Raw genomic sequence first — 243526 nt, 5'->3', positions numbered from 1 at the left:
CGTCCCTCTCAGATGTCAACTCTGCTGCCTTATATAAATGTTGAACAGACTTATAATAAAGACTGTTAGGTTTGGGGACTGAAAATTATTCACCTGCCTGGGGCTCTGCAGACTCTTCCAGCTTCTTTCCCTCCCAAGCCCCAGGGACCGGGCCAGTGACTGCTGGGCCTTGAAGAGATCAGAACCACATAACAGGAACTTTGCTCTGTAACTGTCTGGTATTTGTTAGCTGTGCTAATCACTCATGTGTTTTTACTTTTACTGATTAGCAGAGAATCCTTAAAATGAAACAAGATCTGAATGTTTCCCTGTGGGAGCAGCAAGAAAAGTAGACAGGAAACAAGAAAATAGCACTCCTCTCCACCAGCTTTAGGGGTGACAAACCTAAGGGACTGGGGGTACGGGGTCCTCCTTGGCAGTTTCATGCTGGACTGAGCTCCAGGAAGGTCCAGTAGAACTTCCCAAGAAGCACCACTGGAAGATTTTTAAAAGAAAAGAGGGTAGTGAAAAGGTGCTGAAGAAAGCCATGTCCAGACGTAGTATGGGTAGACCGGGCCTGGGAGGTCAGTGTGGAGGCTGCTTCTGTGACCCAGCCTAAATAGGGTCCAGATGAGGCAGCAACTAATGTGACAGAGAGAAGAGTGGTACAACAAGTATTTGAAGTGTTAAAATCAATAGTTCATAATTGACTTCATATGGAATGTCAATTTAGGAGAAAATTTTAGTGCTGAACAAAATCACATTAGAAAAGTAGACTACAATATAATATATATTATATTGCAGAATTCAATGTGATGTTATGACTTAAGGTGTTTTCAGCTCCATCACAGCAGGATGACCCAATAGCAGCAACAGAGGCAGTGCTTGACCCAATACCAGCTCTTATACTTTAGGCATTCAGATTTTAGTCTCTACTTTTTTTTTTTAATTAACGAAAATGAATCAGGACTCTTTGGAGGGTAGTTGCCTCCATGTCTTCAGACAGGAAAAAGTAAATAAATAAAAAATAAGTATTTTGGGTCTTGATTGTGTGTTGTTTCCCAGGAAATCTGGAACTTAATTTCTGATGGACGAAAGAGAAAGCAGCTGAACACAGGAGCCGCCCTTGCTGGCTGTGTTGTACCAGTTTGAGCATGAAATAAATAATAATGGTCAATTAGAAAAGTTGAGATCATAAAAGGCTATGAGTTCCCAACTTCATGCTTAAAATAAAACATGAAATATAAAAATATTAATTGTAATTTAAAAAGGAGTTGATATCATAGATATGTCTGTGTGGTTAGGCAAAAATCCTATGTAAGTTTTTTTTTTATTTTTTGTGTTTCCAATGTGCTTTTTTCTCCAGAAAAATAAAGCTGTTTATATGGATAGTATGAAATTCATGCATGTCTGCCCAAAAAAGCTGCTAACAGGTTTCTCTAGAGGATCCAAATTAGTTATTTCTCTAGGACATTAATGGCAGACTTGGAGACCTTCAGGCTGTGCCTACACAAAGTGAAGAGAGAAACTGGAGCAGTCTTGTACAAAAACAAATTTTACCAAGATAATTTAGACAAGAGTGTAAAATGTCATGGCTTAGAACCGTTGGCTAACTCCCCACGTTGCGTGCACAAATAACATAAAAAAAATTTTTTTTTTTTGAGATGGAGTTTCGCTCCTGTTATCCAGGCTGGAGTGCAATGGCGTGATCTCGGCTCACCGCAACCTCTGCCTCTGGGGTTCAGGCAATTCTCCTGCCTCAGCCTCCTGAGTAGCTGGGATTACAGGCAAGCGCCACCATGCCCAACTAATTTTTTGTATTTTTTTTTTAGTAGAGACGGGGTTTCACCATGTTGACCAGGTGATCTCTTGATCTCGTGATCCACGCGCCTCGGCCTCCCAAAGTGCTGGGATTACAGGCTTGAGCCACTGTGCCCGGCCACATTTTAAAATTAATTTAATGAATCTTAGTTGATTTAGAGACAGTATGTACATTTTAACTGAGTTAATTTAAAAGATCATAAACTTAATGTACTCTGGAATTCATATTTCAGTCATTTCACATGAGCCAAGACTTTATAGTTTTCCAAATAGAAAGGTCATGGTTTTTCTGGAAATAGGACAGGATTGAAAATAGGCTTTTAATGAGCAAACTTCAATGAATCAAAGTTTAGGGATTAAACTTCCCATGATGAATGTGGGTTTAAAGAAATATTACACAATTAAGAGTTTTCTGAGTTTATCCAAATTCTGAACATGCAAAGCTAAATCAAATTAGTAGGAAGGCACACCCTGCCTTCTTTAATGACTTCCAGCTAGAAAATCCTAGGACAATAAATATGGCGTGTCCATTAAAAATCTTGTTCTTTGGCTGGGCACGGTGGCTCAAGCCTGTAATCCCAGCACTTTGGGAGGCCGAGGTGGGTGGATCACGAGGTCAAGAGATCAAGACCATCCTGGTCAACATGGTGAAACCCCATCTCTACTAAAAATACAAAAAATTAGCTGGGCATGGTGGCATGTGCCTGTAATCCCAGCTACTCAGGAGGCTGAGGCAGGAGAATTGCCTGAACCCAGGAGGCAGAGGTTGGGGTGAGCCGAGGTCGCGCCATTGCACTCCAGCCTGGGTAACAAGAGCGAAACTCCGTCTCAAAAAAAAAAAAAAAAAAAATCTTGTTCTGCTTCAAAAAATTCTGACAGCAAATTAAAATACAAATTCTTTTCTAGAGAAGTCAGATCTAGAAACCTCTGAATTTATAGAACATTTAGAAATAATCCAGTTTCACACAGCATTTTTAAGAAGGGGGTTCATTCCTGATTCAACATGTTCTAATATGTGCAAAATATTTTCACTTACTTTTTTTTCAGAAATAGAACAATTGTTTGAGTAATAAAACTTTTTGGATGTATTTATATGGCACCCTTTCATGCCATCCAAAACTGATCCTAGTCATAGAACTGGGAAGAGCCATCCCCATTCTACCCGGGAGGAGTAGGAGCAGAGAGCCATAACAATGCAGCAAGCAAGGAGAGGAAATTCACTCTCTGGGGTCAGTGCTTTTGGAAAGGGCATTGCCATCTCAGTGGTTCTCAACCACAGTACACCAGGGTACTCTCCTGTCACCCACGTGATGGGGTGGCTGTCTGTAGTTGGCAGACATGTTTTAGATGCTGCAGCTACGCCCCCAACCCCAACATGGCATCTGTGCACATATTTTATATGCAGACACAGATACGCTGCCCACATCACTGATAACTAAGTGTTGGTGGTGAAACCCCCTGGAATTCCAGCCTCAGTGAGTTTAATGATGGGCTATGAATGAATGCTTTGGTAGAGAATGTCTTGGTTATCTCCAAGATATTCATGCGCATGATCTACATGAACACATGGATTTTATCTATGTCAAGACAGATGTTCGCCAGGCGTGGTGGCTCACGCCTGTGATCCCAGTATTTTGGGAGGCTGAGGCGGGCAGATCACTTGAGGTCAGGAGTTCGAGACCAGCCTGGCCAACATGGCAAAACCCCATCTCTACTACAAACACAAAAATTAGCTAAGTGTGGTGGTGGGTGCCTATAATTCCAACTACTCGAGGTGAGGCAGCAGAATCAAACCCGGGAGGCAGAGGTTACAGTGAGCCGAGATCGTGCTTCTGCACTCTAGCCTGGGTGATAGAGAGAGACTCTGTCTTAAAAAAAAAAAAAAAAAAAAGAGAGAGAGAGAGATTGAGATGTTTCCAGAAACTTTTTTCTGTTTTGTTTTGCTGTCACTTCTACAGTAAACCATTGTTTTTCTGGCACAAACTTTAGTACAAAGATCAGAACCTGATAGGCCGATGCCCATTTGCAACTGAAAAAGCTGACCACTGCCTGACTTACTGATCACTTGCTTTAATCTTTTCTGTACTTTTATCCTTGAAACATCTTGAAATTAGAAAAATAGGATTACTGGTGAAAAGATGGATGTAGGGATGTATAACAAGGGACAGAGGAAATTGTACAAATTTGTTAATTTATTACAAAATGTTCACTCACAGAAAAACACAAGAAAACTTTTATACTTTTATATTTGGGAAAGGAACTGGTATCTCAGATACAAAATAATTTACACATAAGCCATACAATTTTATTTTATATAGAAATAGGTCATTATTACAACAGCTGTACAATTCACTACGCTTCATCTTATAATTACATAAAATCTTTTCTTTAGAAACATCTCAACATAACAAAACATACAAAAAAAGCAAAGTGCATATTGAAAAGGAAAATCCAATTCTCATGAAGATATGTAGAAAGATGCAGCATTCTCACTCAAAGGGCCAGCACATGGTGGGGTCTCCCTGGGGACTGCAGCCCCTAGGCCTGTCTGGCTCTTGAAACCTCTTCCCTCACAGGCTTGGAGCTCTCAGCAGAACTCTGGAATGTCGGCTGGCTTCATTGTGCTTTGCTTTGAGTCCACCTTTGTAGTTGCAATCAATGCAGTAGACAGGAAATAGTCCAGTGTTTTATTTAGGGGCTAAAAAATCACTGCCGGCATGGCATGGGGTGAAAAGCCTCACCCGATTAGGGTTTAGGCCAGAAAGTGTCAATCTGCAGCTTGGTTAATAACAACCAGCTTCTCTGACTGGTGGGCTGTTGTTACTGCAGTCTTTCAGTGAAGCCATGAGACCTTATTATTTTTTAAAAAAACAGAAAGTGCCTAAGTTATTTCCTCTGTGCAGCTGTGCAAATTAAAACAAAAACAACCATTTAAAAATAATGAAAAATAATCTCTTTATTCTCTCTCTTCAACAGATCTCTGACCCAGTCCTCCAAAGCAAAGGAATGACGATCAAGAGAGTGAAGGCCAGCTAGCGCAGATGGACGGGCCGCAGCTGGCGAGAGCCGCCAGTACACTCTCGGGGGATGTAGCGAGATGCGCCATCTCTGAAGGTAAACTGAGCAATGACGCCTACACAGGGCACCTGGTTCCTGTCCAGTATGGCTATAGAGTGTGCCCAAGAACCTTGGAGGCAAGGGTAACACGGTCAGTATTCCTGATCATTTCCACTGCACCAAGCGCTGTACTCCAGAGATGGCTACCATCCAGGACTTCTGAAATGTATGCAGTGTGTACAAAAGTCAAGGGTTTAGCTCAGACTCCTCTCCCCATCTCCTGTGGCCACCCCCCTTCATCCATTGGTTAAAGCTGATTGTGTCCCGACTTTGGTGCCAGGGCACTATCGGGGTGGCTGCTGGAGGCCTGATGACTCAGACAGACTGCTGACCCTTCGGGAAGGACGCAGGGGCTGGGGCTGTGCTGGGGGCGGTGCGGGGTAGCCCAGGGTCCCTGGCTGTTGTGAGTAGGTGGAGAGAAGTAGCGAGTCCTGCTGCTCACTGTGCAGGGAGGTTGGTGCCTGTACCTAGAAAAAAAAGGACAAAGGTCTTCAGAGGTGGTTCTGATGTGTCTGCCCTCAACTGTCTCACAGGGCAGTGCGGGGTATGCTGCAGATTCAGTTAGACTGCAGGGCTTCTTTCTTGGGGGTCATGTGGGGAAAGGTGGCTCTGGCAAGATCTGGGGGTGTGATGGGGATGGGGAAGAAAGGAACCTTAGGATGAATTCTGAAGCTAAGTTTTCTGCCAGTAGTGGGCGGCTCTTTCTGGCCGGCCCAATTGGCCTTGAGCTGTGCCTGTGGGGAATGGTTTCTTAAACACATGCGCATGATCTACATGTAGGCAGCATGTTTTTGGATGATGGAACCTGAGGCCACACGCAGACAGTCCACAGGGGAGAAGCCAAACACACATACAGTTTGCACACTTTTCACTGCTGGTCCCTGATCCCCTAGCTACCTCCAGATATGGCCATTTGCCAGCGCCTACTAGGAGCATCGTGATTGGAAGTTTAGAAGCTTCAACTGGCCAAAGCCTGACTTTGGAAACTTCAATCTCATCACCCACTATTCCCTTCCTTGAAATCTCCCCCTGCAAGTAACCCAGCACCTCCCTGTTCTCAAAGCTGCCCAGGCACAGCTGCCCTGCACTTTTGATCAGGCTGTCTGGCTGGAACACTGTCCTTTTATCTCCACCCTGACACACCCTTTGGGCATTTCCAGGACATCAGACTTCGCAGTGGGTGCCTTCTGAGCCCTCCCTCTTCTTAAGTCCCTTCCCCCACAAAGGCTTCCCCACCATAGCACTCCCAGTCTTCCCAAATCCGAGACTGTTCTGTGCTAACCTACCTCTCTGCACCCCATCCCAAGGCCCAGTGAGGGGGCTGAAAAGCTCTCTGTATTCATAGCCTGTATCTTGTATGCAACAGGTATGTGCAAACTTGTCTGTTGCTCATTTCCCATCCAAAATCACTTCTGGGTCTCGAGAACTGACAAGATCTGCAAAGCCAAAGTCTGACGTGACTCCCACTATGCATGGGGTCAGGGAGACTGGAAAACTGTAGCACAGATGGCTTAGCAGCATTGGAATTAAATTGCACTCTAGAACTTCAAGGATGGCTATCATCACAATCCATAGTCCTCAAGAGCTCTTAGCCACTGCTTATTCTCCATGGCTCTGCAGGTACAGGTGGGGCTGCAGGCTAGGGACAAAGCCCCCCAGGACAGGGAAAGGCTGGGGTGAGGAGGGGCACCCTGCACATGGGCGAAGGAAGGCCAGGCCCTTCTGGAGCTTGGCAGATGCAGATGTGTGGCTCACACATGAACCTACAGACCAGTGGCTCTCACTCTCCCTGCTTCTGGCATACTTGGCACTTGCTTGAAGTAATTTTTGCCTTCTAAGTTGTGACCATATGTAAATGAGCTCCAGATTTTCCTGGCAAGCCCAATTTTACACAATATCACTGTATTTATTAAGGCAGGTTAATGGATCTGTAACTAAATGTGATTTAGCTTTATATTTACATAGGACTTTATCTATAAACACACTGAAAAGTCCAACACAGTCATTAATGTTTTTTGGCTTTTGCTCTAACAACTATGAAAACGTCAAGACACAAATCCTTGAGTAAAAACTACTTTTTAAAAAAGGAACACTTCAGGCCGGGCGTGGTGGCTCATGCCTGTAATCCCAGCACTTTGGGAGGCCAAGGTGGGTGGATCACGAGATCAAGAGATTGAGACCATCCTGGTCAACATGGTGAAATCCCATCTCTACTAAAAATACAAAAATTAGCTGGGTGTGCTGGCACGTGCCTGTGGTCCCAGCTACTCAGGAGGCTGAGGTGGAAGAATCACTTGAACCCAGGAGGCAGAGGTCGCAGTGAGCGGAGATTGTGCTACTGCACTCCAGCCTGGTGACAGAGCAAGATTCCGTCTCAAAAAAATAAAAAGAAATATTTCAGCACATAACGTCATAAGGCATAATAGCCGACTCGTAGTTTCATGTACTCATAGACACAGACTTCATAAACTTTAAGCATGAAAAACAATCAAATAAGAACCTTTCTGGGGCTTACTTCTTTACCAGGGATAGAACAACTTTGGAATCAAGGGAATAAAATATCTCTGAGACTTGAGGTGCAGAGCATGGCCCAGGTCCCTGGCCTGCACAGGGGCCCCCTGGGCTGTGGCACCCACCTGCAGGTAGTGCTGTGGTGGCTGCTGCCGGGCCTGTGCAGGCTGCAGGGGTGATGGCTGGGAGGTGGGGAAGCTGGGGTGGAGCACAGCCTGCCCCATCAGCAGGACGGGCATTGGGGCACTGCTGCTGTTGGTGGGGTGTGCGTCTGGATTTTGAAACACGGTCTGGCTCTGTGCATACCTGTTTCACATGGGAAGGAGAAAACAAGTCCTTTAAGAAAGCAGTATTGTTATGACACCAAAACCACAAGCAACAAAAGAAAAACTAAGTTGAACTTCATAAGAAACTTTTGTGCATCAAAAGACACTATCAACAGAGGGACAGGCATCCCATGGAGTGGGGGAAGATATTTGCACATCACATGTTGAATAAGAGACTGATACCCAGAATATATAAAGAATACCTACAACCCTACAGCAAGAAACCCAAACAACCCAATCAAAAAATGGGCATGGGGCTGACATTTCTCCAAAGAGAAGCTAGAAAAGCCCAACATGCACATGAAAATGTGCTCAGCATTACTAGCCATTAGGGCAAAGCCGATCAAAACCAAAATGAGATGTCCCTTCACACTCATGACAATGGTGACTATCAAAAAAACCAGGAAGTAACAGGTGTTGGTGAGAATGTGGAGACACTGGAACTTTAGTGCTCTGTTGGTGGGAATTATTAAATGATGCAGCCACTGTGTTAAATGTTTTGACATGGTTTGGCTCTGTTTCCCCACCCAAATCTCATGTTGAATTGTAATCCCTCGTGTTGGAGGTGTGGCCTGACGGGAGGTGATTGATCATGGCTGGGGACTTCCCCCTTGCTGTTGTTGTGATAGAGTTCTCCCGAGATCTGTTTGTTTAAAAGTATGTAGCCCCTCCTCTCTCTTTCTCTCTCTGCTCCCAGCCATGTGAAGATGTGTTTGCTTCCTCTTCACCTTCTGCCATGATTGTAAGTTTCCTGAGGCTTCCCAGAAGCAGAGTCCTGTACAGACTACAGAAGGGTGAGCCAATTAAACCTCTTTTCTTTATAAATTACCCAGTCTTAGGCACATCCTATAGCAGTGTTAGAATGGACTAATACAAATAGTATGGTAATTCCTCAAAAAATTAAACACACAATTACCATTCCACTGTATGATCCAGCAATTCCACTTCTGGGTATGTGCTCAAAAGAAGTAAAAGCAGGAACTTGAAAAAGATAATTATACATCCATGGATGTGTATACTTATCTTTTGGTTATTGTGAGTAAACTATTATATAATAAACAATTGTTGTTAACCATTATTCACAATAACCAAAAGGTAGAAACAATCCAAGTGTCCACTAAGAGATTAATAGCTTAAAAAAATGGTTTGTCCATATAGTGGAATATGATTCAGCCTTGAAAGGGAAGGAAATTCTCATGCATGCTACAATATAAATGAACCTTGAAGACATGTAAAGTGAAATAAGCCAATCACAAAAACACAAATGTTATATGATTCCTCTTAAATGAGGGCTCTAGAGTTGTAAAATTCTTAGGGACAGAAAGTAGGAAGGTAGCTTTCAGGGGCTGGGGGAAGGGGAGTGGGGAGTGGGTGTCTAATGGGTACCGGATTTCAGTTTGAAAAGGTGAAAAAGTTCTGGAGCTGGATGGTGGTGATGGCTGCACAACTGTGTGAATGTATTTAATGCCATGGAACTACACACTTAAGAATGGTTTAAATAGTAAAGTTATGTATGTTTTACCACAATAAAACATTCTTAGGCATGGCACAATGGCTCACACCTGTAATCCCAGCACTTTGGGAGGCCAAGGCGGATGGATCACTTGAGGTCAAGAGTTTGAGACCAGCTTGGCCAACATGGTGAAACTCCGTCTCTACTAAAAATACAAAAATTAGCCAGGTGTGGTAGCACATGCCTGTAATCCAGCTTCCTGGGAGGCTGAGGCAGGAGAATTGCTTGAACCTGGGAGGCAGAGGTTGCAGTAAGCTGATCGTGCCACTGCACTTTAGCCTGGGTGACAGAGCAAGACTCCATTTCAAAGAAAACGAAACAAAACATTTTTTAAAAAAGAAAGAGATGATGATGATAATGGTCCATTAACTAGGAGCAGAGAAAGGCCACTGAAGAACAGTCTGGGGTTATAGACAGGAGCAAATGTCTAAAGACCCTGAAGAGAAGTCTGCTTTGTGTGATCTTTTTAGAGATGTTATTTCCCTGCATGAGTCATCCGCAACAGGCATTGGGGTTCCAAACTTCCCCTGAGGAGGCATCTGTGTGTGTGGGAGGCAGATGCTGACACACCCTGGAGAGTGGAGCTGTTAGGTCGTGTCTGGAAGAGACAGTCAGGGAGATGGGGAGGTATAAATGATCAGTTTAACAAAAAATGGCAGTTAGAGTTCCCAGATGAAAGAATTTCCAAACTTCCCTAGTTCATGGCATTTTAGGCATCTCTGGAAAGTGATGTAACAAGAATTTTTGTTTCCATTTTTAATTTATCTTTTTTTGAGACAGAGTTGCACTCTGTTGCTCAGGCTGGAGTGCAGTGGCACAATCTCAGCTCACTGCAACCTTCACCTCCCTGGTTCAAGTGATTCTCCTGCCTCAGCCTCCCGAGTAGCTGGGATCACAGGCGCCCACTACCATGCCCAGCTAATTCTTGTATTTTTAGAAGAGATGGGGTTTCACCATGTTGGCCAGGCTGGTCTTGAACTCCTGACCTCAGGTGATCTGCCCACCTTGGCCTCCCAAAGTGTTTTGATTATAGGTATGAGCCACTGCGCCCAGCCTGTTTACACTTACTTGGATCACTTAGGAAGAACAGGAATAATCCGAAAGCAAAACCAGCCCAGTTCACCCCTGCCTAACGGATAGACATGAATGGAACTTTGCAGATGGCTCTCCACAACCTGCAGCTCCCTCCTTACCCTCCTGTGACCAAAGGGAGGGCCAGAAAGTCTCGGGGCAGAGGCTGCCTAGAAAGTTATCCTGAGGCGTGGGAGACCCCAGACAGGGCCAACAAGGTGCACTTTGAAGATTCAGGGAGCCAAAGGGGCCTGTGGCCTGGAGTTAGCTGGCCTCAAGCCCCACCATGTGTACTGTGTAGCCTTCGAGAATGTAACCTTCAGAGCTACATTTAAAAGCCCAGCCTCTTCACTGGTTAAAAAAAAAAAGAGGAGCATGTGCCTGCACCCTTGAGTTTTTATTGGGATAAAATGAAATAATGAACATGCAAGCCCTGACCCTCAGAAAGGCTGTAACCATCTGCCATTACTCTCTTGAGTAAAAACTACTTTTTAAAAAAGGAACATTTTCAGCACATAACCACACAAGGCATAATAGCTGACTTGTAATTTCATGTACTCCATAGACATAGACTTCATAAACTTTAAGCATGAAAAACAATCAAACAAGAATCTTTCTGGGGCCTACTTCTATACTAGGGATAGAACTGAAGGAGGGCACAGGAGGAGGACTTCCAGGGAGAGGGCCTGGGGGTGCCTGCGAGGCCTCTACATGAGGACATCCCAGGGCTGATCGGCTAGCACTGTCCTGGTGAGCTCTGGACTCCAGTAAACCAGTGTTAAGACGAAGGAGATGTCTGTGTGATGGCTCTATTTCTGCCTCATTCTGAAGAGCTAGACACTGTTTTCCAGCTTTTAAACTATTCCCCCTGTGTCTCCAGTAACCATTGTCTCTAGTAATTAAGCAGCTGACAAAGCTGCCTGGGGTACTGTGGGTGCCAGTGGAGAGGAGGTTGGGGAAGTGAGAGAGGGGGCTGCTGGTCTGGGAGAGAAGGGCCCAAGCACAGTGCCAGAAGCACAGAGCACCAAGTGTGCCTGTGGAATGTCAGCTGGAGCCTGGGGGAGGGTCCTTGGGAAAGAGGATGGTGCTATACCTTCCAGGGATGTCTCCAGGGGTGAGGGCTTTAGACCTGTAAAGAAGTTGGAAGATGGTGGCAAATAGGGGGTGTGAACAGTTTCATTCAGTGCTGCTCTAAGCATGGGTGCTGACTCAAAGATTTTCCTGCTGAAATGGGACATGGTAGAAGAAAAGCTAAGGGGCAGTATCCCCTTCACAGCTGTGGGCACACTAGACCCTGCCTTTATTGCAAGGTTCATGTGAGTGCTGCCAGCCCAGGCAGGTGAGGCCTGGCCAGCCTGGAACCAGTCCGCCAGTGCTTGCCTCCTGCCTCCCTCCAGGATCCACGACGTACTTGACTTGCCGTCCTGTCCTGCTGACCTCCGAGGGCTGCCTTGCGTCACAGGACCCGGGCATCATGGGCTGGATGGGCTGGCTCAGCAACAGCCTTCAAGCAGAGGGGAGGAAATAGGAAACTGATCAGCACCTGAACCACAGACCCACTGGTGGTGGCAGCACTTGCTCAGCCTGGCTGGACCCTTCATGTTGACCCTGATCCCCACTAGCCCCACTTTGTTCTCAGAGGATGATGGATGCAGTGGGTAACATCCCCTGGACCTCAGGACCCCAAGCTCTATCCTCTGCATCCTTAGCTGAGATCAACTGTGGGTACTTTAGAATCTGTCCGAACTCTGTCTTCGTCTAAAGCAGAAAGTAGAGCTGAAATGAATGGGGTAAAATGACACCTGGGTTATCCTTCAAACAAGGGTGGTCTTGTACCTGAGCTGCCGGTCATGGCTGAAGTCTGGGCTGGGCTGGCACTGGCTGGCATCCTGGGAGGTGGGAGCAGGTGTGGTCAGATTCAGACTTGTCGGGAGTACTGCTGTGGTGCTGCTGAACGGGGACACTAGGCTGCTTCCAGAACGGCTGCTGCTCTGCATCAGCTGTGAGCTTCTCATTGGCTTTGGACCCTAGAGCATCATTTCAATGAGAAATGTAAGACGGACTCAACCCTGGGGCCATCTCTCCAGGAAATCTCCCCAGCGCCTCCTCCTTCTACCCACCCTTGCCTTCCTCTAAATCAGAACCTCCCAACTATTGAATTACTTTTATCTCCCGACTGTCTTCCCCACTGGATTGTATTTAAATCCCCTGGGCCTAGGACAATACCTGACTCTAGGCAGGCAAGTGGCAAATGTGCATCCAACTGAACTACTTTCTGCTTCAAATTCTACTACAGACACGTGGCCCTCCTGGCTGTTTCTGCAACTCTCCAGGCCTACCCGCCCTGGGGGCCTTTGCTCGAGCTGACTGCTCTGTGGAATGCTCGTCCCCTGATATTGACTTGGCTCATTCTCTCGGTCCCTCAGGTCTTGACTCAAATATTATCTTCTTCAGGAGGCCTTATCTGGCTGCCTATTTACACCTCTAGCCCATTCCCTGCCCTCACCAGCATTCCCATGCCATTGGGCATATGATAATTTTTACGTTTGTCTCTTCTCACTTGGAACAGAGATTCTTTTTTCTTTTCTTTTTTGTTCACTGCTGTCCCTCAGAGCTCAGAATTAAGTGCCTGGCACACACTGAGTTAGAGTGAAATAATAAATGAATGGGGAGTGGGCTTGCACCTGCTTTGAGTTTTCTATTTCACTGATTGTCCATTCATCCGATAACATAGTGCTCTCATTCTTAAAGATTTTACACAATTTTCCAATATCAGATAGTATAAATCCTTCCTCAGTTTTCTCTTTTCCAAAATTTTCTTGGCTCTTCTAACCTATTTTTCTGCTGACCTTTTGAATCAAAAGGCTGCATTTTCAAGCAAAACCCTTACATCTGAAGACAGATGGCCTAAACACTTCCCTATGTGTGCTTATCCATATTGTACTGCAGCTTATCTAAGTTCCCAGATTCTCTACTGGACTACAAACTCCTTGAGGCCCAGGACAACTCTTGCTCATCATTGTTCCCCTGGGTATTGGTGAATTCAGGAGCTCAGCTGACGTTTACCGAAGCCACAAGGGCATGGGAATGCAGGGCTGGAGAAAAGGCTGCCTTCCTATCCGTCATCCTCCAGGAGCTCTGCTCCAGATTTCTGAATTTCATTCAGTTTGAATGTCATTTATCTGCTGGCGATTTTGTCCGACTGCAAGGTCATTGGTGGCTTGGAATAGGTGGAAATGGCTGTGAGGGTCTGGCAAGGAGTCTGGGGAGCCTGGAGGAGCAGGGGGTGCCTGGGGCAAGGGACAGTGAACAGCAGTGGCTGCCCATGTGGATAATGGTTAAAACCATAATAGATGGTGGGGACTGTGGACATGAATGCTGGGACATTCAGCTGCCAGTGGGTCTCTGGGATGGCCATATCTGCCTCCAACCCTAAGTCAACATCAAAGGTAAACATTTTAGCTGCGTGATATCTTATAAGCACAAGAGCAAGGGACTAAAGTGGATGTTTATAAGACAGAAGGAAGCCAATACAACTTGGGGCTTCAAAGTGACTTTAACAGAAGAAGGAAAAAAAATGCTCACCCCAAAACCTACCCCCCCAGTCTATAACGAAACAGGGCAGTGGGCCTCAGTTCATGCGGGCTGCAGGAATCAAGTATGTCCCAAACTGCAAAAGGGTGTCTGCTCTAGAGGCAAGGACCGAAGCTCATGAAGGGCCCATTTACCTGGGTTGATATCACACTTGATTCTCTGAGCAGGTGCTGGTTTGTGACCTGGGCAGAGGAGATTTGCCCTGGAAGTTGGGGGCCTGCCCCGAGCTGGGGCTGAGTCACTGCGGCCGACCTTTGCTGTAGCTGCTGCTGAGCCTCTGGTCGCTGGGTGCTGCTGAAGCTCAGGGATACAGCTGGCGGCTGCAGGAACATCTGGGATCAGAATAGAAATGCCTGTGAAGTTGGGGTTCAATGGGTGCCTCACCAGTGTGCACCTTCTTTGCATTCCCTGTACCTAGTAAGAATTTCTTGCTCTGAGCTGCCTAGAAATAGTTCATTTACTCAACTGGTGGACATGGAGCACCTGTGATGCCCCAAGCTCAGTGCAAGGCACTGGCCACAGAGCCATGGGCTAGAGAGACACTCTGCCTTCATGAGAAGGTTACAGGCAAGTGACTGATGTCTAACAATGTGAAAGCTGTTTAGACCCAGATGTTCTATAAATAATGTGATGTACTTGTTTAGAGTCTAAGTTGGCTTACTAGCTTCTTACTAGAAAGGAGAAATACCTAGTGAGTGGAATGGATGATGCAGTAATGGTAATATTGCATCATGATAATAATAGGGACAGGGATGGCTTACCTGTGGCGTGGGCCACATTGCCCTTACAGTAGGACCAGGCTCTGTGTCTGTCCTTGAATCTCTGACCAGTGACTAGTGTCTGTACCCATGCTGCTGTTGAGGTCATCCACCCAGTGCTGTCAGCTGAGATGGCAGATCTCTCCCATTAGAGGACTACATTCCCAGGCAGGCCAATAAGTATGATATGATCGCATGAAATCAAGTCCATGCACCTTAAAATTATGTTCAAGTTTTATAATCATCTCTATGTGTTTTGTTACCTAAGAGGTCTCAGACACATTTAAGAGGCTACGATGTATTAGCTTGGTGGTTTTAATTTGAAAGGTTTAAGATAATTTTAGGTGTTCTTGAGAATCCTGATTTAGTTCAAATAAGTTTGGTGTATTTGATTTAAAACAGTTGTTTACGCCAGGTGCTGTGGCTAATGCCTGTATTACAGCACTTTGGGAGGCCAAGGCAGGCAGACACTTGAGGCAAGGAGCTTAAGACCAGCCTGGTCAATATGAATCCCCATCTCTACTAAAAATAGAAAAGTTAGCTGGGTGTGGTGGTGCATGCCTGTAATCCCAGTTACTCAGGAGGCTGAGGCAGGAGAATCCCTTGAACCTGTGGGTTGCAGTGAGCCAAGATCATGCCACTACACTCCAGCCTGGACAACAGAGTGAGACTTTGTCTCGAAAAATGAATGAATAAATAAAAAAAAATAAAATAGTTGTTTAGGTGCTTAGAAAGATTTTACTTCTTAGGTTTATAAGTCCACCTTGATAGGTACATAAATGTTTGAAAGATTCAGATAAATTAAATGTGTAAATAATAGCTTTGGTAGATAATGTTGATTATTCACAATCAACTAATCAACTAATCAGTTAGCTCACGAGTCTGCTTCATGGGTGGGGTCAAGCATAAATACAAATTCAGTGAAAGCACTGCTGTTTTTTAGACCAAATCAGTAGATTCATAAATAAAATAGAATCGATATCAGCTGACTCTAAAGTTTTAAGAAAGACAATTTCAGTAACTTTAAAAATTTAACAAAAGACCTGAAACTGGCTCTTTTAACCAAAGTACCTCTTGGGTATTGCAAACATCAGATGGCATTGTGTCTATCATGATTCTCAACATGCGATGTTCCAGTCCATCCAGGCCCTTAGCTTGGAGTTCTCTGCGAGGAAGGCTCTCTGGCTCCCAGCATCTGATGTTTTTCACCCCTATTCCTGTATGCAGTGCAGTCCCGCCTCATATGCAGTACAGGACCAACAGGCTGACATCTGCCAAGTGTCAGTGCAGGTGTGGAGAGGCAGGCCAAGAACATGCTATGCAGCCACGTTGGGGAGACTTAGGGATCAGTTAGCTCACGTGTCTGCTTCATGGGTGGGGTCAAGCCACTTACAGGAGGCCCGAGATGGGCAGGTGTCTGAGCTGTGGCTGGGTTCTGATCTTCCTACTACCCCACAGGGCCTCCCCAAACTTCTTTCATGCCCACCCACCAAAGAGAAGTCTGCAGTTTTGAAGTGTGGACTTCTTGTCACTTTAGAAATTAAGAAGAATTTTCAGGGTATCCATGATTTTACACATTTTGAGGATTCATGTTTCATGCAATCCCAGCTCCCTATTATAATATGGCTTGTTTATAGCACATAGGGGACCCTATACTTCATCACTTCAGCAAAAGCCTAGTAGTCAAACCCAGTTACCATGCGTTTTTCTGGTAGGATACAATTTACCTTTTGATTGGAGTTTGAATAAATGCAGCCTTTACTGATGGCAGGCAGTGTAATGAACCTTAAGGCAGACCTACCTTAGCTCAACTTCCCACTCTATCATTTACTAGTAGTATGGCCTTGGGCAATTTTAATAACTTTTCCAAGCCTTAGTTTCCTCATTAATAAAACAGTGACATTAAGAGCACATACCTTATTAAGGACTACATGAAGTTAATGCACATAAATTACCCGAGACATAGTAAGTACTGAATGAATGTCAGATAACAACATTCAAAATGAAAAAAGGAGCTTTTTCCTCCGTTGCTTCTTTGGGCATGTAAAAGCCATTTGATGAAAGAATGGAATAGATGCATGTGTGAATGAATAAACATATGAATGAGGCTTTCACTCAGAGAAGGGCAAAGTATGTCTGCTAGTGTTATTTATGTAACAGACAGGTGTGCTTCTGTGTCCCACTGATATATATCCTTTGACGGTAGAAACCCTGTCCTGTTTATCTTTCTGTATCCTCAAAGTGCTTAGCCATATGCCTGGTAAATAATGGGTGTTTGTCAGATAGATGGATGAACAGATTAAAGGATAGATGGAAGGAAGAAAGGATGGGAAGAAGGATGGGTAGAAGGAAGGGTGGCTGGAAGAAAGGATGGATAGATGGTAGCTGGATGGAAGGAAGGATGGATGGAAGGAAGGATGGATAGATTATAGCTGTATGAAAGGAAGGATGGATAGATGATGGATGAACCTGCTGAGGAACACATTTGGCATTTCTACAGGTGTCCTTCTAGGCGTTCCTTTAAGCAGCCAGCAGAGGGCGCAAGAGTCAGCCTTGGAGGGGGAGATGGGCCTTTTAGCACAATGACTCTCGCCTGTGTATCCCCACTCTGGACCCCATCCAGGTGCAAACACCAACAGCCCTACAGGACTTCTTCATCATAACCCAACCTATTTTGGAAAAAAAAATAGTAAGCATCACAGGCACATATAGCCTTGATGAAAGCTTTGAACCAATGAAGTAAAGCATCACAAACCTCCCACTGAGGTTGGGATAAAGGCCACTGAGTTGGGGACTGGTTCCTGGTTTGCTCTTGGGCACAGCTATACTTCTGTTTATCAACGATAAAGTAGAATTTTACGGCTTAAGGAGCTGGCATCTTAGAAGGGCTCTGAGGTCAACTTTATAGAAAACATAAAAAAAAAAGTTCTCTAATTCAAGTAGGAAAAATTATCAGAGAAAACCAACGACTTCTAATTTTCAAGAACAAACCAATCCTACATTCAGGGGTGATTTTTCATTAGTGTTATCTGCTTACTTTACAAATACTTGTCATTACAGGACATTTTAGAAGGATACAAAATAGACAAGTAATATAATGAAACTTTAGCATTATCATTGGGCTTCAAAAATCATCAAGGTTTTGTCATTCTTATTTTATCCATCCCTCTACTTTTGGGGCTGGAGTCATTTGTACTTGCTTATTCTTCACACGTGAATCAGTTTATTTAAAACAAATACCACATTTTGGAACATATTTCTTTAAGTCTTACAAAAAAAAAAAATCAAGAAGTCAGACTCCTTGAGGAAATGTTCTCTGTCTTGACTATCTGTGGATTTCCATGATCTCTGGAAAATTCCACTGCAAAGATAAGGCCTCAGGAATGAACACAGGGCAGAAAGGCACCGGAATGCGTGGTTCCCACGCCGGCCTGCTCAGAACATCCCTTGGTGCACTTTGGCGTAGGTACCTTTGGGTTAACCAAAGGCAGGGGTCACAAGGCGGAAAAATACTTCATTATAAAACAGGAGTAAAAGCCATAACTTTGCTGCCTGTTATTTTAAAATTCAGCCTTAATGTTGAAAAGGCAGGAAGTAGAAAAACTCCAGGCACTGAGGGAGATGTTCATACGCCTACCTCACTTTTAGCAGTTTCTGGCTTGATTTCCCTCTTCCTGTTAGTGTAAAAATTCCATTAAAGTAATTGGAGTCAGGCAAGTGTTGGGCTCCCAATCAGGCCCTGGATCAGCGAGAAAAATATTACAGCTGGGAAGGTGAAAGTAAAAAGCCACTTTTTACCTATTCTGGTAAAAGGTGGAGTTGCAGCTTGGTGACTACATTTCTTTTCGTTTTTTTTGTTTTGTTTTGTTTTTTTTTGAGACGGAGTTTCGCTCTTGTTACCCAGGCTGGAGTGCAATGACACGATCTCGGCTCACCACAACCTCCGCCTCTGGGGTTCAGGCAGTTCTCCTGCCTCATCCTCCCGAGTAGCTGGGATTACATGCACGCACCACCATGCCCAGCTAATTTTTTGTATTTTTAGTAGAGACGGGGTTTCACCATGTTGACCAGGATGGTCTCGATCTCTTGACCTCGTGATCCACCCGCCTCGGCCTCCCAAAGTGCTGGGATCATAGGCATGAGCCACCGCACCTGGCCTGACTCCATTTCTTTTCAAGGGAAGGCTGTGCCTTCTCCTGGTCAACTGAAGGGTGGACTGAGGAGGTGGGATAGCAGCAGGGCTCTGGCGTGGCCCAGGCTGTCTGAGTGAAGCCTGCTCAAGGTGCACACGCCGTGTCTTGAGGGGAGCGGACCGAGAGGTGGCCTGTCCAGGCTGGGGCTCTTCTCTTTAAGGTGAGCAGCCACCTCTGAGAGGCTGGTGCAGGGGAAGGAAGCGGGGAGGACAGTGAGCATCTAGAAAGCCACCAGGAGTGCCCCTGAGGGCCAGATGAAGCTGCTGGGACCTCGGGGAGGTAAGATGGCCAAATGAGCATCTGCCTAAGTCCCCAAACACCTGTGTCACTGTGTGTTAATCTCAGTGTGCACTGGCTCATGGCACTGTATCCTGACAGAGCCCACCTGTCACCTGTGGTAGGTGTGACTGCATTTCAGGAGCTTGTGGCCAGGGGAGGGTCTGGGTGGATCGTGATGGGGGAAGCAACAGGGACAGTGCTCAGCAGAGATGTAATTTCTGCTTCTTTCTGTCTCTTCTAAGGGTCTGCAAATGCTTAGTGCTCCTAGGGCAGATGCCAAGGTTAGCTAGAATTACATTTACAATCAAAGTCTGGCTCAAAATCATGCACTTCTGAAGATACACAGTCCTGGACTAATATAAATAAAACGTCATATATCGTTAAAAGAGATCCAATATATAAAGGTTTTCCTCAAAAAAAAAAAAAAAAAAAAAAAGAAAAACAAGACCTCTCCAAACAATTCTAATATCTGGGGGTCACAGTGAGAGCTGCCACTGCTGGGGCTTACAGAGCCTCCCTGCTGGCATACCACAAATGAGGGCCACCCCGGCGCCCTTTGCAGCCTCCAGTAGGCTGTGGTATGGATATCATCATTCCCACATCTCCCTCCATGCATGCGTTGGATGAGAAACAGCAGAGCTGCTTCCATCTCCTTCTGATGGCAGCCTGGACTGGGTGCTAGGAAAGCAAAGTTACAGAGGTGCAGGGAGGTGCCACCCAGGACAGAGGCAGGCATCCATGCAGCGCCATCCAACGCCAAGTGCACAAGTGCAAATGTAGGTGGAGGCAGCGGGCAGATGTGCCTGCCAGAGTGAGGGGCGAGAGAAGAGGACATCAGGGGAGTTTCATGTGTGGCCTGGAGGCAGGGATGAGGACCAGGATTTGTTCCTTGGTTTTTGCGGAGACTGAAGTATGCTTCATAAGCAAATGGGGCTTGGCAGGGCAGTGCCCAGGGGTTGGAAGGAAGTCCTGCCTGCCCAGAAATGGTGGCAGGACCTCTCCCCACACAGCAATGGGGACAGAGGCCGGCCTGGGAAGGGGATCACCTGGACGTTGGAGTCCTGGACCAGGCAGAGCTGCTCCTGGATCTTGTGGAGCTCTTCCTGCTGCCACCGGATATTGGCCTGCAGGATCCGCGTCCGCTGCTCCAGCTGGTCTTTGATGGTCTGGAACATGCTGAACTGTGCTGAAAACTTCAAGGTGGAGTTGAAAAACATAACCAGATGAAAGAGTTATTTCAGCCTTGCAGGCAGATCTTGCCGCTTCTCAGTCTGGACACTTCATTTCCCATCCCTTAGTCGTCCTTCCCAGAGTCCCTAAGGAGCCCATGGCTGGGTCCTGGGCAGTGAGCAGGGGCTGAAGAGGAGGCCTGGGCATCCCGGGACTCTCATGCCACTCTTTCTCAGGTACCACCTGACAGCAGGCTCACCTGAATCTGCAGACGCGACTTACCACCCTGCAGTCTGGAAGGGCCACAGAACTGGGACAGGATTTTGTATGCAGTGTTTACAAACTGATATTCCAAATGTGGATAGAGGAACAAATGGTTTGGAGCAAAAGCAGGGCATCGGAGTCCTGTGTCCCTCACCTGCCCCCCGCGCCCCCACCCCATTGAGTGCATAGCAGTTTGTATGTGAACTTGCCCTGCCCCATTGAGTGCATAGCAGTTTGTATGTAAACTTTACAGGCATTTTGGGGGCCTGTCATTACCCTAAATCGGATCCTGGCTCTCTCCAAACCAACCTGGGACCATCAAGCTGCCCTCTCCAGGCTTACTTGCTACTAATCATGTCTCAGAAATCTGTGCAAAAAAACAAAACAATTACCCGGTCTTTGCCCCGAGGGTCTCCCTGTCCAGTGTGACTCTCAGGGTAAAGACAGGGTGATTGTCTTGGGTCTCCCCTTCCTTTGAACCTTTATTCCTTTCTGGGGGGGAAGCTGGCATTAGGAAACTTGCAGGTGGTCTCTGCCTCCTGTCCCCTGTCTCTCTCAACAAAGGCTCCTCTGCTTGCAGGAAATCCTGTGTGGGAGGGGTGGGAGGAGGGGCCTGTAGCCCCTGCTTTGGGCTCTTTGGGGCTATGGCTCCCATTTCTTGAGGCAAATGAGTTTGCTAGATTCATTTCTTCTCTTTCTCCCTTTTTACCATGACTTAACCTCCACTCCCTCAATCTTAGCCCCACAATCTCCCTGGTCTGTTTCCTGTCCACTGTCTTTTCAAATGCCCCCAGAGCTTCTCCCTTTTCCTCTGCCCTTTGACCTCCCCTACATGGACAAGCAAGGAGACCAGGCAAGTTGAGAAACAGATAGGATGAAATAACTGAAAGCACAGCATTGAAGCTACAAAATAATAATAAAAAGAACCAGTTAGAAAAAGAACAACAGGTGCTGACATTTGCAGAGCTTCTTGGGTGCCAGTTGCTGCCCCAGGCAAGTACAGGTACATGTGTTGTACTTCTTCACCATGAGCCCATGCCAGCCCAAGAGGTTGCCCTCTGCTGAGGTCACACAGCGATATGATGGCAGCACCAAAATGTAAATCCCGTCTTAGGAGCTGAGTGAGGCCAAGAGGAAGTGCCCAAAAGACACTCCCACCTAGACCAGAATGTCTTTGACCTCAGAATTCCTTTAAAAGGAAGGTTCTGTTGTTACCCATGCATTTAAAAATACCTGCATTGGGCTGAGTATGGTGGCTCACGCCTGAAATCCCAGCACTTTAGGAGGCCCAGGTAGGCGGATCACCTGAAATCAGGAGTTCAAGACCAGCCTGGTCAACATGGCGAAACCCCATCTCTACTAAAAATACAAAAATGAGCCGGGCATGGTGGTGGGCACCTGTAATCCCAGCCACTCAGGAGGCTGAGGCAGGGAGAACTGCTTGTACCCAGAAGGTGGAGGTTGTAGTGAGCCGAGATTTTGCCACTGCACTGCAGCTTGGGTGACAGAGTCAGACTCCATCTCAACAATAAATAAATAAATAAATATTTTATTATAAAAATAATAAAATAGAAAAACGAAAATACCCGAGCTATCCCAGACTCACGGAATTCCCAGTCAGATTGTGACTAATCAATCCACTCAGCTAGGATTTTGAAAGAGAATTCAATGGAGAAAGCAAACGAGCTATAGAAAATATTTAATGAAACACAAAAGCTTCTCTGGCAGGTTCTACAAAGTCAGGAAACTCAGGGTTGCCCCTTCCACCTGCAGTGGAGGCGGCTTGTGGTGCCGAGTTGGCTTGGAAAGGGAGCATTGAGGGGCTGGATTAGGAAGTGGTAGCTGCCTCTCATGTTACTCTGATTTTTTCAAGGCCTTCCAGACACCCCATCATCTGGTCCTCTTTACCTTCTTGATGGTGATGTTTTTAATAAAGAGATCTACTCTAAAGACATTTTAGAACCACAGTATGAAGAAAGAGCTTTTTGGCAAACCACCAGTTACCCAGATTTTGGATTTCATTTTTTCTCTCCTTTCCCTGAAGGGTAAGGGGAGCAAGAGGAAAATCCTAGAATCTCATTTCACATGAAGTGGGTATGGGAAGGACTGTGTGAAATCCTAGAATCTCGTTTCACATGAAGTGGGTATGGGAAGGACTGTGTGAAATCCTAGAATCTCGTTTCACATGAAGTGGGTATGGGAAGGACTGTGTGACTTGGAAAATCAGTATTATGCAGGGATGTCTTAAAGAATATAGTTACTGGCCTGGCGTGGTTGCTCACACACGTAGTCCCAGCATTTTGGGAGGCCAAGGTTTGTGGATCATCTGAGGTCAGGAGTTCAAGATTAGACTGACCAACATGGTGAAACCCTGTCTCTACCAAAAATACAAAATTAGCCAGGTGTAGTGGTGTATTCCTGTAATCCCAGCTACTGAGGCAGAAGAATCGCGGAGGTTGCAGTGAACCGAGATGGTGCCATTGCACTCCAGCCTGGGCAATAGGAGTGAAACTCCGTCTCAAAGAACAAATATGGTTATTATTAAGTATAGTACATCTGTCAGACTAAGAAGTTCAATAAATGAAAAATTAGAATTCCAAAAGGGAATTCATCACACCGTTGTGTTATGAACATAGACATTCTTTACAATGCAAGACCTAGAAGTTAAAGACATTTTCATTTTATGCTCCTTTGGATTAAAAAGTTACTAATTTCATACCAAATGCGCCTTGGAAATTTAAAGAGAAAAACATTATTCAGGTTTTTTTTTGACCTAATGAGGGTGAATATAGGCAGTTTTAATGAGTAGATTCCAGAAGGGTAGCTTTATACCACTCCTCAAGCCTGACTCTGGCAAGCAGCATGCATTAGCTCATGTCTTACTCCAGGAATTCATGAGAGACCCCCACTAAGAGGGCATATGTTCCAAAATAGTTTTCATCAGTGGTGACAGCTGTGTGCCAAGACAGAGAGGGCCACCCTGAAAAGGGTGCATCTGGTGGCACCTGCTGCTGAACTGCCCTCTGAGACCCAGCTCTAGCTGTGGCCAGGGTCTGGGCAGAGCTACATCTCCTATGAGGGAATTGAAGTCAGAGCTCAGGCCTGGGCAGGGCATGTAACTCCCCATGTTCATAACTCCTTGCCGAAGCACACGCCTGGCCCCCTTCCCTGCTGTCCCCCTGATGCACCATCTGGCAACCTCCTACCCACCTTTCCAGGGCCAACTCAAGTGTCGCCTCCTCCAGGAAGCCACGTCAGACTTCCCTGGGCAGAATATTTCCTTAATGGTTCTATAAAAATGCATGCCCTGCCACGGTGGTGTCTCTGTTTATATGCCTGTCTCTCCCTTTAGCTCAGTACTAAAAGCAAGGGCTGAGTTACAGCTTTACATCCCTAACACCTCGCTCACTGACTGACCCAAATAGTAACTCACCGAATGTTGTTGAAACAAGGAAGGAATTACTCAGCAAAGCCGTAATCCTTTTCTTTTCTTTCTTTCTTTTTTTTTTTTTAAACAAATGTGATATTTATAGTGCTGGATTTACGGCTTTTAGATCCTTTCAGTGTATGACATGCAGCCCAATTCAGACCTTTTCTAAAATACTTTGGCCAATTTGGAGTTGTAAAGAACAAGAGGAATGTGGAAAAGTGGCAAAGAGGTGAACAGAGACTGTTAAAAGAATTAAAAAACAGACACTGAAATTTGGCAGCAACTTGGACAGAGCTGGAGGTCAGTATTCTAAGTGAAGCAACTCAGAAATAGAAAACCAAATGCCATGTGTTTTCCATTACAAGTGGGAGCTAAACTATGAGGACACAAAGGCATTAAGAATAAAATAATGGGCCGGGCGTGGTGGCTCACGCCTGTAATCCCAGCCCTTTGGGAGGCTGAGGCTGGCAGATCATGAGGTCAAGAGATTAAGACCTGGACAACATGGTGAAACCTCGTCCCTACTAAAAATACAAAAATTAGCTGGGCCTGGTGGCACGTGCCTGTAGTCCCAGCTATTCGGGAGGCTGAGGCAGGATAATTGCTTGAACTTGTGAGGCAGAGGTTGCAGTGAGCCAAGATTGCACCACCTCACTCCAGCCTGGCAACAGAGCACAACAATGTCTCAAAAAAAAAAAAAAAAAAGAAGAATGGACTTTGGGACTGGTGGGGGGAAGAGTGGGAGACGCGTGAGACACAGAGTACTATATATTGCGTATAGTTTACACCGAGTAACAGGTACACAAAATCTCAGCCATCACCCCTAAAGAACTTATGCATGTAACCAAACACCAGCTGTTCCCCCCAAATGATTGAAATTAAAAAGAAAAAAAGAAAAGCCCAGACACTGGAGAAATCACTTGGAGACTGTATCTGGAGATGAGAGGGTGGGTGTGGGGGAACCTCATGGCTCGACATACGCCACATGTACATTGGGAGGGACATTCCCCCATGTCAGGGCCTTGGTCGGGACCTAAGTGTGCAAGACACATAGCATAGCACACGGTGTGCTTCTGGCTTGAGAGGTGCTGCCCTCCTTTTCTGGGTCCCAGTCTCACCTGTGCCATGGGAGCAGGTGGGCTCTGCAGAATGGTCTGAGGCAGGAGCTGCTGTGCGAGGTCGCAGGACGATGGGGAAGGCAGGGGAGCCTGTGGGAGAGAAAGGGGCTTTGCTACCACTGCTTCTGCCATTCCAGAGGGCAGGGATGCGGTCTCTTGGTCCGGTGGGTTCTCTGCCTTCCACACTGGGGTGGACAGCTGAAAGTCAACACTTCTAGAAAGTATAGGTGTCTGATTCCTGGCTGCACTGCTTCCCATGCAGGGCACGTGGGCAGAGCCCCCGCACGGCTGGCATAGGCTTCCGCCCCACCACAGTGTGCTCTGCCAAGCCCTGCTACCTGCCCAAGCCTGGCAGCGCAGCTCCGCTTCCCGTCCCTTGCCTACTGTCCTGGACTCTGCCTTGGGTGGATTTGGTTGCTCTTCTCCCATATGGATTAATTCTTAGCGGTGTCATCAAGCAGGACAATGTGGGTGGACTGCTACCATGAGCTGGCTTGTGTGCCTGTGTCTTTTCTGCTCAGTGCTAATGCAGATGGACAGACATGCCATGCGTATTTGTCCATGAACTCATCCAGGCAATAAGGACTGGGGCAATTTCAGCAGCCTCTGCCCAGAACCTTTCAAGAGACTCCTGGAAAGTCAGCTGAGTCACATCTGTGTTCCCTGATCACTCGGGTGGGTGGTGAGACAATATACAGGAACAAGAAATGAAATACTCTGCTTCAAGGGCTAGTGGTTTTTTGTTGTTGTTGTTAAGAACAGTGAAAGGACTTGTCTGAAGTTATTCCAACACGGCAGCCCCTAGTTGCTAGGGCCTATACAAAAAAGCAGCTCAAATGGAAGTGTCACCCAGGACAGCACTGGGAGGAAATGACACCAGGAGACCTTGTTTCAGTGAGAAGTCCCAGGCACAGGGCTGAACCAGAAGCTATTCTGGGCTCTGTTTCCCTGCACAGCTGGGAGGAGACGGAAGCAGTCTGGGGCTCTGTCGTTGGCAGAATGAGTCACACTGGACAGGCGAGAGTCTGGAAGAATGGCAGGCACAGCTTGCAAGCGCATCTGGAGGGGGCTGGAGAGAAAGTAAGTGGTCTTTGTCATGTTCTACTTGCAAATAAAACGTGTCACCCAAGCTTCTCAAGCAGGGTATGCATAGCCTTTATGGAGACAGCAAGTAGGAAGGTGGCACGTTCACTCAATCTCCAAAGTGACAGTGAAGTGTGGGTGGGAGGGTGTGGGGTGGCCCCTAAAATTCCTAAGCACTTCTCCCATCTAGAAGTGGAGGTCTATATCCCTCTCAGTGGGTGAGTTCAGGACTGCTTTGACCAAGAGGTATGGCAGTGGTGACACTATGTGACTTCCATGGCTAGGTTACAGAAGGCTGCACAGCTCCTGCCCAGCTCTCCAGATGTCTCCTCTTGGCATCTGGAATCCCACCACCACACCAGGAAAAGCCAAAGGCTTGAGATGCCTGTGCAAATCAGTGATGGATAGCCTCTGCTGATCCCAGCCCTGGTGCCGGACATCCAAGTGCAGACATGATGTGGGGTGTGAGTTCTCTAGCCTAAGTCACAAGACCCTGACACCAAGGGGCAGGTGAGTGCCATCCCCATGATGCCCTTTCTGAATTCCTGACCCAGACTCCATGAACTTGGTTGCTTTAGGCCACTAAGGTAGGTGTAGTTTGCTACCTGGCAACAGATGACCAGAGTGGTGCATCACTGACTTTATACATAGCCAATGTGCTTCCTCAGGGCCACGCATCCGATGTTCTGGAAGGATATGGCATACACTGGGGACACTATCTGGTATGCGCAGAGGTACATTTTGGTTCACACTGAGCTGCTCAAACATTTTCACCGGCATGAAAGGAGATTCAAAACAGAAGAATCGTAATTGTGTAGCCCCAGAGGCTCTGGGGGTATGATGATGTGACCCCAGGTTTGCAGTTTTGCCTTTTATCCTTAAAATTCACTCGGATTTTGTATTCTATGGATATGCATCCATGTTAATTTTGTCATGCAAATGTTTAAAATTAGTTGCCAATTAAATTACTTAACTTCCCACCCCCATCTGCCACCCTACACTCAATCCCTAAGTGAAACGGATTCTCTGGGAGAGGCAGCACACTGCCTGTGGCTCTGCAGCCCCCACCACATTGCAGCGTACTCCTGTGGAGGAGTTTGGGGTCACACACTTACTGGCATGGTGGCTGCCTGGCTGAGCCCAGGGACAGGTAACTCTTGGGGCAAGGTGGCCGGTCTTGGCAATGCCGGGGTGCTGGCCTCTGCCATCAGTTTGGTTGGAGTGGCTGTAACAAAGCAACGAATGACCTTCCTGACTTACATGTACTTAGCATGTACTCATCCGATGACCGTGACCGTGGCGTGCCCAACACAAGAGCTTAGCTGGGACCTCTGATAAGGGAAGTCCACCACGCAGGGCTGAGCTGACCACAGAAGCCCAGCCTGGGAACAGGCAGGAGACACCACAAACACTCCCTAAACTTCACTTCTGCTGCTTGGTCCAATGAGCTGCCTGATCAGATGCCTCCCCAGAATTACTAAAAGCAGCCAAGGGATCAGATCTGTGTGCCACCCACTCAGTGTTTTTGCTTGGCTCTGAACGGATACCAGAGTGTGGAGAGGTGATCAGAAGGGAGGAATTCCAGGAAAGGAGAGGAGAAATATAAATTGCACGGTAACCTCTGTTGGAGGCACAGACTGCTCTGATTCCACTCGGGCGTGGGACCCTCTGTGGAGCTGTCCCTCTGGTTTGATGGAGTCCCTCATCCCACTCCCCATCCATGGAGTCGCACTCACAGGTGGGTTCTGACATGGCTGTATGCGAGGATTTGTGGGAACTTCTTGAGGATGCCGATGGCGAATGACTGGTGTTAAGGCCCGAGGCGCCCACATCGAGTGCACTAAAGTGCTGCCGAGGTTCCAGGCTGGAGCCCTTGTCCTGAAACACACACGTCCAACAGTCCTCATGTCAGCATCAGGAGGAAAGAATCAGTGGGTTTGACTTTAGTTCTAGATATGTCGACAACCTCAGAAGCTGCTGAGACAAATACCACAGCTGTTTGGGAACGATTCCAAAGACACTTGGGTAGAGTATATACACAGGTGTAAACCTAGAGGCCCAGAGAGGCTTGCAGCCAAGAAGCAGTGTTTACTGCTCATTCTTGCCTTTTGTTTTTATTGTTTATGTTTCATAACTGACTTTGCATTTTATTTTTTCCTCAACAGTTGTCACCACCCAGCATCTTGGCTTTCCAAGAAGAGGGAAAGAGGTTCTAGAAATAAGGTTGCCGCTGGCAGTGGATTCTAAACTCATCCAGTGGGACAGGTGCCTTTGGACCTTCCTGGGCCCTTCCCATGCTGCCTCCTGTTACTCATCCTCTGTAGCCTCCATGTCCACTGGAGTGGAGAACTGGTGAGGGCCGGGGTCGCCTGTCTTTTGACCTCTTGCTCCTGACTGACCCTGGTTCCCAGAAAGTCTCTGCCTCAAATGCAGTGTGACAAGGAAGCAGCTGTGATGTCCGACCCCGAGGGACCGTTTTTCCATCCTCTGTGGCTTAGCTGTTATAGGCACATGAAAACAGGTTGGGGCCGGGCGTGGTGGCTCATGCCTGTAATCCCAGCTCTTTGGGAGGCCAAGGCAGGCAGATCATTTGAGGTCAGAAGTTCAAGACCATCCTGGCCAACATGGTGAAACCCTGTCTCTACTGAAAATACAAAAATTAGCTGGATGTGATGGCACATGCCTGTAGTCCCAACTACTTGGGAGGCTGAGGTAGGAGAATGGCTTAAATCCAGGAGGTGGAGGTTGCAGTGAGCTGAGATCAGGCCACTGCACTCCAGCCTGGGCAACATAGTGAGACTCCCATCTAAAATAATAATAATAAAAAACAAAACAGGTTGGGATAATTTTTAAGCTAAAGAAGAAAACCAAACAGTGATTACCCTCCTGAGCTGCATTCCTACCTAGTCTTAGAAGAATGGAAGCTGCCAGCATCTCTGGGCTATGTCAATGGGCTGGTCTGTGTACCATGGCGTGGGGTATGAAATCTCGTGCATGTGTCTGTGTGGCAGTTTTGTCTTTTGTGTCATGACTGCAGTGGGGTGGACACTGTGCGTACAGAAGGGCTGAAGTGATTGACGTGTGACCTAGAGGCCTTTCTGCAAAACAGAAAAACCACATGTGGCTGGATGTGCTAAGGTAAATGGCAATTAGGGACCTCGCTGCTTTAGGGAGCCTGGTCTCCCTTTGACCAGGCTCCTTAGAGTGGGGTCCCTGGACCATGGCTGTTTGTGAATCATGTGTTCCTAGTCAGCAGAGAAGTTAGTCCAGGAAGTGAGAATAAGCACGGAGGAACTTCGGTGCCCATTTGACATCTCTGCGCATCAATCCATGCATGGGAATCTGCGTTTTACAAATGCACTGGATAGTGACAGACAGCGAAGCTTAAAAAACCAAACTGGTTCAACACCACACATAGTTTGGGAGCTTTTACTTTAAAGGGATTTCTTAACCCAGTGCCTAAGATTGTGTTTATACATATGTGCATTTTTGTGAGAAGATGTTCTTCCACAGGGCTCCAGTACTCCCCAAGGATCAGAAACCTCAGTGATAAATTTCCGACTAGATGATATGTACTATGCCGTGCGTGTTCTTCAGCTGTGATGTATGGTGTGTCTAACACCTGCCTATTAGCAGCTGGATTCCCTTCTACAATGTGATATATAATGTATGGTGTGACAGAGCTGGGTAATAAACACTTCCATAGACAATGTCAGCTGCGTACTATCTGTGCGCTGGTGATGAATCACCACAGAACACACCACCACACAGCACAGCTGCCGGGGGAGCTGTGGCAGGGCAACTCTGCCAGGGCACCCACTGCTCTCTGATCTTGAAAGGTAGTTTCTCCTTCCTCCCAACTTGGCCCTTCAGGAAAGAGAGAGATGCTTCTGTTGGGCCACAGACAGTTTGAAAGGCTGGACCATTGCTGTGGCACCAGCCTCTGGCCCTGGGCTCGGATTTGGGGTCACTGGCAACCCTGGAAGTTGAGCTTCACCAATTCTACGATGTACTCCCGACTCCAGCACTCAGATTTGAATACTTCTGAAATTAAAATGTGCCCTTCCTTCCATTGATGAAAAGAACTCTTGTTTCACAGACTGGTTGGCAGCATTTTCTTCCTAGTCAACCTTTGCTGTATCTGCCTGGCCGGGATGGACATACCTTTAGTGCTGAGGAGTGGAGGGCCTCGGATGACGGGTCTTCCAGAGCCAGCTCCTGCCTCCTTTCCACCCGGACATCTGCGTAACTGTGCAGGAAATTAAGAGACCACAGTGGAAGCGGGGTGTCCCAGCACAGGATGACACCACCCAAACAGACTACAAGGTGCATCAAGGTTCTCTATGTAACACCCGCCCCCACAACAGTCAACAGAGAGAAGCCTAGTCTGTTACTCTTGGAAGGAATGAGTGTCATTCTCTGCCTTAAATTCCACCCGAGTGACTTATAATATTACGTTCGAAATCATTTTATTTCTAGGATGTCTTTATTCCCCTCTCATTTACTATTCTTTTTACTTCCCTGAAATCTTCAATTGTAATTGTCTTTAAAAAACACATTTTTGTCTATGGGATAAGCTTCTGCCTTTAAATAATTAGAAGCCTTTCTTAAAACCTGTTCAGTCTGGACGGTGCATATGGAAGAGTGACAGAAAACTTTTTTAGTAGTTACATTCCTCAGAAAGTTTCCTCTCAAAGAAACCTAGAACTGGCTAAATCCAGACCGCAGATGTGCCCACAGGCCCACTTGTCAATAGTGTGGGTAAATCGACTCAGCACAGTGATGCCCAGGTGACCCTGTGATGCCTCTGCCCTGGGTGTGGAGACCCTGGGGCAAGAGACCTTGGGAAGCAACATGGCTCCTGAGCCTCCGGAATGCCTGCCACCTGATTCATTTACTTGGTTCCCTCCCTGCTTTCTCTGAGCGTTTCTTCCAAGGATTTGAGAGGTAGAGGATGGAGAAGAGTGGGTAGAGGGCACAGCCTGAAGAGTGAAGGGTCAGTGCTGCCCAGCCTTCCCTGGGGTAAGGGGGCCCTCGGGCAGAGGACCAGGCTGGGTGGCAACAGGGGGCTGGTGACTCGTCAGAGACCATCACTGCTGCATGCCCAGGGGTGGGCTGGGAATCAAAGAGCGAATGCCTGAGTGAGGGCATGAGGTGTGATAAAGTGGCATCAGGGTCACTGGCTGCTGAAAACTAGTGTTTCTCCCTTCTTCTGCATGTTAAGGAAGAATGCTTGACTTGGTGACCTGATGTATGTATGGGGTGTGTGTGTGTGTGTGTGTGTGTGTGTGTGTGTGTGTGTAGTGTCTGTCTGCATCTGTCTGTTACACGTATATAGTCATGTGCTTATAGGATGTATTGGTGCTTCCCTAAGATTAGAACACTGTATTTTTTAAAATTATGCTTTAAGTTCTGAGGTACATGTCCAGAATGTGCAGGATTGTTACATAGGTATACACATGCCATGGTGGTTTGCTGCATCCATCCCCCGTCACCTACATTAGGTATTTCTCCTAATGTTATCCCTCCCCAATCCCCCCACCCCCCAACAGGCCCCTGTGTGTGATGTCCCCTCCCTAAGAACACTGTATTTTTATTGTACCTTTTCTGTGTTCAGATACGTTTAGAGGCACGGATACTTGCACCTGTGCCATGACTGTCTGCAGTGTTCAGCACAGCAGCAGCTGTTCAGGTGTGCAGCCTAGGAACAGAGCACTCTGTGGTGCAGCCAAGGTATATGGTAGGCCTCACCATCTAGGTGTGTGTGAGTACAGTCTACAATGCTTGCATGATGACAAAATCACCTAACAACACATTTCTCAGAACAGATATCCATTAGTAAGCAGCAAGGGACTGTATATAAGAAACGCGTATGAAATTTAGTTTTTTTTAAATTCTATGGAACCCTATGCAGCCATAGAAAAGACTGAGTTCATGTCCTTTGCAGGGATGTGGATGAAGCTGGAAGCCATCATCCTCAGCAAACTAACACAGGTACAGAAAACCAAACACCACATGTTCTCAGTCATGGGTGACAATTGAACAATGAGAACACATGGACAGAGGGAGGGGCAAGTCACACACCAGGGCCTGTCGGGGTGGGGGCAAGGGGAGGGAGAGCATTGGGAGAAATACTTAATGCATGTGGGGCTTAAAACCCAGATGACGGGTTGATAGGTACAGCAAACCATCATGGCACAGGTAAACCTATGTAACAAACCTGCTTGTTCTGCACATGTATCCCAGAACTTAAATAAAAGAAAATAAAAAGAAAGAAATGCTGGCCTTCCAACCTTTCTTTCTTTGCCCTTCTCCAAGGTTCTTCTGTAGGCCAGCATAAAACTAATTTCCATTCTTAAAATTTCTGTAGTAGGGGAGAGGACCATTTTCTCCTTCATCCTTGGGAGCAGTGACCCCACAAATGTGGCATCTGAAACCCTGGACATGCGGCATCTCTTTGAAGTCCTGCTCACCGCCCTGGGTGGACAGCTCCCTGAGGCCAACAGGGACCTACCGGGAACCTGCGCCCACTGGCAGCGAGGCTGTTTTCCTGACACGGCCTCAGTTGCCAGCAGGGGTTTTTAAAGCATTAAAAATAAAGGGGAATATGTGTTTGAGTTATTTAGAGGCAAAATTTAAATTTTCTGCTCAAAGCAGCGACAAGGGAAGGATGTGGGTTGGATGGAGATGGGAAAATATGTAAGTAGGTCAGTGAAGCAGTCACTTACTAAGTAATATCCTGGCAGCCTGCGAGAGTCCATGAGGCGTTCAAAGGGGCCTGACTGAGAGCTTGAAAGAAGTCTCAGCCCTGGGAGGGCAGAGCCAGTGGGGCCTGGAAGCGAGCTGAACTCTGGGAATTGTGCTGTTATCAGCAGGGGATGGCCTGGGCTTGATCCTCAAAATGAGGAACACCTAAGTGACTGCTGATCTGACTCGGCCATCAGGGGCCACCCCATACCCCTCCAAGGTGAAACAAGGACGGAGTCACGCCGCTCCCCATGCATGGTACCTGACCACTGAGTGTGTGCACACGATGAACTCGGGCTTGGAGTTCCACTGATGGTAGGTGATGTAGTAGTGAGTCTGCAGCCAAATCCACTGCTGACCTTTGGTCAGAAACCGGTAGCAACACGACTTCCCTTTGCCAAACTGCATCACTGTGAGCAGAAAATAGATGCTGCATATAACAAATGCTAATATGAACATGATCTTTTCCCCAACAGTTACTGTTCAGCTTTCAAAAAGGCAATACCAAACCTGGCTTATTTCCCTGGTTGCCCTGTATTTTAAGTGACTATCAGCATAACGGTACACTGTCATGAATTCTTAAACAGTAGAAGAATGATCCATATACTTTCCCAAATGCTCAGAAGCTTAAAGCAATCCTGAAATAAGGGCAGATGCAGACAGATTTTCAAACTGCAGGTTGAATCAAAAAGAGACCTGGGTTTGCCTGGTGCCCATCTTCCCGCTGCAGATGGAGCTGTCTTTGGAGCTGCAGGAGCTCAGGAGCGGGCATCCAGAATTGGCCCGAAAACAGACCTGCCAGCCAGCAACCTCTGGATGGATTCTGTGACTGTCAGTCAGCAATTCATGCTCAGTTTACACGGTTCTTAAATAAAGAGTCAGGGACAGATGCCTCCACCCCAGGCTTCCTCCTTCCCCACAGCCACTTGGAGTCCCCCCGACAGTGATGTCTGCTGGTGGCTTCTCTAGGGATGTCCAGAGCAGAATGGATGCTGATGGTGTATCAGCCTGAGCAGGGCAGAAAGATGGACGATGGATCCAAGGAAGAACAATGAGGGTTTTATTGCCATAGTGCCTGGAATTTACCACCTCCTTAGATAAACGGCTAAGAGAAATCTCAACCAGGAAACTGATGCTACGAAAGGACACTGACCTGGAGAATGTGATTATCTGAAGAGGAAAAATCCCAGCAGATTGAGGGTGTGGGCTCTGCAGAGCAAGGACATCTTGCCCAAGCCATGGAGAAGCCTTTCAAATGCTGAATGTAATTCTTCACTTGGGGATCTTGTAAATATAGATACCCTGATTGAGTAGGCCTGATTCTACAAGTGTAGCAAACTTCTGTGATGCCTACCCATCTGGTCCTAGACCATGCTTTGAGGGGCAATTAAAGTTTTAATGATTAGCTTTAAATTCTAACAGCCGATCCAGATGGAACTCAAGCCTATTCTTCCTTCCCTCTCCATAGAAGAGAAAGTTCTGGCCGGGCACGGTGGCTCATGCCTGTAATGCAAGCATTTTGGGAGGCCGAGGAGGGCAGATCACTTGAGGTCAGGAGTTTGAGAACAGCCTGGCCAACATGGTGAAACCCTATCTCTACCAAAAATATACAAATTAGCTGGGCATGGTGGCACACGCCTGTAATCCCAGCTACTCGGGAGGCTGAGGTGGGATAATCACTTGAACCCGGGAGGCGAAGGTTGCAGTGAGCCAAAATTGTGCCACTACACTCCAGCCTGGGTGACGGAGAGAGAAACTGTCTCAAAAACAAAAAACTAAAAAAACAAAAAAACAAAAAACCAGTTCTAATGGGTACTAAAGGTGAGGCATCTTTTAAAGCACAATGTTAGTGGTCAATTCATACATCAGATCAATAGGTCAGTGTTCCTGTTCAAAGTTAGGAGTTGGCACTGAAAATACAGCATCAAGTTGGTTAGTTCCTGAAGCCACTTGCTAAGTGAGAACTTGGACAAGCTTGTAATTCTTACTCCCCACATTGTAAGTCCTATCCCCCATATATCTGCTAACGTGCTTCCCTCTTCTGCGGCAAAGAGCCTTCCCTGACCCCCACTAGTGGAGGGGGTCCTCTGGAGCCCCCCAGTATGCTGTGTACATCCCCTTCAATGCACCGACAACATTCTACAAAATCACCCATTTCTGGCTTTCCCAGCAGACCTGCCCTGCAGGATGGCAAGCAGGTACTGATCATCCCCATATGCCAGCCTACTCAGTATCTGGCCTATGGCTAGTGACCAATACATATCTGCTGATGAAAAAACAGTTACGAGAATTCGGTATTTTATCTTTGAAATGTGTTGCATAACTTAAAAAAAAATCCCTGCATCACCTTAGTTTCTTAATTAGGTTTAAACAGGGCGCCTATTTGGATGGTAGTGGGAAGGTGCTGGGGTTTGGGGCCAAGTTAACTTTGAAAACCTGACATGGGGATAAATGCCGATGAGGGCCTCCACCATGCCCCCAGATCATCTCAGAGAACACCAAGTTCCCCACCTTAAAAAGAAACCAGGTAACGAGCAGAGACTTCTGGAGTCCCAGAGCCCTGCTGTCCGGGCCCCTATGGAGTGAACGCAAGGCCTCCACACCTGGGCTGGGCAGTGGTACTCACGGTGCTGGTGGCACCTGGCCAGGAGCTCCAGGTCATCGATGTGGTAGTAGTCATAGCCTGAGGTTCCCAGCACTTCAAAAGGCAGGTATCCTATGATTGGAGGTGCTCTGCACAAGGACAAGGGGGACTTGTTGTCAGGGAGGAGACGCACTGCAGGGCTCACCCTGGTGGCCATGCCTTCCCATGAGCAGGGCTGCATGTTTCATGATCAACATGGAGGCCTCGTTTCTCAAGAACAAGGGGAGAAAAATAACTTTGCAATGATCAAAACCAGAGAGGCTGTGTTTTCCAAAGGGCTCAACTTTTTTTTGGCGGTAGATACTCCTTTCTCTTGGCATAACTTGGCCAGAATAACAATAAGCTTTATCACTACTGGGTAATTAAAAACAGCTACAGAATGGGTCAGCCTAACACCAAAGCATAATACAAAATGAAAGGGTGGGGAGGGGAGATTTGGAGTTCTTCACCTGCAAATAATGTTACAAAGGAAAAAATAAAGATTGGGCTAAAGGATCAAAGGATGTTGAAAAAATGAGATGAGAGATTTCTCTCATATTTGCTGCTGCCTTACTGGGAGCTGGGAAGGGTCCCAAGTAAGGATCATCCCAAAGATGCCCCGGGGCTGAGGCATCTGACCCAAACACAGAACATATTCACAATGCAGCAGATGTAGTTGGAGAGAAGCCACCCACCCTTGGCAGGGACGAGACAGTCCCTCTCCTTCAGTGGACCAGGGCCGACTCACCTCTCCCAAGGAGAGCCTGGCTCATGCAAACAAGACTTGAGAAGGGCCCAACCCAAATATGTTTTTCTTTTCACAAACCTGTGATCCAGAAATAAAAATTTCCATTCCAAGCTATGCCTTGAAGTGAATTCCTCTAAAGGTTCGTCAACTATGCACATTTCCTGTATTGGAAGCAGAAAAAAATAAGTTGCTTGGGTGCCAGATGCTCACCCTAGGTTTGTTCAAGAGGAACGCATGGTGGGTAACAGAAGTTAAAATCATTTTGAGCAAGTCTCCAAGTCGTGTTGGACTGAAACTCATCATCTGTAGCTAATTTCGGTATTAGCTGATACTAAATTTATTTCACAAGCTGGGGAAAAATACCTAGGAGCCAAAATGTCACACCATTACCGAGAAGTGTGGTAAACATGTGGAAAATGGCTTTTCATCTGAATCTGAATTACTCATTTAACTCAACATTCATGCTGTAGACGTTGAAGCAATCACAGATGAGAGAAGGTAGACAAACCCCCAACGCTCCGACACTAGGTTCTCACCCAGCCCTGCCCTGAATGGTATTAACGCCAGTGTGAAAGGTAGGAAGATTCACAGTTACTGATCAGCACCTCTGCAGGCTGAACAGCAAGGGATGCTGTCTTCAAACAAAACAACTTGCAGAAACGGGGCAGGGGAAAGGGCGTGTTTGCAGGCACAGAAGCCAGACACTTCAATTATCAAAGCCAGTGACAACTTCACTGAAATTTATTCCCTCCCAAAAGACCATTAACTACATGTAACAAAATGTGACTCAATCATAACAGCGCTGCACAGGTGCCTCTCAGGTACTTGCCTTTAAGAATTGTGGTGTTGCCAGACGAACAGTGGCAATGAAGCAAACTTCCTTTCCTAGTGGCACCCGGCAAGGTCTTGAAAGGGTGTTGTCAAAACCGTTACAGGAGGGGCTAGGCACTGGGGGGTTGGAAAGAAGAGGACATATAGGTTAGCCCTGTCACCCCTGTCCGGTGACAGCAGCCAGCCCCTAGCTGGCTTAGCACTAAGCCAAGCTCTGCCCCCAGGGTTTATGTACAGTATATTAACTGATTTCATTCTTATAACAACTGGATGAGGTAGGTCATACTATTATTCCCGTTGCACAATAAGGCACAGGGGGACGTAACTTGTGTAAGACCAAAAAGCTTGCTAGAGCTGGGATTTGAGTCCATGCTGGTCACCAGTATTCAGCACTGCCTCTCACTTCCACTAGCCCTACGGCTTATTATGATGGGAAAAGTCTACAAAATGGGAAGACAGGCCGGGCACAGTGGCTCACGCCTGTAATCTCAGCACTTTGGGAGGCCAAGGCAGGCAGATCACTTGATGCCATAAGTCCCAGACCAGCCTGGCCAACATGGCGAAATCTGTCTCTACTAAAAAAAAAAAAAGAAAAAAAATTACAAAAATTAGCTGGGCATGGTGGCGCATGCCTGTAATCCCAACCACTTGGGAGGCTGGGGCATGACAATTGCTTGAACCCGGGACATGGAGTGAGCTAAGATCACACTACTGCACTCCAGACTCTGTTTCCAAAAAAAAAAAGACAGCCTCATTCTGTAGTAACAGTTCAAATACTCACTTCAGCCAGTGTTTTAAGGTGAATTCCATAATCAGACAGTGTTCCTCACACTGATAGTCCCAGGGAAAGTAGGGATGTCTCAGCATCATTGACACCCCTTTCCCCACCCCTGTCTTGGCTGGCACACCTGGGGTTCAAGGGCCTCTGTCCTCAAACTCCCCCTTGGGAGCCCAGGCTGATGCAGGGGCTGGGCCTGGGTCACTAAGGAGATGGGCTCAGGATTTAGGGTCATCCTTAGAGGAACATGCCTACAACAAAACTCGCCAGTTCCCTAGCATGGCCCAGGTGACAAAATCCACTCTCACGCACCTTCTTATGTCTTCTCACATAAGTCTGGGAAGGCATTACTCTCCTAGGTGCGCAGAAAGGTTCTATAATTAACCACGATCACTCAGAAACTACAGAGCAGGGATGCCATCAAGTTTCTGGGCTCCAGGCCCAGGGTTTTAACAAGGCAGACGTGGGGATTATTCTAGGCCCACACCCATTGGACCACATCATGGCACCAACCCACACCTCTGGCAGCCTCAGCAAAGTCTTCTCTGTGAGACTCAGTCCCTGCCTTCAGGGCAGCTGTGGAGAACCTACTGACATTCTGAGCCAGAGAAAAAGTCAGCTATTTTTAGATGGAGTTTTCTAGGTGGGATAAAGAACCCTGTTAAATAGGAGAAAAAACAATTTACTGTATATGTGGAATTCTCAAAGTCGGTGCCCTGGGGACCCTGGGCACTGCTGCCTGGGCCCTAAACAGATTAGCGAATTCAGAACTCTGGGGTAAGGCCGAGGCACTGGCCTTTTTGAAGGCTCTGTAGGTTCACCAGCGTGCAGCCAGGCTGAGGATCCCCATGGCTGATAAACTATGCTGCGTTTTCTTTTTACAATGGAGTTGATTATATGCTACATATTCTGAACTATCACGATGTTCTCCAAGTTAATGAGGAACATACCAAGCATCAGAAAGCTAAATCATTATAGAATGAAATCTGCAAGATTTTCTTTGGATTTTAGCTTTCCAATCACTTTAAAAAATCTATATATATATTTATAGGTTTCTAAAAGATTCTATAACGTGGTCTTCTCTCCACTAACATGAATAAATTCATTTTACAAAATAGATTCTCTGAATTCATTCACATAAATAGTAATGTTTTCAAACATGAATATAAAGTGGGCAAAATAAAAAATAGTGGTCTCTGGAGAGCTTACATCTGTCACAAGTTGGCTTAGGCTATTGCAAATGAATTTGTAGGATGAGCCAAGAAACTTATCAAAGGGAAGGAAAACAATTCCACATAAGGGAAGGGTCTGCAGATGTGAACATCTGTTTAATAAGACATTAAAAAACTTCCCAGATGTGAAATACTCTTTCTGCTTGAATCTAAGATATATTACCCAGCCAGATAATGACTAATAAAATTCTGACTCTTTCAGAATACCAAGACCTTCCAAACAAACTTCTGAGGACCTCCCAGGAATTTAAGAGAAAACCTCCTTAATATATCTCTAAATGATGCAACTTCTTTGAATGATTCTTTCAGCTGTTAAATTCCTGTGCTCTGTCAGAAATGTCTTCCCTGATTACTGTGAGGAGAAGGGGACAGAAAAAGATTCTGATGTGGGAAACGGCTGCCTCAAGAGATCCTGGTTGCTTCTTGAAGGGCAGCAGAGACCTAGAACATGGACATTAGGTGGATGTTTTGCGGAGCTTCCTGTTGGCCTGGCTGCCCCCCAGGCTGATTTTATCTGCTCTTTTATAGCATCTAAGTCTTTAGAGATGAAAATTCGTCCCTGAAAGGCAAGTTTCATTATTGCTTAGAGCCTGCATTTGATGAGCTAGATATTTTACAGATGTCCAGAATGGAGCAACGTCTCTCCTCAATACGCTTTTCCCACCAGAAAACTTAAAAAAAACTGAGGGCATGGTCAAGGGTGATAATAAATCAAGGATGAATGTTTTAATAGAGGCCAAGAAAGAAACATTGGGGAAAATTAAGGCAAAGAAGATACTCTGAACATTTTTTCAGTTGCGTTTGAAATAACTTTTCCCTGCAGCATGAGTCTTCCTGCATATTCTAGAGGCAACACAGGCACAAACTGTTCCCTGGGACTTCATGGTCATATTTAGCACTTAGAATAACTTCTCTGGCACTTTGTATCCCAAGGTATTTTAAAGACATTAATTAAGGATTCAATTAGTTGTTTCAATTTAAGTAATAGAAAGAATATATCTAATTACAACTGGCTTCCTGAGACTTTCAGAAGGATAAACCACTAAATGCAGGAGCAGCCCTGTTTTCCCAGATCTCTGACCACTCACAGTATAGAGAAAAGCAATTCACTCTCGCTACATTTCCCTCCCTAGGGTCATCTTACTCAAAATTGGGGCTCATCCTCTGTCTCCAGCTCTGAGCAGGTGCCCTGCGCACAAGTGCTCAATATGTGCTTTTCAGATGGATCACCCATGAGATGACCTGGCTTAGCTCTAAACCCTTGCTTAAGGTTCAGTTTGGGAAGCCACCATCTCATCCTTGCCAGTAACTAGCACACAGGCCTTGGGACCCCAAGGTGGCTTCCCCTCTGCAGTGTTACCCACCTGGGTGCTGCTGATGGCCCGTCCACTCTGCCAGCTGTGGAAGGTGCCCATAGCAGATGGCCTGGGTTCCACTGGCAGGCAGGTGAACTCACTGCCCAACTGATACATTAACACAGGTTGGCAGGAGGCCTGGTCAGGGAAACTGCTGCAAATCAGCACATGGCAATCACCACTCTGTGATGGAAAACAGAGCAGGTGTGTGACATGGGCTTCTGCCTGCAGAGATGCAGTGCCTGCTTGCTTTTTTGAGATAGAGTCTTGCTGTATCCCCCAGGCGTGAGCCACCATGCCAGGCTAATTTTTATATTTTTAGTAAAGACGGGGTTCCACCATGTTGGCCAGGCTGGTCTGGAACTCCTAACCTCATCCACCTGCCTCAGCCTCCCAAAGCACTGAGATTACAGGTCTTGATTCACTGTGACTGGCCTTGTGCCTTCTTGATGGTCTTCCTATGAAAACGGTCCACAGGTTTTCATGTCCTGAAACTTTCATTACACTCTCTAACTTCAGAGACCCTGAAAAAGTTTTGTCCTGGGCTGGCATTCTTGGGATTCCCAAACCAGGAGAGTCCCAGAGACTCCAAATGACTTATGTCTGCCTCATCTGGAAGCACCCAAGCTTGGCTTCCTAGTCTGTCTGATGACAAAGGTGAGCTCCCAAATCAGCCATCATGAGGAGAAAGAGATGATGATGAAGGTAGGACGATCTCAGGTGATAGTGTACTTTTTTCAAAAGGGCTCAGGAAAGAGCAAGGGAGATGCAGAAATGGTAATAGCATTAGTTAACAGCAAAAGAATACAAAGAGCTGGAGAAAGACGTACAGCTCTGTTCCACTGAGTTATCGGCTCAGTCATCAGAGCAATTAAGTTTATTCTCATCAGAGGTGACCTGCTTATGATAAATTAGTTGCAATGGCTGGAGGAAAACATACTAATAGTCCACAAGGAAGTGACAAAGAGCTATCTCGGCACTTCTTGAAACAAATGAAAAACAAGGCTGACGGGTGTCTGGGAAGATGCGAAACTTTTAGTGATGAGGTTTTGCTCCAGGAAGAAGAAAGTTAAATCCCAATTGTGACAAATATCCAAAACGTTCAGGCTATGGCTTTGGAATGTTGAGGTGAAAAGAACTTTCTGCACATTCATGAGACGTCATCTCCCACTAATTAAGCCCTATTTTCAGGCTCATTTTTTTCTCTTCATAGTGTGCTTGATCCAATATGTTCTGAGTAGCCAGGTGACTGGGTTCTCAGGAGAGCAGCGTGATCATCTCACCCACTTCTTGGCAGGCACTGCCTACCTTACCCAGGGCATGTTTGGCCCTTTCCTCTTTCCTTTATTTCAGTTGTTTTGCATACAGAAGAGCAACATTGGAGAAAAGGCAGGAGCCACAAGACAGAGCTGGGGCTTTGCAGTTTTTTTTTTTTCTTTTTTGAGACAGGGTCTCACTCTTTTGCCCAGGCTGGAGTGCAGTGGTGGATCACTGCAGCCTGGATCTCCCGGGTTCAAGTGATCCTTCCACTTCACCATCCCACAGGTGTGAGCCACCACACCTGGCTAATTTTTTCTTTTTCTTTAAGAGACAGAGTTTTGCCATGTTGCCCAGGCTGATCTTGAACTCCTGAGCTCAAAAGATCTGCTCACCTGGCCTCCCAAAGTGCTGGGATTACGGTGTGAGCCACTGTGCCCAGCCCAGATTTTCAATTTGCTGGATTAAAAAATGACTCTAAAAGGAAACTACATGTTTTACTCAAATATTTCTTCTTTCCCCTGGCAATCATTAACTAAAATGAGTATTTTTCAGGGCCAGAAGAGTGTAATAGCGATGAGAAGATATCCACTAGATGATTGGTGTGGATGTTTCAAATTATTTGTATGTTCAGGAAAGTGAACTCCCCTCGTCCCTGTCTTCCAAGTGGATCTCTCATGCACATTTTTATCACAATTATGGGACAACTTGTATGAAAGGTTCTCCTACTCCCAGGCTGAAATGAGCAGAAAGATGAGGTTGCTGAAAAGTCTGACCATTTCTCATTGTTCCATTTTAATGAACTCTAGGTGTCTGTGTAGGATGATGCCCTTGGGTCACAGATTTTTGTATCGTGATTTTAACTCCTCTGGGATCTCTCCAGCAGCACTGACCACTGCAGGGGAAGGAGGGCCTGATTCTTTGCTGGGTGGCGGGGGGACACTCTGCTTCCCACTCTTAGCATCCTGAGTAGGTGAGACACTCCCTCCACAAAGCCATCCACACTCGTGTCTCCATTCACAGTGAGGTCTGGCGTGTATCTCCTTTGTTCCTTTCACTGAGGCATCTCAATTAAGCTCAGTGAGGAAAAAATTCCAGCCACCCCAAAGCCATAAAATGAGGCAACCTCCAGAAATCCCACGGAACATACAGAATCGAGTGTTGTAAGCGGAAAAGCCTCCACTTCTGCCAGTATTTCAAATCTGGTTGCATGGTTAGAGGCGAGTAGGTAAAACGAGGGCAGGGAAACTTTTGTACTGGTGTGTGGTTTCTGGAAAGCCCAGAGTGGAATGTTTGCTGAGGGTGACCTATTTGGAACGACACCAGCGACTTTTGAAATACTGCTTTCTGGATTTGTCAGACGCACATCTAAATCCAAGTCTGGAGGAGGAGCAAAGGCTCTGAGAAAGGATTGCCTTCTTCTTGCATGAAGTTATCTTTCAGGAACTGGAAGCCTGCACATTAGGACACCTTAGCAAAGACCTTTCACCATGCCTCTGAAAATTACCTGGCTGGTTTCTTTCCACTAAGAGTGGACAGATGGGGCTGCAGGACATGTGTGCCTGGGGTTTGAGAAAGGAGGCACTATATCACTGGAGAAGCAAAAGAGATGGGATTGTTTTTGTCTGAAAGCATCTCTCTTTTGTTTTTTAAAATATTTGTTACAAGCAAACATAGCCCTAAATGAAGTAATCTCGTTTCAGCTCTACTCTGGAAACAACCGATTAGAGGAAGACAAGGGCTGCTCCTACTAGTGGCCCATGCCACTGCTGCTGGCTGGCCAGGTCCAGCATGGGCTTTTCAGGGGAAGAGAATGGGACACGGGGTTACATATCCCAGCTGAGTCCTCCAAAAAGCTTTGCACAGACTGGGATAGAAACTCTCCTCAAGTGAAACTCTTCTAAAAAAGACTACTTTCAGGCTGGGCGCGGTGGCTCAAGCCTGTAATCCCAGCACTTTGGGAGGCCGAGGCGGGTGGATCACGAGGTCAACAGATCGAGACCATCCTGGTCAACATGGTGAAACCCCGTCTCTACTAAAAGTGCGAAAAAATTAGCTGGGCATGGTGGCGCGTGCCTGTAATCCCAGCTACTCAGGAGGCTGAGGGAGGAGAATTGCCTGAACCCAGGAGGCGGAGGTTGCGGTGAGCCGAGATCGCGCCATTGCACTCCAGTCTGGGTAACAAGAGCGAAATTCCGTCTCAAAAAAAAAAAAAAAGACTACTTTCTTGTCCCATTTCCTGACACGTATTTCTTCACATATGTTAAAAATCTAGGTTAAAGATGTGAAGTCCAGTCTTCCCTCCCCTGCCCCAAGAACATCTGTGGCAAATGATGAAGTCCTAAGGAGTGACCAAAATGTGCGAACACTGAAGTAGGGGAAAATTCCACTTGGCTCAAGGACCTGGGCAATGGCTGCTGTGTTTATGCTGCCAAAGTGAATGGGGGCAGAGGAGAGGGGGGCATCGTGCCCTGGGGAATCTGGACATGTCCAACTGGAGAGTGTCATGTCACCTCATTCACCAGAGCAAAGGGGCTTTGTTCCTCCCTTCCCCTCAAATTTTTATGAACTCAGCCCTATCATGTACAGAGCCTGACAAATCCCGGGCAGCCATGTGGGCAAACAGACAACCAGATGGGACCCCCGTCTGTATGCTTCGAGGCTCACCCAGAGCACTCTCCAGCTCAGCCTCACCCTCTCTCCTCTGCCCTGAATCTACACATCTCTCTGTGATTTGGGGCCTACAGCTTCCTTGTTGATGTGATTTTTGAGTGGTGGCCCAAGGACTCTCTGAGCCTTGGGCCACCTCAGCTGATCAGATGAGCAAGAAGAGGGTGTGTTAGCCATGGAATACTATACAGCCACAAAAAGAATGAAAACATGTCCTTTATGACAATATGGATACAGCTAGCGGCCATTATCCCAAGCGAATTAACACAGAAACAGAAAACAAAATACCACATGCTCTCACTGATAAGTGGGAGCTAAATGTTGAGTACCTGTGGACATGAAGATGGGAGCAGTGGATACTGGGGGCTGCTGGTGGGGGGAAGGAGGGAAAAGGTGAAGCCTGAGGGGCTGTCTATAGGATGCTGTGCTCACTGGATCAGTGGTACTGCAAACCTCAGCATCAGGCAGGGTACCCAGGTGACAGACCTGCACATGTACCCCCCGAATCTAAAATACAAGTTAAGCTGGGTGCACGGCTCATGCTTGTAATCTCAGCACTTTGGGAGGCCAAGGTGGGAGGATTGCTTGGGCTCAGAAATTTGGGAACAGGCCGAGTAACACAGTAAGACCTAATCTCTACCAAAAAATAGAAGAATCGGCCAGGTGTTACAGCATGCACCTGTAGTTCCAGCTACTCAGGAGGCTGAGGTGGGAGCATCTCTTGAGCCCAGGAGGTGGCAGCTGCAGTGAACTATGATGGCGCCACTGCATTCCAGTCTGTGCAATAGTAAGACCTTGTCTCAAAAAAAAACCCAAAAGTGCTGAAAATATTTTAAAAAGAGAGAGAGTATCAGAAGCATGTGGCGGGGGGTCCTGGGTAGGCACGTCAGGTAAGGGGGCCTCCAAACACCCAGGCAGCTGAGGTGAGGAGGGGGCCTAATGGAGGTGGGAGGCACAGAGTGCGGAGTGCACAGGGCCCACAGATGAACTTCCCCAGCCATGCACTGCTGCTTCAGAAGCCCTCAGTGTGGACAAGTCATAAGGCATCAGAAGTGACACATTCCAGTACCCACCTATGTTCAATTTCCACTTTGAATTTATGGCCAAAGAAGTAGCTGCAGCCCTTCTGTGTGAATATGCTCTATCCCCAGAGCACTGTGCAGCTGGCTGAGGACAGCTATGTTAGCTCCCAGGGAAGAGTGTTCTCTCTGAGTCTCAAGTCTTGGATCAGAACAGGGTTCAGACCAAAGACTTGAGACTCAGAGAGATAACACTCTTGAAATCCAGTAGCTGTGTCCTGGAGCCAAGATCAAGAAGCCTCACTTTAGGTCAACCTACTTTTATCCGCTGTTTATTTATGTGCTAGGTAAGGACTACACTAGGCCCAGGAAGCAGGTGCAGTGAGTAATGGTTGCTGTCCTTTCCATTCCATTATTTATTTAAAAAAAAAAAAAAAAAGAGCAGGCATCAAATAAGAATGTACCATGTAACACTGTACCAACCAAACAGCCTTGCAGAAATGCTAAGACTTTTCACGATAATGGACCAAGGTGGGTTTCCTAAATAGTTATTTAAGGTGTGAGCTGATGTCCTATAAAAATACAAGGCCAAGGCGGGTAGATCACCTGAGGTCAGGAGTCTGAGACCAGCCCAGCCCACATGGTGAAACCCCATCTCTACTAAAAATACAAAAATTAGCTGGGCATTGTGGCACATGCCTGTAATCCCAGCTACTCAGGAGGCTGAAGCAGGAGGATTGCTTGAACCCCGGGGTGGAGGTTGCAGCGAGCTGAGATTGCACCGCTGCACTCCAGCCTGGGTTACAGAGTGAGACTCCGTCTAAAAAAAAAAATCACCGATGATAGTGGTCATTTTACTTCTATACATATTACATATTATTTTTTCAACTTTTGCCACACCTGGGAACTTGGGGAAGTTGTATGGGGAGGCTGTGTAATGGCCATGTTTTCTAGTTTCTTTTTCTTTTTTTTTTTTTTTTTGAGACAGTTTTACTGTGTCCCCCAGGCTGGAGTGCAATGGCATGATCTCCACTCACTGCAACCTCTACCTCCTAGGCTCCAGCAATTCTAATGCCTCAGCCTCCTGAGTAGCTGGGATTACAGACACACACCACTATGCCTGGATAATTTTAGTATTATTAGTAGAGACAGGGTTTTGCCACCTTGGCCAGGCTGGTCTCAAACTCCTGACCTCAGGCAATCGGCCTGCCTCTGCCTCCCAAAGTGCTGAGATTATAGGCGTAAGCCACCACGCCCAGCCCACGTTTTCTACTTTCTGTATTTGATGCTTTGACATCTGGAGCCTTGCTGGTGCTGGATGAACTGCCTCTTCTAGGGTTAGCCAGTTCCTAAGGAGGACAAACAACTCACCTTCCAGGTACCTTTCATATGCAAACCAACCCACCTAAAGCCCACACCTGACACAGGTCCTTCAGCCTCCCACCTTCTGGGCCCTGTCCCCTGCCCTAACCAACCCCAGGCAGGCACCAGATAATTAGGGACAGTTCCTCCTTCCCAGAGTCCACTGAACTTATTCGAACTCACCAGTGCCAAGCCTGCCTATCCTCTCTCACCCATTCTTTTTCTTGGAAGCTACAGTAAAGGTTCACTCAGCCTCCCGACCAACCCCAGTGCTTCTCTGTGTGGTCCTGTGTGGTGGGCCAGGTGTGCCTCCTGTTCCCAGGGACCCGTGAGCATGACCCTGTGCTAGTTCTATGTCTAATCTTTTGAGAAAGCAGCACACACATTTAAAGTTCCAAATCAGTGTTTACATTAACTCAATGATAAAGTTGTCTGGGAGGAATTCCATTACATTATCTATAGAATGGCACCGGTATCACACTAGGGCAGTGCTTTTCAAAGCCCATGACCCCTGGAATCGGAACACACAGTACTCCCCAGCTGCACATTCCTGGGCCCTACCCTCCCATCTCCTGAACTAGACTCTTTAGGGCAAAGCCCAAGAATCTGCATTTTAACAAGTCTCACCCAAAGAACCACTGTACCAGGGTTTGTATGATGTCGTGTTCTCTACAAGGTACCTCTTAGGTCAGTTTCTTTAACTGAGTAGCCCAGCGAGCCTCCATTTACTTCTTTGTGTGGTTCATTAAACATTCATTTCATGAAGTCTGGGCAAGCCTTTCAGATCAGTAAGATGAGGCATGCTTAGGTCTTGGTTTCATCTGGCTTTGCCCAGATTTAGGGGCCCACTTGGGAAGATGGACCTCTTACAACTTCGGACCATCTTAAGCCCTGGATGGGTCTGTCCCCAGAAGGGCCTCCCAGTCAGCCAAGGAGCCCACCATTCAGGCATAAGCCCTGCACACTGGACCTGAAAATCATGCTGGCAGGATCACACTAAAGGTTTAGCATCTAGTTGGAGCCTTTTAAACAAAGCATGTACATTTATGCAAATAACATACAATGAAGGACCATCTGAGGTTGAGGGAAAAATCCTGGTTAGCCTAAGTGTGAGGACGTGGTGCCATTACTTTGGCTGTTTCTAATAGAAACCCTGTGTATGACTAATTTGACTAGGGGGAATAGACCCACCACATCCAGCGTGAAACCGCGGTAGTGAACGCAGCAGAAGTCGATGCTGTCATCATCTGCTCTCTGCGTCTCCCCCTCATTTCTGCAGCTCATCTTTCTGTTTTTGTTTCCTTTGGTATTTTTCTCATTTCCTCTTCTTTTTCCCCATTCCCTGTCAATTTTTATTATTATTATTTTTCCATCTTTGCTGTTTTATGAAATGTTCTTTGTTTTGTGATGAGTTTGGAGGAGCAGAGAAAACAAAATGCAGGCCTTCCTGTGCTAGGCCTGTAACCAAGTTGGCTGTGGACTGGGTTTCTGAATTCCTGGCCTCATGCCTGCATTCCTATTTTGCATGGGTCAAAAGTAAAAACAAGTGTTTTAGTCTAGTTCAGAGCTATAGTCTCTGCAGCCAGAATTTGGACAATTAGGTATCCGGGTAATTTCAGAAAATAAGATTTTGCTGCTTGGCTTATCCTGCTTGATAATTCATCCAATGCAGATTGCTGGCTGATTGTAACATGGACCCTTTGCTGTGCATTAGGGCCACGGTGAGCAGAAGAGCTACGGACCAGGTCTACTAAAACATGCTCACAGCGGTACTGCAAGAGGTGGGAGAAAATGCAGAAGGCAAGGTTATAGATCTTCAAGTCACAACGAAGGCCTGTTTGGCCGAGTAGGCCGGTTAAGCCTGTTCTTTACGCTGTTTTGCACAGTACAGAATTATTTCATCAGCTGAAGATAAATAAACGAATAACATGTGTTTCAGCGGCACTGTGTGCACTGGCACGAACAGGTGTGGGAGTGTGTTCTTCTCGAATGGGAGAGAACATCGATGAGAAGGAAAACACATTTTGGGAACTCGAAAATTCAAATGCAAATGCGAAAAGCACACATTCTCCCTCCTCCTCCCTGGGTGATTCCTAATGCCCCCATGTGCACGTTTGCATGAGAAAAGATGCTGTCACAATTATATGACAATTAAAGCTTACCATTGTTGTAAGAGCGAAAATTTCCTACAAATTTTATGTATTCATAAGTTGGAAATTCCTTTGGGTTCAAGCTGCCTCTGAGAAGGTGGCAATAAAACTCTAAATCGCTGTCAGCTGGGCCGTTAAAGGAAGAAGAGGAGAGAAAGGGGTCGTGAGCATCGCACAGACTCAGACTAAACAAGAAACGTCTTTGTGAAAACTCTACGGGATTTAGTCTACACACGGCCAGGCTGGTTCTCTCATTACGACTGACTTTGGGACCTGGTCTGTAACCCTTGCTGCACGGGTTTCCTTCCATAGCTCACAGATATTCTACGTTCCATACGTGGACCCAATTAGTCTTAATTTGCCCCCAGATGTCTGTGGGTGGTAATGTCGGCACTGATTAGTTCCGGTTGTTTTCATATGTTATATTAAAATAAAGCAGCTCATATAGAGCTGCTCCCTTTAATTTAATCTTTTTGCTTTGCTTTGAAGTAAAATCAGATGTACGACAGGACAGATTATTCATGGAAAATGGACTCAGGCTGGCACTGATGCAAGCAGCTTTGCTACCTCATGCAATTGTGTATGCTTCATTAAGGGACACGTGGTTCATGAGGCATCAAGGTTAGCCTTCCACCCATGTTGCCAAATATTTTGATAAAAACTTCTAAATTCCACAGAAAACACAAATATATATAAATAACCAGACAACAGCCTCAGGAGGACAGAATTTGGATTTTTGACCTAATTATTCAGTTTTCAGTTGGTTTCTTCATAGTATATAAATTTAGCATCATAGTATCCTCCACGATGAGCTGATTGTTCACTGACGTTTGCACTGTTTCTTACTAAAAGACTCTCATGTAAAAAAAAAAAAGGAATCTTGTCATATACACAAAATAAATTATTATTCTTGAGTTCTCTGCTTTCAAATTTTCCACATAAAAGCCAAATGTCTTACATATTCCAAATTCCAGTTTTAGCTTTAAACCTAAAATATACCTCTAAGGATCTTGGAAATGCTCTGAGTCATGAGGAAAATTATTCTTAAAATTAGTTCTCCCTTCTTAATTCATTCTAACCTCCTTTCAAAAGCAAAATTTGTATCTTCCTAGCTTGTAAAACCAGAAAAAAATAAACTTACATTTTAAGTATTCTGGGGAGGGGGAATCCGTCACAAGCATATGGGAAGAAAGGATTTTATAAACTTCTGAATGTTCTTGTTCTGGGAGGAAATTTAACAAATTCTGATCCATGACATCCGACTGAAAAAGAAAAGAAAGGACAAAGGTACACCCTCAACAAAGATGAAAAACAAAAGCAAAAACAGAAAATGAACTTCACAACAATGCAGAACTGGTTCCCCAAATGGAAAGTTCAGTATCTGATTTTCTGTGGAGACTCTCAGTTCATCACTCTATTGTTTTAAATAGTAACCTAAAAGGCTGTATTTGTTCAAAGTGTACGTGCAGTTGTCTGTGGGCCCAGGAGGGAACTAAGAGTGAAGTCAGACAGATGTAGAAAGGACTGAGTCCTCCTCTTGCTTGAGAAGTGCCATTTGCCGACACTTCTGTGTGTTGGCTGGGGCAGCATGGCTCCTGTGCACACCCAGTGCAAGGCCTATCGCTTATTTAAATGGCTCCAAAGAGCCCATGGGGTGCCTTCCCTGACCCTTAGGGCAGTAAAGCGTTGCCTGTCTCCTTCTTAAAGGTCTCTAAGTTATGGGGTGGCACGTTTTTTTCTGAGTGCCTGGGCACTGTGATTACAAAATAAATATAACACAGAGTTGAGTGCTATCCAATAGAACCGTCTGTGATGATGGAAATGGTCTGTAATCTGCACTGGCAGTAACAGGAGCCACTAGCCACATGGTTACTGAGCACTTGAAACGTGGCTAGTGTGAACAAGGAACTGAGTTTTAAATTTCATTCCTTTTTTTTTTTTTTGGGACAGAGTTTTGTTCTTGTCACCCAGGCTGGAGTGCAATGGTATGATCTTGGCTCACTGCAACCTCCACCTCCCAGGTTCAAGTGATTCTCCTGCTTCAGCCTCCTGAGTAACTGAATTGCAGGTGCCCACCACCATGTCTGGCTAATTTCTTGTATTTTTAGTAGAGACAGGTTTTCATTATGTTGACCAGGCTGGTCTTGAACTCCTGACCTCAAGTGATCTACCTGCCTCAGCGTCCCAAAGTGCTGGGATTACATGCATGAGCCACTGTGACCATTTAATTTTAATTGAAATTTAAACAGCCACATTTATCTAGTGGTTACCATATTGGATATGCAGGTAGGAGCTGAAAGTGGACAGAGACAGGCACATCTCTTTCTCAGTTTCCCTCAATAAACTAATCCACTCTCACAGCTTCAAACATGATCTGTATACACTTTCAGGTTTGAATAACCAGCCAACTCTCTCATGTGCCAGCCTCAACCACCCAACTGCCACTCAGATGCTCCCTGGGGACCAGGGATGCACACATGTCCCCAACATCGACATCCTTTCCTTGTGTTTGCATCTCTATCAACAGTATCTTCAGCGGGCCATCTGCCTGTCCCAGACACTCTGGGGGCATCCTTGTCTCCTATCCTTCTCCTCCTCATCCTCAAACCAAACAATGTCCAAGTGCTGCCTGTTTTTCTCCCTTTCATTCTCGGCTCCAACCACTTCTATTTCTCCAGCTTCCACCCTAGTCCTGACCCCATCCTCTTTGTTGGAATGATTTGGCCAGACTGGTCATTATGTGTCCACTTTGGTGCCTGGTCAATTTGTTCTCCATCAGCCGTCAGAAGAGCCTCATATAGATCAAGTCACAACTGTCCCTTGGCTTCTGACTGCTCCAGGAACAAAGCCTCAAGTGCTCAACACACTTTCACGGCTCTGCACATCTCAGCCTCTACCTGCCCTCAGCTCTGGCACTTCTCTAACCCTTCAAGCCTTTTTTCCTCCAGTTTTCCAGGCTTGCTTCTCCCTCTGAGTCTCACCTGGGCTGTTCCCTCAGGCAGGGACAGGCTGCACCCTCTCCCCTTGTGTTTAACGGACGCCTGTGCAGCCTTCATGTCCCTGCTGTGAAGTCACTTCCTCTGAGAAAGCACCAGGTGACACCCCCCACCCCCACTGATGATTTAAGGGCCTCCAAGGGGACTATGACCCCCTTGATGGGACATCAGATGACCAGTATCATGGCAAGGCAGGTGAGAGCTCAGAGCTCAGGCTTGAAAGCAGGTTCTCCCTTCCAAGCTGCATTTTCCTCAGTTGCAAGATGAGGAAACCATGAGGGATCCATGAGCTTGCATGCCTCCACTGCTGATAAAACAACACATGGCAGACATTCAATACATGCCAAGTGTGATTAGGCACTGAATGACCAGTTACAGAATGACTATAAGGGCCGCTGCACCACAGTGATGTTTTCCTGTACATCTATGTGCTGACTTGTGCACTCCACTTCCCTCCCTCCAATAGGAGCTTCAGGAGAGGAGGGCCCAGTGCCTTGATCACTGCCACATCCCTGGTGTCCAGGATGGTGCCTGGCCTTTGATAAGAACGCACTGACCAGCTGAAAGAGTGGCATGGCCAGCACTGTAACAGGCATTAAAACAAGGTGACCAGAGAACACTGTGGATGGTGTGCTGCCTCCAAAACGATGGGGTGGGGGAGATTCCTGGGGAAGAATTCCCAGAGGGAGCAATCCTTGAGTGAGAACTGGGGGACAAGACAGTGTCTGCCAGATAGTCAGGGTGGGGAGGTGGTCCGGGCAGGGGCTCAGCAGGCAAAGAAGCATGAGGTGGGCATCCTGACAGCACTGCAAGAAGGTGGAGAACAATGGGAGGGTGAGAAGCCATGGAAGAGGAGGCTGCACAGGGAAGCAGTGTCCAGATTCGAGGGGCATCAGAAGAGTCAAGGCTCCATCCTGTGCCAGGAGGAGCCACGAAGCACCTGCAAAGGAGGGGGCGGCAGAACTGCTAGTGGATTTTAAAGAGATCCTGCTTGTGGTTTGGAGGGAGAGTGCACTGGAAGTCATGCTGGAGATGGCCAGGGTTTTGACAGAGAGAGGGGAAGGAGTGGAGAGGGGCAGACAGAGTCCCAAGCAACTCATCAATACTGTAGTCCAACCAGTGCTTGCTGAGGGCCGTCATGCACCAGCCACTGTTGGGGACTGGGAAGACATGTGGGGAAGCAGGCAGAGCCCCTCCCAGCCTGCAGTCAGCATTTTGGTGGGTGTGAGGACAGTGGACACAGCTTGGTGGCTAACTGGAGGACAGGAGGAGGGAAAGGAAGGACTCAGTGTGGCTCCCAGGCTCTGGCACAGACACACCGGTCTTTATCTTTACGAATAAAACTACCAGCACCCTCTCTCGTATATGCTACCATTTCTCATTCTGGCTTTCTCCAAGTTTCTTCGGATGTTCCTGGTTTTATTTTAAGCCCATTCTCTCTAGTTTTTCTAGAAGATGACTAATGTTCACAGATGACAGTAGTCTTTCTTCTTAAAGATATTTCAGATACTTGACAATGAAAACAGTGACTCCACGGCCTCCTCTTGGAGGGCTCCATCTGAAGCCACTTCCCCCGATGGTGGATGTGGCAGAGAGCAAGGCTGGTGGCTGACTGGCCTGGCCACTTGCATGGGAGAGCTTTACTGATACAGGTCCAATGGAGGCACCTCAGGCCACAGGTTCAGCACGGAATAAAGATGAATGCTGGATACCAGTAGGGGAAGGGATGATATATGGGAGGTTTCGAGGATGATGAATTAACACAGAGAAGGGGCTCCAGACTGTACTTGGCTCTTGTATGTATTTGCTAGTACATTGCTATTATACCATTTCCACATAATAGCAATGAAAACCAACACACGCAATGATAATTTGGTATTTTTAACCCTCGTGCTTACAGGGGAGAAAATTACATCTGCAGTTGAACGGTCTCTTGAATGAGCTGAGTTCTGTTTATTAAAATAATAGCAATTACAGAGACAATGGAGGGAATGTTCCATCCACAGCCATCTTCACAGTCGAGTCCCATGATCAGGAAGGTTACCTGCCTGTGGAGGTGGGTGGTCCTCACTCCCAACTGCCTGTTGGGCCTTGATCAGCAGCACAGTGTAATGGCACCCAGCTATGTTAAATGAACCTGTACTAACAGCACATGGAGGCTGGACTGGAAGGGGCTGGATGGACACTCAAGTCTCAGAGTGTCCCTGAGGGGCTCTGGCAGTTTTGGCTTGAGATCTGTGTTGGCCACAGCTAGAAGAGGCAATGGGGAGCAGCCATGGGCAAAATTCACCTTGAGAAAACAATGGGTTCAGGGAAGTCACTGGGGCCTTGGTCTCCCTAAAGGACCAGGAAGTTGGAGGCATATTTGATCCACTTATATTCAGTTTAGATTCAAAGTCAAACTAATGGTCATACAGCTAAGTTTTCAGAAGGGAATATAGAGAATGGATTTGACTCTAGACTAGTAAGAATTAATTGAGATATAAAAGGTACCACTCATTCAGAAAGAATCTCTCTGTTTGTCGAAATGCCCTAAAAAAGGGGCAAAGGTAAGCCACAAAGTGAGAGAGGATATTTGCAACACATACGTCTGTGGCATGGCCCCAAATTAAAGTTCTAAGTTATATGCTGCCTTGGCATCTGGTAAAATTGAGAGGATCTGAGTGGCCTAACTGCAAGTTCCCTCCCACACAGACCCATGGATGAGGCACCCCAGCCAAACCCCCCTTCTTATCAAGGGGACCAGGCACAGTTTCTGCTCATCCCTGAGTAGTAGGTGTCTATTGTGGAATTATTCAAACAAGTCAATCACATCCTCTGGTGGGGACCAGGGGTGCAGAGCCTGCTTCCCCTAGCCCCTGCTGGTTCACTCTTTTCCCATGTGCAGTCCCCCGTGGCCCTGCATGGTCTTCCTCTCGGCTGTGAGTATCTGTGATTAATTAACTGCGTTGGCCTCATCCAGTGTCAGCTGTGGAGTGTTCAGACATCCCTATTACCCTAGGGTGGGGTGAGTGAGAGGCAATTAAAACAATACCTGCCCACAACTCATGTCTGGATTGCAGAAAGAAAGCCTACTCATTATTGCAAGAGAATACCCAATCAAAGAGGAGGATGTCAAAAATACCTGAGCAGGTAATTCAGAAAAGAAAATCTAAATCATTGACAAACATATAGAGACCCTCAATCTCATTGGTAACTGAGAGAAAAGCAAAGTAAAACTCCATAAGACACCTTCATGTACAAGACTGACAAAAACAAGAAGTCTGACAAAGCTGAGTTCTGAGGCCACAGCACCAGGCCATCTCCACCTTGCTGGTGCAGGGTAAATTGGTGCCACTACTATGGAGTCATTCTGGTGTTATTTAGTAAAGGTGGAGGCAGAGCTTCCCTCAACCCAGACATTCTACACTTAGCCCGTTCTCCAGGGATGCTTACAAATGTTCATCAGGAAACACTACAGAATGTTCATGGAAGCACTTTCCAGGAATTCCAATGGGATGGATGCAGGAATCATAGCACATTCCTACAATGGGACACTACCCAGCAATGAGAAGAGCCCATAGCAGCTACACCTGCCAGCATGAGGCAGACACATTGCACAAACAATGTGAGCAAAAGAAGTCACAGGAGTCCATTTTCAATGATTCCACTTACATAAAGTGAAACGAAAGGTGACACAAACTTAGAGTTTAGCCGTGAAGTCAAAGTTGGTGAACCCACAAAGGAAAACAAGCAAACTAGGATCTTAAAAGTCAGGAAAATGGTTGCCTCCAAGTGGAAGGTGGGGTGTGATGAAAAGGGAACTTCTGTGGTCCCAGCCGCGTTCTATTTCTTCACCTCAGTGACGGCTGCATGTATATTCACTTGATCAATTTAATACTAAACGTATGTTTTATATGCACATCTGAATTTATGGTGTATGAAAATCAAAAGGCATAAGAAAATCTAACTAGCGGCCTGGACTTTTTCAATCCACACTCAGCTCTAAGCTGCAGCCACACATGTCAGGGCTCTGCGCTGACCAGGACACACCGCTGAGAAAGTGATGTGGATCAGGTGGGAACTTCAGCAGGTGATGGTAGGTGGGTGGGAAGGGCAGAGGGATGCTTCCTGACAGTGTGTCTCATGGCCTTGGCCTTGCTGTGCATTTTGTGGTAGCACAGGCCAGGGGCTTTGGCTTTCCTTCCCTGGGACCTCCTCCTTCCTGTGCCCCTGCCACAGGAACCTGGCTCCATATTCCATTCAGGTCTTGTACTTGCTTCTCACAGGGGCTTGTACCTGGAAAGCCAGCATGACATAGAAGTATTTTCTGGCCTGTGATTTCTCCAGCTTTATAAACACTTGGTCTTATTTTCTTTGGGGAAGGTCTGGTTGTCCATAGTTCTCACATCCAAGGCACTCCCCACCCCTGCCAAGCTGCTTCTCATAACCCCAGTTAGGAATTCAGTCCCTCCTTCAGTGAACACTCAGGCATATGGCAAATCTGCAGGGCTGGGGATATGATACCTGCCTTAAGAGCTTAGCATGGTCCAGCTCATTAGGCAACACCACATCTATGAACAAATCAGAAGGTAACCCAGGAAGCTAACTTTCAAAAAGTCAAACAAAAGCCCAGACAGGAAACACAGATTATGCCTACTTTTGGCCTCTCATTTGGTTCTGCCTCAGCCACACTCTTTCCCGATTCTGTTCAAGGCATGTGACTTATGCCCCTTGAATCGCTCCTGCAAGATTTTCATTCCAGAATCTCCTGTGAGCCCTTGGCCTCCATCCTATGCATGTCTGTCTTGCTCATGTTCCTTCCCTGTGTCAGTTCTAGACATCAAAATGTGCTGGTGTTGCCGCTACTGAAAAGTTCTCTTATTATTATTATTATTATTATTATTTTGAGACAGGGTCTCACTCTGTCACCCTGGCTGAGGTGCAGTGGTGTGATCTCAGCTTACTGCAACCCCCTCCTCCCAGGCTCAAGCGGTTTTCCCACCTCAGCCTCCTGAGTACCTGGGACTATAGGTACATGCCACCATGCCTGGCCAATCTTTGCATTTTTTATAGAGAACAGGGTGTTGCTATGCTGCCCAGGCTGGTCTTGGACTCCTGAACTCAAGTAATCCACCTGCTTCAGCCTCCCAAAGTTCTGGGATTGCAGGTGTGAGCCACTGTGTCTGGCCATTTTTCATTATCTTAAAATCACTTTCACTTTGAGCTATTTTATTCTGTCTTTTCTCTGCCAATTTGGTAAAGAAAGTTCTAGGCTATTTCATCAGGAAATTGCTGTACAAAAATTGATCACATGAGTTTCTTATACATCTGAGATGTTGGCAGTGTGAAGGAAACAGAGAGAGACTTGAAGCCCAACAGTCTGAGAAGTGGGAAGCAATTCTGGCTGCTCTTATCCCCCCTCACAATGGATCTCCAATTCCCAGCCACCCAAGGGGCATGGGGCAGGACCCCGGCAGGCTAGCCTGTGCTTGGTGTGACGCCAAGAGGGTCGTTGCTTCTGGGGCCCACAGCCTCCTGTCCCCTGGCTACCCTGTGTCCCAGCCTCCTCCTCAATAGCTGCCCCTTCCTTGAAGACTGCCCACCACCTCTCAGCTCCTCATTCTCCCTTTTTGAGCCCCACACTCCGAGAACATTCAGCTTTACTGTGTCCTGTGTAGGATTCTGAGTAGTGGTTAAGCACCAAGCTCTGGAGCCAAACAGCCTGTCTTCAAATCACAGCTCTTCACTGGGTGGCTCTGGAACCTTGGGTAAATTATTTAATCTCTCTGTGCCTCAGTTTCATTATCTGTGAACTGGGTAACTACGTGCTTCATAGGATCTGTAAGAATAAGGAGAGCAAACGTGATACAGCCTCCCTCTGGGCCAGGCACGGTTCTATGAGCCCACGCATATTAATGCCTGTGAGTGACTTAATGGTGCCTGCTACTTTGTAAGTGCTCAGTAAGGGTTAGTCGCTCTTGGTTTAATCGGTGAAAGCTCTCAGCAAAATTGCAAATTCCAAAGGAAAGACAACCTCACAAGTTTTGAAATGTTGCATCATCTGTGGACAGAACCTGGACTCACAAAGAGTAATATTTAATAATTAAGTTTGCATCTAAGTCAACCAAACCAAAATCTGAATTCCTAAATTATGACCCAAATCCTAGGCACCAGAAAGATACCAGAGCAGAGTGGTGACCAGCTGGGCTCTGCAGTCAGCTGCCCCTGGGGTAAGGTCCGCTCTGCCTCTCACTGCCTGGGCCATCGCTTTTCTGCCCAACCAGCTGTATGCTGATTGCACCAGGGAAGTTTCCATCCTCAACAGCCTTTGCCTACTCAGTTGCAAAGGACGATCCTGGTGAAAACTGGATCCTGAAAGCTAAAAGTAAATTCAAGTTAAATTTAAAGACTGCCCAGCCCAGGTTCACTGTACCGGGAGCTGAGAGCTGACTCAGTGTATGTGTCTGGGCATGGCCATATACAGACTCTTAGTATGCCTTCAGGTGGGCCCAGCATAGATAAATTAGAGTCGGGTCATTTCTGGCCCTTCCAGAGTTAGAAAATAATTTATGAAAGTGGTCCTAAATTGCTCCATAATTTCAAGTCAGAAGAATTTTCCTCTTACTTTCTAAGTCCCGTCTGCCACATACAGCAACTGGGTCATCAGATAATTACAAGAGCATAAAGCAACACAGTGTAAATCCTGTTTACTCAAACAGCTCTGGCTCCTGTCTCTCATTCCCAGGTCAATAAGCAGGCCACGTGTGGTGGCTTTTGGTCAGTGCCTACCACTGCCGAGCCCTTGCCATTCAATACAAAACACAAGTGCCCTCCAAGGAAGTACCCTAGCTCCTCTTCTGTTCTCAGACACCCTCAGATCAGCCCAGGTTCTCTGGGGTGATGATGGTGGTCAATTCTGTATTCACGGTGTCAGCCCCCAGCACTTTTCTCCTGGCCAGAGATGAAAATCAAGGTGCAGCTGCACCCTCAGCCTCCTTCAGGCTAAGTGAGGATAAACCTCTTCTGATGGGTGTCAAAAGAAGAGACCCCCCCCAGGTTCCCCACTAGCAGCCTGATGCCCCCTCATTTTAGGAAATGGACTAGAACACAAAAGGGAGACAGATTAGGTTAGACCAGGGCCAAATGGGAAGGCATCTGCTTAGTAACGTGAAAAATGCTTTTGTGGGCCACACCACAGTGAAGGCAAAGGAAAATGTAGGCGGCGGCTTGGATCTGCACACAGCATCATTTGCAGTAACGATGGGATGAGAGAGTGGCTTCCAGGGAAAGGTATGACCTAGGATGATGTGGAGCCCTGGGCCATCAGCAGAGCTGGGCTCATCACCCCAAGATGGAAGCTGCCTCTGAAACAAAGCCACACTGCTCCTTGGGCAGGTGCAGCTGAGGAGAGGGAACTGCAGTCCTCCAGCATCATCCTTGCCCAGGCTTTCCTATGAGTGAACCCAGGGTAAGCGTCCCCATTTTCATCACATAAACTGGCCACCCATTCATGGGTGAGCAGGGGCGGGGAGTGGTGGTGGGGTAAGGTTTTGCCTGGGCTCATTGGGAGGAGAGAGGAGAGAGGATGTTTTGTTCCTGTCCATCACACATGCTGCTCCTGGTCTAGCTGTCATTCACAATCAGACTCCGTAGGAACAGGCAATCGTGTGGCAGTGGACAGAAGCCTGGCCAGATGCCCATGAGGGAGCCTCAAAGGTGGGTCCTCCACCAGCCAGGTACAGACCTGTGAGTCACTTCACCTTGAGTCAGGGGTTACCAGAGAGCCAGCAGGGAAGACAGGCAGGCAGGGAGAGAGGGAGGGAAGGAGGGAGGGATGGAGGGAAGAAGGACAGGAGGGAGGGAGGGAGGCAGGGAGAGGAGGAGGATGAAAAAGGAAGAACAAGGGCAGAGGGAGGAAGGAAGAAGAAAGGAAGGAAAGGAGGGAAAGAGTGAAGTGGGAAATCTGTCAGGGCCTGTGACCATACCACAGCCCTGTCTGCCACCTTGGAGCTTCCATCGTGCACTCCTGGAACACAAAGCTGACCATCTCCTAGTCCACCCCAGACACTCCTTACTTCACTTCCCAAGGCCTTCCGGTCCTCCCAGAGCAGTTCAACCCCCAGGAACCACCCCTGCTGCCGAACCCTTACCACCACTAAGTGTTACTACCCACTTGCGACCTCAGACGAGTCCCAAGTGAGCCCCAAACCATGTCTCAACCTGAGCCATCTGCAGTCCTTTCCTTGATCAGCTCTCGGGTGACCCTGGATGTCTGTCAGCCTCCATGATGGCTCTGAGCCCCACTAACGGTGCTGTGACTCTCTCATCAGTCCCCATTTCTAACTCAGGAAAAGAATCTGTAGCCACAGCCCCCACTCCAGGCCTTGCCTGTTCCAGGATGACACACACTGCATCTGCCCTTTGCCTGCAAAGCTCCCAGGACCTTGACCTTGGCCTGGTCTTGTCACCAAAACTCAGCAGTCCTTTACTCTCCACCCCTTCTCACCTGCAGTCCCCTTACACCTGCACCACCTCCCATCTGACATCTAATGATTCTCCACAAAAACATGATACCATAAACCGAAAGGCCACTGGAGCGGAAACTCACCGGTAAATGCCCAAGGAGAGGCGTGATACTGTCAGAGACATAGATGATACTGCCGTCTGTTGTCACTGCGATAATGAAGCCATCTAATGCCTGTGGAAAATGCAACATTTGAAAGCTCCTTAGCAATACTTTTTTGGAGGAGCATGTCACTGAAGCAGTGGACACCATTTGATGACACTGGCTTTGTTTTATAATCCTCAGAATATTTCCATGAATAACCTCACTGTACTTCTTGGCCTTCCACGGAGGATAGCTTCTCACAGAGAATGTGTCTGGCCCAGGAAAAGCATTTGCAAAAGCACTACTGGCTCAGTGAAAAATGTGACCTAGCGGCATGATAAAATAATATTTAGCCATGGAAATTCCCTAAGTAGGTTTAATGATGAGCACATTATTAGCCTGATTCAGAAATACCACCATTGGCATTAAAAAACATCAGCCATAGTTTACGGTTCCCATCTCCCTACCCCTGCCATCACTTTGAGTTCAATGGCAAACATTTGCCCTGATAAAGATATCAGACTTAATAGATGCATTAAAAACCGTAAGTGTGCCTGCTGGCCAAGGTAGGCCTCTGCTCACATTCACTGCCACAGAGAAAGGCCCACTTTGGGATTGTTTATAAAGAACACTCACGTTATTCTACAGGGCTGGCTGGGTGTGGGGATTGCGTAACTGAACCGGATCCAGAAGCATTTCAGAATCTCTGAAAAATGCTTGCATTTGAAAGTCTCTATAGAGTGTCCACTCTATGCTGGGCACACTGTTCTGGGTGCTTGTGATGTAACAGGTTGAAGGTGGGCAATGCTTTCTCATAAAGCCAACACTATAGCTATTGTTTTTTTTTCTTTGAGATGGAGTCTCACTGTTGCCTAGGCGAGAGTGCAGTGGCGAGAGTGCAATCTCCGCCTCACAGGTTCTAGCAATTCTCCTACCTCAGCCTCCTGAGTAGCTGAGATTACAGGTGCATGCCGTCATGCCCTGCTAATTTTTTTATTTTTCGTGGAGATGGGGGTTTCACCACATTGGCCAGTATGGTTTTGAACTTCTGACCTCAAGTGATCCGCCTGCTTCAGCCTCCCAAAGTGCTGGGACCCAGGACAATGTGCCTAGGATAGAGTAGGCACTCAGTAGAGACTTTCAAATGCATGAATTTCTTAGACATTCTGAAATGCTTATGGATCCAGTTGCGTTATGCAACCCCCACACCCACCCAGCCTTGTAGAATAATGTGAATGTTCTTTACAAACTGTCCCAAACTGCTGCCCAACCACTTTTGCTGGTTTCAGATTATTTATTGAGACTTATTTTCGTGTGGATGCTTGTAATGCTTTCATAAGATGTATCTGAAAGTTGATTTCTAAAATAAAGACCACATAATTCAGCAGAGAATAGGATCATGGTGGGAACTGGCTGCCTAGGGTGTGCCAGTGAGGGGGAGGAGATTAGAAATGAAGCCTACCTCATCAGAAAGCAAGTCTTTAAGGGAACAGTAGCTCAAGTAGACTTTCACTGGAAACCTGTCACTGTCGATTCACTGACTTTTTCTTTGAAAGACTATCTTCCCAAAATCTGGAAATTTTTCTGCTTTGCAAAAAAAGTGAAATATGTGCTTAGAAAGCTCTGGAAACATGTTGCATGCACTCAACTAGATGGTCACATGATGTCTGAGAATCTTCATGGACAAAAGGACAAAAGGGCATTCATTCTTTCACGTTAGGAGGGTGTGGCTAAAGTGCATGGCAGTGGAAACCCGGAAGAAGCCACCAGTGGAACATGAAGGACACCTTTACACCAAGCCAAAATGGGAAAGAGTTTTCACCAGGAAAATTAACACTAGACTCATTTATTATGTTACAATGACAGCTGGCAGGATTTAGACTGAAAAACAGATTCAAGCACATTTCTTAAATGGACCTCATCCTCTTGGATGACATCAATGGTTCTCAGCTGGGGGCAATTTTGGTAACGTCTGCAGACATTTTTGGTTGTCACCACCGGAGTGGATGGTGCTGGCATCTAGTGCTGCAAAATGTCCTGTAATACACACGACAGTCCCCACGATGAAGAACTAACAGGTCCAAAATGTCCTGTAATACACACGACAGCCCCCACGATGAAGAACTAACAGGTCCAAAATGTCCATGGTGAAAGGCTGAGAAACACTGGGTTAGATTTATGAGTTATGGTGAACGAAGAAGAACATCCCAGTAATTTTTCTTTTCCAAGTATTTTTCTAAATAATGTTTAAAGTCATCTTTGCAGCCCTCCAGGAGGTGAATTTTTTTAAGGGGTAAGGGCGCTGTTGATGACGTCAGCGAGACTTTTCTGGTAAAAAGCAGATTGGAAGGCTGGGAAAAGCAAGAGCAGTACAAATGGTCTTGCGCAGTGGGCCCATGTCCCTTCTGAATATCTAAAGCAAGTGGGTGTTAAAAAGCTGAAGGTATTTATAGACGGAAGATAACTTTCATCAGCTCATTGGCATTTCCATCAACTCTATGAGAACTGCACTGAGTCACTGCTTTAAGAAAGCTTGCTATGGTTTTGGAAGTCCCATCAGTAGCATCTGAAAGTTAATCAACAGAAAGTGACTGCAAAGTGCTGTGACCCTATCCACGAAAAAGTGATTTTGACTGGGGTGTTTCCAAAGTACCATAATGGCCCAGATTTTTATACCCGCCACACACTAGAGGGAAATGAAACCCCCCCTTTCTATTAATTCCTGAATCTGATGGAACATTTCTTGTGTTCTCTGGGACAACCTCTGGGCTAAGAGATTGCTTTTCTGATTAAAATTCAAAAATTCCACAAGCTCCCTAATCCCCGGTCCACAGGCACTTTGTCTCCTTTTGAGTGCAATTGTTCCAATGCTGGTAGCCACAGTCTTTGCCAGCTGATACTTTACCAGCTTGGCTGGTCTGCAGCCAGGTCAATTTTGTTTTTTCAAACTTCACAGCTATGTGAGTCCTCCTGGAGTCTGGTTTTGTGCCCTTTTGAGAGAAGAGGGAAGACGGGAGTCATGTCTGGAGGCCATTAGCAGTTCCCTAGGGACATGATGGGTTCTCTCCTGGGCTCTGTCCTCATTTCAAAGAAAGAACACCCTGGCCACTAAGACATGGCACCTGGATTCTTTATAGTATCTGAAATGGCTCTGAAAAAAGCAGAGGGATGTGCAGCTGGAGAGGGACCCGTGCTATGGGAGGTTGCACTGGACAAGGGTGACATCACCCTGGGAACTCCTCAATACCCCCAACCACCAATGGGGCTAAGGCCATCAGGAAGAGATGCTGGAAGGCTCCAGTCACTCAGCACTAGGTCTGTGTCTACTGAAGAGCAACAGGTTGGAAGAGAAACCTGACATGGTGGGGGTCAAAAGTACTAGTTGGTGGACTTCCCAGACCGCTTACAGCTGCCATTCACTCAGAAGGACTTCCAGTTGTGCAGGCTTAATTTCAGATCTAATTCATTCATCTAACGTGATTTCCTTTCCATCAGCTTCAAGAAGTCTATCCCAGGAGCAAGGGAAAGTGCATAAAGACTATACGAATATAAAATCTTCCTTGTCTAGAAATTCCAGTCTCCTGAATCTCAGTCCTGTCTTCTAGCCCTGAAATTTATTCATTTTTAACTTTACAAAAGCCCTATTTCCTTAAGTACTTTTGATAGTTTGAAACTCACTGGGAAAAAAGTTGTGCTACAGGCTCTTAAAAAAAGGCTGCTGCTGTAGGGTTATGTGTTTTAACTACTTTTCCATAAGAATTAAAAGATAAATCAATTTATGTAAATTAGCATAATGATACATTAATTCAACATTTCACAAGCTGCTTTAAATTTAACATACTTAAAAATGCATTGCTTCTGCAGAAAGTTCTGTATTTTCTTTAAATATAGTTCACATGTAGATTTAAGTATCTTTCATCTTATGCAAATGTTCATTAATGCGTTTACATTTCATAATATTTGGACATCTTCATTCTGGCATTTTCTTACTCCAGTACTTTCTGTTTTCTGCAAGTTAATCTATGTAAATTGAAGTTTACATCAGTCTTATATAGGCACATAAGATATGAGAGAGAAAGATTTATCCCCAGAAGCCACTCTCCAGACACCCTGCCAGGAACCACTGGTCACTGCCAGCATCTAAGTTCCTATTGCTGAGCTCATCTGTCCCAGTTCGCCTCCTTTTGGTCGAGGACATGAACATGCCATGCGTGGAGCTTTCTCTGCCCCACTGCCATATCTATATACTCTGAAACTTATCTCCAGGTAAGAAGTCACAGCACCTTGCCAGTTGTTTCTGTAGAGGCTTATGCTCATCTGTACTGAGGAGTTCGCTCATTTACAAATATATGATATTGAGGAAAGGCACTTGTTCAGATCAGCCAGGGTTTCACAGATATGGCCCTGTAGATGAGTATGGGCTCCCAACCCAGAGGGAGGAACATGAGCATCTCACTCAGCACAGAAAGGGCATGAGCTGGATGGGGAGCCACGGGGTTCCTGTGGCTGACATCTGTAGGCCATGTGGATGTAATATGAGTTCAAGTTCAAAGCGCATCTTTAAAAGACAATTTTAAATTTCAAAACATGTTTCCGCTGAGGGAAAAAAATGTATAATCATAGCAGTCTAAAGAGGAGACTCTGAGCCAAATGACAGTGCAAGCTGATTCATCTTCCCTCTGTCCTCTCTCTACCTACCTCGAACCCACCCTTCCTGGCTCCCTGGCTAGGTGTCCTCTGGTTGTGGCACCATGAAGGAGCTCGACCTGTGGTCAGTGTAGTGAAAGCACAGGACCACATACGATTCTGGGATTCTTGCTGACCCAGCCCACAGGCAATGGCAGGCAGAGAGCCTCAGGGTGGGTATCTGTTTCAAAGCCCAGTCTTCCCAGAATCAAGAACAGTAGTTTCCTTTGGGCAAAGGGGCTTATCTGCAACAAGTAGCTGCATTTTAACTGGCAACTGTGTAAGCGATTTTGAAAGTACATTTCACCTCCAACATCAGCTGGGTGAATTCTTCATTACTGAGGAATGAAGGCTTCCAGTCTTGCTGAATGTCACAGATTTCCGTTTGCGCTGAGACTTCTAAAAAAGAGACACAAATAAGCCTTTATATTCAATGGCACCTAGAAATCGGAATTAACAAATGAAGCACATGTTACTTCTATGTAATTTTGTGTAAACTTCTGTGTAGTTTAATTTAAGAAGCCAGCATAAGGAAATATGTTACCCTGATTTCCAAGGACTGGGAGCTTTGGATGTCATGGGCTCTTGATGGTCTCACCTCCCTTAATGAGGCTTTAGGGAGGAGCATCCCCCACCTTCTCTATGGCTGTGGTGCCTGCCCTTGCGGGTGGTACCATGCCCCTGAATGTCTACATGACGAACTCCATCATCAACAGTTGGAATTATGTAGTTGCCACCTATGAAGACAGGAACAAAGACTGGGATGGTGGGACATTTTCATAAGTAGCTTCTTCATGGTCCAGGTGAAGCAAAACACTTCAGAGACCTGGGATTTTCAAAATTCCAGAAACATCTTCGGTTTGTGGACAATAACCCACTGTGTTATACAGAACGAACCATATTTTACAGCACTTCCATTACTGAATTATAGTGTGCTATACAAACACATAGCATATATTCCTCTCAAAACTCTTCGGGGTTAATCTATAGTTTATCCATTTCATGTAACTGCCTTGTTCTGAAGACATTAATTATGTACATTTGTAAATTCAAATAGTCATTGGCCTACAAGGGGCTGCTTAAATATTTTAGTTCTTCTGCATTTTTAAAGAATGTTTTGTTCTATTATTAAATTATTTCTGATAAGATAATTACAGGTAGCTCAAATGCAATATCAAATACGTTTGTTTTTCCTTCAGGTTATCCTCCAGCTTAAACCAACATTTTGCTCAATTTCATGTAGAAAGAGATTTCTTTAGGTATGATTTTCTTGGTGCTAGGAAAAATGTAAGAACATAAGACTCATATCTCAGATAATAAAACTAACCTGTTTAACAACTTCCTGGAGAATGCAAATGGTCCAGGCAGATAATCCATCAACTCTAAGCCAGGAGAAAGATTTCAAGGCTTTCTCCTTTGTGCCTGTGTTTTTGATAATCTCTCTTACATAGAGCATGAGGAATGTATTCTGCCATTTGAATGAATGAATCTGAGTCAATGCAGCAGCTACTCATGAACAAAGGATGTAAAGAGCTGAGTTATGCATGTGACCCTGTAAACCTCCACTTGTACCAAAACCCAGTGTTCCCGGCAGTGCTTGGCTCCACCAGAAAGGTTCCTTCCTTCGAGATGTCAGAAAGAACAAGTTGCTGCTCCTGTTATACAAAATTGGATTTTTGTTTTTGTGATTTTAAAGGGGCACAAAAGAGCTGCTATGAGCCTTTGGTGATTGAACACTGGAAGAAACCCAGGAGAGGAATCTGTGCTGGTGGTCGGTCCGCCAACGACACTGAGAGGGCCCCTGAGGGAGAGCCCGGCTGTGGGGACAAGCCCAGTGCTGGGTGTCATAGGCACATGGTGATATGCAGCATGGGAAGCAGAGGCAAGTGCTACACACACACAGAATCCATTCAGTGGTGCTGGTTGAGGCGAGGAAAAGAGAGTGCAACTGCCAGTTCTTCGAACAGATGGTTGCCACAATTTGACCACTTAGAAAAGAGAGGGACTGAAGATGTGCTACAATACTAACCCCATGAAAGCCTTTCCTCTTCTCCCCAATATGCACATGCATCTGTAAGACTCTTTTGACCGTTAGGATCAAACTATAGATTAACTCTTTGTCTAGCAGAAGAGTCTTTATGGAAGCTGAAATTTCACTGAGATAGAGATCCATTCAACTTAATGGTGAAGGAAAAATGAAAGGCCCATTTCTTTTACCTGAGTCATTTTTAGATCATTCTGTATGACTGGGAGTATTTTGTTAACACTAGCATAATAATACCGAAAGCAGCCATCTCATTCACTTTGTACTTCAACAATTCAATTAGACTCCTTGGAAGTTAAGGTTCAATTGATAGCATATTAAAAAAATATGTTAGATACGACATCTCAAGTCAAGAAAAAAAAAATGTTCCCCTGGGAAATAAAATTCAGTGTTATGGTCAAAGTGGTTTCTAAATTTCAAGGGAAACAAAACCACCTGGGAGCCATTTTTGTAGAAAAACATTGTGATTAAGAGCCCACCCCCAAAATTCTACTCCGGTATCACTTGTAGCCATTTCCTGGAGTGCTCAACTCCCGATTGTTCCTCGTATGTCTGAATAATAAGCAGTATTTCTTTGGGATGTATGTGGTCAAATAAAAGTCTGGAAAATGGAGCAGAAATTTCACAGCTGTCCTATTCAATATTACCCTGTTCAGTAGGGAAATTCCTCCTTGTTCTACAGCTCTACCCACCTTACCTTCCATCTATGAAGACAGACACATTGAAGAAGTGTGAATGCAGAATGGGATTTAATGTTAGGAGAAAATTTCATTAAGTCATTTTGAGACTCACTCAGGAAGAAGATAACCTGTAGGCCAGCCTGACCCTGTAGAACTAACATTTAGGGCCGGGCACAGTGGCTCACATACAGTGGCTCCTCCCAGGACTTTGGGAGGCCAAGCTGGGTGGATCGCCTGAGGTCAGGGGTTTGAGACCAGCCTGGCCAACACTGGGAAACCCCCATCTCTACTAAAAATACAAAATTAGCTTGCTGTGGTGGCTGGCACCTGTAATCCCAGCTACTTGGGAGGCTGAGGTAGAAGAATCACTTGAATCTGGGAGGCACAGTTTGCAGTGAGCTGAAATCATGCCATTGCACTCCAGCCTGGGTAACAAGAGTGAAACTTCATCTCAAAAAAAAAAAGAAAGAAGAAAGAAAGAAAGAGAAAGAAAGAAAGAAAGAAAGAAAGAAAGAAAGAAAGAAAGAAAAAAAGAAAGAAGAGAGAGAGGGAGGGAGGGAGGGAGGGAGGGAGGAAGGAAGGAAGGAAGGAAGGAAGGAAGGAAGGAAGAGAACATTTAGATGGATGTGGATAAGAATGTCCAATTTTTCCTGCTATTTATATACTTTAGGGATTTCTCTCTTATAATAGCTACTGTTACAAAATTTTGCTACAAAGAAACATGATCAGATTCCCATGTTGATTTGGATTACTTCAGAGAGAGTAAGTGTACAGTCCAGGATTAAAATTTATTTCCCAAGTTGAGAAAATAATGCTGAAAGATTATTAGGGAAAGAGCCAAATAATTACAACTGCTAGGACCTAATCATCTTTCCTTACTTATCATGTGGTCCCTCTTTAGCATGAAGGCAGGGAGTATGTTGAAATTCATAGCTCTTAACCCTCACTGCACACCAGAATCACCTGGAGAGCTTTAAAAATGCTGATGCCTGGGCCCTACCTAGCCATCTGCTGGTGAAACACTCTCCACCCTCTACAACAAACAGCCCTGATTTGCAGTGTTTGCCCTTTTCTGTAAATACTCCTACCATGGCTGGTTTTAAGCTACCAACTTGATGTCAACCAGCTTGCAAAACTCCTGAAAATTGAACGGTCTTCTCTGGCAAGCTGGTATACCATTGTCGTCCGACTCCTAGAGATTGTGTCATATTGGTCTGTGGGGGGTTACCTGGTAACATGTATTTTTCAGAAGCTCTTCAGGTGATTCAAATTAACAGACAATGCTGAGAACCAGTAGTCTAAATGAACACACTCATGAACTGCTGCAGTGCAGCTGTGACATAAATATTCACAAGAGCCCTGTAGATCACCTCTTGTAAAGGAGCCATAGAGTAGAGTGCTAAAAACTTGGGCTCTGGAGACAGGCTGCTGTCTATTTAGAGTCTGCATTTTCCTGGCTGTCTGACTTGGATGAGTGAGTGACTTGACCTTGGGTGCCTCATCTGTGTGATGGAACTAACTCAAAGGGCTGCCATGGGCTGGGTGAGGTGGCTGAGGCCTGTGATCCCAGCACTTTGGGAGGCCAAGGCAGGAGGATTACTTGGGGCCAGGAGTTTGAGACCAGTCTGGACAACGTGTCAAAACCCGGTCTCCACTAAAAATACAAAAATTAGCAGGGTGAGGTGGCACATGCCTGTAATCCCAGCTACTTGGGAAGCTAAGACAGGAAAACTGCATGAACCTGGGAAGTAGAGGTTGCAGTGAGCAGAAATTGCACCACTGCACTCCAACATGGGTGACAGAGTGAGATTCTGTCTCCAAAAAAAAAGTGCTGCCATGAAGAGGAGCTCTACATAGAGGAGTTCTTGTACACAAAACCTTTAGAACACTGTCCAGCTCATAGCAAGCCCTGAGTAAATGCCAACGGCCAGTGTTCTCTGTTGCAGATACCTGCAGAGTCCATGTCCATTTGGATTGCAAGTAAAGGAAAGTGGTTGCTTTGTTTTATGCTTTAGTCAAGTTTTGGTCCAACAACTCTATTTCTCCAAAAAATGTACCATGAGGCCAGGCACGGTGGCTCAAGCCTGTAATCCCAGCACTTTGGGAGGCTGAGGTGGGTGGATCACGAGGTCAAGAGATCGAGGCCATCCTGGTCAACATGGTGAAACCCCATCTCTACTAAAAATACAAAAAATTAGCTGGGTATGGTGGGACGTGCCTGTAATCCCAGCTACTCGGGAGGCTGAGGCAGGAGAATTGCCTGAACCCAGGAGGCAAAGGTTGCGGTGAGCTGAGATCGCGCCATTGCACTCCAGCCTGGGTAACAAGAGCGAAACTCTGTCTCAAAAAAAAAAAGTACCATGAATTCTCTGCTTTCTTTTGAATAGGAAATCACAGAGAGGAGTGAGATCCTGACACAATCCTGGGTGTGTTTAAGTGGGTTGTGCAGAGTAGGCCTTCGTCTTATGAAGAAGGAGAGCTGAAGCAGGCTCTCCTGGTGTTTGGAGGCTGCATTTCTACTGACTGATCCTTTCCAGGGCCGAGATTTGACAATTCTCTAATTCCACAGTGGACAGAGCCCGGCATAAATGTCAGGCTGATGAACTTGATCCCAGCTGTCCTATTTAACAGCTGTCCTGCTTCTCAGTGGCACTGACCTAGTTTGAGTAATTTGTACTAAATATCTTGGCAATCAAACCAACCTGCTATTTCACTTGGCTAAATTATTATTTAGGAAATATAACTATTTTGATTAAATTATCAGGGCAATCAAATACAGCTGTAACACTTCATTCCAATCCTGCTTGATTGGTCTTCCCTGACTTTTAACAAAAGCAATTAACATGTTCTTTACTCTCTCCTGGGAAGCCTTGGGGAAAAAATGAGGATATATCATTACTGTCACATTGTTAATAGGTATATATGATAATCAAAGAAATAATAAAAGGCTAAGAAGTATAATAAAACTTTCTGATGTCCCAGCCGCGTCCTCTTTTATGAAGTCATCTTGTCTAGGAAAATGTTCAGTGGAAGAGGCACATCACTGCATGCACGGAAGAACTGTAATTATTTCCTCACTAATTCTGACATTTCTGACTTATTATGTTTGGTGTCATGATTAAAGAAAAAATAATTCTGCTCTTCCTGCTTGCTAATAGGTTTTGAGCCCTCTTAACTATTCTGTGACTTTTTGTAACAACCTGGGTGACTGGCAGGGTAGGTGTAATCAGTACTAACAGGTAAAAGGGTTTGAAGGAGAGGAAAAGGGAGAGAGAATGATTTGAGAAAGACCTGAGTTCAAGGATGGGTTCAAGTGGCATATGCAGGTGATCATGTGATGGAATACTATATATGAATGAAAGGGAACTAGCAATAGCACTGGAAGAATAGGAGAAATCACATAAACATCACATGCTAATTCATGATTCCATCTGAGTAAGTTCCCACCAGGCAAAACCAACCTATGGGGTTAAAAGTCAGCACAGAGGGTCCTTCTTTTGGGAAAGCAGAGGGAGACAGGAAGGGACTTCTATTTCTTGACTTGGGTCATTGGTTCCTGGCTGTGTCTGCTTTGTGATAATTAATTCAACTGTAGAGTTATGATTTATATATTCTCTGTATGTGTTACTTTTATAAAGTATGACAAAGATAGAAAAAGAATGGAGTGCCAGGATAACTGGAAATCCACATGCAAAAGGATGAATTTTCACTGCCTACCTTACGACATCTACAAAAATGAACATGAAATGGACCAAATATCTATGCTTGACCTACAGTTTAAAATTATAAACCTCTTAGAAGAAAACAAAGATATACGTCTTCATTACCTTAGATTAGGCAATGGTTTCTTAGACAGAATGCCTCAAGCACAAGCAATCAAAATAAAAAAATAAATTGATCATTAACTGATTAAAACTTAAAACCTCTGTGTGTCAAAGAATATCACCTGAGAAGTAAAAAGACAATCCACAGAATGGGGGAAGATATTTTCAAATTCTATACCAGTTAAGGGTCTAGTATCCAGAATGTATGGAGACCTCTTTTCACTCAAGAATTAAAAGATAAATAATTTAAAAACGGGCCATGGATTTGGACATTTCTCCAAAGAAGATATGCAAATGGCTAATAAGTACATGAAAAGGTCATGAAAAGGAAAACATCATTAGTCATCAGGGAAATGCAAATCAAAGTCATATGAGACATCGCTTCATACTCACTAGGGAGATGATATTAATAATAGTCATAATAAAAAAAAAGACAGTAACAAGTACTGGCAAGGATGTGGAGAAATTGGAACCCTCATACATTGCTGCTGGAATGTAACTTGGTACAAGTTGCACCTTGGAAAACAGTTTGGCAGTTCCTCAAAAAGTTAAACACTACCATTTAATGCAGCAATTCTCCTCCTAGGAATACAAGCAAGATAAGTGAAAACATGTATCAACTCAAAAATGGGTATATGAATGTTCACAGCAGCATCATTCTTAACATCCAAAAATTGCAAACAGCCCAAATATCCAACAACTGATGAAAGGATAATCAAAATATGGTATTAGTATTAATATATCCATACAATGGAATGTTGTTGGTCCATAAAATGGAATAAAGTACTGGCACATGCTAAAACACAGATGCTAAGTGAAAGAAGCCAGATACAAAAGACCACATACCATATGATTCTATTTGTATAAAATGCCTAGAATAGGGGAGTTCATAGAGACAGAAAATAGATTAGTGCTTGCCAGGACCTGGAGGGAGGGGGAAGAATGAGAAATGATCACTAATGGATACAGGGTTTCTTTTTTAGCATGATGAAATTAGATAGTGGTGATGGTTACATCACCTTGTGAATATTCTAAAGGCCACTGCAGTCTATACTTTAAAATGGTGAATTTTATGGTATGGAAATTATATCTCAATAAAAACACAATGAATGTGACATTAAGAAAATAAATTCTTTTCAATGTATTTTCATGATGTAGCTCAAAAGACCAAAGGGTTTGGGGGCAGTGGCAGAGAGGGAGGAAAAGGCCCATACAGTGTGATCCTACAGGAAGGAAGTACTTGGCCACTGTTTCTGTTCAGCATTGAATAAAAGACACTTGGTCCAGGGAGTTTTGATCAAGACCTTGTCACTGTGAATGCCATGCAGCTTCAGCTGGGTGCTACCTGTGAGGTTGTTCTAGATTCTCTCGTCTGGCTTACAATGCAATTGAGAAGCATGTGTCCTCTCCCCACCTAGCCAGAGAGGGGCTGATAGAGGGTTGAGTGCCTTTGAAAGGGGAAGTCCTCAACCCGTAAGGCTGGGCCCAGTTGGGGAGGAAGCCCAGACTGGTGAAGTTGTCAGGACATGGACAGGGCAGGGCAGAAGAAAAACAGAGAGAAGGGTGACCTTTACCATTGTGTTTCTGCAAAAATCCGATGACCTTTTCCAACACGGTGGTTTTGTCCATTTTCCGTGTGTTGCCAGGGAGCATGGAGCTAAGCTCTTTGATGAGAACATTGAACTGGTCCCGACGCTTCTTCTCAGACTTGTTTCGAGAAGCTCTGTAAACACAAAATGAGCAGGTTACTGGAACATTCCACATCACAAAGGCTTTGTTATGAAACAGAAGCACTTTCTATTAGAGCACATTCTATTGTGATCATCTATCTTATCAAAAAACTCTCTCAGGAAGGTCACACTGGAGACATTTCCGGGGAAGGGCAATAGAAAATGTTTTGCTAGACTCTTGGCCACAAAGATAGACAGCAGTAACAACCAGTAAGTTCTGACTCAGACTCAAGATCTTACACAGATTAGCTCTCAGGCCGATGCTGCTCATTTGGACTTCATGGAGCTGTAGCTTTGAGAGAGCAAAGGACACGTTGTGGACTGAGATGGCTGTGCTGGGAGAGCCCTTCCTAAGACTCAAACCAGGTACCCTCCAATCCTGATCACCCAGCCTGGTTCCAGGGCCATAAGGGGGCCAGGTATCTCGTATGCCACCAGGGCATATGTCCTGGCCCCTGCTCCAAAGAGCTTAACGCCCTTTTGGGGGAAGCAAGACATGTCCTGCCCACAACAGCCAGGGCGGATGTATGATGGGTACTGCACATAGCTGTCAAGCTGCTGAGAGCAGCTGAACCCTTTTAAAAATGACATGGAGGACACTTAAATGCATATTACTAAGTTAAAGAAGCCAGTCTGAAAAAGCTGAACACCGTATGAGAGCAAGAATATGACATCCTGGAGAATGAAAAACTACAAAGACAGCATAAAGATTGGTGGTTGCCAGGGGTTAGGGAGGGATGAACAGTTGGAGCACAGGGGATTTGTAGGGCAGTGAAGCCACTCTGTATGATACCATAACGGTGGATGAGTGTCATCACACATTTGTCTAGACTTGGAGAATGTACAACATTAGGAGTGTGCCCTGATGTTAACTCTGTACTCTGGGTGGTAACAATATATCAAGTTCATCAGCTGTAACTGATCACCACTCTTGTGGGGGATGGTGATAATGGGGGAGGCTGAGTATGTCTAGGGAGAGCCTGGTGGATATGAGAACACTCTGGATCTTTTACTCAATTTGTCTGTGAGCCTAAAACTACTCCAAAAAGTAAAGTCTATTTTAAATAAGTAACACCCAGCACTGCACACCTATAGGAGAGATCAAAGCAAAGCTGCTTGGTTTGAAGGAAGGGGCCTCCCCTCAGCCACCCAAACACCTCTGAGGACCCTGAGATCCTCGGGAACTTGAGTAGGGAATTGTGACTCTCAGTGCTGCTGCAATTAACAACCAACAAGGAACACGTGATGCAGAAAGCCCTCCTGAGAAGCCCAGAAGCAGTGCTGCTTGAGGGGTCTCCATATTCAATGACATGCCACAGGTCCTTCATCAACAATCCACGTATTTGAAGGTGATCCATGGCTGAGACAGCTGGCTCACTCCTCCCCAATTTACTGAAGACTTATTCCAGAAGTCAGCTCTCTGAGACAGAACAGGGGCCCCAGAGGCCAGGCCCATAAAACACTGCTGGCTTGTCCAGGCACCTGGGGCTGGTGGCCATAATTCCTAGGGGAGCAAATCATTTAAGAGAAGGCTCTTGGCCAATGTGTGGTCAGGACAGAGGATGCTGCTGGATACTGATTCATCTCCCTTGGAGCAGGTATCAGTATCTATAGGTAACTATCAATAAAGACCCTGCTTCTCTAAACAGTCCTAGGACACAAAAGAACACATTTCTAAAACCCTTTCCCTAGACACCATGAGGACAGCAACCACTCAGATCGCCTCTGCCTAACTGCACACAACCTCCCTCTATTTCAACACGCATGTTCACACCCATCTCAAACCGGTCCTAGCTCAGTTTAGGCTGTTTCCTGATAATATCTGGGCAATTCTTTAAAGCTCAGCTAATGTGTGTGGTCACTGCCCTTTACCTAGGGGTCTCTTCCTGCCTCTCCCCCTCTCCCCTCCTCCGTCTGTTGTTGGATTTTGGATTAAGGGATTTCTACAAAGGCCCTGTCCCTCACCGAGATGCTCTCTTTACCTGAGCTCTCCCTCATCACACACTAGCTGCAGGTGTGGTGGCAAGATGTTGAGGAGTCTTGTTGCTAGTCCAGGCTAAAAGGCACCATGTTCAAACACACAGGAGGGAAGAAAGAAACCCTTTAACTTTCTGAGTGAGTGCCTATGCATTATAAATAATTTTTTGGCCTAGATTTTAAAGAGTGACATGCAACCCCCTTAGCCAAAAAAAGCTCTGTTCCTGTCCTAGTTTGCCCATTATAAATTATTTGTGAGCCAACAGCACCCAGCTCATTACTGCTCTGTTCTCTTCTTCAATGGGTGTGATGACGAACAACATGGCCTGGCAGCAATTGCGACGAAGGCTCCTATCGTTAGTGACAGAAACACAAGCTTGTTTCCATCCACCTCCGGCTGGGATGCACTGTGGTGCCCACTGGAAACTGGTCGGTGTCAGCTGGTTCTGCTGCTCTCAGGCAAGAGAAAGCAAAGCAGCCTAGAATGACCTTTCCAAAAAGAAGGTCCTCTCAGCAGGCCCTGAGACCACCACACACAGGCACTGGGATGGCAGGTTTTGAAAGACACCCCAACAGTCAGGCTTTGAGGGTTTTTTTTGTTTTTGAGATAGAGTCTCACTCTGTCACCCAGGCTGGTGGGCAGTGCCATGATCTCAGCTCACTGCAACTTCTGCCTCCCAGATTCAAGCAATTCTCCTGCCTCAGCCTCTCCAGTAGCTGGGATTACAGATGCCTGCCACCACACCTGGCTAATTTTTGTATTTTTAGTAGAGACAGGGCTTTACCATGTTGACCAGGCTGGTCTCAAACTCCTGACCTCAGGTGATCCACCCAACTCAGCCTCCAAAAATGTTGGGATTACAGGCATGAGCCACCATGCCTGCCCAGGCTTTAGGATTTTAAGGTATTTTTTTTAACATTCAATAAAATTCATCCACTTTAAGTGCATAGTTTGGTATATTAATTGGGTAACTACTACCAAAATCAAGATACACAATAGTTCCCTCATTCTAAAGAGGTTTCTCTCGTGTCTTTGTGATTGATCTGCCCACCCACAGCCACAGCCACAGGCAACCACTGATCTGCTGTTAGTGTAGTTTCACCTGGTCTAGAGTTTGACAGACCTGGAATCAGAGTATAGAGTATTTGACTTTCATTTAGCATGACATTTTTGAGATGCCTCCATATTGCTGCACATATTAACATCCTATTCTCTTTTCCTGCTGACTAGTATTCCTGTGTATGAACATGTAACAACATTTGGTTCATTTCCAGTTCAGGGGAAATAAGAATAACGTTGTTCTGAATACTCATGTACAGATCTTTGGGTAGACAGAGGCATTCATTTCTCCTGGGTGAATACAGAGGCATGGCACTGCTGGGTCATCTGTTATGTGTATGTTTAACCTTGTAGGACACAGCTGCACTGTCACACAAATCTGGCTATGCTTTTTGCTTTTCCACCAGCAATATATGAAAGTTCCAGATGCTGCAATCCCTGCCAACGCTTGCCAACGCTTGGTGTTGTGAGCTTTTTTTTTTTTTTTCAAGATGGAGTCTCACACTGTCACCCAGGCTGTATGTAGTGCAGTGGTAAGATCTTGGCTCACTGCAATCTCTGCCTCCTGGGTTCAAGCAATTCTCCTGTCCTCAACCTCCCGAGTAGCTAAGACTACAGGCATGCACCATCACACCCAGCTAATATTTTGGAATTTTTAGTAGAGACAGGATTTTGCCATGTTGGCCAGGATGGTCTTGATCTCCTGACCTTGTGATCCACCCCCCTCAGCCTCCCAAAGTTCTGGGACTACAGGCATGAGCCACTGCGCCTGGCCTTTTTTTTTGTTTAACTTTAGCCATTGAAATGTTATCTTATTGTGGCTTGCATTTGCATTTTTCTGGTGACTAGTAATTTAGAACATCTTCTTACATGCTTAATGGCCATTTATGTATCTTACTTTGTGAAGTGTTTGTTCAAATCTTCTGCCTATTTTCCAGTTGGGTTGCTTGTCATCTTCTTATTGAGCTTAAGAGAGACAGAGTAAAAGAGAGAGAGAGAGAAAGAGAAAGGGGGAGGGGAGAGAGAGAGAGAGAGAGAGAGAGAGAGAGACCAAGGGAGGGAGGAAGGGAAGGTACGTGTGTGTTTTAAATATACATGGACATTGATTTCTGAATGCAGGGCTCAAAAAGCCCCAAGTTATCTGTTCTGAAGCATCCATCTTTGGGAATCTTGGGGAGTTTAGGTCTGGTTACACAGGTAATATTTGCTGGGCACTTACTATGTATGTAACGGGCACCATGTTAAGAGCTTTACAACCATTCATTCCTTCAGTCTTCATGGCAACCCTTTAAGTTTCCATTCTGAGGGGAAGGAACGAGGCACTGAGAGACTGTGTAACTCACCAACTTCACAGCTGGGAAGCGGTGGCGCAGGCTGGCTCCAGTGCCCGCACTGTGAGGCCATGCACCCTCCTGCTACTTCCTACAGTTCCCTCCAAATCATTGTGACATGATCTGTTATGGACCAGTGTTTGCATTCCCTGTTGGGGAAAGATACTGCAGGAAATGAAGGGAAGACTGTGACCCTTGCTTCAGCTCCCAGGAGTGGCCTTTCCCACTGTCATGGTCACCTGTGATGTTGGGATTGCTGTTCCCCAAATATTTCCAGTTTGTCTTCTAGACAACGTAGGAAGGGGTGCTTCCCTGCCCCTTCGCTCGGCCAAGAACATGTAGGCACAAACGCCATGTGTTGGTTCCCAGGGAGAAGCATGAAAAGTCGGTGCAAAATCTGCCTCATTCCTTTTTCCATTCACCTCCCCTTGGCAATGGGAGGTGAAGCCTCTCTCAGTCTGGGTCCTTGGGTGAGGACACTTTAAAGCAAAGGCCTGGCAGCTCTATGACAGGAACATCAGCTTTACTGAGATTTGGGGATTGTGTGCCACACAGCACAACCTAACCTATCTTGATACACATAGTAGGGGATTGAGGCAGAAAGGTACCCACTGATAGAACTCAAAAATCCATTTATTAAATGCAATACAGACAGGCCTCCAGGGAAGGGCGGACAGGTTACCTCCTAGGACACTTAATAACTATACATGTTTATGGGGTACAATATGATGTTCTGATATGTATATATATACACACAACATGGAATTACTGAATTAAGCTAATTACCCTATCTGTCACTTCACTTATTTGTGGCAAGACATTTGAAATTTACTCTCCTTGCAATTTTGAAATATACAACACCATACATTATTATTAACTACAGTCACTCTGCTGTGCAATAGATCTCAAAACCTGATTCCTCCTGTCTAACTGAAGCTTTCTACCCTTTGACTAATGTCTCCCACTCCCTACCCCTTTGACAAGGTCTCTTCCACTTCCGACTTGATGGTTCTCTGGACCGGGGCAATTAGAAACAGGAAGAATATCCTTCATTGATTAGCACCTTCTGTGCACAAGGCGCTCCACCAAGTGACATGGAGGAGGCGCAAATGAGGTCTCGGCGCTCAACGAAAAGCAGCTCAGAGTCTAGAGGAAGAGATAGAACTCACTCCTCAGTGGCTGGTACAGGAGGTGCAATGTGATATTGCCCGGTGAGAAGTTCCAATGAATTACCAAGGGTGTTCACCAAGGAGGAAGCCCAGCCATGGAGCCCCCAGAGGCGAGCACATGAGGTGGGTTCAAGGGCTGCATGGTCAGGGGTGGAGAGGACAGCCCAGGGGAAAGCTGGGTGGTCAAGTTTGGCAGCAGAATTGGGCTTAAGTGGAGAAGGAAAGGATAGGGTGCGGAGGCAGTGGGAGGCCGACAGCACAGTCCTGAATGGCAGATCAAACAACCTGGCCCGAGCTTTTGGATGAGTAGGGACGGGGTAAGGAAATGAAATGGGTCAGGACCTCAGAAAAGAACAAGGAACCCAACTTAGTGGGAAGTCAGCAGAGACAGGAAGGGTCTGTGAGGCTCCTCCACCCCAAAGCGCAGCACTGCGCTGCTGCTCCCCCCACTGTGCCCCTGGTGGGGCATGTTAGGAAAGAGCCAAGCGAGGTTCAGTCCAACTTCAGAGCCTCAAAACAGTAACACTGACGATGGATGCTTTAAAACTTGTTTTCTTAAAATTAACACACAGTAAGCCTGACTTTTTCTTCAGGTGTACGGTTCTACACATTTTAGCACATGTATACATGTATGCAGCCGTCATCACCATCAAGACACAAGACAGCTCCCTACAAAGGTCTCTCATGCCCTCCACTCCCAGTAAACCCTCGCCAGCTCTGTTCTGTTCTCCACCCCTATGCTCTCTTTTCAAGAATGTCGTAAAAATATAATCCTGCACCATGTAACCTTTTGAGCCTGGCTTCTTCTACCCAGCATAATGCCTTTAAAGATTTATTCAACTTGTCAATACCATGTGCCTTCTTGCTGCGGAGCAGTTTTCTACCGTATGGGTGTTCCACAGCTGGTGTATCCATTCCCCCATTGAAGAAATTCGGGTTGTTTCCAGTTTGGGTAATTAAGAATAGAGCTGCTATACCCATTGCTGTACAGGTTTTTCAGTGAACGTGTTTTTATTTCTCTGAGGTAAAGAACCCAGGACTAGAATGTCTGAGTCGTATGGAAATTATGTTTATAAGAAACTAGCAAACTGTTTTCCAGAGTGGCCATGCCGTTCTACCTCCTTACCAGCAATGTATGAGTGATCCAGTGTTCTACAACCTGAAAGGAAATTAGTATTGTCAGCACTTTACATTTTAGCTAATCTAAGAATGTTGCAGTGGTACATTATGTCTCTAATGGCTAAGGGGAGTATCTTTTCAGTTTTTCTGACATCTGTAGACCCTCTTTGAAGAAGCATCTGCTCATACCTTTCGCCCATTTTAAAATTGGGTTGTTTATTTCATTACTATTGAGTTTTGAGAGTTCCTTGTATTTTCTGGATACAAGTCTTTTGTCAGATACGTGATTTACTAGTTTTTATCTACCTGACTATAGCGTGCCTTTTCATTCTCTTAATAGTAACTTACAGAGTGAGTTTTTAATTTTGATGAGGTCCAAGTTATCAATTTTTACTCTTATGAGTTGTACTTTTGGTGGTAGGTCTAGGAACTCTTTGTCTAACCTTGTAGACTTTCTCCTACTTTTTCTTCCTATTGTTTTACAGTTTTGTGTATTTTACATTTAGATTTATAATCTATTTTAAGTATTAATTTTTATTTCATGAATGTTAGATTTTGCCAAAGCCTTTTTCTGTATCAACTGATATAATCATGTGGTTTTTCTTTTGTAACTTCATAACATAATGGATTACACTGATTTTTGAATTCTGAATAGCTTTGAATTCCCTAGATAAGCTTTACTTGATTGTAATTTTTAAAAGATATATAGATATCATATATATCTTTTATATATAAAAGATATATACAAAATTTGTCAATACAACATTAGCAAATTACATTCAACTATATATATCTTAAAAGGTATCTTAAAAGATATATATATATATATATATATATATATAGTTGAATGTAATTTGCTAATGTTTTATTGACAAATTTTGTATCTACGTTTATGAGGAATTCTGTCCTATAGATTTCCTTTCTCATACTGTCTTTGGTCTCATAAAATAAATCAGAAAGTACTTCCTCATCTTCAACTTTCTGGGAGATTGTGCACAGAATTCGTGATATTTCTTCTTTTAATGTTTCCCAGAATTCACCAGTGAAATCATTTGGGTCTAGAGATTTCCTGTTCAGGCTTTTAACTACAAATTCAATTCTTAGTTATAGGACTCTAGGTTTTCTCTTTTAGCTTTTATGACTGTGGCAGTTGTGGTTTTTAAGTAATTGGTTCATCTCATCTAAGTGGTTGGATTTTATGTGGATCCAATTGTTCATACTATTTCCTTATGGCCTTTTGAATGTCTGAGGGATATGTAATGATAGTCCTTCTTATTCCTGCTATGGATAAATTGTGTCTTTGTCAGTCCCTCAATAGACTTATCAATTTATTATTATATATATATATATATTTTAAAATTTTGTTTATTTTTTGGGACAGAGTCTTGCTCTGTTGCCCAGGCTAGAGTGCAGTGGTGCAATCTCGGCTCACTGCAACCTCTGTCTCCTGGGTTCAAGAGATTTTCCTGCCTCAGCCTCCTGAGTAGCTGGGATTACAGGCACCCACCACCACACCCAGCTAATTTTTGTATTTTTAGTAGAGATATGGTTTCATTATCTTGGCCAGGCTGGTCTTGAACTCCTGATCTGGTGATCCACCTGCCTCAGCCTCCCAAAATGCTGGGATTACAGGCATAAGCCACTGTGCTAGGCCATTTATATATGTATTTTTTGAGATGGTGTCTCACTCTTCTCCAGGCTGGAGTGCAGTGGCACAATCTCAGCTCACTGTAACCTTCGCCTCCTGGGTTCAAGCAATTCTCCTGCCTCAGCCTCCTGAGTAGCTGGGATTACAGGTGCATGCCACCACGCCCAGCTAATTTTTATATTTTTAGTAGAGACGGGGTTTCAGCATGTTTGGTCAGGCTGGTCTCCAACTCCTGACATCATGATCTGCCTGCCTCAGCCTCCCAAAGTGCTGGGATTACAGGTGTGAGCCAGTGGGCCCAGCCTTGTATGTTCATTTTTATTCAGCTAAAATATTTTCTAATATCCTTGAGACTTTCTCTTTGACCCATGGATTACTACCAAGTTTGGTGTTTAATTTGCAAGATACGGAGATATTTTTGCTACTATCTTTCCATTTCTAATTTTTCAACTGAATTTGTTTACATTTGTTTTATGAAGCAGGGTTTGGTCTACTTTGTTAAATATTCAATATGTACTCGAAAATATGTGTATTCTGCTATTGTTGGGTGGAATGTTGTATAAATACCAATCAGATTCTGTTGGTTGATGGTCTTTTTCAGTTCTTCTATATCCTTGCTGAAGTTTACTCTACTAGTTCTGTTACTAAGAGGGGCATAGTAAAGACTCGTCTAAGTTCTTCAGGTTGTACTTCATGTACTTTGAAGCTTTGTTTTTAGGTGTACACATGTTAGGATCCTTATTTGTTCTTGGTGAATCGATCCTTTATCATTATGTAATGTCACTCTTTATTCCTGGTAAATTTCTTTGCTTTGAAGTCTATTTCATTTGATATTAATAAAACCATTCTGGCTTTTTTTTAATTAGTGTTTGTGTGGTATATCATTTTCCACAGTTTCACTTTTACCCTCTACCTGTATCATCATATTTGAGTTGAATGCCTTGTGGACAGCATATATTTAGGTTATTTAAAAAAATTATTCCAACAAAATCTGTTTTATAGTTGGCATATTTAGGCCATTTACATTTAACGCAATCACTTATATGTTTGAATTTATGTCCTCTATTTTAACATGTTTTCTGTTTGTTCATTTTTTGTTTTGGGTTATTGTTTATTTCCCCTTTCCTGCCTTCTTTTGGATTATTTAAATATTTTTTAGTATTCAGTTTTAATTTATCTATTGTTTTCTCCTCTGTATTTCTTTTGGCTTTTGCTAATAATTCTAAGGATTGTAATATACCTACCAACTTGTCTTTTCAAAGTGCACTGAGAATATTCTATCATTTCAAATGGAATCTAGGAACTTTTCTCTATATAGCCCCCTCTACCTTTCTCTCTCTTTTATGTTGCAATTGTCTTATGTACTATATATACAGACACTGAATACTCTATTAGATTATGTTGTTTTTGCCAAATATTTACCATTTCTATTATTCTTCCTTTATTCTTCATATTCCAAGTTTCTATCTAGTATTATTTCCTTTCTGCTGAAAAAACTTCCTTTAGTAACTCTCTCAGAGCAGGTCTCCTGACAGGAAGTTTCCATTCATTTGAGAATATCTTCATTTTACCTTCATTCCTGAAGTATATTTTCACTGCAGTAGAATTCTAGGTCAATTGGCTTTTTCTTTCAACATTAAAAAAATATTATACCCCTATCAGAAGGCTTCCCTGGTTTCTGATGAGAAATCCACAGTGCTACTAAAACATGTCCCGCATGGCCAGTCTTAAGACCTTGGGTGGTAATCTGTTCTGAAGTTTGGACTGAGGGTCTATGGTATGCTGCTCAAGATCAGATCCATGCAGATTCAGCTCGGGAGTGAGCCCAGGAACTCACACCCAGCTTTATAGGGTCAGTTTCCTGAGCTCCATCCTCTCGGAAATCTGCCCAATATATTCTGATTCCCAGGCTCAGGCTCCCTTTCTGTTCTGTTGGCCAGAAAGCTGGTGCTATCTATCCTCCCCTGCCTCATACTACCTATATCTACACTTTCATCTGGGGCCAAGCAGTAGGAAGGTAGAGAGCAAGGGAGAAGAAAGCAGCAGGGTTTCACCCCACCCTCTTGGAAGTGTAGCTGCTCTGTCTGGACAGAGTTTCCCTTCCCTCTGCATAAAAGGTTTCATGTGGATTCTGATTGCCACTGTTTCTCCTGCTATGCTGTTGTCAGAGGATTGCTTCTAGGATGCAAGGAAACAGAGAAGAAAGAGCAAAGAGCAGATTTAACCTTGCTCAATCTGAGCATTAGAAGACCTTGTTCCTGCTCCTTAAGCGAGTACTAGAGCTCCTGGTCCTCTGCAGTAGAATTCTGAGTCAATAGCTTCTTTTCTTTCAAGATTTAAAAAATATTATAGCCCTATCAGAAGGCTTCCCTGGTTTCTGATGAGAAATCCACGGTGCTACTAAAATATGTCCCACATGGGCAGTCTTAGACCTTGGGTGGTAATCTGTTCTGAAGTTCGGACCTGAGGGTCTATGGTATGCTGCTCAAGATCAGATTCATGCAGATTCAGCTCAGGAGTGAGCCCAGGAACTCACAACCAGCTTTATAGGGTCAGTTTCCTGAGCTCCTCCCTCTCTGGGTCTGTGGCTGCATTGAGTCTAGGCTAGGAGAGATTACAGGGGAAAAATGGGAAACTTGCAGCTTGTTTGGTAGTGCTTCCCCAATCTGCCCCCTACTATTTATTCTGCAGCGTTCTCACAATGGCTGTTTTATGCATTCTGTTCATGTTTAGCATTACAGCTGCATTCAGTGTGATGAACAGGATGGAGTAGGCTAACTCCATCTAACCAAGATCCAAAACTCTCATATGTCATATATCTTATATATATATTTTTAGAAAGTTTGTAAAAGACCCATAGGAATCAAAGGATGGGAACACAGAATATAAAAGCCACGTAGCAGGGGCTGTTAATAAGATCCTTTTGCAGGAAAGCATATGGGGTGAGCTGGACTGTAATTATAAGAGACTCTTGAAGAAACATATTTCTGGGTAGCTCTTGCAGAACAAAGAGAATGACAGATGAACTGGGCAGGCCCTTTTCCCCTTGATATTAGTGTATCACTCTGGAATGAGCTAACATTAAAAAAGCATCAAAAGGAATCCACCATTGCATATCAACATGGAGTTTTACTAACTCAATAAAACTATTGCCCTATGCTTCCCTACCCTCTGAGAGTAGATGTGCACCTCGGGAGTAGCTCTCTAGAACTCTAGAATTCCAGAGGTGGGTTGTATTTGCAGCTCAGGATTCAAGTGAGTCTACCCCATACTCTTACAAGGGGGCTGTGTTTATGGTATTTCAGGAGGGCGGAAGGAAGGAGAGTTACCCATAATGCATGGCAGGAGAGCACATGGTTCCAAGGCAAAGTGTCACGCACACACACACACACCCACCCATACCCCTTGGGTTTCTCCCACAAGTGAAATCTTGGAGGCCCTCCTCTGAGAGGATTTTATGAGACAGATGCATAGTATATACACCATACTCAATGCTTCTCTTCCTTTCTTGGTGAAGAGATGATACAGGTGTGCACACTTAGTGTGCAAGACTGGACTTCACACCCAGCTGCCCAAGAGGCATGGTTGTGGCTGGGATGGGAATCAGGTCCTTCTGAGGGGCCTGTGGCACAGAGGACGGAAGATGCTTATTTGCCATCCTGCTGGAAGAGGCCCTGTGCCAAGAATAGTTTGAACATGCAGGTGAATGTCAATGTGCACCCCTAAGTTTGTGTCCTTGGCCCTCTCTCTTCCTTAAATTCATAAGAACACCTGCATAGTGGTGCAAGTGCATTTTATACATCACCAACAGTTCTATGTTTTCCTTGGTAAAAAAATTAAAAATCATTGTATCAGACCTCCTTATCTGTGAGCTGGATCAGGAATGAGGATAAAAAGCAGTAAAAAGAAAAGAGGGGGAAAAAAGCTATCATTCCTAGCAGGCTCTTCCTTTTAATCCATTTCATCTGCAGACTGGTCTGGCCAGCAATATCTTTAGCTTATGCATCTTTAGCTTCCATTGGGGAACCATCCTAAACATCTAACAGGCTTCCCTGCTACAAGATGCATTTCCTGGTGCCACTTCCCAAGGATGCCATCTTTTAAACCAGCTCCACTAAGTCTAGTTCTGTTAACTGAGTAAATAGGACATGCTGATGGGCGAATATAGATGTTCTCTGAATCAAAGATAGTTGATCACAGGGAGCAAAAACTCATAAATTAAATGCTTTCCAATCAAGTTGGAAAGCTATGTTCAGAACTGGTGCAGGAAGCACTAGCAGGCTCCCTTGCTGCCAAGAAGAGTTGGGTATTTGAATAAGAGGTATGCCAAGAAGAGTTGGGTATTTGAATAGATATGCAGTTCTGTGAAGAATGACTTCTTGTCCTTGGAGGGTCTCTATAGTGAGGAGCTAAAGGCATTCTACGAGGCATCCTATTTTCATGTTCCCAATTGCCACCGAGAGCTGAAGAATGGTGGAGGAAACAGGACAATCCAGACAATGTGCCTTGGTTGAAATGAAATGAGCATTAGACAGGCTTCAGAAGATGTGAGTTCTCATCCTGGTTCTGCACCTAAGCCAGGAGAGAGTAAACAAGGCACTCCCAAACCCATAGGCCTCAGTTTCCTTTTAAAATATAGTGAGGACATTGATACGGTGATTTTGACACACAGCACTTAAAATTCTCTGAAGCTCTCCCATCAAAAGATGGGTTCTAATTCTCCTTCCCTTGAATATGCCCTTGGAGACTGGCTTCTACTGAACAGATAGCAGAAGCAGTGACAATGTTTGACTTCCAAAGCCAGGTACTAAGAGGAGATGGAGTTTCTCCATGACACTCACCCTTGAATGCAACCATGTGTTGTGAGGAAGCCACACCTCCATAGGAAAAGCTACTTCCAGTGGACATGCTGGTTAAAAGCCAACATCAACCACAAGATGTGGAAGTGAATGTGTCTTCAAAGGGTTCTACCCACCATATCTGAGCTACTCTGGCTGATACCACATGGAACAGAACAGGTGCTTCCTTGCCAAGCCCTAGCCTACTCAAAGATCCATGAGCAAAATGAACGCTATTACTTTAATTCCTCACATTTGGGGTGGTTTGTTACATAGCAACAGATATTTAGAATACTTAATGCCTAAACCAAAGACTCGCTGATATCTGGAATTCCTTCTAGGGGAGTTCTGGCATATCCTACCTGGGGTCACTAGTTCTACATTATAGGATGTGACAGGAACTGAAAAGGGTGTAGCACTAGGCTTCCCAAATCTGAGCTTTATAAAATGAGCAAACTGAATCTTTCTAGAAGGCCTATCAGGATTAGGTCTTCTTCTTCTTTTGTAGTCTCCATAGTGCCTAAGTCTGAGGTTGTAGAAGGAACACACATTTCTTACAGAGCTGAAATATACCAAAGAGGTGCTCACAGTTTTAAGAGGCAAATGCAGCATGTGATGCTCAGTGAAGACAGTCCTGTCCCTAAAAGACGAACTTTCCTAAAGAATGCAATAGAGCTGGTCATCCCCATTGACAAAGAGCATCTATGAGCATTCCTATGAAAACTGAATGGAACCCGGGCATGATGGCTCATGCCTGTAATCCCAGCACTTTGGGAGGCTGAGGCGGGTGGATCACTTGAGGCCAGGAGTTCAACACCAGCTTGGCCAACACGGTAAAACCCCATCTCCACTAAAAATACAAAAATTAGCCAGGCGTGGTAGTACATGGTTGTAATCCCAGCTACTTGGAAGGCTGAGGCAGGAGGATGGCTTGAACCTGGGGGTTGAGGCTGCAGTGAGCTGAGACAGTGCCACTGCACTCCAGCCTGGGAGACACAGCTAGACTCTGCCTTAAACAAAATTGAATGGAAATGTATAAAAAAGGCTGGTAGGGAATATGCTATAATATTAACAGTGGCTATCTCCAGGTGCTATGATTATCAATGATCTTTGTGGCGGGCAGGAGAATTGCTTGAACCCAGGAAGCAGAGGTTGCCATGAGCCATGATCACACCACTGCAGTCCAGCCTGGGCAACAAGAACAAAACGCCATCTCGATAAATAAATAAATAACCTGTTTACATCTTTAAACATTTCAGAATTTTTCAAATGTTGTTTTGGTATTTTTAATGTATAAGAAAATGTATGATGATAATGGGAATACAGATGACATGGTTATTGCCTAAGACAGTGTTGGTCAATGGGTCTTCTGTGGAAAATCACGAAGAGTTACTTGAAGAAAGGGGAAGGACTATGGCCGGAAGAGGTTATTTTCTTGCTACTCTGTTTTTATTTTTCAAGATAATTTTCTAAAAGTGCAGAGTTGTATGATTTTTGGTTGTTTGCTCATTGCAGTCTTAGCTCCTTTAATGTGCTGAGGAGCCCTGAAATTCTCCACGAGGGAGAAATAGTAAACATACACTCCATACTTATTTTGGGGCATTTCCTGGGATTAATATTCTCCAGAAGACATTTTGGGTAATGTTGGCATAAAACAAGGTTCCTATTAGGTCAGTGCAGTCCCCTCCCATGTCCAGGCCTAGAACCTGGGGACAGGTGCACAACCCCTCACTTCCATAACCAAGGTAACATCCCTGCATGCTGACGCCATGGGGTTTCGGGGTATCACTGGGCTCAGAGTCTCAAGAAGTTCACTGTAAGAAGACATCAGGCTGGGTGTGGTGGCTCATGCCTGTAATCCCAGCACTTTGGGACGCAGAGGCGGGTGGATCACTTGAGATCAGAAGTTCAAGACAAGCCTGGCCAGCAATGGTGAAACCCTGCCTCTACTAAAAATACAAAATTAGCCAGACATGGTGGCAGGTGCCTGTAATCCCAGCTACTTGGGAGGCTGTGGCAGAAGAATCACTTGAACCCAAGAGGCAGAGGTTGCAGTGAGCTGAGAATGCACCATCACACTGCAGCCTGGGCAACTCTATCCTGGGCCACAGAGTGAGACTCTGTCTCAAAAAAAAAAAAAATGTCACCTGGCTGGATGGGGAGAAAAGTTACCCCAGCAAGGCAGGCTGATGCCATCCTTATCTCATGGAGAACCTGGGGAACTACTGCAGAGACTTGGCGAAGCGTCTGGGGATGACTGAGAGCAGCTGAGGCCGTCTTTTCCCGAGAAGCAACAGAACAGCTTTACTCTTAAGTACAGTTAGCAGAAAGTGTCTGGGCCCAAATGGGAAGCTGGCCTAATTTTATAGTGATTCTTAGTTAACGGTTACACAGGCCCCATTTAATTGGAACATGATTGTTAGGAACTTGTCACCAAAATTCTAAAAAGAAACATTTAGCCTTTTCTAAAGAAAGGCAGCACTTTCAAGTGGTGGATTCCTGACCGTCTCTTTTCTATTTAAAATTTATTGAAATTATTGAAAAGGCTTTAGTAAACTGCCTTTTGCCTCAGATGCCCCCAGAGAGGTTCTGGATCTCCTTGAGCAAAGACATTCCCAAGTTTCTAAGCCTGCCAGGCACCGTACTTCTCTGACAACTCCTCTGAGCCAACCAAAGGACCTTAGCAGGATAAAAGCCAAAAGCCCCCAGCAGAGGGAGACCCCTTTTCCATTCCACCATTTACTGGGCCACAGAAAGAATTAGCATTCTGCCTGCAAGTACAGTTTTACTTTCCCCTTTGTTTTGAGAACAGAATCACTCATCTGGAAATTACAAGGTAATAGACACGAATTGCATGTCCTATTACCTCCCATGTTCTCCTGATGCCTACTGCTGCCTCAATCATCAAACAAAACAAAAAGGAACGCTTAGAAATGTTTTACTGCCATTTTTTTTCCCTGTGTGGGAGCTTATGATGATGTAAGTAAAACTCAATCCAAAGCCTATGAAAGGAAATTCACAGCAAAATTTGCATGACAGGCTCCAGCTGGGAGCATCAGCCTACTGTCTAATGCTGAGGGCCGGGTGTTCTCACTGCACTGTGCCTGCATGCAGGAGCACTCTGCAAGCATGCATGGGGCTTGAGTCCTCCACAGGGGTTACAGCCTTTCTAGGCAGGTCTTTGCTTTCAGACCTACAGAATTTATATCCAAAGAAATGGCACAAATGAAATGAGAACAGTCTCTCTTCTTTGCCATATTACTCTCCCTGAAAGAGCAATTGGCTGAAAAGGTTGAGCTTACAAATTTCGATCACCATCCTGTCTTGACCTAAAACAGACTCTGCAGAAAGCGTTTTCCTTTTTCATGCTTATTTTTATGAATGCATCTCTAACTTGACTGAAAGCATTCTGAGGGTAGGATAATGCTATGTGTCCTCGTCTGTAGCATCCACTTGCTCACCACATCACTTAGTCAACAAATACAAATGGGATGGTCTCAGCCATTGGTCCATATCATTAAACTACCCTATCCTTTTCCTCTAGCTGGGGGAGCAGAAGAAATAACCAAATGGCTAAAGCTTTTTCCTCTAAAATATCTGCTTCTGCAAAATGGCATGCTTAGGCTTCTTGTTTGCTGTATTTGAACTCTTCCTTCTCATCTGAACCACTTTATTGACATTGAAGCTAAGAATTAGGGTCAAAGAATCATTAAATGGTTTAGCTGATGTTTCAGAACCAGCATCCACTCTATTACGAGCCCCAAGAATCAAAGAATCTGGCCCGATACTCTTGATTCTCACGAACATAGGCAGCAGAGCCATATACTCACCTTCCATCTCCCTCCCTCAACCAAAGGTATGGGACTATGGAAACAACCTCACAGCTGACTGGAGAGAGGAGGTCATGGACTCGTTTAATACTGGATTAAAGGAAGAAGTGAATATGAAGCAGTTTCTTCTTAGCCAACAGGTGCTCATTTCTCTCAAGAAATGGAGTAAGCTGAATTTTGCAATATTGCAAAGTTATAGACAATTGCTTTCTTTGGAAAGCTAGAATTCCTATTAGAACTTATTGTCTCTACCCCTTGGGAAGGTGGTGACTCAGAAGGAGCAGCTTCCATTTACTGAATGTCACAGATGCTATTAGGAGCTCAGACTTTAGAAACAGATGCGTGCATTTGAATCCTTGCCTGACGATGACAGGCTGTGCAATCCCTGAGCCTCGGGTTTCTCAACTGTAAAATGGGGCTACAAATAACCTGTTTTAGGAGGAGGTGTTGGAAGGCTTGGAGAACTACTTCATGTGAAATGCTCTAGGCAGGCCGTGATGTTTCAGCTTTTCCTGTCAGCACCGTGTACTGCACTGTGCCAGGCCAGGGGGTTAGATACAGCTGCATTTCATTTCTGCATTAAGTAGCTACTATTATCACCCCACTTGACAGAAGAAGAAACTGAGGCTAAGAAAGATTTAGTGACTTGCCCAAGGACAGACAGTAAACAGTGGCAAAAATCAAACCCAGACCTATCTGATTCTAACCCTGTGTACTTCCTGCTACTCCACACTGCTTCCTGGAAGGCTACATGTGTGCCCACATGCACACGCATGTGTGCGCACACACACCCATACCCCACAATACCATTTCATATCAGAATTAGAAAGACATGCTTATAACTGGAACACAGAAAAAGATGTGAACCTCATTATCTAGGGATTACAAGTATCTCTCAATCAAGCTGTTTCCTTTTTGAGTACAAGGACTATATTTTTGCATCTTCCCTAAAGAATAGAGCACGCAGTTCTGAACACACAATAGACACTCCATTAATACTCTCTGGATTTACATGAAAATTCACGTAAGAAAGTGGAACCGTGCCCTGATTCATAATACTTGATCAAACAACCCAAATACACCATGAATTCCCTAAAGCATCGAAAGCCTTGACGAACACAAAGCATGGCTTCTGGAGACAATGAGAGTTTTGATCTCAAGCTAAACATTTCTAATCTCATCAAAAACAGTGGATGAGTGGAAACAATTCACGCCAGGCCTCCAGGTGGGATTAGGGGAAGGGCCTCCCATGTTACCGCTATAAAAACTACTTTGAAAAGAATACAATCTTAGGCTTGTGGTTTTTTTTTTTTCTGCAAGTGTTAGGAGGGGTACTGAAATCTTGCTATTTCCGAGTACCACCAAACATTCTAAATCCCTTTCTCCATCTGAGGACAAGTGAGGACTATGGGCCCCAGCCTCACTGCGTGGGTCTCTATGCAAAGATTTCCAAGCAGAGAAGTTTTGGGGTGGGGGAGGTATGCCTATGGCCCAAAGCAAATGGGAAGGGGAATGAATGAAAAGAAACTGCATACAAACTGATTTATTTCTAGGAACTTTTAGCCCAGATTTTTTTGGCACATCTATATTTGCTGATTCCTGCGTATGGTAGAGCCTAAACATGCATTTTTATCTCTTCCTGATTTAGAGGTAAGTGGTACAGCAGAGAGGCAGGGATGGGCCGAGAAGGGGTTTGGAGGGCGATATTAAAGATGATGATGGCAAAAGTAAAACTCCTGTGAACTCCTTAGTCATGCTGGAATGCAACTCGTTGTCTAGTCTGCGAGGTAGATTGAGTTTGTTCTTATATGGAGAGTCTCTTGTGGTCTGGGGATGAGAGCAGAGTCTAAGATTAAAGAAGTTTGTACTGAAGTTCTCATTCTACCACTTCCTATAGCTTTCTGATCTCTGGCAATGGACTCAACCTTATTGAACTTTAGTCTTCTCGTCTGTAAAATGTGAATAAGAATGACACACACTTCAAAGGAATATTTAGAAGATAATATGAGATGATGCCCATAAAAAGACTTAGCTCAGTCTTGTGAGCATCCAGCAAATGCTGGCTTCCACTGCTGTTCTTTCCATCATTTCTAGTAAGAATGCCCTGCTCTGGAGGCTGAGGCATGAGAATCGTGCTTGAACTGGGAGAGAGAGAGACTGCAGTGAGCCAAGATCACACCACTGTATTCCAGCCTGGGCAACAGACTGAGACTCCATCACGCACACAGAGAAGGTTGCCCTGTAAAAGTATTCTTGTAAAGTGTGCTGTGTTTTCATCCACATGTAATGATGAATACTTAAAGAGTGCTACTCAGTGTATTTTGTAGCTAATTTCCAAAATAACCGGTGGGGAAAGCAGGACAGACATTATTACCCTCGTGTTACAGGTGAGAAAATAGAGGCTTTGACGATGAGGAGTCTACTGGAATTCATCAGCCCGTACACGGCAGGCCAGGAATGCAGCTCACATCTGTCTCCAGTGCTTCATCCTCAACTACACTGGAGGAAACCAGAACACCTCAGAAGAAGGAACTCTAGTCTGCTCTGATCTAGCCTATTCATTTGTTGCTTGGGACTTTCGTGGATTTTGCAACCCTTGTAGGTTGTGATCTGCAGTTTGCAAAGCACCTGAATCCTGATGCCAAGTGAAGGGTCTGTCCCTTCAGAATAAGCTGGGGAGTTCTTTGCACTGATGCTTGTTTGAATTTTTAATGCAGAAATTTTCAAACATATGCAAAAGTAGAGATGAGAGTACTATAGTCCCCAGTGCTGATCTTCCAGATTCCTGGGATGATGGCTGCTCTGTCTATACCTCTGGCCATTTCCTCTGCTCCCTGTTTTTTAAAGGAAATATTGGAGAGGAGATTAAAACAATCCAGACTCCCCCTATGCCTTGCAAACTCAGGTCTAGCAGGTCTGGGATGGCTCGGGATTTGTGGTTCTCATGGCTGCCTCTCCAGCTGACATGGAAGGATAGCTACTGTGTTGCCACAGAGCTGGGTGGTACCTGAGGGCACTACCATTTGCAGGTGACAAGCAAGCAGTGGGTTCTGGGAAGGGAAGTGGGCAAACCCTTCAGTTCTGCAGGCTCACAAGGCTGTCACAGAGGACAGAGAGCCCTGCCACACACACACACACGGTGGCAGAGGCAGAAAGGGACGAGACCACAGTGAGGAAGCTGGTCCACTGAGCCTGTAACAAAGGCTGTCTCCAGAGAGGATGCCCCCTGCTGCTGAGGCTCTGTGGCTGGGCCTTCACCAAAATGACCTGCAGTGAGCCACTGACCAGTTTCCCGTTCACCTTTGTTTCCCCAGAGCATGGCACAGTAACTGCCCACTTGGGTGAGTCGTGTGAAACTCATGACATTTGACTGCTCCTGAACTCAGTGTCACCTTTATGATTCCACCACAGATCTAGTAGGCATTCAATACATGTCCAACGAACGAATCAACACAGATAGGTTACAGGTTATCAGGGCTCTCACATGCCAGCTGCCAAGTTAGTATTTCTAGTGGACCCAACCATGGTGCAAGGTGGCTATGACATCTCCAATCTACAGCTGAGGAAACTGAGCCAATCTATGTAAACAAAGTGTTTAGCACAGTACTGGGTGCTCACTGCATGCTCACTGTGTGGCAACAATCATCATTATTATCCAAAGCCAGACAGAGCCCCGCAACTGAGTTAGGACTTGAATTCAGGCCTGCTGGCTCCAGTCAGCCTGCCTTGCAGTGCCTGTCCTGCAAGAGCAGTAACCAAAAGCCATGAAAGATGATCAGTGTCAACAGGGGTACACAAAAACCCAGACCACTTGGCAAGTCCCAGACAATGTGTCATTTCACAGTGAGGGGCAGGGCCGAGGGAGCTGGTCTAGAAGATTCTCATAGTGCACTGCAATATTTCACGGACACATTGTGCCTTGCAGCTGCCTGTCTTGTTGGTGGCCTCACCTGCACAGAGTGAAAGCCAGCAAGATTTTGCCAGGCAGATCCTCAGAGGCCGGAGGGCTCTGCTGAGGAGGGGGCGGCTGCATCTTACCTCTTGGCTCTGTCTTTCTCATCTTCATCCATTAGATTTTCTATGCAGTTTTTCCTGCAAAAGAAATTTAAAAAGAATGGATAATTACTGTCTGCTTCTAGATCTTTCTTAAAAGTCTTTCAGGTTGTCATCATTTTGGTCTTAGCCAAGAGGTTCTCAAACTTGGTCCCAGAACCCCTTTACACTCTCAAAATGGGCCGAGGTCTCCAAAGCACTCCTGTGTGTGTTGGTTAAAGCTGAGAAATGTTTAAATGCACAGGCACTCATCTCATCAGGCATCGGAGCAATGATGTCAGCAGATGTCAAGTAACTTCTGGAAAAGTCAGAACACTCATATTCTGTACACTCATGAGACAAGGAGAGCTCTTTTAAAAGGAGCAAATAACGAGTTAATGATATTTTGAAAACAATGTCTTGACCTCAGGGACCCCAGGGGTCTCCAGACCACACTTTGAGAACTGCTGTTCAGACCTGCTCAGTGAAGCAGCATCTGTTCATCTCATGCCTTAGGTCACACGCACTTCCCATGCCTGCCTGGGATCTATTAATGACGCGGCAGCGGGACCCATTCACTTCTGCCTGCAGGACCCCAGTGGCCTATGACATCGTAAAGAAGAGCATTTCTTTATCTGTCCATTCAAACCACACAAACTCCTCTGACAGGTGGCCTGGAGGAATCAGCCCCAAAGGAGTGTAATCTGCAGTTCCTCCCTTAAGGCATTTACTCTCCTTGAGACAGCGAAAGCACACAGATGTGAAACATTAAGTAACAGTCTAGGAATGTTCTTCCTCACCGCCTGAGCCTCTACTCTCCCAAGACACTGGCTGAATGCCTCTCAGGCCCACGGATCCAGCTTCCTCTCCCACCACATGCAGGCCTGGCTTCCCTCTACCCCTCAGAGTTGCACAGCCTGGGTTCCTTTCTTCATTCACACATTTCCCAGAGCCCTGCCTTTCTAGGGTGTGCCCCCCAAGTCAGTACACCAAACAGAACCATTCTCAGAGTGCTCATGAGGCTGATGCCAGCTGTGGGAATGGGAGGCTGAAGGCTGTGGTGGCTGGGAGGGCAGAGCATGGTCAAGGTAAGGGTAAGGACCATGGAGAAGCTGAATCACCACTGCCCATATGCCACTATGCTCAAGGCACAGGGTCTTCTGTCGGCACTCCCAAACCAGCCCTTTGCAAATGCACCACCAATTACTCTTGAAACGTGAAGTTTCAGATAAAAATTTTCAATGGGGCCGATCAATCTTTCTCTGAGCGCATTTAGTTTTGTGATTCTGGTTACCTATGTACACAAACCTGGGTCTCAGCCAAAGCAAAGATGAATTCTGCAGCCACAGCCCCTGTTTACATGATGCCCATGCAGTCAAGAGCAGGCATATTCCATGCTGGACTAGCAAGAACTGCTGCTTAGAAGTTGAGGCCCGTATCCCAGTTAAGTTAGAGCTAACACATCTGCAAACAGGCCTGTGCTTAATGTTCTCCAGATGGAATCCATTCAAAGTTTTATGTCAGTTCATTGAATGATGCCCTACCCCAAGCCTGTGCTTCCAAGAGTGATGGCTTCCCAAGGCCCTAGGGTGTGAGCAAGGACCCAGCTGCCCTGTGTTCTTTATCAGGGGCCCCTGGACAGAGCCTGTTCACAGGAGGGCTGGCTCCTGTTCTCAGTCTACTCTCCTGAGCTCCTGGGATCCTGTTTGGATGACCAGGGTGGCTGAGTCACAAAATAAACATCTAAAAATGACTAATAGCTACCCTTTATCAACCACATCTTCTTTGATTTATATGTTTAGCCTTCAGACATTTCCTGAATCTATAAAATCTGGATGCTCTACACCCATTTCCTCTTCTTCAGCATCCCTCTCATTTCCCTGCCCTGTTCCTCTCACTTGACCCCTGACTAACCAATTAAGCTGAACTGCACCCAGTGTGAGGAGAAGGCCCCTAAGCTGAGTTCCCATTGCACCTGCCACAGAAGCTCTGTGCTGATATTTTTACTATTTTGTCACCTCTGTTGTCTACCATGTTATTTTTTTTATTTAAAAATACACCTCACAGGCTGGGCTCAGTGGCTCACGCCTGTAATCCCAGCACTTTGGGGAGGCCGAGGTGGGTGGATCACAAGGTCAGAAGATCGAGACCATCCTGGCCAACATGGTGAAACCCTGTCTCTACTAAAATACAAAAAAATTAGCCAGATGTGGTGGCACGTGCCTGTAGTCCCAGCCACTCAGGAGGCTGAGGCAGGAGAATTGCTGGAACCTGGGTGGCAGAGGATGCCTAGATCGTACCACCTGCACTATAGCCTGGGTGACAGAGCAAGACTCCATCTCAAAAATAAATAAATAAATAAATAATCACACCTCACAAATTTACCATTTTAACCACTGTAAGTGCACAGCTCAGTGGCATTAAGTACATTCATACTGTTATGCAACCATCACCACCAACCATTCCAGATCTCTTTGACCTTGCAAAGCATAAACCATCATTAAACAAGAAGTCCCCATTCCCCACTCACTCCAGGCTTGGCAACTGCCCTTCTACTTTCTGTCTCTCTAAATTTGACCTTTCCAGGTCTGTCATGTAAGTGGAACCATACAGTGTTTGGCTTATTTCATAGAGCATAATGTCCTTAGGCTTCATCCATGTTGCTGCATGGGTCAGAATCTCCCTCCCTTTTAAGGCTGAGTGATATCCCATTGTATGGAAACTCAAATGTTTTGCTTGCCCATTCATCTGTCCATGGACAAGAGCCACTTCCACCTTGGCTGCTGTGAGTGTGGGTGTCTTTCCCCCTTGTGTTTTAGAGTCACCCTTTTACTTAATAGGGAAGATTTGGAGATGGCTTGAAGGCAAACATGGAACAGAATAGAACGGAAGAGAAGTCCTCTGAGGTCTGGTTAAAGGAATCACGAAGAAGTTTAGGTGGTGGTGACAACTATTCTCAACAATATGGTTTTCAGTGAGAAGGATTTTGAGCAACTATTTTTTTTTCATTTGACCACAGAGTGCTAGAAAACAGAAAAGGAGCTTAATTGAAAGCAGAGGAGATTTTGTTTGGAGCTGAGACGTAATGGTTGAGGTGATTAAACCTAGAGTGAACAGTGAAGGGATGCCATACAGTCTTTTCCCCAGATAACCACATGTCCTATGTGTGGTAGACAGTCACAAGGTGTATGAACCAGGGTCCCAACAGGGAAACAGACTGAGGTTGGGATCCTCTGAGGAGCTTTGATTTATGTCAGGCTCTTTGTAAAGGTGTGGGCAGGGAGTAGGGAACCAAGTGGGACAGTGAGGTAGGGAATGGCAGAGCTGTGAACACCTCTAAGGGGAAGGGACAAGAAGGAAATGATTTCCCAAACCTGAAAGGAGTGTGTCCCGTAGGAGGCGACCTTCAGTGAATTAACAAGAAGGGAGCCAAGGGAATAAACACCTCACTCATTCTCCACCCACCCTCCGATCTCCTGCTGCGTTCCCTTTAGCTATGTCTGCAGGATCCTCCACACAGGAGAGCCTCAGGAAAGAGAGAAGGGGACATGCCTGGTAACAATCATCTCTCAGGGGCTCTTCCAGTTCTGAGTTTCTTGGGTTTTCCTAGAACACAAACTCTCTGGAATCTTTTTAAGCTTTTTAACATCTCCTCAAGTTTGAAAACTAGGCATTTGCACCTAGCAAATGACCACACAAGAAATGATCACAATAACAATAATTATGGAAGCCTGGTGAAAAGAGAGGCTGAGAGGAGTTCCCAGAACAACCTGAGTAACAAAATAAGTGACAACTGTATTGATTACAGCCTGTGCATTGATTAGTACACACTAAATATTCAAGAGTCTAGACGGACACAAATAAACAAATGGGGAGGTAGGAGGAGGGAGGAGACAGCTTCCCCTTACAGAAGATTCCAATTAATAAATGTAGAAGGAATGAAGGCAACAGAAAATCACCATCATGGCTCATGCCTGTAATCCCAGCTTTTAGGGAGGCAGAGGCGGGAGGATAGTTTGAGCCCAGGAGTTTGAGACCTTCCTGGGCAATATAGTGAGACTCTGTTCTCTACAAAAAGGAAAAAAAAAAGAAAAGAAAAGAAAAGAGAAATGAAAAGAAAGGAAAGCAAAAGAAGAGAAAAATCACCATCAGTATACCATAGTAATCATTGTTTCAGGCAAGATCCACCAATGGATGCTAAAATTAATGGAAAAAAGGTTGGGGAGAAACAGGATACTTGCAGAGTTTCAAAGTATCTCCCTCAAGATATTTATTAATTACAAAAGAAAAACATTTTACAGGAAAGAAGGTTGGTAGACACCACTTTCACCTACTGGTCAACATGAACATCACCAGTGTTAACAAGAACATCACATAGAAGTCTCTGTGGAAATAAGCACTCATTCCTCTTGGGTGTGTACATCTCAGAGTATCATTCTTGGAACATGGGGCAGCTGTATGCTTACTTTACTAAAAACTGCCAGGCTGTTTTCCAAAGTGACTGTACAATTTTATATATGCACCAGTAGTGTACAGGAGTTCCAGTGGCTCCATTCTAACATTTAGTATTGACCACTTAATTTTAATAATTTTTTGTGGGTGTGTTATGAGATCTCATTGGGATTCATGTTTCCCTGATGACTAATGATGCAGAGCACTTTTCACTGGCTATTTAGGTGTCTTCTTCTGTAAGGTGTCTAATTCTTTTGCCTACTTAAAAAAATTGGGCTGTTAGTCTCCATCATACTGATCACAGAAGTTTCTATTGGGTACAAGTACTTTGTCAGAAAATATGTATTGCAAACATTTTCTCCCAGTCTGTGGATGGCCTTGGTGCTTTTTGGATGGTGTCTTGTGATGAGCAGTTTTAAATTTTGATAAAGTCTAATTTATCAACTTTTATTTTGTGGTTAGTGATTTTGTATTCTAAAATACATTTGCCGTTTCAATGTTGTTAAGAATTATCCTGTTTTCTCTAGAAGCTTCATCACTTAGCTTTCACATTTTGATCCACAGGCCATTGCAAGTTAAATTTTATGTGTGGTGTAAGATAGGGGTCAGACATTATCCCCGCCTCCCTCCAATATGGACATCTATCTAGTTGCTGTAGAATTGTTTGTTGAAAAGGCATTTACTTCCCTGTTGAACTGCATTAACACTTTCACCAAATAGTGTGTGGTCTTATATGTGTTATTTATGGACTCTATTTAGCTTCATTTATCCTATGTGCCTCAACTCTGTAGGACACAGAGTCAGGATGCCTACAGAGTGAAGACACATAAGATAAGCTTATTAAAAAATAAACTTCATTTTTAAGAACAACTTTAGATTTGCAGAAAATGCAAAGAGAGTAGAGAAAGTTCCCTGATTCCTACACCCAGTTTCCTATTATCAACATTTTACATTAGTAGCATACATTTGTCACAATTAAAATACTGATACGTTATTATTAAGAAATACCCCAGGCTGGGTGCCAGTGGGTCACACCTGCAATCCCAGCACTTTAGGAGGCCAAGGTGGGTGGATCATCTGGGGTCAGGAGTTCGAGACCAGTCTGGGAAACATGATGAAACCATATCTCTACTAAAAACACAAAAATTAGCCAGGTGTGATGATGTGCACCTGTAACCCCAGCTACTTGGGAGGCTGAGGAGTAGAATCACTGAGTCCCAGAGGCAGAGGTTGCATTGAACCATGATCACACCACTGCACTCCAACCTGGGCGACAGAGTCAGACTCCATCTCAAAAAAAAAAAAAAAAAGAAAAAGAAAAAGTCCATAATTTTCAGACAAGCTTGCTCAGATTTCCTTGGTTTTTACATAACGTCCTTTTTTCACTCTAGCACTCTATCCAGGACACCACAGTACACTTTGTCAGCATGTCTCCTTAGACTCCTCTTGGCTCTGCTAGTTTCTCAGACTTTCCTGAGAAAAGGAAGCCTTTTTTGACAAGCCTGTTTTGAAGCCTTGACAATTTTCAGCAGTATCTGTAGAACATTCTTCAGTTTGGGTTTGTCTGATGGTTTTCTCAAAGTCAGACTCAGAATATGGATTTTTGAGAGGAAGGCCCAGGAAGTAGTGTCCTTATCACATCATGCTGTCAACATGGCTTATCACTGTGGATGCCAGCCTTGGCTACCAGGCTGAGGTGACAATAAACTGACTCATAAGAGGTATGTTAGTTACAGTTACATGTAATATGTGCAATATGTTTTCCTTCAATATTCAGATATCTTTTTTTTCAGGTGAAGAATGTCTAAATTTAAAGTGGAAGATTTAATTATTAATCTGAAAAAAAATTACATGATTTTCCCTGTACTTTTGGACTTAGATATAAAATGATTGAACCTTATTAGATTAACAGTGGAAGCCATTGCTTTACACTTAGAGGCCCTTCACCTGAAAACATATGGAGCATTTCATTTGAAAATATAACTGCTCTGCTGTTTAAACAAACTTATTCCACCTTTCCCAATTCTACCACACCCTTTGTTTGTCTGTTGTTATTGCAGTACCACACTATCTTAACTCTTAAAGTTGTGCAGTAATTATTGACATCAATAATTATAATCAATACGGCCTTCCAACTTCGTTCTTACTCAAGTTTGCCTTGGTCATTCTAGGTCTTTGCAAAGCCACATAAATTTTAGAATCAGCTTATCAATTTCTATAGAAATGCCTGATGCAGCTGGGTGTAGTGGCTCACGCCTGTAATATCATTGCTTTGGAAGATTGGGGCAGGAGTATTGCTTGAGGCCAGGAGTTGCTTGGGCAACAGAGTGGGATCCTGCCTCTACAACAAATTAAAAATTAGCTGGGCATGGTGGTGTGCACCTGTGGTCCTGGCTACTTGGGCAGATGAGGCAAGAGCATTGCTTAAGCCTGGAGTTCAAGGTTACAGTGAGCAACACGATCCTCCATCTAAACAACAGTGTGAAACCCTGTCTCCCACCACAAAAATTTTGATTGAGAACTGAGTTTGGGGATCAATTTTGGGAAAACTGACAACAACATGCAGGGCTCTGATCCCTGCACTGTGTGTACTAACTCCTTCTATTTGCCTCTCCTCTTGGGCTCTGTGATGAGGCAGGAGAATGTAATTTGCCAAAGGACTAAATATGTCATCTGCATGTGATATACAGTGATTCAACAGATACTTCCAGAGTTCCCAGGCAAGAGGGATTCCACTGTGAGCAAAGCCCCTACTCTCACGGTGCTTATGTGAGGTGGGGGATACATGTGTCAGGGGAGTAGGGAGAAACCACAGGCAAGCACATAAGCAAACACAGAGCCTGTTCCCTGGTTATCACTACAGTACAGGAAAAGGTGAATCCAGGGTGGGACGGGGTTCAGGGAGTCTTGCTCTGGTGTTTTAGGGAGTTGTGGAAGACCACCTTGATGAGATCCTCTGTGACCTGACATGAAGGAAGTGCGAGAGAGAGCAGTGAAGGTGCTTCCCCCAGACAGCAAGGAAAGCGAGGAACAGCCCAGAGGCCAGCCCGTGATGGGCAATGGTGTTGGTGAGGAGAAGGTGGAACCAGGGGCAAAGGGACATTGTGGCTTTTGCTTTATATGAGAGGGGAAGGCAATGGAGGTTTTGAATAAGAAGTGACAGACACCTATCTCAGAGAACAGCTGTGAAGCTTAAATGAACTTAAGTTTGCAAAGCCTGGCCTGCAGCAGACACTCAAAAACAGGTTCTCTACTTTGATGGCAAGGATTAGGCAAAATGCATCTTCCCCCATTTCATGATGGCTTACCCAGCTATGATATGGTTTGGCTGTGTCCCTACCCAAATATCATATTGAATTGTGGTTACCATAATCCCCATGTGTCCTGGGAGGGACCTGGTGGGAGGTAATTGCCATGGGGGCAATTCTCATGAGAGAGTTACCATCAGCTATTCTCATGAGAGGAGAGAGTGCTCATGGGATCTGATGGTTTTATAAAAGGGCTTTCCCCATTTTTGCTTAGCAGTTCTCCTTCCTGCCATTATGTGAAGAAGGACATGTTTGCTTCTCCTTCTACCATGATTGTAAGTTTCCTGTGGCCTCCCCAGCCATGTAGAAGTGTGGGTCAATTAAACCTCTTTCCTTTATAAGGTACCCAGTCTCAGGCAGTTCTTTCTAGCAGCATGAGAACAGACAAATACAAGCTCCTTATCCATATTAGGTGCTCAATAAATGCATGAGGAATGAATTGGAAAAGGAAGGGAGGAAGGGAGGGAGGGAGGAAAGGAAGGACACAGCCAGGGCCAAACCCCTATCTGAATTCCTGTGCCACTGCCTGCCATTCACTCCTACAAACCTCCCCATGATCGTGGTGGCTCCAAGGTAATAGTGCTTACAAAGTACATTTGAAGGTACAATTATATCCCTGGTGACCAAAATTAAAACAAAAACTTGTGTGTGTGCAGGAGTTACTGACTAAAGGGAAAGTCCACTCAGACAGGACTGACACTTGGGGCTCTTCAGGAAGGCCCAATGGCTCCCTCACCAAACCTTGGCTGCTGCCAAGTTCTGAAAAAGCATAATCTCATTTTGCCTCCAACACTTCTGGGTGGAATGGGGTGGCTATAGTTATCCTCCACTCAAAAATCAGGCAGCACCAACCCCCAGCAAGGCTAAGTGGCCTTCCCACAGACACAGGCTTGGGGACAGAGCAGACCCTGGGCTCGACCTCCTGGCACTGACTCAGGAGGCCTTTCTCCACCCACTGCTGCTTAGAAGGGGGGTTTCCAACTTCAGAGGCAGCCCAAGTTAAATCTCCATTCCAACCTACTTGCTCTATGACCTTGAGCAGGCCCCTTAAACCTCATGAGCCCCTGTTCCCCTCATTCCTAACACAATACAGCTAAAACCCACCAGGCATGGATTGTACAAAGTGCAAACGGGAGGCAGTTCACACGTATGTGTGCAGCAAAGGGCCCAGTATGATGCCTGGGGCACAGGAAGCTCTAGGTGAGGTCCGTTCACTGCACACTTGCCTCACCTAACTGTCCAACCCCTTATGTTCACTCTGTGGCCACTGAGCCCCTGCTAAGGCAGGTGACAGTAAGCTTCAGCCTTTCTTATCTGCTTTGAATTTCAATGAACACACATTCTCTGCACAGTAAAGAGGTCACCAGGGGTGAAACAGACATGGGCTCTGGAGTCGCATAGACCTAAGGTTCCAGAGAGGGGCTCCTGAACAGAGGCAGAAAGGGCCATATTGGTAGGAAGAGTGCCTTACAGTCAAGAGGCACCCACAGGCAGGGGCTCCAGCTGAAGTCTGGGCCTGCCCCACCCCCAGGGACTACCTGTGGCTGCTGCAAGCAGGACTGTGAGGACCACTGAGTGGGGGAATGGGGGTCAGGAGCTCTGCCAAACCCAGGAAGCAGATCAGCTGGGGACTCTAACCAAGCAAAGCCTATGGAGCACTGAGTGTGGAGGGGTGGGGAGGAGGGCTGGAACTCCCAAGAAAATTGGCAGACAGCCACCCCTGCTGCTGGCAGGCAGAGCTAGAGGGGCACGCTGGGTGTCAGAGTTCTTGAGTCCAGCATCCACATCTGTGAAGAGGAGAAAGGCAGTGGTGGCCTGGACTCAGGTGACCCAAACTGAGACTGACCCAGGCTTTGCCCTTCAGTATCTCTGTATAACACTGGAGAAGTGTGATGCTCCCAGCCCTAGCTCCTCATCTGCAAAGTGAGAGAACAGAAGGGCCTTTCTCACAAGTGTGGTTGTGAGAAAGCATGACAGAATACAAGAGAAACCTCCAGCACAGTGCCCGGCACAAAGAAGTCATCACAAAATTATAGCTGCAGAATTTCAATCACACTATCAATAATAATCATGAGTTAAAGGGCTCACAGTAGTAACTGGCACTGGAGCCCATCAGTGTCTTCGGGAGAAACAGGATAATCATTCCCTCCAACCAGTGTTGAAATCATGTGTGTGTGTGTGTGTGTGTGTGTGTGTGTGTGTGTGTGTGTGTGTTTATGCATGGTGAAAAGACAGACACAACATGCTTTCTAGAATACTGGACTAGCTAGTGATAACTGTACACAGCACCCTTGACATAGTAACTCCATCCTACATTTTAAAAGGCACCTTGCCAGCAAGACCAGACGTTTTGCCTAATCAATGAAAACTGCTTCCGACCTGACAAGGACATGATCAAGCACACTCCTCCACTCAGTCCTCACCAGAGGACTCTGCGGCCACAAGAGCAGGACTTCACTAGCTAGAAAAGGCCGTCCCCACAGACCCTGCCTCACTGTCGCCCATGATCAGCACCCGGCATCCACGGCCCAATGCTCTGCCCACATCAAAGACTCTTCCCTGTGAGACCAATGGACTGCCCAGACCAGGCCAGGACTTGCTTTTTTTTTCCATATTGCTCTCCCTGGACTGACTCATTAACACCTTTTCCTATCCATTTTCTTTCAATGTTAAATGTTACTTCATTTACTATGAAATGTTTAATCTATAACATTTATATATCAAGTATCCTATTATATATGGTCTGCAATACTGACTGACCTATGGAGTGGCTTGAGCCTGTGTGCCCATGGCTCTGACTCCTGAGTGAATGCAAAGTACTAAGGGGAATTTCGTCCTTGGGAACTCAATGGACCTTCCAGCTTTGGTGATTGAAATCACATCAATAAAGGTCTGACCTTGTGGAAGGACACAAATGTGCATGGATCTGGTTATCACTGACCCTGCACCGCTCATGATAACTAAACAGGAAGGTAACCAACCATTGTGAGGTTGTGAGGGAGTAGAGAAGGGAACGTAATGACTATCGGGTGAAATGACTGGGGTTTTCCTTCACACAGCAGACCCTCAAAGAAATCTACTGACTCTAATTGAGGCAAAGGACAAAAGTGAGGCCTGCAAATGACATCTACACACCCAGCTGAAATTTCTGCCCCAAAGGCATTAAAACATTCTTTCTCACAGCCACCTACTACACAACCGATTAGAATTCTGGCCCTTGGCGAATGAGGATCTGGAAATGGCAGCAGGATTATCTTGTCACACCATATCTGCTCTGGGTCCCAAGTCTGTCAGCAGTGAGACAGAAGACTGATGAGTCATACAAGTGACAGGCCCCCCCCCCAGGGTCTAGCAGGTCACCCAGGTCTCCAGAGTGCCTCATGTGGCATGCATGGAACTCAAGCAGGAGTTGGCAACCCTTTTCTTTTCTTTTTTCAGAGATAGGGTTTCACCACATTGGGCAGGATAGTCTCGATCTCCTGATCTCATGATCCACCAACCTCAGCCTCCTAAAGTGCTGGGATTATAGGCGTGAGCCACGGTGCCTGGCCAACCCTTTTCTCTAAAGGGCTGCCTGGTAACTATTTTAGATGCAGAGCATCCAGTCTTTGTTGCAACCACTCAACTCTGCCATTATAGTGCAATGCAGCCACAGACAGTATGTAAATGAATGGGCATGGCTGTGTTTCAATAAAACTTTATTTACAAAAACAGGTTGTGGGCCAGATTTGGCCCCCAGAGAGTAGTTTGCCAATTCATGTTAAAGAATCACTGGAATCACTACTGAACTTTCCTCTTCAGTGTCTTTTAATTTAGAATTTTTTGGTAAAGTCTTTATAGGCCCAGTGGGTCACTCTGTATCATCATGAATTTTCCCTGAAATGACTACCACGAGCCTGTTGTGTTGCAAGACCTATGTTTTTACAAACATAAAATCATGATGTTTTGAAGTTGGCTGAGAAGTGGTTTGAATTACAGGTCCCAAGTTAACTGGAAAATCCTAACACTCCTCCCCACCATACCAACCAAGCCTGGTGGAATTTAGTTAATCAAAAGAAAAAAATACTGAAAACAAGAACAAGTTGAAACCAAAAGAGGCAAAACCGAGCACACACATCTCCTCAATTGACAGGGGTTTATTTATTGCCTACAGAGTGTGTGCCTTCTGTCCTTCCAGTCAGTCCCTGGTGAGGGGACCTCATGTCATTTTGGATTAACGTCTGCATCTCACACATGGGAGCTTGGTAATGATTTTTCCTCATTATATTAAGGAATAAAAAGGCTTTGAGAAACAGTTGCTGATGAACTGCGACTCACTTATCTTCCTTTGTCATATGAAAAAGCTAGGAAATAACTTCCATATTTTGATTCTTCTTCTCCAGGGAATGGCTTTTGGTGTTGCAATGATTCATTCAGTAGAAAAAATAAATTTCTAAGGCTGGGCACAGTGGCTCATGCCTGTAATCCCAGCACTTTGGGAGGCCGAGGGAGGTGGATCACTTGAGGTCAGGAGTTCAAGACCAGCCTGGTCAACATGACAAAACCCTGTCTTTACTGAAAATACAAAAAATTAGCCAGGTGTGGTAGTGCATACCTCTAATTCCAGCTACTCAGGAGGCTAAGGCAGGAGAATCACTTGAACCTGGGAGGTAGAGGCTGAGATTGTGCTACTGCACTCCAGCCTTGAAGACAGAGCGAGACTCTGTCTCAAATAAAATAAAAATAAATAAATAAATAAATTTCTACAGGAGATGGGACAGTGAAAGCCTGACAGCCAGTGGCTCCTGCAATCCCAATTCCCCTCCAACTAAGGAGTTCTCATCGTATTCTGGCACATTCTCTGACCTGGAAAAGGCAAGGCAGACAGATCCAATCCTAACACCAGACCTCTCCATCCTTGTCCCAGGGAGCCAGGTCTCATGGTCCTTGCTGGAGCCTCATAGAGCCAGATTGCTTGAAGAAACCAAGAAAAGACCCTCATGAGCATCGTGATCATAAGCAAACACTACCACGAGTGTCTAAAAAGCCAAGCTGAAGCTTGATCTGCCTGTTACAACTGTGATTCCTCCTTCATGCTTTTTTTCCCCAAGAATCTGATGATTCATTATTCAGAGAAATGGTGACATATGCAATGAAGGAATGGATGAAGAAAGTTAGAAAATTTGTTATTCAGTAAATTTATAGTAACACTGTTTGGTCAGCAAAGAATTTCCAAGATAGAAATGGCCATGACATCTGGATAGAAGGGCCATCCTAACCTGACATATTATTGTTGCAACCTCTGACATTTATGTTGCCACCACTTAAGGCTCCTTTTAGAGGGCCTCTTTATTAAGAGTTCGGATTGCACAGTGTAAACCTGAGTCAACTGGAGGCTCTGATGTGTGACAGTGTGTGGTCAGGGTGTGGACAATAGATGCCTAGGAAAATCAGCAAGAGGGGAAAAGGAGATTTATGAGTCATGCTTGGGGCTGAGTCAGTGAAAGCCTTTGTTGGAAACCGCTGTTCAGCTGCCACAGACAAACCAAAATGAATCCACAAAATAATCCTCCAGCCGGCATCTCCCTCCATGTGCTACTCCCCAAGTGCTCCTTCAGGGCCAGAAACGCTCATCTTCACTGGGCTCAAGGTTACAAAGAGAGGAAAAGTAGATGCCCTTGAAACAAGAAATCAAATTTGGACACCTAGACTCTGCAGTCTTGGGTTTAATATCAGAGTTTTAAATAACAATTAATCAAAACATAGGAGGTTTCATGTGAATTGCTAACCATAGGAGGCAGCAGAATTGCTTTGGGGACTAGCCAGATCTAGGTTGGAATGTCCTCAGTGCTCTTGTCTTCACTTGTGTGGTGGCCTTGGAGCCTGGGCATAATGACCTCATCTGTAAGCTGAAGTGGATAGACCCACTTTTCACAGTCAATAGGAGAATCTATTAGGACACCTCATCTGGTTAACTGCCTCCCCTTCCACAGCACAGCAGTCAGAAACAGTGACTTTACAACGAGAACAGGTGGGATCTTTAGAGCCACAGATCATGTGGTCACGCGTGTTCAATGCCACGCACCTTACAGGTAGGAAGCACCCTCACGCTGTACCCTCTTCCTTCTCCTGTCACCCTCACTTTTACTTATAGTTTAAGCAGACAGTGCACTGCCGGCCCTCCCTGTGCAGCCAGGGACCTGCCTACCACCCCTGCTGACACAGCTGGGGCCAAGCCAAGCTCATGGGCTGCAGGGAGCCCTGCAGGGAGCAGCATGGACAGCACCAGCTGCGGGGAGCTCTCTTCCTTCACACCTGGGACTCTGCCACGATTTATTAGATTTCACACAGTCACTGCTAAAGGTATCTGTGAAGGTATCCTCCTCCATTCCTTCCACTGTCTCTGTATCATGCAAATCAGCTGAGCCTGGAAGAGGCATGTGGGCAGAAGGAAAGGTTTGTTCAAAGGTCCTGGGGCATAAGAAAATGGGGCATTTGGAGGCCCTCAAGTGGGCTTACACCTGTTACTCTACCTATGAATAATGCTCAAGAAACTGCAAGAGAAATGAGAAGTACATATTTTTCTTTTTTAAAAGAGACTGAGTTCTCTCCTTTTGCAAATGTCTAATGAAGTGGCCCAGCAGGCTCAATTCACCCACTGGCCCGACTCCTCCTCCAAGTGCCTAGCTTCTCACTGCATTTGGGCCTAATGTCCTGAGGGTACAGGGACACCTGCGGTACTGCCCAGAGCACCGACAACTCTCCCTGCCCTGAGATTCCCTGTAGGCTAGGGTCCCTGGGAAGGTCTGCACAATTTTGTGTGGAGGTGCACTCAGGGGTAGAAACTATCAAAAAGATCAACTTTGCCACCCCTTCCCTGCATCTAACTGTCCCTGTAGTCAGAGATGATGAAGGGCCTTGGCTGGGCCCTGAGGACAGCCGAGAACTTGCCCTACCTCTGAGCCTGGCCTGCTCCCTGGATGTAGCTGGCCCATTGTGGGGGTGCAACATGCCTTACAGAGGCATTATACCAGGGCTGGGGCCTCTCTAACAACCCTCAGAGACATGAGTTTGTTAGCTGTCATCCCAGGGTGTCATGCTAAGACCTGGCAAAGCTACACACTTCATACAGTATGTACACAGAGAAGGAGGGTCCCCATCTCACTCCCAACGAACCAGGAACTCACCACTGCATGCTGCCTGGAGGAGGGTGTGCAGGTGAGGAAAACCTTGATCCTTCTAGTTACTCTACATAGCCTTCTACCCCTGAACATGCCCACTCCAGGCTCTCAACCTCAGGGGACATCTCCACAGCATCTACACCAATCTACACCATTGCATTAATATGGAAAATGACACTAATTCATCATTTTAAAAAAATCAATTAAAAAGGAAAAGGCATTGAGATGTATCTGCTAGGTCACCAAACCGATAGGCTGCTGCTTCTCTTTTTAAAATCTGAGTTGTCTGAAAACTCTGGTTGGTTGAGTTTGATGCAGGCCCAGCTGGGAATTTGGGATCCATTGGTGACTGCTGCCTGGTGAGGCCTTTCTCTCACCACCCTGATACAACTAGACCCTAATCCAGATAGTGAACCAATCCTGGACATGCCTCCAAAACCCCAACCAGCCCAACTCCAGGATATCTAGTCTGGTAAAAATGCGTGCATGGATCAAATATACAGGAACAAAACTAAAGTCAGGAAGACCAACCAGTAGACAGAGAAGCCGGGATGTGGGGGTCAGAGGTCAGCAGGGAAAACAACTGGTTGAGACAACTGGTCTCCTCGAATGTCACACAGCGATGGGCATGTCTCTGCCTGTGCTAGAAGAGCCACTAGATACAGAGTGAACCTCGGCGAACAGAAAGCCCTGTGGCAAGCCCTTCACCAAGAGCTTATAGCTCTCCCTAGTGAGGGGCTTAGGCAATGTAGGGCTGAATATTTCCATTTCCCCTCTTCAAACAACAAGACTCAGGCCCATACAGGTATTCAATAGATGTTTGCTGGATGTCTAAAGAGGAGCCATTGCTTTCATTGAGTGATCAAAGTTCCCATCACTGGTTAATGGGACCTGCAGAAATGACTGACTTTAAATGCCATCTAAAGGTCATCTGGGTTTTGCCTCAGCAGGACTAAACTAGAAACCTCCAGTTTCTCAATGTTTGTTCAGATATTCATGTTGTAAATTAAAGATATCTTAGCTCTCTCTCCTTACACCTGTCATTCTGCCTCTGAATAATGCTGACGAAACTGCAAGAGAAATGAGATGTACATATTTTTCTTTTTAAAAACAAACTGAGTTCTCTTTTTTTGCAAATGTCTAATTAAGTGGCCCCAGTAAAGGCACAGTTCACTCACTGGCCCAACTCCTCCTCCAAAGCTCTGGGTGGTGGCTTCAGGGTGTTAAGGAGAGTCCAAGACACGTCCTCCTGAGTCAGAAGTCATGGCATAAGAATTAGGAGGCACAGACCCAGGACACAAGGCATGTTGCTACACGCAAAATTCATAAGCTGGAGAAATAAGCTACACATGAAGCTCTGGCTGGTGGTTTTCTTGCACATTAGTTTATTTAATCATGACAGCCTGGGTCTGATCTTAACGATTTCCCCCTGAACAACTCTAACAGATACTAGCCTATGCCCACAAGCAGCAATATAACAATATTTCAGCAAAGAATAAAAACCGTTAAATATGGGGGGGTAACACGTGTATCTACTAGCACTTCCCAGGGTTCCAAATCTTAGTATTCAAACCCTCAGACGACGAGCTGCCAGTCTGTGACTTTAGCCCCCTCCTCAATCACATCGTCCTCCTCTCCAACACCTTCTACTCTTACAGCGCATCTTCCCCCACCCCCATGGCCCATCCCCATCCTCTTGTTTCAGCTTCACCTTGGCTTTAGCTGTTCACAACCCTCTTCCACTAGATGGTAAATCCTTCAAGCCCAGGTATGGTTCCCACCCTCCTGGCACCTGTGCAAGTGGCTAATGTTCTTAGGCCTTAGTATAGAGTATGAAGAGCTTCCATTTAGGAATCAGTGTTTAACATCTGGAAAGAAGCCTGGCATTGGTTCCCGCAATAATTCATCCTAAGGAGAGAGGCTGAATATGGGTTGCAGGACGTTCCTGTGCTTGGACCTGGGCTCAAGCCATCCCGGTGCTGGGCCCTAACTCTGAAGACTAATAGCAAAAAGGGCAAAGAGATTTAACTACACACTCAGAAGACTGCCATCTGTATGATTCGGAAAGCAACTTGCTCTGCCCAGCCCCTCTGGACAAGGCTAAACAGGCTTAGCTTGCTGTGGGCAAACAAGAAAAGTAGGTCAGCTCGACAGCGCAGTTCTTCCATGGTGATGAACTAATGATGCCAACGCAGGGCCCGTCCTCAGAGAGGGGCAGGATGGCACCAGCCCAGGGCCTTAGCTGATCCCAGACCCAGCCTGGGTGGCTCATGCCAGCCTCTGGATGGCAGACAGGGGACCTGGGTAAGAGCAAAACCCAGAGAACACTTGGGAAGATGGCTTAAAAAAAAAAACCTGCAGAAAAACAACAGTATAAATTGACACCCTGCCATTTCCATGTTATTAAAGACATATCAATTCATGTCCGTATGGTGCTGTGATACTTGCACAGGCTGGTGGGCCTGCACAGGTGCATTATGGTGATAATTTGCAGGAACACAGCTGAGAAACTGTGGTGCTACCTCCCAGCTCCCCTGCATGACGTCCTCTCCCCTCACCCTCCCTCAGCCACTGGCAATAACTAGTGGCTCACTGGGGCCGAGGACAGGCTTGAGTCAGTGGTTCAGTGCTGCCAGGACCAGTTGGGACAAGCCTCATGCTATGGAGGAGGCCACTGCTCTGTTCCCATGTCCAGTCTGGGCTGCACCTGTCCAGACAGAAAGGTTTCCCTTTCTGGCTTCTCTGGCTCAGAAGTTGGACAAAATACGGAACACTATGAAGGAATTCCCTTGAGTCCCCGGTGAGCTACTTAGAGGAGCCAGTGTCTGGATTGGCTTGTCTCAGGAGGGCCCAGCACAAACCTGGAGGCAAATGCTGGGGTCCTCAGGGGCCAGGTCCTGCTTCCTGGGCTCATAAGAGGATAGGACCCTTTGCTCACCCCCCAGATGGCTCGGGAGCAACTGGGAGTTAGTCTAGGGGTCCCAGAGAAGTTTCCCAATGGAGCAGTAGCCTTGCAGCTCAGGCCCAGGAGGAAGCGAAGGAATCTGTTCAAATGCAGTTATGCCTAATTTTTAGAGCCCCTTCTTCCAAAATGCTGGATGTGTTTTCTCTTTATGTCATTTTTATAACGAATGTATTAGAAGGTTTTGTCAATCAACATTTTAGAAATATTCAAATCTAAAAACTCATGACTGGGAATGTTTACTCCAGTTCTGTTAGGAAATGACCTTGTCTCAAAGTTTTCTCTGGAAATTTTAAGAACTGAAGGACAGAACCAACAATCATTCCTTCCTTCCTTCCTTCTTCCTTCTGTCCTTTGGCCTTTGTTCATGAATTCATTTAGTGAATATTAAAGGAGATGGGAAAATCTACCATTCATGAAGAAAGGTGAGGACTCTCTCACAGTGGGAACAGTCCTGGGAGATCTGGGCTTCTAATTGTGACTGTTGCTTAACTAGCTTAGGCAAGTTCCTATCCCTCTCTCTGCCTCAGTTTCTCCCCTTCACAGGCCATCTGCGTGACCTAAGAACACAATGCCTTAAGGCAACTAAAATGTGGGACAGCATAAAAGCTCAATGAATTGTTAGCTCAGGTGGTGCCTGTTATTATCGCAATCCAAAAACAACTCCAAAGGCATATTTAAATGCTTCTACATTTAAATAACAGATCTTAACCATGGACATCAACTATCTTCATATTTAAATTCCCAAGATATTAACCAGCTACCAGGGAGCCTGCAGTGAGTCCTTTTATGTGTGGGCCTCGTGATCCAAAAGGTTGCTGAATAGGAGACCTTGGCTTGTATAATAGTATTTTCCTGAAGAGCTGGCGACAAACTAACTTGGGTAAACTGAATCATACTTTAAATGTGCGAGTGGCTCAGGGCCCACTAATTGGAGGAGTGTGGAATCCCACCCACCCTCACTAACGAGCCTTCTGCAATGCAAAACTCCACACTGCCAATTAGTGTGCTTAACAAAGTATCATACACCTGGTTTCCAGGCGACCACAACTCACTGCAATTTTGAAATTCTGAACAAAATAGGGAGAAGTTGGATTTTTAAATTTGAAATAAATGATTTTACACGTCTAGCCAACTTTAACAAAGTTGGAAATGAAAGGCTGTTAAAATAAATTGGCTAGCCAGGCATGATGGCTCACACCTATAATCCCAGCACTTTGGGAGGGCAAGGCAAGCAGATCACCTGAGGTTGGGAGTTTGAGACTAGCCTGCCCAACATGGTGAAACTCTGTCTCTACCAAAAATAAAAAAAATTAGCCAGGTGTGGTGCCTATAATCCCAGCTACTCAGGAAACTGAGGCAGGAGAATCACTTGAACCTGGGAGGCGGAGTTTGCGGTGAGCTGAGATCATGCCGTTGCATGGCAGCCCAGGCAACAGAGCAAGACTCCATCTCAAAAATCAATCAATCAATAAGCAAGCAAGCTATACATTAGTCCTACCTACTATTCAAAGCATTTCTTTTTTTAAAAAAAGCATTTCTTATAATGCAACAGGATTATCTCAAAGAACATTCCATTTACATAATTTACTTAAGATATTCAGTATATTTAATAGTGTTATATTCCTATCTTTACCTAAAGCATGAGGTTTTCAATTCCCAGAGTATGCTAAATTATGAAGTCCATTTAAAAGCTATTGGATTCTTTAGAACAGAACTAAACAATCATTCCAAGGCCACATATACATAATACTCTTGCATGTTATAAACTTAAACAGGAATTTCATTTTTGCAACCTCTTTGGAAGAAAAACCAACAAAGAAATAAATAAAACAAAAGTATACATCTGGTTTAAATAAAAACGTTAACAAATTTTTTGTTTTCTGGAGAAGCAATACATATTTATTATAATTAATTCCCTCTTTCATTAAAAATATAAAGGATCTTAGGCCATTATCATTAGGGAGAGCCAAGTTGTCTCTTTAAATATTAAAAAAAAATTTTTTTAAACAAAATGGCAGATATACTAAGGCCCCCTAACTCTCCTAGAAATATTAATATTTTCTCTTTCTTAACTTATACTCTTGCCTAGTCCTTCACACGGTTTAAACTGTGTGTTCTGCCTTGCTCTGGAGAAACTATGTTCATGTCTGTGTAAGAAGGACCCCAGGCTGACTCCCTCTGAAGAATGCTCTACCTCTGGCCCCAAGCTTGGGAACATTCTGAGGTCATGAAAACTCATTTTGACAATAATACCACCACTATCTTTCTCAGCCTTGATTGCAAGGAGTGAGGTCTTAATGTGTGTGCAAGCATGTGTGTGTCACATGGCATCACAGCAGGATGTACACTATGGTAAGACCAAGTCTCCAAGGGACAGGAAGAATTGGTCCATATCAGAGATGTTGGCTAGTGAGCTGTACAAGGCATACGCAGTCCTCTATCTACTGTGTCTTATCTTGGCTATAGAAAAACAAGTGCAATAATTTTTTTTAAATCTTCTGAAGGTACTGTTTGCTTTCTGCTAAGCTCCTCAGTGCCCTTGAGATCTCTTGTATGGCCAAAGGGAGGAGATGAGGGTGTGGCTTGCACTTAGGCAAAGAGAGGAGTTGAATTCAAGAACGGCCTCACACAAACTTAAAATACTGACAAAGATAGGGGTTTTACACAAAAGCAAGCAGGTTGCAAAATGCCCCACAGACTGCAGCTACAGTTCTGAGTCTGGAAGACCCCACAATCCAGAATCGGGGTCAAGTTCTCTCGAGCACCTGCCCCCACTTTTGGAGGACATTTAAGGGACAGGACATGAAGAGAGGAGTCTGGCTGTGCTTCCCACTGAAGCAAGAGCTGCTCCTCTCCTTTCTTTCCACAAACTCACAGGACGCTTCAAGGCCTTCTCCGGGGGTGAAACAGAAACACTTCTCTGTGTGAGCTGGGGCCTAGCCAACAGGAAGGGGTAATGAGAAGATGGGAACTGCAGTGCTGGATCCATCACTAACCAGGTAGGTGGCCTTGGGAGAGACACCAAACTTTTTTGGACTGTGGTTTCTTCATTAGGTGGACTAAGAAGTAACTTTTGTAAACTACGAAACCTCATGTAAATATGAGGTTTTATAACCTCTTGAAGATGGCTGTTTAGCTCATGTGCTATTCTGGGCAAGAATGACCTGCGCAGGTGGCTGTACAGGTAAGCATGGATAGGGAAGGGTGCTAAGAACCCATGGAGACTCAGAGTGCTGGTTATGATAGAGCATTCTCCATCTGTGACTGTGCCATGGTGACAAATCAGAGCCATTCATGCTGGTCATCTTGGCTGCGAGCAGCGGGTACATAAATCCGCACTATCCCACAGCATGTGGCTACCTGCGGCTCAGGTTTATGCTGCTACCGTGTGTGGCTCCAACACACCGCCCTGCAAATGAGTCAGCAGGTTGGAAACCTCATTCCCACCCTCCGGTCAGGTGCTGATGTTATGAATGACGGGGCTATGGACTAGCCCTGACCCAGAGACCTTGCTTGCACCATCTCCGACCCAGTTTACCAATAGCCTGGCATAAACCCAGCCACTGATGACAACATCTGGCCTTGGTGGATCTGAGCCAGGCATTTGTAGTTTGGACTGGGGTCAGTTCAAAGATAATCATCCTTTTATTTGGAATTTAACATGAAGGAAATAAAACAGCTACACTTGTGGGTCATCTGCTCCTGTGGTCTCTAGATGCAAATTCTTCCTCTAGCTGTGTAGATTCCAATCCACTGTAGACACTGGTGTGAAGCATGGGACACAAGTGATTTCAAGTGGTTGCCCGCTGGTTAGGTCAGAGTCCTCTTCTTACAGATGAAAGCAATTTGCCCTACCTAAGACTATCTGACTTTGTGCCAGTTTCTCCTCTAAAAAGAAATACAGGTAAAAGGAGTGGGCCCCTCCCCTAGCCCAGTCAAGGAGGAACAGGTCTCAGAAAAGTCATCAAACACTTTGCAGACTTCCACAGAGAAAGTGCAAGGGGTGTGTGTGTGTGTGTGTGTGTGTATGAGAGAGAGAGAGAGCTGACTTCACCCAGGCAAATCAGAGGTCACTGACCACACCACTCTGGAGCACAAGGCCACCTGGGCTACCTCGCTTTGTGATGTACAGCGGCTCTCTCCTGCCAACAGGAAATCAGTCTTTACAAAGTGTTTGCGGGGACCCCATCATTTTTTTTTTAAGTCAAAGAAAGATGGTGGTGGTTACACAAATCCACACGTGGCAAATGACACAGAATTCTACATGCCCCTGTGGCAGTGCCACCCTCCTGGGGTTGATATTGTGCTATAGGGATGTGAGAGGTTGCTGCTGGGGGAAACCAGGTGGTGGGTACACCAAAATTGAACCTCTTGGTGACTTCTTTTGAATCTGTAATTATTTAAAAACAAAAAATGAAAAAAGAAAGGGAGCAGCTAATAACAAGCTGAGCTATGCAGTGAGGATTCCTATGGCATCAGGCTCCAAGCTGAGGTATGGGGTCTTCCCAGCCCCAGCACGTTCAGCACATTCAATATTTACTCTGCCTGGACTCCGGGCAGTGCATTGCAGTGGCATGAGGGTGGTGACGGATGTCAGAGAGAGCTGAAGCAGGCCCTGGGCCTGAGGGAGAAGGCCCTGAACAGGACACATGGGAGACCAGCACTGTCCGTGGCGTGTGGAGCAAGTGAAGCCCTCTGCGCCTGCACTTCCTCCCTTGTCCAACAGCTGAACAAACCGGTGATGGTTCAGAAGATAAAATGAAGAAATGCAGCTCGAAGTGTCTTGCGAATAAAGATCTACAGCAGCACTTATTTCTTTTTTTGAGATGAAGTCTCACTCTGTGGCCCAGGCTGGAGTGCAGTGGTATGATCTCGGCTCACTGCAACCTCTGCCTCCTGGGTTCATGCAATTCTCCTGCCTTAGCCTTTTGAGTAGCTGGGATTACAGGCACCCGCCACCATGCCTGATTTTTATATTTTTAGTAGAGATGGGGTTTTGCCATGTTGGCCTGGTTGGTCTCAAACTCCTGGCCTCAAATAATCTGCTGGCCTTGGACTCCCAAAGTGTTGGGATTACAGGCGTGAGCTCCCACGCCCCAGCCCAGCAGCACTTCTGAAACTCAGATGGGCGCAGAAGGTCCCTGGGATCTTACCAAAGTGTGGATTCTGACCAGGCAGGTGTGAGGAGGGGGAGATGCTGCACTCCTAGCCAGCTTCCAGGTGAGGCGGACGCTGTGCGTACACCACTCATGCCGAATGGTGACGATCCTAAGCTCGTAGGCACCACAGTCATTAAAACAGAAATCACACAAAAGATCATCTGCTTCCACCTAAAGCTGAGCCACCAGGGGCCTTAGTCCAGATGCCCAGTCCACACCTTAGGCCAATGGCATCAGTATCCCTGGGGTGGGGCCCAAGCGTGGCTTCCTTGTGCCACCAAGAGAACCCCACATGTCCCCAGGGTGAAAACTGCTGCTCTTGGGCTTGACTGCAGCACCCGACAGGTGTTCTACAGTCTCCTGCACTTGCTGCCTTCTTGGGTGGCCTCTTCAATCTCCTGTTGGTTGTACTCATTAGTCAGTTTTTCCTGTTGAGCCAAAATACTGCTCTCCCTCCTCCCTGCTGCACTCCTGGAACTTCTATTCATTTCCTCTTGCCTTATGTCTAGGGGCCACAAAGAATGACGGCCCTCAGATTATTTTTTTAAATTGAGGTAAAATTCACATAACAAACATAGAATTAACCATTTAAAAATGTATAAGTCAGTGGCGTTCACTGCATTCATAACGTTGTGCAACCAACCTCCCTTCTCTGGGTTCAAAACCTTCTCATTTCCCCAGAGAAACAGTCCATATCCACGGAGCCATGCTTGCACTTACACCTCCCCCAATTCCCTGTCTCGATGGATTTTCTTTTTCTGGATATCCACAGAGAAGGCATATATGACCTTTTGCCCTGGCTTCTTTCATTTAGCATAATACTTTTGAGATCCATCCACATTGGGGCATGTTTCAGAATTCTCTTCCTCTTTAAGACTGAATAATATTCCTACATATATACATATGGTACCACATTTTCTTCGTTCATCCACTGATGGGTGCTTGGGCTGCTTCCATATTTTGGCTATTATGAATAACGCTACTGTGAACATTGTTCATAAGTTAACATAAGTTTCTGTAGGGACATATGTTTTCATTTCTCTTGGGTACAGACCAAGGAGTGGAACTGCTGGGTCATATGGTAATTCTATGTTTTAACTGTTTGAGGAACCACCAAACTGTTTTCCACAGTGCCCGCACCAGTTTACATTCCTACCAGCCATGTATGAATGTTCCAATTTCTCCATATGCTCACCAACACTTGTTATTTTCTATTTCAAAAAAATTTTTTTAAGTCATCTGAGGCATGCAGTTGGCCTTCAGATATTGGAGCAGAGTGATCTTGTCTCCCTAGAGGTCCCCCATTTTTAGGCCAAATATCTTCAGTTGCTCCCTTCCTGACTGTCAAAGACACCTGCAATTGCTCTTTGAAAGTGAGCCTGGTGTCCCTGTGTGGAGGGACCAGCCCTCAGCAATGAGGCCACTGGTGGCCAACCCCAGAGCTGACTCTCCTGGCCACTGATCGGGGGCCTCTCTCCTTGAGTGGCTGCTAGGACACACCTTGTCCCTTGGGGATGGTTGGTTTTCACCAACCTAACAAAGTGAAAGCCTTTTGCAAAGAACACAGCACCACGTCCAGTATAAAGCATGATATTAAGTAAGGCATGGCCACAGTGAGCGCTGCCTCTACTGAGGGAATTGGTAGGTCCTGCCATTTCCCACAACGTGGTCGGGCCTGGAGGAATTATGTTAAGCAAAATAAGTCAGACACAGAAAGAAAAATACTGCATGATTTCACTTACATGTGGACTAAAAAAATAGAGATAAGAGAAGAAGATAGTGGTTACCCGAGGTTAGGGACTGTTGGAGGGAAGAGAGAGAGAAGATGAAGAAGTAGAGTCCAGGCTAGGCACGGTGGCTCATGCCTGTAATCCCAGCACTTTGGGAGGCTGACACGGGCGGATGACAAGGTCAGGAGTTACAGACGAGCCCGACCAATATGGTGAAACCCCATCTCTTCTAAAAATACAAAAATTAGCCAGGGGTGGTGGTGCATGCCTGTAATCCCAGCTACTCAGGAGGCTGAGGCTGGAGAATCGTTTGAACCCGGGAGGAGGAGGTTGCAGTGAGCTGAGATCACACCACTGTACTCCAGCCTGGGTGAGAGAGTGAGATTCCCTCTCAAAAACAAACAAAAAAATAGAGTTCAAATGACAGGGCAGCGGGTAAGTGGGCTGAGCAAGGCTAGAGAAACATGAGGATTGTAGTTAATAACATTGTAGTGCATTAGGAACTGTTGCTAAATAAGTATATTTTTAGCTCCTCTTGTCACACAAAAAAAGTAACTGCGAGAAGATGGATATGTAAATTTGCTTCACTATAGTAACTCTTTTCCTATCTATATGTATCCTATAACATCATGTTGTAAACCCTAAATACAATAAAATTTATCTTAAAATATTATCATCAGGGAAGCAAATGATTTATGCTCTGCAATGTTTGCCCCAGAGATATTTTCTATTGCACCTTTCATGAAAATATTTAGAAGGTATTTTTTTTTTTTTTTTTTGAGATAGAGTCCCTCTCTGTCGCCCAGGCAGTAGTGCAGTGGTGCGATCTCAGCTCACTGCAACCTCCACCTCCTGGGCTCAAGCAATTCTCCTGTCTCAGCCTCCCTAGTAGCTGGGATTATGGGTGTATGCCTCTATACCTGGCTAAGTTTTGTATTTTTAGTAGATACACGTTTCACCATGTTGGCCAGGCTGTTCTCGAACTCCTGACCTCAAGTGATCCGCCTGCCTCAGCCTCCCAAAGTGCTGGGATTATAGGCATGAATTATGACATTTTCTTTTAAATAATTTACAGTGCCTTTAAAAAAAAAAGTGGTAAACATTTAAAATCCAGATTATATTATTTAGACTCAGATAAATTTCAAACAAGTAAACATCTTTCCCTTATAGTTGGGTATCAGTGAGAACATACAAAATCAATGCCACCAAAATTAGAAAACTTTTTTTTTTTGCAAACAAAACTGTGAAGTTACCTTGATTCTGTGAGCAGATAGCTGAAGGTGTATATTCTTACTGAGCCTAATGTACCACACAAGGCCATTTCAGCTGATGGTTAAACTAGGTATTCCTTTTGATGAAACAAAGTAGCCAAATCTCTCTGTGCCTTTTCTTCTTGCTTCAATGTCACAGAGGGAGCTATTCTTCTCCAGCTTGCAGCTGCGGGTCTTCCTCATGTCCTTGCCCAATGCTGGAAAGAGGAACTGCTGGTTTTCCAGGTCCTCAGCTGTTTCCAAAGCAGGCCATTCCATTGTGGGTGACAGTCTTCTCCTAGACTGCAGAATCCTTGTTTAGACAGAAATGTCAGGGAATGCTGCTTGCCTCATTCCTGGCTCCTTCCCGAGCTCCTCGGACAGTCTCTAGATTTTTTTGCCTTCTGCCTGGCTTTCCCTAGTGTCTGGAGCCAGGGCCATTGATCCTTGCGCAGCCACATGCACTGACCTGGTCCCTGAAGGCTGTCCTGTGTCAGAGGCAGCCTGTCTCTGCTGCTGCCAAAGAACCTTCCATGGACATTGGGCAACCCTGACTTGTCACCACGTTTTGCAATCAAGGTAGGAGTCCATGGGGCCTACAAAGGACAGCACTCTGGTCTTAGCTGTAGTACATGTAATCGATAAATTCTGCAGGCCCAGACTGTAAGTTTCTAGCACTTTCCATGTAGTGTTTCAGCCATGTTTACTAGTTGATATTTTCATTTTACTGGGTCCCTGGTATTGTACAAGAGAAGGTCCTTGATATTCTTACAAAGCAGTACATGAACTAAAATCAAAAGGCTGCACTGGCTGAAGATACAGCTGCATTTGAGCCAAATGATGTCCAAAAGAGAGATGCCAAGATGAGCTGCTTGGGTCACGAGTCACACCACGTTCAATTGACTGCTGAGGGTTGGAAAAGTAACCACAGGGTGCACACATATCAGAAAGTGCATGTGGAGCTGTGCAAAATGGGTGCTATGACACTCACAGGATACTCTCAAGTGAGAAGGTCCCCCGTGAAAACCCTTGGGGCTGTGAGCCCACCTGAGGGGAGGGGAAGCTGAGGGCTGCTTGGCCAGTACTTGCATGGCTCCACTGTAAAAAAAAAGAAAAAAAAATCCTTATAACCAGCTCTTCCAGAAGGCTCTCTTATTTCAACCATTTCAAATGTAACAATTCCCATGAGGCTCTCATACTGCCCTGTCTGCCTCAGCAGAGTCAGCTGAACATAACCATAAGCTCTCCGGGGTGGCTTGGTTCTCAGGAGGAACTTGATTATGAAGTTGATGGAGAGGGTCCGGAGGAGGGTGGCTGTGGGCTCAAGTCAGGTGCCCTGTGAAATACCAAATGTCTTTGGTTCTTCTACCAGCTTTCTATTATGTTTCAGTCTTTTCTCTGGTCCATGGAGGTCACCTGCATCTCCTGGTGGCTGCAGCTCTTGTTCTTTGCAGCATTTTTTGAACCCGGGGCACCTAAGGGCAGATATCTACCTCCACATGTCTGAGTTAAGAGTTGGGGAGCACTCTCTGCCTTCCTTGGGAGCTTGGTGTAGATGGCTCGGGGACCTCTTTTCCAGACAGGTGAGATGGCCAAAGAGATGGGCTTCAGCCCTGACCCATGATAACATGCACACCCTGCTGCCAACAGCAATAAGCTGAAGGGATTTGAAAGACTGCCCTCGCCACCAACGACACACCAGGCCCATATCTAAGCTCTTCATGAGTCACCACTAATGGGGAAGCACTGATTTAAGGCTGTAGTCTCCAAATACAGCTGGGCAGTAGAATTACTTAAAGAGCAACTACAATACAGATTCCTGGGCCCCTAGGACAGCTGGAGATTCTGACATATGGCCACGTGGAAAGGCCAGGTCCAAAAGGAAGAGACAGACAGCTGATTCTGTGTTCTCCTGAAGCCCTCCTAGGAAATGTGGGAAGCAATACCACCGACAGCCACTGAACAAGCCACAAGGGTGGTGGGGCCCTGAGCAGCAGGTGTGGGGACCAGGCCATTACTACATTTCTCTGCAACACATTCTGGCCCCACAAAATGATACCAGCCACACGCCTTGATTCAGGAGTTGCAAATACCCTGTTTACCCTGAAGAAAGGTTGCTAAGCGAATCTGTGGCTTCCAGGTGTCACTACAAACAGCAGATACGGGGAAGAGAGGAACAGAACCAGGGAGGCCCCAAAGCAGGCCTCTCTGTCTGATGCCAGCTGCCTCTGAGCAGGCCTGCTCTCATTTACTCAAACAAAAAGAAAATTAGAGTGGCAAAGGGAGAGAAAAGCAAATAATTTGATCCGCTAGAGTGTAATGGGATAACAGGATTTATAGCATTTTTGAGGCTAAAAATAGCTTAAGAGCCCTCACTCCAGAACTCTGAGCACTTCACACGGTTTTAACCCATCCTCCCATTTCCCTTCTGTGCTAATATCATGTGGCTTGAAGTTTGCTTTCTGCGGTATTTGATTCCACGTGGGTGTTTTTTCCTCATCCCTCTCCTCTTTCGTTACTTCAAGGGAAAAATAGCCCAGGGAAAGCTTCATGCCGTCTGCCATTGTTCTGTGTTTAAGGGAAAAAGTGCATGCTGCTTAATCTGGGCCTCGGGACCAAGCAGGCTGGCAAATTCCAGAAACTTTAAATCTTTGTTAAAAATGCGAAAGTGAACGACCTGCGGTCTACAAAGCTAAGGGGAGGCAGCCCTGCCTGCGCCTTTCAAGCCTTGACAAGCTGCGAGTCCAGGAGCTGTGCTGGGCAGGAGCCAGCTGAGGAAAGCAACCGTCTCGACTGTCTGAGAGGCCAGTGCTGGGGCATCACGCTCACATCTGTGTGATCCCTACATGCTGTGTGTGTGTGTGTGTGTGTGTGTGTGTGTGTGCGGGCACGCGCTTTTAATTTTTAAAAATTTTATTTTTAAACTTGTAAAATACACACAACGTAAAATGTGCCATTTTAACTATCTTTAAATGCACAGTTCAATGGCATTAAGTATATTTGCACTGTGTGCAACCATCAGACAGAAACTGCACCCACTAAACACTAACTCCCCATTGCCTGCTTCCCCAGCCTTTGGCAACCACCACTCTGCTTTTTGTCTCTAAGAACCTGACAACTCTAAGTCCCTCAGGTAGGTGGAATCATGCGGCAGGCAGTCGTCCTTCTGTGACTGGCTTATTTCACTTAGCATAACGCCCTTAAGGTTCATTTTTGTTGTAGCATCAGTCAGAATTTCCTTCCTTTTTAAGGCTGAATGATATTCCATTGTATTGTATGGACACAGCACACGGGCTTAAGCTTTTCATCCTAAAAATGATAAAATATCAACCTGCCATGTTTTGGGTTCCATGCTTATTTTCAATAAATAGAAACTTAATATACAAATGATCCAGCAGGAGGCCCACCACAGTCATCAGGGGCCATCTGCCTCCTTGGTGTGGAGCCTGGCATAAGAGCCCCCGGAATTCCAGGAAAGGAGACAATCTGGAAGAAACGGCCCCGGGTTCTGGGCATTCTCTGCCTTGGCCATGTTTTGCAAGGCTGTGAGAAAACTTGCAGAAAACTGTTTACTTCATTTTTATCTTTTTTTTTTTTTTCCGAGATGGAGTTTCACTCTTGTCCCCCAGGCTGGAGTGCAAGGGCTTGATATCAGCTGACTGCAACCTCCGCCTCCTGCATTAAAATGATTCTCCTGCCCCAGCCTCCTGAGTAGCTGGGATTATGGGCGCGCGTCACCATACCTGGATCATTTTTGTATTTTTAGTAGAGACAGAGTTTCACCGTGTTAGCCAGTCTGGTCTCGAACTCCTGACCTCAAGTGATCTGCCTGCTTCAGCCTCCCAAAGTGCTAGGATTACGGGCATGAGCCACCGTGCCCAGCCCATTTTTATCTTTTTTCAGTGGTAATTGCTGTACGAGAATTCTGAGCTTCTTGGGTGAAGCAGACTCTATACCTCCACCTTGTACAAGGGAATGTAGGGTGCTTAGCATATGGCAAAATCAAACACGACCAATTTTTGTTCTGCTCCATTGTGTGGGTTGTTCTCCACTATTTTCCTCTACTTGCTTAACCATTAAGAGTTGGTTACATACACTTTGGGAGGCTGAGGTGGGAGGATTGCTTGAGGTCATGAGTTCGAGATCAGCCTGGCCAACATGGCAAAACCCTGTCTCTACTAAAGATATAAAAATTAGCCAGGCATGGTGGCATGCACCTGCATTCCCAGCTACTCAGGAGGCTGAGGCAGGAGAGTCACTTAAATCCAGGTGGTGGAGGTTACAGTGAGGTGAAATCATGCCTGGGCAACAAGAGCAATACTACATCTCAAAAAAAAAAAAGTTCGTTATATATAAAACTACCAGCTGAAGAAAGCCTTCTAGAAGCTCCTCTCATTTTTTCAGGTTGACCAAAGTGAGAAGACATTTCTGTCTTTACGCCTTTAAAGCTATAGACAGATACGATGGGGAGGAACAGGGCAGGTATGGCGCTCGGGTATGACAGCACTTGGGATTACGGAGCTCACCTGCACATCCATTACACCAGTGCAGCAGCCCTGCTCATACTGCAACCCTAATCCACTCATAAATGAATCCCCCACTCCATTATTATAAAAGTAAACACTTTATAATATCGTAGTTACAAAATATTTTTACAGAGAGCATAAGGAAGTGAAATGGTGTTTGAACAAAATGTAAAGGAGAAATAAGAGGTTTAAAGGACTATCTATATAGCTGAGTTGGCATATATTTTGAATATTACTTTCTGGGCATATTTCCATTAACTGTGAAATCCGGAGACAGGTTAAAAAAAGGCATACAATATATAGTGCTCTTGTGAGATTCAGTATTGTTGTATTGAGAAAATGAACCATACTGCAAATTTCTTAAGAAAGGTAGCTTCCTTTTGTGTTTTCAAACAGTTTTTTTTTTTTCGAGATGGAGTCTTACTCTGTCACCAGCTTGGAGTGCAGTGGCACAGTCTCGGCTCACTACAATCTCCACTTCCTGGGTTCAAGTGATTTCTGGCGATTTTTTGTATTTTTAGTAGAGACAAGGTTTCACCATATTGGCCAGGCTGGTCTTGAACTTCTGACCTCAAGTGATCCACCCACCTTGGCCTCCCAAAGTGCTAGGATTACAGGCGTAAGCCACTGCACCTGGCCAGTATTCAGATTTTAAATGGCATTCATTTATCCATTCATTGAACCAGGGGGTCTTTGATACTTATTAGAACTTAGTCTGTTAGTGACAATAGAGATGAAGATGAAGGACACCAGTCCCTGCTTCAGTAGACAAACAGGATCTTAGGATGCCACAGAAGCACCAAGGTGGTAGGGGGTTAGGGATTGGGGAGGACTTCCTGGAGGTGGAGGCTGAGTCTTGGCAAATAGAGTTAGCAGACAAGAGACCAAACGTTTCTGGGTTTCTCATCCAGTGTTCAGCTCTAAAGTGAGGCAGTAAGAAGTTACCAAAGGCCCATCATGCTGAGGATTAGCCACTAGGCTCTAGATGTTTCTAGAAACCATTTCCTTTGAAAAAGTCATGTATAAATAGCCTCAGCAGGAAAAGGGAGCTAGAGAACAAATATAAATGGAATCCAAGAAAACAGTATCTATCTACCATGTATTTGGCTCCTACAGTGTTCCCTGTGTTTGTGCTTTAAATCCATCCTGATTCCCTTACACAAAAGTTTAGTATGATTTCCATTTTATAGCAGGAAACGCAAAGTCAGAAAGATGAAAGATTATGTAATGAATTATATTTGAAGGCTTCCTAGGTTGCAGGCACTGTTCTAAGTAGTTTAAGATATGTTATCCCATGTTATCATGTTAGTAAACCCATAACCCCTTCTTCCAGATGAGAAAACTGAGGCACAGTGCGATTAAGTGACTTGCCAATGGCTACTGGTCAGTCAGTGCAGAGCAATCCCAACTAATCAGTCTGATTCCAGGGTGCACACTTCTGACCACAAAGCCATCAACAGCCCATGCTCTTGCAGCCACAGAAAGCATACTGATGGAAACTTACACAAAACACACTTGCTGGTGATGGTTTCTAGTACAAATTAATTATTCACTGCTCCAGCTGCTGCTTTAAAAGGAGAACTTCTCTAGTGCCATTAAGTGCTATTTAACTTACCATGTTCCGTGTTTGTTGTTGCTGTTGTATTTCTAAGACTCTATCTGCTGCTTGAAATGTGTATTTGGACTGAATGTGTAAATGGATGGAGTCAAGATATCTGCCTTCCCCCAGAGGTTCTACAACAGAAGACCTACGAAGAGTGGAGTGAGGTCCCTGCTCTAGAGTGGAGAGACTCAGTGTCTAACTAAATTAAGTAAGGGTTTCCAAGGGCAAGCTACTACATTGTCTTTCAGCATGCAGAGATGCATTCCTAGTGTTTTAAAGGGCAAATCCTGAGCAGGCTGAGGACAGGAGAGAAAGTTCAGTGGAGCAAGGCTGGAGCTGGAGAGGTGACAAGTGTGGTTAATGAAGAGGGGAAGGCCTGGATACAGGTTGCTCTAGGGAAGAGTTAAGAAGAGGTAGGCAGGCTGGGCGCAGTGGCTCACACCTATAATCCCAGCACTTTCGGAGACCGAGGTGGGCAGATCACTTGAAGCCAGGAGTTTAAGACCAAACTGGCCAACATGGAGAAATCTTGTCTCTATGAAAAATACAAAAATTAGCCAGGCACAGTGGCATGTGCCTATAATTCCAGCTATTCAGTATGCTGGGGTGCAAGAATCATTTGAACCTGAGAAGCAGAGGTTGCAGTGAGCCAAGACTGCACCGCTACACTCCAGCCTTGGCAAAAGAGCAAGACTCTGTCTTTAAACAAAAGAAAAGGTGGGCAGCAAGCATCCCAGCTCAGGACCTTAAAGCTAGGCTGAAAAACTCTTTGCAAAGTCAGAAATGGTAAATATTTTGTTTGATGGGCTATCATAGTGGGAAAGCAGGCAAAGATAATATGAACAGGTGTGGCTGTGTTCCAATAAAACTTTATTTACAAAAATAAGCTGTGGCCCAAAGCCAGTGGTTGGCCAACCCTTGTGTTAGAGCATGACACTGAAGAGAAGGCAACAGGTTGCCCGGAGCAGTGTGATAGGACACGCAGCCCCAGCTGGGAGAAGGCTGTCAGAATAGTGTTAACAGGAAAGCCAAGAGTCACCAATCGTCTGAATAATAAAGGACTTGACTCATCCAAAGTCCCAGGTGCCACTAGAATCCACACAGCTGAACTCAGGCGTGAGGAGGGGAGCACTGAGTTCCCATAGGAATCTTCACCTGGAGGGGACTGAAGCAACAACTTTTGGCACAAGCACATCTGTTGGTATATGCATAGCCCCCAAACCACAGTGCTGGCTGGGGTTGTATGCTCAACCACAGACGACATGAAGAAGGGACCTGCCCATGCCATCCTTAGCTAGAGGAACTAAGCAGAGAAGGTCAGGTGAATAAGACCCTGTCTCAAAAGAAAAAGGGAGGTGGGGTGGGAACTAAACAGAGAAGTTTGTCTCCGTAAGAAAAAAGATGGAGCCCCTTGGCCTTAACAATACAGATGTGGTTCTGCTACCATCATATACCCTGGATAGCCTCCTGCTGAAGTCAACTAAAAAGGAAGGTTAATAGAATAGGAAACTTCTGAATAACTGTTGAGCTGATACCAAAGTCAGGAGTCTGCTGGGGCCAAACATAGTGAGGAAGTGGGGTCCTGAGAGTAACAGGGCTGAACTAGCATGCTCACAGGAGGCAAGCCCCAGCCTGAGCCTTTGATACTGTGTGGATGAGGCAGGAGGCCAGAGATGAAGCCCTTCCTTAGTGGGGAGGGATGTGCCTAAGAGGAGACCCTTGCATAAAGCTCGGCCTCAAAGGAAGGCTATGCTCAGTATTAATGAGCATGAAGAATAAACCCATCCACACGGAAGGGACAGGAAGGGAACATGCCTTTTTCAATGCCAAGGAGAAAGACAGCCTCTCACAAATAGTCCTAACTCCAAATTGACCTTCACACAAGGTTCATCAGACAGGATTTTTTTAAAACCCAGCAAACACAGTTCTCAAGAAACACTTCTGAAATGTAAGAACAGAAAAGAGTATAAAGAGAAAAAAACAAATACCAGGTAAATTCTAATGAAAAGAATCTACTGTACATCTATTAATATCAGACAGACTCTAAGGCAATAAGCATAACTTATTAGCTCATAAGTATAACTTTGACATCGGAGAGGGTCACAAAATAAAGATAAAAGTTTCAATTTTCTTGGAAGAAAAGATAATCCTCAACTTACATGTACCTAAAATTATAGCCTCAAAATACATAAAGCAAAAAGTACCATACCTCAAAGAGAAACTAACAACTCTATCACAGTCATAAATTCCTGACATATCATATCAGGTAACACAACAATTAGGATAAATAAAATTGAGCAGCACAGATCTAATAGACAAATAGGGAATATTATATCCAATAATGGGAGAATAAATATTCTTTTCAAGCACACAGCAAACAGATATTGACCATTTAGGAAGAGGCTTTTTTAGGTCAGAGTAGACGATGTCTCAGTCCTCCTAACAGGGGATTTGGAGCATCCACTTCAAACTCAGCTATTTGTCAGGTGACCAAATATTATACTGGCTATGAAATAAATTAACTAATTTGTAAATGACTGCTTTTAAAATAATATGCCTTATGTCACCCCAAAGAACAAGAGTTGTTTTCCCCACTCACAGACCTCACTGGACTGAGCAAATAAACAGCAAATTAGAAACAGTATACAAGCTGCAGTACCTAAAATGATCATTGAGAACCTAGAGAAAAGATTCACTTCACCCCAAATCTTGGAAAACAATTTGTTACTTGCTAGAATGTCATTAGAATAAGAGCAGAAATCTTTGTTTTGTTCACAGATGTATCAGTGTCTAGTGCATGACAGCATTTGATAAATACTTCTGATGATGGGTTGAATAAATGAATGAAGATCCTATACTACTACTTTGCCTTTCCCTGTGGCACTGTAATAATTCGGAATATTTTGTGATGTATATGCTATTTGGCAAGTAAGTGATCTAATCATCCCATATTCAGGTTCAGACATGATATTTCAGAAAGGAAGCATCCGACATCTGCATTGCTTTTCCATGCTCCTGATGCCAGGTTAACTCTGAGACTGCTGGACAAACAAAAAGATGCCAAGATGGACATATCTGGGCTTGCTCATGGTGGCAAAGCCTGCTGGGGAAAGCAAAAAGGGGGTGGATGAAACAAAAATGAACTTAGCTCGACTTCTTTAGTATTTTTCTTTCAGAAAGGGGAATAAAATCACACAGTAAACAAATGACTGTAGCCTGCTCTTGACAAACTGTGTCAGAAGTATCTGAGGAGAAAAGCAGAAGATGAATAAGAATCCTTTGCACTGATCAACTGTTCTTTCCCCACCACCCCCTGGCCTCAACTCCTCTGCCACAGTGCTCACTCCTCTTTCAACCTTTCAGGCCTCATGACTGCACAGCTAGGGCCCCACCAGCACCAGATGATGGGCAGAGCAACCATCCATTCACAAGCGGAGGAGCTGAGCATGAACACTGATTGAAGGGGGGTGGGTCACCCTGGGCTGTCAGGCTGAGGGTTGGGTCCAGGCTGGCATCAAAGTCAGTGAAGAGACAGGAATAAAGAGATATCAGGCCGAGGCGGGTGGATCACAAGGTCAAGAGATCAAGACAATCCTGGCCAACGCGGTGAAACCCTGTCTTTACTAAAAATACAAAAAAATTAACCAGGCATGGTGGCACGTGCCTGTGGTCCCAGCTACTTGGGAGGCTGAGGTGGAAGAATCGCTTGAACCCAGGAGGCAGGGGTTGCAGTGAGCTGAGATTGCGCCACTGTACTCCAGCCTGGTGACAGAGCAAGACTCCGTCTCCACTACCAGGCATCACACTACCAGACTTCAAACTATACTACAAGGCTGCAGTAATCAAAACAGCATGGTATTGGTACCAAAACAGAGATATAGACCAATGGAACAGAACAGAGGCAACGGAGGCCACACAACATATCTATAACCATACAATCTTTGATAAACCTGACAGAAACAAGCAATGGGGAAAGGATTCCCTGTTTAATAAATGGTGTTGGGAAAACTGGCTAGCTATGTGCAGAAAGCAGAAACTGGACCCCTTCCTGACACCTTACACTAAAATTAAATACAGATGGATTAAAGACTTAAACATAAGACTTAACACCATAAAAACCCTAGAAGAAAATCTAGGCAAAACCATTCAGGACATAGGAGTAGGCAAGGACTTTATGACCAAAACACCAAGCATTGGCAACAAAAGCCAAAATAGACAAATGGGACCTAATCAAACTCCACAGCTTCTGCACGGCAAAAGAAACAGTCATTAGAGTGAATTGGCAACCAATAGAATGGGAAAAAATTTTTGCAGTTTACCTATCTGACAAAGGGCTGATATCCAGAATCTACAAAGAACTAAAACAGATTTACAAGAAGAAAACAAACAAGCCCATTCAAAAGTGGGAAAACGATATGAACAGACACTTTACAAAAGAAGACATACATGAGGCCAACAATCATATGAAAAAATGCTCATCATCATTGGTCATTAGAGAAATGCAAATCAAAACTACATTGAGATATCATCTAATGCCAGTTAGAATGGCGATCATTAAAAAATCTGGAGACAACAGATGCTGGAGAGGATGTGGAGAAATAGGAACACTTTTACACTGCTGGTGGGAGTGTAAATTAGTTCAACCATTGTGGAAGACAGTGTGGCGATTCCTCAAGGACCTAGAAATAGAAATTCCATTTGACCCAGCAATCCCATTACTGGGTATATATCCAAAGGACTATAAATCGTTCTACTATAAAGACACATGCACAAGAATGTTCATTGCAGCACTGTTTACAATAGCAAAGACCTGGAACCAACCCAAATGCCCATCGATGACAGACTGGACAGGGAAAATGTGGCACATATACACCATGGAATATTATGCAGCCATAAAAAACGATGAGTTCGTGTCCTTTGTAGGGACATGGATGAACCTGGAGAACATCACTCTCAGCAAACTGACACAAAAACAGAAAAAGAAATACCACATGTTCTCACTCATAGGCGGGTGTTGAACAATGAGAACACATGGACACAGGGAGGGGAGCACTACACACTGAGGTCAGTTGAGGGGAATAGGGGAAGGACAGCGGGGGGTGGGGATTTGGGGAGAGAGCATGGGGAGAAATGCCAAATATAGGTGACAGGGAGGAAGGCAGCAAATCAAACTGTCATGTGTGTACCTATGCAACTATCTTGCATGTTCTTCACATGTACCCCAAAACCTAAAATGCAATAAAATATGTATATATATATATATATATATATATATATATATATTCTTTATATATATAAAAAAAGAGATATCAGGGCCAGGGAATAGGCAAGCACTTAGGATTAGTAAAAATTATAGCTGGAGGCAGCTCAAGGTTTCCATCTGCAGTACTGCCTCAAGTGTGACCTTCCAGAACTGAGAGAGTTTGGTCAAAATAGGAGTCTCCTTGTTCCCAAGGTCAGCAGTTGTCCTTCCTGGACAGACCTCCTTGAGTTTCCAAGTCAAATGGAAGCATGACTTCCTGAATGCATGTTGGAGATCCAGTCAGTAACACAAAATACTTGGAATTGCCCCCTTTCCAAATTCTTCTCTGAAATAGGGCCAGAGGGTGGATTTTTGACTAGGGTTCTGAGTGCTTAAGAGCTTACCTTCTTATTTTTACTAGAAGTCATGGTGGTGATTGGTGTGGCCAGGTTACCCGACTTGAGCAAAAGTGTCCTACAAAGTAGAATATGTCAGCAGTCACTGGTCAGGGAACCAGGTGAATCATGTGAGCTTCTGAAAGGCGAACAGAAGTAGGGAGCAGTATTCTAAGAACACATAGCAGGTAAGTGGGGCCTCTGCTCCACGCAAGCAGACAGGAGTCCAGGCTATGTTCCCAGTACACAGGGAAGGTTGAACAGACATCGAAAAGAGCACACCGGCTCAGGTGGCAGCTCGACCTGCTTCCTCCCATGGACTCCCAGCATCATGAACAGAGAACCGATTCGTAGTTGAGTTCAGGGTTCTTCTGTCCAAGAATATTCCAGTTTAACTAATTACTCTGTATTGGCAGTTTTCAAAGTGTGGTCTGGTGACCCTTGGGTGCTCATGTCCTTTTAAGGGGATCCATAAAGTCTAAACTATTTTCATAATGCCAAGACACTATCCGGTCTTTTTCAATCTCATTTTCTCACAAATGTACAATAGAGTTTCCTAGAGGACATTGGCACATGATATCTACCTTCTGTGAAACTGGGTATTGAAGAGATTTGCAAAAATTAAAACAATGCTACTCTTCTCACTGACTTATACTGCTGGGGAAAATGTAGTTATTTTTGTGTTAAAATGCAATGCACTTATTATTATTTTAAAATGAATTAATAAACTTTCTTTTTTTTTGAGATGGAGTCTCACTCTGTTGCCCAGGCTGGACTGTAGTGTGTGATCTTGGCTCACTACAACCTCGGCCTCCCAGGTTGAAACGATTCTGCTGCCTCAGCCTTCTGTGTAGCTAGGACTACAGGTGTGTGCTGCCGCACCTAATTTTTTTTTTTTCTATTTTTAGTAGGGACAGGGTTTTCACCATGTCAGCCAGGATGGTCTCAGTCTCCTGACCTCATGATCTGCCCACCTCAGCCTCCCAAAGTGCTGGGATTACAGGTGTGAGCCACTGTGCCTGGCCAATAAACATTTTAAATGTTCTTGGTTTTCATTTATAAGGTGATAAATACTCATAGATAAACTCACATAAACAAAACCTCTTTGGGATTCTCAATAATTTTGAAGAATGTAAAGGAATTCTGAAATCAACAAGTTTAGGAACTGCTGCTCTAAATTTTCAACATAAATCCTTGCTTACAAATGTTGACACCAGAAACACTTAGCAGTCACTTTAAAGACTAAGGGAATGTTGTGCCCCATTTTTTCTTTGTTATGTAGATGTGCAAGCAATATAAAAGACTTGGCAACCATTTTTCAGTGCCATGTTCCTTGATGCCTCAGAAATGGCTCCACAGTTCCAAGGCAGACACTTCCCATGTGTCCCAAGGCAAGGTTCTCATAGAGTTTTTATTCCAAGGGGTTGTTGGCTAATCAAATGGAAACTTAATGCCAAACCCAGCACCACTAAATGTTGCAGAGGCTTTACTTGTATCCAAATCTTGTATCACATAATATTGGAAAAGATCAGGAAAATTTGTGAGCAATTCAAATATACTAATATTTTATCCTGATGGACTACTCAGTCTAGAACTTAAGGTAATTTGGTAAATGACTAAAGCAATAACCACAAAACATTTTTCTGACACAGATGAGCCCTCTTCCTATACACAATCAACACATAAATCAACAAGCTGAAAAGATAAAAGGTATCCCACATGGGCTCTGAATTATTTATATCTCCCAAAGAAATAGGAGGCTAATTCATAATAATTTAAGTCAACCAAATTCCCACTGGGCATCTAGCTCCTGATAGCTCAAGTGCACTACGCATCCCATCTTCATGATATCTCAGTACAATGCTTTCACAATTAGACCAGTCTCTGTATGATAGAAATATTTTCATTGACATTTCAGACAATTCCTAAGTGCTGAGTTGTGTTTAGCTTGGATTTAGCAGCGTGACAAATTAAGGTGTACTTTAGGCCCAAAGCTTGCATTCATGGAGGGCACGGTCCATGAGAGAAAGAGAGGGACATGTGCAGCAATCATCACACTACAAAGTGGAATGCAAGCAGGGCTATATAAATTATACATATATATATACATTAGAGCTCACAGATGGAAGAAACTAAAACAAGAATGGTCAAAATGGCAAAGATATAAAATATTTGCACAAAAAAGATGTCTACACCATTGTGTGAAAATGGTCCAGCTATATTTAAGGATGCAACTCCTTAGCATTCACTTCCCATTCCTGTGTTTACACTAGTAAGAAGAAAGATAGAAAAGCTATTTAGAGTCATTCACATGCCATTCTGACCCATTAGATATAATTCCCCATGAGAAGCTCAAGCTGGGCTTCACATCCCTCCAGTCTGTTGAAAAAAGGAAACACTCCTCCAGACACGGGGTACAGATCTGTGGGTCCACAGGCTGTGTGACCACTGATATGCATATCTTTCTATCTGTCTGGATCTGTTTCTCTAAGACACAAACAGCAGCTCAGAAAAGGGCTCATAGGTTTCTGCATGGGGCTACCATCAAACCAACCAACCAACTAATCAACTAAGTAAGCCACCATCAAAGTGGGGAAGAAGCAGCAAGGTCTGGCAGCTGTGGCCCTCTTTTGCTGGAATGGAACCAGTGTGGCTGACCATCCAACTCCTATGCCTGTGTGAGATGCTCCGGCGCTCAGGATAAAAGATCATTGTGCTAAGTGCTACTAGCTATAGACTAGCCCCTTCTGCTCTTGCTCTTATTTTAGGCAGCGAGGGGGTGGGGCTGTTGTTTTGAAGTAGGCTTTCAGAGGGATCAGATTAACCAAGTGGATGGGTGACTGCCGTGGTGGCACTGCTGTACTCAAGCTAGGCTCTTGACACAGAAGTGAAGATACATCCTCCCTCATTAGAGAGAACACGACCTTACAGCTAGGTGGGGCTTACTCCTTTCTGACCCAATAACACCATTTCACTAACAGCTCTTCACACAGCTGTTATTAATGCTGCCAAAAGGCAGGGTAAGAAGAGGGTCACTCACGTACATCCCACTCGGCTGCCATGTCTAGTCTGCGGAGGACACAAACTGGGAGGCATACACGAGCAACTCCCGTAAAAGGAAGCTCAATAAGAGGCAGTGGAGCATTGTCTGCCCCTTTCCACATAGAATTTAAAGCCAAATGGCCGGGTGCAGTGGCTCACGCCTGTAATCCCAGCACTTTGGGAGGCCGAGGCGGGTAGATCACGAAGTCAAGAGATCGAGGCCATCCTGGTCAACATGGTGAAACACCGTCTCTACTGAAAATACAAAAATTAGCTGGGCATGGTGGTGCACGCCTGAAGTCCCAGCTACTCAGGAGGCTGAGGGAGGAGAACTGCCTGAACCCAGGAGGCGGAGGTTGCGGTGAGCCGAGATCGTGCCATTGCACTCCAGCCTGGGTAACAAGAGCGAAACTCCATCTCAAAAAAAAAAAAAAAAAAAAAAAGAATGTAAAGCCAAACTATGTGCAAAAGCCACGCCCAATGCATGTTTCAGGTGTGAAAAAGGAACAGTAGTGTGCTGACTTGCTGGAGAAACTATGCCATGATACATAGCCTCCCAAAGCACTGAGATTATAGCTGTGAGCCACCATGCCTGGCCCACCCTGGTTTTTCAGTGAAGAGTGATGGACTGAAAGGTTCTGAGCTATACAGTGGCCTGATCTGATTGGCACTTCTAAAATATTACTGTGTCTACTCTTGAGGAGCACATTGAAGAGAGAAGCAGGAGCCAAATCAGGGAGAACACTTGAAAAACTTTAGACTATAGCTCAGTCTGCTGGCTTGGGCTTGATACTGACAGTGCAAACAGAGAATGGGTGTATTTAAGGTAGATTTTGAAGCTGGAACTGATGGAATTGTGATGGGTGGGATGTCCGTGAGAACAGAAATGTCCTTTTCTGATATAAGAAACACAAAGTTGGGGAGAAGAACTGCCTTGGACAGGGAAGATGGAAGCCTCTGATTTGGACCTATGCAGCTTGAGAGCTCTTTGTCAGCCAGGCAGTCACGTGAGGGGCAGGTGGGCTCAGGGGTCTGGAACACAGGATGGAGGCCTGGGCTGGAGACATATCTGAGAAGGGTGAGATTGGACCACACACCTGGGGTCCTCTTCTACAGGTGTTGAATCAGGTCATCCTGGGTTGAAGAGTGTGACCTTTCACTCATATTCTGCCTTGTTTTCACTTTACAATGCTTGGCAAATGCTTGGCCTTTTCATGACAGATGTGAAAGCCTTTGGGCACATTTTCTGGGTCCGGTCATTGGTACATGTATCAAGAAAGAAAAATGTACCACCCCGTTACTACCATCCCAGTGGACTCGGGAAGATATCGACAGGACTTGCCACTTTTGTTGTATGAAGGGATCTGTACTGAACTATGCATGTGTTAAGAAAAGAATGTGTGTGTGTGTGTGTGTGTGTGTGTACACACATACCTGTACATATGTATGTATATATGTAGTACTTAAAATGTTTCCAGTCCAAAAATATATTATGTCAAAATTAAAATTGATAAACAGTAGTTAAAAATAGATTGTAGATAAAGAATTTATGCTGAGGAAATGTAATTATAGCATTCTCACCACCTATTGGATGGGCAGAAGGAAAAAAGTTGAAGAATAATCTCAACCAAGGAAAGCTAGAGTCAGAGCTGCTGCAAAGGAGGTGCATAGTTCACAAACACATGGTGGTTTTGTTGTCCAGGACTTGCTCCTCAGACAGACCTCAGAAAGGGATCTGGCTTCCATGCAGTAAGCTCAATCACTTCAGTAGATGCGGATGTTGTTTGTTTTGGCATTTTTGGTAATGTTTACTGAGGGTTGGTTGGGGGATTTTTGCCTCTAAATCAGAAACAGCTGATGTTCATGGAGCTGTTTTTAACTTCTGCTTTTTTCTGAAAAGCAAAGTTGGAAGGTTTCATTGCCTCACAGTTTAATTTTTATTTCAGATCAAGGACTAGTGTTCACCATAGCTTGGCAGTGCAGGCGGCCATGGTCAGGTCTGGAGGTGCAGGGCATGGTGATCCAGTGGATGCCTGACAGTCACTGCCCAGAGCTTCCTTTACCGTAACCTTTCTGAGCCCTCAGTAGACTAGATTTTCAGGTTTGCCCAGGTTAACCACATGTACCATGGCATAGTTTCTCCAGCAAGTCAGCACACTTTAGAAAGTCAGAAAATTTAGCTGGGGGTGGTGGTGTGTACCTGTAGGGAAGCTGAGGTGAGAGGATCACTTGAGCCCTGGAGTTCGAGGCTGCAATGAGCTACGATTATGCCACTGTACTCTAGCCTGGGCAACAGAGTAAGACCCTGTCTCAAAACACAAAACAAACAAACAACAACAAACAACAAAAAAAGAACCAGGCTAAGTCCAGAGGGAGGAAAGGGAAGTACAAGACGAGCCTGAAAAGTCAGAAGAGCTCAAAGAATGATGGGGACATGTCAGAAGCCAGCTAGAAATAGCTCTCCCCAGCCAAATCTGGGACAAGTGGAGAACCCAAACTGTAATTATAATCCACAGAATAAAAGAAATCTACAAATCCACACTGATACAGTGAATAAAGAAAGAATGAATGGATGGAGGAGAAGGAAAGCTCCTCCTTCAAGTAGACTGCCAGCTAACACATGTAGAAGGGAGGACTGAATTAGAAACTTACCATTTGGCAACTACCATATTAATGATACTTCAAGCAGGAAACATTAATGGACATTAAAACTAGTGGGTGAGGCTTGATGAGAAACAGCATATTTACATAGTCTCAGAATATCTCCCACAACATAGTAATTAAAAGGAAAAATAATTCAGTGGAGAAACCTGGAAGATACGGCCTTAATCAAGCGATCAAAGTTAACATCACCAGTAATAGGACTACTCAACAGCATGGTCTTCTGATACATTGCATCACTCTGCTATTCCTGCCAGAAGCACAGAATCTGAATCTAATCATTAGAACACATCAGACAAACACCAACTGAGGGTCATTCTGTGAAGTAAATGACCTGTAATCTTCCAAAACGTCTAGGTCACAAAAAACAAGTGAAGACTTAGAGAACTGTCCCAGATGAAAGAGACTAAGCCTCAGAAGACAACTAAATGCAACGTGTGACCCTGTATTGGATCCTGAATCTGTAGAGGACGTTATTGGGACAATCTGTGAAATTCCAAAGGGGTCTGAGCATTAGAAAGAAATACTGTATCAGTGTTAATTGCCTTCTTTTGATGATTGAACCATGGATACATACATAGGAAAGTGTCCTTAAGCCTCATATCTACAACTTAGCTTCCAATGGTTTAGTAAAAAACAGTAATATGTTTATAAATACAGATTGTGACAAACAACTGTGATCCAGTGTTAATATTCCTGGCAAAGGCTATAATGAAGCTAGTTGCCCTGTTCTTGCAATTTTCTCTTAAGTTTGAAATGATTCTAAACAAAAAGTTAACACCAACCAACCAACCCACCCACCCTTACCACTTTCCCAATGCACTGTGGGCAAAATTACCAGGCCCTTGGTAATCTGGTTGTACCTATTATCTCTAACCACCCCTCAAGGCACATTTCCCATCCTCTCCACCCAAGGTGTCCTTCTATGCTGTTCCCTCTAACTGAAAAGCTCTCCTTGCTCCCCTGGCATCACTGATTCCTACTCCCTTCCCACTGTTCAGATCTAAGTTTAAATTCATCCATTTTCTTGGAAGGGCCACCTGTGTCCCCTAGATTGGACTGAACTTCCCATCACAAGGTGATATTCTACACTGATTTAGATTATCCATTTAATGCCCATCTATCCCACTACTCTATGAGCTCTGAGTTTGACTTGTTTACCTCTTTCAGTTCCCAGAGCTGAAGCATGGTTTCTGGAATAAAGGATTGAAAAAAGGATATCAACCACAGAGACTTGACCTGGCTTCCACTCTTGGAGGCTCCACTCTAGGAGGCAGTGGCCTTTGCACCTTTCCATCAAATGCATATGCATGCCTTTTTTTTTTTTTTTTGAGACAAAGTCTCACTCTGTCGCCCAGGCTGGAGTGCAGTAGCACAATCTTGGCTCACTGCAACCTCCGCCTCCCAGGTTCAAGTGATTCTCATACCTCTCAGCCTCCCGGGTAGCTGGGATTACAGGCTTGTGTCACAATGCCTGGCTAGCATTTGTATTTTTTGTAGCAACGGGGTTTCAACATGTTGACCAGCCTGGTCTCGAACTCCTGACCTCAAGTGATCCACTGTCCTTGGCCTGCCAAAGTGCTGGGATTACAGACGTAAGCCACTGTGCCTGGCCAAATGCATGCATTTTTATTATTTTACTCCAACACCTTATATTCCTGAGGTCTTGATTATGCAGCCTTAGTTTTACTAAACATCTTATAGAGCAGGAAAATTACCCTATGGAGGGCAAGGGCTGCTATATTTAAATCCAAATAAACAAGATGGGATATGCACACTGACATATAGCATAATCACCCTTAATGACTTAAACAATTGATGTCGGTAATTAGGACTATTTTCAGAGTACACAGAAGGTGATTAAAAAAATAAAGTAGGGAGTAATTAATTTCACATAATAATCACACTGGGACCTATTGTGAGATCTGACATTAATCATATATTTCTTTTCTGTAATTAATTTCTATGTGCAGTCCTGGGGGCTCCCTGCCACCTTCTGAATTGCTCCTTGCTCAGCACCCCTAACTCTTCCAGCCCCACCATGTCAGGCCAGTCTTCCCTGGCCTGTAAAGAAAGGGAACACACAGAACACTGGAAACAGAGACCCTTAAAGCAAAAACTTCAGTGCGACAACACTTTCCCTGCTCAGAGAGGAAATTAAAGTAACTAATACAGGTCAGAGTCATGTTGGAAGGAATTTTTTTCTTTACAGTTTTTAAAGCATTAAAACAGAGGACAAAGGGAGAGACGATGGCAAGAGACCCGAATTCCGGTTTAACCATTACCACCACTGACCGGCCTGGCAAATCACTTTCTTTCTCTAGGTCTCACTGGTCACAGTTTTAAAATTATGGATAGCACCTACATCCCTGAAGGCAGAGGCTGAGTCAGATGGCCCGTAGCTTTCACAAGGAGAAGGAACTACCAATTACAGCAAAGGTCTTGATATGATGCAGAAGAGAGCCAACGAGCCCTCTTGTCCATGACTTAACCCCTGGCCTCTTTGTCTAGGCCTATCACGTGAACAAACTGGTTAACACTGAATCATGTTTTATAAAGAGCTGCATCATTTCCTTCTCTTGACTACTGACTTTTTCTTCCAGATTCCTAAAGGATTCCAGTAAAAACAAGCACATTGGCTTAACACTATGTATTTGGCCATTATCGGCTATATATAATGTTAAGGCAATGTGCTTGTTCTTCAATGCAAGGAGGCAGCTTGAGCTCTCTGAAGCAGACGTGAGAGACCAAGTGTTACAGATGACAAAATATACACATGTGGTTGTTTCAGTGGGACAAAGAGTCATGTGGTGAGAACTGAAGGAAAGCCAAGTTCCAGAGTAATGTGTGGCCTTCCTGTAGCAGACACTGGTTACACAGAAACACTTGCTGTGGTCATGCAGCCCAGGTTAGCAGGAGTGTCTTCATGCCCTCCATTTGGGGAGACTTGGCTAGGCTCCCACTCTTGGAGGCAGTGGCCTCTCATGATTAGAACCCTCCCTGAAATACATGCCTAGTGACCTATTCAATGGTTACCAAGTCACTGCAGTGGCCTGCCCTGGCCTGTTCCTGAGTATGGACCCAGGAAGCCCCATGGCCACATCTGAGGGCAGCCATCATAGAGCGATAATCCACTGGGCTGTTCTCTCATTAGGCAGCTCCTTGAGAGCAAGGACTGGGCTTTTTATTTCTGTGTCCCTGCCATCTACTACACAGATGGGCTCGGCAAGTGTTTTCAACAAATGCAAGCTCAGTGGGTATCTCAGGGAATAACAACATCTTATACTTTTTTGAGATGAAGTTTCACTCTTGTCACCCAGGCGGGAATGCAATGGTGTATCTCACTGCACTGCACCTCCGCCTCCTGGATTCAAGTGATTCTTCAGCCTCAGCCTCACGAGTACCTGGGATTACAGGCACCCACCACCACACCCAGCTAATTTTTGTATTTTTAGTAGAGATGAGGTTTTGCCATGTTGGCCAGGCTGGTCTTGAACTTGACCTCAGGTGATCCGCCTGCCTCAGCCTCCCAAAGTGCTGGGATTACAGGTGCGAGCCACTGCGCCCGGCCGGGAATGACATCTTAAGCTTATGCTTGGACAGGCTATACTATCCCTGCCACAACAGCCACTCCCAATTCCGGCAAAAATGCACCCCCTTACCACTCTCTATCACCTTCCCTGCTTACCCAGGTGCTGTCTTACTACCTGCTCTGAAATTTTTAAATGACTCATAACTCATCTGAAAAGGTCAGGGTGCAAGCAGAGTGGACACCTCTCCCTCTTCTCATATCATGATCCTTCTGTGGCCACCACGGGTGCTTCCTTTTGATTCACATGGATTATGATTCTGCTAAACACATGCTCCCTGCACACACATTCCCTCTATGTTGCTTCTGTTGTCCGAGCTGCTAAAGTAGATGCAATGCACTTGGAGTATGCCCTGTGGCTTGAATTCTGTGAGTCTTATTTCAATTTTTTTTCTTCACAAACATCATATTTTGAAAAATCAATTTCAGAGTCTGAATGAAAAATATTTTCTTTTCTTTACCCTGAGTCTTTACTAATTTACTTCCAATTAGATCTAAATGAACATTTAAATGTTTATCAAAGAACACTTCTTCCCCCTCCAACCAGCAGGTAACACAGATGCCCTCTAACTGGGTCTGTGCAGAGGACCAGGGCCTTGTGAGAAAGCAGACAGCATTGGGAGCTTGTGCTGAGGAATGTGGACAGTCATGTGATAAAACAGTTCTCAACCAAAATTAACTATGTGTTTAATTCAGGAAAAGAAAGTTTACTAATTAGCAAACAGAATTAAACATGTGACACTTAAAAGAAATACTAATGGATGGTCTTGACTAATTTTTACTGGGCAGTTACATGCCATAAGGAGGGTTACTTGGAATTGCCAGACAGACCTGGATCCATTTTTCTGATTTGGTTTCGGTTTTGGATGGGTTTCTCTCAATATGTCAATTTTAGACAGACCTCCTTATTTTTGCTTAAGTAGGGCTCTTAGCTCCAATCCCTCTAATCAAAATGTATTACTACAAGATGTGATAAGCAGAATGTGTTTGGAGGAAGAGGGATTATTTCAAGCAGGGGTTCTCTGAGGAGTCCTTGGGAGAAAGCAGCATGGGCTCTCACCCTTACCCGAATCTTCCCCATACAAGCTGAGTGGGCTGAGACCCTCTGTACTAGGCATTGTACTTTTCCTCCAAGAGTTTTGGGGAAAGTTGGTTAAGAGCCAGTGATTCATCAGACAGGCAGGAAAGCCAAAGTTGGTGCTACCATCTGCCAGCCCTGTGTGTTTGGGGAATGGGCCTGGTTGCCTCACTGCTGAATTCAGCCCCATGCCTGGCACATACTAAGAGCTGTCACAACTTGATGAATGCAGGAATGGATGGAAGGACAGACAGAAGCCTGAACGGAGGGAGATAAACATGAGACCAGCAAGTGGACAAAGTTCCATTTTGATTATGCTCTGAAGTGCTCTCTCACAACTGGATTCTGGAATAAATGCATGATGGGTCAACAAGGAGATAAAAACAAGATCTGTAAGAACTACACAAGCACCTCAGAATGCCAGTGCTTTTCATGGAACACATGCAAACCTTCACAAATAGGATCCAAGAAAGAGATTCCAAAAGTTGTGACATCTATCACTCACTCTTTGCCCCCTGAATCTCGGGTGGTTCCAGCGCTAGCCACAGTCGAGGCCTTCGTGAGACCGGTTACACAAGACTTGCCTAGGAATCACAAAGGGCAAACAATGACTCACCGAAACCCCAGCACTCAAAGAGGGGTGCACACTCAAGTCTGAGAAGACAATGTCAAGGAAAATAAAAGTAATGACCCGATGGATAGTGAACTTACAAATTAAAACCCCCAAGGTAGAAAAACGAACACAGTCTAGAACAGTGTTGTCAAGAGAAACATAATATGAGCCACATATATAATTTCAAATGCCGAGAAGCCACATTTTTAAAAGGAAAGCAATATAGATGGATATAATTTTGAAAATATATTTTATTTCACCTAACGTACACAAAATTTTCAACATATTATATTTCAACATATAATCAATATTTAAAAATAATAGCAGAGCTTGCATTCTTTTTTCCTACAAAATCTTTTAAACCCAGTATGTACTTTACACTTATAGGGCATCTCACACAGCATTTCAGGATCCAGCACTCAACATTTCAGGGTCTCAATAGCCACACTGTGTGCAGGTGTAGAAACAGGTGAATGTATGTCCCAACACTGGGTATCATCAAACCAAGCAGCAGGTTTGGAGCGCACCTCCTTTGCGGGGCCTCGGTTATTTGGATCTGCATTTATTTCTGTGGATTCCTGCCATACAGTTTTAACAAAGCTGTCACCCGTAGTACTTCTCACCTCAGTCCCAGGGTGAGTGCCTAACCCTGGCCTCCTAATCATAATTCAGGCTAGTTAGTGCTGGAGTCCAAGAGAAGGGCCTGTGACCAGGCAAGACCAATTAGAATCCTTCCCTAGGACTGATATATAAAAGCCTGTGGAAAATGCTTTCTCTTTCCCATGGGGTTGCTAGGATAGATTCTAGGTCTCTCCCTATCATAGAGACCTAGAATCATAGTCTGTCTCAGGGGTAATGAAAAGGCAAAGAAACACCCTAGTTCCAAGCCCTGAGGCCCTGGATCGGGTCTCTCTCTTGTTTGGATTCAGCCACCTACTCCACTTTCTTCCCAGCAGTTGATCTTACTTCCTTAAGCCACTTAGGGTTGGGTTTCAGCCACTCCCACAACTCCAGCCCACAGCCATGTCCTCCCACTCCATGTCTAAAAGCCTGTCTCTAGGGCTACATGCCAGGCCACAGAGAGGTCACTGGCCAGACTCGAAGGCAGGACTTCATCTTTTTTTTTTTTTTTTTTGAGATAGGGTCTCACTCTGTTGTCCAGGCTGGAGTGTAGTGGTGAAATCTCTACTCACTATAGCCTTTACCTCCCAGACTCAACTGATCTTCCAACCTCAGCCTCCCAAGTAGCTGAGACTAGAGGCAAAAGCTACCACATCCTGCTAATTTTTTGTGGCTTTTTTTTGTAGTGGGCTGAAGCCATCCACCCGCCTTGGCCTCCCAAAGTGATGGAATACAGGCGTGAGCCACTGCGCCCAGCCCAGGACTTCATCTTTTAAGTTCCATCAATGCTGTGCAGCGCTTGTTCCCTCCTTAGGTCACCACTTTGTTTTCAGATCTGAGGCCTCACACCTCCACCCAGCCAACAGACGTGTGCCAGAAGGCTAAGCAGGCTCCACCTGGCTGCAGACGCCCCTGGGCTCCCCTTCCTTCTACTCCATGTGTCCACTGTCTTACCTCAATGCCCCTCCAGCACCCTGCCTCGAGAAGCAGCAGGGTGCCATAAGTTTGCCTTTTTACTATAGGATCTAACTGGCCTCCTTGTGAACCATATGAAAGGCCTATTCTGAAACACTGACCTTTTAGAATCAAGTGAACACAAAAGGAGACTGTTCCAGGCTCGAGGTTACAAACACAAAGATGATCATGTCCTCTGTCCATGCATGAGATTCTCATTGGTATTCCTAGCATGACAGCAAATATGCACCGTGTTCATCCAGGAAACAGCCACTTAGGACACTGGTGAGCTACTCCTTAGGGGGCTGTGGAAATAAAGCCCAATGTGGCCTTGACCCCATCGTAGAGGATGATTTACTGAGTGAATTCAAATAAATGTAAATGTAAATTTACACACAATGCTGTTTTTTTCAGAACTAAGATTCCTTAGCTTAATGCTTATCAACTCTCCCTCCTATTTAGGTCTCGTTCTCTCCTATGCAAGTTTCCGACAGAAGCTAAGATGTGCCTTCTGTTGTTTGATCGATACATTCCCATGACAACAATTTATTCACTGTAGTTATAATGGATAGTCTTATGAAATCTTAAATAGCTGCCTTGAAAGTCCACAGGGGTGTAGACAGGGCTCTTCACTCCATCTCACATGATAGAAGTTTATAAGATAGGTAATTAAAATCCACAGTTCAAATTATTCTTGCTCCTCTTAGGAAGCTCAGTGTGCTAATTTAATGCTTAATGTTTTAAGGGCTATGGAAAGAAAATGAGTGAAATTCATATTGAGCCATTGGCCGGTTTTTTTTTGTTCTTTTTTTTAAGAAACCACTGCACTTCCCTGCAGGAACTAGTGCTAACCTACCTAGTCTGGTGCCTCTGCAGGGGCCAGGCAGAAAGGGTCCAGACTTGCTATTTTGCTCATTTTCCTCCCGTAGCTCTGAACAGCATGGGACATCAGGGAGGGAGCAGTGCCTCTCATCTCTCTTGCTACGTAGAGGCAGTGCTCCACTGTGACTGCATGAATCCCTCCCTGCAGTGCTCCACCACAAGTGATCTCACTGTTTCCCTTCTTCTGCACTCTAGTCAGACGGAGTGGAGGACTGACTCTGTCAGGACAGGTTTGTGGGGCCAAATGGGGTATGCTGTGCTAGCCAAGGGTCTCTGCATTGACGGATGCAAACATCTGTAAAATGAGGTCCTGTTCTTACAAGGGTGGGCAGAGTTCCATGGGGGAAAATTCTTGCCTCAACATGGCCAGGACACCCATTCCTGGAGGCTTTCAAAAACTCTTATGTCCTAAACCCAAGGCAAGTGATCTAACCTGCTAGAACCTCACTTTCTCCTGTTCAAAATGGGAGCACAACCCCAGCTGCTTGATTTGGTTACTGCAAGAACCATGGAGCTAACCTGAGACTCCCTGAATAGCCTCCTCAACCAGGGGCTACCTGTAGGGGGCAACTGCTTTCTTTTCTTTTCCTTCACTAAAGATCATTTTGACTGTGTTCCCATCTACCACACACGTTCCCGATATAAATAAGACTCTTCACTCACTCAAAAACCAGGAAGACCCAGACAAGAAAAGTAAAAATTTTAAATCTTCCATGGACTCATGACCCAAGACAACCACTATTAACATTTTGTGTTTTCATTCCTGGGCATGGGAGCATTTTACAGAGTTGAGCTTATGCTGTAGGTATAATTTGGCATAGTCTCTTTTTCACTGAACATGATATGCATTTTCGTATGTTACTCTGTAGCCCCCAGAAACAACTCTTTCCATAGCTGCACATGGGGCTCAGGGTTTATTTAACCACACCAAGCTTTTCAGAAGTCTTGGCTTCCAACTTTTTGCAAACACACTGGTTAGCAAAACCTTTTGAGTTGGGCTTATTCCCTGCGGAGCAGTCCCCAAAGCAGAATGATGGCGTTCAGGGTGTGAACATGTCAAGGGCCTTGATGCATATTGCAGAAGGCTTTCCTTGTGCTCCTGCTGTGATCAATGCTGTGGAAAGCCCATCACACATCCCTAGGAAGTACCTTTCAGGATTTTTGATTTTTTAAAATTGTGGTAAAAGACATATAACACAGAATTTACCAGGTTAACCATTTTTAAGTGTACAGCTCAGTATTATTCACACTGTTGGGCAAACTACATCCAGAACTTCTTAATCTGGCAAAACTTAAACTTTATTCCTATTAAATGATCTCTCTCCATTCCTCCCTCTCTCCAGCCCCCACAACTCCTATTCCATTTCCCATCTCTGGATCTGACTACTCTGAGTACCTCATATAGGTGGAATCATGCAGTATTTGTCCTTTGGGAATGGCTTATTTCACTTAGCATAATATCTTCAACATTCATCCATGTGGTAGCAAGGATCAGAATGTCCTTCCTTTTTTTTTTTTTTTTGAGACAGAGTTTCACTCTTGTCGCCCAGGCTGGAGTGCAGTGGTGCAATTTCAGCTCACTACAACCTCCGCCTCCCGGGTTCAAGTGATTCTCCTGCCTCAGCCTCCCAAGTAGTTGGGATTACAGGTGTATGCCACTATGCCTGGCTAATTTTGTATTTTTTGTAGAGATGGGGTTTCACCATGTTTGCCAGGCTGCTCTCGAATGCCTAACCTCAAATGATCCTCCCACCTCAGCCTCCCAAAGTGCTGGGAGTGTTACCCTCAAAGGGATTACAGGTGTGAGCCACTGCACCTAGCCTTTCCTTCTTTTTTTTAAGGCTGAGGGATATTCCACTGTATGTATAAACCATATTTTTTTTTATCCATTCATCCAGTGATAGACACATAGTTTGCTTGCACCCTTTGGTGACTGTGAATAATGCTGATATGAACACGGGCCTTGTAACATTTTTTTGGATACCTTGATTGATAAAAAATGATTTTGTCCTTTATCTTTGTACATTTTTGACTTCCATTTTCCTGTTAACCATACACCATTACTTCCTCTTCTGTACCCTCACATGAATGAATGCCCTCTGCCAGAAAACAGAACGGATCCCAACCTTTAAAGGCTGAGGACTTGGCAGAAGAGTTTGGTAGAGGACAGGAATTTACACTTGAAACTAAATCTGATGCAACCTGTCCTTGGGCCAGAATTTGAGAACTCGATTACAGTATTCATTTTAAAATTTGTTTATTTTCCTTATACTGAGACGTTAATTCTTTTCTGCAAATTCCTCTAAAGATTAATGATGTTTATATTTTGATTACCTTTTTATGAAGTATATGAATTTAACTCAAATCTGTCAGTATGACTTCACTGAATCTTAGAAAATTCTATATACAGAATTTCACAAGTGTTTCTTTTTCTATTTTCTCTTGCTTTAAAAAAAAAAGTTACTGTTAAGATTTATCTGGAATTAAGTTGGCTAAATAAGGTAAAGTAAAGACGTAAAATTTTATATTTTTTTTTTGAAAAAATCGAACCACTTTCCCTGACCATTACAGCATAATCTCTCCCTCCCCAGTGACTCTTGATGCCTCTTTTAGCCAACATCAAATTCTTACGGACAACAGGACCTCTGTGGGACCAGAACCACGCTGTGTCCATTCCTCTCTACCCTGACCTCTCTCCAGTTTTTCAGAATCTCTTTGCTACAGACTTAAGCCCTGAGAAACCTGCTGTCTCCGGAAACCTTCTACAACCTTGCTTTAGAGCAAAGTAAAGAGTGTAGCAATTCAAATTTCTTCCTACAGAGAGTGAGGAAATGCATTATGGCTTTTTGCAAATACAGAAAAGTCATGCCTACCATTTTATAATAATGCTGTGATTAGAATATAGTTGAGGCAGAGATTTTCAAGCTGAAGGAAGCCCAGAAATGATCTACCTGGAGTCTGACCCAATGAAGAACCTGAAGACCTGGGAGGTGAAACAAACTGCACAAACTCTGCAGCTAATGATGGTGTGGCTGGAACTCCCTACCCTTGTCTTTGCTTCAAGCTATGCTCCTCCCACTGTGACCTGCTGCCACTGTTCTCTCCTTTCTTGGATTTACTGGTGTACAAGGAGATGACCATTTAGCTACTGACCCTATTTAGGGTGTCTTACTGTCACTCACACGCTCAGCTACACAAAATCAAAACACCCAACTATCACCCTAAACCAGAGAAGAGAGAGCTGACTTTAGATGGATGCACCACACTGGTCTGAAAGATGCCAGCAGAATGGTCTAGATGAAAGGCATCTTGCTCGTGGAGCAGCACTTGAGAAAGGCAACTGACTGCCTGCCACTTCTCAGCAAGTCTATAAACTTGGGATACACCCTAGATTTAAATGTGCAGGGAAACCTGTATTCCTGAGACGAATGCACAGAAAAGGTGTCTGGATGATCCACGGCATCCACCCTTGTGTGCTGGGTATCCTCCTGGCCCACACATGACAGGCTGTGCCCCTCGGCAGGGATTTTGGGACTCAAGGCAGAGAACATGTCAGGGCAATTTGGGACAAACAACACAATTTTCCCCAAATAAAATTACTTTAACCAGCATACAGTCTAAAATTAACTAGAGAGAGTCTTACTGGACATAAAGAAAAGTTTCTTGACTACTTGAAAGTTAAAACTAAAGTAATTTCCAGCTGCAGATCTATGTATTTGTTGACTAATGGGGAATGTCCTCTTTATGAATCTCCAACTCTATATTGTTGAACTGTGCAAGCAATGTTTTCAAACCAATTTACGCTGAAAAGATCACTTTTTCATCCTATGATGGATGTGTGTATTCCTCTCATTCGACGGGGTGCTTCAGAAAAAATAACATGTGCTCTAGATGAGTAAGTGACCGTTTCATTCTTGTGTGGGTCAATTCAAGGCTGTGGGAATTCTCTTTTCGCTTCCTTTTTCTCCTCCTTTAAATCCTCCTTTCTGTTTTATGAGTTTCCTTGGATTCTAGAAGGGCAAACACTCAAGGCTTCCTCCAGATCTTGTCTGTAAGATCTGTGTTTCTAAGAACTCTCCATTCACAGTACCCTCCCAAGTATGATAGAGAAATTTCTTCTAGAAAACTGTATGATCACAGAAGATCAAACCCTAAGAAAAACCAGGCTTATGGGAAAAGAAGGGCTGGACAGACCACTGAGGACTCATGGGACTTTGTAACCAGGGTCTTTGCAAATTCGACAACAATCCCAATAAAAACATGAGTCCAGTCAAATCTCCCAGGCCTGGACACAGCATCACAATGACCCACTCAGTGCAGGCTCCTTCCCTGGGCCTCTGCTTCCTCTACTTTAAGGGGACAGTCCTTGAAAACATTCACTTCTAAATGACAACAGACTTGTCAACACTAAAAATAGGGTCCAGGGTCCTCCTCTGCATCAACTCTTTTCTTTCTTCTTCTTTTAAACACAGGAGGATATCTTTTCACAGTGTCTTCATTTGTATTTGTAGCTTCCCCAAACATAGTAGAAACCAAAGTGGTTCTTGAGGTCACAAAATCAGCCACTTCAGGTACTAAAAGAAGGCACTTCTTTACTGTTCTTGGCTTTTGTCTAAAGGTCTTCATATACTGCGAAGGCGTTCTGATTACATGCGCAATCAACACAGAACGGTAGCATGCTGGGGGAAAACCTCACTACAGCTTTTGGGTCCTACAGACATCACACCTTGCCGAGTTCCCCATCAGTTCACTGGCTTTATTTAAAAAAGTATTTATTTTTATTGTGGTAAAGTATACATAACCTAAAGCACACGATTTTAACCATTTTAAGTGACAGTTCAGTGGCATTAAGTATTTTACCACAATGAAGAAATATAACTCTGCTAGAAACCAAAAAAGAATTCCACGAGAAGAAAATAGTCATAAGTCATTTTTACTACCATCATCCTCCTTGTTTATTTTTAACCTGTCTTTTCTCAAATGCTGCTTTATAGATAGCAAATTAGCCCCAACAATATCACCAACAGTTGAGATCCAACTCCAGGAAAGAGTGGAATGATTTTTCTTATTTCTCGTACTCCAAAAGCTTGAAGGGTTCTGAGCTAAAAACATATATATAGTAAATGGTTCTCTTCCATTCCAGGTTTATGTTTTGGGGAGAAACAAGAGAGAAACTAAGCTCTTTGACAGCATGCAGTAGACTCTTCTATGGTCAGTGCAGGCTTTTGGTGGATAACTGATGGCCTAGATCCAAACTGTGGCTGTGTGACCTAAGGCAGATGGCTGAACCTTTCTGGGCCTCAGTTTACAAGCTATAAAGTGAGAATAGGGTGAGACGTGTGGCATTTTCAACACTTTATGGCACAAATAAGTCCTCATTAAATAATGTCTAGTATTATTGAAAGGCCATGACCTCACAACTAAGTTAAAGGACTCACTAATACGGCATTTTTATTGTGTACAACTAAACCTGAAAATGTCTTAGAATTCATAAAAATACTTTAAATAACTTAAAGACATGAATAATTGTTGTTCTTTCAGTGATAAAAATAAATATGCTTTTTTAAGTTAAAAAGAAGGCTTATTGTTATTCTTGGTAGTCAATGGCACAAGAGTGGTTATTAGGAGAAAAAACTCTTGACAGCTTTGACTTAACTCCTACACACAGCGGATGTCATTTAATTTAAATGTAAACACACACAAAGACAAGACAAGAAATACCTTTTGAAAACCATCCCCTCTTCAAAATTTGCAACTGTCTTTCAAAACCCCATATAATATTTTTAGAGTTTATTTATAAAACCTAAATACTTTAAACATGCTTTATGTGAAACCTAATGCCTTAAACTCTGGAAACTTTTTTTCATATATTCTAGCAAAGTAAAAGATTCCAGTGTCTCCCTTGACTACCAATGATGTTACCACCCAAGAATTTTCTCTTAACGTTGGAGAAAATGCACAAAAAACATATAAGCAGAAAACCAGGGAGGAGGGGCACCATCTTCAGAAAACCACACGTGGGCCTGCAGGTGCTGAAACCGGGGGCAATGAGGGCTGGGTCCTCATGACCAAGCCATTTGGGCATTGCCTCCATTCGCCTCAGGTCCCAACACAGCACCCAGGATGGGGAAGCCACAGCACTGAACTTGCAGGGGTGGCAAGAAATTAACTGAAGAGGAGTAGGTTCCTATAGAAACTCCAGAGTGGTTTGGAATAATCCATGCCTGGCTAGAAAACCCTCTGCCATAGTAAAGAACCAGGTCAGAGCTGAGAACAGGTGCATGATGACATACAGGAGAATCTTTTACTGTCAGGGGAGTCCCTAGATGACAAAGACAGCTGGTTACTACCAAAAATGGGCTAAAATCTGGGCTAGAGCTGTCTTGCCCAATAGAACAGCATGCCTCTCAGAGAAGCAGTCCTCTGATGTGAATCCCAAGTTGAAGGAAGGCAGTCAGGAGCTCACAGTAACTAGGCCCTCTGGCCAAGTGTGCAGCTGCCCACCAGGGCTGACATTAGGTGGCTGCAGTGTGGCCCCAGTTGGCGCCCACCCAGGGCAGTGTGGGTGCCTGAGTGCATCTGGTCAGCTACCTGGCTGGGTGGCTCCCATGCTCACCTATGCCAACCAGTGAGCTGGGTGTGTTGTTTGTTCTTAGCCAACACTACATTGGTACTGAGAGACTGAATCTGCAAATGGACAATGGGCAGACCATATGTGAAAACAGAACCTGACCCAGCATGCAGTAACCTGTCCAGGAAGCCAGCCCCTCATCCACAATAATCAGCAGGGAGCCAGCCTGCCTCAAGTCAGACTTGGAGGAAGTCAGACTGTATCTCCAGCCACCATCCAGGAAGCCAAACTATAACGATCAGCCCCATATGGCCAGGACTTGATTAATAAATGACGGCTACCCTAATTCCACCCTGCTCCACTGCTTCCAACTTAGAACCCACCAGAGAGAGCCAAACATGCTCCCCTAACCGATCACAAAGGAAGAACCATTTCTAGTTAGCCAGCTCCCCCATGCCAACGGCCTCCAATCAGGGCATGCCTGGAGCCTTCCATTCCTTCCACTGTGAGGCTTTCCTACCCTCTACCTGCCTCTAAGTCTGTGCCAAGCACAAGTGCTGGTGGCTGACACCCTGACTAGCACAAGTTCTGGATAAATGGCCTCTGCTTATTCTCATGTGGGTGGTCTTTGTTTATTCCCACAGTACAATGTCTCTCATGCTTTCCTTACCCTTGACTCTCTATCTCCTTCTCTAACCAAAGTGGCACAAGGAAAAGTAATTAATTTCAATGAAAGAGTCAACTGTTGCTCCGGAAAGAGGTGCAACTATACAAGACCAGGACATACAATCAGAGAACACAACAGTCTCTTCTCACTTTCTAGTAGTTAGTATGACTCATCTGGATGGCATCAATATTAAATACTCACTGATCTAGATTTGGAACAACCAAATGTTCCCCTATACTCATCTGCTGACACAAGAGCTAAATGAAAAAGATTAATATTAAGGGTTTGTTTCAAAATGCACTCTGCAGTCATTGCATATCAGTGTGGTACCCTACACCTTTTATACCTGCAGAACTGGTGGGGAATAATGCAGAAAACTCTTTAGAATGATGGGTTCCTCCTTCTCAGTACCACAGGAGGCTAACTGGGCAAAGAAAGGTGAACTTTTCTATAGCATTTACTTATACTTATTTCTTCTAATTCTCTAAAAATTGGTGTTTCAAGTATAAAACATATGGTTAAGGAGATATATCAAAATACTTGCTGATCAGAGCCCCTGACTCTCCCAACATCCTGGGTAAGGGTACCTAGGGTCCTTCTGAGCCCCAAGCCTCCCCCCGGCCCCATGGAGTCCCCCTTCAGTGGTATGCCACACCCAGCACAGAGCTGGGCATGGTGGGAGCCTGGTACTTGCTCAGCAAATGCTGGGTAGATAAGTTACTTCACTAACTGTGGGGCCGATGACACAAATCTTATATTAATTGGGTCAGTACTGAAGGAAAAATCGGGTGGCCAAGCTGTGGGCCTGTAGACAGTGAGAGCTGACATGGCCCTGGGAAACTCTGTATTACTGGCAGCCCAGCCCTATCAGGGCAGGCATCTTCACTGCCATTTCTCTTCTCATCACCTCTTGGAGTATCTAGTCACCAGAATCTTCCATTTCTGTCTCCTATTGGGCAAAGGGAGGACATGGGAGCTGGAGTTCCTTAGTTATGGAATGGCTTATCAAGACAACATCGTCTCATTTTCCAACCCATCTGAAAAACTGATTGATGGGTGAGATAAAGGACATTCTGGAAACGAATTATTTCTTCATGCCAGAGTCCTTTCTAAACCTCATCCATTTTCCTTTATAAAGAGATTCCTTAGATATCTTTGTAAATGTCATCTACTTCTTTAAGAGAAATGGAAATTTTTCTTAATCAAGAAAACATTAAAGTGAATACTGGAGTTTGGAAAGCATTTTAATTTCTATTTCTTCTGTTTAACATAAATGTTAAGAAATAGCAGAAAACAAGGGCCAGAGCCATTTTAACAATGAGCAAATATCAGTATATAGGACAAACTACCTCAAAACTACTGAAAATTTATGGTGAAGATGTTTCTAAGCAGATTTTTACCTGAGACTATCAAAATATCTTCCCATAATGGAGGTTCTGATTCCCTATTTATCTAAAAATGTGCTTCTTACCTGCCCCCTCAACCCCTAAACCTATATTGCTGTTTGGCTGTAACCTGATTTTAATGTGTGTGCAATGCGGAGTTGGGGGAGGCTTCATAGCCAATGATTAAAGCTCAAGCAAAGCAGAAACTAACTTTGGACTTTAATCAGAAAATATATGAAATTCCCAGGTGAAGCTGATCAAAAGTGGAGACACCAGGGAATAGATGCCAACATTTTCTATTCCTCTCAGGAATAGCTTAGGACAGAGTCAATTCATTGTAACAGAACTGTGCTTTTCTATTAAAAGAATCCAGCTACAATGTGTAAAAACTGGCTATTTGTTGATTCACGAAATGTCTTTACTAAAAGAAGGAACACTGGTGGGGCCACATGGAGCCTCCTGTTTTCAACGATGTACCTGTGGGCTGTGCTGACCTGTCCAGTTCCTCAAACACATCCCAGAGACAAGAACACAGGTTTCTCCAGGCCAGTGAAGTGCCTAGTTATATGGACCCGCTTTGTGAAACTGTGTAGTCTGAGATGCTGCCCACCTTGCGTGACAAAGGACTGTATGTAAGTGATACTGCAGAAAGATGAGGCAGCTGGGTCAGAAAAAGAGCCTTTTCTTTACTGACACTCACACCCCGACTAACAGCCAGAGTAACTGCAGCATCAGACCCCACATCCAGACCACAGGCAAGGTGATTACAGTAGAAGGAAACATTCTATGTGGGTGCAGACTAGTTCCCATAGACAAGGGGTGGCACACAATGCATCTATGTGCAGCACAGAAGTAGCTGCCTCCCTCCCCAAGTGAAAAGAAGGGAGAGAAACCTTTAGCTCCTAGGAGGTGGGATGGAAAGGATCCTGGATTCTTACCCTGACATTTTAAAGTATGACTAAAATATCTCCAGGGGTCAGAAAGTCTCAGGAATCTGGGTTTTTAATGACCTAGAGGTGTCTCTAAGATCTGGGCTTCATCTCTTTGGACATGTAAATACCTAGGAAGACAGCACACCAGTCTTCCTGGCACCTGGGGGCTTAACTCTGTGTGTATATGTGTGTGCATGTGAGTGTACATGCATGTGCACATGTAAATTGTATGCATACATATGTATGCATGCATACATGCATGTGTGTGTATATGGGTACTGTGTGAATACATGTGCATGTGAATATGCTGTGCATGTGTATGTATATTTGTGTATCTACAAGTATTTGTGTGTGCCTATGCATACGCATGTGTACATGCATATATGTATATGGTATGCATACATACATGTGCACTTATAGGTGTGCACCTTTTCACGTATATTGTGTGCATGCATATATGTGTATGTGTATATGCTATGCATGTATGTGCATATGTATGGGTCTTTCTGTGGGTATATACATGTATTTGTGTATACATATGTGTGCAATATACATGTATGCATGTGTGCGCGTGTATATACATATATGCAGGTATGTGTGCATATGTGGTACATGCATATATGCATGTTTGTACATGTGTACATGTAAATGGTGTGTGTGTGTGTGTGCGCGCGCATGCACGTGCGCGCACGCATAGATGGAATTCTGGAGGGCCAGCCTGGCTATCAAATATTCTAACCTTTAGTTACCAGTCACATCAACTAGTCACCAGCCCCTCTGGCCACTCTACACAGGCCCACAGCACAATTTCAGGCACACAAATAGGGATTATGCTTGTTTTCTTTCTTTTAACACTTGCCAAATTTTTCATAGGTATATTTGGCATGGACATACATACTCACTGTAGAAAATTTTTTTTTTTTCTTTTGAGATGGTGTTTTGCTCTTTCATCCAGGCCTCAGCCTCCCAAGTAGCTGGGATTATAGGTAGCTGCCACCATGCCTGGCTAATTTTTCTGTATTTTTAGTTGAGACAGGGTTTCGCCATGTTGGCCAGGCAGAGCTTGAACTTCTGACCTCAGGTGATCCAACTGCCTCGGCCTCCCGAAGTGTTAGGTTTGCAGGCATGAGCTACCATGCCTGGTCTAGAAAATTTAATAGTAACAAGTACTAGGCACTGTTTTCTTACTACATGCCAGGCATAACTGTAGGGGCTCTGCATATGTTGTCTCCGTGAATCCTCGGAACATTTTGAGGCAGATCCAACAATTATCCCCATTATACAGAGGAGGAATGGAGACCCTGGATTTAAACCACTTTCCTAAGTTGCACAGCTATTGAGAAGTAGAGCTGAGATGTAAACCCAGGCAGCCTGACTCTAAACTTGACTGGTAAGCACCGTGTTCTAGACTTCCTGATGCTTACCTTTAGACAGATCACTCTTTTCACTTTTCTGTTTTTCTTTTTTTTAACTAAAATGGAATCAAACGGTTGTTTGCCCCTTGCTCTTTCCCTTATTACACGTGACCTTCTCTGATGGATATGGTTCTCAATGTTCCCTGCCCCACCTCTGTGAAACTGATGACTTCACAAGCATCTGATGTTCTCTGATATATCAACTCGGAATTGCGGATTCTAAACCCCAAACAAAGCCTCAGGAACACCAGGTTGTTGTGGATTAAGATTTTTAAAAAGGGAGGCAGGGAGCTGTGGAGAGAAGGTTGTCTGGGTTATAAAGCAGTTACCGGAAGGTTGCATTAGAGGGCCGTGAGGAACTTGGGTCTGTGAACACAAGTGGATTTAATAAAATGGTGCATCTCAAGGTCCTAAAAATAAATAACTTTAAAAGGTGGGTTTCTGTTCAAATGAACAGAGGCTTCCTGTTCTTCAGTGCAGTTCAATAAACACGGACGGAGCAACTCTACTCTATAGCAGCTCCTAAAAGGCAGGAGAAAAAACATGTGCTCCCAGGAACCTGCAGTCTTCACCACAGTGAAGTGAAGGCGATAGCCACACTGGTAACCTCAGAACTGTAAAATTTAGATACTTCCATGTAACAGATATGCAAGAGGCTCTGTAGGAGCCCAGAGGACAGACATCAGACCCCTGTGGCCAGGCTCTTAGAAGCCAGAGCTGTCCAAAGGGGTGAACAAGGATTGGCAAGCAATGATGGAAGGAAGGGTGTTCCAGGGCAGCGGTGACAGTATGGCCAAAGGCCCCAGGGCTTGGAGAGGCGAGCAGAGTAATACCACTAACAACTGCTGTTCACATAAAGCACAAAACTCCCTGAATGTAGCTAAGAAAAATCTGTCTTCACATACTCTGCATCTACTACCCATGAACAATTTTTGAGTGAATCCTAAATTCCATCAAAAAGAAAAAAATGTTACTTAAAGAGTAGTTTACTGTTCAAAGACTGTCTACAGAAGAAGATGGACTTCAAAAGTGAAGCACAAATATTCCTAATATGAAACAAAAGCTCTAGACATGCCTGGCATCAATTTTTGATAAAAATAAAATTAAAGGATAAAAAATTTAAAGGATTACTAACATAATCTGTATAGAAATATGGCTGACTCTTGAACAGCACAGGAGTCAGGGGAACCAACTCTCATGAAGTTGAAAATCTGAGCATAATCTTTGACTTCCTCAAACTTAACTATGAATAACCTACTGATGACCAGAAGCCTTACTGGTAACAGTCAATTAACATATATTTCATTTCTATATATCATACCCCATATTCTTAAAATAAACTAAGCTAGGGAAAAACAAATGTTACTAAGAAAATCATAAAAAAGAGGAAATATACCAACTATTCACTAAGTGGAAGTGCATCATGATAAAGGTCTTCATTCCCAGGCCAGTAATCCCAGCACTTTGTGCAGCTGAGGCAGGTGGATCACCTGTGGTCAGGAGTTTGAGACCAGCCTGACCAACATGGTGAAACCCCATCTCTACTAAAAATACAAAAATTAGCTCAGCATGATGGCGAGTGCCTGTAATCCCAGCTCTTGAGGCCGAGGCAAGAGAATCGATTGAACCTGGGAGGCGGAGGTTGCAATGAGCCAAGATTGTGCCATTGCACTCCAGCCTGGGCAACAAGAGCAAAACTCCATCTCAAAAAAAAAAAAAAAAGAGAAGAAAAAAGAAAATCTTCAAGAAAAACAAATTAAATCAGCACGCATATTCATGAAAAGCAAATCTTAAATGCTTATCATAACCCATCTGACTTAGGGAAATTATGTATATTAAAAAAAGCTAACCCAGGAATGACAATTTCAGGGCTTGAAGGATAGTCATTTTCTCATGTCACAGCTGCATTCGTGTTCCGTCTAAAATGATTAACACTGCCACTGAAAGACAGGTAGGGAAAGAAAGAAAGGGTGGTACAGAGAATGAAGTGAAAAGGCAGATGGTGACCTTATGACAGAAGGCTAAAGACCTGTTCCCACTCTGGGCTCTGCAACTGTGGAGCCCCAGCCTCAGGTTCCCCTTCTGTAAAATGATGGTGCTGCCTTTCTGACCTCCAAGGTCTCTTCCAGCTCTGTTGCTCCTTGACCCTCCTGTCTAGAGGACACCTCCTGGATTAGAATCACAGTTGAGGACAACAGTGTCTCTCTTCTGTATCTTCTTCTCCCAGCATATGCCCAACTGTTCTTTGCTTTGGCTTGAAAAGACAAAAAGACCAATCTGATGAAAATTTAATTTGTCTTTAATCAGATTAGAAGCTAACCCCAAATACTTTCAAATAGTTATCAAAAGAGGACAGTGCAAAAGTAAAATGTAAACTGCGTGTCTAAAAATGGCAATCCAGGCAGGGTATAGGGGCTCATGCCTGTACTTTGGGAGGCGAGGTGGGTGGATCCTGGGGTCAGGAGTTTGAGACCAGCCTGGACAACATTATGAAATCCCATCTCTACTAAAAATACAAATAAATAAATAAATAAATAAATAAACAAATAGCTGGATGTGGTGGTGCATGCCAGTAGTCCCAGCTATTTAGGAGGATGAGGCAGGAGAACTGCTGGAACCCGGGAGGCGGAGGTTGCAGTGAGCTGAGATCACCCCATTGTACTCCAGTCTGGGTAACGAGGGAAAATTCATCTCAAAAAAAAAAAAACAAAAACCAAAATAATAAAAAATAAATAAAAATGGCCATCTATAGTTAGGTATAATAAAGAGAATACGATATTAGCATCAATATGGGCTTTTACAATCTAACTTTTAGACTATCAGATAGATCCATCTGGGGCCTCAAGTTATCTGGATGAATTATCTATTCTGCCTGAACTTAAGTGAATTCAGGCTTCCGCTTTAGCTGAAATAAAATCTCCTTGGGATACTAGATTTGTCCTAGAACATTAATAACTCTGGAAGGATGGGGACCCGCTGCTGTATGACTCCAGTGTCTGTGAGCAATGTAATTTACTGGAAATAGCAATGTGAGTGTGGCCACCAGATGAGCCACACTAAAGTGTTCAAAAGTATTCCTGGTTTTAGTTCTTGATCCTGAAAAATCTGCCCCAGAACTAGGAGGAGCACCATGTTTCACAATTCATGGACCACATCTCATGTTCTTTTCAAAGTTCTTTCCAAACATATTTCTTACCAAACATTTCCCCATCTGGGAAAATGGAGGAAAACCCCATTCCTCCCAAACCCTATATACCTCTTTCCCCCAATACTATCTATGTGGCCTGGGGATTTGCCTTCATGATGGGGCAAAGTTGCAATGCCATAGAACCCAGGGAGGCAAAAAAAATTCACATGTAAGGAAAAAATAAGAAGGGAATTCACTCAGTAGAGCCACCCCTGAACTGCATAATGGGAACTCAGAGGTACCCCTTGAATCATTAACTCCTGACCCTGTTATTTCATGGTTGGTCCTACAGCAGGCCATCCCAACCTCACCCTCCTCTACTGCCCCTGTCCCCAGGCACAGGCATAACTGGCCATGTCTTCCAGATGAAAAACCTTCCTAAATCAGTTTCAGTGTTGTTTCCTAGAACTCTCTGAAACAATATACAGCCCAAAATAATTCAGACAGATGTTATTCAAGGATTCCAGAGGGGAGAAGAAAACAAAACAGAAACGGCTTGGGTCAGGATAATATGCTTATTCTGAGAAGGCACTGGGTGGCTGATCCCACCTCTCTGATGTGGGGGTGGTACACATCTATGTAAGGTTGCTAAGGCAAATTTGATTTTGTGTATGCATATGTATGTCAATCCAATTGTTTTATCGACGTTTAGGTTCAGATTTTGCCTGTGTGGCTCTGGTGGCAGTAGGAAGGTAGAAAAAGTGAAAGTAACCTAACTGGGCTCCTCACTGCCATCCCGAAAAGAAAGCCCAGCACCCGTGCTTACATCACAGCCAAGGCTGGTGGCGGGAGTGGCACTGGGATGCTTTGAACTGCCCTTAATTCGTTAAGTGGATCACTACAGAGATACTCCCCAGGAGTCAAACTTAGGAACAATAACTTAGAATATCCGGCTACTCAAAAGTCCGGAATGCCTTGCTTGCATGTATTTCTTTTATAGTTCGCTGAGTGCTGAGGTCTGTGCTTGGGTATGGAGGGGAAGAGGGGCAGGAGGATACGTTTTGGGGTGACCCTGAGTGAGTTCTAGGAGGCTTCCCCATAAACCAGTCCATCTCGGGTTTTCCAGGCCTGGGCTGATGAGACCCAGGTGAAATGGTGTTTTACAAATGTGGTCCAGGTGGCCCTGCCTTTCCATGCTGACTTCTAGGTTGAGCTCAGCTGAAGAAATATGTACCTGACTCCAAAATGAGGAGAGACATAATGAGTGTCCTGATTTAACAATCCTTATTACAGCCAGAGAAACAATTTTGGAAAGCTGGTTTGCTACTAAAAGACAGCAAGGAACAGAATAATGATTTTGTCCTAAAAAAGATTTTCCTGCAAGCGTTCCTCTTTTGTACCCTTTCACACGCAGCCTCCTCCTCCAAAGGGTGGAGTCGAGCATGGACACCAAACTGGAGTGTTTTCTACTCCGGCATGCACCCAGTCACCACACAGTGACCTCCTGCTCAAGGAAAAATTGCCGAAGCTAAAGAAGACAGGTTCAGATGCTGGATTTGGTTTACACATATCCTATCTTCTTCAAAGCAGCATTCAGAAAAAGTAAATAAAAATGAGCTGTTCTATTTCTGGTTCTTCTCTAAACAGTGAAATTCAAGTTCCTGCTCTGACTGTCCTCATGTCAGTCACTTATCTGTGCCTCAGTGGCCTCCATGGAAAACGGTGCTTCCCTCCAGTGACTCCTGTCAAAACAAATGAGCAAACACGTGTCCATAACGATGACCATCAAACACAGGGTGCCCCCTCCCAAATGATCCTTGGACCTGATGATATTTTTACCTTGCCTAAATTGTTGTGAAAAAATGATAAAGGGGCCAAGCGCAATGGCTCATACCTATAATTCTAGCACTTTGGGAGGCTGGGGCAGGAGGATCACTTGAGGTCAGGAGTTCAAGACCAGCCTGGCCAACATGGTGAAGCCTTGTCTCTACTAAAAAAAAAAAAAAAAAAATTAGCTACGTGTGGTGGCACATGCCTGTAATCCCAGCTACTTGGGAGGCTGAGGCAGGAGAATTGCTTGAACCTGGGAGGTGCAGGTTGCAGTGAGCCGACATCACATCACTGCACTCCAGCCTGGGCCACAGAGTAAGACTCTGTCTCCAAAAAAAAAAAAAGAAAGAAAGAAAGAAAAAAGAAAAATGATAAAGGGATGGCCAAGGATGGCAATGTTATGAGATTAAAAAGTGCAGGTGACAAAATATTGCAGTTGACCCTGACCCTGGCTGGCATACCTGAGAAGCATTAAAAGTTGGTCAAGTAAGTAGGCAGTTTACTCTCCTTCATGGGCATGAATGAGCTCTGTGAGTTCATTCTGTTTATCTGAAAAAAAGTCAGATGTCCGTGCCTAGGATAGTTAGTCAGTTCCCAGAAGTCAAGTGGCTGGTCTGTGTCCAACCTTGTCCTTGTTTTCCCCCCATACCCAGCTGCCTCCAGCACCCAGCCTTCCTTATCTTATGCTACTCATGGCAGAGAGCAGGTCATGGAGGGCATGCAGAGAGATAAGGTCATTCAGGGCAGAGTGGGCAGTTGGTCTGCGGTGTGGCCCTCCCAAAACCTCTGGGTGGAAAGTGCGCCAGCTGAGCCCAGAAAGCCTCATTCTTACAGACTCTCTGGAAGCAGGGCCTGAGAAACCGGATTCTCCAGGTGAGGAAGCCTCTTCAGGGCTCATCAGAGAAAGAGAAGCACTAAGCCACCAGGAGGAGGTTGGCAGGTCTGTTCAGTGCCTGGCAAACTCCAGGACTCGGCAAAGGCCTTTTTGCTTTCTGAGCCTTTAATTTTTATTGGGAAAAGGTACACCACGTTGTACCAGATGATCACTGGGGTTCTTCCTTCCGTCTCTAAACAAACTTATTACCCAGAATTGGCAGTGTGTCTACAATCTGAAGAATAAACTTCCCGGTTCCACTGAAAACCAGGTGATCCTTACTCTTTAGGGGATCCTGACATAGGAGACAAATAATAGGATCCTTTAAGAACTGTGGGAGCTGAGTCTCCATTCTGCAAGCCAAGCCTCTTTAGAAAAAAAAACAAAAGGCCACATGAAAAAGCACATGTCACATTCATCATGGTAAAACAGGCCCACACATTCCATAAAAATCTCAGAATCCACGGGATACAAAGAGGCTATGTGATTTTGATTGAAATCTCAGACACAAAAAGTTATCAGGGTACTTTGCTCTTATAAATGGCAAAAGCTTTCAAAAGCAAACTGTGCAGCCCCAAGCAACTGCCAAGACATTCTAAAGTGTTTGGCTTCTAGAGTTGAAGTATTTCACTTCCCCCACTTTATGTCAGCTTTCAAGAGAACACTGGGATATGTCTGGGGTTTTAATTGCTAGAATGTATCTTATCTAAAAAAAAAAAAAGTACTTCATTCAAGAAGAAAACACCTTGAGACTGGCATTTACCCAGCTGGGTGTGCAAGAGTTTGAGTGAACTGGTCACAGCAGCAAGTAATAAAATCAATAGCAGCACTTTTTTTTTTTTTTGATGGAGTTTTGCTCTTGTCACCCAGACTGGAGTGCAATGGTGTGATCTTGGCTCACTGCAACCTCCACCTCCTGGGTTCAAGTGATTCTCCCGCCTCAGTCTTTCGAGTAGCAGAGATTATAGACACCCGTCATCACATCCAGCTAAGTTTTTGTATTTTTAGTAGAGACAGGGTTTCTATATAGAGACCAGGCTGGTCTCAAACTCTTGACCTCAAGTGATCCACTTGCCTTGGCTCCCATAGTGTTGGGATTACGGGCGTGAGCCACGGTGCCCGGCCAAAACTCTTTAACAAGCATTCTCTCTTCTTGATTCTCATCCGGAGTATTAATATTTCCCTTTCACAGATAAAGAGACTGAGGCTTGGCGTTTATGCAACTTGCCAAGGTCAATTGGTCACAGTGACCATATCAGGGTTTCACAGCCTTCTGCTATGGGCCAAACACTGTCCTCGTTACACCATTTAAAAGGGCCCAGGCCCATATGGTGATGGCCACTCACAAGGTGATTTAAAATTAGGTCATAGGGCACTGCTGGCACATCCATGACACAGGCTGAATGTTTTTATAGGTGTCTCATATAAACAGGCTGCAATATATGCAAGAGCTGCCAAAGTCTGGGCTGTTGGAAAACACAGACATCGCCTCAGGGAAGCACATCCAAATGATACCACCCAAAGAAGTACAAAATGGGCAACGACAGGCCGCTGCTTCATAGAGATAAATGCTTAGACACATGGCACAAGGGTAACATAAGGAGATTCTGTACTGAGAAGTTAGATAGCTGACCACTTTGAACAGCTAACTCATGCAAACATGGCATAGCTTCCCAGAAACTGGGAGCACAAGAAGAACTAACTATTCCTTTTAAAATTTAAGCATGATGTCTCCTGCACTAGGCACCTCCACTGTTCCTGGGTCTTTGCCAGGCAGGGGCCAATCCAGGTCTTTTAAGGAGGCTAGCAGCAGCATTCTTGTGGTGAGAATGCTACTAGCCCAGGCATGGCGAGAGGACAGAAATCTATTGCATGGTTGGAAGACTAACCAACAACTCCCACCGAGTGACTGTGGATATAACAAACAGCCTAGGCCCAAACAGATGTGGTGCATACTGGAGCGCACCACCTTGCTGCCCAACGAATCTCCATTTTTGCAGAGCACCAGGAAAATGACTCCCTGAACTGGTCCAGCAATAGCAGCAGGACCTGGCTGAGGGGGAGCCATGGCCAGGGCAGGTGCAGCATGGCAACTGCCAGGTAAGTGCTGGAGCAGGTTTCTACAGAAATCAGGGGACAAGGATGATAAATGACCTGTCCAGGGAGGGAAGTCAGACACAGTTGGCTCAGAGCGCTGTGAGTTTCCTTAGACTCTCTTTGAGGGGCTCATTATCTGTCATCTGGCAGTCAGGAAGCAGCACAGTCTGTCTCTCATTCTTTCCATGGAATGTGGTAGAATGCCGATGTGCCTGCCCTGCATGAGGTGCAGGGGATTCAGGGGGAACTGCAGGCCCGGCCAGAGCTGCGCTTGGTCATGAGAATCACACGCACCCATGGGGACAAGAACAATGATGCCAGCAGCTGAAGCCTTGCCAGGAAGCATCCCGGGAATACCTGAAGAGCAAGTTAAGAACTGGGGGCCCTGGAGCTGAGAATCAGCATGCTAAGGCATAAATGAGAGCAAACAAAGGCAAATGGAGTATGGGTTTGCAGGTCCGAGAGACCGGAAAAGGAAGGAAGGAGATCTAAAATGCAGGAGAGGGGTCTATTTTCACCAAGGCCACCTTAAACTCCAAATCCAAGGGTCCTGTGCTTCCCCTGGACAGTTTCCAAAAGTGGTGCCTTTTCAGATCAAATGGAAGTAAGATTTTATTTGGCTTGAGAGATCATAAAACCTCTACAAAATTGTGAATGAATTTCTCTGTCTGACAATGCTACAAAGGGGAAAGGGGGGAGGCCATAAAAGGAAATTCTCTCTGACCATTAAGAAGGCCTTGGAGAGGTCACATAAAAACTGCCATCTGCTATTGGTCATTAGATGAGCTGAGAAGACGGAGCTGTGCAGCAATCGTTCTCAGCAAGTTTCCAGCTGACATATCTGCTCCCACCCTGCCACACACACCCCACAACTTGAGGTTTAAAGTTTTCCTCGTATTTGTTACTAGATCTTGATCTCCTGGGAAACAGGCATTTTGTGCAGTAACTAATGATACTGTATGCCAGGTCTTTCATAGACAACACAAACGGAAGTGTGGATGTGGCAAACAAACGATTTTTATTTATTTATTTATTCATTCATTTTTTGAGACAGAGTGTCGCCCTGTTGCCCAGGCTGGAGTGCAGCAGTGCAATCTCGGCTCACTGCAACCTCTGACCTCCTGGGTTCTCCTGCCTCAGCCTCCCAAGTGGCTGGGATTGCAGGTGTCCATCACCACGCCCAGCTAATTTTTGTATTTTTAGTAGAAAAGGGGTTCACCATGTTGCCCAGGCTGGTCTTGAACTCTTGACCTCTGGTGATCCACCCGCTTCGGCCTCCTAGAGTGCTGGGATTACAGTAGTGAGCCACTGTGCCCAGCCCAAACACAGAATTTGGTAGATCAACGTAGCAGCCAGACTGGCTTTCCCTTGTCCTCACTCCAAGCCACCGCCTCAAAAAACCTCTTCAGCTACAAGATAGTGTTTCCTCCTCTCCCTTATTGTCAACACTCTGTCAACGGGCAGTGGTCAGCAGTTAGCCCTGTGACCTGTGTAGACCTATGATGCTGTCTACTGCTAAACAAGTCTTCACCCTCCATAATGGAATAATGGAAAATTGAAGCCATCAAGTTCCAAGATTGAAAAAATAATGGATGGATGTTTCTATATAACACTAAAGACAGATATGACTTCTACTGATGGGGACTATTTGTGAAAATACTCCAAAAGGACTCCAGCTCACATCAGAGAACCATGACTAGCCGTTGGGTTTGAAATGGAATTACCTGTCTGAACTAAGGAGAAAAACAAATATTTGCATTTGTATGATAAAAATATAGACATTCATAAAAATTAATTAAAAAATGGAGGCATCCTCATTTCTTGGTGGTCTCAAAGTTTCTTCTACCACCTATCATGTTATTGCATGTAGTTTGATGACTAATAATTCTATTCACACTAGGATATTTGGGATGCCTCAATGCATGCAACAAAGACCAAAGAACTATGCTGGCTGCCTCATGATGCCCCCAGGAAGTCTACTGATAGATTTTTTTGCTTTCAAGGTATCTTTCTCTTGGTGTCTGTTGACTCTGAGAAGGCTTTTTCTTTTGCCATCTTCCCTTTTCCTTTCCTATTGGAGGACAGCACATGGTGAGTGTTCCTGGGCTATGCATTATCACTTAGGAGTGAGGAAGTGGAAGGATGATGAGAGGTCCAGGCACAAGAGTGGTGCTTATCAAATGTGCCCTTGTCTGAAGTGTGATGAACCTTTCTTATAAGTTTTATCCATTTCATTTACTTTCCTCTTTTCTCTAGCAGAACTGAAAAATTTTTAAGAGCATTCCCCCAGAGAACTGGAAAAAGATGAGGATGCTCATTCTCACCACTTCTATTCAACACAGTACTGGAAGAACCACCCATAGCAATCAGACAACAGAAAGAAAGTAGAGGCATCCAAACAGGAAAGGAAGAAGTCAAACTCTCTTTGCTGTTGATATGATTTTATATCTAGAAAACTCCCAAAACTCCACCAAAAGGCTCCTAGAACTGACAAATGAATTCAATAAAGTTTCAGGATACAAAATCAATGTGCAAAAATTAGTAGCATTTCTATACACCAATAACGTCCAAGCTGAGGGCCAAATCAAGAACACTGTTCCAAAGTGCTGGGATTCGTAGGTGGGCTGATCACTTGAGGTCAGGAGTCCAAGACCATTTTGGCCAACATGGCAAAACCCCATCTCTAATAAAAATACAAAACTTAGCCGGGTGTGGTGCTGCGTGCCTGTAGTCCCAGCTACTCGGGAGGCTGAGGGAAGGAGAATTGCTTGAACCTGTGAGGCAGAGGTTGCAGTGAGCCAAGATTGCACCACTGCAATCCAGCCTGGGTGGCAGAGTGAGACTCTGTCTCAAAAAAAAGAGAATATAGTTCCATTTACAGTAGCCATTAAAATATAAAATACCTAGGAATACAACTAACCACAGAGATGAAAGATCTCTACAATGAGAAATATAAAACACTATTGAAAGAAATCATAGACAACACAAACAAATGGAAAAACATTCCATGCTCATGGATTGGAAGAATAAATCTTGTTAAAATCCCCATATTGCCCAAAGCAATCTACAGATTCAATGCTATTGCTATCAAACAATCCATGTCATTTTTCACAGAACTAGAAAAAAACTATTCTAAAATTCACAGGGAACCAAAAAGAGCTCAAATGCCCAAAGCAATCCTAAGCAGAAAGAATGAAGCTGGAGACATCACATTACCCAACTTTTAATTATACTATAAGGCTATAGTAACCAAAACAGCTTGGTGCTGGTGCAACAGACACATAGACCAATGGAACAGAATCGAGAACCCAGAAATAAAGCCACACACCTACAGCCATCTGAGCATCAACAAAGTTGACAAAAACAAGCAATGGGAAAAGGACTCTCTCTTCAGTAAGTGGGGCTAGGACAGTTGGCTAGTCAGATGCAGAAGAATGAAACTGGACCCCTATCTTTCACCATATACAAAAATTAACTCAATATGAATTAAAGATTCAAATGTAAGAGTTAAATCATAATCCTAGAGAAAAGCTTAGGAAACACCATTGTGGATACTGGCCTTCGGAAAGAAAGTCCTCAAAAGTAATTGCAATGAAAACAAAAATTGACAAGTGGGACTAATTAAACGGAAGAGCTTCTGCACACAGAAAGAAACTGTCAACAGAGTAAACAGACAACCTACAGAAATGGGAGCACATATTTGCAAACTATTCATCCAACAAAGGTCTAATATCCAGAATCTATAAGGAACTTAAACAATTGAACAAGGAAAAAACAGAAAACCACATTAAATAATGGGCAACCGACATGAACAGACAATTCTCAAAAGAAGACATATAAACATGAAAAAATGCTCTATATCACTAGTCATCAGATAAATGCAAATCAAAACCACAATGAGGTACCATCTTACACCAGCCAGAATGGCTATTACTAAAAAGTCAAAAACAACACATGTTGGAGAGGCTGTGGAGACAAGAGAACACTTATACACTGTTGGCTGGAATGTAACTTAGTTCATCCACTGTGGAAAACAGTTTGGAGATTTCTCAAAGAACTTAAAACAGAGCTACTAATTTGACTCACCCATACCACTACTGATAGTAGTATCTATCCAAAATAAAACATATCATTTTACCAAAAAGACACATGCATTCACATGTTCATCACAGCACTATTCACAATAGCAATTGTGATTCCTTGTTCAATAGACATGGAATCAACCTAGATGTCCATCAACAGTGAACTGGATAAAGAAAATGTGATACATATATATTATGGAGTACTACGTAGCCACAAAAAGAATGAAGTCATGTCCTTTATAGCAACATGGATGCAGCTGGAGGCCATTATCCTAAGTAAATTAATGCAGAAATAGAAAACCAAATACTGCATGTTCTCGCTTATAAGTGGTAGCTAAGCTTTGGGTACTTGTGGACATAAAGATGGCAACAACAGACACTGAAGACTACTAGAGGGAGCAGGGAGCCAGCGGACAAGGACTGAAAAACTAACTACTGGGTACTATACTCAGTACCTGGGTGATAGGATCATTCATGCCCCACACCTCAGTATCATGCAATATACCCAGGTAACAAACCTGCACATGTATCCCCTGAATCTAAAATAAAAGTTGAAAAAAAAATTCAAAGAATACAGCAAATTTACTTTTCAGCTATGTCTCTTGCAATGTACAAAGTGCATAACTACTGTACGTTGAGATAACTGAATTCAGAACCTGTCTGATTGTAAATCTGATAAATTCTAAAAGCAACAAAGCTTCTTAGAAATAAATGCTTGGGGGCAGCTTACCATCTGACTGGACTGAGAAAGGTCTGGAAGGCCATCTCCTCAGGGTCTCGTTAGAAACATATCACTGGAGGGCTGTGTCTCCTAACACCATTTCCAGGAAATTTTTGGTTTTACTACAAGGTCCATCATATCCACTTAATTTGCATAGACAACCTCTATTTCAAATATTTCCCTTTGCATCTTCACGTACCATTGAAATGCTCCAAAAACAAGTATAATTGACTATTATGTAGCCAATAAAATTATGTTTACATTAAATTTTTAATGTCATGGAAAAATGCTTATGTTCAGGTTAAGACAAACAACCAGAATGGAAAACTATAAAAACTATTATCTCAAACATGTGAAAATGCATTAAAAAGATTTAAAAGCTGGAAAACATCTCATGTTAGTTAAGACATGGAAACAAGGTACCCTTACACACTGTGGGTGAGGCGGTAAATGGGCATAGCTTTTTTAGTCCTCAATTTGGCAGCATCTATCAATATTTCAAACAGATGTGCCTTTACCCAGGAGTCCTAGTAATCCCTGACCTAGAAAATCTTGAAATATACACAAAGATATACAGATAAGGAAGTTAATACAAAAGCTGCAATAGTGAAAAAATGGAAACAAACCCAGCAGATTGTTTATTAATAGGGATGGGTTAAATAAATTATGTCCTATTTGTACTTCTGAATAATACTCCTTAGCCTTTAAAAATAAGGAAGTAGATATGTCATAAAAAATCCATGCCATATTAAGTTGCTAAATAATATACATAAAATGAGTTCTAGTTTTTAAAAGTGTATGCGTGTGTATATGTAAATGCACCAAAAATGACTAGCAGAACATGCCCCATGGTTAACAGTCATTACCTCCTGAGAAGAGTGGAGAGTTATGGGATGCTTTTGGCTACAACAGAAAACCTAGCTCAGCTTGCTTCATCTGGCATTGGTTTCATGATCTCATAAATGTTCGAAAACAGACTCTTCCTTGGGTAATCCGGAAGGTCAAGGGCACCATGGAGACCCCCGTCCCCCTCCCTTCTTCACCTTTGCATTCTTCCACAGGTCAGCTGAGACCCAGCCCAGCCCCTCTGGTGGCTGATGGTTGCCCAGTTTGCAGGCATTATGGCCACACATCACAGTATCCAGCGGAAGGAAAGGGCTGTTTCCTTTCTTGTCTCTTTTAAGACCAGGAAAACCTTCCCAGAAGCCTCCCAGTAGCCCACACTCACATTGTAATGGCTAGAACAGGATCCACATGCTCACCCTGAGCCAGTCACTGGCAAGGGCAGTAGGCCTACCCTCACCAGAGTTTTGTGGCCAATCAGATAAACGTCATAAGGCAGGTGTGGGATGGCAGTCTACTGTACAAAATCCTGTTTCTGCTGGGCAAATAAAATCTGGGGGGATGATTATTGGGTAGGCCACAGGGATGAAGGGAATTTTTTTCTCTCTGCTAGAAATGGTTCTGTGCTATTTGAAAATTTTTACAAGATTATATCCATGTGCTTTTTCAGACAAACTAATATAAAAATATTTTAATGCACCAAATAAACACTAAATGGAAAATGTATCTTGAAACTGTGGGGTTTCTTCCTTCTTTTCTATCTTTTCCAAAAATGATGTATTTTTATAAACGAAAAACAGTAATTTTTAAGATGACTTTGAGCTCTTAATATTTTACCACCAAGGGACACAAATATCCTTCATAAAACTGTGCATGTCATTTTTGGCTCAGAAGAGGCTAGAAGAATCATGCTGCTAGGTTCTGTTACCTTGTCACCGGTCTGCCTGTAGATGGGCTTGCATTTTCTGGAAGCCTGGATGATTTTCAGTGGTCTGGGAACATTATCTGCCATGGCCTGCAGCAAAGCAGCGAAGTCCACAAATTGGGTCCTGGGGCCCAACCTCCCACCTTCAGCCCCCACCACTGCTCTCATTTCTGTCCTGGTACTCCCATGCTTGATGCCTTCCTTTCCCTCTCTTGTCTCCACCCTCACCCAGGCCTGCCTTGGCTCCAGGGGTTCCTCTACTTTTCCTTCCCCCTAAACATCAAACTGCCATTATTATCCTTTTAGAACTTGGTTTTCAAGGTTTACTTTTAGGGAGCTAGGAAGGCAAGTGGTAGCAAAGAAATTGCCTTTGCGAATAATAAATAGAATACCAAAATACATTTTTAAAAAGCAGAGTGGGGGCTGGGTGCGGTGGCTCACGCCTGTAATCCCAGCACTTTGGGAGGCCAAGGTGGGCGGATCATGAGGTCAAGAGATCGAGACCATCCTGGCCAACATGGTGAAACCCTGTCTCCACTAAAAATACAAAAATTAGCTGGGCATGGTGGCACACCCCTGTAGTCCCAGCTACTTGGGAGGCTGAGGCAGGAGAATTGATTAAACCCAGGAGGCAGAGGTTGCAGTGAGTGGAGATCACGCCACTGCACTCCAGCCTGGCGACAGAGCGAAACTGTCTCAAAAAAAAAAAAGCAGAGTGACGCCGGTTCAAGTATTTTCAGGGCCACCCAGATGACCCCTCCTAATATCAGGGTGAAGAACACCATTGCCTTGGAATATCCGTCTCTCCTAGATAGCAGAAGGAAGCAATCATCTCAGAGTGTGAAGCATAAAAAGCACCCCAGGTGAATTCCAACATGGCCTGTACTATAGTGGAAAGACCAATTGATGGCTTTGATCCTAGAAAGTGCTCCACCAGGGAACAGACCAATGCCCCTCAAAGGGGAGAGGTGTTTGCCCTCTCCACTATATTTTTAAAGAGCACCTGATTGCCACTAGCAGTCTTGATCAACACAACCTACAGCTTAAGTACCAGGAACAGCTTCAAACAAAAATATCCTAGGAAGGACTTTCAACAAAGCTAAGCAGAAGCCAGGGGACCGCAGGGGAGGGTGGAGATAAGCATGCTCCCAATAATTCCATTTTGCCACTAGTTAACTTCCACAGCTGCCTGCCCTCTGGCTCTAGCCCAGTTCTCCATATTCGGCCTTGGATTTTCTGGTTAACCAAATTGAATCTCTAAATTGATGAACTACATGGAACATATTTTAGTAACCTCGTCCTCCTTGCTTTCCAGCCTCCAGTCTCTTATCAACAGCAATACAAGCAATCACTTTTGTTAGGCCTCATTTGTTAAGCATCATTTGCACTGTTCTTCTGACAAGGAGTCTGAATCTCAGAGAGGTTAAAAATTCCCATAGCTGAGCAGGGAGGCTACCCAGGGTCTGACTTCAAAATCTGCACTGTATTTCCTGCCAAGTCACAAGGCTCTCCATTCAAATATGACTACAGGTCAATGTCAGCAATGAGGAAGCCCTCCCAGCAACTCTCTTTTCCTGGGTCCCTCTCTGGCCACCACCCTGCAGAATGGCATCCCAGAACTTCATTTTCAGTTTCCAATCCGTCTCTCTCCCTGCCACCTCATCTTGTTAGCTCCTCAAGGGCAGGTACAACCCATCTTCTCATTTTTATATCATCTGGGCTCTCTAGGTAGTACATGCTCAGTAAATATGCTGAACTCGATTCAGTGCACCCCAGAACCTTGCCAATGGGCAGCATCTGGCAGCTGTGAGAAATGCAGCTCAGGTCCTCTCCCAGGTGTCCTGAGTGAGAATCTGCATTTGTCAAGGGCCCCAGGTGACTCTCAGGCACTACAATATCCAGCATCCTCTGTCTCCTTATACAGAGTTTTTTCATACCAGTGTAGATCAACACTCTCCTTTCTATTCTGAACCATCAATGGAACTACCCATTGTTTTAAGACTTGCAAAAGTTCAAGTGGTCTCTGGGGAACTTCGCCTTAGAAATGACTTTGCTTAAAATGCCAAGTTGTCTGTAATCTCAGTTAAAGGATTCAAGTGAGAAGCAGTACTGCCTTAGCTAAGGACTGCATTAAAAAATCCCCCTTTTAAACATACACTCATATTTAATACAAGTTTATTTAGTGCTCTGAGATGTTATTAATCATCACCTTGAGATTTAAAATAGAATTAAGTACTCCATTAGCATTCAGAAATTTCTAACCTTTGGATAGCTGAATTATTATTCAGCTCATTTCCCACACCTATTTACTGAGCATCTATTCTGAACAATGACCCATCGGGATGAGACGCTGTGGGGAATATGAAATGTGACAGTCCCTGACCTCCCATCTTTGCTACAAATAGAATGAGGATCAGGAACACGCTAATCAAACATTTCTGTAAGCAAACAATGCACCAAGCACCATATCCACTATTTAAATGTGAAACTCAATTAGATGCTTGCTATGATGCAGCCAATTAAACCATTGGCATAAAGCAGCCTAGAATACTGAGTCACTGGGTTATTTTCAACACCTCAAAATCTGACCTCTCTTGGGAAAGAGGAGTCACACGGTGCATGGAATTAGCACAGGACAGTGTCGAGATCACATTGGGAGAACTGATGATTCCTGTAAAGAACAAAACACATGCTTGCTTTAAAAATTAAGAAAAAAGACTTAGCCCTTTGGGTTCTTAAGGTTCAAAATCAAGACTCTAAAAAAAGTGAACATATAAAGATCGTGACATTAAAAAGTATATTCATGTCTTATTATTTTAATGTGAAGAACTTAACTTTCAGTCTTTAACCTAAGAATAAGTGTGGGTGTTGAGTGAGCTATAAAGATCACCAAGAGTTAAGAAAGATTGTTTAAAAAAATAAGGTGATGGCACACATCAGGTGACGTGTGTTATCTTTGACCATTTTCATTATTAAACAGCCAGAAATTTTGTTAAAGGGTCCAAACGTTTTAAGATAACCAAATGAACTTAAAAACAATTGTTGCTTCCTACATAAAGATCAATTCTTTAGTCACCATCTGAACACTCTCTCATCAGACCACTAATTAGTGAAGGCTCACTTGGTTCTTTTTGGCTTGTTTAACTCTTTGGGGGGGATAACATTTTATTAATAACGTATTTCCTCTACAATGTACTCCTTTCTTTCACCTCCACAGGAGCCCCTCTGAGAAGCAGTGAGAATAAAACCGATTCTACATTTATGCACAGTGGGACAGATCAGCAAATAAATAGAGGCATCGATTTCAAAGAAGAAAATGGCTAAAAGCAGCGCATTTACAATTCTTCTAAGCCATACTCCACATCTCTCTGTGAGATGGAAGATAATTACCGAATGTCTTTATGTTGCACACTTTATTTTTAACTAAATCTTTAAGTAGACTGCTGAGAGATACCAATACTTCTTTCTACTGGCCCTGCTTTAGCTCTGTAATGAAACACTGATTTTTTGCTTTTGTAAGATAGTGGCGCAGGTCAGGATAACTCTTTTAAACATTACACTGTTTATTTGGGGGTTATTTTTGGCAAACTTTTTCCTTTAAGGACATCTTAGTGGCAGAAAGATGGAGCTAGAGTGTGCGTTTGAATATGAACGGTGCCCCCAAGGAGGGCAGCTCTATGTTTAATGCAAGCCATAATTAGTTGGTCAATTCACTGATGGGGACCAAGTTACAGTGAGCGAGACAGAGGTGTTGGCAGAGCTGTCTTGCTGGGAACTATTTTAGAGCTAATTACCTGGGAAGTCCAAACAGAAAAAACCTTCCTATTAAGAAAAATAAGGTTTGGGTTCTAAATGATCATGACGGTTTAGCTCATCTCTGCTGATTAAGTTAATTTAATAAGTACTCAATGTTTTACCTATGAGAAAACAGTCTAACCACTTTAATGAAGTTGGGTGGATGCCAAAGCAGCGGGTAAAAACGAAACTCCCCTCCGGGACCCTCCTGAACACCTGTTGAACTCCACATCTTCTAACTTTCCGTACTAAAGCCTCCCGGATACAACCTCGGGAGTGTTTAGACTTCGTGGAAGTGCGTGTGTATATTCAAGGTTTCCATCTTGCTTAATCAACAAAACTAGTTACTAATTATTTATGAATCACAGGGCTGAAACAAACTTTCTTACCTTGAGCAATTAAGGAGTGGCAAGCAGAGGAGCGGGCTGGTTTTGAATTTAGCCCTGTGGTATCTGTCCCTTCCCTGGTTACGGACCTGCCCAGCTCTTCAGAAAGGTCAAAGGTGCGTCCTTCCTCGGCTGGGAAGGGGGCCATCTCTCAACAAAACGACAAGGAGACATCCAACCTGGGGAGCTCCCGAGGGCTGCAAGCGACGCGAGGAACCAGGTTGCAGGCTCTCTGCGCGCACTGGGGTTGGGGGCGCCAACTCCGCACCCAATCCCCCCGGAACCAATTCCGACCTAGGGACTCCGAGAGACCGCGGGCCCTAGGACGCGCACGCCGCGCTCTCCAGGGGTCCAGGACGCCTGACGTTTCGGGGGGTCGCGCGATGGGGCTCGAAGAGAACAGCGGGCAATCCCTAAAGCTGCTGCCCTAGGGCACGATCACTATCCACCCCGTCGGACACCCCGAGGACCCCCAAATTCCGAGGCTCGGTGCCCAGTCCTCTGCCTTCTGCGTCGAAACACGCCCGGAACCCAGCGGCCCAGCGGTTGCTACCGTCCTGCATGATGCGAAGCCCCACGCGGCCTGTGGGTGGTGGTGGGGGAACCCACCTCTCCGCGATCCCGCGTCCGGGTTCCCGGCGCCGCGCAGCCTCGCGCCAGAGCACCCCTGGCTCCTGAGCGCCCCTCCGCCCCCGTGCGTCCTCCACGCCGGCGAGCAGGTGACCGAGTCCTGAGACCCCGCGCGCACATACTCCCCACCCCGGGGCCCCCGCGCCCACAGGCGCGGCCCCTTACCTAGGAGCGGGCCGGAGCGGCCCCGTGGGGCCGGGCGCGGACTGGGCCAGGGAGACGCTCCTCCCGCCGCCGCTGGGAGCCTAGGCGGCGAGCCGGCGCTGCGAGCTCCTCCCGGGCGGCGGCGGGAGGCGCTGCTCTAGCTGCTGCCGCCGCCGCCGCCGCCGCCGCGGCTGTGGGTTTCCTAGCTCCGCGGCCGCCGCTCCTGGGCCGTAGCCGCGCGGGTCCCTAGGCTCCTGCGGGAGGCCGGCTGCTCGCGCGGCAAACTCTTCCGCACGCAGAGCCGGCGGGGAGAGCCGCCTCCGCCTCTGCCTCCACCCCAGCCTCCTCCCTCCGCCCTCCTCCCTCTCCACCTCCCCTTCTCCCCCTCCTCCCCCCCTCCTCCTCCCCCTCCTCCTCCCCCTCCTTCTCCTTCCCTCGCCTGCCTCCGCCTGCAGGGTCTCTCCTGGCCTCGACCCAGCCTGGGACTTGCCCCCCGCGCGCGCCGCAGGCAGACGGACTCCCAGGCCCCTAGACACCTGGCTTCCATGGGCGGCGCAGACACCCGCGCGTCCCCAGGCCGCCGCCGCCTCTGCTGAGCTGCAAGGGACCCGTGGCGGGGTCGGGCCTGGGGCGCGGGGTCGGGGTTGGGCGCCGGGGCTGGGGGAGGGGGGGGGTTGTGCTTCCTGGAGAGCCGGCCCGGAGGAGGAGCAAGTGGACCAGAGGGTGCCAGTCGAGGTCCCATTAAAGTTGTCACCGGTGGGGGACAAGGAATCTTCCGCCCCCGCCTAGTGCAGACCCTCGCAGTGCGGGCCGCCACCCTGCTATCCCGCGCGGGGGGATGAGGGGGGTCGAACACGCGACTGTCACCCCCTCCACACTATCCTCCAAGGGCAGGACTGCGCGCGGGTCTCGACCCAGGGTACATAGCGCGTCTCTGCGGGGACCACTGAGATTTCTCAGTGAGCGGCGGGGGTGCGGCCCGGGGGCAGCTGGGAGGCGGGGGTCGGAGGAGAGGCGGGGTAAGCGGTGCTCGCAGGACAGCAGCGACTGCTAGGGGGGAATAACCAGTGCCTGTTTTAAGGCGAACGTAGCTGGTCCGGAAAATGGGTCAAGGGTGGAAAGGAACCGGCTAATTGCCCCCCTCCCCGGCAGAGGTACGTGGGGTGTGGGGCTGCGGCCAGGAGCGCGCACTCGGAGCTCCACTCTGCCTCTCCCTCCCCTCCTCCGCTGCCCTCCTCTCCTTTTGCACCATTGCAGGAAATGTTCCACTGACCTACATATTTTTCCAAACATACGTGACCTTTTTTTTTTCCCTCTGTGGGAGGAGACAGGCGAGAATCCAAGAAAAAGAGAAGCTGGAGAGAGGCGCGCGCGAGAAACGGGAGGCTTTTACCAAGGCTCCCGCAAACACCAAGCGGAGGCAGAGGTACAGGAATAGTCCCCAGGAGCCGGGGCTGCTGTTTTATGCCCTTCGGGGCTCTAAGACAGAGCCAGGTGAAAACCGGAGACCGTGTGCCCTGCCGAGGGCCGGAACCGTGGCGGGTTTCCCCTCCACCCGGGCGGCGGCGTTCACAGCGGGGAGGCGCCTCGATGGAAGCCCGGCGGAGGGGAAAGGTCCCCCTGCCCGCCCCCACGAGGTCATCTCTTCTCTGACATCGCTTAGGTGCCTGGCCCGGCGCTGCGCTCTGAGCTCGGCAGCCTTTTCCGGACGTCTCTCCTTCCCCTCGCTCATCCCGGCAAGTAGCCCTGGAAGGAAAGCGCCCCCGCTGGCCTTTTTCTGTCATACTCGATTTTGTGGCCAGAAGGGGTCTCCTAAGGCCTTTGCCCCGAGCGCACCAGACCCTACGGTGGACTGGGGATCGCCCCCGACGCGGTTCCTCTCGCTGTCGTCCTCTCCCTCGAGTTTGAGACGTGCCCTTTCCCGCGCAGACCCCACCAGCAGCGCCTTATTTGGGCATGCAACCCCACACCGTCAATTAGATCAAAACGCTCACACAGAGCTCCTTTTTCCCCCCCTGTAAAGTAGGTCATTCTCTTTATTTCCCACTTGTATTATTTTTGTGTAATTCTCCTCCTGAAAAATAATCAGCTACAAGGAGCTTTGAGTATCCTAAGAGCAGCTGTTATTCTCAGGCTTGCTTCTGACTTGGAGGGCTTTTCAAGAAAGAGGAGGAGGCATTTGCCCGTCATGATTTTGAAGTCCCTCCCTTTCCAAAAGAAGAAACGTTTTTTCCCCAATGTGTTTTATTTTGCTTTGTTTTTCTACCTCGACCTTTTCCTCCAGGCAAGTAGGTTTCACCCTGCCTTTAGAGCGTGGCCATGACTAATATTACTAAAGACTTAAGTTGTGTACTTCTAACCGGTTTTAAAGCAGGATTTAAAGTCACCTCCCTTCCTTTTTTGCTTTGGAAGAGATTCCAACTCCCTTCCCCTACTCCCTTTTGGGAACTTGCTGAACAATCATGAAATGATGTTTCAGGAAACCTGAAATGTCCTGTAATAACTCATCATATAATTCTGCTATGCAAAAGGTATTTTTGCTGTGGTCTCTCTTTCTCTGTTGTCTAGTAGATGCCCCAACTAAATGTGGGTTCTGCCTTCCTAGTCTTGGAGATGATGTGTATATGTTTGTCGTGTTTATTCCAAATTCCATCGCATCTCCTAATATTAAACCCACCCAGGTGGGAAGGATACCTCTAAGATAGGCCACATATCCTATCTGCCCATAAGGCAGAGTGGATTCTGCAGCACAGAAGGCAGTTAAACTAGGCAGTTTCCCCCATGTACAGAAGAGAGCTGCAGAGGAGAGTTGACCCCATGTTCATTCTATGCATTTGAAGGTTCAGTTCCTTTTACTGACATCTGTTGAAGGTTTGCCATGAGTCAGGCTGGGCTTGGCCTGTGAAGGATCAAGGGAACATTAAGGCAGTTTCTGTACACAGAGGGTTTACAATGTTGAGGCAGGCATAAACATGGGCAAAATAGAGCTAGGGCCAGGAAAGCCCTCCAAATCAGAAGTAGATGTCCCATGGGTGCTGAGGAAGGATTCAGGATAAGACGTGGCATTGGTCCTTGGATTTTCCACTAACCAAATAACAAAGCCAAGCTATAATAGATCATAATTCATGCATTATACAAAATGTGCAGCATGGAGCAAAAGAGCCATTTCAAAACTGCATGGCCAGTTATGGGACAGTCTCTCAGGGTCCCAGTCACTGGTCCTTTGAAAGAACATGGCTTTACTAATTGAATGTTGCCTTGATGTATTCAGGAACCCCAGATATTTTTCAAAGAATCAAAATGTATGGAAGGGAGGATCAAAAATTTTTGTGGTTAATTATATTAGTCTTCAGAGAGATCAGTAAAATAATTCAAAGTTCTCACCGTCAAATTGGATAGCCTTTTCCATCATAGAAGTTGAATCTGTGGCATATCCTAATTTAAAATATGGATACATTAAATTTTGAAAACATGTATTGGATGACTATGGGTGCTCATTTATGGTATTACATAAGGGCAAGAATGTGTGGGCTGCTATATGAATTACAGCACTAGCCCAGGGCTAGGGACTCTTGTTGTGTATATACATTCAGTGACTTCAGCACAAACTTTGGAACAGACTATAAGAACAGGGTTCCATGCCAGATGTTAGCACGGTTTTTCTAGTTAATCACAAGGTGGGAAGGCCCTCTTCTTTCATGTAAATGCCCAGAAGCCCATTTTTGGATTCTTACCTCTGAGTATCAGTTTTCGCTTCAAAACTCAGAAGAAAAATAAAACACAATATTATACCATGCACTATTGGGTAGAATTACGTTATGCTAGAGAAGAAAATTGTAGTTATCAAGGCAAAGGGAAGTTGGGTCCATATAAACATGAAGAGGCCTTAGAACCCAATTATTGGAAACTAACTCAGAGGCCAAGGCTTATGAAGAGTGCCTTTGAAAGAAAGACGGAGGAACACTTATCAAATATCAATGTTAGGCTGGACACAGTGGCTCATGCCTGCAATCCCCAGCACTTTGGGTGGCTGAGGTGGGCAAATTGCTTGAGCTCAGGAGTTTGAGACCAGCCTGGGCAACATGGTGAAACCCCATTTCTACAAGAAAACAAAAAAAGAGCAAATATCAAGGTTAGCACCTTGATGTGCTGGTTCAGCATAAGCTTCATAAAATGGAACAGTGCAGGAGGCAGCAGGCTCTCGCCCTCCTGACTGGGCCTAGGATGCCACCAGGAGACAATCAACGCCTTGTGCAGCCTGCCTGGTAGAGTTAAGACTTGAGTTGGCTTTTGTGCCTATTAGACCATGTGGTTGGCAAATTAAAAGAATGAAGTAAATTTCCTTACAAAGATGTGTGGAGGAGCCAGGGAGGAAAACTGGGCTGGAGGAGTCTGGAGGCGATAAAGCCTTAGCACAAACACATACATACACACAGATCTGAAAAAGAGATGAGATTATTGCCAATACAGGCACTTGAGAATAATATTTCCTTATGCTTAAGCCCCCCTGAGGAACTGTACATTTTCTCTAACAATAAAGTGTGATTTTAGATCCTATCTACTTCGAAGAGGATTTTTATAAATAGATATTATTTAAAAATAATAATAAATTAAAAAAATAGACATTATTGTTTTGAGCAGCTTTTGGCTCTAAAAAACTGAGAGGTAATACAGAAAGGTCCCATACGCTCCCCATGCACAGTCTCCCTCACTATCAGCATCTCCTCGCTGAGTAGTAAGTTTATTATATACATTGACATATCATAACCACCTAGAGTCCATAGCCGACATGAGGACTCACTCTTGGTATATTTGGTCAAAGGTGTCATGACACAAATCCACCATTATAGTATAATACAGAATAGTTCCACTGCCCTAAAAATCCTCTGTTCTCTACCTATTCATCCCTTCCTACCCACTAACTGCTGGCAACCACTGATCTTTTTATTGTCTCCATAGTTTTACCTTCTCTGGAATGTCATGGAGTTGGAATCATATGGTGCATAGCCTGTTCAGATTGGTTCCTTTCAGTTAGTAGTATGCATTTAAGATTCCTTCATGTCTTTTGTGTCTTGATAGCACTTTTTTTAAGGCATTGAATACTATTCCATTGTCTAAATAAGAGAATTTTTAAATGATATTTTACTTAATGTTTTCAGTAATAAAAGGTGACATTTATAATACTTATGTGCCAGGTATTTACATTACCTCATTTCATCTTCATAAGGTCCCGTACAAAAGTGTTTATTCTCAGTTGGCAGATTAGGAATCTGTCTTACAGGCTCAAGGTGCCCTCAGTCCCTTGGCAAATGCAAGGCAGAGAAGGACTTGAATCTGACTCTGATGATTGCCAAGCCCGGGCTTTCTCCCACCCAGCCCAGCACATCACCACATCTGATGCCAACACAAAGATATTCATGGCATCATTCACTCCCTATGAGATCTTGCTGGGTAACGAACTGATACCAAAGCAGTGTTACACACTTCTTGTCCCTGTTTTCTTTCATCCTCTCCTCAATGCATCAGTTACTCCATTCTTAAAGCAGCTGTCTTCCACGTGCTTGAAATAGAGTTCCAGGATGAAGGACTGAGTTGTCAAAAGAGCAACACTAGGTCCTGATAGTTCACAGAAAGAAATGAAGTCAGTGGGTCGATACATGGGTTATTGGCATGCTGGCATCTCACCAAAGGCACTGTTTGGATTTTGGCAACAGACTGGATGGGAGTGTTCTTTTGTAAACACATGCAATTTTCAAACCAGTTCAGGGCCTCAGGTTGGGAAAGGATGCAGTGTTTTCTTATTAAATGAAAAGTTTGAGGGCACGTCAAGGCTGCTCCTCTTGGCACAAGAACGTGGGACCAGTGCAGGTCAGCCCAAGGCAGGGGCTTTGCTCAGCTGGTACCTCTGGTCATCCTACTGGTTAAAGTAGTAGCTGGGGATGTAGCCTTTCTCACTGGAACAGGGACATTTTCTCAATGCTTGGCTAAAATTGTGAGTGCTCCAAGGAGGCATTTAAATGACCCCATCCTATAGCCAAACAGCCATCACAAGGGAACCTATGGAATGCAAAAGGGACACCAATTTCAGAACATGTAGAAAATAGAATGAAGGAAAGTCTTTTGTGTACCAGGGTGCTGGGAGTTGTGGGGGGAGGAAGGTGCGAGGGCAGCAAATGTGGGGGAACTGTAAATGTACCAGAAGGATGGGAGGTGTTGTTTAGTTCCTGCAGTTAGCTGAGAGGATTTCAGAAGTCACTGTGGAGTTGGAACTAGAGTACATTGAATGTAGAAAAATCCGCTTCAGCTCTTTCAGGTGTTTGTCCTGGTCTTCCTTCGTGCAGGCTCAAACAAACTGTTGAGATTTGCACTTTTCTAACAAGTGCAAGGAACACCCTTTAAGAACAGGGCAGAGAAACAGCTGTATGGAGGCTCAGGCAGCCATCGACTTCAGTTGCTCTCAGCACCTGCATGTTTAACTCAACTACGAAGAGATAACTTAATGTGTTTGCACACGTCTGTTTGTAAAAGCACATACACGCCAAATGGGCATTTCCAGTCAATTTCCTAGTTTAGCTTCCATCTCTGTCTCATTTAAAAATTCTCTGACTTCCGTGCAATGCTGTTTGTTCAGTTTCTACACTAACAGATACATAAGCTGCAATATACTTTGCCCAGGAAGAACATCTAGTGATATGAAATTCATTACACATAGTTCACTTGAAGTGAAAGCTAATTATAGAACAATGTTCTCTAAGGAGCTATTTATAGCCCCTCCCAAGTAGGCGGCAGACAACGCATTTCCTGTATGGGTAAGCATTATTTTATTAGTATGTTTTCTTGCAAGACTTTGGTGAGAAAAATGCTTTTCTCAATGGCCCCAGTCGAGCACTTGTGTTGACAGTGAACACGATTCCATGATAAAGACAACCTCATGTTATCTTTTTAATGCACATTTGCTATTACATGTTGCTTCAGATTTCTTCTTTTCCAGTCAAATGGAGGCTTTAAAAGACAACTTTTATTAGGGCAACTAGGCTTGATTGTATTTTTACATTCCAGAAATTGGTAATTGAAGTCACCTTTCATTTCTATGAGTGAGTTCCAGATGCTTCAGGGTGCCTATATCCGGGTCAGTTATTAGTGCTTTTATTTAAAGACTTTTCACTTGAGAATTTAAAATGCCAGTGAGTAGCATTTTGTTTTCTTGATCCTTCACAATTCAGAGTAGTGGTTTTCAAAGTATGTCCTTTGGAAGAACAGCATCAGCATCACCTGTGAACTTGTTAGAAATGCAAATTTAGAAGCACCACCTTAGACCTGCCTGGGACCTGAAACTCTGGGGAGCCAGCACAGCAATCTGTGTCAATCAGCCTTTCAGGAGATTCTAATACATATGAAGTTCATTCGAGGTCCACTGGTTTATTCAGTTGATGATGAGGCTAGTGGGGGGGTTATTCCAACTCTCTTATGGTTTGCACTATTTGGATTGATCTTCCTGTGCCAGGCCCTGGGCTAAGAGCATTAACTTATTTAATCTTCACACCTATCCCCTGAGGGCAATTTTCTTATTATCCCATTTAACGGATGATGGAATGGAGGCCTAGGGGTGTGAAGTTACTTGCATAAGGCAACATGGTTGGCAGGGAGCAGAGGCAGGTTTGATACAAGGGCCTCTCTGCCACCCACACCTGTGCTTTGAGCAGCCTATAGTTATGCTAGCATTAGGGGATACTGAGTCAAGTGATTGATAAGAATTTTAAATAAGCCTTCCTCAATTCTTCCCCTCATTTCTCAATTCCCTGGTTCCTTCCCTTTCTCTCAGTGTCTCCTTGTCATTTCTTCTCTCTCTTGCTCTTACTCTCTGTCCCTCCTTCCCTGCTCCATGGACATGGGTGCTTTAACATATGATCGTCCTATCATTGATCTCTTTCTCATTAGCTCCTCATTAGAGGCCAGTTTGGTCAAGTCTAAAACATAATGTTGAACCATGACCTTCTGACTTCAGGGTGTGTGGTGAACCAGTTGGCTTGATGTGGCTCTCAGATAAGGGGAATCTGGCAGGGTGGGATACTGAGTTATAGGCATCCTGAAACTCCCTGTAATGGAACTCCTCCTGTAATGTGCAGGGGATTATGAACCGTAGTGGGCTGTGCCTGTCACAGTGCAAAGCAAGTTCTGTAGGCATTGTTTAAACTCACTGGAGCTGGTAGTCTAAGGGAAATGGCACTATCCTGGGTCTCCAAGTCAAGAAATAGATGTCTGCACTTCTAGATTAACATAAAAATAAAAATATTTGCATAGAACATAGATAACAGGTATAAAACACTAAGGAAATAGAATGAGAGCACAGAAATACACCCTCATATTTATGGTCAATTGATTGACAACAGTACCAAGACAATTCAATGGGGGAAAGAGTAGTCTTTCTTTTCTTTTTTTTTTTTTCTTTTTTTTTTGGCAGAGTCTTGCTGTGTTGGCCAGGCTGGAGTGCAATGGCATGATCTTGGCTCACTGCAACCTCCACCTCCTGAGGGCAAGCAATTCTCCTGCCTCAGCCTCCCTAATCACTGGAATTACACTGGAATTAACCAGCATGCCCTGCTAATTTTTGTATTTTTAGGAGAGATGGGGTTTTACCATGTTGGCCAGGCTGGTCTTGAACTCCCAACCTCAGGTGATCTGCTTGCCTTGGCCTCCCAAAGTGCTGGGATTACAGGCATGGACCACCGCACCCGGCCAAGGGTAGTCTTTCTAACAAACCAATAGTACTGGGACTGGATATCAACACAGAAATAAATGAAGTTGAATCTCTACCTCGCATCATGTTAAAAGATTAACTAAAATGGATCAACTGCATAAATGTAAGAGTTAAAATGGTAACATCGTTAGAAAAAAATGTAGGTGGTAAATCATCATGACCTTGAATTTGGCAAAGGATTCTACAATTGGCAAAGGACTCTTGTATAACACCTAAAGCACGAGCCACCAAAGAAAAAGATACATTAGACTTCATCAGAAGTAACAACTTGTGATGATACTATCAGGAAAGTGTCAAGACAACCCATGAAGTGGGAGCAAATCATATATCTGGTAAGGGACTTGTATCTGCAATTATAAAAAAACTCATAACTCAGTAATGAAAGGCAAAGAATCTAATTTTAAAATGGACAAAAGATCTGATAGACTTACCTATAGAGTATAGGAAGTATACACTTGGCCAAAAAGCACATAGAAATTTGCTCAACATTATGAATCATTAAGGAGTGTGAATTAAAACCACAATGAGATACCACTTCACATTCATTAGGTTGGCTATAAATAAATGCATTTAAAAAATGGAAAAAGAAACAAATTTAAAAAATGGAAAAATTTTAAAAATTGGAAAAAGTGTTGGTGAGGCTGTGGAGAAATTGAAACCCTCATGCACTGCTGGTAGGAATGTAAAATGGTGCAGACACTTGGAAAACCACAGGGCAGCTCTTCAAAAGGTTGAACATAGAGTTACCATGTGATTAGGCAATTCCAGTCCTAGATATGTACCCAAAAGAAATGAAAACCAATGTCCACACAAAAACTTGTACATGAGTGTTCGTAACAGTATTATTCGTAATAGCCAAAAATTGGAAACAACCCAAATGTCTGTCAGTTGATGAATGGATAAACAAAATATGGCATATCTATACATTAACTATTATTTGGTCATAAAAAGGAATGAAGTACTGATAACGTGCCATCACATGAATGGGTCTTGAAAACGTTAAGCTAAGTGAAAGAAGGCAGTCACAAAAGAAGACAAAGTCAAGAACTGAGGATTCCTTTTATATGAAAGTATCGAGTAGGCAAATCTGAAAAACAGGAAGTAGATTTTTGTTGCCTATTTCTGGAGTCATAAGGGCTTGGAATGTGATGGATAAAGGGTATAGGGCTTTAGGGGGTAATGAAAATGTCCCACAATTGATTGTGGTGAAGGTTGTATGACTGTGAATACACTGAAAACCATTGGGTGGTACATTTTACAAGGGTTAATTGGTATTATGTGAGTTATGTCTGAATAAAGTTATTAACAGAAAAATGAAAAATATCACCAGCTCTTCCTTCTCGAAGCCTTGTTCATCCTTCCAACGTCATGCTTCCTTCACGCCCAGGCCTGACCTATGTTTCTCCTCCTCCTCATTGCACTCCCTCCTTCTTCTTTTGCTTCTTCCTGCTGCCCCATAAGTGAGCACGTCTCCAGGGTTCTATCTTTAGTCTCTTACTCTTCTCTTTCTCTCTGGGGAGAGCCCAGCCCTGTGGTTCTTGTTCCAAAGTCTCTCTCATCTGTACCTCTGATCCTGACAGCTTCTCTCAGCTCTACTCCCACACTCCCAACTGCCTGCTGATATTTCCATTTGGACGTCTCCAACTTAGCTTGTCTAACACTACCTCGATTCCTCTTTTTCCCTCTTCTCCCTACCCCAGCTCTTTCTCCCAACCTCGTTAGCCCTATTCCTAGGTTACTTTTCTCCCAGTTATCTGAGCTTAAAGCTGAACTCTGCCTTTAAACTCTCTCCCTCACCTTCTCCCGTTGTTCAGTCACTGGATCCCAGTAGATTCTTGCTTCCACCTCTTGCTTCCACTCAGCTCTTCCTTCCCATTCCCACTGTCTCTGTCTTCTGCAGTTTAGCCCTAATAAGGAATATTCGCTAACCTTCTTACTGGCCATAGTAACTTCAGAATATGAATCATGGAAGAAAAAGGATGTAGACTTGCAGCTGAAGGGAGGGCTGCAAAATTCCTGCTGTGACCTCCATGCTGGATGTTTTCCAAGAAAGTTGCACAAAAGAAGAGAAAACCCAAGGGCCTGGAGAGAAGCCTGTTAGTTCAAGAAGCAGGCTGTCTTGGGAAAATGGAAAGATGTGCAAGGAGTGGTTCAGAGAGCCCCATTAACAGGCCTGATACTGAGCCAGCGTACACTAGCACTACTCTACTGGTGGTTAACATGCTGAAATATTTAGTACTGGTTGCTAACCAGCCACCAGCGTGAACCCCCAATGGTCCCCCACCTTCCTGCTGTTCCTGTAGGGCTCCCTGAAACTCCCCACCACATGGCAATCAGAGGCCCAGGGCCCTATGGATGGCTGTACTGTGGCATCTCTGACTCTAGGATGCCACAGTGGCTTCTCCACTGGCTTCTCCAGTGGCTATCAAATCAAATCTACACTCCTTGGCATTCTTGGGTTGGCATTCTGGGGCATCCATCTTTTTGTTTGAGACAGTCTCGCTCTGTCGCCCAGGCTGGAGTGCAGTGGTGTGATCTTAGCTCACTGCAGCCTCCATGACCCGGGTTCCAGTGATTCTTCTGCCTCATCCTCCCTAGTAGCTGGGACTACAGACATGCACCACTACTTCCAGCTAATTTTTAAAAATATTTTGAGTAGAAATGGGGTTTTACCATGTTGGCCGGGCTGGTCTCGAACCGCTGACCTCCAGTGATCTGCCTGCCTTGACCTCCCAAAGTGCTGGGATTACAGGTGTGAGCTGCCACACCCAGCCCTTGGGGTCCATCCTAATCCAGCCATAACCCAGTTTTCTGGTCTATCTTCCACTCCTCCCTACAGTGCGGTCCCTGGACAGTATGGACTTGTGCTCTCCCAGCACCGCGTCCTTGCATTTGCCTTTCTCCTCTTCTCAGTCTGCTGAAACTCCTCCTGTCCCTTGAGGTCTTGATCATGTGCTACCACTTCCAAGACGTTGTCACTGAGTCCTGTCAGAAGTAGCCTTTCTTCCTCATGGCGGACATATGTATACATATATACATATGTAATATTCTAGTATGTATTTTTATGTCCATGTTTATGGTCAAGTGCATAAACATTGTTCTATCAGTTAAGATTGTTTTCCATATAGAAAAAGAACTCTGCTTCCAGGGTTCGGGGCTCAGATGCCCCTCTACCTGCCACACTTAGGAATCTGGTCAGTTCATCCCAGCCTCCTGGCTGGAAGTTCTGTCCAATCTGTGAGCCATTGGCTCCCAGATGAGTGGCACCAGCCTTAAATACCCCATTGCCTACTTGGCAAAGTAAACTTCCTAAGTCCTCACTTAGGCAGTGGGAGAATGGCGTCCAACATATGCAGAATTCACAGCTTTTCCCTGCTATACTTCATACTTAAATGTCTTCTCTTAATTTAAACTTCGTGTGCTTTGAGTTGTAAGCTCTAGTGTGTCTGTAAGCAAAATATTTTAACAGCTTCCATTTTTAATTTTTATTTTATTTATTCATTTTTAAAATTTTTATAGATTTAGAGAGTACAAGTACCGCATGTATTGCATAGCAGTAAATCTGTTTTTTGGCAAAAAAAAAAGTTGTGACAGTTCTAGCTTTCTTGAACTGGTGAGCAGAAAGGACATTTCACATACAAAGTCAATGTCCAGTTGAAATAAGAGGGAATAAAATTGCAGTGCGCTATCAGGGGCTTACAAGTGGATGAGAACTTACATTTGATATCCTAGATCCCAGCTGAGAGCTTGAGAGTTGGTTCTATTCCAGTTACCTCTCCTGGCATTCTCAGGGTTAGAGCATGTTCCTGGCTGCCCTTCCTCCCCTCTGTGGTGCAGACTCACAGACTTAAGTCCAGCACACAGGGATATTTGGTTGTATGATGTTGACCTGGAGGCAGTTTTAAGAAGATTTGAGTTCTTGCTATGTCCCAGGTGCTGTACATGTTGACACTTAATGCTCACAACCACCTGCTCAGGCCGATATTTCCCTCTTTAGCTGAGGAGGAAACTGCAGCTCACGGAGATTCAGTGATGTTCCGGGCGCCATCCCCCATGTAGGCTGTAAGCCTGGAATGGATGGTGAATTGTTCATGGTGATTATGCACTCAGCCTCCTGTTGAGTTCCTGTCCCTGATTCCATTGCAGAAGCTGCCCTCTCCCGGTCTCCCCACTGATCACCTTCCTCTCACCCTCCTGAGCCCTGGAAGTGCGAGTCTTGATGCACCCAGCTGCCTGACCACCTCATCCCTCCTCACAGGATCTATCCCCTGATTGTTATCCAGGGAGGCCCATTTCCCTCACTGGTCTCCGGGGAACTGTGGTCCACCCATGCCCTTTTCATGTTCAGTTCCACACCAGTCAGCACTAGAATCACCTGGGGCCATCCGGGATGTCCAGGTTCAGATATGTTCATGCCAAGGTTCTAGCACAGGCAGATCGCTAACGCTTAGCATTCCTGTGGAGTTCAAATGAATGAATAGAGACATCCTGGAAGCAGCACTTAAATCCTACCTTAATCACTGAGTGAAAGGACAAGTTGGGGTGGGGGTGTGGCAGAGGGGGAAGAGAGGCCACTCAGGGCCTCCATGTCAGATCTAAAAGCAGCTGTGGATGCCTTGGAGTGCCCTGTCGCTGTGCAGTGAGTCTGTGCAGATGTCCATGGTGGCATTGCCTTTTTTGGTGCCACCTCACGCCTCCTCCTGACTCTTGTCATCCAGGCTTGCCTGTCCTATGTCCTGGGACTTTAAGGCAATCGTTGTTTCCTACCGGGAGAATGTGCTGTGGAAAGTTATCCAGGGTAAAGGAATCCTGTTCACATGTTGGTGAACTTGTGTATGACCTCTATTAAGTAATATAATGGGTTAACCAAGGCTCTAGCATTCAGCTGTGCACCTTGGACACTGCATAACTCAGGAGATTAGTCACATAGACTCCTGATCCATTCAAAATATCCTAGAACCCAGGAAGTCCTTAGGGTGATGATGCAAAGGGTGGGAGGTTGGTACCTTGGCAAGGGGACTCTGGAAATGATGATGTATTTTGCAGGAGGAGACAAGCATAACCTGTGGCAGGATCAAGAGCTTTAGAAATAGACTTGCCTGGTCTTGGATTCTATCGTCACCACATCTCCACTGAGTGGCTGGATCACCCAGGTAGTTTACTCAGCTTCTTTGAGTCTGTAAAAGGGAGGGTGGGGAAGAGTCTTCAAGGTGGGGGTGGGGGTGGTGAGGGCTGAATGAGATGATATGAGTGAGGCACCCTGTAAAGAGGACACTGACACATGTAACTCTCTTTTTAAAGATGGGCTTTTGGCAGCGCTTCCTATCCCATTATGCAGGCAAGCTCTTCCTTCACTCCTGGTGCTGGGGCGGCCCCTTTGGCTCCGGTCATCAGGCCTCTGCTTCCTGCATTATTTCAGTCCTTCCTCTGCTGGGAAAGGGAAAAAAATTATTTCAGTCCTTCCTCTGATGGGAAAGGCACCCATCTGAAGGATTCCTCATCACCTGAATCCAGATACAGAGGGCTTCAGGCAGTTGCGCATATAAACACACACACACACACCTTTATTGTGATAAAATAGACATAATCAAAATTTACCATTTGAATTATGTTTTGTGTACAATTCAGTGGATTAAGTACATCACTTTATGCAACCACCACCCCATCCATTTCCAGAAGTCTTTTCATCTTGCAAAACTTGAATTCTGTAGTCATTAGCACAACTCCCCATTCCCCCTCCCACAACCCCCAGCCCCTGGCAACCCCCATTCTACTTTTTGTCTCTATGAATCTGACTACTCTAGGGGCCTCATGTAAGTGGAATCATACAGTGTTTGTTATTTTGTGATGGACTGTCTTCACTAGGATGTTGTCAAGGTTCATCTGTGTTGTAGCACATGCCAGAATTCCCTTCCTTTATAAGGTGAATACGATCTTATTGAAAGTATAGACCACACTGTGTTTATCCACTCATCCATTGATAGATACTTGCATTGCTTTCCCCTCTTGGCTACCATGAGTAGTGCTGCTATGAAATGGGTGCACAGAGAGAGCTGTTCAAGTCCTTGTTTTCAAGTCTTTTGAGTAATATACCCAGAAGAGGAATAGCTTGATCACATAATTCTGTTTTTAAATTTTTGGGGACCTGCCATACTGTTTTTCATAGTGGCTGCACCATTTTACATACCCACTAACAGGGTATGAAAGGTCCAATTGTTCTACATCCTCTCCAACATTTTTTCTCTTTCTTAAGAAGTGGCCATCCTAATAGGTATTATATATATATTTTAGAAATTAATAATGAGCACCTTTTTTTAGTTTTCTTGATTTCTTCATGATCACCTCCTTAGGTTGATGAGGGCAGAGAGACAGAAATTTCTCCATCTTCTCAGAAGTGATGGGACAGAGTTTTCAGAAGTGCACATGCCTGAGTCACAGCCTGTCCTGAAGACAGGGGACAGTGGGGTGAGGGGAAGCACAAACTAAGTTCAGGTGTTCCTCCTGAGTGAGGTTTCAGGAAAAGCTCTGAGAAGGGAATGACCCTAGAAGACAATGGTTTTGTCCTGCGGATGTGTCTTTAGTATCTCCATGAGGGCAATGTGTGTCTGCAAATTTTTTGATTTGGCACAATTTTGTCACTCCACTAACTGCAAGTAATAGAATTGCTCTTTCATCCAAAGCAATCATTGGTTATCTAGTGCTGGTCTTTTCTTCTTTTCTCTCTCCTCTCCCCTCCCCTTCCCAAACTCCTTTTATTTTCTTCATAAAATGGAAGCTAAATTCTCACCAGAAAGAAAGAAAGGGGCCAAGAGCAGCCTGTCTCCAGCTTGAAGAATCCTCAAGCACTGTAGTGAAGGAATCGCCATCCCAAACACCAGAGGTTTGTGTGGATCATGTGGCCTGGGGAAGTTCCCCAGGCTCTGTTCTGGGCTCCAAGCACAGCATCTTCCCAGATGGTGCCTGGAACTGGCTCTTGTGTCAGGACTTGGCCATCCGACAGTAATCACCTGCAAGCTACCTGCTGAAGAACTCTGCCACTTGAAACCCCAATGTGGCCTTTCCTGCCACTGTTCCTGATATGATCTGGCTCTGTGTCCCCACCAAATCTCACCTTGAATGGTAATCTGAATTGTAATTCCCATGTGTTGGGGGAGGGACCTGGTGGGAGAGGATTGGATCATGGGGGTAGTTCCCCCATGCTGTTCTCATGATACTGAGTGAGTTCTCATGACATCTGATGGTTATATGAGCGGTTCTTGCCCCTTCGCTCAGCCCTTCTCTCTCCTGCCACCTTGTGAAGAAGGATGTGTTTGCTTCCCCTTCTGCCATGATTGTAAGTTTCCTGAGGCTTCCCCAGCCTTGTGGAACTGTGAGTCAGTGAAACCTCTTTCCTTTATAAATTACCCACTCTTGGCTATTTCTTTATAGCAATGTGAAAACAGATGAATACAGTTTCCCAGACTTTCCAAACAGCCCTCTCTCCCAGCTGCACTGGTAGCCCTCTGGACAAAGAATAGGAGAATTCTGTGCACTTTCATTTGACTAGAAATTATATGAGGAATAATGCAGAAATCAAGAGGATGACAGCTGGGCTGTTCACTCAGTAACCCCTGGTTTTCCTGGCCTGAATCACCCTGAAAGCCCTGGAATGCCACTCTTGCCTCTGCTGTCCATAGATGGAGGATTTGGGATGTGCACCTTCACTGCATGCCCACCCCAATGAGCATCTCTCTTCTGGTGGGTGTGCCATTTGGCAAGTATTAAGTATTACACCTTGACTTTTACCCATGATAGTTAAAAAGATAGATTAAAGCAATCCAGAGTGTGCGATAGCCATAGAGAGAAGATAACAGCAGGCAACTTTTGAAAATGAATTTTGATTTAAATTCTGACATACACCCCCACAACTGCCTGCACTTCCCACTTCCTAACAGAGATCCAGGAGAAGGTTACAAGGAGTGCTGGGAAATAGTAGTTCTCCAGCCCCTTCATGCACAGGGCCTGAGTTACCCAGTAGGGCTTCTGTAATAAAGAAGAAGTGTTTCCATCTGAGTGCCGAAACCAGCGCGAGCAAGCCTCTGCGTGGGTGTGGGAGTCATAGCTCGGCTCTTGGGCCGACTTTACATCCTTGGTCTGCAATTAGCCCATTGCTCCTTCTGAGAACATGAATAGTTCACTCTGTCTTAAATGGGAATGCTGTTCTCACCCCAAGGGGAGGGAAGATGCCCAGAAACATGTTTAATGGGTTTTATTTGATACCTAAAAACATGGCAGCGATTTTCTGTTTCCAAAAAGGACATGTTGATAACTTTTCCATATGGTAGTTTTCTGCTCTGGTTGCTAGTGGCTTGGCAATTTTTAATATTAAATTTCTAATGGTAAGCAGAATTCCATCCAGTTTTAAATCCATAAGACCAGTTATATTTTCAGAGAAGTGATTACTTTTGTTTTTATTCATATTCAAAAAGGATCTCTCTGTCACTGCTATGGTCCAAATGCTTGTGTCTCCTCTGCTTCCAAAATTCATAGTTTGAAATCTTTACCCCCAAGGTGGTGGTGTTAGGAGGTGGGGCCTTTGGAAGGTGATTTAGTCATGGGGGTGGAGTCTGCATGAAAGAAATTCAAGACTTTATAAAAGAGGCCTGAGAGAGACCCCTGGCCCCTTCCATTCTGTGAGGACACAGTGAGAAGCTGCCTTCTATGAGCCAGGGAGTGGGCCTTCATCAGAAAACCCTGCTGGCACCCCAGCCTTGGACTTCCAGCCTCCAGAACTGTGAGAAATAAACACTTCTGTTTTGGGTTTTTTTTATTCTAAGAGATGGAGTCTTGCTCTGTCGCCCAGGCTGGAGTGCAATGGCATGATCATGGCTCACTGCAAACTTGACATCCTGAGCTCAAGTGATCCTTTCACTTCAGCAACTGCCATTTCCCCATGCCTTTATCCCTCCTCCCCAAGTAGCTGGGGCTACAGATGCATCACCACACCTGACTATTTTTTTTTTTTGGTTGAAATGAGGTCTTGCTATGTTGCCCAGGCTGATCTCGAACTCCTAGGCTCAAGTGGTCTTCCCACGTCAGCCTCCCGATTAGCTGGGAATAAAAGTGCATGCCACCATGCCTGGCTAGTTAATTTCTGTTGTTTATAAGCCATCAGTCTATGATATTTTGTTATAGTAGCCTGCACAGACTAAGACAGTCCCCAATCCCTCAGTTATTCCATCTTTTCAGATGTGGCTCCAGGCTCATGAAAGCCCTGGGGGACAGACTCAAAGGCACCCTCCAAGGCCTGTGGTTCTCGTGGTTCAGAGTCTCCGGCATTGCATTTCCCCATGTTACCTTTTCCAATTCCAATAACATTCTGTGCGTCAGCGTTGCCAGGGCAGATGCAGCCAGGCCCAGGATAGAAACCTTTTTTTCCAGGCAAAGATGACTCTCAAGCAGGCCAGCTTCCCTGCCCAGCAACAGGCTGTCTCACACAACTGAAAGATTCAAAATGCCTTTTCCTAAAAATATCCAAGAAGACTCTTACAAAAATTGTTTAGTATTGCTTGTTTTTCCCTGTCATGGTTGGTATTCGTAGTAGAAGAAACTACATTTATGCACTTAATAGAGATAATGAAGATGATCTTAAGAAAGGCATTCTCTGGAAATAACCCAAATATGGGTGACGCTTGATATGAAAGCCAATCTTCAGCCTGAGATTTCCAGAACTTTTGAATTGATTTGCAACCCTCCCATTAGAATTGTGGATTTTTATTTGTAAAAGGTAGGAAATTCATACCTATCAAACCCGAATAACTACTTAATGTAAAAGATAAATGAAAACCAGCCTTTCCAGATGCAACTTTGGTGCAACCCTTCACTTTTGTGACTTTTTATTTCTTACTTGCCTCTGTAAATTAAACCACTTTCAGCTCAAAGGCTGAGGCGAAGTGATGCTTTTTAAAATATTGTTTGTATTTATTTATGCCAGACACCAGGCATGCCATAACATACCAACTTGCTGATACCAGGTTATAACTTTTAAGCAAATCACTTCACAAAAACATTCCTAGAATGGTTGTCAAGGGAAGGCCTTCCCTGGTACATTTTATCTCAGGGATCTGTAGGATGTAACAGACTGTATTAGCCTGGGTCTTGGTAAAAGAACACTCTCTGTTTACGCAGAGATTTATGAGGGATGGAGCCAGCCTTCAGAATTGTTGGCAAGGATGAAAAAAGCTCTCCAGTCAACTCACAGGGACAATGTCTAGAATCACCTGGCACCAAGGAGGCTGCCGGGCACCAAGGAGGCTTCTGTCACAGGCACCCGGGACCATGCCACCGAGGCCCAGAAACTCATTTTGGAATCCAAGTTGCCTGTGCTTGCATCTGATCTGTAGCTCTCAAGTCTCACCCTGATCCCTGCTTGCCAAGAAATCTGGAAAATGTAAACTTGAGCTTTCCAGCTCCTTCTGTGCAGGAAAGTGCATTAGAATGGGATAGGAATGGAGGTTGAAAAAGTCAACTCACAGTAGCTACCACATGTGAAATAGAAACAGAGCAATTTATGGTGGGGCGGGTAGCTGGGAGAGATGGGGAAGGAACAGGCAACAGAGGCTGGGCAAATGAGACCTATCTTTCGGATGCATTCATTGGACAAGGTTTAACTCCTGGAGAATACAGTGGAGAGGCTGGGATTGGTCAGCGGTCAGAGCATCCTGGAGAAGTTTAACCAGCACAGTGCCTAAGGGGCCAGCTGGTGCCCCTTCAGGTCCACCTTACAAGCTACACTGCAGGCAGGTCAGAAAATGTCATTACCAGTTGGGTCTCCTGTCTGGGGAGAGCTCATGGCCTCTTCTCTCCCTATCAGGCATCCAGAGGCCTCTGGAGTCCCCCATTCCTGCCTCACACCCTCCTGCCCTGTGTCCAGGTCTTCTCCTGGATGGCCCAGGTTCTTGGAAGCTGGGGCCTGGTCTGCACCCCCTCATCATTTGAAGTGCGGTGTGCAAGATCAGATGTTTATTTCCATGTGTAGCTTGCGAAAGCCATCTCGTGACGGTACAGCTATTCCTTTTATGTTTGGTTGTCTCTTTTTAGCTGGCTTTCATAAAAATCACCAGATTTTAAGGGAATTGTGGATATATTTGAAAGAGGCAGTAATAGCAATGGCTCATTGTATTTTTACTATGCTTTTGCATCTGCCTATACAACCATCTTGTGGGCTAGGTTCAAGTGTCTTCAACTTATAAATGAGGAAACTGACATTCAGAAAGGTTAAGTGACTTGAATAAAGTAACACAGCAGCTCCAGAGTCTGACCATTGTCTCGTGACCCTAGAGTAGGAGGTTCTTTCCTCAATGGGAGGCTTGGTTTTGGGGTAAGGGATGTATGTGTATGTTTGTGAGTCTGTGTGAAGGGCTCATGCAGATTTTTATGAATTTTACATAAAAGCACAGACTGCATATTAATCCAACTACAGTGCACGGCAGGTAGAATGTTGCATTTTCAATTGAGATTTTACAACGTGACAAGTTTTCTGTCATTATTCTGTTGCTGTACCTTAACAAAGCAAGGGTGGTGGCAGGAATCAGGCCAGGACTTTTTATGTGCTTTTTATGTGCCACATGGGGCCGATTGGCAAGATGCCTGCAGAGAGCTGATGCTCCAGGGAGCTAGAAAACACTGATCAGCGCGTGATGAGGTCAGAGGCTACGAAGCATCTGTCTGGAAGAATGAATATTGCCTGACTTTGCCTACCAACCCTCACCCTGGACTGGCATTTCTGTTTGTCATGTCATGTCACTGGTGAATTAAATGATGAAGGGGACCGTGTGTCTTGCCCAAGGTCCTTTAGTGAGTGAGTAGCCTGAGGGACCCGGTAGATAAAGTGGAAGTCTCTGGACGAACCCTGTAGGCACAGGGAGCCTCTACCTGTGTTACTCCCTGGAGGGAAGGACCCTTCGGCCAGGGGAAGGGGTTCCTGAGAAGGGCCAGTCCCCCAGGAAAGGGGCCGAGAGTCAGAAGGGAGCCTGGCAGGCATGGCGAGAGGCTGTGGAGGGAAAGATGGGGAAGCAGAGATGATGCCGAGTTCACTCATCCATGCAGCATCCTTCCCTACGGAGTGCACATGACACTGGGGACACTGAGCTGCCCTTTACCTAAGGACTCTTGCTTTTGAGGAGCTTCTACTAATTAGATATGGACTAAGACAGTGATTCAATAACACCTAACACATGGAGAGCACTCTACCACCTACAAAGCATGCTCAACTGTGGGACCTCATTTGGTCTGCATGACAGTTTCAGAAAGCAGAAAGATCAAGGTGGCTGCTGATTTTTTAGTGAGAATCTCTAAGGCTCAGAGAAGTGAGACTCAGCTTTCCTGCTTTGCCTCCCAGCACTCTTTATTTCCATAACACCAATGGTTTCCAGCCAGAGACACATTATATCAATGCAAGGGGAAGGAAAACAGTGAAGGCAGGGCAGGGGAGATGCAGGGTTCTCCACCCACCGGCCCCACCAACAAGAGCCAAGAGCTCACTCTCTCACCCTCCTGCAACCAGATGCAGCACGCAGCAATTTTCCTGGCCCACCTCAGGAGAGGACTGCTGGCCGTCCCAAGCCTCCTGCCCATCAGCGGGTGGCTTCCTGTGTTACGTCCTCTACCTGCCCTTGCGTACTCTCCACTGGCTTTCTGCTACCATAGAGCCTTGTGAGGAAGCCACTGGACCATGCCATGGTGGGTGACAGACCACTTGCCCACAGCTCCCAGAGCAACTGGAAGGCAGGTCGGAAGGTCGGCTACCCGACAGCTCCACACTCTGTGCAAAACACTATTTCCTGGCCCCTGAACATGGTCCTGACCCCTGCTCCATCCTCCTGTACACACACCAAGAAAAGGTGGCTCCAAAGTTGAGATCATTGCTCTCATCCAGGCTTTAGATATTCAGGGAATTTCGCAGGATCACAAGTCCCAGATGCTCCAGGACATGAGGCAAAATGCAACAATTGTTGGAGAAAGGGCAGACGCTGTGCTGAGCCTGGAAAGTCTGCTGGGATTTGGAAAGGCGTGGTGGGATATGTTGAAGTATTTTGAAAACTCTTCATGTTGTATAACAGGTTTAGAGACTATCAGAAAACAGCATCAACTCTACTAGTTTTCTAGGGTTGCTGAAGTAGTTACTAAAAACTGCCTTAAATCAATAGAAATTGATTCTCTTACAGTTCTGAAAGTCTAAAGCCACACTGTGGGCGGGGCCGAGCTCCCTGTGAGGGCTCTAGGGGAGGGTCCTTCCTTACCTCTTCTTAGCTGCTGGTGATTGCTGGCAATCCTTGGAGTTTGGGGCTTGTGGAAGCATCTCTCTGAGCTCTGCCACTCTTGTCGCACAGTATTCTCTGTGTTTGGCTCTGTGTCCAAATCTCCCTCTCCTTTTTTTTCACAAGGACATAAAGACATCAGCCATATTAGTCAAGGCCCACTCTCATCCAGGAGGGCTTTATCTAAATTTGAGTGCATTTACAAAGACCCTATTTCTAAATAAGGTCATATTCGCCAGTACCGGAGGTTACCACCTTCTGGTTCAGATGGTTTTCCTGCCTCAGCCTCCTGAGTAGCTGGGATTACAGGCACCCACCCCCCACACCTGGCTACTTTTTATATTTTTAGTAGAGATGGGGTTTCACCATGTTGGCCAGGCTGGTTTTGAACTCCTGACATCAGGCAATCCGCCCACCTCAGCCTCCCAAAGTGCTGGGATTACAGGCGTGAGCCACCATGCCCAGCCAGCAATAGGATTATTCATTTGGGGGTGGTTGAAGGTAAACATAGTCTTGTAAAAAAACAATTTCTTAGCAAGAAAGTTCCTATCATCTGACATTGAATGGAAAAGAAAAAACAACAGAGAAAAACCTTTCACTGACTATAGTGAATAGAGCATTTAATCTGATTTAAAGTCCGATGTTCTAACTGCTTACTTGGCTAAACAAAGCTCTTTAATGCATTAGGTTACATATTCAGCAGCCTTAAAGTAAGATAAAGAAACTGTACAGCACAGCATCCAAATACATAGTGTTTTTCAGTTTAAGTGATTTCATAATTTCCCTTTAAAGTTAATTCCCTTCTTTAAAGGAGATTCATATTTTTGATTTCAGATTTTCTTTTTTTGAAGGAGGGAGCCTAAATTATTCTGTTTGCACAAGTGGACAGCATTCCTTTAAAAGACCAAAATTGCCAAAGACAGAAGGTATATTCTGGCAACAATGGCTAGATTTAGCAGGACTTGCAACAGACTGGCCGTGAGGATGGGAGAGGGGACGAGGTGGAGCGATTCTTTGGGCTCATGGAATGCGGTGCTCCATTAATAATTTGATGAATAAATGAACCACAGCAGACAGAAGGTAAGTGCCTTTGTCTGAAATGAAGACAGAAGGCATGGACTGGAGCAGGAGTGGGACAGAAGACGTGAGCTTTATTTTGGATATTGATCTTGAGGCTCTAGAAAGATGACACTGGGAGGTGGAAGTGCAAAACTGGGATTTAGCAGTGAGGTCAGGGTGAGGGTACTGGTGTAGGAGGCATCTAAGGGAATAACGGTTGAAATCATGGGAGCTGAGGCAATGTTTCGTAGAGAAGAGAAGTTGGTTGCACATACATATACGCTGGAAATTGTCCACCTTTAAGGGTCAGTGGGTTCAATGGTCTGAATGTATGCGTCCCCTCAAACTTCCAATGTTGAAGCCCAATGTGATAGTATTAGGAGGTGGGCCCTTTGGGAGGTGATTACATTATAAGGGTGGAGCCCTCATGACTGGGATTCATGCCTTTGTGAGAAGAGACGGTAGACCTAGGTAGTTCCTTCTGCCACTTGGGGACACAGCAAGAAGGTGGCTGTTTGCAACCTGCAGGAGGGCCCTCACCAGAACCTAACCATGCCAGCACCTTGATCTCTGACATTCAGCCTGAGATCAGGCTAGAATAGATTTCTGTTGCTTAAAAGTTGTCCAGTCCATGATGATTTATTATAGTAGCTCAAAGAGATGAAGAAAGTGGGGCAAGGAGGGCCGGAGGAGACGAATAAGATGATGGACGCAGTGTAAAGGTTAGTGTCTGAGCTAGACTTTGGTCACTGGTAGGATGACCTAGCTAAGGTTATCCAAGTCAAGACCAGACACAGCTCCAGTGAAGCACAGGGGCTTGAGGATGGATGCTGCAGGAAGGGAGAGGAGGACAGGGCTGGCAGAGCAGAAGGTCCTCAGTATCCTGTTCTGCAAGAGTAGAGTTGGAGCTGCAGTTGGTGCCTCAGGCATAGCTACCCTGGGAGGCATGAATTGCATATCACGGGGTGATGGTGGCGGGTGGCTTGCTGGAAACCACTCAGAGAAAGGCATCTTGTCAGTCTTGAAAGAAACTTGACCAGCATAGCTTCATGGTTTTAAAAGCCTGGACTCTAGAGTCAGTACCATGTTTCAATCCCAGCTCTGCTATGTTGGTGACCTTGGGCAATTTTCTGAAGTCAGTTGTTCATTTCCCCACTGGCAAAATAGTAAGAAGCTATGAACTGGCACAGATGATAAGACTTCATATAAAGTTCCTAGTTCAGTGTTCTGGGCACAGTAACTGTCCAATGAATGTTGGTTATTCACGATAGCAATAGTAATGGCAGGAACAGGAATAGTAAAGGCAGGAACACCTGTCTTTACAGACACTGTGCTGAGGTGGATTGGTCATGTTAGATTAGAATAGGACAGGTTCAGGAGCCTCTTGTTTGGCTGAATGTTGCTGAGATTACACATGTTGCCTGGAACCATGGCAGCTATCTTGGGTCCATGAGGTAACAAGCCTGAAATCCAAGTCAGTGTGCAAAGATTGTCAGGGCCAGGAGACAGAGGGAGCCTGTGTGTTTGAAGACTGAGTTGAGCTGTCAAACCAAGCCACCTCCTGTCTGGGACCTCCTCGTTCAGTGAGATAACAAATCCCTGTTGAGTGAGCATCCTAACTAATACAACACGTGACAGATGCTCTTCACGGTGGTTCCCACAGCTGGCTCCTCTGAAGAATAAAATGGCATAATGTATAGACTCCTCCCTGCCTTTCATACTACTGCGCTATCATCTCTCTAAGTAGGGAGAGATGGTGAGGGTGGAATACGATGGTTGTTCGCTAGATCAGAATTACGTGGCCACCACTATGAGGCAATTGAATGCAGATATTCTCTCTCTGTAAAGGGGACTTGGGGCTGGAGGTTGGGATTCGAAACGTGGCTAGTGAGCTCCCACTGCATCGAGTCCCTCTCCAGTTTCCGTTGATTTTACCCGCTAAATACCTGCCTCATCTGCCCATTTCTCTCCTGCTCCACGGTCACCACTGCAGTCTTTTACCCGGGCAACAATGCTCGCCTCCATTGTCATTGCTAACTCAGGTCTAGCCTTGGCCTCTCTGGTTTCTTCCTCCTACCACAGCCAGCGTGAGCTGTTAAAAACATACACCCAACCATTCATTAACTGCTGAAAATCCTTGTCTGTGTTTACCCCTTTGGACTCCAAAGTCGCTCAGGATACAGGTCTAACCCCTTTGTGGAGGGACCACCCCTGGCTGCCCAGTTGCCTCTCGGCACCTCTTCCAGCAGGTTCAGGACTCTCAGCCACACGGTCCTTTCCTTAGCTCATGGTGGTCCCCTGGGCTCAGACTGTTCCTGCACATGCTGTTCCTTTCTTCCAGAAGCCTGTTCCTGTGGTCTTTGCCTGGGTAACCAACCCTTGGAACTCAGGCATCACTTCCAGGGAGCAGCCTTCCCCGGCCGCTCCAGTGGGCTGCTCACACTTGCACAGTTGTGACTCCTGCTGGCTCCTATTTAATCACTGTTTCTCCCATAGAATCTTAAGCCATAAGAGCTGGGTCTCTGTGTATTCTGTTCGTGTCATGTCCTTGGAGGCAGCACAGAACAATTTTGGAATAGATGACTGACACTGATTTTTTTTGTTTTAATTTTTTTCCTCTCATGGTTACCTGATCTTAGTACGTTCTCCTCTCCTCTTGAGAACAGATAAACCAGGGAGGGTATGGTGGTGTCAGATGGATTTATAAGGATGGGGCTGGGGAGGCTGAGAGAAAGGAGACAGCCCATGATGGGGAGGATCAGGTAACCACACGTGTTTCACATGGCAAGATGAGACCCAGAGGCAGCTGGTAGCACAAGTCAGAAAAATGCACACGCAGAGATACCACTCCTGGCCTGCAGGCAGTGACTACTAGTGTTCCAGTTTATAATGGTTTCAAACAGATGCTCTCAAGTTTCAGCTAGCTGGGAATCTTTACACTTTGAGTAATTAAGAGCCATCCAAGGATGGACAAAAGGTGAAGATTCACAGGTATCCTGGGTGGCAGAAAGTCCCTGGCTCATCTTAAATGTCACAGCCTTGCCCAGATGGCCCAGAGTCTACTGCAGGCTTCAGTTGACTTGTCTTCTGGTCTGGACCATACCCTACCTGTGCCTGGCAGGTTGGGTGGCTGCATGAGGAAGTAGAGAGAGACCTCTGACATGTTCGTATGCTCATATTGTCTACTAATTCATTAATGTTTAATTTAAAAAATAAATTTTAAAATTAACATACAATGGAATATCATTCAGCTTTAAAAGGGAAGGAAATTCTGCCACAGATTACAACATGGGTGAACCCCAAGGACATTATGCTAAGTGAAAGAAGCCAGTCACAGAAATACAAATATCGCATGATTCTACTTGTACGAGGAGCCTAGAGTTGTCAAATTCATATAGAGAGAATAGAAGGGCGGTTGCCAGGGACTGGGAGGAGGGGAATGGGGAGTCATTGTTTAATGGACACAGAGTTTCAAAGTAGGAGTGCAAGAAAGTTCTGGAGAAGGATTATGATGATGGCTGCCTGACACTATGGTGGTATTGTACACCACTGAACTGCACACTTGAAAATGGTTAAAATGCTAAATTTCATGTTATGCATATTTTACAATAGCAAAATTGAAAAAAATATATAAAACTTTTTTTTGAAGAGCTAGAATGTACATGCATTTACCCAATGTTTGCCAGAGTTCTTTAGCAAGCTAAGAAGAAGGAAAAAAATCACTTCGAGCATTGCAAAAAGAGAGCCTGAGAACTCCCTGCACTGTGTATAGAAAACATTCCAGTGTAGCTGGAGAGAAATGAAAGGAGCAGTTGGATCTGGGAGCAGGACAAGGGAAACACAGGTGAACTCTCAGCATGCTGCAGAGATGGTAAGTTAATACCAATTAACTTCTCTTTATATAATATCCATATCTATGCTTAGTTGACTACTTTAAAGTTATAATTATTTATTTTTGGAGATATTGAATAAGCTGCATATAGTTCTCATCCCATGATGTGCGTTTGGACATTCTCAAGCATTCCCTCCGTAGTCTCAGTGAAGTCTGAAGCAGGGATGTCCTCTTGGTGTAGTTCTGGGCTCACCGCACAGTCTACTAGGGCCCTCCAGTAAAACTTTCGGTGGTGATGGGAGTGCTCTCTAATCTGTGTTATTTAATACAGTAGCTATCAAACACTTGAGATGTGATTAGTGAGACCATGGAACTAAATTCAAAATTGTATTTAAATTTAAGTCTAAAAGGCTATATGGCTAGGGGCTACCATTTTGAACTGCCCAGGTTAGATTTTAAGTACAGAGTGAACATGCCAGGTAGCGCCCACCTTCTGGAGCAGAACTAGAACTCTCCAGAAGGCTCTGACCTGGCTGTTGTCTTTTACACAGGTCATAGTGATTCCTGGCTTCTTGTTAGAAGTAGATGTTTGACTATGTAGGGTGGGGCCACTAGGCAGGGGCAGCAGAGTCTAGGCCAACCTTTTAAAAATTAGTATCTGCTGGAGAATTAAGCCCTGCACAACATAATGGGAGTGACTTCTTTTCTCAATGTTCCAAGTCCAGTACTTAGCAAGGATAATTCCAGGAGTGCAGGGGAAAGGTGAATTGATTCTATTCCATGGATGTCTCTGGACCTCAGGGCTTGCTTTTCTCCTGGACCTGGGGTTGAGAAGGACTGATATAAAGACGGCGCTCTGTAAAGTAAAAATGATGCACTGAATCCAATCTTCTATTTCCTTCCAAGGACGTTTTTCCTGAACCTACAAAAGCACAGCAGGTGTCAGAATGGAGTGACAGCCTGTGGTAGACCAGGCCTTCTGATCCAGGTCTTGCTCGATGGCTGTTGGTATACAAGAAAAAGTCTTTACTTCGTCGTCTGAGAAAGCAGTTCTAGCCAATGTCCAAGCCATGACCACCCTTGTTTTCTTTGGTACCACCCACATCACCACCACCCTCTCCCCATCATTATCTCCAGAACACTAGGAGGACCTGATTTCCTGGCCAGCCATGCCTGGCCCCACATGTGTGGGTTAAAACAAACAGCCTTTAAGAGCCTGCAGGTGCACACAGGTACACAGAACATAGGTCATGCTTGGCACACAAAACCTCTTCTGAGAACTTACGTATAAACCAACTCATATGTTTAAGGCAATACATAGCTTACGTTTTTAATAGGATGCCGAAAAGTACAAGCAAGAAAAGAAATATATAATTCAGAAAATATAGAAATAGAAATTCAATTAAGGACAGATGAAAAGTTCATCTCTTTCCCTTCCTCTTCAATTTCCTCTTCAAAAAGTCTATTTTGTTTTCTTTCAGAATTTGAAGAAACACACCTGTATGTATGTATGTATGTATGTTCAAGTTCATGCACATGCACACACACACACACACACACACATATAATTTACAGGGGGTTCAAAATATACAAGCACAAGGACTGGCTTTTTCACACACTATGTAAGGAGATTTTTACTGTCAGCACACTCAACACCTCTCCCTCTTTGCCCTGGCTGTATAGTATTCCTTTCTATAATGATAAGCATTGAATTAGGTCCCCACAAAAAGACATATAACTCCAGTACCTCAAAACGTAACCTTACATGTAGATGGCATTTACAAAAGTAATCAAGTAAAAATGAGGTCATTAAGTAGGCTCTCATCCAAAATGGTGTTCTTATTGTGAATAAAATTTCTTTGAAAAGGAATTTGGAAGACAGAAACTTTATTCTAGAAAACAGTTTGCAAACTAGGAAAACACAGCCTTTGGTATGAAACAAAAGTTTATTTCAGAGAACAAAAGGAAGACTCAGTTTTGATAGCAAAAGTTCTTGCCCTGGGTTCCAATCAGGTCTATTTATGCAAATAAAGGATTGAGACTCGTTTAATTCTGATTGGTTGACACAACTGAGTTCTTATTTGGTCAATAACAGCTAAGTGTTGATTGATCAATACAGCTGAGCCTTGATTGGTCAAGGCAGCTGAGTGCTGACTGGTTGATTATGGTGAGCTCTGAAAGTCTGAAAGTTTAAAAGGTGTGGGTTTTGGGGAGTATGTATAGAACATGTGTGACCTCTAGTCAGCAAATGGCTGCTTGGCTGTAATTTAAATTTAGGCCCAGTTAGCCACTTGGAATACATCTTGAAGGGTTGGCTTTTTCAGTTTCACATTTGTTCACGTGATAAAAAAGGGAACTTTAGACACATAGAGAGGGAAGTTGATTGAAGAGGCACAGGGAGAAGATACTTGTCTACAGGCCAAGGAGAAAGGCCTCAGAAGAAAACAACTCTGCCAACAGCTTGGTCTTGGATTTCCAGCTCCAGTGCTGTGAGACAATAAATCTCTGTTATTTAAGTCACTCAGTCTGTGGTGCTTTGTTAGTGTGGCCTGAACAGATGCACACCTACAGTGCATCATAATTTATTTTACTAATTCCATTGATGAACAATTTGAATTCAAAAGAATACTGTTAATGCATTAGGTAAATGCATTAGGTACTTGGGGGAAGAAAACCATTAGCAAGTTCTTTTTGTAGAACAAATAATTCTTTAGGGGTTGTGAACACTTATCCATTTATTTTTCAGGCTGGATTATTTGCTTTTCAACACATCCAGGTTTCTGAAAGTGGGTCCGCCTGTAAACTGGATGCCTGTACAAGTAGACAAAGTACAGTTATGGAGAGTTCATATGTCATAGTGGGGTCATGAGTGAAAGAGGATAAGGTAACATTATTAGGAATCTTTTGGTTGCAAGTGACAGAAATTGCACTTCAACTAGCCTGAGAGAACAAGGAAACGAATTTTAAGGCTGGGTGTCTTGCAGGATCTAGGGATAGCTAGATATCAGGGCAAACAGATTGGGGCTCAAACTCCCTCAGAACACTCTATTGCTAGATGTAGTCCTGCCCCTCTCCAGACATTTGATCAATTGGCCTTCTCTTCTGGAGATCAGCTTCCTCTACTTTTGTGGCCTGGCTTTGAGAGGACTCTGATGGGCTCAGCTTGGATCGGGTGGACATGCCAGGACATACCCTGGTGCATCTTGAGAGATGAGTCACTATACTGATCTGACAGCAGCCTCGGGCAAAATTTGGATGATGGGAGTGGAGTAGTGTGAGGGTAGGTTCTGGGGGCTGTCAGTGTAAGGAGTGGGTGATGTTTGAATGGCCATCACGTAGGGTCTCCTCATTGTTTTTGATGAAAATTTCCTGGAAGAAGTAGAATTTCAGCAGGGCCATCATTTGGAGAAAACCTAAGGCTTTGTAACACCCACCCCAAGGGTTCTGGTCATGCCATCTTCTTACGCCTTAGAGAAGAACCCCTGATTGAGTAGAGCCACCTTTGAAAAATAGAGGCCACCAAACGCGCCTGTCCCTGCAGCTGTGCCATCTTTCCAGGCAGAAGCAGAAGGCAGCAGACATGACTGCCGAAACAAGATGGGGCTCTGCTTGCAGGAAAATCTGAGCTGTGGTGGCAGCTCAGCGCCTGCCAAGCAAAATACCATTTAGGAGATGTCGCTGGCACGCAATTTAAAGAATCACTTGACTAGTACTTGAGGTTATTTAGAAAAATACCTTTGGTCACATGCTTTCCAGAATGTTATGTACTTGAAATGAATCATCCCTACCCAGCCCAGAGCGATTTAATTACAATCCCCTCCCGTGTTACTTCTTTTAAAACTTGACCTTCTTTTCTGGTTGCAATTCAAATTCGGCAAAATATCAACTTGGTTTTCTTTTTTGGAAGCCGAGGAGGAATCTTTCTATAGCTGAACAGTTTCAGACAGGAAGAAGGGACCGATTTCCACAGTGAGAATCCTTGCAATACAGCAATGACTGCAGATTACCTTTAATAAATTGGAAAATGTCATTCGTCTGTGAGAGTTGTAAGATAATTTATCTCAACATCTTACCCAGCTCATAAGCAAAAACAAACAGCTAAAGTAAGACAAACAGACCAGGTTTCTAGTGAAAGAAGCTGATGAGATTATGCCAGCCACACAGTCTTGATGTGTGTTTCTCTAGGTGAGGGCCGCTGTTCATACACAAGACTAGGGCTTTAGGGGTGAAGCCTTTGATGTGAGCTTTGCTTTTCTAAATCTGAGCATCCTTACTGGCTTATGTCATTGTATTTGGAGAACCACCCATGCCAAGGGTGTGTCCTCCTAAGTAAGCACCCACAGAAAGGCACCCCTTGCTTGCCTGAGCACTGATGCCTTCAGTGGTTAGAAATGCCTGTCTGCGCTCAGTCCTAAAGTTGCTGCTTCTGCTGGGACCCAGATCCTGGTGGCCTGACATGGACTCCGGAGTCAAACAAGCCTGCAGTCATGTCTTTGCTCTGCTATTCACCTAAGCTCTCCAAATCTTAGCTTCCTCATTGGTTAAATGGTGATAATAATAATAGTGCCTACGTCATAGAGCTGTTGTGAGGATTAAATGAGATAATCTATGTGTCTGTTGCAAATCAGGAATTCAATAAATGGCAGTCTGTTCTGTCATAACCACATCACCTCAAACTGCAATCAAGTAAGTCTCCATTAAAGCAGAAAGCAAAGATTTCCAGTCATAAATCACAATAAATGGCATTTTAGACAGATAGAATGCTTTTTAGTTTGTAGTGCGATCACTTCTATTACCTCATTTTATTTTTCTGCAACCCCCATGTCAGCGGCAGGACAAAGATTATTAGCCCAGCCTGTGGATAAAGCAACTGAGGTTCAGACAGCCTTCATTTTTCCATGCCAAGTGCAGAGGGCAGACCCAGCCTGAGATGGTGCCCTGTGAGTGTGTGATTGATGGCACACAGGCCATTGCAGCAGTCTAGGCCACAGGATGGGGGGCCGTCAGGGTGCAGGGTTAAGAAAGCATCCAAAACAGCAAGATGTCAGGACTAGATTTTAAGCTTCTGAAGGCAGGCATTGCAACTTGAATTTTTTCACAAACATCACAGTTTGTAGCCTGGACTCTGCATATAGTAGATAATATATACTTTTTCTGTTCAAAACACCATTTCTGCTCATAAACCATGCCTAAGTTGCTCTGGTCAGCCTTGATGACTGACTTGATTTAAAAGTTATAAATCAACCAAAGGGTTATTCATTTGGCATACCAAAATGGGCTGTGCAGATGACTTAATAGAATGGCCTTTGACCCTAAACCTGCAGATGATCAAGAGCCAGGATAACAGGCCCTGTGGTCAGATTCAGGCGAGCTCATGAGCCCCCTGAGCCTCAGTTTTCTCATCTGTAATGCAGCATTGATAATACTCACCTTGCAAGGCTTTTTGTCTAGTTCAGAGAAAGTGGACACGAAGTAATCGGTGCATAATAGAAACTTAAAAATGTTGGTTAGTGTTATTCCTTTTCAATCTGCTTTTTGGTTTCTGGTTAGTCAAATTGCTTCCATCTGTGAATCTGAAGCAAACATTGCATGATTCAGTAACATGTTGGAAAAGGGTTTTGCTCTCATTTTTTTATGTTCCAAATTTGTTGTTACATCTGGGAGATGTTGACCCTAAGTAACTACATTTGTAGATGTCAGTCAGGTGTTGATCAAAACCCATTGCTATCCAATCCGCTCTCATAAGGCGAGAGTGGGAAAGTGGAAGAACTCGGCCAGGAATCATGGAGAACGTTCAACTTGGCCATCTTCCCAGAGAGCCACTGTGGGTTCCTTGGGATCCAGAAACTTCCATCCTTTCCTGGTTTCCATCCCAGACTCCTACTTCCCCAGGTCTCAACCTTGCTCACTCCCTCCTTTCAAGCATCATGCTTGGGAGGAGACATATACTTACCCGGGAAGGTACTTTCAGCTGTAGGACTTGACACTGTTGTTTTCTTAGGTATTTGAGATAGGCATGCTACTCACAACAGCCAAGAGGGAGTCCCCCCTCAAGTGTCCATCAACAAATGACTGGATGAACAAAATGTGGTCTATCCAATGTGCCCTATAAAATGGAATGTCATTCAATATTTGTTCACCATTTTAACTATTCTTTTTATGTTGTTTTATTTTATTTTATTATGAGACAGAATCTCTCTTGCCCAGGCTGGGGTGCAATGGCATGATCTCGGCTCACTGCAACCTCTGCCTTCTGGGTTCAAGAAATTCTCCTGCCTCAGTCTCCCAAGTAGCTGGGGTTACAGGTGCCCTCCACCACGCCAGTTAATTTTTGGATTTTCAGTAGAGATGGGGTTTCCCTTCTCTAGGCTGGTCTTGAACTCCTGGCCTCAAGTGATCTGCCTACCTGGGCCTCCCAAAGTGCTTGGATTATAGGCGTGAGCTACCGTACCTGGCTAATTCTTGTATTTTTAGCAGAGACGGGGTTTTGCCATGTTTGCCAGGCTGGTCTCGAACCTCTGACCTCAAGAGATCCACTCGTGTCAGCCCTTCAAAGTGCTGAGATTACAGGTGCACTCAGCCTCAGATCTTTTGGACACCTACCCAGAAGTGAGATTGTTGGATGATATGACTTTTAATTTTTGGGGGAACCACCATACTGTTTTCCATAGTGGCAGCACCATTTTACACTCACCAATACACGAGGGTTCCCATTGCTCCGCCCCTTTGCCAGTTATTCCTGGCTGTTTTGTTTTGTTGATAGCCATCCTAATGGGTATGTTTTAGAATATTCAGAGCAGGAGAATGATAAGAACTGCTTTAGTTTTTAAAGGCCACTGTGAGGAGAATGAAGTGTGGGGTAGGAGGTCCTCATAATTTACTATCTCAACCAGAATAATTTTGACAATGAGGTCTCTATGTGTACTTACGGGACAGTGTGACAGGTTATATTTTTCTAGTCACGCCAGACGTGTAGTCACTTACGTTTGGGAGGCAAGAGCAGAGCAGATCTGGAAGCCTGTGAGGAGGCTGTCGCAGGGAGGGGTGAAGGCGGTGAGGAAGGAATGGGTGGGTGCCCCTACAACAGAGGGGTTGAATGCCAGGATTGATCACTCTGGTGAGAGGGGAGCTGGAATGGCAAACAGGGTGAGGAGGCAGGAAACCACTCTCACCCCAAATGAGGAGAGGAAAAAGAAGGTGGTGTCACTGACTCTGAGGCCCCCAGGGGTGTGTCCTCTGGGAGATGGAGCCTGGGAGAGGTCTCTGTGCAGCTACTGCCTCTGACTGTGCCCAAGGCTCTCCCACTGTCCCCACCCCCATCTCTTACAACCTGCAATGGCTGAGCTGGGGGCTTGCAGGGCTCAGCCTCTTGTGACAGAAAGGAGAGCGGGGAGGTACTGGGGCTGACCCCATCCAGGCTCAGTACTTGGACAGGGACAGAATCAACAGGTATAGGTGACTGCGAGTGTGAAGGAGGGAGCATAACTGAGAAAGGCCAGTGATTCTGGAGACAGCACTGGGTGAATGGAGTGTCTTTTCCTGGGGTGGGAGGTGGGTGGGAAGAGCAGGGAGAGTTGGTCACAGGAGTTCACCCTACCCGAATCCATTCAGCTGCGTGTTCATTTTGTGCACTTTTCTGTTTGGGTTTTTTTTACATAATAAAGTGATAATTAAAAGAAGAAAGGAAACAAGGAAAAAAAGAAGGAAGGAAGGAAGGAAGAAGGGAAGGAACTGCTGTTTGGATACGAGGGACTTGAACATAACACTTTTCTCTGTGCCCCTGACAGTTTAAGACAAATCAACACTGTAGTTCTCCTTTCTTGGGTAAGAGAGGCCCCAGGCTTTGCCTCAGCAGTGGCTGGGAGCTGGGGACTGGGGAGGGAGAAGGAGAGAACTGCTTCCTCACCAGGGCTGTGAGACACTCAAGGAAAGGGTAAAGGGGGCAAAGACAGATCCAGGCAAAGGAGAAGCCAGAATAATTCAGTCCCACAGGAGATGGGGAGGCAGCAGCTGCTGGAACCCTGGTGGCTGGGTGGAGTCAGGCAAGTAGGGGACGGCAGCTGGCCCTGGGGAGGTGGTCTCAGCATCAGGCTGGGGTGGGGCAGCCTGCAGAGTATTGCCCATGGGCCATAGAGCCAGTGACTGCAGGCAGTCCTCATTTGGGAAAGATTTACTTATTATTATTACTATTCAGTTTTTAGTAGAGACAAGGTTTTACTATGTTTTGGGCTGGCGGGAATGGGCCGGTCTCGAAATCCTGGGCTCAAGTGATCCTCTCACCTTGGCCTCCCAAAGTATTGGGGTCACAGGCATGAGCCACCATGACCAGCCTGCTTATTGTTTTAGAAAATATTTTTCTTGACTTTACATTTTAACCAGAACTCGCCACTCATGTAAAGGTCATTGAATTACACACCGCACAAGACCTTTGTTATCAGTTTTGCAGATTCCGAGAACACTCAGTTTTACATTGTTTATCATCTTTTTCATACATCTCTAGCTAAAGCTAAACCTGTATTTTGGACCCCCTATAACCCAGTGCTGAATATGTGGCTGGCCTGTTGATAGACTGAAGATGTATTTTTATCTGTTTTTAAAATGTTTTTACTTGGGATAATGACATTGGCACTTGAGAGAAATGAAGCTCCCAAGATATGCTTTGCTGGAGAAGCAGGTAAGCCTTTGTGGGAAGCGCTTTTCTAATCCCCTGAAAGCAATCTATTTATACTCTAAAATCCGCATTTTTAAGGAAGTGTATCATTATTATAGCTTGCATAACTACAATTATGTCAGAGAACTATTTCTACTGCCCTAAAATCATCTTAACGTGTTCCGAGGCCTCCATCCTGACAGGTGGAGTTTGCAAACTGAATTTTCTCTGCATTAGCTGTGCACCAACTTCCCTGTAATTCCTATCAGTGGTCTCTTTGTTCTAGGATTGTGCAACCGGATAACACAGGGGAATGATTCTTGCTTACTTTCCCTCTTAATGATTGTGAATGTGGCCTTTCAAGCCTTGAAACTCATTTCCTCTCCTGGCTCTCATTGCTGGTGAGACAACCACAACCTGGACATCATCAGCTCAGCTTGAAGGGAGGCGGCAGAGAGAGGCGGAGGGGAGCACCTTCTCATAGATCCATCCTGCCAGGCTGTGTGGGCAGAGGGTGATGCCAGCCCCCAGGAAGGGAGGGTTTGGAACACAGGCACAAATGCAAGAAAGGGCAAACTGGCCCAATGAAACCACTGTCCAAGGATGAAGGAGTAGATTGAGAGGAGGCGGTTGAGAGGGACAGATTGCTGAAGGCTGAGGCAACCAGGAAAGGAGGGGGCTGACCTAGGAGAAAGACGGGGTGAAAAGCCAAGAGACTCTGTCCATTGGCAAGAGCAGAGGGTGGGGGTGGTGAGAGAGAAGGCTGGAAAGGTCAAGGCAGGTGCAGGCAAGATTGTAGCCACCCCATGCTGGATGGAGTTTGGATTGTGCCCCAATTAAGTGGTCACTAGACCTCTGGATTTCACAAATCACTGATTTTTTTTTTTTTTTGAGACTAGTCTTGCTCTGTTGCCTAGACTAGAGTACAGGGTGTGAGCATAGCTCACTACAGCCTTCATCTCCTGGGCTCCAGTGATCCTCTTGCCTCAGCCTCCTGAATAGCTAGGACTACAGGCAACTGACACCACATTCATCTAATTTTTAATTTTTTTGTAGAAATGGGGTCTTGCTGTGTTGCTCAGGTTCATCTTGACCTCCTGGCCTCAAGCAATCCTTCCACTTGGACTTTCCAATGTGCTGGGATTATGGACATGAACCACTGTGCATGGGTTGATTTTTTTTCTTTTTTTTTTTAGAGAAGTAGAACTAAGGTGGAGAAGAATGAACATGGTGGCCAACTTAATTTTTCCCTGTGAGGCACACAGTGAACTCCAGCTAACTGTCAGCCTACTGTCACACATGAGGGGAGATCTTAGCACTGTTCAGAAAAAATGCAGGATGAACAAAATGTCAAACTAAAAAATCCCTCTGCAAAAGGACACCTGGCAACCTTATATCCCATTGGTGCCCGAGACTCAGAACATCATCTCAGGCTGGCGTGTTAGTTACACTGACCAGCTTCTCCAGGGCTGTGGGAGCTGTAGGGGGCTGTGTCTCTAGGTACGGGCCATAGCCTTGGGTTCCCGGACAGACGGGGGGTCAAATGGGCTGAGCACTGGGCGGGGGGTTGGGAGGCAGCTCGGAGACTGCTCTCTGAACCCTTTTTGCCCCTGACCTCCCATCCTCTAGTGCAGCTACCATGCATGTATCCCCTTGTGTACCTCTAGATTATGAGTAGGCTCCAGCTGCTTCCTGGCTTCTGCCGCTTCCCCTGTAATCCATCTTCCTCATAGCAGGTAGAATAGGCCTTGAAAAAAGTGTATGGATTACGTTCCCTACCGCAAACACCTTCTGTAGCACTCCAGTGGGTGTAGCATAAAGTTCAGCTCCTGACCGTGGCTCGAGGCCCCTGGAGCAGCATCTGCCTGCAGCTCTGACCTCAAAAGACCTCCCAGCTTGCAGGGATGTCACTGGCTGGAGTAGTTCAGCTCTCTAGGGAGCCACATGCTGGGCCAATATGTTCTCAGTCATGCTCTTTCTCTGTCAAGAGCACGTGCCTCCTGCTCTTGGCCCAGTGAACTTCTCATTATCATTAGGACTGGCTGACATAGAACTCCCACAGAGGGCTCTTCTGAATCCCCCATGCTAACGAGTCCCCTGCTGTCTTCCTCACATCACTGGTGTTCTTCCTTTGTGGCATTTACCATAGTTGGAGTGTTGAAGGTCCCGAAGACCTTCCCTGCATTTGAGATCAGCTGGAAGAATGCACAGGACTTGGTGTATAGTTGTGTTAACAGCTAAGATTGATGACAGTGACATAGCAAAGATCCACAGCCGGATCACAAGGGAAAAAGAGGCAGAGTGGTTTCCTGGTGCTCTCACTCCCAAGGGGGAGTCTCACAATGCACACTCCTCCCCCAGCAGCGAAAATGCAGCAGCACGTGTGTGAGGATTCTGCCCAGGGGAACCCAATAGAGACTCAGCACCCAAAGTTTTTCTTGGGGACTCTTATCTAGGCATCCTCTGCCTAGTACATGCCAAAATGTCACACCCTTAGAAGGAAGGCAGTGTTCAGCCTAGACCATATTGTTTACCTGGCTTGTCAGCTAGCTGTTGACTGTGAGCATGCTGGAAGATGTGCACAGATGCCTGTCAGGGGGCCCCTGGCAAGCAGGCATGCTTGCTTAGCTTTCCTCTGCCATTTGTAATGAGACCTTTATCTCTCTCTCTCTTTGGGTATGGCCTGTTTCATGTACTAGGCTGTCAGTGGTGGGAGAGCAGAACCCCTGTCTGCAGTGTCCCTTATTCCCAGCATCAGGCACACAGCAGGGCTCTGAGAGCTTAAGAGCAGATGGGTGTCTGCAGGGGTCTGAATCCTTGTCTGTGACTTCTGATCCATGTGACTCTGAACAAACCCCTTAGCTTCTCTTGGCTTCAGTTTTCTTATCTGTCACGAGGATAATAATGGTCCTTCCTTACAGAATTGCTGTGATCACTGTGTTATTTGTCCAGTGATGCAACCTGAGATATGGGCCTGGACTCAGTTGACAGCTACAGAAATGAAGACCAAAAGTGAATTCTAGAGCTATTTATTAGGGAGAATTGGAAAACAAACAATCCAAAAGCTGATTAGTCTTGGAGGGCCAGGAAGGAAGCGAGAGGAGAACTGAAGTTTTAGGTCTGCATGGTTAGAAGAAAAGACATCAATAGGAATGCGGTTGTTGAGTTAGGGACAAGGACAGATGTTGATACATTTTGACCAGTCCACCATAGTCCTCATTCCCAACCATCAGCCGTCTGGTCATCAATAGACCAGGTAGGTTCTTAGTTCCCACTTCTTCTGGAGGAGCAGCCCAGATTTGTGAGGAGGCCCTTATGAGCAATGCTCCACTCTATTGGCTTGTGCTAGAGACCCTGATCTTTGCCTGCTTTGGCCACTCATCACTTCTCCTTCTAGGGACATCCACCCTGCCCTGGCCCCGGCTGCTGCAGTGGCCATGTTCTGCTTCATGGGACTCACCTTGGTCTTGCTCACTGGATTGGGGCACCTTAGGGCTGGTGGGCCAGAGAACTCTGACCTGTGAGCCTGGCCTGAAAGGATAAGCTGGGCCACGAAAGTTCTTTACACAGGAATTTGGAATAGGGCTGGTTAGCAATAAGTTTCCAATTATAAGGGTGCAGTGGGGCTGATGTGGGGGCCAGGGCAAGTCTTTGTGAGACAAAGTTATGAGGAGGCAGAAATGGCCATGTACAGGGTGAGGGTGTGAGGACAGCCACTAAAAGACCAAGAGAGAGATACCCCTTAGCTCTGCTTTGGGCTTGGATGGTTTCTGGAACCAGCTCCAGTGTGCATGCATTTTAGAATTTGAGACAATTTAATCAAGCCACTTAGAGCTTGGCTTCCACACTTATACTTGGATACAGACTGTGTCCCATGCAAGCTGTGTGACCTCAGGCAAGCCCCTTAAGCTCTCTGAACTTCAGGTTCCTTAGTTGTGTAATAGGGGGAATAATATTGCCAACTTCATAGGGTTATGGTGAGGCCTAAATGAGTCCTGGCTTGTAAATGGCCTAGCACAGTTTCTGAGTTTTAAGTGTTTAAAAGTGTTAGGCAGCATTTTAACTTTTAGGTTTAGGGTACATATGCAGGTTTGTTATATAGGTAAACTCATGCCACAGAGGTTTGGTGTATAGATTAGTCATTACAGCACCCAGGTACTAAGCATCGTACCTGATATTTCTAGACATATTTAGATATGCAAATACAGTTACGTGCTGCTTAACAATGGGGATACATCCCAAGAAATGCACCATTAGACAATTCTGTGGTGTGAATATCACAGAGGGTACTTGCACAATCTAAATGGTACAGCATACTACATGCCTAGGCTATATGGTTTGGCCTATTGCTCCTAAGCCACAAACCTGCACAGCATGTTACCATACCATGCACAGGATACAGTCATGCACAGGATACATTCTTAGAAATGGGTTGTTAGGTTAACTATTTTTGTGGAAACATCATGGCATGTACTTACTGAAACCTAGACTGCATAGACAGCTACACACCTAGACTATGTGCTATAGCTCCTTGGCTAACTTGTACAACATGTCACTGTACCGAATATTGTAGGCAACTGTAAGTAAAATTGTACTCTGCATAATGATGCTTTGGTCAATGACAGGCCACATATATGAAGGTAGTCCCATAAGAATATGCGTAAGCTGAAAAAATCCTATTGCCTAGTGATTTGTGTTATTTGCCTACAGTATTTGGTACAGTAACATGCTGTGCAGGTTTGTGGCTTAGGAGCAATAGGCCAAACCACATAGCCTAGGCATGTAGTATGCTGTACCATTTAGATTGTGCAAGTACCCTCTGTGATATTCACACAAAAACAGAATTGTCTAATGGGTCAACTGTACTTGCATATCTAAATATATCTAGAAATATCAGGTGCCATGCTTAGTACCTGGGTGATGAGTAATCTATACACCAAAGCTCTGTGACATGATTTACCTATGCAACAAACCTGCATATGTACCCTAAACCTAAAAGTTAAAAAAAAAAAGAGAAAATAGTACATGATGAAAAAAAACTAACGATAGAAAAGGCACAGCAAATATAAGGTATGAAAGTTAGAATGTGATGAAAAGAATGAAACCAAGCTAGAAAACACTCTTCAGGATATTATCCAGGAGAACTTCCCCAACCTAGCAAGGCAGGCAAAATTCAAATCCAGGAAATACAGAGAACAACACAAAGATATTCCTCAAGAAGAGCAACCCCAAGGCACATGACTGTCAGATTCACCAGGGTTAAAATGAAGGAAAAAATGCTAAGGGCAGCCAGAAAGGTTGGGTTACACACAAAGGGAAGCCCATCAGACTCACAGCAGATCTCTCAGCAGAAACCCTACAAGCCAGAAGAGAGTGGGGGCCAATATTCAACATCCTTAAAGAAAAGAACTTTCAACATAGAATTTCATATTCAGCCAAACTAAGCTTTGTAAGTGAAGGAGAAATAAAATCCTTTAGAGACAAGGAATTGCTCAGAGATTTCATCACCACTAGGCCTGCCCTACAAGAGCTCCTGAAGGAAGCACTGAAGATGGAAAGGAGCAACCAGTACTGGCCACTGCAAAAATGTACCAAATGGTAAAGAGCATCGACACAATGAAGAAACTGCATCAACTAACGGGCAAGACAACCAGCTAGCATCAAAACAGCAGGATCAAATTCACACATAACAATATTAACCTTAGATGTAAATGGGCTAAATGCACCAATCAAAAGACATAGACTTGCAAATTGGATAAAAAGTCAAGACCCATTGGTGTGCTGAATTCAGGAAATGCATCTCATGTGCAAAGACACACATAGACTCAAAATAAAGGGATGGAGGAAAAATTACCAAGCAAATGGAGAGAGAAAAAAAAAAGCAGAGGTTGCAATCCTAGGCTCTGACAAAATGGACTTTGAATGAACAAAGGTCAGAAGAGACAAAGAAGGGCATTACATAATGGTAAAAGGATCAATGCAACAAGAAGAGCTAACTTTCCTAAACATCTATGCACCCAATACAGGAGCACCCAGATACATAAAGCAAGTTCTTAATGACGTACAAAGAGGCTTAGACTCCCACACAATAATAGTGGGAGACTTTAACACTCCACTGTCAATATTACATAGATCAATGAGACAGAAAATTAACAAGGATATCCAGGACTTGAATGTAGATCTGGACCGAGTGGACCTAATAGACATTTACAGAAGTCTCCACCCCAAATCCACAGAGTACACATTCTTCTCAGCACCACATCGCACTTACTCTAAAATTGACTACATAATTGGAAGTAAAACACTCCTCAGCAAACGCAAAAGAACAGCAATTATAACAACCAGTCTCTCAGACCACTGTGCAATCAAATTAGACTCAGGATTAAGAAACTCACTCAGAACTGCACAACTACATGGAAACTGAACAACCTGCTCCTGAATGACTATTGGATAAATAATGAAATGAAGACAGAAATAAAGATGTTCTTTGAAACCAATGAGAACAAAGACACGATGTATGAGAATCTCTGGGACACATTTAAAGCAGTGTCTAGAGGGAAATGTATAGCACTAAATGCCCATATGAGAAGTGAGGAAAGACCTAAAATTGACACCCTATCATCATAATTAAAAAAACTGGAGGAGCATGATCAAACAAATTCAAAAGCTAGCAAAAGACAAGAAATAACTAAGCAGAACCGAAGGAGATAGAGACACCAAAAATCCTTCAAAAAAATCATTAATTCCAGGAGCTGGTTTTTGGAAAAGATGAACAAAATAGATAGACCACTAGCCAGACTAATAAAAAAGAAAAGAAAGAAGAATCAAACAGATGCAATAGAAAATAATAAAGGGGCTATCACCACCAATTCCACAGAAATACAAACTACCATCAGAGATTACTATAAATAACTCTATGCACATAAACCAGTAAATCTAGAAGAAATGGATACAGTCCTGGACACTTACAACCTCCCAACACTAAACCAGGAAGAAGCTGAATCCCTAAATAGACCAATAACAAAGTCTGAAGTTGAGGCAGCAATTAATAGACTACCAACCAAAAAAAGCCCAGGTCCAGATGGGTTCACAGCCAAATTCTACCAGACTTACAAAGAAGAGCTGGGACCACTTCTTCTGAAACTATTCCAAACAATACAAATTGTTTGGAAAATATCCCTAACTCATTTTTTGAGACCAACATCTTCCTGATACCAAAACCTGGCAGAGACACAACCAAAAAAAAAAAAATTTCAGGCCAATATCCATGATGAACATTATTGCAAAAATTTTCAATAAAATACTGGCAATGCAAATGCAACAGTACATCAAAAAGCTTATCCATCATGATCAAGTAGGCTTCATCCTGGGGATGCAAGGCTGGTTCAATCTATGCAAATCTATAAATGTAATCCATCACATAAACAGAACTAAAAACAAAAACTACATGATTATCTCAATAGATGCAGGAAAGGCCTTTGACAAAATTCAACAGCACTTTATGCTAAGAAAACTCTCAATAAACTAGGTATTGATGGAATGTATTTCAAAATAATAAATGCTATTTATGACAAATCCACAGCCAATATCATGCTGAATGGGCAAAAACTGGAAGCATAATACTTCTATTCAACATAATATTGGAAGTTCTAGCCAGAGCAATCAGGCAACAAAAAGAAATAAAATGTATTCAATAAGGAAAAGAGGAAGTCGAATTGTCTCTATTTGCAGATTGCATGATTGTGTATTTAAAAGACCCCATCATCTCATCCCAAAATCTCCTGAAACTGATAAGCAACTTCAGCAAAGTCTCAGGATACAAAATCAATGTGCAGAAATCACAACCATTCCTATACATGAATAACAGAATAAAAGAGCCAAATCAAGAGTGAACTTCCATTCACAATTGCAACAAAAAGAATAAAACACCTAGGAATACAACTAACAAAGGATGTGAAGGACCTCTTCAAGGAGAACCACAAACCACTGCTCAAGGAAATAAGAGAGGACACAAACAGATGGAGAAACATTCCATGCTCATGGTTAGGAAGAATCAATATCATGAAAATGGCCATAATGCCTAAAGTAATTTGTAGATTCAATGCTATCCCCATCAAATTACCATCAACCTTCTTCACAGAACTGGAAAAAAAACAGCTTAAACTTCATATGGAACCAAAAGAGAGCCCACATAGCCAAGACAATCCTAAGCAAAAAGAACAAAGCTGGAGGCATCATGCTCCCTGACTTCAAACTATACTACAAGGCTACAGTAATCAAAAAATCATGGTACTGGTACCAAAACAGAGATATAGACAAATTGAAAAGAACAGAGGCCTCAGAAGTAACACCACCCATCTACAACCATCTGATCTTTGACAAACCTAACAAAAACAAGCAATGGAGAAAGGATTCTCTGTTTAATAAACGGTGTTGGGAAAACTGGCTAGCCATGTGCAGAAAGCTGAAACTGGACCCTTTCCTGTCACCTTATATAAAAATTAGCTCTAGATGGATTAAAGATTTAAACATAAGAACTAACACCATAAAAACCCCAGAAGAAAACCTATACCCATTCAGGACATAGGCAAGGGCAAGGACTTCATGACTAAAACACAAAAAGCAATGGCAGCAAAAGCCAAAATAGACAAATGAGATCTAATTAAACTAAAGATCTTCTGCACAGCAAAAGAAACAAGCATTATAGTGAACTGGCAACCAGCATAATGGGAAAAAATTTTTGCAATCTACCCATCTGACAAAGGGTTAATATCCAGAATCTACAAAGAACTAAAACAAATTTACAAGAAAAAACAACCCCATCAAAAACAGGAAAAGGATATGAACAGACATTTTTTTTAAAAGAAGACCTTTATGTGGCCAACAAACATATGAAAAAAGCTCATCATGACTGGTCATTAGAAAAATGCAAATCAAAACCACATTGAGATACCATTTTATGCCAGTTAGCATGGCAATCATTACAAAATCTGGAGACGACAGATGCTGGAGAGGATGTGGAGAAACAGGAACATTTTTCCACCCTTGGTGGGAGTGTAAATTAGTTCAACCATTGTGGGAGACAGTGTGATGATTCCTTAAGGATCCAGAAATAGAAATTTTATTTGACCCAGCAATCCCATTACTGGGTATATACCCAAAAAACGATAAATCATTGTATTATAAAGATATATGTACACATATGTTCATTGCAGCACCATTTACAGGAGCAAAGACCTGGAACCAACCCAAATGCCCATGAATGATAGACTGGATAAAGAAAATGTGGCACATATACACCATGGAATACTATGCAGCTATAAAAAGGGATGAGTTCATGTTTTTTGTAGGGACATGGATGAATCTGAAAACCATAATTCTCAGCAAACTGACACAAGAACAGAAAACCAAACACCATATGTTCTCACTCATATGTGGGTGTTTAACAATGAGAACACATGGACACAGGGAGGGGAACATCACACACTGGAGTCCATTGAGGGGTGGGAGGTTAGGGGAGGGATAGCAGGGGGTGGGGAGATTGGGGAGTGATAACATTGGGAGAAATACCTAATGTAGGTGACAGAGGCATGGAGGCAGGAAACCACCATGGCATGTGTATAACTATGTAACAGCCCTGTAAGATCTGCACATACACCCCAGAATTTAAAGTATAATAAAAAAAAATACAAGAGAGAAAATGGTACATCTGTGTAGGGAAGCTCCACGATAATCTTATGGGAACGTCATTGTAATATGTGGTTTGTCATTGGCTCAAATATTATGCAAGGCAGGGCTATATTTTCATCTCTAGTTTGTGATGGTATTCAGGTGGTTTTCTGTTTCTGACCAGAACAAATCAAAACACTGACGTGACAGATGATTCTTTCCTTGTTAGAAGGATTCTTATAGAGAAATTAGAGTTCTTAGTGCTTCAGCTTCCAGGGTTCTCCCACCTTAACTGTGCAGAATGTGTACTGGCATTTAGCAGTATTTTTCTGACAGCTGACTTACTCTTTCAAAGCATTCAGAATTCTATTTCCATGTTTTATGTGCAGTTAGAATGCTTCCATCAATTTCCACACAGTTCCTTTGGTGAATTTTACAGTTTCTCTCCTAGTCTGACTATACATAAAGGATGGTAACAGTCAGCCAAAGCCTCCCTAACATGGGATTTTTCTGACCAATGGAAGTGTATTAATTCTCACAATACTACTTACTATGTGTGACGAGTGTCCATGATCTATTTAGCATTTAGAAAAATGGAGGCCTTAAGAGAGGAAGCAATGCAAAAGGAAAAGCAAGAACAGGGCCTTCCAAAGCCACGAGGTCTGCAAAATCCATATACTCTTTCCCACTGCTGTGAGCCACCCTCCCCAAGTTAGAGACACCAAGACTCCTTCATCCATTTGTCAAAGTATCTTCCTGCCTCTAAGATGAACTGTTCCATTACAGTTGTGATGAAAATGACATTTCTTCCCATCACAGAATTCAAACTTATTTTAATGATAGAGCTTTTAAATGCATCCAGTGAAATAAGACTCGGGGGACTTGGAGAAGTGCATTTTCTCTCAGCATATTATGTTCTTATTACAGCTCCTCCCTCAAATCTTTTTATCAGGGAAGTGATGCACTCTTTGGTTAATAGAACTGAATATCACCTTTTGACAGGCAAAAACATAGTCGTTTAGGTTGTGAGTGAATGCTTACATTAAAAGATTGATTTTTTCTAATGCCACTTTCTGACTAAAGTGGACCAGCCACTTTCTCTCTCCTGGGCTGTTGCATCAGACTTCCTGGAAGTCTTGGTTACTCCTGTCTCTCCACACTTTCCATTTATTGTCTACTCTCACGATCTCTCAAAAACAGAATCTAATGCTTTTGTTAAGAGTTGTTGCTGGCTTCTTTCTGATCAGGTTAAAATCTAGCTTCTTTAGCACATCGTGGGAGGTCTTCAGGGCTCCTTTTCCCTCCAGCTACCTTCTCCCTGCCTTTGGCCATGCATCCATCCTGCCAGCCACCTTCAACATGCTTCACTCCTGGTTAACTCCAGTCCTCAGTACAACTCTTTTCTTTGTTTATAAAGCCCTTTCTGTGATTCTCTGCCGCTCAGGTCAAGGCATCCCTTAAATTGTTCCAACTCTGACACCAACTACTTCTCCCTTTCTCCTGGGTGTGTTGTTCATGCCTCTCTCTATAGCACTCATCTGGCTGAGACTGTAGGTCTGGGGACAGAGACATAGTTGACATAGAATCCTGGGCAGGGCTGACCCAAAGCAAAATTATGAAGAAAACCAAATATTGTCTTCAGCTTCTCCTCACCTTTTCTTTATTATACAGTGATTGCTGTTCTTTTTTTCCTTTATTTTACCACTTTATTGAAACATTCTTTATATACCATAAATGTATCCCTTTAAAGTGTTCAATTCAATGAATTTGCTTATAGTAGATAGATAGTCCCTGACTTATCATGGTTTGACTTACAATATTTTGACTTTACAATGGTGCAAAAAGTGATCATATTCAGTAGAAATTGTACTTCAAGTACCCATACCACCATGGTGTCTTTCATCTTCAGTGCAGTATTCAGTAAGTTAGATGAGAATTATATAATGTAGCTCTTTGTCTCTAATAATGATTGTCTTAAGGTCTATTTTGTCTGATATTAGTATTGTCACTCCAGCGTTCTCATCTCCCCTTTTACTGTTTTCTATTTTTTTTAATTCAACCTAATTGTGCCTTTTAATATTAAGTGTGTTTCTTATCAACTAGTTGGTTAGCTCAGTTGGTTAGAGCATGGTGCTAAAAAAGTATGTCTCAAGGTCCAAGATGGCAAAATATGAACAGCTCTAGAATGCAGTTTCTAGTGAGAATGCAGAGGGGGAATGATCACTGCATTTCCAAATGAATTTTTATTGTCTACAGACCAGGAGAGTCTTGGGTGGAAAAGTGCCATGAATCTCCAGCATGGCTGTTTCAGCTGGCGCAGTGGGTCTCTGCACAAAAACTCACACAAGTCTGTTTGGCTGTTTCAACTGGTACATGGAATGCCTGGGAGACAGAGTCATCCATCAACTGAAAAAAAGGGTGTTGAAACAGGGAGCCAGGTGATCTGGCTTGGTGGGTCCCACCCCCACAAAGACCAGCAATCTGAAATGCTCTGGATTGAGAGTTTCACAGCAAGCACAGCTGGACCAGGGACAGCCTGGCTCTGTGGGGGGAAGGGTGTCTGCCATTACTGAGGAAGTCTACCATTACTGAAGCAGTTGGCCATTACTGAGGCAGACCGCTGTTACTAAGGCAGTTCTAACTATACCTCTATAAACAAGACCATGAGGAAGTTCACATAGCAGCTGGGCAGAGCCCACGGCAGCTCAGCAATGCCTCTGCTGGTGGTCTGTGACTAGACTAACACCTCACTGGGCAGGGCATCTCTGAAAAAAGGCAGCAGCACATCAGGAACTTATAAATAAAGCCCCACCTTCCTAGGACAGAGCACCAGGGGAGAAAAGGTGGTTATGAGTTCCACTGCAGCAGACTTAAATGTACTTGCCCAGCAGCTCTGAATGGAACAATGGAGCTCACAGCTCAGCACTTGAGTTCCTGTAAGGGACACACTGTCTCCTCAAGCAGCTCTTTAACCAAAGAGACCCCTCATAAAGGAGAGTTCAGGCTGACATCTGGGGGGTTTCCTTCTGGGACAAAGATAACAGAAGAAGAAACTGGCAGCAACCCTTACTGTTCTCCAGCTGGTGCAGGTGATCCCCAGGCAAGCAGGATCTGGAGGGGACCTCCAACAGTCTTAAAGCAGAGGAGCCTGGCTGTTAGAAGGAAACTATAAAATAGAAAGAAATAACTTCATCATCAACAAAAAGGACAAGTGCAAAAGGATGAAAACACCCAAAACCAGAATGCCTCTCATCCTCCAAGGGATCACAACTCCTCACCAGCAAGGGAACAAGGCTGGATGGAGAATGAGTCTGATGAATTGACTGAAACAGGCTTCAGGAAGTGGGCAATAACAAACTTCTCTGAGCTAAAAGAACATGTTCTAACCCAATGCAAAGAAACTAAGAACCTTGAAAAAATGTTTGATGAAATGGTAATGAGAATAAACAGCTTAGAGAAGAATATAAATGAATTGATAGAGCCAAAAAACACAACACGAGAACTTCTTGAAGCATACACAAGTTTCCATAGCCAAATCAACCAAGCAGAAGAAAGGACATCAGAGTTTGAAGATCAACTCAATGAAATAAAATGAGAAGGCAAGAATAGAGAAAAAAGAAGGAAAAGAAATGAATAAAACCTCCAAGAAATATGGGATTATGTGAGAAGACCTAATCTACATTTGAAAGGTGTACCTGAATGTGATAAAGAGAATGAATCCAAGCTGGAAAACACTCTTCAGGGTACAATCCAGGGGAACTTCCCCAATCCAGCAAGGCAGGCCAATACTGAAGTCCAGGAAATACAGAAAACACCACAAAGATATTCCTCAAGAAGAGCAACCCTGAGGCACATAATCGTCAGATTCACCAGGGTTGAAATGAAGGAGAAAATGCTAAGGGCAGCCAGAGAGAGAGGTTGGGTTACCCACAAAGGGAAGCCCATTAGACTCACAGCAGATCTCTCAGCAGAAATGCTACAAGCCAGAAGAGAGTGGGGGCCAATATTCAACATCCTTAAAGAAAAGAACTTTCAACCCAGAATTTCATATCCAGCCAAACTAAGCTTCATAAGCGAAGGAAAAAGAAAATCCTTTATGAACAAGCAATTGCTCAGAGATTTCATCACCACCAGGCCTGCCTTACTAAAGCTCCTGAAAGAAGCACTGAATATAGAAGGGAACAACCAGTACCAGTCACTCCAAAAATGTACCAAGTGGTAAATACCATTGACACAATGAAGAAACTGCATCAACGAATGGGCAAAACAACCAGCTAGCATCAAAATGGCAGGATCAAATTCACACATAGCAATATTAATCATAAATGTAAATGGGATAAATGCCCCAATCAAAAGACACAGACTTGTAAATTGGAGTCCAAGGCGGGTGGATCACCTGAGGTCGGAGTTCAAGATTAGCCTGACCAACATGGTGAAACCCCGTCTTAAAAAAAAAAAAAAAAAAAAAAAAAAAAAATATATATATATATATATATATATATATATATATATATATATATATATAATGTCTCTTATAAACAGCATATCCTATTGTTTTATTACTTCTACCAATCTACCTTTTCAAAAGAAGCATTTGCATTTAACATAATTACTGATAAATAGGATTTACATCTGTAATTTGCTATTTGTTTTATGGTTGTTAGGCTGGTTTTCAAGGCTACTATGGAGCTGAAAAAGGAAGAATGCGAGTAGGTCAGTAACAGATTATGCTGTGCTTATGAAAGTTTAGTAGTTTTTCCTGAATAAAATGCTTCTTGGATTGTCACAATCCTTTGTTCTAAAATAGTTGATTTTGACATTTGCCAGTAGTTTAGTTGCATTTATGTATGGGAAGATTTATAGAGATTCTCAGTCTATATTTCCAGAAGACTAGCATATATTTCCCTGGTTTTTTTCCTTCCTTTTCTCCCTCTCTCCCTCCTTCCTTCCTTTCCTCCCTCCCTCCCTTCTCTCTCTCTCTCCTTCCTTCCTTTCTTTCTTTCTTTCTTTCTTTCTCTCTCTCTCTTTCTTTCTTTCTTTCCTTCTCCTTCCTTCCTTCCTTCCTTCCTTCCTTCCTTCCTTCCTTCCTTCCTTCCTTCCTTCCTTTTTTCTTCTTTCTTTCTTCTGAGATGGAGTCTCACTCTGTCACCCAGGCTGGAGTGCAATGGCATTATCTTGGCTCACTGCAACCTCTGTCTCCCAGGTTCAATTGATTCTCCTGCCTCAGCCTCCCGAGTAGATGGGATTAAAGGCATGCACCATAATGCCTGACTAATTTTTGTATTTTTAGTAGAGACAGCGTTTTGCCATTTAGGCTAGGCTGGTCTCAAACCCTGACCTCAGGTGATCCACCTGCCTTGGCCTCCCAAAGTGCTGGGATTACAAACGTGAGCCACTGCACCTGGTCTCCATTATTTCTTTACATCATTGTTTCCCATTAAATGATCAACTTTTTGAGGGTTAGAATCATTTCTAAATTGAGCTCAGGATTGCAGCTACCAGTGAAAATGCAGAGGGTGAGTGGAGGCCGCATTTCCAGACGGATCTTTATTGCCCACAGACCAGGAGATTCCCAGGTGGAGGAGCCCCATGGGTCACCAGCGTGGCTGTTTTGGCTGGCATGGCTGTTTCAGCCGGTGCTGCAGCACAGTGGCTCTCTGTACAAGATACACTGGTCTGGTTGCCCTGTTAAACTGGCAATTGGAGATCTGGGAAGGCAGATTAGCCCATTCATCTGTTTAAATGGGACTGAGATATAAAACATAAAGCCAGGCCAGGAGATTCCCAGGCAGCCACATTGTTTCAGCCTGCACAGTGGGTCACCACATGGGAAATCACACAGATCCTGGTGTCCTTTCAGCAGGCGACTGGAACACCTGGGAGAGAGTCAACCATTCAACTTAAAAAGAAAAGGGCTCTGAGGCAGGGAGCCAGGTGATCAGGCTCAGCGGGTCCCACGCCCACAAAAACAAACAGCAATTGGAAACACTTGGGGTTGAGAGTTTTGTGGCAAGCACAGCTAAAACCAGGATGGCCCAGCTCTGTGGGGGAGGGGCGTCCGCCATTACGGAGGCACTCCACCCCTATGGAGGTAGTCTGCCATTGGTGTCACAGCCTGCCATTGCCGAGGCAACCTGCCGTAACAAAGAGAGTCTGCCATTACAGAGGCAGGCCAACATTGCTGAGGCAGTTCTAACCACACCCATATAAACAGAACTGCAGGGAAATACACACAGCAGCAGGGTGGAGTCAGCAGCAGGGCGGAACCCACAGCAGCTAAGCAAAGCCTCTGCAGGCAGTGACTATGCTGCTGGGCAGGACAGCCCTGAAAAGAAAAAAAAAAAAAAGGCAGCAACATGACAGATACCCATAAATAAAGCCCTAACTCCCCAGGGCAGAGCACCTGGGGAAAAAAAGGGGGTTTATGAGTTCTGCTGCAGCAGACTTAAGCGTACCTGCCTAGCAGTTCTGAATAAACAACGGAGCTCACAGCTCAGCACTTGAGTTCCTATAAAGAACAGACTGTCTCCTCAAGCAGCTCCCTGACTCCTGTATATCCAAAGAGTCACCTCACAAAGGACTGATCAGACTGACATTTGGCGGGAATCATTCTGGAACAAAGATAGCAGAAGAAGAAACTGGTAGCAACCCTTACTGTTCTGCAGCTGTTACAGGTGACCCCCAGGCAAGCAGGGCCTGGAGTGGACCTCGGCAGTCCTAAAGCAGAAGGGCCAGACTGTTAGAAGGAAAACTAAGAAACAGAAATAACTTCATCATCAACAATCTGGACGTCCACTCAGAGACCCAATCTGAAAATCAGCAACTACACAAATGACAGGTGGATAAATCCACAAAAATGGGAAGAAACCAGCGCAAAAAGGAGGAAAACACCTGAAACCAGAACACCTTGCCTCCTACAAGGGATCACAACTCCTCACCGTCAAGGGAACAAAGTTGGACAGAGAATGAATGTGATGAAATGACAGAATCAGACTTTAGAAGGTGGGTAATGAGAAACTTCCATGAGCTAAAAGAACATGTTCTAACTCAATGCAAAGAAACTAAGAACCATGAAAAAAGATTTGAGGAAATGATAACAAGAATGGACAACTTAGAGGGGAATATGAGTGAATTGATGGGGCTGAAAAACACAACACGAGAACTTCGTGAAGCATGCACAAGTTTCAACAGCCGAATTGACCAAGCAGAAGAAAGGATATCAGAGGTCGAAGATCAACTCAATGAAATGAAATGAGAAGGCAAGATCAGAGAAAAAAGCGCAAAAAAGGAATGAATAAAGTCTCCAAGAAATGTGGGACTATGTGAAGAGACCTAATCTATGTTGGAGGTGTACCTGAATGTGACGAAGAGAATGAATTCCAGCTGGAAAACACTCTTCAGGATATTATCCAGGAAAACTTCCCCAACATAGCAAGGCAGGCCAATATTCAAATCCAGGAAATATGGAGAACACCACAAAGATATTCTGCAAGAAGAACAACCCCAAGGCATATAATCATCAAACTCACCAGGGTTGAAATGAAGGAGAAAATGCTATGGGCAGCCAGAGAGAAAGGTCGGGTCACCCACAAAGGGAAGCCCATCAGATTCACAGCAGATCTCTCAGCAGAAACCCTACAAGCCAGAAGAGAGTGGGGGCCAATATTCAACATCCTTAAAGAAAAGAACTTTCAACCCAGAATCTCATACTCAGCCAAACTAAGCTTCATAAGTGAAGGAAAAATAAAATGCTTCATGAACAAGCAAGTACTCAGAGATTTTGTCACCACCAGGCCTGCTTTACAAGAGTTTCTGAAAGAGGCACTACACATAGAAAGGAACAACCAGTACTAGCCGTTCCAAAAACATACCAAATGCTAAAGAGCATCAACAAAAAGAAGAATCTGCATCAACTAATGAGCAAAAGAGCCAGCTCACATCAAAATGGCAGGATCAAATTCACACATAACAATATTAACCCTAAATGTAAATGGGCTAAATGCACCAATCAAAAGACAAAGACTGGCAAATTGGACAACTTAGAGAGGAATATGAGTGAATTGATGGAGCTGAAAAACACAACACAAGAACTTCGTGAAGCATGCACAAGTTTCAACAGCCGAATTGACCAAGCAGAAGAAAGGATATCAGAGGCCGAAGATCAACTCAATGAAATGAAATGAGAAGGCAAGATTAGAGAAAAAAGTGCAAAAAAGAATGAACAAAGTCTCCAAGAAATGTGGAACTATGTGAAGAGACCAAAACCCATGAGTGCGCGGAATCCAGGAAACCCATCTCACATGCAAGGATACACAAAGGCTCAAAATAAAGGGATGGAGGAAGATTTACCAAGCAAAGGAGAGCAAAAAAAAAAAAGCAGGAGTCACAATTCTTGTCTCTGATAAAATAGACTTTAAAGCAACAAAGATCAAAAGAGACAAAGAAGGACATTACATAATGGTAAAAGGATTGATACAACAAGAAGAGCTAACAATCCAAAATATATATGGACCCAATACAGGAGTACCCAGATATATAAGGCAAGTTCTTAATGACTTACAAAAAGACTTAGACTCCCACACAATAATAGTGGGAGACTTTAACACTCCACTGACAATATTAGACAGACCAACCAGAAAGAAAATTAACAAGGATATCCAGGACTTGAACTCAGACCTGGAACAATCAAACCTAACAGAAATTTACAGAAGTCTCCACTCCAAATACACAGGATATACATTCTTCTCAGCACCACATCACACCTACTCTAAGATTGACCACATAATTGGAAGTAAATCACTCCTCAGAAAATGCAAAAGAACTGAAATCATAACTAACACTCTCTCAGACCACAGTGCAATCAAGTTAGAACTCAGAATTCATAAACTAACTCAGAACCGCACAGTTTCATGGAAACTGAACAACTGGCTCTTGAATGTTGACCGGGTGAACAATGAAATGAAGGCAGAAATAAAGAAGTTCTTTGAAACCAATGAGAACGAAGACACAACATGCCAGAATCTCTGGGACACATTTAAAGCAGTCTCTAGAGGAAAATATATAGCAATAAGTGCCCACATGAGAAGAAAGGAGAGATCCAAAATTGACACCCTATCTTCAAAATCGAAAGAGCTAGAGGAGCAAGATCAAAAGAACTCAAAACCTAGCAGAAGACAAGAAATAATTAAGATCAGAGCAGAACTGAAGGAGATAGAGACATGAAAAACTCTTCAAAAATCAATAAATCCAAGAGTTGGTTTTTTGAAAAGACCAACAAAGTAGACAGACCACTAGCCAGATTGATAAAAAAGAAAAGAGAGAATAACCAAATAGATGCAATAAAAAACGATAAAGGGGAAATCACCACAGATTCCACAGAAATTCAAACCATCATCAGAGAATATTACAAACAACTCTATGCACATAAACTAGTAAACCTCGAAGAAATGGATAAATTCCTGGACACTTGTGTCCTCCCAAGCCTAAACCAGGAAGAAGTCAAAACTATGAATAGACCAATAACAAGGTCTGAAGTTGAGGCAGCAATTAAGAGCCTACCGCACAAAAAAAGCCCAGGTCCAGATGGGTTCCCAGCTGAATTCTACCAGACACACAAAGAGGAACTGTTACCATTCCTTCTGAAACAATTCCAAATAATCCAAAAAGAGGGAATCCTTCCCAAATCAGTTTGTGGGACTAATATCATCCTGATACCAAAACCCGGCAGACACTCAACAAGAAAAGAAAACTTCAGGCCAATATCCATGATGAACATAGATGCAAAAATCTTCAATAAAATACTGGCAAACCTATTGCAACAGCACATCAAAAAGCTTATCCACCATAATCAGGTAGGATTCATCCCGGGGATGCCAGGCTGGTTCAACACACGCAAGTCTATAAACGAAATTCACCACATAAACAGAACCAAAGACAAAAAACACATGATTAACTTGATTGATGCAGAGAAGGCCTTTGACAAAATTCAACAGCCCTTTATGGTAAAAACCCTCAATAAACTCGGTATTGATGGAACATATCTCAAAATAATAAAAGCTATCTATGACAAACCAACAGCCAATATCATACTGAATGGGCAAAAACTGGAAGCATTCCCTTTGAAATTTGGCCCTAGACAAGGATGCCCTCTCTCATCACTCTTATTCAATATAGTACTGGAAGTTCTAGCCAGAGCAATCAGGCAAAACAAAGAAATGAAGGGTATTCAAATAGGAAAGGAGGAAGCCAAATTGTCTCTATTTGCAGATGACATGATAGTATATCTAGAAGACCCCATCGTCTCAGCCCAAAAACTCCTGAAACTGATAAGCAACTTCAGCAAAGTCTCAGGATACAAAATCAATGTGCAAAAATAACAAGCATTCCTATACACCAATAACAGACTTAAAGAGAGCCAAATCAAGAATGAACTGCCATTCACAATTGCTACAAAGAGAATAAAATACCTAGGAATACAACTAACAAGGAATGTAAAAGACCTCTTCAAGGAGAACTACAAACCACTGCTCAATGAAATAAGAGAGGACACAAACAGATGGAGAAACATTCCATGTTCATGGTTAGGAAGAATCAATATCATGAAAATGGCCATACTACCCAAAGTAATTTACAGATTCAATGCTATCCCCATCAAGCTACCAATGACCTTCTTCACAGAACTGGAAAAAACTGCCTTAAACTTCATATGGAACCAAAAGAGAGCCCACATAGCCAAGTCAATTCTAAGCAAAAAGAACACAGCAGGAGGCATCACACTACTGGACTTCAAACTATACTACAAGTCTACAGTAATCAAAACAGCATGGTACTGGTACCAAAACAGAGATATAGACCAATGAAACAGAACAGAGGCATCAGAGGCAACACAACATATCTACAACCATACAATCTTTGATAAACCTGACAAAAACAAGCAATGGGGAAAGGATTCCCTGTTTAATAAATGGTGTTGGGAAAACTGGCTAGCTATGTGCAGAAAGCAGAAACTGGACCCCTTCCTGACACCTTACACTAAAATTAACTCCAGATGGATTAAATACTTAAGCATAAGACTTGGCACCATAAAAATCCTAGAAGAAAATCTAGGCAAAACCATTCAGGACATAAGAGTAGGCAAGGACTTCATAACCAAAACACCAAAAGCATTGGCAACAAAAGCCAAAATAGACAAATGGGACCTAATCAAACTCCACAGCTTCTGCACGGCAAAAGAAACAGTCATTAGAGTGAATAGGCAACCAACAGAATGGGAAAAAATTTTGTAGTTTACCCATCTGACAAAGGGCTGATATCCAGAATCTACAAAGAACTAAAACAGATTTACAAGAAAAATACAAACAAGCGCATTCAAAAATGGACAAAGGATATGAACAGACACTTTACAAAAGAAGACATACATGAGGCAAACAAATATATGAAAAAATGCTCATCATCACTGATCATTAGAGAAATGCAAATCAAAACTATATTGAGATACCATCTCACACCAGTTAGAATGGCGATCATTAAAAAATCTGGAGACAACAGATGCTGGAGAGGATGTGGAGAAATAGGATCACTTTTACACTGCTGGTGGGAGTGTAAATTAGTTCAACCATTGTGGAAGACAGTGTGGCGATTCCTCAAGGACCTAGAAATAGAAATTCCATTTGACCCAGCAATACCATTACTGGGTATATATCCAAAGGATTATAAATGGTTCTACTATAAGGACACATGTACACGAATGTTCATTGCAGTACTATTTACAATAGCAAAGACCTGGAACCAACCCAAATGCCCATCGATGATAGACTGGACTGGAAAAATGTGGCACATATACACCATGGAATATTATGCAGCAATCAAAAGTGATGAGTTCGTGTCCTTTGTAGGGACATGGATGAATCTGGAGAACATCATTCTCAGCAAACTGACACAAGAACAGAAAAAGAAATACCGCATGTTCTCACTCATAGGTGGGTGATGAACAATGAGAACACATGAACGCAGGGAAGGGAGCACTACACACTGGGGTCTATTGGGGGGAATAGGGGAGGGACAGTGGGGGGGAAGTTGGGGAGGGATAGCCTGGGGAGAAATGCCAGATGTGGGTGAAGCGGAGGAGGGCAGCAAATCACACTGCCATGTGTGTACCTATGCAACTATCTTGCATGTTCTGCACGTGTACCCCAAAACCTAAAGTGCAATAAAAAAAAAGAATTACCGATAGACTTTGCATGTAATAATTTGATCAGCAAACTGATTGCTATTTTAAAAATGTGGACAATGCAACAAATTGCAAACACTACAACTGTGTGGGAAGTTTTTGAACTGCCTTCTAGTGTGCTTGGGACGACAATAAAACACATCCCAGTGCTGTTGCATGACATAGCTTGAACAAAAGAGAATAAAGAGGATGATTCAATGGAGATTAAAAAAAAAATCATTTCTAAATCATGGTTTTGTTCTCTCTACCTGGTCCAGTGTGAGCATGTAGCAAGTTCTCAATATATGCTTGTTAAATTAATAGTGTGTTAAATTATAAGGAAACGAAGGCCTGTCCATAGTCTATACAGGGTTTCTTCATAAAGATCCAGAAGAATGAAGGCAAAAGTATAAAATAGGAAAGCTTATATATAAATTTAGGCAGGGTCTCGCTTTGTCACTCAGGCTAGTGGTGCAGTCATAGCTCACTGTCACCTCGAACTCCTGGCTTAAGTGATCCTCCTGCCTCAACCTCCCGAGTAGCTGAGTTTACAGGCACATGCCACCATACCTTTCTAAGTTTTCTTTTCCTTTCTTTTTTTTTTGTAGAGACAGAGTCTCACTATGTTGTTCAGATTAGTCTCAAACTCCTGGCCTCAAGTGATCCCCCTGCTTCTGTCTCCCAAAGTGCTGGGATTATAAGCATGAGCCACTGGACCCAGCCCAAAGTTTATCTTTGAAATGTCTCTCACTGGGGCTGCGGGAGGGAAAGGGTGGATGTGGTGGTGGCAAAAGGCCCATACATCTATTGGAAATTAATTGTGAATATTATAGAGTGCTGCCAAAACTTAGTTCAGGGTACTACCCTCCCGGCAGTATGTGAACTTCCTTTATGCCCATCATAGACCTTTATGTAACTAATAGAACCTCAAAGATGATCTTGTGCTATGCACCCACTTTAAAGTAAGAAGCCAGGGTAACAGGAAAGTTATGGGCTCAGAGTAACAAGGTTTGACATGAAGCCTAACTTTCATACCCTGTAGTTTGTCATTCTCCCCCAATTTCCCACTGTTCTTTTTCAGGATAGAAAAGGCATGGGAGACCAACATGTGGATCTCTGTTTGTGGAGGAGAGCCAAAGAAAGAGATGGATAGGGCATTGGGCTTGGATTTTGAAAATTAAAGTTCAGGTCTGATTCTGTCACCAATAACTGTGTGATTTTTTTTCAAATTTCTTCATATTTTTTGAACCTTGGTTCCTCTAGTCTAGGTGTTAGCGATAACACCTACCCAAGTGAGTTATTGAGAGGATTAAGTGAAATAATGTATGTGAACCCCACATTTATGCTCTTAACAGCCACAAGAGTGGGGAAAAATTATAAAAGACAGTGACGCTGGGGTTTCCTTTTCTTTGTTTCCCTCTGTTTTGTTGTTGTTGTTGTTATTGTAAAAAATAAACTCATTCAAGAAAATGTCTTTTAAGACAGCACATGTAAGGGAGAGAAAAAAATTTTCCTTAGATTAAGAAAAAATGTAGTGTGTTTTAGTTCACCCTAACTATGGACAAATGAGTTGCAACTCATCTTCATGACTGAGGATAGAGTTAGGAGCTGAATTAGAGAAGCAGCCAATAGAATTTTAGCATCCCTCCTCTTTTAGCCTTGGAAGGCCTAAGCAGATGGAGAAAGTGTGTTTAGTTTGTGAACTTAATTATCTCATTGTTTTGCTTCTCTCCTTTGTTACATATTAAGTATCAAGCACAGTATTAAGATCTGAGTAGTCAAGAGTGACTGAAGACCCAGTCTCAGCTCTTAGCTGATCTAAGTTCTAGATCTGCAGTTGACATCACTGAAAGAATTTTCTGCCTGTATTAAAAATAAACAAACTCATGGGTAGAGTAGCACGGCCTAATGGATCCTTGTTATGGGCTTAATTATCTCCCCTCTAAATTCATGTGGTGAAGCTCTAACCCCCTGCACTTTAGAATGTGACTGTTTTTGGAGACATATTCTTAACAGAGGCAATTCAGTTAACATGAGGTCATGAGAGTGGACCCTAATCCAATATGACTGGTGTCCTTATGAGAAGAAACAGACATGCTCAGAGGGAAGACCATGTGGAGACATAGCAAGAAGATGGCCGTCTAAAAGTCAAGAAGAAAACCCTCAGTGGAAATCAACCCTACCAACATCTTGATCTCAGGCCCCTAGCCTCAAGAATGGAGAGAAAATAAATTTACGTTGTTTAAGCCACTTCATCTGTGGTAATTTGCATCCCAAGCTTATCAATACAGTTCACCCCAGGACTGACCACTTGGGACATTAGTACTGCCATGGTAGGTTAAAACAGCCTTGAGCCTGCAGAGTTTAACTCATACTGAAATGTTAATAAACGTTTTTGTGTTAGATAGCGTTCTCCAGAGAGACAGAGCCAATAGGATATGTATAGATACATATGAGAGAAGACTGATTATCATAATCCGTTCTCACAATGATGGAGGCCGAGAAGTTCCATGACCTGCCATCTGCCAGCTGGAGACCTGGGAAAGCTGGTGGGATCATTCAGTTTGAGTCTGAAGGCTCCAGAACCAGGGGAGTCAGTGGTATAAATCTTGGAATCTGAAGGCCTGAGAAGCCAGAGAACCAATGTCTGAGGATAGAAGATGGACACCCAACTCAGAGAAAAAGAGAATTCTCTCTTCGTCCACCTTATTGTTCTATCCAGGCCTCAAAGGATTGGCTGATGCCGCCTACTCTGGTGAGGGAGATCTTCTTTACTCAGCTTATTGATTCAGATGCCCATCTCTTCTAGAAACACCCTCAGAGACATACCCAGAAACAACACCTTTCCAGCTTTCTGGACATCTCTTAGTCCTGCCAAGCTGACACCTGAAACTAATCATCCCAGTATTATGGTGCTGGGAACTGTAAAAACAACATTTTATTAATTGAACTTTATTGTACCCAAGCCTGTGTGTCCCTCCCACCCCCTTGCACATGTGAAGGATGGAACAGGGCTTCCTGCTCCTTGCTAAAGGAAAGATGAAGTCTTGGTGCAGGAATAGAACAGGCACTCACCACGAAACCCTGAGTTACGACACAGAGTTTGAAGCATGAATACACATACACACAAATGCTTATGCTGCAAGGTTAAAGGAAAAGAGATAACTCTTATATTTAACATGATTATTGTTATATAAAAACAATAAAAGTATAAATTCTATATATGGAAAAAAGTGGAAGAAAATATAGTACCTCACACCATTTTTCTTTTTTTGAGATGGAGTCTTGCTCTGTTGCCCAGGCTGGAGTGCAGTCGCACAATCTTGGCTCACTGCCACCTCCACCTCCCAGGTTCAAGTGGTTCTGCTCCCTCAGCCTACTGAGTAGCTGGGATCACAGGTGCCCACCATCATGCTGGGCTAATTTTTTGTATTTTTAGTAGAGACAGGGTTTTGTCATGTTGGCCAGGCTGGTCTCCAACTCCTGACCTCAGGTGATCCACCCGCCTCGGCCTCCCAAAGTGCTGGGATTATAGGCGTGAGCCACCACACCTGGCCCACACCATTTTTGGTGATTGTTTTGGAAGCTGGTATTACAGCTTATTTTTTCTTCTTTTCCATTACCTGCTTTTCTGACTTTCTCATATTTTCTATAGCAGGTATATTCACTGTTCTAATAAAAATAAAATCAATATACTGTGTCTTTTTTAAAGATCCCAAGTTCGACCACAATTTCTGGGGTGTACAGCTGTCGGTTCCCACTTCAGCATCTTTTCTCACACATAAATCAAGTAAAATAGAAACCTAAAACTTTTCCATTATTCAGATCTGGATAATTTGAATCTTAGGACAATTCTTTAAACTTTCTAAGAAAAGAAAGAGTTTACAAAGTGAATTTGTACTCAAACCGGTTCAGTGCCCAGTCTACTTCAAAATTCAAATTGTTTCTAAATATATGAAGAAGCAGCAAACCCCCTCTACTTTAGCAGTGTCCATCTGCGTATAAAAAAATGACTTCTCTGCTGGGCACAGTGGCTCACACCTACAATCTCAGCACTTTGGGATGTCGAGGCAGGTGGATCAGCTGAGGTCAGGAGTTCATGACCAGCCTGGCCAGCATGATGAAACCCTGTCTCTACTAAAAATACAAAAATGAGCCAGGTGTGGTGGCTCATGCCTGTAGTCCCAGCTACTTGGGAGGCTGAGGCAGGAGAATAGCTTGAACCCTGGAGGCAGAGGTTGCAGTGAGCCAAGATTGCACCACTGCACTCCAGCTTGGGGGACAGAACAAGACTCAATCTCAAAATAACAAACAAACAAAGAAAAAAAACACCTCTCTCTAATATATTCATTAAAAGAGTGCTCAGAGGACTCCTTCTTAGCAAGGCCTGATGATCTTCTGTTCTATTACTGTATGCCTAGAATATTAGCAAACATGCATAGTACAGTTTATAGGCACTGTTCTAATAAACAACTTCATATACCTTAATTCAATGTGACCAGCCTGAGTCCTATGAGAGAAAAACCATTATTACTCTCATTTTTCCATAAAGGAAACAGGCACAGAGAGGCGAAATAACTTAGTAAGTGATGGAGCTGGGATTTGAACCCTGCCAGTCTGGGTCTCAAGCCCTCTCCCAAACACTTTCCACTGCAGAGGGGACTTGAGGTAACAAGTTCTGAAAACTTTGGCAATGTGGTTTGGTGTCGATTCAGCCAGAACCTTACCTCCTCTCCTTTTCTCCTCGTCGGTGAATTAGTGAACCTTACTCTTTGCCAGGCAGGAGTGTTTTGAGGTAGAATGAAATTCCTGACTGCATGTCCCTGAAGATGGAAAAATTGCTCTGTTGGTAGCAGGATCAGCTCATGCCCCACCTCTGCTGTTCATTTATTGGTATTTCTAAAATTCTGCAGGACTCAGTTAAAAGTTTCCATCAGTTCAAGTGAGCTCTGATCACATGCCTCTCTCTTTTATTCATTTTCAAACAACTTTCTCAGGTTAGAGCCACCCAATTTAACAGAAAAACAAGTTGGTAACCCTATAATAAATCTTGGGAAAGTGTAGAGAAAACACTCCCTTGCTACATTTGGCAAATCGAATAAGCAAATGAGCTTGTGTTCTTAGAAGAAACTCAATTCTTAGAAACTCTTCCCCTTCACACAGCTGTGAGGACAATTGCAGATTAATTAATTGAAGTGCATTGGAAGAGATATATACTAGAGAACACTTTCCAAAGATGGCTTTGCCAGGATTTTAAATTGAAACTGTGGATGGAAAAGCCTATTTCAGTGACCAGTCCGTTGAGCAGCCTTCTTATTTGTATGCATGGAAAATCCCAGCCGCCCATCCTCGGGGCTGGTCAAGAGGCTGCTGAGATGTTCATTGACACACCCTTTCTCCTCCAGTGGAGGCCTGAGACACAGAAACAAGTCTAGGAGTTTCTTTGTTATTTATCTTTGACAAAGTTGTTTTCCACAGCCAGGGAGGTGTCCCAGTTTATGTGTGGGGGTCAGCCAATGTTAGTCCAGAAGGCTGGCCGGGCAGCTGATTCTAGCATCCCCAGTCTTAGGCGGCTGTGGCTGGGTAGGTAGGGCAGGGCGTCAGCGTCTTCCCTGAACTATGTGATGGAGGCTCCTCTACCCTGTGCAAGGAAGTCAGCCAGTGATTAGATTTTGGAGCAGCATATTCAACTTGGGTAAGGTCAGAAGCCAAAGAACAGACTGCCATTCGGGAGAGAAAAACCAGGAAGCCAGGTGCAGCATTATTGGCCTCTGCTTTGCTTGTGGCTAGTTTACAGGGGGAGCTGCCTGAATTGTCCTTTGAGTCTGTGGTCTGAGATATCAGCTGAAAGGCTGCCTGCCTGTTTCTCTCCCACCAGGAAGTTCTAGGGCCCAGATTTTGGCCGCTTCTGAAGCTCTCTCCCCTAAAGGAACACAGCCGAAGCTTTGGTTGCTACATCACTGTTTAATATTTCCTTTTCCTTCTCCCCTAACGTCTAGCACCCAGTGACTAGTGATGGAGAAGGATGTGCTATGGAATCACAAGGGCTCGTTTTGTTTATCTTTTAAAGTATTGCTTTCAAACTTTAAACAGCAGAGAGAGATAAAACACCCACTGTATAGCAACGTGGCAAGCAGCTTGTGTCCAGGACAAGGGTTATGGTACCTCTGCCCGTTCATGAGCCCTGAGGTTCCTGGTGAATTCAGGAGGCCACGTTTATGGACGCACAGGAAGGGAGTTTATGGTCCATTGCCTCACCTACTACTGACTGTCTATTTAAACTTGGTGAGCCTTAGTTTCTTCAGCTACGAAACAAAAATCAAAACACATAGCTCACGGCTTTATTGGGTGGAATATGACATTTTAAAGTGCTATGAAACTACAAATGATCATTCAGATGCAAACAAGAGCTTGTTCTTATCACCAAGATCATAAAGTCCTTGTACGAGGCTATACAAAGATCATATAGTCCTTTTTCTTATAACAAAGATCACATAGCCCTTGTATGTGGAGATCTGATACTCAAATCCATGTGTTGCATACTGACCATCCTCTGCCAAGGCTCAGAATGTTATTGAACCTATACTAAGGAAATTCTACAGAGCTTGTCATCCAACTGGCATCTAAATGGTCATCTTCCTCCCTCTGTAATTGGTGGGAAGTCATATCCAGGGACTGTCATGTGACATTCATTCATTCCGCAAGTATTATGACTCACTTGCTCGGCAGTCCCATAGATTGATCTTATAGGGTGAGCATAGCTCATTAACCCCTTTGTAAACTTCCAGGAAGGAGGCGTAGTGAGGCTCTGCAGCGTCTTATTTATCCCAGCATCTCCAGCACCCAGCGCACATGTCTGACAGACAGCAGGTGCCTAGGAATCTGATGGATAAAAGGACAAGTCAAAGTACTGGAAGGCACTGACTTCTTCCATTGTCTCTGTAGGATGTTTTCCAAGAGCCTACAACTGCCTTTCATTTCCTTAAAATAGGAAAATAGACTATACCTTGTCACCAGTTGAAATCAGTGAAAGTGAAACTGTGGGGCCTGCAGGCTTTCAGAGGACAGGGTAGTAGCTAGTTATTACAGGAAAGGTTTAAGACAACAACAACAGCAATCCTGAAATGTCTTGGCTTGCTTTGCATTCTAAAAATCAAGTCAGTGAGGAATGACCGTGTTCTACACTAAGGCTGCTGCCTGTGTGGTCACTCTTGCCTCTGAGCAGAGGTGCTTTCCACAACATGCAGGAGTGTCTGAGGCTGCCCAGGGAAAGCAGAGACCTCCTCTAGGGCCTGTGGCTTTGAGTCCCAAGGGAGGAGGTTGTGATGAGGAGTGAGAGGACTCAGAAATTTCTACTCTAGGGACAGAAAGGGCCCAGTCCTCCTGTGAGGATAGGATTCCCTACAATAATAATTATGTGGTAATGATTCACTGATGGAATCAATGTGGAGTCAGTGCAATCTCAAAATCTTTTTGCACCTGACCTGTTAAGGGCTTGGAAAACTTCTTGTACTTGTGGGATATCCAAGGTCCATTTCTCCCTTGTGTTTTCCTTTCCTTCTTTAACCAGGATTCCTTTTTCTTTTTTTTTCCTTTTTATTGCATTTTAAGTTTTGGGGTACATGTGCAGGACATGCAAGATAGTTGCATAGGTACACACATGGTAGTGGCACATATACACCATGGAATATTATGCAGCAATCAAAAACAATGAGTTCGTGTCCTTTGTAGGGACATGGATGAATCTGGAGAACACCATTCTCAGCAAACTGACACAAGAACAGAAAATGAAATACCGCATGTTCTCACTCATAGGCGGGTGATGAACAGTGAGAACACATGGACACAGGGAGGGGAGCACTACACACTGGGGTCTACTGGAGGATTCCTTTTTCTCAGGGTTTCAGTGTCGCTCATCTGTGGCCCTTATTCTGAGCCAAGTGCTGAGCAAAGAGAGATGTAGGAAGCGGTGTCCTGTTTTTGATGGGTCTCCAGTCCAGTCAGGGAGGAACTCTCCATGGATAATTACACTCTAAGCATGAGAGGGTAGGCATCCTAAAGCCGATTGGCACAATGCGTTGGGCAGGGAGTGGTTCATGTATGCTAGACTCAAGGGAAAGAGGGTGGCTTCGCAAAGAAGACAGGCTTGCTGCCTTCAGGATTACTAAGTCTGAACAGGGCTTAGCAACCTGCCATGGAGACAGAGGCTGGGCTTTCCAGGTTGAGGAAGGCCATGAGAAAACGTGGAAGGGGGAATATTGAGAAGCCCAGACTAGAGCCAATGGGTGAATAAGACCACACAGGGAAAGGCAAGGCTTCTTGAGTCCAGAAGAGCGGGTATCCTTACCTGTTATGCTCGGGAGCTCAAATTTTATTCTATAGGAAATGGGGACTCACCAAAAGTTTTTAAGAAAGAGAAAATTATAACCAGGTCTCCATTTTGCAAGCCCATGGCGGTCACCTCAAGGAGGATAGATTGGGGGTAGGATGGGTAACAAGGAGCTGGGGGCATAGAAATCTCTTAGGATGAGGTTGCAATTGTCCACATGAGAAATAGTGAAGGGAGGAGAGACCAACATTTATTAAAGCTCTGTTATGTGTTAGGCTGGGCATATTAGGTACCTTGACCGGCTACCTCGTTTAATTCCCAGGAAAGCCCTGCAAAGAAGCTATTATTATTGCTACTCTCTCTAAGAGGGATGGAGAGATGCAACTGTGCCAAGGTCATGTGACAAGAAATGCCCTCCCTGCCTCCACAGGGGCCACTGGTTGGAGCATGGGGTGGCAGAGGCCCAGTAAGAGTGAGCTGTGTGAGAGCTGCTGGAGGAGGGAGAGGCAGGCATGGGGCAGGACTAGGGTTGAGAGGCAGGGGTGGGAGGGCAACAAGGACTTTTAGCTTAAGGAGGTGCTTGGCAGGGGTTCAGCCAGTAAAAGGGGCCAAGAGCAGGTTGCTGTCCAGCCAGCAAGAGCTATTCTGCCATACATGCTCAGGCACACATCTTTATTACTACCAAACAGCATTATTTCTGATGAAGTATTTTTTTTTACATAAAGACTTTGAAATCCAACATCTAAAGCAAAACAGTATGCTAAAGTCAGTAATGGAAATGTCAATATTTGGAAAAACATTTTAAATAGGCCTTGCTATGATTTGACATTAGTAAAATCATCAATAAGTCTTTAACCTCCTTTTCTTTTAAAAAATCTGCCTGAGTTTGTGCGCTCACACTAACTCCTTTAGAAGTCATTGTACTGCGGTTGCTCTTAAATAATATTAAATTAGTCTTAATTTTAAAAAAAGTTCTGTTCAGGGAAAATAATGAGAATTGTTAAAAATAAATAACAAAGACCTGGAACCAACCCAAATGCCCATCAATGATAGACTGGACCGGAAAAATGTGGCACATATACACCATGGAATATTACGCAGCCATCAAAAACGATGAGTTCGTGTCCTTTGTAGGGACATGGATGAATCTGGAGAATATCATTCTCAGCAAACTGACACAAGAACAGAAAACGAAATACCGCATATTCTCACTCATAGGTGGGTGATGAACAATGAGAAAACATGGACACAGGGAGGGGAGCACTACACACTGGTGTCTATTGGGGGGAATAGGGGAGGGACAGTGGGGTGGGGGAAAGCTGGGGAGGGATAGCATGGGGAGAAATGCCAGATGTGGGTGAAGGGGAGGAAGACAGCAAATCACACTGCCACGTGTGTACCTATGCAACTATCTTGCATGTTCTGCACATGTACCCCAAAACCTAAAATGCAATTTAAAAAAACCCCAGCAAATACAAGACAAAAAATAAATAAATAACAATCTCACTTAAACTTA

At 44.6% G+C, this 243526-nt stretch overlaps 1 protein-coding gene and 2 long non-coding RNA genes across 17 annotated transcripts; 2 read left to right on the top strand and 1 right to left on the bottom strand.

The window, feature by feature from the left end:
• Window positions 1-3974: 3974 nt before the first annotated feature.
• On the bottom strand, window positions 3975-177949 carry NPAS2 (neuronal PAS domain protein 2). 15 transcript variants are annotated; one of them, XM_054244595.2, is made up of 24 exons: window positions 176229-176504; window positions 175437-175630; window positions 173842-173923; window positions 171256-171342; window positions 94560-94613; window positions 73394-73542; window positions 65579-65670; window positions 60586-60675; window positions 50141-50261; window positions 49012-49125; window positions 37175-37293; window positions 36424-36506; window positions 35601-35707; window positions 33237-33384; window positions 30392-30476; window positions 27964-28105; window positions 27343-27452; window positions 25145-25234; window positions 20209-20355; window positions 14067-14264; window positions 12175-12365; window positions 11750-11842; window positions 7554-7734; window positions 3975-5384 (listed from the first exon to the last, which is right to left on the bottom strand). In XM_054244595.2, exons 5-24 carry the CDS (start codon window positions 94589-94591, stop codon window positions 5202-5204), a joined length of 2475 nt encoding a protein of 824 aa, XP_054100570.2. In that variant the 5' UTR covers window positions 94592-94613; window positions 171256-171342; window positions 173842-173923; window positions 175437-175630; window positions 176229-176504; the 3' UTR covers window positions 3975-5201. The 15 variants fall into 15 exon arrangements, with proteins under 15 accessions (XP_054100570.2, XP_078204929.1, XP_078204928.1 ...); XM_078348803.1 differs by having other exon boundaries at window positions 171256-173923; XM_078348802.1 differs by lacking the exons at window positions 171256-171342; window positions 173842-173923 and adding an exon at window positions 120581-121675.
• On the top strand, window positions 7683-29939 carry LOC128929565 (uncharacterized). The gene is made up of 3 exons (XR_008476198.2): window positions 7683-8548; window positions 26101-26224; window positions 26512-29939. It is a non-coding gene; the product is annotated as an uncharacterized LOC128929565 (long non-coding RNA).
• LOC144579227 (uncharacterized) lies at window positions 176049-205020 on the top strand. The gene is made up of 5 exons (XR_013526336.1): window positions 176049-176152; window positions 190012-190118; window positions 191741-199343; window positions 203009-203193; window positions 204061-205020. It is a non-coding gene; the product is annotated as an uncharacterized LOC144579227 (long non-coding RNA).
• The last annotated feature ends 38506 nt before the right edge of the window (window positions 205021-243526 follow it).

This window comes from Callithrix jacchus, chromosome 14 (genome assembly GCF_049354715.1).
Source record: "Callithrix jacchus isolate 240 chromosome 14, calJac240_pri, whole genome shotgun sequence".
Lineage (NCBI taxonomy): Eukaryota > Metazoa > Chordata > Mammalia > Primates > Cebidae > Callithrix > Callithrix jacchus.
Note: the sequence above shows the minus strand (reverse complement) of the source record. Positions and strands in the feature narration are given on the sequence as shown.

What these genes read in the sequence shown, in the direction of transcription:
- NPAS2 (XM_035271763.3), bottom strand. Translation starts at nt 176,949, where the DNA reads ATGGGACCTCGACTGGCACCCTCTGGTCCACTTGCTCCTCCTCCGGGC. An exon ending in TCCACTCCTCAGCACTAAAG is followed by an intron (nt 28,106 to 30,391) that starts GTATGTCCATCC and finishes TGTGTGTTTCAG; the next exon opens with GACAAGGGCTCCAGCCTGGA. An exon ending in AGCCATGACCGGCAGCTCAG is followed by an intron (nt 11,843 to 12,174) that starts GTACAAGACCAC and finishes CTCTGCTTGAAG; the next exon opens with GCTGTTGCTGAGCCAGCCCA.